Source organism: Coregonus lavaretus (genome assembly GCF_964263955.1).
Source record: "Coregonus lavaretus genome assembly, chromosome: 18".
NCBI classification, from domain to species: domain Eukaryota; kingdom Metazoa; phylum Chordata; class Actinopteri; order Salmoniformes; family Salmonidae; genus Coregonus; species Coregonus lavaretus.
The window spans coordinates 30,847,200-31,135,557 of NC_140005.1; the positions used below are offsets into that span (position 1 = coordinate 30,847,200).

General features: G+C 43.5%; 2 protein-coding genes and 1 long non-coding RNA gene across 3 annotated transcripts; 2 read left to right on the forward strand and 1 right to left on the reverse strand.

Moving 5' to 3' along the window:
- Positions 1-27,293: 27,293 nt before the first annotated feature.
- Positions 27,294-155,550, reverse strand: LOC311146126 (cysteine-rich motor neuron 1 protein). Its single transcript, XM_084182601.1, has 17 exons — positions 154,639-155,550; positions 138,496-138,669; positions 82,509-82,751; positions 80,268-80,388; positions 80,001-80,122; positions 62,155-62,337; positions 60,998-61,195; positions 53,790-53,918; positions 52,980-53,136; positions 46,396-46,517; positions 45,172-45,384; positions 44,557-44,772; positions 42,636-42,857; positions 41,970-42,158; positions 40,236-40,358; positions 34,035-34,225; positions 27,294-31,452 (listed from the first exon to the last, which is right to left on the reverse strand). The coding sequence occupies exons 1-17, from the start codon at positions 154,937-154,939 to the stop codon at positions 31,267-31,269; spliced, it is 3,090 nt and encodes a 1,029-aa protein (XP_084038727.1). The 5' UTR covers positions 154,940-155,550; the 3' UTR covers positions 27,294-31,266.
- On the forward strand, positions 74,474-76,301 carry LOC311145683. Its single transcript, XR_014614622.1, has 3 exons — positions 74,474-74,581; positions 75,356-75,681; positions 76,139-76,301. It is a non-coding gene; the product is annotated as an uncharacterized lncRNA (long non-coding RNA).
- A 55,312-nt stretch (positions 155,551-210,862) lies between the features above and the next one.
- Positions 210,863-260,456, forward strand: LOC311145539 (proton-coupled folate transporter). The gene is made up of 8 exons (XM_084181808.1): positions 210,863-210,930; positions 212,395-212,557; positions 213,748-214,516; positions 215,677-215,774; positions 217,922-218,060; positions 220,275-220,358; positions 223,111-223,267; positions 259,981-260,456. The coding sequence occupies exons 2-8, from the start codon at positions 212,441-212,443 to the stop codon at positions 260,030-260,032; spliced, it is 1,416 nt and encodes a 471-aa protein (XP_084037934.1). The 5' UTR covers positions 210,863-210,930; positions 212,395-212,440; the 3' UTR covers positions 260,033-260,456.
- The last annotated feature ends 27,902 nt before the right edge of the window (positions 260,457-288,358 follow it).

Below are 288,358 nucleotides of genomic sequence, written 5' to 3' on the forward strand. Positions count from 1 at the left end.
AGAGCTTTTACCACATTTTTTGCCTCATGGTTGAATTGGAAATATGTGCACCTGAGCATAATTCACAACAAGCAAGCAGGAGCTTTTGATAGAGGCTACTGAAAACATTGATGCAAGTTATTGGTAATAAGACATTTTTATAGACTTCCATATTCTGCCCTCTTGTATAGATTTGTGAAAATGAACAGTGATAGACATTTTGCTTGAAAACAGAATTTGAAAGTAATTTCTAGAAAAGGTAAACACAGCTATCTGTATGGCTTTGTAAAAATGAACAACCATATTCTGGCCAATTGTATAGATTTGTAAATATGAACAACCATATTCTGGCCAATTGTATAGATTTGTAAAAATGAACATGAACAGATATTTTTTTTTGTTTTACTTTTTTTTAAATGAAAAATAACTATTTTAAACAACATCAACTGTGAACTGATTTGGGCGTGTGTGTGTTAAAGAGACAGGGAGGGAGGGACAAAGAGAGAGAGAGGCTACATTACTTGTACTGAAACTGTTCTCTTCTCTGTTTCAATACAGCAAAGCGTTCAATGACTTTCTCATTGAAATCAGGCATGCTGAGGACTAGTTCCCTCTCCATGGAAAGCATGGCCAGTGCATGCAGACGTTCCTGGCCCATTGAATTTCGCAGGAATGTCTTAACTCGTGTCAAAGTTGAGAAACATCTCTCAGCTTCAGCTGTTGTCATGGGAGTAGTTATGAGGATGTTCAACAGAGTCACAGTCTCAGAGAACGTCTCCTGGAGGTTGTAGCTCATGAGAACCTGGTACAGTGCCAGTGCACCACAGCCTCCCTTGAATTCAGGATTCTCATAGATCAGAGATAGTTCTGTCTTGAGCTTTGCCTTGCTCAGCATGGGGTATGCATTCACAGTGGCATTCAGAGCCTCATCAGGAAATGAATGGCAGTACCTTTCAAACATGTCTGCTTGCAGTAAGGTAGCACTCACAAGGTGGCCAGAGAAAGAGAACCTTTCTTTGATGTGATCCAGGATGGTGTTGCAGACCTCTTCAGACAGCCTCTGCTTCTCCTCTTCTCTCAAAGCTGTTCTGGGTCTTTTGGCTCCTGTTGCTTCTTGCAGCTGCTGTTGAGAGGAGTCCCTGAAGGCAAACAGACCAATGTGTTTGTTGGCTTTGTACAGTATTGTTGTCTATGTGATGCACAGGTATATGCAATGTATCCATGATGTATAGTACAAATACTTCAGTTCCACTTAAAATGGGCAGGGATGCATAAAGTCTTTAGTGTTTAAGTTAGCCTTTGTGTCTCACATAGCCTGGATGTTCAGCACAGTATACAGTGGTGCTCATAAGCTTATGATCCCATGCTAAAGTTGACTAAAAAGAGGAATAAAAAAGAAAAGAAAATTGGTGTCCATAAAGGTTGGATTTTCCAACTTTTTTAATTAAGTCATTAAGATAAATTTCCAAAAGATTATTTTTTTATTTTTTTATTCCTCTTTTTAGTCAACTTTAGAATGTGTTCATACACTTATGAGCACCACTGCACAGTACACATAGTATATAAAATAAAATAGATTACACCACTGGCCATATATAATGAGAATAATGTAATTTCAAACACAAATGCAGTCTCCTTTCATGCATACATTTTCAAATAAAGCTCTGCTTTGAGAAAGATCGAATGATATTGTTTAATCTTACCTTATGGCCTGCACACTGCTTGTGAAGCTGTCGAGGGCACTTTTGATAAAGACAGCATCGATGTCCTTCTTCTGTAGCTTCTGGTACAGAATGTCGACGTGGGGCATGATTTTGTGAAAAAGCCGCAGGAAAAAAATAAAATCTTCATCATGCAGCATCCTCACGTAGCCAGATGCCTCTCTCACTGTGCCCTGGTCAAATGAACCCAATGAACCCGTCCGGATGGCTTCAAAACATTCTATTAGGTCGTCTCGATTCTCGTAGACAGTGTTCACGACTCTGCTGTTGAAGTTCCACCGTGTGGATGAAGGTCTGGGCAGTCTTCGTGCAACAGTCTGGTCAAGAATGCTGGTGCGTTTGGGTGACCGGGAAAAAAAAGTTGTAATCCCGCTCAGATCGGAAAAGAAAATGTTCACTTTTTTGATGCGAGAAGTAGCTTGCTGCATGATCAAATTCAGCTGATGCGCATAGCAATGCACGTAATGGGCATTCTTGAAATGCTCACGCACCTTTTTCTGCACACCAGCCTTCTCTCCCCTCATCACACTGGCTCCATCGTAAGCTTGCGCAATGAGTTTGACTTTCTCGTCATCGGCAAAAAGACCGTTCAGTCTCTCCAAAAGTACACTGGCGATTGAGACTGAGGTTGATTCCGAGATGGGAAGGAACTCAAAAAATCGCTCCTGCACTTTGTGCTTGCTATCTATGTACCTCAGCACAAGCACCAACTGTGTCTGTGTAGAAACGTCCGTGGTCTCGTCAGCTTGGATAGCTACGAAGTTCGCAGACTTCACCTCCTCCACAATATGTTCCCTCGTGACCGCTAGCATACACTCCAGTAGCTCGTTTTGAATGGTCTTTGATGTGCCCTTGAAAACTTTAGCATTTTTAAGATGGTCATCAAACACCTCATCTAATTGTGCCACAAAGTTGACAAGTCCAAGAAAAATACCAGGGTTGGTGGAGCCCTCAGTTTCATCTTTGCCTCGCAAAGCTAACTCAAACACGCCGCAAAACTTCACACACTGGATTAGCCGGCTGAGGATATGGCGGTTCTTGCTAACCTCATCGTTGTGGCGGCGGACAGCTAGCCTGTATCCCTCATCCAGTTGAGTGGCAATATTCACTCTCCCCAAAGCAGAAATTCTCAAACAGCTATCCATGTGGGTCTTTGACAGCTCATGTTTCTTAATCTTTTCTGAAAGATGGTGCATGTCGGTTACACCAGTCGCTGTCCAAGCGGTGCTGTCTGCCGTGCCGCCTTCAGGGTGAATGAGTAAGCAGGGGTAGCAGAAAACTGCATTAGCTACATCGCAGCCTGCTAGCCAGGTTTTTCGTTCATACCAATTTTTGGAAAATCCTCGGGTGTAGGACTTCCCCCCTTTAGTAGAAACCTGTTGAATTATTAAATTTGGTCTGGGAGGTCCTAATTGTTTCGTTGCCAATTTATCTTCATTTGTTCGCCGACAAAAAGGAAATTCTTTCAAAGACACAACCGAGTTGCACTGAAGCCTAGCCATGTTGATAGTAGTAGTGAATTGATTGACGCTGCTACCCTCTCTTTTCTTAGTTACGTTCATGTGACGAAAGCGCGTAAGTGCAAGCCCACAGACACCCATTGAGATTGTATTGAAGGCTCTGAAATTTGAAAAAAATAGATTTTACATGGGAGTCTATGACAGAAGTTCTGGGCGATTTTCAATCTGACTGAAATCGCCCCAAAAGGGGGTGGAGCCATTTGAAGCACGACTTTAGCCTGATTCGACATTTAGTGGCAGTGTGGCACTGTGGCAGATCAGACGTATAGATTACAACACTGATAACTACTGTTGCCGTGATATAATTGATTAGAAAAAAAATCCCTTCCTTTTCCCGTTTGGCAGTGCGTCGCCCATATCGCCCTATTGAACAGGCCGTCCCTGGTTACAGCCTTATTCTAAAATGGATAAAATAAAAATACATCTCTAGTCAATCTACACACAATACCCCATTATGACAAAGCGAAACAGGTTTTTATAAATTTTTGCAAATCTATAAAAAATAAAAAACTGAAATACCTTATATACATACAGGAGGGAAAAAGTATTTGATCCCCTGCTGATTTTGTACGTTTGCCCACTGACAAAGACATGATCAGTCTATAATTTTAATGGTAGGTTTATTTGAACAGTGAGAGACAGAATAACAACAAAGAAATCCAGAAAAACGCATGTCAAAAATGTTATAAATTGATTTGCATTTTAATGAGGGAAATAAGTATTTGACCCCCTCTCAATCAGAAAGATTTCTGGCTCCCAGGTGTCTTTTATACAGTTAACGAGCTGAGATTAGGAGCACACTCTTAAAGGGAGTGCTCCTAATCTCAGCTTGTTACCTGTATAAAAGACACCTGTCCACAGAAGCAATCAATCAATCAGATTCCAAACTCTCCACCATGGCCAAGACCAAAGAGCTCTCCAAGGATGTCAGGGACAAGATTGTAGACCTACACAAGGCTGGAATGGGCTACAAGACCATCGCCAAGCAGCTTGGTGAGAAGGTGACAACAGTTGGTGTGATTATTCGCCAATGGAAGAAACACAAAATAACTGTCAATCTCCCTCGGCCATGGGGCTCCATGCAAGATCTCACCACGTGGAGTTGCAATGATCACGAGAAAGGTGAGGAATCAGCCCAGAACTACACGGGAGGATCTTGTCAATGATCTCAAGGCAGGAGTGGCTTCGGGACAAGTCTCTGAACGTCCTTGAGTGGCCCATCCAGAGCCCGGACTTGAACCCGATCGAACATCTCTGGAGCATCATGCTGTGGGGATGTTTTTCAGTGGCATGGACTGGGAGACTAGTCAGGATCGAGGGAAAGATGAACGGAGCAAAGTACAGAGAGATCATTGATGAAAACCTGCTCCAGAGCGCTCAGGACCTCAGACTGGGGCGAAGGTTAACTTTCCAGCAGGACAACGACCCTAAGCACATAGCCAAGACAACGCAGGAGTGGCTTCTGGACAAGTCTCTGAATGTCCTTGAGTGGCTCAGCCAGAGCCCAGACTTGAACCCGATCGAACATCTCTGGAGAGATTTGAAAATAGCTGTGCAGCAACGCTACCCATCCAACCTGACAGAGCTTGAGAGGATCTGCAGAGAAGAATGGGAGAAACTCCCCAAATACAGGTGTACCAAGCTTGTAGTGTCATACCCAAGAAGTCTGAAATCTGTAATCGCTGCCAAAGGTGCTTCAACAGAGTACTGAGTAAAGGGTCTGAATATTTATGTAAATGTAATATTTCAGTTTTTAATTTTAATATATTAGCAAAACAATTCTAAAAACCTGTTTTTGCTTTATCATTATGAGGTATTGTGTGTCGATTGATGAGGGGGAAAAAACAATTTAATACATTTTAGAATAAGTCTGTAACGTAACAAAATGTGGAAAAAGTCAAGGGGTCTGAATACTTTCCGAATGCACTATATCTACTAGCCTACTCTATCCATCCATCCTACCTGGCGCGGAACATAATTGCAGAGAGACTCGTAAATTAGTAGGCCGACATGCAAATTAATACGCCGACATTCATTCATGTACAATGAATCACTTGTGTGTTTCCTAGTGTTACAGTGGGGGAAAAAAGTATTTAGTCAGCCACCAATTGTGCAAGTTCTCCCACTTAAAAAGATGAGAGAGGCCTGTAATTTTCATCATAGGTACACGTCAACTATGACAGACAAAATTAGATTTTTTTTCTCCAGAAAATCACATTGTAGGATTTTTAATGAATTTATTTGCAAATTATGGTGGAAAATAAGTATTTGGTCAATAACAAAAGTTTCTCAATACTTTGTTATATACCCTTTGTTGGCAATGACACAGGTCAAACGTTTTCTGTAAGTCTTCACAAGGTTTTCACACACTGTTGCTGGTATTTTGGCCCATTCCTCCATGCAGATCTCCTCTAGAGCAGTGATGTTTTGGGGCTGTCGCTGGGCAACACGGACTTTCAACTCCCTCCAAAGATTTTCTATGGGGTTGAGATCTGGAGACTGGCTAGGTCACTCCAGGACCTTGAAATGCTTCTTACGAAGCCACTCCTTCGTTGCCCGGGCGGTGTGTTTGGGATCATTGTCATGCTGAAAGACCCAGCCACATTTCATCTTCAATGCCCTTGCTGATGGAAGGAGGTTTTCACTCAAAATCTCACGATACATGGCCCCATTCATTCTTTCCTTTACACGGATCAGTCGTCCTGGTCCCTTTGCAGAAAAACAGCCCCAAAGCATGATGTTTCCACCCCCATGCTTCACAGTAGGTATGGTATTCTTTGGATGCAACTCAGCATTCTTTGTCCTCCAAACACGACGAGTTGAGTTTTTACCAAAAAGTTCTATTTTGGTTTCATCTGACCATATGACATTCTCCCAATCCTCTTCTGGATCATCCAAATGCACTCTAGCAAACTTCAGACGGGCCTGGACATGTACTGGCTTAAGCAGGGGGACACGTCTGGCACTGCAGGATTTGAGTCCCTGGCGGCGTAGTGTGTTACTGATGGTAGGCTTTGTTACTTTGGTCCCAGCTCTCTGCAGGTCATTCACTAGGTCCCCCCGTGTGGTTCTGGGATTTTTGCTCACCATTCTTGTGATCATTTTGACCCCACGGGGTGAGATCTTGCGTGGAGCCCCAGATCGAGGGAGATTATCAGTGGTATTGTATGTCTTTCATTTCCTAATAATTGCTCCCACAGTTGATTTCTTCAAAACAAGCTGCTTACCTATTGCAGATTCAGTCTTCCCAGCCTGGTGCAGGTCTACAATTTTGTTTCTGGTGTCCTTTGACAGCTCTTTGGTCTTGGCCATAGTGGAGTTTGGAGTGTGACTGTTTGAGGTTGTGGACAGGTGTCTTTTATACTGATAACAAGTTCAAACAGGTGCCATTAATACAGGTAATGAGTGGAGGACAGAGGAGCCTCTTAAAGAAGAAGTTACAGGTCTGTGAGAGACAGAAATCTTGCTTGTTTGTAGGTGACCAAATACTTATTTTCCACCATAATTTGCAAATAAATTCATTAACAATCCTACAATGTGATTTTCTGGATTTTTTTTTCTCAATTTGTCTGTCATAGATGACGTGTACCTATGATGAGAATTACAGGCCTCTCGCATCTTTTTAAGTGGGAGAACTTGCACAATTGGTGGCTGACTAAATACTTTTTTTCCCCACTGTATATCGTAATTCAGTCACATTATTATGGGCTATTGTAACATGGGTTAAGCAACTTTTTCCTTTTTTTGTTACAATTGCAAATATTTGATCAACATCATATGATTACAGAAATTATTTACACTTTACATTATTTGTGTTCCTCAGTAAAACTTTACAGTATCCTGTAACAAAATGTGTAAATCAATAACCATAGTTAGTCTGGACAGAAGAAACCCTAACAATGAGTACTAAATCAAATACTTGATACACTGTAGGCTACATAATAAAGACACTAACAGTAGGCTACACGATAATAACAAAACTCTGTTACTGTGGTCTAAATGTAATTATGGCGGCATTATCTCTTGCTTATCAAGAGTACTATCATCCCAAATGCCTTACCTAAATGCATCTCACCTACATCAAAGGTTAGCCTTGTTATAAAGATATTACAAAGAAATTTCAATTCTTTCAGGATATGTCTTAACTCCCCAAGCACCCCAGCAAGCATTCTACTATGCATCCTTTATAAGTAATTTATTCTCAGCAAGTGTTATTGTTGTAGGTCATGATTAAAGAGGCTTATTGTGTCTTCTATGTTCTGTGAAGGAGTGGGCTGCTAATGAGGCAAATTAGTGTTCTAAAACGGTAATATAGGCCAATATTACACTTAGCAGACACATAAAATACAGTGAGAAAATCATTTTAAGTATATGTAAGAGATCCCCATGGGACTTGAACCCACAACCTTGGCGTTACTATTATACCAACTGAGCCACATAGACTGGCGCAGTAGGGTGGGTGGGTTCTCCACTGCCAGCCAGTGTTGCTACTGCCAGACTATAGAAACACAAAGAAGTGTGTTTCTCTCTCTCTCGCTCTCTCTGAGAGGCACATGTGCGTACCGATAGGACTCATGGGGTGTGAGTAGATCTGTTTTGTACCGAAATAACTGTGGTTATATGTAGAAACAAGACAACAAAGTTGAAATCAAGCCACTAAATTTGATAAATCAACATAACCCCAAGCAACTGGGAGAGTGTGAGTGACACGATAGAGGCTATCGTGTCAGACAGGCACAAGCAAGACATGCGCATGAACGAACAAGACAACAAAATTGCAAACTTTAGAAGAGGAAATAGACCAGCAAGAAAACAGAATGAGACATAATAACATGAGAATATTGTCCTTACCAGAAGACGAGGAAAAAGAAGAACTTTCCAGATAGCGGTCAAACTGACATCAGAGGAACTTGACGTGGATTTATCACCAGAGGATCTGGAACAATGCCATTGGATCAGAGTGAAACAGAAGTTCGCTAAATCCCCACGCATAGTAATCTTCAAATTATAGAACTATTTGACCACAGTCAACATTCTGAAGGTACAAGGGGGAAAGGAGATCAAAATTCAAGGCCAGACCATTTGAATCATCCAGGACCTGCCTGCTAAACTGAGAAAGAAACATAAGGAATACTTGCCAATCAGACATTCACTGGAGGAAAATGGGATCAAATCTCAACTCCGCTTCCCGGCAGTGCTGTGGGTTTAGAAGGGAACGCAAAGGATGGAATTCACAACCGCCGATGAAGCCTTAATCAAGCTGCAAGAAACCTTTCCAGTAGGCTACATACAGTGATACCTTATCGTAAGTTGTGACAATATTATTTTCCCCTCCCCACAATACAATCTATATTCTACTTTCCCCAAGTAACTGTTCTTCTCTATGAAGTAACCATAGAAGTAGACAATGCCAACGGGCTACATGGACACTTATAAGACAATTCAAAGGGAGAAATATAGCATATGTCAATAACGATTCTATGGATGGGTATGTGTGTGAGAGTGTGTATGTGTGCCTGTGGGGGTGGGTGTGGGGGTGGGTGTGTGTGTATATGAATGGATGTGTGAGGGAGGGTAATAATGAATATGTGTAGGAGGGCGGGAGACAATGGGTGTGTGGATGCATAGGGTATTTGTTGCATGTGAATGAATGCGAATGGACGAGCAAGTCGATGTACTGTATGGATGGTGTAAATGAGTCTGAGAAGAGGGGAGTGTGGGAAAAGAGGGGAGGTTGGGACAAGCTGGGAGGGCATCAGACACTTCCCTGAAGTATGTGTGGTGCCTCCACTCATCTCACTTCGGTCTTTCGGTGGATCCACTCTCCCAAAGTAGAGCTCCACCAGCCACTACACTTTAATTTAATTCACAATGTATTACAAACTGACCACATAATTTAAATGGCAGTCTTTCTCAAATGTATTTACAATGACATAATCCACAGACTTTTGGTACATTAGGAGAGGAATTGGAGCTTAAAATAACTAAAAAGGCATAGCACCTCAAAGTACAAAGAAGTACTTGCATTATGTTGTTTGTGTGTTCTCTGTTAAATGTTTGCTCAGCCTACATGTTCACACGTTTTATATATGTAATGTATACAATAACTATGTTTTCATACTATGACTTCCATATCCATGGGATGTCCACCGCCCTATGACATGTCTGCTAAAATGTTTTATCTGGTTATTCAATGAAAGACGGAACAGACAAAGTTAACTTTGATTCTATGCAAGTAAAGGCTAACAAAATCCAATTTATTACATGGAATGTGCACAGGCTTCGTGATGGCAAAAAAAAGCATAAGGTTCTTGAACATTTAAAGAGATTGTCAGCAGATGTGGTTTTCCTGCAAGAGTTACATTTAAAAAAAGGAGAAACTGAATATTTAAAGAGGAGCTGGGTTGGAGAAGATTATGCTGCCACCTACTGTAGTAACAGCAGAGGTGTAGTCATCCTGATAAATGTCCTATATATCCAAGCACAAAGACCAAGAAGGAAGTTTTCAAATTTCAAATTGTACCTTACATGGTGAAACATTCACATTGCTTTCATTGTATATACCCCAGGGGCAAATCTGATGTTTTAGATATAATTCAAGCTATATTAGATCAAACACAGACAATAACTATTATTTTAGCAGTCGACCTAAATCACACATTCAGCAAGTTAGACAGACATAGCAATAAAAAAGGCAAATTCAAAGAGTTTCCAGAGAGGCTGAAAAATGTAATCTCTACAAATATTTTGCAGTGCACCTGGAGATTACTATTCCATGTACAAAATACTACTCCTTTTTCTCAAAGTAAGAAAAGCTATTCAAGAATTGACAACATTTTTATTTCCCAAAATGCACTCAACAATAGACTGGGTTCTAAAATCCATGATGTAGGAATTTCGGATCATTATTCCGTATCATGATTAATTACACCAACAGAAAATACACTTAGCGACAGAATATGGAGGATGAACAGAGCGAATCTTCAAGACCCAAAATGTATTAAATACGTAAACGAAAAAATAAATACTTTTACCATTACAAATGTAGACATAGAAGGACAGTGAAAAGCTGACCCCCGACATAATTTGGAATGCTTTTAAGGCGTACATTAGGGGAATTATAATCTCATACTCTGAGTTTAAATTAAATAAAAATAAATCATTATCTTAGAAAAAGGTAAAGAACAAAATATAATTTCTGAAATTAAGCAGGAATATGATCTTTTACTTTTGAAGAGAGCCAACATTTACAGGTTAAACTCAAATAAAGCATACTATTATTATCACAAAATGAATACACGTCAAACTAGTTATAATTATAAAAGATAAGGGTACAAATGCTTTAATTAGAAACAACATTTTTCAAGCAGACCACCATAGTCCCTGTGCCCAAGAATGTGAAGGTAACCTGCCTAAATGACTACCGCCTTGTAGCACTCACGTCGGTAGCCATGAAGTGCTTTGAAAGGCTGGTCATGGCTCACATCAACACCATCATCCCGGAAACCCTAGACCCACTCCAATTCGCATATCGCCCCAACAGATCCAGAGATGACGCAATCTCAATCGCACTCCAACCTGCCCTTTCCCACCTGGACAAAAGGAACACCGATGTGAGAATGCTGTTCATTGACTACAGCTCAGCGTTCAACCCCATAGTGCCCACAAAGCTCATCACTAAGCTAAGTACCCTGGGACTAAACACCTCCCTCTGCAACTGGATTCCTGACGGGCCGCCCGCAGGGGGTAAGGGTAGGCAACAACACATCTGTCACGCTGATCCTCAACACCGGGGCCCATCAGGGGTACGTGCTTAGTCCCCTCCTGTACTCCTTGTTCACCCACGACTGCGTGGCCAAGCACGACTCCAACACCATCATTAAGTACGCCGTGGCCCCCTCGATGTCCATAGGAGGCAGAGGGACCTCCCGCACCTCAGACTCCTGGAGAGACACATGAAACGAGGGGTTAATACGGTAATCATGGGGGAGCAATAACCTATAGGTAACCTCGTTGATTCTCCTCAGGACTTTGAACAGCCCCACAAATCGTGGGCTCAGCTTCTGGCAGGGCAGGCGGAGGGGCAGATTCCGGGTCGAGAGCCAGACCCGAATACCCGGTACGAAGACCGGGGCCTCACTGCTGTGGCGGTCAGTGTTGGCCTTCTGACAACGAACGGCGCGTTGGAGGTGGACATGGGCAGCGTCCCACGTCTCCTCCGCACACCGAAACCAGTCATCCACCGCAGGAGCCTCGGTCTGGCTCTGGTGCCATGGTGCCAGAACCGGTTGGTAACATAAAACACGTTGGAATGGCGTTAGGTTAGTGGAGGAGTGACGGAGAGAGTTCTGGGCATATTCGGCCCATGGCAAGAACACCGACCACTCCTGGCAGTAGGACCGCAGGAACCTACCCACATCCTGATTTACCCGTTCCACCTGCCCATTAGACTCGGGGTGGAAACCAGAGGTCAGGCTGACCGAGACCCCCAGACGTTCCATGAATGCCTTCCAGACCTTGGATGTGAACTGGGGACCCCGGTCAGACACTATATCCTCTGGTACCCCGTAGTGCCGGAAGACGTGTGTAAACAGGGCCTCCGCAGTTTGCAGGGCCATGGGGAGACCGGGCAGAGGAAGGAGGCGGCAGGCCTTGGAAAAGCGGTCCACAACGACCAGGATGGTGGTGTTACCTTGGGAGAGGGGAAGATCGGTAAGGAAATCAACACTCAGGTGAGACCGTGGTCATTGTGGAACTGGTAAAGGTTGTAATTTACCCGCTGGGAGGTGCCTAGGTGCCTTACTCTGGGCGCACACCGAGCAGGAGGAGACATACACCCTCACGTCCTTAGCCAAGGTAGGCCACCAGTACTTTCCGGTCAGGCAGCGCACTGTACGACCGATTCCTGGGTGACCTGAGGAGGGTGACGTGTGTGCCCAGTAGATCAGACGGTCACTGAAAAGGGCAGGCACGTACTGCAGCCCAGCTGGACACTGAGGTGGAGATGGCTCTGTGCGTAACGCCTGCTCTATATCTGCGTCCATCGCCCATACTACCGGCGCCACAATGTAGAAGGCCAGGAGTATGGGGGTGTTGTCTCTGGGCCTCTCCTCTGTGTCATACAGTCGTGACAATGCGTCTGCCTTCACGTTCTTCATACCCAGGATGTATGATAGTGTGAAATCAAACCGGGTGAAGAATAGGGCCCACCTGGCCTGGCGAGAATTCAGCCTCCTCGCTGCATGGATGTACTCCAGGTTATGGTGGTCCGTCCAGACGAGGAGAGGTGTTTCGCCCCTTCGAGCCAATGCCTCCACACGGTCAGGGCTCGGACAACAGCCAACAGCTCCCGATCACCAACGTCGTAGTTCTGCTCTGCCGGGCTGAGCTTCTTAGAGAAGAAGGCACAGGGGCGGCGCTTGGGTGATGTACCCGAGTGTTGAGATAGGACAGCGCCTATCACTACCTCGGAAACATCCACCTCCACTACGAACGGTAGTGATGGATCGGGGAAGGCCAGTACCGGGGCTGAGGTGAACAGACCCCTCAGTTTACTGAAGGCCCTGTCAGCCTCAGCAGACCAGCGGAGCCGGGACGGCCCACCCTTCAACAGAGATGTAATGGGAGCTGCGACCTTGCCAAAGCCCTGGATAAACCTCAGATAGTAGTTAGCGAAACCAATAAAGCGCTGCACCTCCTTAACCGTGGTTGGAGTTGGCCAATTACGCATGGCTGAAATGCGATCTCCCTCCATCTCCACACCTGAGGTGGTAATGCGGTATCCGAGGAAGGAGACGGACTGCTGGAAAAACATAAACTTTTCTGCCTTGGCATAAAGGTCATTTTCCAACAGTCGGGCCAGCACTTTGCGAACCAGGGACACATGCTCGGCGCGTATAGTGGAATACACCAGAATGTCATCGATGTAGACCATACACCGCGACCAAGCATGTCCGGAAACACCTCCTTCACAAAGGACTGGAAGACGGAAGGAGCATTCATCAAACCGTAGGGCATCACCAGGTATTCATAATGCCCCGTGGTTGTGCTGAATGCTGTCTTCCACTTATTCCCCTCTCGGACACGTACCAGGTTGTACGCCCCATGCATTGACTCGATCACTGAAGGAATGAGGGGGAGAGGATAACTAAATCGTATCGTCTCCTTGTTCAGTGATCGATAATCAATACAAGGGCGCAGACCGCCGTCTTTCTTCTTCACAAATAAGAAACTTGAGGAGGCGGGTGAAGTGGAGGGACGTATATACCCCTGGCACAGGGACTCAGTGACATATGTTTCCATAGCCTCCATTTCAGCCTGTGACAGGGGATACACATGACTCCTGGGAGGCACAGCGTCTACCCAGAGGTTTATCACGCAATTCCCCGCCCGATGAGGTGGTAACTTGGTCGTCTGCGTTTTGAAAAACGCGTTCGCCAAATCGAGGTATTCAGGGGGAATGCGCACGGTGGAGGTACTGTCTGGACATTCCACTGTGGTTGCACCAACGGGACACCTACCCTGACACTCTCGCGACCACCCGGTGAGAACCCTCTGCGGCCATGAGAATCTGGGGTTGTGGAGTGCTAACCAAGGGATACCTAGAACCACAGGGAAAGCAGGAGACTCAATAAAAAACGTGACTTGCTCGCAATGAGTCTTGTGGGTAACCATGGTGATTGGTGCTGTAACTTCCCTAACAAACCCGGACCCTAATGGTCGACTGTCAAGTGCTCTGATGGTGAGTGGAATGGATAGGGGAACCAATGAAATGCCTAGACTGTGTGAGAATGCCCTGTCCATAAAGTTCCCAGCTGCGCCTGAATCGACTAGCGCCTTACACTGGGGAACTACAATGTGATCAGGAAAGTGGATGGGTAGGGTACAGTGCGCAGCAGAGGGCTCTGAACAAGTGTGGGTGTTCGATACCTGGGGTGATGCGAGAGTGCCCTGCCTGCCGCCTCCAGACCCAAAAGAACGCTGACGACATCATGCGATGTAATGTCCCTTCGTGCCACCAGAGTGACACTGGCGCTGTCGTCCTCCACTCAGCTTGTGATCCGAGTCGGCCGGGGTTGGAACGGGCAGACCCCCTCCAGGACGTCCTCTGGCCGCCAGCAGGTTGTCCAAACGGATGGCCATGTCCACCAGTTGTGTGAAGGACAACAAGGTGTCCCAGCAGGCTAGCTCCCTTCGGACGTCCTCCCGCAGATGGCACCGGAAGTGGTCGATAAGGGCCCACTCGTTCCACCCGGACCCAGCTGCTAGAGTCCGAAAATCCAAGCGAAGTCCTGCGCAGTCCTCGTCTCCTGCCTCAGGTGGACCAGCCGCTCGCCCTCCTCTCAACCTTCGGGCAGGTGATCGAAGACAGCCCGAAAGAGGCGAGTGAACTCCCCGTAGTTGTCCAACGCGGCTCCTCCTTCGTTCCAGACCACGTTGGCCCACTCCAGGTCTTTCCCCGAGAGGCAGGAGACGAGGGCGGACACCTTCTCCCGCTCCGATGGGGCCTGGCTGATGCTGGAGAAGTAGAGCTTCAGTTGGAGGAGGAATCCCTGGCAGAGAGCAGCTGTCCCGTCAAACTCCCGTGGTCGGGATATATGGATCCCTCTGGGTGCTGGGGTGTGGGTGGCTTGATCCGGTTGCACAGCTGGACTCGACAGATCGGGTCTTCTCCTCTCCAGGCGTTGGACGACCTGGAGAACCCAATCCATCGCTTCTCCCAAGCTGGCTAGCGTTGTTGAATGCTCCTGGACCCGCGCCACGACTCCAGGCATGCGCTCCTCTCCTGCTGACTCCATAGCGGGTGGGTGATTCTGTGATGCGTGATTTTAAGTAAGGCGCAGGAGGGTAAATCACAGTATACAGAGTTTATTCCGTAATCCAGTGTAACCAGTACAGTGCGCAAAACAGGTGCACTGGAACAAACATGCACACGGGGAAAATACCCCGGAAATACAAAATACTGAGCTCAACCGAGCTACTAATCCTCACAATGAACAATCACCCACAAGGACAAGCGGGCAGAGGGAACACTTAAACACGTACTAATGAGGGGAATATGAACCAGGTGTGTGTAATTGACAAGAAAAGACAAATGGAATGATGAGATATGGAGCGGCAGTGGCTAGAAGGCCGGTGACGACGAACGCCGAAGCCTGCCCGAACAAGGAGGGGAGGCAGCTTCGGAGGAAGTTGTGACATTCACGGTAAGTGTCACGGATGCCGCCGAGGCTGCTCCTCCTCCTTGCTCGGGCAGGCTTCGGCGTTCGTCGTCCTCGGAGTACTAGCTACTGCCGCTCGATGTTTCGATGTTTGTCTTGTATTGTCTAGTTGGTACACCTGTTTCGTATTCTGTATTGATTATGTACCATATAAGTTCCCTTGTTTTATGTTTGCCTTTGTGTGTTATTGTCCGCATCTCTTGTATGTATGTTCGGCATTGACCATCTTGTTTATTACGCACTCCGCGTACATTTCTCCTCTTGTGTTTGGGAGGCTTTTGTTTTGTGCGTATTTTACTTTGGAAAGTAAAGTAGTCGTTACTGAGCCTCTGTGTCCTGCGCCTGACTTCACCGCCGCATACACCTCAGCATTGACAGTAAGGTCTACACCTGTTGTATTCGGCACATGTGACAAATAACATTTGATTTGATTTGAACAACGCTATTAATAACACTAAAAATAGAAATCACCCAAATCGCTTGGAGAAAAGTATGGATGGCTTTCCCATATAATTTTATTTGACATTCTTGGAGAAGGTAGCACCCCTATTTACTCAAATGACAACACACATGTCACTCAATTCAGTACTTCTGCGTTCCATGTATCAAACAGTTTTCAGTTATATTAAGTTTAATAAATTGCGACAATAAAATAATAACAAAACTTATAAGCAACAGAATGGCAAAAGTCTTACCAGACTTGATACATATTAATTAAAAATAGACACAAACAAATACAAGAACATGTTTCAGTATAATACAATATGCAAAAAAACTAGATGTAGATTTATCAATAATGGTTGTTGATGCTGAAAAGGCTTTCGACCGTCTTGAATGTCTTTTTCTATTCAAAACTTTGGAAGCCTTCAACTTTCCAGCTGAAATAATACATTTCATAAAAATATTATATAAATATCCTAAAGCAAAAATATACACAAATAATCTGATGAAATTGCTTTAGAAAGGTGCACGAGACAGGGATGTCCTCGCTCCCCCCTCCTATTTGTGCTGACAATTGAACAGCTCAAAGAAATCATTACACAGGACCCAAACATAACAGGTATCAATCAGTATGGGTAAACAAGAATATAAACTAGACTTATTTGCCGATGATCTCTTGATATAACTGACTAATATTGAAAACTCAATACCAAAGTCAACATTCTGAAGGTACAAGTTGGAAAGGATATCAAAATTATTAAGACAGTGGATTAATCAAATGCATTACTATCTAAATATTGAAAAAATGTGGTCTACTGAGCGAAACAAAATAGTACCATTTCAAGCCATATGGCATAAAGTATTTCAAGCACTGGAGACATCCAAAGGATGAGAAATGAGAGAACAATTTATTGTGAGACGTGCAGGATGGGTGTGGATACGGTGGGAACATGTGGGTCAGAGCAAGTGTATGTACAGTACCAGTCAAAAGTTTGGACACACCTACTCATTCAAGGGTTTTTCTTTATTTTTAAAATTTTTTACATTGTAGAATAATAGTGAAGACATCAAAACTACGAAATAACACATATGGAATCATGTAGTAACCAAAAAAGTGTTCAATAAATCAAAATATATTTTATATTTGAGATTGTTCAAATAGCCACACTTTACCTTTATGACAGCTTTGCACACTATTGGCATTCTCTCAACTAGCTTCACCTGGAATGCTTTTCCAACAGTTTTGAAGGAGTTCCCACATGTTGGCTGCTTTTCCTTCACTCCGCCGTCCGACTCATCCCAAACCATCTCAATTGGGTTAAGGTCGGGGGATTGTGGAGCTAGGGCTTTGTCTGGCCCATGCCTGATCTGGACTCGGATGACTGGTCTCCTGATTGTATTCACCACTGATTATTTCAACTGAATAAAATGCCACCACTGGCACTGTTATTATAAAACAGATAGAATCAGTCAGTGTGTTGTGTTAAATGTCTGCATAACCCTCCAAACCCTGTGGTTCATTCAGGTCCTCCTACCCCAGCAGAGTATCATTATTTGTAGGTTCTAAACTGGTTTACGGGTTGAGGAAACATCATATAAGCAGATAGATTACAACTAACTGGTCTCTGTAACTACCAGCCCATTAAAACTAGAGGGGCACAGGCCCCCTCCATTTACTTCATCTGTAGCTTACACTGAACATATAGAATGTAGCCCTTTCCTGCAGTTAAATGACCAAATCACCCTCTAGTGGCCTCATGGGTGGAATGTTATTCGTATTTTTCAGAACTTCATAATTAATAAATGTTATAAAATAAAATACAATCCGGTGTTTCTATGTCAAAAGGTTTTGTTACATTTCAGTCTTCTGTGATGTTTATAAAGTGTAATATTGGGATGCAAACTCAAAATGGAATACATTTCAACTCTATATCTGACATGGTACAAGTGTCTTCTTTTTTGTAAGCCCATAACCATGAGGTGTATACTTTTGTTTCAAAGTAGATTCCCTTGGTTTCGATTACGCTGTAGGGAGCAATGGAGTGGGAGCAAAAAATATAACCATCCACCTCTTTTGTCCTGTCCAGCTCATTTAGCTATCTGTGAGGCAAGGAGAATGTGTTTAATATATTCCTCTTATCTAAAGACAAGATGTCAAGAAGGATAAGAGTTAAGAAAAGGTCAGGATACATCCTTAGAAGGACATTGCCACAAGATAAGGAGAATGATATGATACAGTATTCTCTCTATCAAACACATTTACCACTGTTGGTTATCTGAAAGATTACATGATTAGCTACACACTGTACAAACAACCACAGTGAAATGGTTCGATTAGACTTCAGATTTGGTTTTGGTCCTTGGAGCTACATCTGACTGAACCTGCATTGTAGTATTTCAATCAAACATGATCATATATAAATGTTTTCCCATTGTCAAAAATAAATTACTGAATGGTTATTTCAGGTTCTGTAAAATAATCAGATTCATGCTACTCTTCTCAAGGTAGATGCTTTTAAAATAAGACATGGCACTACATAATCAGACATAGTAGTGGGCAGTTACTGTATAGTTGTGTAAAGAGAAACACTGCCTAAACATTTCTACGGCAGGTTAGGTTGAATCTGACCTTTTAGGCTTGATGTTGAAGAGTCTGACAGGCTTGACAGGCAGCCTGATCACACACCATACAGTGTACAATACTCTCTGTGTCACCTCCATGCCTAAGTGACCAATCGGTCAGACAGTCCAATGCTTTCCAGGGACCAGCATTAAAGGTGCGATCTGCAATATTTACTATGGTTCATTGGTCATTTCAATTAAAGCGATCATGTTGACCTCTCTGTCAGCCCCTGTAACCACAGTTCCATCTATGAATTTGAGAGTGAGTACATTTTCTCCAATCCCCGTCCCTACGCTTGATGTTTTTTTGCTGAAGAAAGATTCTACAAATGCAGGATTGTGGCTTTAAAGGGGACTTCAAACAACCGTTGGCTACGCTGCTGGTCACACTGCCATGCATGTAGAATGTGATGAGATGCATTTCTAATTAGGATTTGCCACCTCTGTATGGCTGCGGTCTAAAGGTAAGTAGGTTATCCTATGCCCTCCCTTGTCCCCTTCATCATGCCTAGTTATATGTGTCATACGATGTGTCAATGAACCAAAGTCAATGTCATATGGAGGGGACAGTCAGGGACACAACATGACATGACACCAAGCGGTAGAAGAGGAAGTCTCACAGACATCACATAGGTGTTAGCACATGGCACTGGCAGTTATATTGCACTATTGTTGGTCAAGAGTCAGAGATCAGAGAGTCATAGACTATGTCCCAAATGGCAGCCTATCCCCTACATGCACTACTTTTGACCAGGGCCCATAGGGTCCATTTAGGACGCAGCATGGAGACTTGGTGGTTGGAAGGGATTTATTATTCTTTAGACGGTAGCTAGCAGCACAGTGGCTGGTGGTTTTCAAGCTGACTGAGGGTGATTGGCAGATTGAATACCCTTGGGCACTGATTGACTCCCAACCTTAATTCCGCATCATCATCATCATATGTCACAGCCATGGTCACATGACAGGCTCATAAATTATTAGGGTTCAAATTTTATTATAAAGACAAGAAGGGACTAGCTACAAAACCCCTGTCAAAAATATCTGATGATGGCATTTAATGCAATTTTGAGATTCAATGCAAATTTCCATTCCTTGAAAAAAGTTGTACATTGTTAGCTATCTATAACATATTTATAAGCCTCTTATGAAGCAAAACAGTGGAAGCTAGGCAGGAGTGTTTTCCACCTTGCCCCAGTGGACCTTTGGAATGCCTTTCTTCCCTCACGTGGACCCAAGGCATGGCAGCAGCTCAGGATAAGACCTGCACAGTGTGGTCATGTGAATAGCTTCAGTTCTCCATGTGTGTGAGAGTGTATGAGAGTGGGCGAGGGGAGTGGGTAACTTCTGCGTGAGTAACAACGTGGTATGTCAGCTGACGAGGATTTGGGGGAAGGAGGCACCAGTCAGAGCTTTAGCTGAGGGCTTCACCAGAATCAACACTGTATGATGCTGTGGAGATTAATTAACATTTTGTGTGTGTGTATGTGTGTGTATATGTGTGTGTGTAAAGTGTGTATAGTATGTGTGTGGTGGTTTATAATTATGTCAGTTAGCACTTCCAGCTAATCCATGACTAGCACTGTAAAACTGCTTAACGTGATTTCAAAGAACCTTCTCTTGAACTCAATCCATTGACCGCTTGGACTGATCCTTGACCACAGTCACTGAAAATCACAAGATACGACTTCCAAGAATCTCTCTCCGCAAAGGTCAAAGAATCCTAGAAACGTTCATTTACAGATATTATCATCAGAAAGAAAGAACAACACTTGTTGAGTGCATACTGGAGGGAGAGCATTGCTGGCACACACACAGACACACACGCGCGCACGCACACACACACACACAATATTCACTGCCAGACTGAGCTGCTTGTTACATTAACATAGGGCAGGGTTCCCCAACTGGCGGCCCAATTTTGTGTAGAATTTTCGTTGGTAGACATAAAAGACTGTAAAAACACCAGCAAATCAGCTCCAAGTGATTTTTTATTTAAGAAATATTTTCCCAAGTATTCCCACACACAACAAAGAGACACGTGATCATATACAAATGTAGCAAGGTTTGAAATTATTATGTTTTAGTCAAACATTATATCTGTTTGGGCTTCTTGTGGTCAATTTGCGGTCTACAAATTATTTGTAATTATGTTCCGACCCCCGACCATCCGCTCAAGAAAAAATCAGCCCACGGCTGAATCTAGTTTATGATCCCTGACATAGGGATCTGTGACAGAGTCAGCAATAGGGACAAAGTAAGAGGATTAGTTGATGGACATTTCTGGCATGCCTGGTCAATTATGAAAATTGTAAAAAAGGTAGCACTGCCATGCTCTGTCACAGACACCCCGCCCCCTCCACTCTCTCCCTCTTTCTCCCTTACTCACACGTATGCAGACATATATATATATATATATATATATATACACACAGGCACACGCACAGATGTGCACACACAGTGAATATACACTGAAAATATTGGGCATTTTTGCAGAGAAGATTGTAGCTGTTTTTTGTAGTGGATTATCCAAACATTCAAATATAATAATAATAATAATAATATAATTATGCAACAACAAAAACTATTCTGTCATGACTGGCTGCTATACTCCACTTGGCAACACTTGATAATCTACTTATACAATATCATCATCACTGAATGGATGTGACTGAGGTCATGAATTAGTCTTACTATCAACAGCATAATCAGTCAAATATGGCATATGTGAACATGTATTTAGTAAACAGATCATGAATGATATAAGTCAAACTAATCCTACAGGGATAACTGCAGACATGTATTATGTGAATGTAGTGCAGAAGATGCAGGAACTGGAAAGGGGTTAACAGCATAATTTGACGTGCCATTGTGGTTTTCTAAAAGCTCTCTGTCTCCTCCCTGTGGCTTGTACTGGTAATTTGTGCATGTGCTGCAAAGTACCAGATAATGTGACAGTAATTGAACCCTGTTGTCCAGTCCCTATTCACCCACCACCAGACATACTGACATTGACTTTGGTCCATTACTGAGAAGTTACATCACCACTTACTGTAAAAAATGATTGATGGAATCTAATTTATTCACTCAGTGTTATTTTCAGTTGTAGCAGCTAAGAAACAATTCCTATGAAGAGGAAAGTCTGCATGCAGTAACAAGGTCATTATAGCTACCCAATTTACTTTTCTGCTTGTAAAGCGTCTTGAACTGCTGTATGAAAAGTACTTAATATATAAATAAAGGCTTATGTGTTGTACTTTGACCAGGCAGATCCATAAATTAAATTAACAGACAGAAGAGAGATGACACGTAATGGAGCCGGAGAAGATGGCTGCCGTTTTACAGCCCTCTAACCAATTGTACTATTATGTGTGTTTTTTCGCGTTATTTGTAATTTATTCTGTACATAATGTTTCTGCCACCGTCTCTTATGACCAAAAAGAGCTTCTGGATATCAGGACAGCGATTACTCACCTCGTATTGGACTAAGATTTTTTCTTCAACGAGTCGGACGCGAAGGATATCCTACAGACACCCGACAAGGCCCAAATCCCCGTCATTCGCATGAGAAAGAGACGGAGATATCGTGGATGAAGGTCGGGGTGCCTTGTAAGGATCTGACTCCAGCGAGTAAACTGCCTCTTCCATCAATCCTATTAGCCAATGTTCAATCACTTGAAAACAAATTGGACGACCTACGATTACGATTATCCTACCAACGGGACATTAAAAACTGTAATATCTTATGTTTCACCGAGTCGTGGCTGAACGACGACATGGACAACATACAGCTGACGGGATATACGCTACATCGGCAGGATAGAACGGCTGTTTCCGGTAAGACAAGGGGTGGCGGTCTGTGTATATTTGCAAACAACAGCTGGTGCACAAAATCCAATACTAAGGAAGTCTCTAGGTTTTGCTCGCCTGAGGTAGAGTATCTCATGATAAGCTGTAGACCACACTATTTACCAAGATACTTTTCATCTATATTTTTCGTAGCTGTCTATCTACCACCACAAACCGATGCTGGCATTAAGACTGCACTCAATGAGCTGTATAAGGCCATAAGTAAACAGGAAAACGCTCATCCAGATGCAGCGCTCCTAGTGGCCGGGACTTTAATGCAGGGAAACTTAAATCCGTTCTACCTCATTTCTACCAGCATGTTAAATGTGCAACCAGAGGAAAAAAAACTCTAGACCACCTTTACTCCACACACAGAGACGCATACAAAGCTCTCCCTCGCCCTCCATTTGGCAAATCTGACCATAACTCTATCCTCCTGATTCCTGCTTATAAGCAAAAACTAAAGCAGGAAGCACCAGTGACTCAGTTAATAAAAAAGTGGTCAGATGACTCAGATGCTAAGCTACAGGACTGTTTTGCTAGCACAGACCGGAACATGTTCTGGGATTCTTCAGATAGCATTGAGGAGTACACCACATCAGACACTGGCTTCATCAATAAGTGCATCGATGACATCGTCCCCACAGTGACCGTACGTACATACCCCAACCAGAAGCCATGGATTACTGGCAACATCCGCACTGAGCTAAAGGGTAGAGCTGCCGCTTTCAAGGAGCGGGACTCTAACCCAGACGCTTATAAGAATTCCCGCTATGCCCTCCGACGAACCATCAAACAGGCAAAGAGTCAATACCGGATTAAGATTGAATCATACTACACCGGCTCTGATGCTCGTCGGATGTGGCAGGGCTTGAAAACTATTACAGACTACAAAGGGAAGCACAGCCACGAGCTGCCCAGTGACACAAGCCTACCAGACGAGCTAAATCACTTCTATGCTCGCTTCGAGGCAAGCAACACTGAAGCATGCATGAGAGCACCAGCTGTTCCGGATGACTATGTGATCACGCTCTCCGTAGCCGATGTGAGTAAGACTTTTAAGCAGGTCAACATTCACAAGGCCGCAGGGCCAGACGGATTACCAGGACGTGTACTCCGAGCATGTGCTGACCAACTGGCAAGTGTCTTCACTGACATTTTCAACATGCCCCTGACTGAGTCTGTAATACCAACATGTTTCAAGCAGACCACCATAGTCCCTGTGCCCAAGGACACTAAGATAACCTGCCTAAATGACTACGGACCCGTAGCACTCATGTCTGTAGCCATGAAGTGCTTTGAAAGGCTGGTCATGGCTCACATCAACACCATTATCCCAGAAACCCTAGACCCACTCCAATTTGCATACCGCCCCAACAGATCCACAGATGATGCAATCTCTATTGCACTCCACACTGCCCTTTCCCACCTGGACAAGAGGAACACCTACGTGAGAATGCTATTCATTGACTACAGCTCAGCGTTCAACACCATAGTGCCCTCAAAGCTCAACAATAAGCTAAGGATCCTGGGACTAAACACCTCCCTCTGCAACTGGATTCTGGACTTCCTGACGGGCCGCCCCCAGGTGGTAAGGGTAGGTAACACATCTGCCACGCTGATCCTCAACACGGGGGCCCCTCAGGGGTGCGTGCTCAGTCCCCTCCTGTACTCCCTGTTCACCCATGACTGCATGGCCAGGCACGACTCCAACACCATCATTACGTTTGCTAACGACACAACAGTGGTAGGCCTGATCACCGACAACGGTGATCAGGCCTACCTATAGGGAGGAGGTCAGAGACCTGGCCGTGTGGTGCCAGGATAACAACCTCTCCCTCAACGTGATCAAGACAAAGGAGATGATTGTGGACTACAGGAAAAAAAAGAGGACTGAGCACGCCCCCATTCTCATCGACGGGGCTGTAGTGGAACATGTTGAGAGCGTCAAGTTCCTTGGTGTCCACATCACCAATGAACTATCATGGTCCAAACACACCAAGACAGTCGTGAAGAGGGCACGACAAAGCCTATTCCCCCTCAGGAGACTGAAAAGATTTGGCATGTTCTACAGCTGCACCATCGAGAACATCCTGACTGGTTGCATCACCGCCTGGTATGGCAACTGCTCGGCCTCCGACCGCAAGGCACTGCAGAGGGTATTGCGTATGGCCCAGTACATCACTGGGGCCAAGCTTCCTGCCATCCAGGACCTCTATACCAGGCGGTGTCAGAGGAAGGCCCTCAAAATTGTCAAAGACTCCAGCCACCCTAGTCATAGACTGTTCTCTCTGCTACCGCACGGCAAGCAGTACCAGAGTGCCAAGTCTACAGTGAGGGAAAAAAGTATTTGATCCCCTGCTGATTTTGTACGTTTGCCCACTGACAAAGACATGATCAGTCTATAATTTTAATGGTAGGTTTATTTGAACAGTGAGAGACAGAATAACAACAAAAAAAGCCTGAAAAACGCATGCCAAAAATGTTATAAATGTATTTGCATTTTAATAAGGGAAATAAGTATTTGACCCCTCTGCAAAACATGACTTAGTACTTGGTGGCAAAACCCTTGTTGGCAATCACAGAGGTCAGACGTTTCTTGTAGTTGGCCACCAGGTTTGCACACATCTCAGGAGGGATTTTGTCCCACTCCTCTTTGCAGATCTTCTCCAAGTCATTAAGGTTTCAAGCCTGACGTTTGGCAACTCGAAACTTCAGCTCCCTCCACAGATTTTCTATGGGATTAAGGTCTGGAGACTGGCTAGGCCACTCCAGGACCTTAATGTGCTTCTTCTTGAGCCACTCCTTTGTTGCCTTGGCCGTGTGTTTTGGGTCATTTACATGCTGGAATACCCATCCACGACCCATTTTCAATGCCCTGGCTGAGGGAAGGAGGTTCTCACCCTAGATTTGATGGTACATGGCCCCGTCCATCGTCCCTTTGATGCGGTGAAGTTGTCCTGTCCCCTTAGCAGAAAAACACCCCCAAAGCATAATGTTTCCACCTCCATGTTTGACGGTGGGGATGGTGTTCTTGGGGTCATAGGCAGCATTCCTCCTCCTCCAAACACGGCGAGTTGAGTTGATGCCAAAGAGCTTGATTTTGGTCTCATCTGACCACAACACTTTCACCCAGTTCTCCTCTGAATCATTCAGATGTTCATTGGCAAACTTCAGACGGGCCTGTATATGTGCTTTCTTGAGCAGGGGGACCTTGCGGGCGCTGCAGGATTTCAGTCCTTCACAGCGTAGTGTGTTACCAATTGTTTTCTTGGTGACTATGGTCCCAGCTGCCTTGAGATCATTGACAAGATCCTCCCGTGTAGTTCTGGGCTGATTCCTCACCGTTCTCATGATCATTGCAACTCCACGAGGTGAGATCTTGCATGGAGCCCCATGGCCGAGAGAGATTGACAGTTATTTTGTGTTTCTTCCATTTGCGAATAATCGCACCAACTGTTGTCACCTTCTCACCAAGCTGCTTGGCGATGGTCTTGTAGCCCATTCCAGCCTTGTGTAGGTCTATAATCTTGTCCCTGACATCCTTGGAGAGCTCTTTGGTCTTGGCCATGGTGGAGAGTTTGGAATCTGATTGATTGATTGCTTCTGTGGACAGGTGTCTTTTATACAGGTAACAAACTGAGATTAGGAGCACTCCCTTCAAGAGTGTGCTCCTAATCTCAGCTCGTTACCTGTATAAAAGACACATGGGAGCCAGAAATCTTTCTGATTGAGAGGGGGTCAAATACTTATTTCCCTCATTAAAATGCAAATCAATTTATAACATTTTTGACATGCGTTTTTCTGGATTTTGTTGTTGTTATTCTGTCTCTCACTGTTCAAATAAACCTAACATTAAAATTATAGACTGATCATTTCTTTGTCAGTGGGCAAACGTACAAAATCAGCAGGGGATCAAATACTTTTTTCCATCACTGTAGGTCCAAAAGGCTTCTCAACAGCTTCTACCCCCAAGCCATAAGACTCCCGAACAGCTAATCATGGCTACCTGGACTATTTGCATTGTCCACCCCACCCCCACCCTATCCCCCTCTTTTACGCTGCTGCTACTCTGTCTATTATTTATGCATAGTCACTTTAATAACTCTACCTACATCTACATATTACCTCAATTACCTCGACTAACTGGTGCCCCCGCACATTGACTCGGTACCGGTACCCCCTGTATATAGCCTCCCTACTGTTATTTTACTGCTGCTCGTTAGTTATTTGTTTTTATTCTTAAAAAATAAAAAATGCATTGTTGGTTAAGAGCTTGTAAGTAAGCATTTCACTGTAATGTCTACACCTGTTGTATTCGGCGCTTGTGGCAAATAAAATTTGATTTGATTTGACGTAGAAAAATTATATAAAAAATAAATGCCACTTAGCGGACACTTCTATCCAAAGTGACTTACAGAACAGTGAGTGCATACATTTGTAGTATGTGTATGTGATCCCTGCGGGAGTTGAACCCTCAACCTTGCGCTACTCTTACTTACTGAGCCATTCAGGGCCAGGTATCACTTAGCAGACAACTGGAAGTGGGTCACACATTATTTATCTGCCTTATGTGTCTGATAAAAGGTTTTGGTACTATAGCATTCAGCCCATTTACTGAGTCAGTGCTCGCTATATGGGTTGACCTATAGGTGTCTTTTCAAAGTGCTGTATTTGGAATCATGCTTTTGTACCTCTTGGAAACATTTATTTGATTGAATCTATCCTCTAGTCTTCATCTGAACACACAGTGATTTCTGCCTCAAGCAGAAAATAAGAGAAATGCGCAGCTTTTCGACATTTTCTGTTTGAGGCAGAAATCACTGTGGGTTCAGAGGAGATGGACAGGTTGGGGTCAAATTCCCAGAGAGGTAAGAATGACAACACCAGTACTATTAATACTAATAATGATTGTACTGAACAGCCACACGTCTGTTTTCAAATTATTTATTGTGCTGCAAAGAAACAAACAAAAACAATACAAGAACTTGCAAAATAATCTGCTGTGCTACGGGAAATTCAGAGTCAAATCTTCATCTATCCTCTTTATGAATCTTGTTTTTGCAATATCATCATTATCAATATCAACATATTTTTATTTTTACATAAGCATGAAACAACAGTAATATACAGCCTATAAAGGGGATTGGTAGTTGTGTCAATTAAAGGAGTAAAGGGAAAGAATGGGGACAAAGAGATATCACTCCCATCTCAAAGGCCTATCTTTATTGGAACAGAGGAACAGGCTCATCAGGTCGTCAGGCTTTTGTGCTTGGACAAGGCAGATCTAGCCTGATCCCAGATCTGTTCGTGTTGTTTAGCTAGCCAACTCCTATGGTCGTTGTCACACTGCGTGACAGTCAAAGTGCATGACAATGTCCAAAGGAGTTGGCAAGACAGCACAAACAGATCTGGGATCAGGCTAAGGCAGGTCCATATGTGACCAACAACCCTGATTAAAGATGGGGAAGCTTGTGATCCTCCAACTTCTCCACCTGCCTAAAGTACAACCTTATTTAAACGCTCTCTGAGACCAACACAACACCAAAACAGTTTCACAATTTCAGCTGCATTATCATTTAAGCTCATATTATGTTCATGTTCAATTACCTTGCTCATTAATAAATTATTTCGGTCATTTAACACAATAAATTAAATCATTTTTTTTCTCTTTCTTTCCAACCATGTTTTTTGTGTGTTTATTTTTGTTTTGGCAAGTGATACTCAAGTATTTACAACAATACTTGGAGGATGCACTGAAAAATACAAAGATTTCACCCTGTAAGACCCATTGTGAATAAGATGCATATTCTGTAGCAGCACTTTACTCAACCATAGGAGTTGTAGTGCCACATCCTGCAACCTACAGCCAAGTCATATAAGAACTCAGCCAGTCAATGTGATGCGAGTATAATAGAACTTATGGTCCTTAATCAAATCTATTATTCATCACTTCAACGATCTCAACTTATGTGGATTTAAGTCGGGTTTGAATAATGTGGTTTGTGTCCAGATGATAGACCTGCATATAATGGTCGGAGAATCAAACCAATCAACTGTTCTTTGAAACATACAGTACCTGTTGGTTATACAGTAGATTTGATGTTTTTCCTATGTTTGGAGAAAACATAGAACAAGAGCAAGCTTCAGCTGCAATTACTTTTTTGAAAGTTAAATATTTCTCCCTCTCGCTCTTGTCAGAAATCAGCGGCGCAACTTTAGTTTTAGAGGTGGGGGGGACATCTTTATTTAAAAAATAATAATAATTCAGTCGGATAAACACTCCAAACAGCCTAACCGACCGCTCGGAGGCGTCCGCATAGTCCTAAAGCACACTGTTGCCTTGTTTTGTATCACATTCCAATGATAAAACTTGGGGGGGACAAAAATGCGATCTCCCCAGTGAAAGTTGCACCCCTGTCAGAAATACTGACCTATAAACAGAAATGCAGTGCCTGTATACAGTAACTGTGATTTGGCTCTGTAGGATTATAACTAGTCTCTTGTTTTTACAGTTCTACATTAAACAACAAGTACGCAGCGTTTTAAGTTGTGGTTTTGTAGATCAAATATTCAGAAGCAATTGGAACCTAATCGTAACACTGGATCTCACAGGGCTCAGAAAAAAACTAAGGGCAACTCTTTCAATGAAAATAGGTTATTTTCTATATAAAAGTGCCCAGATGTATGATTCTACTTACATTTATGTCAGACAGATTAAGATACACCCAAGTCAAACTATCACAAGTCGACTACTACCCCTCCCTTCCTCCATCCTTCCATCCCACCCTCTCTCCCAGAGCTTATGTCCACACACTTTCCAGTAGTTCTGACATCCAAAGCGAATGAAAGAGAAGAATAAAAGATTGAGAGAGCCTGGTACTGCTCAGCCCAGAACTCACTTGTCATTATATGGTTGGCATTTTGGACATTGCTTCATTCAGGGAAGCAGATTGACACAAATAGATAGGGAACTCACAGACCAATCAAACAAAGCCCTCATGGACATACAATGGGTTTTTTGAAAAAGAAAATGAAACTGACATCAAATAAATGAGAAAAAAAAGATTGGTGTTCGCCTTTTTTCTGTCCTGTCTCTATCACTCCTCTTTCTGACCTTTTTCAAACAAGCAAGGCAAATGGAATGCTTGTTCTCATCATGTTTTCCATTATTAGATCACATCTCTTTTCTCAATCATAAATACATTCAATAGGAAATTAATGAAGAAATGTACATGTGAAGAAAACAAATATTGTATGTATGCATGTGTGTTAACACACGTACATACATGCATACACAACATACATACACACATACATATATAGTCACACAATATTTCATGTCTTTTTCAGTAATATGTACATAAGTGTTCCTATAATGTTTTAAACCAATTTATGCAAAGAATAAAAGAACACAAAGGTGCTTGGGTAATATTACGTGATGCAACAGCCTCCAGAAGAGGAGACTGTTAGTCTCACAGCCAGTAAAACAAAACAAAAGGAGGAGAAAAATATCAAAGAGCTACTTTACCGTAGCTCGTCATCAGAGACCCCAAGAGAAAATACATTTGAATATATTCTTTGATACTACATTTCCTTGTATTCTCAGTGTTTCCTAAAGGAGCTAAAGAGTATCTCTATGTATGTGTGACTCAGTGGAAAACGGGACTTACAGAAACAAAGTAGCACTTGTAAAGCATATGCTGAAGTCCTCAAGAAATACACTAGCTTAATTCTGCCTTTACCAACCTGAACCCCTTTATTCTTTATCCAAATAAAAGACACCATTGTTTGGAGTGTGTGAAAGTGAGAGTAAACCTCCCCTTTGATGTTAAATACATTTTGCCAAAAGATGATGGAGATTTGAAAGTGACAAGGAAAATAAGAAAATCTAACAAAAAGAAACATATTACAAATCCAATCGACAGACCAGGGAGAACAACAGCCTGGTGATGGAGTGAGTGACGCTTCTTCTTCTTTCTTTCCACTTCCTTTCCAACAGGTGACGTTCCACAGGAAAAGAAAAGACAACAAGGCAATTTTGATGTTTTCAAAGGAGGAATAGTCCAGCTTGAACAGACCTGAGAGAGGTGTTCAGTTGAGTTCTGTCTGTGACGGGGTCTACAGTATCTGACCTCTCTTTCTTTTTCTTGTTCTCTCTCTTTCGTCTGAGCGCCACATAAAGTCCGGCAGTCGTCAGTCCGTCCTGCCATGGTTTAGCTCAGCTCAGACAGGCCATAAAGTTCCTCTAGCCTCTCTCTCACAGGGTGTGTTTTTTATGTTACAGACAGTCAGAGGAGCTTTGGTTCTAAAAGTTCAGTGTTCAACAGAAAACACTAGCTTGGATTATTCGGTTTATCTCTTCAAAGGCCTTTTTCAAGGAAGCAGGAATGCAGGAAAAATACCATAGCTTGAAAAATACCCAGTTTGTCCTAATCCCAAAGATGTATATCTAACTTTACACACACACACACACACATGCGCATGCCTCCACCACACACACCAAACACACTTGTAACACTCACTCGCAGTATAATAATAATCTAGGGAAAGTCTAGATTCTGGTTCTCCCATTGTGTTAGCTATAGTTTCAAATCATCATAATCCTATTCTATTTTGTTTGGTTTGTTTTTCATCTTCAGGAGATTGTCAATTCTCTGTCTGTTCTTTTTTTGTTTGGAGTGATCTTTGCTAGTTTGATATGTCAGTTCTGTTTTTGTTTGGAGTGATCTTTGCTAGTTTGCTAGTTATTTTCTCATCTTATAGGTTTGGTGACATTTGTCTGTCCGTCTGTGGTAAGTCATAGTTGTTGTGACGGTACTGTAGGTAAGGTGCTCTCTCATTCTCTCTCTCTCTGGTTTTGGCTGCTTGCTGACTGCTGAGTACAGGACGCGAGGCGATGCCAGTCTCTCTGTCTCACTGAGTCTGGTAGAAGTTGTCGGCCTGCAGGTTGTTGAAGTTGTTTTGTTTCTGCATACTGTAGTAACCGCTGTACCTAGAGTCAGGGTCGGCGATCCGGAGCATGCGTTGAGAACTGTCCACCTGCACCTTGGTACCTTTCTGGCAGCCCACATACACCAGCTGGTTGTTGAGGCAGGTGGGCTATAGAGGACACACACACACACATTTAGTTACCTCCAGAGATCACAATCTAGTTAGGCTCAGAGCCTTAGATATGGATATTATTTGTATATTCATATTATATTATATTATGAGCAGCATCTCCTGCTCATCATTACTATATAGCTAGGCAATGTAATATTTCTATGTAATAGTAATATTTTTTGACATTCAATTAGTTCTATATTCAAAAGTATAGATATTGATCAAGTATGCTTCCCCATAAGCTGCTGATATGATATTCTCTGGCATTTTATACCGTCAACTATACTAGAACAACAGCACACAGCCTGCAGTAAAGTAGTACAGAAACCAACCAGGCATACAGTGCATTCGGAAAGTATTCAGACCCCTTCCCTTTTTCCACATTTTGTTACGTTACAGCCTTATTCTAAAATTGATTAAATAAAAACATGTCCTCATCAATCTGCACACAATACCCCATAATGACAAAGCGAAAACAGGTTTTTAGAATTGTTTGCAAATTTATAAAAAATTAAAAACAGAAATACCTTATTTACATAAGTATTCAGACCCTTTGCTATGAGACTCGAAATTGAGCTCAGGTGCATCCTGTTTACATTGATCATCTTTGAGCTGTTTCTACAACTTGATTGGAGTCCACCTGTGGTAAATTCAATTGATTGGACATGATTTGGAAAGGCACACACCTGTCTATATAAGGTCCCACAGTTGACAGTGCATGTCAGAGCAAAAACCAAGCCATGAGGTCGAAGGAATTGTCCATAGAGCTCTGAGACAGGATTGTGTTAAGGCACAGATCTGGGGAAGGGTACCAACATTTTTTACAGCATTGAAGGTCCCCAAGAACACAGTGGTCTCCATCATTGTTATATATTTTTTTTACCACCTGTATTCTCCCCAATTTCCTGATATCCAATTGCGATCCAATTATGATCTTGTCTCATCGCTGCAACTCCCCAATGGGCTCGGGAGAGGCGAGGGTCGAGTCATGCGCCCTCCGAAACATGACCCGCCAAACTGTGCTCCTTAACACCTGTCCGCTTAATCCGGAAGCCAGCTGCACCGTTCAACTGACGACCGAAGTCAGCCTACAGGCGCCCGGCCAGCCACAAGGAGTCGCTAGAGCGCGATGAGCCAAGTAAAGCCCCCCCGGCCAAACCCTCCCCTAACCCGGATGACGCTGGGCCAATTGTGTGCCGCCCTATTGGACTCCCGGTCACGGCCAGTTATGACACAGCCTGGGATCGAACCCGGGTCTGTAGTGATGCCTCAAGCACTGCGATGCACTGCCTTAGACCGCTGCGCCACTCGGGAGACCGGCCTCCAACATTCTTAAATGGAAGAAGTTTGGAACCACCAAGACTCTTCCTAGAGCTGGCCGCCTGGTTAAACTGAGCAATCGGGGGAGAATGGCCTTGGTCAGGGAGGTGACCAAGAACCCGATGGTCACTCTGACAGAGCTCCTGAGCTCCTCTGTGGAGATGGGAGAACCTTCCAGTAGGACAACCATCTCTGCAGCACTCCACCAATCAGGCTTTTATGGTAGAGCGGCCAGACGGAAGCCACTCCTCAGTAAAAGGCACATGACAGCCCGCTTGGAGTTTGCCAAAAGGCACCTAAAGGACTCTCAGACCATGAGAAACAAGATTATCTGGTCTGATGAAACCAAGATTGAAGTCTTTGGCCTGAATGCCAAGCCTCACGTCTGGAAGAAACCTGGCACCATCCCTACGGTGAAGCATGGTGGTGGCAGCATCATGCTGTGGGGATGGTTGTCAGCGGCAGGGGAGATTAGTCAGGATCGAGGAAAGATGAACGGAGCAAAGTACAGAGAGATCCTTGATGAAATACTGCTCTAGAGCGCTCAGGACCTCAGACTGGGGCGAAGGTTCACCTTCCAACAGGACAACGACCCGAAACACACAGCCAAGACAACGCAGGACTGCCTTCGGGACAAGTCTCTGAATGTCCTTGAGTGGCCCAGCCAGAACCCGGACTTGAACCCGATCGTTGTGCAGCGACGCAGCGACGCTCCCCATCCAACATGACAGAGCTTGAGAGGATCTGCAGAGAAGAATGGGAGAAACTCCCCAAATACAGGTGTGCCAAGCTTGTAGCGTCATACCCAAGAAGACTCGAGGCTGTAATCGCTGCCAAAGGTGCTTGAACAAAGTACTGAGTAAAGGGTCTGAATACTTATGTAAATGTGATATTACCATTTTGTATTTTTAATACATTTGCTAAAATTTCTAAAAACCTGTTTTTGCTTTGTCATTGTGAGGTATTTTGTGTAAATTGATGAGGGGAAAAAAACAATTTAATCCATTTTAGAATAAGGCTGTAACGTAACAAAATGTGGAAAAAGTCAAGGGGTCTGTCCCCCCTGTAGCTCAGTTGGTAGAGCATGGCGCTTGCAACGCCAGGGTTGTGGGTTCGTTTCCCACGGGGGGCCAGTATGAAAATGTATGCACTCACTAACTGTAAGTCGCTCTGGATAAGAGCGTCTGCTAAATGACTAAAATGTAAATGTCTGAATACTTTCCGAATGCACTGTAAATATGGGTAATGTCTCCCCCTACCTTAGTGGGGGTGCGATAGCAGAGCACAGGGATCCACTGCTTCTTCTGGTTGACGTAGAGCAGAGCTGTGATGGTGAACAGCATCATGACGATGGGCAGTGCCACCCATGCCACAGAGTGCAGTGTGGTGTCCTCACTGGGAACTGGGGTCTTCCCATCTAGATAGGGCATTTGGAGACTACCAAAGTCCCCTGTGACATAGGGAGCACACAAACATTATGAGACACAAAACCTGTCTGTATAATGGGATGTTGGGATGTTTATATATAATCCTCATACCATTGGTAGATGCCGTGTAGGATTTCAGAAAATACTTTTTTATGTCTTAAGAAACTGCTGTTGTAACCTTGAGGACGATACAGCAATCTCACATGGTATGTGTATCACTTCAAAACGTAAGTGTGCTAGAAACTGAACAATAATGTGGTATCCTAACCAGCAACACTCCAACAACACTAGACACGTCTTGGCATAGCAGAGTTATGGATAATTGAATCAGTCCCTAGATTGCAGTTAAAAGGAAACAGCAGACTCTGTTCCAGGATGAAGAGATACATATGGACGCCTGCAAAAACATTTAGCAGCTACAGCTGCACCATGGAGACAGACACTCTAGATTCCTCTCCACCACTGCACCTGCTAATGATGGTGATATGACAAGTATGTATTTGTATTTGTATTTTGTATTATAATAAACTCTTCCTGGGGTCCAGCAAAATTAAGGCAGTTATACATTTTAAAAACGTTACAATACATTCATAACAGATTTCACAACATATTAAGTGTGTGCCCTCAGGCCTCTACTCTACTACCACATATCTATAATACAAAATCCATGTGTACATATGTGTATAGTGCGTATGTTATCAAGTGTTTGTATGCATGTGTCTACAGTGAGGGAAAAAAGTATTTTATCCCCTGCTGATTTTGTATGTTTGCCCACTGACAAAGAAATGATCAGTCTATAATTTTAATGGTAGGTTTATTTGAACAGTGAGAGACAGAATAACAACAAAAAAATCCAGAAAAACGCATGTCAAAAATGTTATAAATTGATTTGCATTTTAATGAGGGAAATAAGTATTTGACCCCCTCTCAATCAGAAAGATTTCTGGCTCTTAAAGAGAGGAGTGCTTCTAATCTCAGCTTGTTACCTGTATAAAAGACACCTGTCCACAGAAGCAATCAATCAATCAGATTACAAACTCTCCACCATGGCCAAGACCAAAGAGCTCTCCAAGGATGTCAGGGACAAGATTATAGACCTACACAAGGCTGGAATGGGCTACAAGACCATCGCCAAGCAGCTTGGTGAGAAGGTGACAACATTTGGTTTGATTATTCGCAAATGGAAGAAACACAAAAGAACTGTCAATCTCCCTCGGCCTGGGGCTCCATGCAAGATCTCACCACGTGGAGTTGCAATGATCATGAGAACGTTGAGGAATCAGCCCAGAACTACACGGGAGGATCTTGTCAATGATCTCAAGGCAGCTGGGACCATAGTCACCAAGAAAACAATTGGTAACACACTACGCCGTGAAGGACTGAAATCTTGCAGCGCCCGCAAGGTCCCCCTGCTCAAGAAAGCACATATACATGCCCGTCTAAAGTTTGCCAATGAACATCTGAATGATTCAGAGGAGAACTGGGTGAAAGTGTTGTGATCAGATGAGACCAAAATCGAGCTCTTTGGCATCAACTCAACTCGCCGTGTTTGGAGGAGGAGGAATGCTGCCTATGACCCCAAGAACACCATCCCCACCGTCAAACATGGAGGTGGAAACATTATGCTTTGGGGGTGTTTTTCTGATAAGGGGACAGGACAACTTCACTGCATCAAAGGGACGATGGACGGGGCCATGTACCGTCAAATCTTGGGTGAGAACCTCCTTCCCTCAGCCAGGGCATTGAAAATGGGTCGTGGATGGGTATTCCAGCATGACAATGACCCAAAAACACACGGCCAAGGCAACAAAGGAGTGGCTCAAGAAGAAGCACATTAAAGTCCTGGAGTGGCCTAGCCAGTCTCCAGACCTTAATCCCATAGAAAATCTGTGGAGGGAGCTGAAGGTTCGAGTTGCCAAACGTTAGCCTCGAAACCTTAATGACTTGGAGAAGATCTGCAAAGAGGAGTGGAACAAAATCCCTCCTGAGATGTGTGCAAACCTGGTGGCCAACTACAAGAAACGTCTGACCTCTGTGATTGCCAACAAGGTTTTTGCCACCAAGTACCAAGTCATGTTTTGCAGAGGAGTCAAATACTTATTTCCCTCATTAAAATGCAAATCAATTCATAACATTTTTGACATGAGTTTTTCTGGATTTCTTTGTTGTTATTCTGTCTCTCACTGTTCAAATAAACCTACCATTAAAATTATAGACTGATCATGTCTTTGTCAGTGGGCAAACATACAAAATCAGCAGGGGATCAAATACCTTTTTCCCTCACTGTATGTTTGTGTTGCTTTACAGTCCCCTCTGTTCCATAAGGTGTATTTTTATCTGTTTTTTTAATCTAATTTTACTGCTGTCATGAGTTACTTGATATGAAATAGAGTTCCATGTAGTCATGGCTCTATGTAGTACTGTGCGCCTCCCATCGTCTGTTCTTGACTTGGAGACTGTGAAGAGACCTCTGGTGACATGTCTTGTCGGGTATGTATTGGTGTCTGAGCTGTGTGCCAGTAGTTCAAACAGACAGCTCGGTGCATTCAACATGTCAATACCTCTCACAAATACAAGTAGTGACGAAGTCAATCTCTCCTCCACTTTGAGCCAGGAGAGATTGACATGCATATTATTAATGTTAGCTCTCTGTGTACATCCGAGGGCCAGCCGTGCTGCCCTGTTCTGAGCCAATTGCAATTTTCCTAAGTCCGTCTTTGTGGCACCTGACCACACGACTGAACAGTAGTCCAGGTGTGACAAAACTAGGGCCTGTAGGACCTGCCTTGTTGATAGTGCTGTTAAGAATGCAGAGCAGCGCTTTATTATAGACAGACTTCTCCCCATCCTAGCTACTGTTGTATCAATATGTTTTGACCATGACAGTTTACAATCCAGGGTTACTCCAAGCAATTTAGTCTCCTCAACTTGCTCAATTTCCACATTATTCATTACAAGATTTAGTTGAGGTTTAGGGTTTGGTAAATTATTTGTCCCAAATACAATGCTTTTAGTTTTTGAAATATTTAGGACTAACTTATTCCTTGCCACCCATTCTGAAACTAATTGCAGCTCTTTGTTAAGTGTTGCTGTCATTTCAGTCGCTGTACATCCACATACATAGACACACTGGCTTTATTCAAAGCCAGTGGTATGTCGTTAGTAAAGATTGAAAAAAGTAAGGGGCCTAGACAGCTGCCCTGGGGAATTCCTGATTATGCCTGGATTTTGTTGGATAGGCTTCCATTAAAGAACACCCTCTGTGTTTTGTTAGACAGATAACTCTTTATCCACAACATAGCAGAGGGTGCAAAGCCATAACACATACGTTTTTCCAGCAACAGACTATGATGGATAATGTCAAAAGCCGCACTGAAGTCTAACAAAACAGCCCCCACAATCTTTTTATCATCAATTTCTCTCAGCCAATCATCAGTCATTTGTCAAACACAATTTCTTACAAAAGTTTACTAAGGGTTGATAACAGGCTGATTGGTCGGCTATTTGAGCCAGTTAAGGGGACTTTACTATTCTTAGGTAGGGGAATAACTTTTGCTTCCCTCCAGGCCTGAGGGCACATACTTTCTAGTATGCTCAAATTTCTAGTAGGCTTAAATACGCTATTATCCTCAGTAATTTTCCATCCAAGTTGTCAGACCCCGGTGGCTTGTCATTGTTGATCGACAATAATAATTTTTGCACCTCTACCACACTTACTTTACGGAATTTCATAATTTGGTCAGATATACTTGGATGTGTAGTGTCAGCGTTTGTTGCTGGCATGTCATGTTTGCTAATCTTGCCAATGAAAAAATAATTAAAGTAGTTGGCAATATCAGTGGGTTTTGTGATGAATGAGCCATCTGATTCAATGAATGATGGAGCGTAGTTTGCCTTTTTGCCCATTTCATTTAAGGTGCTCCAAAGCTTTTTACTATCATTCTGTCATTTATCATGTTTCATAGTGTAGTTTCTTCTTCTTTTTATTCAGTTTAGTCACATGATTTCTCAATTTACAGTACGTTTGCCAATCGGTTGTACATCCAGACATATTTGCCATCTCTTTTGCCTCATCCCTCTCAACCATATAATTTTTTAATTCCTCATCAATCCACAGGGATTTAACAGTTTTTACAGTCATTTTCTTAATGGGTGCATGCTTATTAGTAACTGGGATAAGCAATTTCATAAATGTGTCAAGTGCAGCGTCTGGTTGCTTGTCATTACACACCACAGACCAACAAATATTATTCACATCAACAACATAGGAATCACTACAAAACTTATTGTATGACCTCTTATACACAATATTAGGCCCAGCCTTTGGAACTTCGGTTTTCCTAGATATGGCTACTATACTGTGATCACTACATCCGATGGATTTGGATACTGCTTTCAAACAAATTTCTGCAGCATTAGTAAAGATATGATCAATACATGTTGATGATTTCATTCCTGTACTGTTTGTAACTACACTGGTAGGTTGATTGATAACCTGAACCAGGTTGCAGGCACTAGTTACATTTTGAAGCTTTCTCTTGAGTGGGCAGCCTGATGAAAGCCAGTCAATATTTAAATTACCCAGAAAGTATACCTCTCTATTGATATCACATATATTATCAAGCATTTCACACATGTTATCCAGATACTGACTGTTAGCACTTGGTGGTCTATCGCAGCTCCCTTCCAGAATGGGCTTTAGGTGAGGCAGGTGAACCTGTAGCCATATTACTTCAAGAGTATTTAACATGAGATCCTCTCTAAGCTTTACAGGAATGTTGTTCTGAATATAGACCGCAACACCGGCCCCGTTGGCATTTCTGTATTTTCTGTAAATGTTATAACCTTGTATTTCTACCACTGTATCATCAAAGGTATTATCTAAGTGAGTTTCAGAATATGAATGTCATCTGTTACTAGCAAATTATTGATTTAATGAACCTTGTTTCTTAAGCTACATATGTTAACATGGGCTATGTTTAACACTTTTCTGGGATGCTTGATTATTTTTCTTGCTTTACTGGGAAGCTTAGCAGAGGTAGACATACTCAGGTAATTTTTTATTAGTGCAGGGTGAGCTGCACACAGTGGACTTCCTACTAGGGCACACCACCTCAGTGCTAACAGTATTACTCTGGTTCATAGCCATATGATTACTGCATACAATAGCTGTAGGATCAGCAGAGGCATTCCGGGCAGTAAGAGGGACATAAATTAGGTTATTTACATTGTGTCTTCCAACGCCCCTATGATAATGTACATTTGCTGAATCATTATGACAACACAGCGACACAATGGTAGGGATTAAATGAGCTGGACTCATTGTCACAACGCAGCCTTATAATGCTGTGAAAGGATCCAGAAACCCAAATGATTTGGGTGGATCCCATCCTCCTTATATTACGAGCTTTGTTTCCAGAAGGTATCAAAAGTGTCAATAAATGTTACACCTACAGAGCTACAATAGTCTCGTAGCCAGTTATGGAGGGCTAAAAGTCTGCTGAACCATTCAATGCCACGATTTAGAGAGGGCAGAGGGCCAGATATTATGTGGCATTTGTTGGTGTCAAGTAGGAACCCAATCAGTTCTTTAAAATCCATCTTCAGCTGTTCTGAGCTGCCCTTCATAATGTCATTTGACCCCACAGGAACCATGACAGTATCTGTGTGTGTGTGTGTGTGTGTGTGTGTGTGTATGTGTGTGTGTTTGTTTCATTATCCTTGTGGGGACCAAAAATCCTCGTAAGGATAGTAAAACAAGGAAAATTCGGACAAGTGGGGACATTTTGCTGGTCCCCACAATGAAAGGGGCTATTTTAGGCTTAGGGGTTAAGTTTAGGGTTAGGGTTACAATTAGGGGTAGAATTAGGGTTAGGGGTTAGGTTTAGGGTTAGGCTTTAGGGCTACGGGTTAAGGTTAGGGAAAATAGCATTTTGAATGGGAATCAATTGTTTGGGGTGTGTGTGTGTTAGGGAGTAGGGGAGCTTTTTTAGCAGCATGACAGACCAGGAAGTGTTTGATTTTAAATCTGACCTCTGAACTGGGGCATGATGTCGTTCTCACTGCGTGTGGGCCAGACAGGCTGGTGCTGCTTCCTGTCTCCGTGCTGGTCTGTCTTCTCGATTGGCACGTTGGTGGGGGCTGGTGCGTACATCTCTATGAGGTAACATAATATGGAAACACGTGATTAGGAAAAGACGAGAGAGAGAGAGAGAGAGAGAGAGAGAGAGAGAGAGAGAGAGAGAGAGAGAGAGAGAGAGAGAGAGAGAGAGAGAGAGAGAGAGGAATACTAATAATAAGAGGTGTTGAAATAACAGTGAGTGGTGAGTGACCTTTGGCTTTTCATTAATTGAGCCTGACTTTGAGAAAAGAGGGGATGTTTTGCATTTCATTGCCACCCAATCACATCTAGGGATTAAATTACCCAGTCTCATCTTGTGGGCCCTCTTCTCCAACTGTTCAACCAGCTATTGTTAGGCTCCACAACCATGGCTGCCATTATGCGGGCAGTGCAGCAGACCTGGGTTTAATAGGGTTTGTTTTCTTTCAAATACTTTGTGCTTTACTCTAGTCTGCCTAGAGTGCCAGGTGGGTGGGTGGGATTTTCACTTTCGGCACTACTATTGGTTCCATTAAGTCAGCCAAGCTCAATCAAGTGTAGATAAAGTATTTTAAATGATTTCTAATAGTATTTGAACCCAGCTGGTGTGAATTACGGGCAGTGGAGTTCTCCACAGAGCTCTGCTCTGAGTTTTATAATTACACTACTGCTGCATCTCATCGATCCAGGGCTGAGCGGTGACATAGAGAACAGAGAGGGAGCTATGATCAATGCTATTATCTAGCCTTAGCAAAGCATGTTAATTCACCACACAGCCCAGTAAAACCCTAATCCCTCCATTAAATTATTAATATCAATGAAGGTGTGTTTGCTGTGGTTGTCCTCCTCAATTACAACTCATTACTTAACAGTCAACCAAATAAATATTTAAGGGACATGGTGTGAATACATAGCAACAATGGGAGGACATCTGCACTCTTTTATAGTCCTTTCAAAATAGTGAAGGGAATATGTTCGGGATAATCAACGAGGGGCTATTCCACAGAGTTGTATTATTTTCCAGAGAACACATAGAGCTCTGAGTTGATTATCCCTTTTATACCATGGCTATAATTTAACACATTTGCCGCTAGAAATGTGTTCATTTACCGCTAGAAATGTGTTCATTTACAGGTAGAAATGTATTCAACATCCACTGAAGTAGCTGGCAAGTTTATAGATAGCTCCAGTAGTTGCCTTGGTAACCAAACAAACAGACTTGTTAGTTTAGCTAACCAAATCTTCAGTCCTAGCTTGCTATTATTCAACAATGCTAATAATGTTTTCAATTCGACTTTTGCTTTCAAAAGCAGCTCAAACATAGAACATGTAAGAATGAAATATAGCCATTGAATTCTACCGTGCTGATATACCGTGTGCTATATGGAAATAATGCACGCTCTAGAATGCCTTTAAAGCCAATCAGAAATGAGTATTCAACAATGCTATGGTATAAATAGCAGTAATATTGATGACCAGACAATTCACATTTTGCAAGGGCGTGTGTGTGTGTGTGTGTGTGTGTGTGTGTGTGTGTGTGTGTGTGTGTGTGTGTGTGTGTGTAAGTGTGGAATTCATTAGAGGCAATTAGAGTGAACGGCAACAACACACACACACACACACACACACACACACACACACACACACACACACAAACATACACACACCTGCACACATGGGGCAGCAGCTGCCCTCCACTATGGTGGGTTGGTGGCATGGCAGGGCGGGGCAGCTGACAGTAGAGCAGAGGGTCTGTCCCTGAAGGCAGTAGCAGTGTGTACAGCTGTCTATGTCCCAGCGCTCCTCGTCCGCATACGTCTTCCCATTGAAGTGGCACACGGCTCGCGGTGTGGCATCTGTCAGGAGACACAGGAGAAGATCAAATAGGATCCTCTGAGACAGGTAAACATATGGAAGATACTCATTCAGTAAACACGCAAACACAGACACACACGCAGACACACATACACACACACACACAAACATGCATATGCACGCAAGCACACACGCACATGTTTGTTTTACTATCCTTGTGGGGACCAAACATTTTAGGGTTAGGTTTATTCCCTAACCCTTAACTTAATCCTAACCTTAACCCCTAACCCTAACTCCTAACCCTAATTGTAACCCTACCCCTAATTGTAACCCTAAACCTAACCACTAAGACTAGAATAGCCTTTTCCCTTGTGGGGACTGGCGAAATTCTGGTCCCCACAAGGATAGTAAAACCTGCTTACTCAGCTTATCTCCCCACATTGTCTATAGTACAGGTAGGTCCAATTATCTGTGTGTGTGTGTGTGTGTGTGGGTGTCCCTGCATGTGTTCAGCATACCGAGGCAATAGGGGCAGCACTGTCCTTTACGCAGCACGGGCCTGGCACAGCCAACGGGTGGGCAGGACTCTGAGAAGCAGCTGATCTGTCCATCCAGACACACACAGCTGGAGCAGGTGTTGGGCTTCCAGGACTCTGCTGCCAGGAAGATGTCCCCCTCCTCGTTCCTGCAGTAGCTGGGCATGCTGTCATTACTGGGAGACTGGGGAGTGATGGGCTCGTCTATAGAGGAGAGAGGAGACACACACACAGGCTGGCAGGGACGCACACACACACAGTCAGGATCAACTGACTGCACTGTATACACTGTAAATACTCAGTCAGGTATGCTTTTAAAGATGTGTTCTTTAAATGTGACTGTAGCTCTTGGAATCCAACAGAGCAGCGAAGAACGGGCTCATCTGACAAGAATACATGAGTTGGATTCCAGGGCTTAAAATATTGATGACATTCAAGTGGTAGAATGTTCATCTTCGCGTCTTTGGTTTATTCAGCTAAAACATCTCAAACAAACAGCTTAAAGTTGCAATATGTAACTTTTTGGGCAACCTGACCAAATTCACCTAGAAATGTAAGTTATAGATCTGTCATTCTCATTGAAAGCAAGTCTAAGAAGTGGTATATCTGTTCTATGTGTACTATTTCTATACATCCCATTCTTAAGTTTTGTTTTTACATCTTTTACTTTCGGTTTTGTACACCAGCTTCAAACAGCTGAAAATACAATATTTGTGGTTATGGAAAATATATTTCACAGTGGTTTAGATGGTACAATGATTCTCTACACTATCCTTGTTTTGTCAAATAAACTGAAATTAGGCAAACTATTAGAATTTTAGCAACCAAGAAATGCGGAGTGATTTCTGCATAGTGCATCTTTAAGAGATGGAAACAAACAAAAATATCCATGTGAAAGTTGAGTTGGTGGCCTTCCAGGCATCTCTGTGCTGTTACACTGTTTTACTGTGACAGAGGCCCAAAGCAACGCTGTCTGTTTCACGTTTGGTTTGGTTTGCTATGTCTCCATTTTCTCATGCACTATTCATGTCTAGAGTTCCATAACTTATGCATTATGCACATTCTTCTTGTTTTTCCTCGCTCTCTCTCTACAGAGTTTGATTCTGGGCTCCAATCTGTGTTTTTCTTTCAGCTGTTTACCGTCAGAAAAAAACTATTTGTGCTCTCTCTCTCTCTCTCTCTCTCTCTCTCTCTCTCTCTCTCTCTCTCTCTCTCTCTCTCTCTCTCTCTCTCTCTCTCTCTCTCTCTCATTCTCTCCCAGTCTCTCTCTCTCTCTCTCTCTCTCCCTCTCTCCCTCTCCCTCTCTCCCTCTCTCCCAGTGTCTCTCTCTCTCTCCCTCTCTCTCCCTCTCTCCCTCTCCCTCTCTCCCTCTCCCAGTGTCTCTCTCTCTCTCTCTCTCTCTCTCCCTCTCTCCCTCTCCCTCTCCCTCTCTCTCTCTCTCTCTCTCCCTCTCCCTCTCCCTCTCCCTCTCTCCCTCTCCCTCTCTCCCTCTCCCAGTGTCTCTCTCTCTCTCTCTCTGGCATAAACATCTGGCCATCCCTCTCTAGTTTGTTATGCCAGGCATACTATTGTTGTGCAGCCGTATTGTTGTATTGGAAATAGAGCCAAGGCAAATAGTAAACATTATTAATAGCATCTCTCCCAATGCCAGGTCTGTGCAGCTATAATTTACTTTAGGACCTCAGCTCAGTCAAGACAATCTTGAGACACTATCCCCCTTCACATTCATCACTACCTTTTATATACGGCTTAGGGCTTAGGCTGCGTTTAAGCATAATGATAAGGCTGCCGTTCTCTATTATAAAACCATACTATACTTGCCACACAGACTCTGTATATAGAGACTCAAAGACCCATAGTGTTTCAAAGCCAACTCGAGTAACAAATGGCTACTCAAACTCACCTGGGCAGTGGGGGCAGCAGGAGTCTTGCGTTCTGATTGGGCTCTGGCAGAGCAGGGGCGGGCACACCTCTGTCTCACACAGGACACGCCCACTGTGACAGGTGCACTGGGTGCAGGCGTCGATGTTCCACGTCTCCCCCTCCACAAAGTACTCTCCCCCCGGGGCCAGACACACTGACGAGTCTCCCAGGTCTGGCTTGTGGGAGCTAGGCTCCTCTGAGGGAGGAGAACGGAAGAGTGAGCACAGGGTCAAAGGTGAAACATATTGGAAACAGCTTTTTCATTAGTGTGTACTGTATTATGAACAGTATCTACTATGACACAATGAAGAGGATGGGAAAATGGGCAATATCTTTTTTTGAAGAATTTCAGCTTAGGTTGTTTACCCCCCCCCCTCCCCCACCCCCCCATAAAAAAAAATTAAGAAAAGTGGTTGTCCCACTGGCTATAAGTTGAATGCACCAATTTGTAAGTTGCTCTGGATAAGAGCGTCTGCTAAATTATGTAAATGTAAATGTAAATGATTTCAGGTATACACACCAACTAGCCTATCTAAGAATAGCCTACTACCAGTGCACAGTTTCTTCCTTATTTCATTAGGTTTAGGTTCCTTACCTGGGCAGGATGGGCAGCACTGTCCATCCCATATGGCAGGGCTGTCGCAGGCTGGTACGGGGCACGAGATGAGGGTACACATCTCCCTGCCACTGTGGCAATAACAGTCCCGGCAGCCATCATGCCAGTTCTCCCCGTTCTCGTGCTGTCTTCCATCCATGGACAGACATGAACCCATTTTCACTGAAGGGGCGACTGACGAGGAGCTCTGGTCTGGAAGACAAGTTTTAGAGATACAACTACCAGCATAACCCAAACCCTTACACTGTAAAGTACACTCTTAGAATAAAAGGTGCTATCTAGAACCTAAAAGGGTTATTTGACTGTCCCCATAGGAGAACCCTTTGAAGAACCATTTATGATTCCAGGTAGACAGCTGAAGAACCCCTTTGGAACCCTTTTTTCTAGTTGACAGGTGTACAGTTTTAGGCGGACCAATCACTGACTGGCTTACTGTAGCAGGGGCCAACCAATCACTGACTGGCTTACAGGATCTTGGGCCAACCAGGATCAGATCATTATCATGGAGAGAAAAAATCACCTTGATTAAAATCCTGTCTGAGATTCTGAGCCATATGGGGACAGATGCCCAATTTTACCAATTCAAAAGAGAATGTGTTTTGGACCCTCATTCATTAATATTTCACAGGGAGTTCATTATTTAGTGCAAATCATAGCAGAACACAAGAGGAGTATCAATAATACATCTGTGTGGAGGAGCTGACCCCGGCCTGCCATCTGGTTGCACCAACAGTTGGCCTTAAAAAAAGACCAAAAATGTAACAATATATCCCTAATGGTACCCTATTCCCTATATAGTATACTACTTTTGACCAGGGCCCATCAAAACTAGTACACTTTAAAGGGAATAGGGTGCCTTTCAGGACACATCCTTAGTCATATTCTATGCCCTCAACATCTATCAAAACAAAAGTCGACAAAAGTTTGGTTCTTTCTGATGGTGAAGGTAGCTGACTATGATGAGAACAAAAAGAATAACCAGATGGCCTGTCTGGCAGCACGAGACTACTCCAGACAACTCTCTATGGGTGTAATATGTGAAACAGGAAAACAGCAGAATAGTTAGAAAGTTTAGGTACTGGTAGTGGTTCTCCAAGTCTGACAGGGGAAAGAGAGGAGAGAGTTTGGAGAAAATAATCATTATTAGCAGCATCTAAATGATGAATGCATAAGTATCAAAGGTTCTCAATAGATGGCACTCACCTCTGCACTGGCACTTCAGACAGCCCAACTCGTCCTGCTGGAAGCCCATTGGACAGGCTTTGTCACAAGGTAACTCTGGACACTTCTTACAGCGGCAGATATCACAACCATGCTTGTTCTTTCTGATGGGGGTAGAGAGGAAGAGAGAGAGGAAGAGAGAGAGGGAGAGAGAGCGAAAGAGAGAGAGAGGTTAACATCACTTATTCATAAGGTTAGAAAATATAGGTCCAGTATATACAGTGGGGAAAAAAAGTATTTAGTCAGCCACCAATTGTGCAAGTTCTCCAACTTAAAAAGATGAGAGAGGCCTGTAATTTTCATCATAGGTACACGTCAACTATGACAGACAAAATGAGGGAAAAAAATCCAGAAAATCACATTGTAGGATTTTTTATGAATTTATTTGCAAATTATGGTGGAAAATAAGTATTTGGTCAATAACAAAAGTTTCTCAATACTTTGTTATATACCCTTTGTTGGCAATGACACAGGTCAAACGTTTTCTGTAAGTCTTCACAAGGTTTTCACACACTGTTGCTGGTATTTTGGCCCATTCCTCCATGCAGATCTCCTCTAGAGCAGTGATGTTTTGGGGCTGTCGCTGGGCAACACGGACTTTCAACTCCCTCCAAAGATTTTCTATGGAGACTGGCTAGGCCACTCCAGGACCTTGAAATGCTTCTTACGAAGCCACTCCTTCGTTGCCCGGGCGGTGTGTTTGGGATCATTGTCATGCTGAAAGACCCAGCCACGTTTCATCTTCAATGCCCTTGCTGATGGAAGGAGGTTTTCACTCAAAATCTCACGATACATGGCCCCATTCATTCTTTCCTTTACACGGATCAGTCGTCCTGGTCCCTTTGCAGAAAAACAGCCCCAAAGCATGATGTTTCCACCCCCATGCTTCACAGTAGGTATGGTGTTCTTTGGATGCAACTCAGCATTCTTTGTCCTCCAAACACGACGAGTTGAGTTTATACCAAAAAGTTATATTTTGGTTTCTTCTGACCATATGACATTCTCCCAATCCTCTTCTGGATCATCCAAATGCACTCTAGCAAACTTCAGACGGGCCTAGACATGTACTGGCTTAAGCAGGGGGACACGTCTGGCACTGCAGGATTTGAGTCCCTGGCGGCGTAGTGTGTTACTGATGGTAGGCTTTGTTACTTTGGTCCCAGCTCTCTGCAGGTCATTCACTAGGTCCCCCCATGTGGTTCTGGGATTTTTGCTCACCGTTCTTGTGATCATTTTGACCCCACGGGGTGAGATCTTGCGTGGAGCCCCAGATCGAGGGAGATTATCAGTGGTCTTGTATGTCTTCCATTTCCTAATAATTGCTCCCACAGTTGATTTCTTCAAACCAAGCTGCTTACCTATTGCAGATTCAGTCTTCCCAGCCTGGTGCAGGTCTACAATTTTGTTTCTGGTGTCCTTTGACAGCTCTTTGGTCTTGGCCATAGTGGAGTTTGGAGTGTGACTGTTTGAGGTTGTGGACAGGTGTCTTTTATACTGATAACAAGTTCAAACAGGTGCCATTAATACAGGTAACGAGTGGAGGACAGAGGAGCCTCTTAAAGAAGAAGTTACAGGTCTGTGAGAGCCAGAAATCTTGCTTGTTTGTAGGTGACCAAATACTTATTTTCCACCATAATTTGCAAATAAATTCATAAAACATCCTACAATGTGATTTTCTGGATTTTTTTTCCTCAATTTGTCTGTCATAGTTGACGTGTACCTATGATGAAAATTACAGGCCTCTCTCATCTTTTTAAGTGGGAGAATTGGTGGCTGACTAAATACTTTTTTCCCCACTGTATGCTACAGTATCTGAAATGGATAGCCTATAAAATCCACCTTTGCTGAGTGTGATGGCCCATGTCCACTAGGGATGATGTCAGGTGATAAAACAACAATGGCCATTCATTTTCAATGGAAGAAAAGCGATGAGAAGCGAAGTGACCGGGGGACCGTGGGGCGATGCGAACATATCGTGGGAGCGTGAACAGGGCGAAAAGCTGAAAGCTGAACTTTATACAAATACTCAGCAATATCGCGGCGCAATAGACCAATCGAAGCGCACTATAGCTTCCAGCCCCTACTGGATTGGCTGTTGATACCTATCACTACCTAGCATGCTGTTGGCTTGCTAGCAACCACATTACAAGCCACTCTGGACAAAGCTAGCATGGCTAGGCGAAGCATTGCTGGTTATAGATCACAGCCTTGAGGGTGGTCAAAATGGCCATCTCGGTGGGTGTTGCAGTGAGGATCCTGGACTTCCTGACGGGCCGCCCACAGGCGGTGAGGGTAGGCAAAAACACATTGTCATGCTAACCATCAACACGGGGGCCCCTCGGGTGTGTGCTTAGTCTCCTCCTGTACTCCCTGTTTACCCAGGACTGCATGGCCGCACACGACTCCAACACCATTATCAAATTTGCTGACGACACGACGGTGGTAGGACTGATCACCGATGACGATGAGACAGCCTACAGGGAGGAGGTCAGAGACCTGGCAGTGTGGTGCCAGGACCACAACCTCTCCCTCAATGTCAGTAAGACAAAGGAGCTGGTCGTGGACTACAGGAAACAGAGGGGCGAGCATGCCCCCATTCACATCGATGGGGCTGTAGTGGAGCGGGTCGAGAGCTTCAAGTTCCTCGGTGTCCACATCACTAAGGAATTAACATGGTCCACACACACACCCACACAGTTGGGAAGAGGGCACGTCAGCGCCTCTTCCCCCTCAGGAGGCTGACATTTTTTATACAGCTGCATCATTGAGAACATCTTGACTGGCTGCATCACCGCTTGGTGCGGCAACTGCAGGGCACCCGACCGCAAGGCGCTACAGAGGGTGGTGAGTATGGCCCAGTACATCACTGGGGCCGAACTCCCTGCCATCCAGGACCTCTACCCCAGGCAGTGTCAGAGGAAGGCCCAAAGAATTGGCAAAGACTCCAGCCACCCAAGCCATAGACTGTTCTCTCTGCTACCGCACGACAAGCGATACCAGTACACCAAGTCTGGAACCAACAGGACCTTGAACAGTTTCTACCCCCAAGCCATAATACTACTAAATAAGACTGGAAAATAGCTAATCAAATGGCTACCCGGACTACCTGCATTGACCCTACATACTTACACTGACATCCCAACATACACATACACACACACTACATACGCTCACACACACATAGCATGCGCACACATGCATACTGACGCCACACACACTCGTACCCCTGCACATGGACTCGGTACGGGTACTCCCTGTATATAGTCTTGTTACTTTTCCTTGTTATTGTTATTCACTGTGTCCCTGTTTCAATTTTTTATTACATTTGTTATCTATAGTGAAAGTGAGAATATTAGACTACGATGGTTTCATCTCTCACCTCAATAACTCAATAGCACTGATTACAGATGACGACACCCGTCAACTTTTAGTTTGCCATTGTGTTTGTTTGTGTGACATGCTTTAGTTTACAACAGCAAACGTTTGTTTGCCGTAGTATCTGTTTCATCAGTTAGATTTTTGTCATTGCATAGAGAGGTAAACACATAGCAAACAGCCACACAAACATTTGCATATCAGAGACAGGCAGTGTGTACGTTCCAGCAAGGTGCCAATGACAAGCATTACCAATGTCATCAGTTAAAACAAGGACAGCGATAAAGAGGGGTTGTGTGTGTGCACACTCGTGTCAACAGATGGCACATATGACTGACCATTGGGACGTATCAAACAAACGCTTCGCTCTGTGGCTCGCTGCTCTGACCAGACAGAGCAGGGCACCTTTCCTTTCCTAAATAAAAATTATCGTTCCAAATCCCCCCTATCCCATCCAGCTCCACCATCCTCCCCTCCTCTATCCCACCATCCTCCCCTCTTCATCCCTCCCTCTTCTCCTTCCATCCTCCTCCCGCTCCTCCCTCTCCTCCTTCCATCCTCCTCCCTCTCCTCCTTCCATCCTCCTCCCTCTCCTCCTTCCATCCTCCTCCCTCTCCTGCCCACTGTCATGAATAATAGGTGCGAGGAGGAACGGCCATGTACAATCCACATTTGGTTTGGTGATAAGGAGCTATCAAGGGCCATTTCAGTTGTGGGGAATATCAATAGAGTCTGTACGGAGAGGAGACGGCGGCCCGTTGAATTATTCAAACTAAACACTTTGCTGCTCGAACAGAGGGTGTAAGCTATAACTTTGACGGCGCATAAATAGATATCTAAAATTAGAATCTTAGATGCAAGCATTCACGCCGTGCACACTCATTCATGAGACAGAGAGAGAGAGAGAGAGAGAGAGAGAGAGAGAGAGAGAGAGAGAGAGAGAGAGAGAGAGAGAGAGAGAGAGAGAGAGAGAGATAGAGAGAGAGAGAGAGAGAGAGAGACCATTGGTTCAATGCAGGCACAGACCAGTCGAGTAACACCTTTACTGTATGACAGACCATTGTTGAGGGAGAGTTTAGTTTATGATAAGAAGGTAAATGTGTGGACAGGACACTGCCTGCCGCCTAAGCGTTTTACTCTCTGTCATATCCATAACTATTCTGTCATAATAATTCCTAGCAGGCCAGCTGGCTGGTTGGTCCACACCACAGTTAAGATACAGGGCAGATGGATTATAGTGCAGGTGGACCGGCCTCCCCGGGGCCTTATAGAAAAGCTGCTAGCTGCCCAATAGAAAAGCTGCTATGAAAGAGAAGGTCCACTACTATTACTACAAGGGACTGGGGGAAGCAGCCATTAAAGGGGCAGTTGAAACAAAGCGGTCATCCGGTCATCCAATTTACTTTGTTTTGAAACATTGGAGTAAAGCAATCTTATATTTTGGGTTTTGATGGTATACGACAGTTGAACAGTTGAACTAAGCTCATGAAGTTATATTCTTCAAGAATCAAAGGGTATATCTCATAATTTTTTGTCCAAAAATAGATGTAGTAACTGCAGATTTCCCCTTTAAAGCCACAAACTGTAATGAGTGTTTCAGCAAAACAGCAGCCCCGCTATAAATCTATGCCGTGAAACAACTTTATATTTTGGGTTATTATGGGGTAAAACAGTTGTACTATGAGCTCTTGAGGCATTTATAAGTTACATTCTTCAAGAGTAAATATATCATTAATTGAAATGACCATTTAACATCAGTAACTATTGCAGATTGTACCTTTTAACTTGGCCGGGAGTAAAGGAGCCTTAGGGGGCCGGTAGTGAGTTAGACACATCTCCTGAACCATTCTGAACCGCTGACACACATTATCTGCTTCTCCAACTATGGTAATGTTATAAATCAGTTGAGCTCATCAAATGGAGCCTGAGATTGAGTCACATTATAATATTTTCGTTATTGGTCATTTCAGACTAATCTAATCAGAACGTGGTATGGCTGTTGGGCATGTGCTGTAATTGTTCATGTGCTGTATATGAAAGCTTTTGTTTTATAACTCTACACATGAGTTTTAATGCACAGCAAGCGTAGGAGGTATGAGCATGTGTGTGTGTGCCAGGACTGTATGCATACCTTCTTAACCTGCAGACAAGATTCCCTAGTGAAAGCTGTAATAAATGACTTATTACTGATGTACCTCTGTGTGAATGGCAATCCATGTATTCGGGGAGGGGTGCGGTGTGGTGAGCCTACAAGCAGGGTACTAGTGGCCAGATGCATTTGGAGAAGCTAAAATAACATCCTGTTAGAAGATTAGCCCTTCAGTTTCACTATCAGAGGCCATCCTTTACCAAGCGCAACAGCAACACAGCAAACCCAATCAGTAACCTGGGTGAAGCTAATTCAAATGTCAACTCCACATGCAATGCCTGTTTAGCCAAAATGAGTTGTGGCGAAGGAAAAAGCTATAATTTTGTCAGTTTATGAGCAAAACTCACTTAAGCATAACAGGCAAAGCATGTAACCAGGGTAATTAATATAATAATTATATAATATGCCATTTAGCAGACGCTTTTATCCAAAGCGACTTACAGTCATGTGCGCATACATTTTTACGTATGGGTGGTCCCGGGGATCGAACCCACTACCCTGGCGTTACAAGCGCCATGCTCTACCAATTGAGCTACAGAGGACCACATATTTTGTGACATAAGTTTGAAGGAGCCGCTATTTCAATGAAAATTGACCATATGTCAGTCTGTCTGTCTCTGTGAAGTTCTACTGCTTTATAACAGCTGAAAGTGACTGGCAAAGTAGGCATAATTTATTCTGAAACTATGCAGATTTTAAATCGCTTCATATTTCAAAGCGTGGAGCGCTGGAGTGAAAACTATATGATAATTGTGTGAGAGCGGAGAATCATCATGTTTGTTATTAAGCGTGTCTGAGTGGGTAGACTGTCGGTAAAGACAGGGGGAGAGGAAGGGAGAGAAGGATGGAGGTAGAAGCATGGAGGGTGAGAGAGGGAGGGAGGGAAGGAGCAGGAAGAAGGGGTATATGGGGAGGTAGCGATGGACAGAGCAAGGGAGGGAGGGAGGGAGGGAGGGAGGGAGGGAGGGAGGGCGGGAGGGAGGGAGGGAGGGAGGGAGGGAGGGAGGGAGGGAGCGAGGAAGAGAGAGAAGTGCTTTCTCACATGAATCCGAAGGGGCAGGCCTTGTCACAAACAACATCCTTGCACTTCTTTGGCCTGGGGCGACACTGGCATACGTCACAGCCGTGGGCATCTGTCTGCAGGCCGAAGGGACACTTCAGGGTACAGTCAGAGATCAGGGCACTGCACAGCTCTTCTCCTGTAGGGAGGACACAGACAGAAACACATCAGACATCAGTTTATAGCCAAAACGTAACTGTAATTTAATAGTTTTAAAAGTCCACTTATTCTATTATGATCTGTGGCAATGACTTAGAGGTGCATTAAGCTAATTTATACATCAATATGTCTTCATTGAGAGATACTCAAAATGAGGAATTGTTTTTGAAACTCAGAAGTCATGACTTATGATAATGCTCTTTTCTGACAGGCATGGACATTAACATCTTTGTTTTTAAAAGCCCTTTCAAGATGTCTCAGTCTGCCGTCTGTGTTCCTTTAATCCATGTCTGATTACGTCCCAGACAGGTAAAGTCATATCAACAGTCAGACAGTCAGTAAGGAGAGAGAGAACACCAGAGAACAATGTCTCAATGTCATTGGCCCAGGGCGAGTTCTGTCCTCTGTATAAACCAATCCGGTCAGAGGAAATAATAGACATATTGCAAAACAGGCTTGACTGACCGAGACGTCAGACCAAACCACGGTCGTGAACCAAACGGAAGAAAATGGACTGAAACAAGGAGGTACCATCCTGGATTTGTCCAATAAGAAACGCACACTTTCGTTTTACATTGGAAGTTTTAAAACGTATTCCGCTGTGTGCACTAATGAATATGGCCCAGTACTCACGTGTCTTGCAGTGGCAGGTGCGACAGCTTTTCAGGTTCAGTCGGAAGCCGTATAAGCAGTCCTTCTCTGACAGGGAGCAGTTCTCTAATGACTGACAGGTAGGGGGCGCCATCGTGATGTAGGTGGGCTCTGTAGGAACCAAAAAAATCACACACAACATTTTGGACGGTAAGTCGACTGAGTAACGTCACTCAACACACAAATACGACGCACACGTGCGCGCGCACACACACACACACACACACACACACACACACAGCTTTGTTCTGGCATTATGACTAATAGGAGCCATCAGAGTCAAAAGCAATTTCTCCACAAACCCACACCTATCTTCCATTAATGTGGGTAAATATCACAGAACAATAGTTGAAAAAACCTGACAGCTACTATAATATCCTGTATAAAGGCACGACCAACTGACCTCTGTGACCTGACTCCTCCACTCCTCCATCTAATGTATATTACATTCGCATATCTCTTCACATTGAGGTGTCTGCATTTCAGTTCAGTTTGTTTGAATCCATTAAAAGATTATAGAGCACTTAATATCATATCGTAGGCCGTTAGCTGGCCATATTTCACAGTCATGGACACCAGCACACGGTTTAGTTAAGACAGCTTTGAAAAATTCCTCCCTGATGCTTGTCACCATGCCTGGCTGGCTGGCTGCTATCTGCTGCATGTGGCTCCTCTCTGCTGAGGAGGGAGCCAGGACCAGTGCTGTTCTGTGATGATAAATATGAGGAGGGTTGTACCAGGGTTGAAGAGGAGACCAGACCAGGAAGGGGAGGAAGAGGAGGAAGATAGGAGGAGGTGGGAAGTAGGACAGGAGAAGGAAGATGGGGAGTAGGATAAGAGAAGGAGGAAGGGAGGAGGAAGAGGAGGTGGAGAGGAGGAGGAGGTGGGAAGGATGATAGGTGGAGGTGGGGAGGAGGACAGGTGGAGGTGGCAAGGATAATAGGTGGAGGTGGGGAGGAGGACAGGTGGAGGTGGCCAGGAGGAGGTAGGGGGAGGACAGGACAGTCAAGGTCAGAGGAGACACCAGTGACTAACTGCAGCTTCTCTCTGAAGTAGGCTATCTTATCATGAATGCAAATCACGTGTACGCTGGCCAGTCTAGTCTGTCACAAGAGACTATGAATGTAATAATGCACAACATAAACATAGTAGTAGAAAGAAAACATAGTGACAATGCTAATAATGCATAGACAATGCTAAATCTATTGGAAACCATTTAAAACAAAATAAATAGAAGCCTATAAGGACATTTCATTAAACAAAGGCAAACAAATGTGTTGGGGTCACTTTGTGATGAATTAATTCCTGGTAAACACAAAATGGCCAGGTAGGGAAGGAGAGTAGGTCTGTCTGAAAACAGTGCAGTACCAATTATTCTGGAGGTGTGAATTTAATTAAGTCCCATCAGATAAAAGTAACAAAATGACACAATGTTCTTTTCCCATCTGCTTTCCCCTCAAGGTTATTTGTCTCTGTTGAACGCCTCCATGTCTTTATTTCAGGACTTATAGTTATTATGAATTAAGAATGAGCTCTCTCGCTCTGATTTCATTAACTTGCTACAACCTAGGGCTAAAACAAGGTATCCCTGTTAACAAACAACTGGTGGGCAGGCTCAAAACAGCCTGGTAGTTACAGTAGCCGGGACATGGCAATTCAAGGCAAAAAAACTAATGCATCGCCAAATAGACCATACACACAAACAGTAACAAAACACAAATGCACACAAAGCAACCCCCCCTCCCCCTCCCCCTTCCCCGCTCTGTATCCCAGGTGTAGGTGAGTTATGTAGCATTAAACATTAAGCATGGCAGAGGCCTCCAGAGGGCTTCATTCCAATGTGACAGCCTTGATTTGCTTAATTACACACAGTGTGTCTGGCACAATAACCACCCTGACAGAGAGGGGGTGTCACCTTGAGGAAACGAGCTCTCCTAACAAATAATAATTAGGAAATAAAAATGCATAAAGCGCTGGCCTGGCTGTGGGGGAGCTAAATTAAGCTGCCGGGAGCAGAGGGCCGTGTGCCCTGGGGCCGCTGGGACAAGGGCAGGGGTGTGTGTGTGAGTGTGTGTGTGTGTGTGTGTGTGTGTGTGTGTGTGTGTGTGTGAGCGTGTGTGTATGTGTGCGTGTGCGTTTGTGTGTGTACTGCCTGGGAGGGACAAGGGCAGGGGTGACAGTGGCAGGACCTGGCTTGTGTTTACCTGGTGTTCCCAGAGGCCCAGTACACACAGAGGACCAGACCCAGTACACACGCAATACATGGCAATGACAACACAGCTCACACTGACTGACCTCCCCTCAGGTTTAAAGTTGACGGGCTCTAACAGGCAACGTACTGTACTACTGCAACCTCCACACTGCAAGATGGTGACTATCTTGGTGTAAATCAATCAAAACAACCATTGTAATAGTGTTAGAGTAATATTTGATATGGCAAATAGATGAGACAATCCCATTGATTGTTTCTCAGAGGATTCTACATGCCAGGGAAATCTGGTTGAGGTCCTAACCAGTGAGCTGCGGGGGTTTTCTATAAAGGGTAGCTATCTACACATCACCAATGTCAGGAGTCTTTGTTAAGGAGGCAGAGCAAGGTCATTAGTGGGATAACGATGTCAGGGCATGCATTAAACTCTGCTGCTCACTGTCATATTGCTCTCAGAGTATCTATCTCATCCCCCACCAAGACACAATGGTCAATTTCTCCTATAGTGACGTGGTCAAACCCATCTTACAGTATCATACAAAAACTCATCCCATCCATGAATGGAATACAAATATGAATAGGTGTTTGGGAGAAATCACATGTTGCAATCTGTTCCAATCTGTTCCAGTCTCTCTCCAGCCACTGTTGAAATTGAAGTAAATCAAAGCCAAGCCTAGCCCAGTGAGTAAAAACATGATGCCCCATAGAGATTCAATTCCCCTATCAGTAAATGTAATGGCTGTAAAAGTGTGTGAGCACGAGCATATCAAAGAAGGGAATCATATCTATACCCATCTATCTCTGCTTTGATCTGAAAAACCCTGGAAACCCTGATGAGGAGGACAGAACACACACAAAATCACTATCAGCAACACAAATATCCTTCTGTGTAGAATAGCAGTGAGTGAACAATGTTGTGCTTATTGCACCTATTTTACATAATACAGATGCTCCAGTTATACGGTCTATAAAAACATAAATACACATAATCTGTTATTATTAATATTACCATTCAGGGTGCATGGCCAGGAGTGTGACGGTTGGGTTAGCGTGGGAGGACTGAGGGATGCATCCTACCTCCACACCCTACCTGCCTCTCTCTCCCTAGGTTTGAGGCTCGGTCACTCAAACACGCATAATTGCTTCAGAGTCGGACAGGCGCATAAAAGATGAATGGAAGGGGGTGGAGGTGGGGGTTGAGCGTGAGCGGCCAGGGTTCTGCCCACAATGGGGCAGAGGTAAAGAAGCCTGCAGGCATTGAGACATGGCATGGTCCACTGCCCTCTACTCTCCTCGTCCTTCCTGTGCTCAGTCAGGATGCATCCACCCTCTCTCCCTCACCCTCCATCAATCCATCCATCCATCCCTCTATCCATCCCTTTATTCATCTATCCATCTAAACTCCCTCTCTCTCTCTCTCTCTCTCTCTCTCTTCCTCCCTCTCTCTCTCCCTCCCTCCCTCCCTCCCTCCATCCCCCTTCCCTCCTTCCCAACCCAGGTCCACATTAGAGAATATTTACGGGTGGAAATGACCCCAGGCCAGTGGAACTAGCTACCTAATTGGAGATCTTTGCATCCTGATTAGAAAACAAAACTCACCACTAATTCCCTGGGTTGAGCTTGTAATGTATAATGTTGTTTCCAATTACTTGTTATTCATTGATTGTGTTTTAAAATGCTTTGATAGTCTGATAGTGTACTGTTTAATTGGAGGGAGAAGTGGAGTAAGAACCCATGAGGGGAAATATGAATCTGAGGTGATATGAGGTTAATTTACCAAGTCCCCTGGCTGTCCCTGTCAGATCATCCATCCACTTACTGACTGCATGATAGAGTCCAACTCCTTTAAATACAAATACTATTCATTACCCCAGATATAAAGCTGAAGTCGGTAGTTTACATACACCTTAGCCAGATACATTTAAACTCAGTTTTTCACAATTCCTGACATTTAATCCTAGTAAAAAATTCCCTGTCTTAGGTCAGTTAGGATCACCACTTTATTTTAAGAATGTGAAATGTCAGAATAATAGTAGAGAGAATGATTTATTTCAGCTTTTATTTCTTTCATCACATTCCCAGTGGGTCAGAAGTTTACATACACTCAATTAGTATTTGGTAGCATTCCATTTAAATTGTTTAACTTTGGTCAAACGTTTCGGGTAGCCTTCCACAAGCTTCCCACAATAAGTAGGGTGAATTTTGGCCCATTCCTCCTGACAGAGCTGGTGTAACTGAGTCAGGTTTGTAGGTCTCCTTGCTCGCACACGCTTTTTCAGTTCTGCCCACACATTTTCTATAGGATTGAGGTCAGGGATTTGTGATGGCCACTCCAATACCTTGACTTTGTTGTCCGTAAGCCATTTTGCCACAACTTTGGAAGTATGCTTGGGGTCATTGTCCATTTGGAAGACCCATTTGCGACCAAGCTTGAACTTCCTGACTGATGTCTTGAGATGTTGCTTCAATATATCTTACATAATTTTCCTTCCTCATGATGGCATCTATTTTGTGAAGTGCACCAGTCCCTCCTGCAGCAAAGCACCCCCACAGCATAATGTTGCCACCCCCGTGCTTCACGGTTGGGATGGTGTTCTTCGGCTTGCAAGCTGCCCCCTTTTTCCTCCAAACATAACGATGGTCATTATGGCCAAACAGTTTTTGTTTCAGGCTTTTTTATGGCGGTTTTGGAGCAGTGGCTTCTTCCTTGCTGAGCGGCCTTTCAGGTTATGTCGATATAGAACTTGTTTTACTGTGGATATAGATACTTTTGTACCTGTTTCCTCCAGCATCTTCACAAGGTCCTTTGCTGTTGTTCTGGGATTGATTTGCACTTTTCGCACCAAAGTACGTTCATCTCTAGGAGACAGAACACTTCTCCTTCCTAAGCGGTATGACGGCTGCGTGGTCCCATGGTGTTTATACTTGCATACTATTGTTTGTACAGATGAACGTGGTACCTTCAGGCGTTTGGATATTGCTCCCAAGGATGAACCAGACTTGTGGAGGTCTACCATTTTTTTTCTGAGGTCTTGGCTGATTTCTTTTGATTTTTCCACGATGTCAAGCAAAGAGGCACTGAGTTTGAAGGCAGGCCTTGAAATACATCCACAGGTACACCTCCAATTGACTCAAATGATGTCAATTAGCTTCTAACGAAGCTTCTAAAGCCATGACATAATTTTCTGGAATTTTCCAAGCTGTTTAAAGGCAAAGTCAACTTAGTGTATGTAAACTTCTGACCCACTGGAATTATGATACATTGAATTATAAGTGAAATAATCTGTCTGTAAACAATTTTTGGAATAATTACTTGTGTCACGCACAAAGTAGATGTCCTAACCGACTTGCCAAAACTATAGTTTGTTAACAAGACATTTGTGGAGTGGTTGAAAAACGAGTTTTAATGACTCCAACCTAAGTGTATGTAAACTTCCGACTTCAACTGTATCAATATCTTCTAGGTCAAGCATGCTAGGCTACAGTAGAGCGTGCTAACGCTAAAAGGGGTCTTACAACTCATTGTTTTGCAGCTAACAATGCTAAGCTGTAACTAAGTATCCATACAGTATCTTGCATCACTGATTTAGGCAATTACTCACTCTTGAAGCTTTGTTTCATCGTGACTTCCACCTACCAAGGTTTGACTGGTTATGATTAACTCCTATACACGTTTGGTAACAGGCCATTTGATGCGGTGCTAGGTCCATATATAGTGTTCCGGGTATTCATAAGATAAGGCAATATGCTGTACCAGAACCGTGGTACCTCGCTACCAAGGTAAAATAGATTATAATCAACCAAGATCATCACCTACAGTACCATCGATCCAATATCTGCTCTGTGTGTGTGTGTGTGTGTGTGTGTGTGTGTGTAATATAGAAACCGGCAGCATACTACACTGGACTAGTCCCTTGTACCCTAGATGTAATCTCATCAGTGATAGGAAGCCAGAGAGAGCCTCACATATACACACACAGAAACATCCCCAGATAGCTTTGCAAAAATCCATACTACAGACTTCCCTAATAAAAGATTATGATTCTGTAAGCCACTAAGCTCACTGCTTCCACTAACCAGACAAACGAGCAACAAGACGCAGCCCTAGTCCCCAGTGTAGACCGAGCTGGTCTTTCCAAACCAATTTGAAAAATACATGGGAGGATAGAGGAGACAGTAATGTGGTATTCTGAGCAGTGCATAATAAATAACTCAATAAAGCAGTGCATAATGTTAGGGAAAAAGAACACCAGGAAGGTTTGAGGATTGTGTATGTGTGTGTGTGTGCGTGCTTGTGCGTGTGTGTTGTCACTGTTTGTATGCAGATTGCTGCTGCGTGACACCAGCGGTAGTGAAGCCGAGCCACACACCTGCTAACTGAAAGGATGTGATTCTGCTCAGCCTCAGAGGCATATTTCCCTAGCCGGGCTGATTTGGAGCTGCTCATAGACTACTGTACTGTTCTACTGCTACTGTATGACTACTGACTCTGATGTTTGGGTTTTTACCAAGGACTAAACAAAGATGTTAACATTTGAATCGGCACAGACACTGACCCTGTCTGTCCACAGAGACACACACACAGACAAACAAATACACAGGTCCACAGATGGATACAAATAAACATAAAACAAAACAGTACACAATGGCAGAGAGAAAGAGGGGGGGGGTGAGGTGGAGGGAGAAAGAGAGAGATAGATAGAGAAGCAGACAAAGGGAGAGACTTTAGCTGAGAGAAAGAGGCAAGAAATAGAGACAGAGAGAAAGTAAGACAGAAAAAGAGATAGAAACAGACACAGCTAGCAAGAGAGATGTAAATAGACACCAACAGAGTAGAGAGCTGGAGATGCAGCCAGACAGTGGCAATGATACAGACACAAACAGAGACAGACAGGGTGAGGTGAGAGGGCACGTCGGGTGGAGGTGTGTGTTGCTCTCCTTATCCTCACACACACACACACACACACACATACACACTTACCCTCACACACTGGGCAGCACTCTCCTGGTACGGTCACAGGGTTGAGGCAGCTGTGCCCGCAGGCGGCGGCCACACACCGGGCGTCGCCGCTCACACACTGGCAGAACGTACAGTCGTCCTCACGCCAGTGGTCTCCGTGTGCTAGGATCTCCCCGTTCACGTAGCAACCAGCAAAGTTCAGCACTGGGTAGATGGGGTCTGGAAAAGAGATAGAGAACACATTGATAAAGATAAAAGACTAAAGAGGTTATAGTTTAAAGGTTGAGGTTGAGATGAAAGCCATGTGAACTTGAGAATGGCTTTTGAGAGCATTCACATCTTCTCTCACCAACCCTGAAAAAAGCAGCAATTTAAAATATTTTATGTGGTGCTCTGAAAATATACTTCATTGTCTGATGGATTCCAAGGTCACACTGTAATACATGTGATACCATCATGAATATAGTTGTATATTCATTCATGTATTCTTAAATACAGAGCTAACGCAAAATTATCTTCAGGTTGTGAAGGAGCTTTCTTACCCGTCTGTCAGTGTGTTTTTACAGCTGTGTGTGTGAGTGTGTGCATGTGCGCTCTGTTTGTGTGTGTCCCTGAACCAAAGACAGTCATTCAAAGAGAGGTTGAGTGATGAGCAGAAGGGGGGACGACTGACTGAGTGACTGTTTAAGCCCTCTCATCATTCAGCCTTTGATTGCGTGCAGCTGGATATTGCCATGGCGGTGTAGACGTTTGGCGTTCTCCTCAGTTCTTCTCTCTCCTGATGTTTATTGATGCTCTGCACTCGCCCTTTACCACAGGCACTAATTTGAGATGATATGAAATGCTTTGGTCTCAGCAGACTGTCATTTCTGTTGCCACGTCTCTGAATGTTAGAAACCAAGGTAACATTGGTCATAGGCTTGATCACGATCTGAATACATACAATAGTAAGGACGAGGTTTGGTTTGGTGATTCCCTTTAAAGGAATAGTTCAGGACACAGACTCCCTCTGTATTCACAAAGAGTTGTGTCAGAGTAGGAGTGCTGATAAAGGATCAGTTTTGCCTTTCAGATCATGATGAATAGGATTATATAGAAATCCCATAATAGTCACTGTTTAGGAACGGAATCAGGGAGGGATTAGTCAGGGGCGAAGTCATTTGGTGAGGAAGTCATACCTTCACAGACAGGACAGCACTCCCCCTCAGGGACGTAGTAGCGTTCACAGTGCAAGATGCCACACTGGGCGGTGAAGCACACCGACACCCCTCCCTGACATCGACAGAAGCGGCAGGCGTCCATTCGGAACATGTCTCCGTCATGGTACTCCGACCCGTTGAAGCTGCACGCCGGTTTGGTCTCTGGAGAGGAGATAGGATTTATGATGAGACAAATGAATCAATCAAATATGCTTTTTTATATCAGCAGTTGTCACTAAGTAGTTTTACAATAATCCGCCCTGACCTCAAAGAGCAAGCAGAAGCAGAGGCACATTGTCTAGGAAACACTCCCTTTCAGGATCATTTAGTACACCCACCCACCGAGCGACAGAACAAAACATTTTTAAAAGTAGGAACAAAAGAGGGAAACACTTTATAACGATGACAAAAGTGGTCCAAAACTCCCATCACACAGCTAGCGTGTATTTGTCTGAGAGAAAAGCTGTTGTAAAGATTCAGCAGAGTTTCAGACGGTCTCTCCGGGTCTCCATGGCAACACAAGGTGCATAATTCACCTTTTAGCCCGGTGCTTGATATAATGCCTACAGTGGAGAGAGTTTGTCAACGAGTGCAACTCAAAGAAATCCATGCATGAGAGACAGATCATTAACTATAGTCCCTTCAGATGTATGGAACTGTAGGTACACTGCAACACCATAGGAAGTCATTAGACACAAGACCGCAAGACACACACATGCACACACCAAACACAAAGTTCTTAACATTTCATAACTGTCAACTCATTTGATCGCTCTCCACATCTCCAACACAACACAACTCTCTTATCTCTAATCACTCTCAGGAGGAGTCTGTCCTCTCCATGAGCAACTGGTAATTTCCCCGTCCTCTTCAGCTATTAAAAGTCCAAGGCTTTGGACCATTTAACGTTTTTCTGGTCCAAAAATATTTAAAAACCCAGAAGCATTTAATCTAGTGCAGCTGTATCAGAGAACAGTAAATTCCCAGGAATCAATGGGACTGCAAAATTGGTTTCTACATGTTTACAATTACAGTGCCTGCCAATATGGCATGTGGGGTCTTTCATTTTCTGCTACTAATTTTGTAAATTAGTTGTGGTTCAATGAATAACAACGTGATGGGGTGATACTGCATGCATGGTTGTCACACCAGTGAGGGCTGTGAATTCACTCAACAATTTTCTAATCAGGCACACTTCTGTTCATATCTTCTCAGCTGCTGTTCCGTGTGTATGAGCGTACCTCCCTCCCTTGACTGCTATGGTGTGTATAAAGCACTGGGCGGTGTGTGTGTGTGTGTATCTGACGTCGAAATGAATAAATAGGAGGAGGATGTAACAGATATACATTCCTAATGGTTTCTTGTCTATTGTGATGGCATCAGTGTGTAGATGTCATGCAAGGACATCCCTGTACAATGCATAGCATTCATACAATGAATGTATTTCAGGAGCAGTGTTTCAAGGTTCTGTTTGTGATTCATACCTGTATTTGTAGTATTCGTGTTTTCTTTCAAATACATTGAGCATTTGATGAGCCTACCTGGAGTGCAGGTGATGGAGATGGGCGGGGTTTGCACTTTTGGGACAATTCCATTGCATCAGGTAAACTCAATCAAGAATAGGTCAAAGTACTTGGAAGAAAATAAATACTATCTGAACCCATAGTCTGTTCCATCCACGGTACAGTATGTGATCTGTGCTCTAGTTACAGTAGTGGGTTCTGTAAGACAGAGTAGGTGATGACTGTTATGTATCAGTGCTGGGGGCTGCAGGCTGCAGTGGAACAGAGCTGCCTGACTCTTGGGTATTATTACCTTTATAAATGAAACAGTTAACCGCTGGCACACGAATACCACAGGCCAGCAACACTATAGGCTAGTAGAGCAAAACACTGTACTGTGTTAGGTGGCTAGGTGGCACAAGGACACAGGGGATTCTAATGTTGTATCTGTTCTTGTTGGGGATTTTCTGCCGAATAGGAAACAACGCATCCATACTATAGGCGTGTGATTGGACAGGACAGAGCAGGTCCCCTAGGACTATTGTTTCTCAATATACATCTTGATTTAAAGCACTGTGGCCATCCTGTTCACAGCTGTGCTTCAGCATGTCAATGGTCCACTGCAGTAATGACTAAACCAATCAGAGGTTAGGGTAAGAGAGAGTTCCTTCCTGTTCACAGCTGTGCTTCACTGTGTCATTGGTCCGTTGCTGCAGTGATGATGCATTTGAAGCACATGATTATTCTCCACATGGTTATTTTAACCATGAGAATGAATTGGTCTTGGAGACTGACTGACTGTGTATGCAGTTTGATTGGGCAGAAACCAAGCTGAAGCCATAGTCTGATTCTCCATAGAGCTCATCTTCTTCTCTCCACACATAAGCAGGATCATGTTTGCAGACAAAGACAATCATTTTGCAAGCTGTGGATTTTGATTGTTGCCGAGTGTTTTGGGACCTTCCTCACTCAATAGACGTATCATTTGGCATTTGAACTGCATCCATGACTGGGATATTTGTAGTATTACATTGTTATTGATTACTGCATTGTTGGGTTTAGAGCTCGCAACAAAGGCATTGCACTATACTTGTGCATGTGACATTAAAACTTGAAATTTGATAATCATAATACCAGTATGTTCTGCATTGTTTGGTGGGAAAAGTTTTCCGAAATGGAATGAATGGGTTTCCAGATTTTGGAGTCATTTGGGCTTTTCGGTTTTTGGTTGAATGGAACGACCGTTTAGCTGCCAGACTGAAACAGTAAAACCTTATATTTCTGCCAATATCAATCCAAAAATGCCATCCAAGGTGTCTGTCTCGTGGTGATTTCATTTTTATGAGCCTTCACAGAAGGGAATTCTTAAGGGGCTAACTGCATCCAAAAGCATTTTCATATTTCATATTTCCATTTGGAACACATGTCAGGGTCGCCCGTCTGGCCTGACGAAAATGATGTAATCAGTTCTAGTGGCTCTAGTGGACGGGTGTGCAAGCGAGGAGGCGTGCGTGTGTCTGTCTAATGGATAGCTTCCTGCCTGGATATATGGTTGCTGCAAGGATAGAGAGCCCTGATGGTGAACGTTTTACAGAAATATGTTGGTTTTTAATCATAAAGAAATCCCTGTTATTGACTGCATTTTCACCCCCGAGATGTGGTTGAATATCTTAAGCATATAGCTAGATCCAGCAAGCTACAGCCATGTAAATATTCATTATCCCCATAGTATTGCTGCCATAGCTCTGTTGATCAACAATCCACCTCCATATAACCAAGCCAAACAACCTTTCAAACGGTAAACACGAAAGCAGGATCAGGCCTTTGAATCCTGGACCACTCAGATGGAACTTAACTTTATGTGACTGAAAAGTTAGAGTTTGGCAGGCAGCATATTACAGACAGCCAGGGCTATGAAACATCGATACTTTCTTCTATGGCCAAAGTGTTCATTCCCATTGGACATGCTCAAAAACACTCTTATTGCCAATGTGTTCCCCTTGGACATGCTCAAAGAAAGTCCTGCTCTCAGGTAGAGAAAAATATCCTCTTATTGGTCACTTTTAACAAGGCTTTATATCTCATTACCTGGAGGACGATTTCATTTTATCATGGTGATGGATGATGCTGAGTCCACTGTCTCTTAAGGGCTCAGGTAGAATTCTACAAAAAAGCCTATAAAGCAAAGGCAGGAAACCAACACTGTTTGGCAAAGTGTGGAAAAAGTGGTAAGCAAGTTAGCAACTGATTTTCAAAAAGTCAAATTATTTTATTGTGTTATACAGTTGAAGTAAAACTCGTTTTTCAACCACTCCACAAATGTCTTGTTAACAAACTATAGGTTTTGGCAAGTTGGTTAGGACATCTACTTCGTGCATGACACAAGTAATTTTTCCTACAATTGTTTACAGACAGATTATTTCACTCATAATTCACTGTATCACAATTCCAGTGGGTTAGAAGTTTACATACACTAAGTTGACTGTGCCTTTAAACAGCTTGGAAAATTCCAGAAAATGATGTCATGGCTTTAGAAGCTTCTGATAGGCTAATTGACATCATTTGAGTCAATTGGAGGTGTACCTGTGGATGTATTTCAAGGCCTGCCTTCAAACTCAGTGCCTTCAAACTCAGTGCCTCTTGGCTGATTTCAAAAGAAATCAGCCAAGACCTCAGAAAAAAAATGGTAGACCTCCACAAGTCTGGTTCATCCTTGGGAGCAATATCCAAACGCCTGAAGGTACCACGTTCATCTGTACAAACAATAGTATGCAAGTATAAACACCATGGGACCACGCAGCCGTCATACCGCTTAGGAAGGAGAAGTGTTCTGTCTCCTAGAGATGAACGTACTTTGGTGCGAAAAGTGCAAATCAATCCCAGAACAACAGCAAAGGACCTTGTGAAGATGCTGGAGGAAACAGGTACAAAAGTATCTATATCCACAGTAAAACGAGTCCTATATCGACATAACCTGAAAGGCCGCTCAGCAAGGAAGAAGCCACTGCTCCAAAACCGCCATAAAAAAGACAGACTACGGCTTGCAACTGCACATGGGGACAAAGATCTCACTTTTTGGAGAAATGTCCTCTGGTCTGATGAAACAAAAACTGTTTGGCCATAATGACCATCGTTATGTTTGGAGGAAAAAGGGGGTACCTTGCAAGCCGAAGAACACCATCGCAACCATGAAGCACGGGGGTGGCAGCATCATGCTGTGGGGGTGCTTTGCTGCAGGAGGGACTGGTGCACTTCACAAAATAGATGGCATCATGAGGAAGGAAAATTATGTGGATATATTGAAGCAACATCTCAAGACATCAGTCAGGAAGTTAAAGCTTGGTCGCAAATGGGTCTTCCAAATGGACAATGACCCCAAGCATACTTCCAAAGTTGTGGCAAAATGGCTTAAGGACAACAAAGTCAAGGTATTGGAGTGGCCACCACAAAGCCCTGACCTCAATCCTATAGAAAATGTGTGGGCACAACTGAAAAAGCATGTGCGAGCAAGGAGGCCTACAAACCTGACTCAGTTACACCAGCTCTGTCAGGAGGAATGGGCCAAAATTCACCAAACTTATTGTGGGAAGATTGTGGAAGGCTACCCGAAACATTTGATCCAAGTTAAACAATTTAAAGGCAATGCTACCAAATACTAATTGAGTGTATGTAAACTTCTGACCCACTGGGAATGTGATGAAATAATTAAATGCTGAAATAAATAATTCTCTCTACTATTATTCTGACATTTCACATTTTTAAAATAATGTGGTGATCCTAACTGACCTAGGACAGGGAATTTTTACTAGCATTAAATGTCAGGAAAACTGAGTTTAAATGTATTTGGCTAAGGTGTATGTAAACTTCCGACTTCAACTGTAGGTTTCATGTTGCTTGTATCTAAACCAAAGTAGATCGTTTTAAGATTGTTTTATACGTCAGTTGTGGTCTCTATAAGCTTCAATATGAGGTTCTAAACTTAGCATGAAAGTGCATATTTGTAGCTGTGTGGGCTAATATAGTCAAAATGTTTGCCTTGGGGTAAGTTAAGCCAATGGCCACCATACCCTATACAAATGATGATTACATTTTGTCCGTTTTATGCATAGTATTTTTGCAATGTGTCATGCATATGAACTCAAGATAGAGAGAGCAGCCAAGGAAGTGAGAGAAGGGAAAAAGTCAATTCGAGCAGCAGTTTGAAGCTGGTGTACAAAACAGAAAGTAAAAGAAGCAAAAAACGAAACAGAAGACCGGGAAGCATAGAAATAGTGCACATAGAACAGATCTACCACCTCTTAGACTTGCGTTCAATGAGAATGACAGATCTATAATGTGCATTTCTATGTGAATTTGGTCAGGTCACCCAAAAAGTTACATATTGCAGAGAGAGAGAGAGAGAAAGAGAGCGAGAGTGAGTGAGAGTGAGAGTGAGAGAGAGAGAGACACAGAGAGAGAGAGAGAGAGAGAGAGAGAGAGAGAGAGAGAGAGAGAGAGAGAGAGAGAGAGAGAGAGAGAGAGAGAGAGAGATGACCCAATGTAGGTTATGTTAAACTTGACAAAAAGAGGAATAAATAAATAAAACACCTCAGATTAGTTTGATGCATTTGATATTTAATACTCATGTTGTTTATGTTGCGTTTGAGTCTAATTGATGTCTTTCAGGCTGGTGTATTGGGGCGGCCTGTTCTGTCTGCATTTCAGACCAAAGCAAGACCATGTTTAAAGCTCACTATGGATCTACAAACAGGTTAGCCTCTATAAAGTCTTTGGATGTATTTGCAGTGTGAGTATAGCGTGTTCTGTGTTATTTCTTTGTATTTTCCATTACTAACTGAATGGTAAATGAATGTATTTACAGTGTGATTATTGTGTGTTCTGTTACTCCTGTCTCTGTCCTCCATACTCTCCCTCTCCATACTGTCTTGTCATCATCACAGCAGCTGATAGCAGAGCACATACTCAGAAATGTGTTCTTGGGGGGTAAATTACCAGCAAATGTTGAATGGCAAACCTTTTGCTGTAGAGAGGGATAGGGGAGACCAGAGCACAAAGTAACGCGAGGTCAGATGTAACAGCCAAAGTATTCAAATTAGAAACTACTTAGAAAGCAGTTATCCAATGTGCTAATGCTTTGTTAGTGTCTCTACATACCTATTTTTGATTATTGACCTGTGAAATATTCTCCATGTATCTAAATATATCATTTTTATCAGTAAGATGGGGTCTTTTGATTGGTATAGTTGATGACAATAATTATTATAGTATTTTTAGTATAGGTTCCTATCTTGTTGTCGATACACATCAAATATGAAGGTTCGTTAACGGTTGACTATTTATTGATTGCATATTTGGATTTCTGTGACTTTCAATGTCAATAAAATGAATTTGTGACTTTACAAGTTTGCCACTCAATATTATGTGTATTATTATTGTTAATAGTATATTGTTATTATTATTATTATTATTATTTGTAGTAGTATTAGTACAGTAGTAGTAGTAGTAGTAGTAGTAGTAGTAGTAGTAGCAGTATTGCTATTATTCATAATAGAATACATGGGACATAAAATGTTCCTACAGGAACCTTAAAACCCTAGAAGGTTCTTTGAGGAACCCTTTTAACCCATAAGAGTCTAAGCCCTGTCTAAGCCGGGGGAGGGAGGAGGGGGGGGGGGGGTTCTACTAAGCCATATGGATTTGTTTTAAGAAGGTCATACCAAGGATAATTTTGCTATTTGATTTTGAATTTGAAGACCCCTCCCAAAAAATGTTTTTAACATTATTTGATGACAAATTTGATTTGGCCTTACTGCTATTAGCCCCTACAGATTCACTACATAGAACAACAGATAGTCCCCAAAAAATTATCTAAAGGAAGTTTGTTCTGAAGTGTCTGTCCTATATCTTAGAGATACAGTTAAAGAAAGAACTGGAAACATTAGTTTATTATTATTTATTTTTTTACATGTATTTAACCCCTTATTTTTGGCAATAAACAGTATCCATACATACTTCCATTCATTTTTTCTACTGGTACCAAGGGACCTTCAGACGAGTCTTGTGAGGCCATATTAGTGTGTAACCCAAACTGTTCGGATGCTACAGACAGAAGTTGGCAGATCGGCTTTACTGACTTCAGATGAGTCCCAAGACGCTTGTGGGGGTCGTAGAGCACAACGGAGAACACCATCGTGTTCGTGAGTTTATAGGCTAAACTGTTTGAATGCTACAGACGATTTTGTGAGAAGACCGATTTTTGGGATGTCTCATGGTCTGGCAAACACCACTCTAGCTCTGTCACCTTTCACCGCAAAATCTCTAGCTTAAACTGACGGATTTCTATGGGGATTGTTGTATTATGCTAATTAGATTTCCACGGGGGCGCGGACATCGACCTTATGGGGTTAAAACGTTCGTCAGGGAAAAGGTTCCTGCAGGCACCTTTAGGGGTTCCGCCGGTGTTGCAATCTAAGGAACCTTTTCTTTTCAGACTGTAAGGCAAGAAACAGCGCATGCATTTTATATAACATTTATATAAAATATAAAATAATGCCACAGGAAATATAAGCTAATCTTATCTGCTAAATGAACTACTGTAGCCCACAGCCATATTGCATAACCAGATCAGGGCCTAACATAAGGATCACTCAGAATATGCTATTCTGTTCTTCTGAAATAGGCTACATTTTCTTCATATCATAATGTTTCTTTAGACCTGCCTAAAATAAATAATGGATTTATTGTGATGGTGTAGGCTATATTAAATTGATTTATTAGACTTTTTAAATGTAGATCTTCCAAAAGGTCCACATCAGTGGCTTGTAGGCTATGCGTGGAAACCGGAGATGCTAAACGTGTTTATGTTAATTACAGTCAATTACTGTGGGACCGGCAGTTGTTTGCAAGAAAGTTACCGGCTGACAAAGGATTTTTAAAAAAATACTAGGTGTTAGGCCACACATTTCCCCACGCTGTTAAGAGCAATGCTCGAACCACTTAGCTAACCAACTCTTACTTGTACACCGTGTGAGTGTCTTTGACTGCTAACAAAATTCACAATAAGCTTAGGCCTACAGTGCCATGCAACGGCAAGCATGGATGCATGAACAACTACAAACTTCACACCTATATAATTTAACCCCAAACTCCTAGCATACAGAAAGCCTGTATTCAGTGAACCAATTTTGGTTTTGACTGCAGTTCTTTGGAAGGAGAGCATTTGAGTGTGTGAGGAGAGAGAACAAGGAGGGCGCTAGTACTCCTGAGGCGCGCACACACACACACACACACACACACACACACACACACACAGATACTCTGTAGGAGCCTCCTAGCACATATAAGCTGTGAGCTCCTGGGGAGAAGAACGGCAGAAGCAAGAATAAGACACTCATAACCTGCTGGCATACGAGAGGAGTGTAGGATTGAAATAATATACTGTAGCATATAAACTGCTTCAATGGTATACTTCATCCCAGGACCACTGTGACTAGTATAGCTACATATTAGAACTGAAGAAATGATCTGCTATCCATAAAAATTACAAGCTGATTGAAGTGGTCTTTTAAGGTTAACATTAAAAGGTTTCGACCGCCAACGGCCTTCATTTGATAGCTATAAATGAAAATGGTATTAATAGCAGTCCAATCCTATGGTACCTGTGTTCATAGAAATATAATCTATTATAGATTATACTAGTCATTCCACTTCTATGTGTGTACTTTCCCATGGTAGAAAACAACAGCCAGTTACATTAACTGAGGTTTGATAAACACACAGTAGGTTGTTTGCAGCAGACAATGTTCTCCAGGGTTATTATCACCATCATATTTATAGAAAACAGAGAAGCAGAGGTCTCCGCCTGTTCCTCTGTACTAAACCTTCCATGTAATGTCCTATCTCTTAGTTATCAGGAACCAGTGAGAACCATGCTCTCCTGGTGCACTCCTGTCCAACCCTTCTACCTATCTGTCTGTCTGTCTATTATTCTCTGTTCGTGTACAGTTCTCTCCTCCTTTCCCCTCCCCTGCCATCCCCCTAACCACCCCCCTCTCTCCCCTATGTCTGGACCAGACCAATCACATCCCTTCCTCCCTCCCTCCCTCCGAGCCAGGCAGCCAGCTAGCCAGATTTCTTCATTCCCCCATGCTGCCGCACCCTCATGTTTTGGCTGTGCTGCTGAGACAGAGACTAAATAATGTGATAACATGCAGCACTCGACAGGTGTGCCTCCCCCTCTACCTCAGCAGACAGACAAGCCTCAGCTCTGTGGATGAACAGAATAACACACAAAGGCCCCACCAGACAGGCAGGCAACAACACTTACAAATCAAGGCTGCATCACACAAACAGCTTCAGAGTTCAGAATAATGTGAATTTATTGAGTGATAGTGCTTACTGCTTACAGCGATGCAATGAAACATAAACAACATCTGATCTCACAATGGCTGCCAGGCCCGATCAATTGTTGTTCTCCTCCAAATACTTTATAGGTTAAGTTGTTGCGCCTATTCAATCACTGTGTTCCAATGTATATACTAGCAGACTACACTGAACAAAAATATAAACGAAACATGCAACAATTTCAAAGATTCTACTGAGTTACAGTTCAAATAAGGAAAATCTGTCAATTGAAATAAATAAATTAGGCCCTAATCTATGGATTTCACTTGAATGGGAATACAGATATGTATCTGTTGGTCACAGATACCTTTAAAAAAAGGTAGGGGCGTGGATCAGAAAACCAGTCAGTATCTGGTGTGAACACCACTTCCCTCATGCAGCGCGACACGTCTCCTTCGCATAGAGTTGATCAGGCTGTTGATTGTGGCCTGTGGATTGTTGCCTCTTCAATGGCTGTGTGAAGTTGCTGGATATTGGCGGGAACTGGAACCCGCCGTCGATCCAGAGCATCCCAAACATGCTCAATGGGTGACATGTCTGGTGAGTATGCAGGCCATGGAGGAACTGGGACATTTTCAGCTTCCAGGAATTGTGTACAGATCCTTGCGACATGGGGCAGTGCATTATCATGCTGAAACATGAGGTGATGGCGGCAGATGAATGGCGCAACAATGGGCCTCAGGATCTCGTCACGGTATCTTTGTGCATTCAAATTGCCATCAATAAAATACAATTGTGTTCTTTGTCAGTAGCTTATGCCTGCCCATACCATGACCCCAACGCCACCATGGGGCACTCTGTTCACAACGTTGACATCAGCAAATCACTCGCCCACATGGCGGCATCTGCCCGGTACAGTTGAAACCGGGATTCATCCGTGAAGAGCACACTTATCCAGCGTGCTAGTGGCCATCGAAGGTGAGCATTTGCCACTGAAGTCGGTTACGACGCCAAACTGCAGTTAGGTCAAGACCCTGGTGAGGATGACAAGTATGCAGATGAGCTTCCCTGAGACGGTTTCTGACAGTTTGTGCAGAAATTCTTCGGTTGTGCAAACCTACAGTTTCATCAGCTGGGTGGCTGGTCTCAGATGATCCTGCAGGTGAAGAAGCAAGATGTGGAGGTTCTGGGCTGGTGTGGTTACACGTGGTCTGCGGTTGTGAGGCCGGTTGGACGTACTGCCAAATTCTCTAAAATGACGTTGGAGGAGGCTTATGGACATTCCTGCAGTCAGCATGCCAATTGCAAGCTCCCTCAAAACTTGAGACATATGTGGCATTGTGTTGTGAGAAAAATCTGCACATTATAGTGGCCTTTTATTGTCCCCAGCACAAGGTGCACCTGTGTAATGATAATGCTGTTTAATCAGTTCTTGATATGCCACACCTGTCAGGTGGATGGATTATCTTGGCAAAGGAGAAATGCTCACTAACAGGAATGTAAACAAATTTGTGCACAAAATTTGCCAGAAATAAGCTTTTTGTGGGTATGGAAAATTTCTGGGATGTTTTATTTCAGCTCATGAAACATGGGACCAACACTTTACATGTTGCGCATATATTTTTGCTTCACTCAAAGTGGTATGCTAGCCTAGACTTGTCAGACCTGGGTTCAAATACATGTGTATTTGAGTATTTGTTATTTAAAGATGCACTATGCAGAGATCGCTCCACCATTCCCTGGTTGCTAAAATTCTAATAGTTCACCTAATTTCAGTTTGTGACAAAACAAGCAAGTATAGTGTAGAGAATCATTGTACCATGTAAACTGCTGTGAAATATATTTATCCTAACCAAAAATATTGTATATTGTACAAAAACGAAAGTAAAATACGCAAAAACAAAACTTAAGAATGGGAAGCATAGAAATAGAGCACATAGAACAGATCTATCGCTTCCTAGTCTTGCTTTCAACGAGAATGACAGATCTATAAAACACATTTTTATGTAAATTTGGTCGGGTCGCCCAAAAAGTTACATATTGCAGCTTTAAATACTTATTTTCTGTGCATTTAAGTACTTTCAAATAATGTGGACAGAATCAACTACTTCTATTGGAATTATTTGAAAGTACTGTATTTTCAAATAATTTCCTATTGCCTACTATTTTAAAGTATTTTCAAATACTTATTTCAAATACTATTTTCAAATACCTGGGTTAAATGCATTGGAGTGTATTTGAGTCAGTGTATATGAGTATTTTCAAATAGTTTCCAAGTGTATTTCCAAATACATTCCAATATTCAATGTCTTTGAAAGTAATTGAAATACACTAAATAGTATTTGAACCCAGGTCTGAGACTAGAAAGGATATTGAAACAGAGTCAGTGTTTCTGAGTGGAGCGGATGACCTTTAGTCAACTTCCTGTTTCTAAAGCCAATAACAGCACCAGGTTCTCTTCTGACTGAGCGGTCCAGGAATGTGTTGTTTACTCTAACCGCCGTCTGTGAACTGACATAACATTAGTCGCTGATCAAGCCAGAGTGGGGTTTAAGGTACCGGTAAGTAGTAATCTCTCAAAATAGCAGACTGCTGTCTGCCTCTGTTGAACATTCCGAGGCTGCTTCATAACTTGATGTGTGTTAATCTGGCTGTAGCTGTAAGATAGAGCACATTGTTCTGTCTGGCTTTCTCCACGTCATCCCAGAGCAGGCAGAACGACCCGGCCCTATAGACAGCTAGGGATTATCCCTGGGCTAATTTCTTAAAGTCGGGTACACACACTGCTTTTGGAAGGCTGAGGCCAGGGCTGACATAGCAAAGTTAATACTCAAAAAGGGAAAAGGAGCCTATGAAAAACCGACAACGTGAGATCAAGACGTTTAAGGTGGTTTCCCGACTCACTCTCAGACCATGTGTTGAGCGGATTACATAAACTGTCAATCACCTGCCTCACTATGGCAACCACTAGTCCTGTTTCAACCACCAGCCTGCCCTTTTCTGTTCTCTCTCAGCCCTCAAATGGGCAGTCTGAATAAACCTGAATCGGCCTAAGCATGAATGATCTGAGTCAATAGGGTGTGTTCTGCTTTCATCAGAGAGAATCATGTCTGATTCATAGAGATGGATAAATAAGTAATCATATAGTCTGTCAGTCAGTGTGCATGCTTTACACATATTATATATGTTTATGCAAAGTCTGATGGGAAAATTGAACGATGTCAATGTAGTCGGATCAGTCTGCAGAAGTAGAAGTAATGGCTGTCTAGATGCTGTTAGATAGCAACAGCTTGCCTGAAATAACACCAGCCTGCTTCTGTCTCTATTCGTTGCAGGGCATGAATAGGCACATATAGTATGTCATCTCTGAGGACGGGCCGACCCCAGGTTGTGAGGGTAGGCAACATCACCTCTGCCACGCTGACCCTCAACACGGGGGCCCAACAGTTACACACTCAATCCAAATGCCACACGCATTCAATAGAAATGTCTTCGTTAAGTGTATCTACCCTAATTGCCAGAAGAGATTGCCAGCTTTTCCAGCTCCTTTGTCACCAACAAGACAAAAGGCTTCACTTTCCATTTCCTCTGAGCATCTCCAGCACGGACAACATCACACAGTATCAAAGGGCTGACTCATTGACTAGAAAGCAGATTAATTGTGAGTGTGTGTGTATATGTGTGTGTGTGTGTGTAAGGGCTATCCACATCTCTAAGTTACCTCCCTGGCAGGAGCAGAGACTGAGGCCACAAACTTGACAAAAACCTATGAAGGTTCAATCAGTAAGGCAGGGCTGAATGGCTAGCTTACTTTAACTTCATTCAGTAAGCACAATATAATTCACATTGCTTCCTTTTCTATGGGCATAGTTGGAATGTATCATATTATGTTAGTGTTTACAAACGTTATCATTATCAGCATAGTGTCATGTCTCTCCTCTCTCCTCCTCTTTTAACATTAGGCACATGCAGAATGCCATTCACCTTATAGCCTATGAGCACGACACAATAATGCAGCTTCACCACATCCGTGCAATAATCACCTTTCTCTTCACCAATGAGCATAAATCTTGGGACGTATTTATTTGTCAACTTACCCCTTGTTCTCTCACTTGCAGTTGGAACTTCACCATGTGGGGGAGGGGGGCAGGTTTGAGGGGGTATTCTATTGATGCCAGCTGCCCCGCATAGCTACCTGCCATCACAGCATCTGGCGCCGAGGATAATTCCTCAGAGACGAGGCCATCCCCCAAACTATTTTAATAAATGTTCATATTTGCATTTTGTCTCCATTGTTCATTCAGTTAAGACTGTCCTCGATTTAACTATTGACAGGAACCTCAATTATTTGTCTAGAGGAGAGATCCCGGTCACACACACATAGAACACACGCACACTTGTACACACACGTGTACATACACACACACACACACACACATACACACACAGCCTGATGAAACGCTTATCTCCAAGCAGGAGGGTGAGATCACAGTCTGAGGAGGAAGCTACCTGGTACCTAACTGTGTGTGTGTGTGTGTGTGTGTGTGTGTGTGTGTGTGTGTGTGTGTGTGTGTGAGCAGCAGGCTCCAAGGCCATTCCAAACATGCTCTGTAGAGTACCTCAGCTGTCTCATGTCTCGTCTGCTGCTGCTAACATTTACTATCAGAGTGGGACAACAGAAGCCTGCAGACACCACTGTTTGCAGATGGCTTCCACAGTTCATCCAGTCAAACCTTCCTCCTTATGTCCTGGCCCCATGTTCTATTTGTGTTCCCTGAATAGGGTTTCCAACACAGATGGTTGTGAGGAGGTAGTGTTAGAAGACAGACATGACATCCTTTAGTCCTTTGATAGTTCTGCTTGCTGACTTCAGAAATCTTTTATGTCCATTCAACTGCCTTTCATTGAACGAATGGGCACACATCGGAGAGAAAAGCAATGGTGAAATCTGGTTTAACAACTAAATCAAGGAGTCTGGGTCAATATTTGTCTGCAAAGTCTAGATTGTCCAATGAACACCATAACACAGCTGTTGAGCGTTTCAGTTCCCCTGTAGCGAAACACACTGAAAAACTCTGTCAGTAGTCATTGATTGAGAACAGTATGTTCCAAACACACACACACAACACACACACACACACATTCAAAAATGCTGTATGTGTCAGCAATATTGAGCAGCCAGCCGCGATTGCTTATCAAAGATTACATCTATGTAAGTAGAATTATCACAATCAATAACAGTGTAGAAATACCTCTGTATCTGTAGCCCTCCTACTAAGCAGTGGTTGTGTATCTCTTAAGCATCACCCTCAGGGTTTATCATGTTGTCTTTGTGTGTTTGCCGTTTGCCGTTAATTCGCTGTATGTGAATTACTGGGAGTCACGGCAAGCCCTGAAGGGGTCAGGTAGGATTACAGCAGAGATGCAGTGTTGCAGTGTGTGTGTGTTTATGTGTGGGTGTGTGTGTGTGTTGCAGGGGTGACGTGTGCTCAACAGCTGTTGATCTATTGATCCCCAGATCAGTTCCCACCCTTTAGGGATGAGTTCATCTTCACTCCCCATTTCCTTTCCACCCCCTTCAGCCACAGAATATTAAATAATCTCCCCCCTCCCTCATTCCCTGCTTCCCTCTCTCCCTCCCTACTATTCCCTCTATCCAGGCAGATAAAGCCACCATAGAACCAGATGTTCAATCAGGTTATATTTCTGTTCAGTGTTTTGCTGTTCCCAGGGCAGATCTCTGAACCCATTGCTCCTGGCTGCACATCGCCAACAGATGCTTGTTCTAGCTAGTAGGGCTAAGAGGGGAAGTTCAGTGCTGCCTGTCACACCCTCTCCCCTGTCGCCCCAACGTCAACCAACGGAAAAAATCTCCTCCTCGCTACAGTAGATTAGCTTTTCGCACGTAATTTGCAACATATGTCACGGCTCTTAGACCTCCTCTCAGAGCCAAGGAACAATCTTTCAAATGTATTCGTTTTTTTAAGATACTAGAGATTTCCCTTTTAAAAAAGCAAGGTCTTTAAATTATTATTTTAAGGCTGGCTCACCCTTTAAAGTTCTCCGCCGCTCCATAAATAATTCATAATTTGCTTTAATTTGAAAAGTATCCTCTGCCCATTCAACCACCTCTCTCTTACTCCTCACTAATTTGCACTCTTCTTCAACCTGCAGAATCTAAGGCAAAAAAGCTGCTGGGTTGATGAAACAGAGCACATTGAGGGTGGGGTAATTGTCTTCTTCTGCTTACAATCCCACATGAAAAAACACTACAATGTACTATAGAATACTACAGTACTTACTATAGAATTCTGTAGTAAACTGTAGTATACTTTAGAATACTATACTACAGTGTACACAAATCAATATTGCAAACCTTTTACAGTTCTTTCATCGAGAGCGTTCTGTGTTTCTCCTTCGTATGCTGGTTCACATCCCTTTCTGTCAAGAACCGCCTCAAAGCCATTGCTCTAAGATCACCGGGGTGCCTCTCAGAAGACTGGCTTCATTCTCTGAGCAGCAGGTCAGGAGGAAGGCCTATAACAACCTGGGGGACAGCACCCATGTCCTCAACCCGCAGTTCCAACTCCTCCCCCTTGGACGTCACCTGCGCTGACTCAAGTGCCCCACCAATAGGCGCAGGGCCTTGTTTTTGCCAGGGGCCATTCACCTGATTAACAGGACCATTAAGGAAGACCTAGGGACTATTCTAGAGATAGTTTAGCCCTGCAATTAATTAAGAATTGTGGCTACCATGGACTTTTAGTTTCTTAAAATGCACCATGCACTTTTAACTGAATCATTAATAAGTGCACAAATATCATACTCCCAAGACATGCTAACCTCTCACCATTACAATAACAGGGGAGGTTCTGTGGCGCAGTGGTCTAAGGCACTGCATCGCAGTGCTAGCTGTGCCACTAGAGATCCTGGTTAGAATCCAGGCTCTGTCGTAGCCGGCCACGACCGGGAGACCCATGGGGCGGCGCACAATTGGCCCAGCGTCGTCCAGGGTAGGGGAGGGAATGGCCGGAGGGAATGGCCGGCAGGGATGTAGCTCAGTTGGTAGAGCATGGCGTTTGCAACGCCAGGGTTGTGGGTTCGTTTCCCATGGGGGGCCAGTATGAAAAAAATTAAAATAAAATAATGTATGCACTCACTAACTGTAAGTCGCTCTGGATAAGAGCGTCTGCTAAATGACTAAAATGTAATGTAAAATGAGGTTAGCATTTTTTGTTGGGAGGGGGGGGGGTGATATTTGTGCATCTGTAACTTTCTCACTCATCATTATTCACGATTCATTCAGGATTATCCGTAATAATGGTAGCATCCACATTAATCTAGAAGAATATTCTATTCTTATTTACAATAAAAGTGACTCCAAAATGACACAATACATTATTTACCATTCATTTCTATTGGGCACAAAATAATCTGAAACACAACCAAAACAAACAGCAAATGCATCTAACCAATTTGTAGAGTCACACGCTTGCATGCTATGAATATGGGACCAAACACTTTTTACTACTTTATTTGAATATGTCCCAATACTTTTGGTCCCGTAAAATGGGGGGACTATGTCCAAAAAGTGCTGTAATTTCTAAGCGGTTCACACGATATGGATGAAAATACCCTCAAATTAAAGCTGACAATCTGCACTTTAACCTCATAATCATTGTATAAATGTGCTGGAGTACAGAGCCAAAACAACTAAAAATGTGTTACTGTCCCAATACTTTTGGAGCTCACTGTAAATATTTTCATGTCATCTTAGTGATATCTCCTAACCTCCCCCGTCAGCTGGCCTGGCACGGTACAATATTATTTTAAAATTAACCGGAGCAGAAAGCAGGAAAACAAGGCTTTGCCATCCATCCTGTATCACTCATTCCTTAATAACAGCTCAGGAACAGTGAGATGGGAGCTGTGTGGTTCAGGCCAGAGCCAAGCAGAGTTCGCGAGAAGGGCCAAACTCACCGTTGATGCATTCGTACACATCACAGCATCGCCCGGGGGTACCGTCGCCGTTGAAGACCACCTCGGGGGAGCTCCCGGCGGTGCATTGTGGGAAACTACACAGGCCAGGCAAACACTCACACCTAGAGATGGGATGGAGAGAGGGGGAGTCATAGAGTTAGTACACATCAGATGGACCACCCTCACACCTGACTTACCCTGACTACTTTTTAGGACTGCCAAAGAGAGTGTGATGATTGTTGCATTCAGAGGGAGGTCGAGGCTCACCTGGTGGGAAGGGTACAGCAGCCGTCTGCGGTGAGACGAACCTGGGTCTCATAGCTGTCAGGTGGACACTGAACCTGCTGGACAGGAGGACACTCCACTGTGCTGCAGTCCACACTAAACACTAGGTAGGGTATAACACAAAGACAATCATCATAGAGGTAGCAGTGGGCTCAAATTCGATTGAGAGCAAATCAATAAAGAAAAGAACTGTAAACTATAAAGTATGTGGTTTTATATAAATAATATTCCTCCTTCTATGTTTGCTATGAAGCTACAGTGGGGAAAAAAAGTATTTAGTCAGCCACCAATTGTGCAAGTTCTCCCACTTAAAAAGATGAGAGAGGCCTGTAATTTTCATCATAGGTACACGTCAACTATGACAGACAAAATGAGAAAAAAAATCCAGAAAATCACATTGTAGGATTTTTTATGAATTTATTTGCAAATTATGGTGGAAAATAAGTATTTGGTCAATAACAAAAGTTTCTCAATACTTTGTTATATACCCTTTGTTGGCAATGACACAGGTCAAACGTTTTCTGTAAGTCTTCACAAGGTTTTCACACACTGTTGCTGGTATTTTGGCCCATTCCTCCATGCAGATCTCCTCTAGAGCAGTGATGTTTTGGGGCTGTCGCTGGGCAACACAGACTTTCAACTCCCTCCAAAGATTTTCTATGGAGACTGGCTAGGCCACTCCAGGACCTTGAAATGCTTCTTACGAAGCCACTCCTTCGTTGCCCGGGCGGTGTGTTTGGGATCATCGTCATGCTGAAAGACCCAGCCACGTTTCATCTTCAATGCCCTTGCTGATGGAAGGAGGTTTTCACTCAAAATCTCACGATACATGGCCCCATTCATCCTTTCCTTTACACAGATCAGTCGTCCTGGTCCCTTTGCAGAAAAACAGCCCCAAAGCATGATGTTTCCACCCCCATGCTTCACAGTAGGTATGGTGTTCTTTGGATGCAACTCAGCATTCTTTGTCCTCCAAACACGACGAGTTGAGTTTTTACCTAAAAGTTCTATTTTGGTTTCATCTGACCATATGACATTCTCCCAATCCTCTTCTGGATCATCCAAATGCACTCTAGCAAACTTCAGACGGGCCTGGACATGTACTGGCTTAAGCAGGGGGACACGTCTGGCATTTGAGTCCCTGGCGGCGTAGTGTGTTACTGATGGTAGGCTTTGTTGCTTTGGTCCCAGCTCTCTGCAGGTCATTCACTAGGTCCCCCCGTGTGGTTCTGGGATTTTTGCTCACCGTTCTTGTGATCATTTTGACCCCACGGGGTGAGATCTTGCGTGGAGCCCCAGATCGAGGGAGATTATCAGTGGTCTTGTATGTCTTCCATTTCCTAATAATTGCTCCCACAGTTGATTCCTTCAAACCAAGCTGCTTACCTATTGCAGATTCAGTCTTCCCAGCCTGGTGCAGGTCTACAATTTTGTTTCTGGTGTCCTTTGACAGCTCTTTGGTCTTGGCCATAGTGGAGTTTGGAGTGTGACTGTTTGAGGTTGTGGACAGGTGTCTTTTATACTGATAACAAGTTCAAACAGGTGCCATTAATACAGGTAACGAGTGGAGGACAGAGGAGCCTCTTAAAGAAGAAGTTACAGGTCTGTGAGAGCCAGAAATCTTGCTTGTTTGTAGGTGACCAAATACTTATTTTCCACCATAATTTGAAAATAAATTCATTAAAAATCCTACAATGTGATTTTCTGGAGAAAAAAATTCTCAATTTGTCTGTCATAGTTGACGTGTACCTATGATGAAAATTACAGGCCTCTCTCATCTTTTTAAGTGGGAGAACTTGCACAATTGGTGGCTGACTAAATACTTTTTTTCTCCACTGTATGTTCCTCCTTGTAAGTGTTTGTGGCAATTACCCTGATTGTAAAAACCCTTGTAGAGGAGCACATTGGGAGTAGTGTGTGTTAAGAAAACCGACCTGAACAGGGAGGTCACGGCACCGGCACATTCCTATCCTAGCAACCATTGCTTCTGTTGGCTATGGCCTACATTACGCCACACCACAGCTCAGAGGTGATAAACCACTGGCAGATACAGCTGCCATTCATGAGTGTAAACACATTCATATGTAGCCTACAATTTGGGCATTGAGTTTGGGAAATTCTACAAATTAAATATTATTATTACTACAGTGAGCTAAGTATCAGAATCGGAAAACATTGTTGCCATGTCACAAATAGTTGCGATGAATTGTTATTTGTAGCTACCTGGCTTGCACTCATATAGATCACAGCATTCTCCAGGCTTCCCAGTGCCCTTGGACACCAGGATGTTGAGATATCCAGGCTGGCACACCTTCCTCAGGCAACCTGCAGGGCTACAGACACAGCGGCTGGGCAGGGGACAGCACTCTCCAGGGGGTGCGTAGCCTTCGATTAGCACCGAGTCCTCAGGGCAGCGGGGTGAGAACTGCACCTCACACCGCGCCTTGGAACAGTCAGGCCGCTCCTCTGCAAAAGAGGAGATCAGATTGTTGACTGTAGCTTTAAACCAATATTTATACAGTTATAGATTAAATAATCTGCCCTGGCTGTTATTTTCAGTGTAATGGGTTAAAAACATTTAAAGGAATTTCAAATGGAAACTTTAAAACTTGACTGTTTTTCTCAGCGAATGTTTCTCAAAGGATCACACTTGCGACACCCTAACCTAACATAGCAGGCATAAAAGAAAAGCCTGAGCGGGATTTCTTTGTTTCTGGTGCTTATGAGAAAAATAAATGTTGGGGGAGGTTCTCTTCTGCACTGTTCAACCAATCCAGTAAATATGGAGGAGGAGTTAAGATGGAGTTTCACCTTGTTAACGTCCAAAAGCGGAAGTCGTGTAACAGGTTCTCTTTCCATTTCCCCTGAAAACCGGATGCATCCGGTTATTACCGACCACGCAGAGGGTGAGGACACCAAGAAAACTGGGCAAGTCATTAGAGGAATCAGGAATGTTATTGCTAACCTTTAAGAATAAATGTTCAAGGAACTAAAAGGTGTCAACTGGGCAGTCAATCAAATTGACTACTGACCATGCAGGTCAAAGTCCAAGATTTTATACACATATTCAGTACGAATCTGACCTTTATAGAAACAGAGAGCGAGATTAAGGAAGTATAAAGTGCACCAGAGGGGCAGGTAAAACAAGCATTGAACATTTATGTGAATGTGAATGAAGTGTAAATGTCAACTGGTGGAATGATGAGTAGAGCACACAAACAGGAACTGAGAGAAGTGTGGAGTGCTAACCGCCTCTCTTTCAGGATAACACACAGACGCAGGAGGCTAACTGGCCGAAAGTTAAACATGCACGCACACACACATACACATGCACACAAACACGCACACGTCAAACACTGCAAAATTAAAAGGTAATCCACTCTGCTTTATAACGGCCTCCAAGTCTTACTTCCTGAAGCTCTAGAGGTAACTCTAGAAGGTTTGATCTTTCTGAGTGAAGCCGGCCTATTTGCCGCTGGGGTATGACTGGCTTTTAAGTGTTGTTCTTGTTGTTTTTGTTGGGCTTGACGAAGAAAGAAGAAGAAAGAGTTTCACCATAGGGTTGGACAAAAGCTTCTGTAGTATAATGATTTTCTGTGACGGGTCAAGTTTAACTAACACAGAATAGAGCTTCGCTGTGAAGTTAGGCTCCAGCTACCTCAGCAAAGGGCCTGTCTGGTAAAGCCAATCTAGAATTCTATAATGACTGCAGATTAGCAAAAACACTACTGAAGACAAGTTAGACAACAGTGTTGGGGAAGCTACTCTGAAAATATAGTTTACCAAGCTACCAATTACTTCACACTGGAAGAAGTTAAGCTACATTAAAGCTACCCTATATATATTTTACTTCAATAAAATTACTTTGAAAAAGTAGTTCACTACATCTAAACTAGTTCATGAAAAATTATCATATGTAAATCTGAAATATCATAGACTACAAATTGGGCCATATGTTAATAGAATGTGTAATTTAGCCTATTAAACACAAAAACAATGTTTCAAGTGAGAATTAGGCAGGTCTGATTCCGAAAAAGAAAGGAAATTATTGCCTAATTTACACATATTTTATTAATTTTTTTCAAAAAGAGTAGTGTGTAGTTCCAGTAGTTAGCTACACCGCTACATGTCAAAAAAGTAATTAACTACTGAAAACACTACCTAGATTTCAATTTAGTTCAACGACCATTAAGCTACTGCAAAATGTAGTTACATTACTAGTTGAACTACATGTAGTTCACTACTCCCCAACACTGAAAGACAAGGATAGCTTTCTGTTTTTTGTATCTCTTTTTCAAATCATATCAGGATCTTGTGCAAAGCAACAAAGAAGGAAAAAGCAGAAAGAGAAAATTGTTTAATCTAACAAGATAATGATTCTGGTCTCTTTAATTAAATGTTTTAGCCGAGCTCAGAGCTGTATAGAGAATAGTGGAAAAATTACTATAGAATCCGCCTTTGTACTAACTTACTTGTTTGACATTGGCTCTTAAAAAACACATCCACTGTATTAAATACATCTATTCTGTCTTTCTACTGGAAGTTACTGATTCTGTGTGATGTCGGACAGAGAAAGAGAGAAAAAATGAGAAAGAGGACCCTAAAAGAGAGCAGTGATACTCTGAGAGGAGGATAATTAGGCTATATTAGATGGAGGAGAGTGTTTGGGAACACAATGAAAGGAACTACAAAAGAGGAGCTGCGGATGACATAAGAATATGACACCTTTCTGTCTATTAGAAAGCTGTTCATATTTAACAACTGTGTTGGTGTGATTATACAGCCGTATTTCACATCTCAGAGTTCACAATGGGCCGCTCACTAAAAGGACTGTGGAAACATATTTCTGCTGAATGTAAAAAGGTAAGCGCAAAATGGATACCAAATGGCATGGTTTACCCATGGAAATTATGGAAAGTAAACAACACCTTTGAAAGTAAACAACATCTTTCGAAGAAATGGACCAATTGATGTTGGTACGGTAACAACATCCTCCTACTCCTTCACTCTGACCCTATGAAACTTTTAGGTCTGTTAGACGCTATGGTTAAGAGCATCTGTGAATGTCAGAGGATGGTAAATTGAACTCTTCTGAACACAGCAACAATCCAGCGGACAAAAGTGTAATGTTGTAATGACGTTATTTCAACCAGTTTTGCCTGCTAGCTGGGAAAGATCCAACATAATGGTGCTTGGCAAGGAAATAGATGGTAACAATTGACTTACAGTTGATTCTGGTACCTCATCTTAGTCATTGACTCCATATGAGTATGTCTACATGAAAATATATAATTGTTTATGTAAATGACAACAGGTATCGAGCTTTAGTAGGACACAGTGGATGTGTGTAATGTAATAGGCTGTCAGCAGTGTGTGTGTTGTAGAGACTTACTCAACATGTTAACATATGTAGCTAGCAAATTGCAAATTAAATGTTGCCAATTTACCAACCAATTCCTCCCCTTTCTATGTTCAGTGTAGCAGTGCAAGTCAACGTCAGAGTGTATGCTTTTCAGCTGCAAAAAGCAGATAATATTTTGTAGCTACGTTCTCTCCTTTATGGATGTGGTAAGCTCTGAAAATGCATTTCCTGACCCAAATGTGGATTTCTATTTCAATGGGATGAATATTTCCTTAAAATCAAAGGCGTGACTCGAACCGTCTCTCACTACCGCTGGCCAATCAGATAGCTCAGATCACCGTGTCTGCACAGTTTCCTCAAGCCATCGACAGTAAAAAGAAACCTGGAACATACATCAAAGTTGATACTGTGAGAATTCAAATTTTTTTAAGCCATTACTAGAGAGAGACTCAACAAATACAGCAAAGAGCTGCCGATTTCATGAGTAAGTTAATGTTTAAGTTATTGAGCACTGTCAACACTTTTATAAGCCATAAAATGTGCATGCTCACGCTACAACCAGCACCGCAGCTGCAATGAATGAGAATATGAAAGTGTTCTGATAAACGTGCGTTGTTATTATTAGCGGCTTGTCTTTTTTAATATCAAGAAATATTTCACTTTCTCTGGTCATAGGAGTACCAACATGAATTGGTGCAAGAGGCAGAAATAATGCAGTGCGACATGAGATTCGCCATCAGCTGGACTGTGTCCTCTTTTCTCAGCGGAGGGAGGGAGAGCGGAGGGACGGTGAGTCAGGTGAGAGGCAGCCTCACCGCTGATCTCTCCCTCCCTCAGACTGACCATCAGATGCACGCCATCAGTCCTGTAAAAAAAATATATACAGTGGGGAAAAAAAGTATTTAGTCAGCCCCCAATTGTGCAAGTTCTCCCACTTAAAAAGATGAGAGAGGTCTGTAATTTTCATCATAGGTACACGTCAACTATGACAGACAAAATGAGGAAAAAAAATCCAGAAAATCACATTGTAGGATTTTTAATGAATTGATTTGCAAATTATGGTGGAAAATAAGTATTTGGTCAATAACAAAAGTTTCTCAATACTTTGTTATATACCCTTTGTTGGCAATGACACAGGTCAAACGTTTTCTGTAAGTCTTCACAAGGTTTTCACACACTGTTGCTGGTATTTTGGCCCATTCCTCCATGCAGATCTCCTCTAGAGCAGTAATGTTTTGGGGCTGTCGCTGGGCAACACGGACTTTCAACTCCCTCCAAAGATTTTCTATGGGGTTGAGATCTGGAGACTGGCTAGGCCACTCCAGGACCTTGAAATGCTTCTTACGAAGCCACTCCTTCGTTGCCCGGGCGGTGTGTTTGGGATCATTGTCATGCTGAAAGACCCAGCCACGTTTCATCTTCAATGCCCTTGCTGATGGAAGGAGGTTTTCACTCAAAATCTCACGATACATGGCCCCATTCATCCTTTCCTTTACACAGATCAGTCGTCCTGGTCCCTTTGCAGAAAAACAGCCCCAAAGCATGATGTTTCCACCACCATGCTTCACAGTAGGTATGGTGTTCTTTGGATGCAACTCAGCATTCTTTGTCCTCCAAACACGACGAGTTGAGTTTTTACCAAAAAGTTCTATTTTGGTTTCATCTGACCATATGACATTCTCCCAATCCTCTTCTGGATCATCCAAATGCACTCTAGCAAACTTCAGACGGGCCTGGACATGTACTGGCTTAAGCAGGGGGACACGTCTGGCATTTGAGTCCCTGGCGGCGTAGTGTGTTACTGATGGTAGGCTTTGTTGCTTTGGTCCCAGCTCTCTGCAGGTCATTCACTAGGTCCCCCCGTGTGGTTCTGGGATTTTTGCTCACCGTTCTTGTGATCATTTTGACCCCACGGGGTGAGATCTTGCGTGGAGCCCCAGATCGAGGGAGATTATCAGTGGTCTTGTATGTCTTCCATTTCCTAATAATTGCTCCCACAGTTGATTTCTTCAAACCAAGCTGCTTACCTATTGCAGATTCAGTCTTCCCAGCCTGGTGCAGGTCTACAATTTTGTTTCTGGTGTCCATTGACAGCTCTTTGGTCTTGGCCATAGTGGAGTTTGGAGTGTGACTGTTTGAGGTTGTGGACAGGTGTCTTTTATACTGATAACAAGTTCAAACAGGTGCCATTAATACAGGTAACGAGTGGAGGACAGAGGAGCCTCTTAAAGAAGAAGTTACAGGTCTGTGAGAGCCAGAAATCTTGCTTGTTTGTAGGTGACCAAATACTTATTTTCCACCATAATTTGAAAATAAATTCATTAAAAATCCTACAATGTGATTTTCTGGAGAAAAAAATTCTCAATTTGTCTGTCATAGTTGACGTGTACCTATGATGAAAATTACAGGCCTCTCTCATCTTTTTAAGTGGGAGAACTTGCACAATTGGTGGCTGACTAAATACTTTTTTCCCCACTGTATATATTATGCTCACTCAGCTTGGCCTCACAAGTAATCCAACAAATTAGCTATTTCCAGTGTGATCATATACCAATTTGTTTTAAATATAATTTCTAAATGGTCTGAGTAGAACAACATTGGCAGGGCAATTCAAGCATAGCCAATATACAGTGATAATGTATTGGGCCTATAGCCTACTGCACAAACCACATTGCTACAGAACTGTTTTTAATTGCTTAATGTTGCAAAGGCTTAAGTTTTTAAGTCTTTTTTTTTTTTTTTTTTTTTTACATCTGAGTGGTAGATCTCAGCTTGCATTTTGACTCTGAAAGTGATCTTGACTCAGAAAAGGTTGGTGACCATTTGTCACGACTTCCTCCGAAGCTGCATCCCCTCCTTGTTCGGGCAGGCTTCGGTGTTCGTCGTCGTCACCGGCCTTCGGTGTTCGTCGTCACCGCTCCATATATCATCATTCCATTTGTCTTGTCAATTACACACACCTGGTTCATATTCCCCTCATTAGTACATGTATAAGTGTTCCCTCTGCCCCCTTGTTCTTGTGGGTGATTGTTTCATGTTAGATGACTGTAGCTCGGTGGAGCTACCTGTACTTTGTATTGTCGGGGTATATTTTCCCTGTGTGCCTGTATTTGTTCCAGTGCGCCTGTTTTGCGCACAGGACTGTTAACGCTACCCAGCGTAACTGTGTACTACGGAATAAACTCTGTATTCTGTGATTTACCCTCCTGCGCCTAACTCCTTCAAATCACACTGTCACAGAATCCCCCACCAGCTATGGAGTCAGTGGGAGAGGAGCGAATGCCTGAAGTCGTGGCACGGGTCCAGGAGCGTTTAACGATGCTAGCCAGCTTGGGAAAAGCGATGGATCGGGTTCTTCAGGTCGTCCAACGCCTGGAGAAGAGAGGACCCAATCTGTCGAGACCAGCTGGCCAATCAGATCCAGCCACCCACACCCCAGCACCCAGAGTGATCCATATATCCCGACAACGGGAGTTCGACGGGACAGCTGCTCTCTGCCAAGGATTCCTCCTCCAACTGGAGCTCTACTTCTCCAGCATCAGGCCAGCCCCATCGGAGCGGGAGAAGGTGTCCGCCCTCGTCTCCTGCCTCTCGGGGAAAGCCCTGGAGTGGGCCAACGCGGTCTGGAATGAAGGAGGAGCCGCGTTGGACAACTACGGGGAGTTCGCTCGCCTCTTTAAGGCTGTCTTCGATCACCCGCCCGAAGGACGAGAGGCGGGTGAGTGCAGGACTTCGCCTAGGAGTTTCGGACTCTAGCAGCTGGGTCCGGGTGGAACGAGCAGGCCCTTATCGGCCACTTCTGGTGCCATCTGCGGGAGGACGTCCGAAGGGAGCTAGCCTGCCGGGACACCATGTTGTCCTTCACGCAACTGGTGGACATGGCCATCTGTTTGGACAACCTGCTGGCAGACAGAGGACGTCCTGGAGGGGGTCTGCCCGTTCCCACCCTGGCCGACTCGGATCCCGAGCTGATGGAGCTAGGTGGAACCGAGCGGAGGACGACAGCGCCAGTGTCACTTTGGTGGCCCAAAGCGTTCTTTTGGGTCTGGAGCTGGCAGGCAGGGCACTCTCGCATCACCCCAGGTATCGAACACCCACACTCATTCAGAGCCCTCTGCTGCGCACTGTACCCTACCCATCTACTTTCCTGATCACATGGTAGTTCCCCAGTGTAAGGCGCTAGTCAATTCAGGCGCAGCTGGGAACTTTATGGACAGGGCATTCTCACACAGTCTAGACATTTAATTGGTTCCCCTATCCATTCCACTCCCCATCAGAGCACTTGATAGTCGACCATTAGGGTCTGGGTTTCTTTTTTACAGCACCAGTCACCATGATTACCCACGAGACTCATTGCGAGCAAGTCACTTTTTTTATTATTGAGTCTCCTGCTTTCCCTGTGGTATTAGGTATCCCTTGGTTAGCACTCCACAACCCCACCTTCTCATGGCTGCAGAGGTTTCTCACGGGGTGGTCGCGAGAGTGTCAGGTTAGGTGTCTAGGTGTTTCCGTTGGTGCAACCACGTTGGAAAGTCCAGACAGTACCTCCACCGTGCGCAATCCCCCCGAATACCTCGAATTTGGCGCACACGTTATCTAAAACACAGGCTACCAAGTTACCACCTCATCGGGCGGGGGATTGCGCGATAAACCTCCGGGTAGATGCTGTGCCTCCCAGGAGTCATGTGTATCCCCTGTCACAGGCTGAAATGGAGGCTATGGAAACATACGTCACCGAGTCCCTTCGCCAGGGGTATATACGTCGCTCCACTTCACCCGCCTCCTCAAGTTTCTTTTTTGTGAAGAAGAAAGACGGAGGTCTGCGCCCTTGCATTGATTATCGACCACAGAACAAGGCGACGATAAGATTTAGTTATCCTCTCCCCCTCATTCCTTCAGTGATCGTGTCAATGCATGGGGCGCGCTTCTTCACCAAATTAGATCTCCGGAGTGCATACAACCTGGTGCGTGTCCGAGAGGGGGATGAGTGGAAGACAACATTCAGCACAACCACGGGGCATTATGAAAACCTGGTGATTCCCTACGGTTTGATGAATGCTCCATCCGTCTTCCAGTCCTTTGTGAACGAGGTGTTTTGGGACATGCTTGGTCGCGGTGTAGTGGTCTACATCAATGACATTCTGGTGTATTCCGCTACGCGCGCCGAGCATGTGTCCCTGGTACGCAAAGTGCTGGCCCGACTGTTGGAAAATGACCATTATGGGAAGGCAGAGAAGTGTATGTTTTTCCAGCAGTCCGTCTCCTTCCTCGGATACCGCATTACCACCTCAGGTGTGGAGATGGAGTGAGATCGCATTTCAGCCGTGCGTAATTGGCCGACTCCCACCACGGTCAAGGAGGTGCAGCGCTTTCTTGGCTTCGCCAACTACTATCGGAGGTTTATCCCGGGGCTTTGGCAAAGTCGCAGCTCCCATTACAACTCTGTTGAAGGGTGGGCCGTCCCGGCTCCGCTGATCTGCTGAGGCTGACAGGGCCTTTAGTAAACTGAGGGGTCTGTTCACCTCAGCCCCGGTACTGGCCCACCCCGATCCATCACTACCATTCGTAGCGGAGGTGGATGCGTCCGAGGTAGGGATAGGCGCAGTCCTATCTCAACGCTCGGGTACGCCACCCAAGCTCCGCCCCTGTGCCTTCTTCTCTAAGAAGCTCAGCCCGGCGGAGCAGAACTACGACGTTGGTGATCGGGAGCTGTTGGCCGTTGTCCGAGCCCTGACCATGTGGAGGCATTGGCTCGAGGGGTCGAAACACCCTTTCCTCATCTGGACGGACCACCGTAACCTGGAGTACATCAGGGCAGCGAGGAGGCTGAATCCTCGCCAGGCCAGGTGGGCCCTATTCTTCACCTGGTTTGATTTCACACTATCATACATCCCGGGTACGAAGAACGTGAAGGCAGACGCATTGTCACGGCTGTATGACACAGAGGAGAGGCCCAGAGACAACACCCCCATACTCCCGTCCTCCTGCATTGTGGTGCCGGTAGTATGGGTGATGGACGCGGATATAGAGCAGGTGTTACGCACAGAGCCATCTCCACCTAAGCACCTCCCAGCGGGTAAGTTACAGCCTTTACCAGTTCCACAACGGCCATGGTCTCACCTAAGTATTGATTTCCTGACTGATCTGTCCCTCTTTCAAGGTAACACCACCATCCTGGTCGTTGTGGACCGCTTTTCCAAGGCCTGCCGCCTCCTTCCTCTGCCCAGTCTCCCCATGGCCCTGCAGACTGCGGAGGCCCTGTTTACACACGTCTTCTGGCACTACGAGGTACCAGAGGATATAGTGTCTGACCGAGGTTCCCAGTTCACATCCAAGGTCTGGAAGGCGTTCATGGAACGTCTGGGGGTCTCGGTCAGCCTGACCTCTGGTTTCCACTCCGAGTCTAATGGGCAGGTGGAACGGGTAAATCAGGATGTGGGTAGGTTCCTGCGGTCCTACAACTAGGACCGGCCGGGGGAGTGATCAGTGTTCTTGCCATGGGCCGAATACAGTGGGGGAAAAAAGTATTTAGTCAGCCACCAATTGTGCAAGTTCTCCCACTTAAAAAGATGAGAGAGGTCTGTAATTTTCATCATAGGTACAGGTCAACTATGACAGACAAATTGAGAATTTTTTTTCCAAAAAATCACATTGTAGGATTTTTTATGAATTTATTTGCAAATTATGGTGGAAGATAAGTATTTGGTCACCTACAAACAAGCAAGATTTCTGGCTCTCACAGACCTGTAACTTCTTTTTTAAGAGGCTCCTCTGTCCTCCACTCGTTACCTGTATTAATGGCACCTGTTTGAACTTGTTATCAGTATAAAAGACACCTGTCCACAACCTCAAACAGTCACACTCCAAACTCCACTATGGCCAAGACCAAAGAGCTGTCAAAGGACACCAGAAACAAAATTGTAGACCTGCACCAGGCTGGGAAGACTGAATCTGCAATAGGTAAGCAGCTTGGTTTGAAGGAATCAACTGTGGGAGCAATTATTAGGAAATGGAAGACATACAAGACCACTGATAATCTCCCTCGATCTGGGGCTCCACGCAAGATCTCACCCCGTGGGGTCAAAATGATCACAAGAACGGTGAGCAAAAATCCCAGAACCACACGGGGGGACCTAGTGAATGACCTGCAGAGAGCTGGGACCAAAGTAACAAAGCCTACCATCAGTAACACACTACGCCGCCAGGGACTCAAATCCTGCAGTGCCAGACGTGTCCCCCTGCTTAAGCCAGTACATGTCCAGGCCCGTCTGAAGTTTGCTAGAATGCATTTGGATGATCCAGAAGAGGATTGGGAGAATGTCATATGGTCAGATGAAACCAAAATAGAACTTTTTGGTAAACACTCAACTCGTCGTGTTTGGAGGACAAAGAATGCTGAGTTGCATCCAAAGAACACCATACCTACTGTGAAGCATGGGGGTGGAAACATCATGCTTTGGGGCTGTTTTTCTGCAAAGGGACCAGGACGACTGATCTGTGTAAAGGAAAGAATGAATGGGGCCATGTATCGTGAGATTTTGAGTGAAAACCTCCTTCCATCAGCAAGGGCATTGAAGATGAAACGTGGCTGGGTCTTTCAGCATGACAATGATCCCAAACACACCGCCCGGGCAACGAAGGAGTGTGTCACGACCGTCTACTAAGTGAGTGGACCAAGGCGCAGCGTGCGATACGAACATGACTTTATTAAATTAAAGTACTCAATACAAAACAACAAACAATGACGAATCGTGAAGTCCTCAGTTACAATGACTGATACGGAACAAAAACCCACAACACTAAGGTGAACACTGACAGTTTAAATATGGCTCCCAATCAGAGATAACGAGCCGACAGCTGACACTCGTTACCACTGATTGGGAGTCACACGACCAAACAAGGAAACACAACCAAATACAACACAACCAATACCAAACACAACCAAATGAACACACCCTGGCTCAAAATACACAGTCCCGGAGCCAGAGCGTGACAGTACCCCCCCCTAAAGGCGCGGACTCCGACCGCGCCTACACCCCAAATAGGGGAGGGCTGGGTGGGTGTTGCTCCTCGGAGGCGGCTCCGGGCTTGACCACCACCCTTCTTCAATCCCCCCGTAGCGCCCCCGGTCCGATCTGACCCAGCTGGTAGGATCTGGACTGACGACGCGCACCCCTGGCTTGGTGCGTGGAGCAGGAACAGGCCGGGTCGGGCTGGCGACGCACACCGTAGGCTTTGTGCGTGGAGCAGGGACAGGCCGGGCTGGGCTGGCGACGCACACCGTAGGCTTTGTGCGTGGAGCAGGAACAGGCCGGGCTGGGCTGGCGACGCACACCGTAGGCTTTGTGCGTGGAGCAGGAACAGGCCGGGCTGGGCTGGCGACGCACACCGTAGGCTTTGTGCGTGGAGCAGGAACAGGCCGGGCTGGGCTGGCGACGCACACCGTAGGCTTTGTGCGTGGAGCAGGGACATGCCGGGCTGGGCTGGCGACGCACACCGTAGGCTTTGTGCGTGGAGCAGGAACAGGCCGGGCTGGGCTGGCGACGCACACCGTAGGCTTTGTGCGTGGAGCAGGAACAGGCCGGGCTGGGCTGGCGACGCACACCGTAGGCTTTGTGCGTGGAGCAGGAACAGGCCGGGCTGGGCTGGCGACGCACACCGTAGGCTTTGTGCGTGGAGCAGGGACAGGCCGGGCTGGGCTGGCGACGCACACCGTAGGCTTTGTGCGTGGAGCAGGAACAGGCCGGGCTGGGCTGGCGACGCACACCGTAGGCTTTGTGCGTGGAGCAGGGACAGGCCGGGCTGGGCTGGCGACGCACACCGCAGGCTTAGTGCGTGGAACAGGAACCGGCCGGGCTGGACTGGCGACGCACACCGTGGGTTTGGTGCGTCGAGTAGGAACAGGCCGGTCCGTACTGGGAACACACACCACTGGCCTTAACCGGGGATCAGGAACGGGCCGGACCGGACTGGTAACACACCTCAGTCTCTCACGCCGTGCCTCAACTACTTCCCTCCCTCTACTCACCAATGGCTCCCGTAATCCGGTAGCCTTCTCTCCACGTCTCCCTGTGGCAGCCTCCTGCTGCCCAGCCGCCCAAGCCATGTGCCCCCCCCAAAAAAACTTTTTGGGGTTGCCTCTCGTCCTTCCGACGATGGCCCTGCTGACGCCGTTGCTCCTCTCTCAGTCGCCTCTCCACTGTTTTACTCCATGGCCGGCGATCCATCCCATCCAGGATTTCCTCCCAAGTCCAAGACCCTTTACCATCCAAAATCTCCTCCCATGTCCAGACCCTTGGCTCCTGGACACGCTGCTTGGTCCTGGTACGGTGGGTTTTTCTGTCACGACCGTCTACTAAGTGAGTGGACCAAGGCGCAGCGTGCGATACGAACATGACTTTATTAAATTAAAGTACTCAATACAAAACAACAAACAATGACGAATCGTGAAGTCCTCAGTTACAATGACTGATACGGAACAAAAACCCACAACACTAAGGTGAACACTGACAGTTTAAATATGGCTCCCAATCAGAGATAACGAGCCGACAGCTGACACTCGTTACCACTGATTGGGAGTCACACGACCAAACAAGGAAACACAACCAAATACAACACAACCAATACCAAACACAACCAAATGAACACACCCTGGCTCAAAATACACAGTCCCGGAGCCAGAGCGTGACAGAGTGGCTTCGTAAGAAGCATTTCAAGGTCCTGGAGTGGCCTAGCCAGTCTCCAGATCTCAACCCCATAGAAAATCTTTGGAGGGAGTTGAAAGTCCGTGTTGCCCAGCGACAGCCCCAAAACATCACTGCTCTAGAGGAGATCTGCATGGAGGAATGGGCCAAAATACCAGCAACAGTGTGTGAAAACCTTGTGAAGACTTACAGAAAACGTTTGACCTGTGTCATTGCCAACAAAGGGTATATAACAAAGTATTGAGAAACTTTTGTTATTGGCCAAATACTTATTTTCCACCATAATTTGCAAATCAATTCATTAAAAATCCTACAATGTGATTTTTTTCCCTCATTTTGTCTGTCATAGTTGATGTGTACCTATGATGAAAATTACAGGCCTCTCCCATCTTTTTAAGTGGGAGGACTTGCACAATTGGTGGCTGACTAAATACTTATTTTCCCCACTGTATGCCCAGAACTCTCTCCGTCACTCCTCCACTAATCTAACGCCATTCCAATGTGTTTTAGGTTACCAACCGGTTCTGGCACCGTGGCACTAGATCCAGACCGAGGCTCCTGCGGTGGTTGACTGGTTTCGGCGTGCGGAGGAGCCTTGGGACGCTGCCCACGTCCACCTCCAACGCGCTGCGCATCGTCAGAAGGCCAACGCTGACCGCTCCTCCGAAGCTGCCTTCCCCTCCTTGTTTGGGCAGGCTTCGGCGTTCGTCGTCACCGGCCTTCTAGCCACTGCCGCTCCATATATCATCATTCCATTTGTCTTGTCTTGTCAATTACATACACCTGGCTCATATTCCCCTCATTAGTACATGTATAAATGTTCCCTCTGCCCCCTTGTCCTTGTGGGTGATTATTTCATGTGAGATGAGTGTAGCTCGGTGGAGCTACCTGTACATTGTATTGCCGGGGTATATTTTCCCAGTGTGCCTGTATTTGTTCCAGTGCGCCTGTTTTGCGCCTGACTCCTTCAAATCACACTCTCACACTACTGTTCTGATTCATAGCTCCATTACTCCTTTGACATTATGTTCCTGTTTCTTCCTCAGTGTATTTTCATATTACTCCCTTCAAGGATGTAGCTACCCGTGTATGACGCATTGGATTTACTTCACAATAAATAGTTTTTAGTTCCAAATAGACCCGAACATTAAGCAATAATTATAGTTTTCAGCAATGGTCCGCAATCTTACATCTAGTGTAATGTCATCACAGGAGGTTGGTGGCACCTTAATTGGGGAGGACGGGCTCGTGGTAATGGCTGGAGCAGAATAAATGGAATGGTATCAAATACATCAAACACATGGTTTCCATGTGTTTGATGCCATTCCATTAACTCCGTACCAGTCATTATTATGAGCCGTTCTCCCCTCAGCAGTCTCCACTGAATGCCATGGATGGAGCTGGGGTAATGTGCAGAGAGATTTTTCATTGATCTGCTTGGTGTACAGAAGACATGTTCACTCAAGAAAAAAAGAAACCTGTACACCACACACTTTCCCATAAATCACGAGCCGGAGGAACCTTGGTTTCTGACATTTGTTTGAATGAGAGGCTTGATAGTTCATAGTGGTATCCTTGAAACAAGAAGGAAGGGAGCACCTCCAAATCAAACCTCTGTCGTCTCTTGCCTAGCGAGTGAAACAGTGTCTGTCTGTAATGCAGTCGTGATTTAAATCCCTTCCTTCTCCTCCTCCCTCTGATTTGTGTTTTGACAATGGCATCTGGTGGGGTTTGATCACATCGGAGTGGTGTGTGTGTTTGTGTTTGATTGAATGTGTGTGTGTGTTGCCAAGCATCTGGAGAGGCACATGAAACCCATTGTTAAGTGCGTACAATCAAACTGATTGGCCACACCATGCTTTCTTTTAGATCTTGATGACAAATACATCTGCCTATTAGAAGAAAGAAATACAGTGCTGCCACTACATCTAGTATACAGTATAATAAAACTGATACAATCAAACTGATTGGGCCACTATTGATGACACACACGCACACATTACACTGTATAATGAACACCAGGTAAAGCAAATTCAAGTACGTTTATTTTGAATATACAACCCACGAATTACATCAAAGCCTGACTGAGCGGATAATTGTCCAATCTATAAGTCAAAACTGTATACAAGGCTCTGCTCTGCAAAGAGAGACTCCAGTGCAATGCTTCAAGTTTATAAATTGAAGCATTTGATATTCCACAAAGAGCTAGTTAGAAAGGGTGAGAAATCATCATACCTTATCGAGTCAAAGAAAAAAGCCCCACAGCTTCAATACAAACAAATGTCTAAAATACAGAATGCAAAGTATGTGACACCACAAACTCCATAAAGCTTTTTGCAGGAGAAAATAAGAGGACATAAAAACAAGCCGTTGGGTTCTGTGTTCAGTTGAAGCTAGCATTTTAACTGTCAAATTAGTCAGCTGGTCGAACCCCTTAATGGTGAACGAACCAAATTGTTTATTAATATTTTCTGTCCAAGTAGGTATCTTGTTCATTTCTCACAGGAAGTCTTATAGTTTCTGTCATTCTGTAGGCGTCCCAAATATCTAGCCAGGTCCCATATCTGTTTGTGCTGTATATTGGCTGTTATGCGACTATAGGAGTTGACTATACAGCACACACAGATCTTGTAGCAAGCTACCAAATATCCATACATACACATTACATTTACACCAAGAGAAAGAGATGGGGTCCAGTAGACTAAATATTACAGAGCAAAGAGTAAGGATTGTAAAATCCCCAAAATTATGCAATGGTCTTGTGTTAGAAGAAAATCTATGCTGTAATATTTGCTCTACTGTACACGTCCCTTTTCATTTGGTTTTTCATCCATCTATGGAGCTGTGGTGTGGATGGCTGCTGGATGGTTTGGCTGCTGGAAGCGGGGGCAGCGAAGGGTATCCATGGAAAGGAATGAGATGAATATGAGATGCCTTTCCATCCACTCATTAATGACTCTCCTTAATCTAGTCAGTCACACACAACACCGCACAAAAACACACTCTCTTTCTCTCGTTCTACCTATCTCTTGATCTACCCCTCGCTCTACCTCTTTCTTTATCTCTACCTCTTTTTACCTCTCTTTACCTCTCTTTCTACCTCTTCTCTCTCTTTCCTTTCTTTTTCCTCCCTCTACCTCTCTCCACCCCTGTCTCTTTTCCCTCGCGCTACGTTCCACAATCATCATCCCCACACTCTCTTTTGTTTCAGATAACGTATGACGAACAGCTGGCACATGTCATTCTACGGGAATCAACATCTGCTGTGACATTAAAATACAGTACGTCTCACAAGAGGCATGACGCAAGTGCATGCGCGCACACACACGTACACTGCTGTGCTGCTATTCACACGCCCCACTCCGCAACATTGTGTGTGTGTCGTGTCCTCTAAGGTAACATCAGCAACCTGATGGGTGTGGTTGTTACCTTATCACTAAGGCAACCAGTTTTATCCCCCTCTATTGTTTCTCTATCAACCAATTTTACTACATTGTGTCACACTTTCTCTCTGGAGTACAAAACATCTGTGTCTTTCTCAACCAGGTTCAACTGGAGGAACACTGTCATAATCCTCCAAGTGAGACACACAAATCCATGCTTCATTAAATACAATCTACTTCAGAAATTATTAAATATGTTTGTGAGTGGGGTTGGTAGCAAATTCCCAGTAGTAAAGCAATTTGTGCTCCTTGATATCCTCATTTGCATAGCCATATTAAAAACCTGAAGAAAATGATTATGCTGGATGTTGTAAGCCTCTAACCTGCTAACCCAGTAGACATCCACATGTATTTTAACGGATACTGTTACTCACATGGAGGTATACTATACCGCTGAAAGTTTATTGAACGATACCCTATGCTATAAACACTGAAAAAAATGATTAGTGGCTTCACATCCAGTTGTGGAATATATACCAAAAGGCTTGAAGGACTACAATGAATCATTATCATCATTAGACTGATGATGTTTCTTCACTCACATCATCATTATTATAATCATGATCATCAACATGAATGGTTCTGAGCAACAGTTAGTTGCCAGTCAGTCAATCAGTCAGTCATCATATCTCTCACAGCACAAGCTCCCTGATGCATGAGAGAGAGAGAGAGAGAGAGAGAGAGAGAGAGAGAGAGAGAGAGAGAGAGAGAGAGAGAGAGAGAGAGAGAGAGAGAAACAAACAGCTTCAATGGGAGAAAGAGAGATCACCGCAATGCACCTCAGCCTGGCTGATCTCACACCTGTTCCTGACCTCACATTCTTTCATATTGTTTTTGTCCCTTTGAAATAACTTTTACAGGCTATGGAGTTTAATTACGAAGACGTCTTGAAAAAGGATGAACCAAATCAAATCAAATCAAAATGTATTTGTCACATGCGCCGAATACAACAGGTGTAGACCTTACAGTGAAATGCTTAACCAACAATGCAGTTTTAAGAAAGAATACCCCCAAAAAACCACACAAAAACATACAATATAAAATAATACGAAATAAAAGTAACAAATAATTAAAGAGCAGCAGTAAAGTAACAGTAGCGAGGCTATATACAGGGGGTACCGGAACCGAGTCAATGTGCGGGGGCACAGGTTAGTCAAGGTAATTTAGGTCATATGTACATGTAGGTAGAGTTATTAAAGTGACTATGCATAGATAATAAACAGAGAGTAGCAACAGCGTAAAAGAGGGGGCAATGCAAATAGTTTGGGTAGCCATTTGATTAGATGTTCAGGAGTTTTATGGCTTGGGGGTAGAAGCTGTTTAGAAGCCTCTTGGACCTAGACTTGGCGCTCCGGTACCGCTTGCCGTACGGTAGCAGATAGAACAGTCTTGACCAGGAGCCTAAGCAGAGATCCCGAGTCCCAATTCCATTCCAGTTCTGACCTTGCATTCAATTTGAGTTCAACTCCGAATCGTGATCTCAATGATCATCCAGATTCAACCCCACAAACCATCGCTGTAATTGGTGCTGCATTTCATCTGACTCCAACCAGAGGCAAACACAGTCTGATGCACTGTCAACATGACTCATACACATAGAGAAAACTCTTCGGTCCCTCAGCATGGTGCCTGCATCAAAGTGTTAGTTGCTTTGCTCATTGTATATATCTTAGGAGTATCATGGGGATAGATAGTCCAGCTAACATATTACTTGGGAACCCAGAAAACACCATGCGTCACCATGCATCATTCTGCCTAACTGTTTCAGATTTATGCTGGTAGGCATAGCCCAATGGTCAATGCTAGTTGTAATGACGTCCTTTCATCCAGCTTTGCCTGCTGGGAAGGCTTTGCAGGGAATATTTCTACATTTACAGAGCATTTTGTTGGTGACTTTGTGGGTCTCTCAAACTGGTCACCATATTCATCAACCAATCTGAAATAATTTATAGTCTGAACAGGGTTTTCTTTAGTCCGGTAATAGCCGGCTTTTGGCCTATAAAAAATTAGAAAAGCCGGTAAATAGAATTGCCCCCAGCCAGTTGTCCAGGAGAAGAAGAAAAAATCCCATTGCGAAATAATGCTTTTTAGCCTATTAATTGATGGAAATACGAGTCGATGGAAATACATTTGACTGGTCATGCTTATCGGTCTATAGATTAATTTGCATAATTTAGTGGAATTAAATTGGCGTGTGTGTAGGCTACAGTATATTCATTATATATCTTATCACACTCGTAAAGCATACAGATACAGAGCCTTTGAGCGGAAAATCTGTCAAGACAGCACAAGAGCTGCTGCTACACACATCTCAAACAGCAACCGAAGGCAGGCTTCATCAGTGCGTCACACACCACTTTGCAAGCTGGAGGCAGTAGGCTATACATTTTGAAAAAATATACTTAATTGTTTGAAAACTGAACGTTTTAATACATATTATGAGGCATGTCTTACCTTGCTTCAAAGTAAGCCTATTAGATCTCCTCTCTTTCTAAATTTCCAACAGATATTTTCATCTCTGTCACATGAAACCGTGGTGCCCTTTTGACAATGGTGTTTTCCAGTTAATTGCATTATGGAATGAACATTTGTGCGTAGCCTACTGCTTGCACACATTACTGCGCTTATAATGTCAAGAAATAATAGTTTATCAACATTTTAAGCTAAACGTTCTGATCTGTTGCACCAGACTCATTGCTTTTTAAAGTTTCTTTTTGTAGCCTAGGCCTACTGGTTGTATGAATTTGTCACGCCCTGGCTCTGGGGACTATGTTATGTTGAGCCAGGGTGTGTAATTCTATGTTTGATTTTCTATGTTGGGCTGAGTGACTCCCAATCAGAGGCAACGAGTGTCAGCTGGTTGTCTCTGATTGGGAGCCATATTTAACTATCGGTCTTTTCACTTTGTGTTGTGGTTTCTTGTTCCGTGTTGGTTTGTTTTTGTAACCAAGGACGTCACGTTTCGTTGTTTTGATCTTGATAAAATAAATATGTTTGCTTTCAACGCTGCGCCTTGGTCCTCTCCCTCCTTAGACGATCGTGACAGAAGAAACCACCATAACAGGACCAAGCAGCATGAAGAAGAGAGAGGAAGGACTTGGGAGCAGTTGAGTAGGAGTCTCGACTGGGCCAAGCCAAGAGAAGAGGAGAGAGGTTGGAGTTTGGAGCAGTGGGGTGAGAGTCTGGCGAGAATGATGGAGGCCTGGCCCACGGGGAGGAGAGACCCCCAGAAAATTTTTAGGGGGGGGCTCACGACGTCGGGGCAGCAGGAGGCCGCTATGGAGCGGTCCAGCGGGGTTGCAGAGGAGGCCGCCAGGTTACGGGGGCCACTGGTAGAAGAGGGGATGGAGGGTGTAGAGGCACGGCGAGAGGTACTGGCGTGTGTTGCCAGTCCGGTCCGGCCCGTCCCAGATCCCGGTGTAGAGCCAGTGGTGTGTGTCCCCAGTACGGTCCGGTCTATTCCTGCTCCCCGCACCAAACCTACGGTGTGCGTCGACAGCCCAGCCCGGCCCGTTCCTGCGCTCCGCACCAAGTCTGTGGTGCGCGTCGCCAGCCCAGTCCGGCCCATCCAAGCTTCCCGCACCAAGCCAGTGGTGTGCGTCGTCAGTCCGGCACGGCCCGTGCCTGCTCTCCGCACCAAGTCTATGGTGCGTTTCGTCAGCCCTGTCCGGCCCGTTCCTGCTCTCCGCACCAAGTCTGTGGTGCGCGTCGCCAGCCCAGTCCGGCCCATCCAAGCTCCCCGCACCAAGCCAGTGGTGTGCGTCGTCAGTCCGGCACGGCCCGTGCCTGCTCTCCGCACCAAGTCTATGGTGCGTTTCGTCAACCCTGTCCGGCCCGTTCCTGCTCTCCGCACCAAGTCTGTGGTGCGCGTCGCCAGCCCGGTCCGGCCCGTCCAAGCTCCCCGCACCGGGTCAGTGGTGCGCGTCGTCAGCCCGGTCCGGCTCATTCCTGCTCCCCGCACCAAGTCAGGGGTGCGCTTCGTCAGCCCGGTCCGGCCCGTTCCTCCTCCACGCATCAAGCCAGGGGTGTGCGTCGTCAGTCCAGCACAACCCGTGCCTGGGTCATGTCCGGAGCCGGATCCGCCGCCGAGGCGGAGTGCCCACCCGGTCCCTCCCCTGTTGTGGTTGTTTGGCGCGGCCGGAGTCCGCGCCTTTGGGGGGGGGGTACTGTCACGCCCTGGCTCTGGGGACTATGTTATGTTGAGCCAGGGTGTGTAATTCTATGTTTGATTTTCTATGTTGGGCTGAGTGACTCCCAATCAGAGGCAACGAGTGTCAGCTGGTTGTCTCTGATTGGGAGCCATATTTAACTATCGGTCTTTTCACTTTGTGTTGTGGTTTCTTGTTCCGTGTTGGTTTGTTTTTGTAACCAAGGACGTCACGTTTCGTTGTTTTGATCTTGATAAAATAAATATGTTTGCTTTCAACGCTGCGCCTTGGTCCTCTCCCTCCTTAGACGATCGTGACAGAATTTGGGATCTATCGTCCCATAACTGTCCCAGAGTCTGTTTGGAATAGGCCATTTCTTTCTCGGCAAGCTGACCAATAGAATAGGTAAACTTGATCTACTATGGGGGATAGTAGATTGACATAGGCTAGCGATTTTGCTGTTCGTTACTTTGCTGTTCGTTGCTGTTCGTTACTTACTTGGCTGGGGAAAAGTACATGTGGACAGTTATTCTAACATCTTCAAAGTGCACATCAGAATTCGGTAAGAAGGACACGCGGTTGCATCCTCGATTTGCATGTTCTGTTCATATAATTACCATAATCTAAATGTGATTTCTGTAATTATCAGCACCGTGGGTGGAAGCCCTAATCAGGTTACGCACCCAATGCATAGGCCTATGGGTCCGGCAGATTTCTCAAACGTCCGGTAAATTAAAATGCTGCCGGTCAAATGTCAGGCGCCACGGAAACCCTGACTCTGAAATAGGAAAGTTGAGCTAATGTAATGCACTGAACTGGAATTAACAAAGTGAACTTGAGGCACTTTAAAAAAGGCTTATGTCTTGGTATTAGTATACAGGGTGGCTTTCCCTCGCTCTCTCTTTCTTCACACTAGCCGACCAAACTCAACACCTCGATTTACGATGGAGTTGAGTGGCGACTAGTGTGGGCGGACTGGAGCTCCAAAATCTTCACACTAGGCAACTAGCGTGGGCAGACTGGAGCTTATATTAAAAATAAATAGCACGCAATTACACAGGACACGTGCTATTCTTTGGGTGCTGAAATACGTAGTTTTTTATAAAAACATTATTTTATGTGACGTCGAAACTACAGTCCGCCCACACTAGTCGCAGCTCAACTCCGTGGTCAATCGTGGAGTTGAGTTTAGCTAGCTTCACACTTGCTTTCTGACACATTCACACCTGGATGAGTATTTAAAGTGTGTTTGGCCTCCAGGTCTATGTCATGCCTCTGCTTCTCTGTTAACCTCAGGTGGTGTGTGTGTGTGTGTGTGTGTGTGTGTGTGTGTGTGTGTCAGGTGAGGGCCTGGCTCTGCTCTCCTCCTTCTCAAGATAACTGACACCCTAGTGACAGCTGGGCTGCTGTCAGCTTGGCACGCCAAAGAGCGAGAGGGATGGAGGGAGGGATGGACAGAGTGAAAGAGGGTGAGAGAGAGGGGGATAAGGACGGAGGAAAAAGAAAGAGTGTGATCCGCAGCTTCCTGGCCCGTAGCCAGGAAAGGCAGAGGATCAATCTGTCCCTCGCTCCACCAGAGTCACACAAGTTTGCATGAATAATGTAATGTAGCCTCATCCCCTCCATCCCCTCCATCCTCTCATCCCCTCCATCCTCTCATCCCCTCCATCCCCTCATCCCCTCCATCCCCTCCATCCTCTCATCCCCTCCATCCCCTCCATCCTCTCATCCCCTCCATCCTCTCATCCACTCCATCCCCTCCATCCTCTCATCCCCTCCATCCCCTCATCCCCTCCATCCTCTTATCCCCTCCATCCTCTCACCCTCTCATCCCCTCCATCCTCTCATGCCCTCCATCCTCTCACCCTCTCATCCCCTCCATCCTCTCCATCCTCTCATCCCCTCCATCCTCTCATCCCCTCCATCCTCTCACCCTCTCATCCCCTTCATCCTCTCATCCTCTCATGCCCTCCATCCACTCCAACCCCTCATCCCCTCCATCCTCTCATCCCCTCCATCCTCTCACCCTCTCATCCCCTTCATCCTCTCATCCTCTCATGCCCTCCATCCACTCCAACCCCTCATCCCCTCCATCCTCTCCACCCCCTCCATCCTCTCCATCCTCTCATCCCCTCCATCCTCTCATCCCCTCCATCCACTCCAACCCCTCCATCCTCTCCATCCTCTCATCCCCTCCATCCTCTCATCCCCTCCATCCCCTCCATCCACTCCAACCCCTCATCCCCTCCATCCTCTCCATCCTCTCATCCCCTCCATCCTCTTATCCCCTCCATCCTCTCACCCTCTCATCCCCTCCATCCTCTCATGCCCTCCATCCTCTCACCCTCTCATCCCCTCCATCCTCTCCATCCTCTCATCCCCTCCATCCTCTCATCCCCTCCATCCTCTCACCCTCTCATCCCCTTCATCCTCTCATCCTCTCATGCCCTCCATCCACTCCAACCCCTCATCCCCTCCATCCTCTCCACCCCCTCCATCCTCTCCATCCTCTCATCCCCTCCATCCTCTCATCCCCTCCATCCACTCCAACCCCTCCATCCTCTCCATCCTCTCATCCCCTCCATCCTCTCATCCCCTCCATCCCCTCCATCCACTCCAACCCCTCATCCCCTCCATCCTCTCATCCTCTCCATCCTCTCATCCCCTCCATCCCCCCCCTCCATCCACTCCAACCCCTCATCCCCTCCATCCCCTCAATCCTCTCATCCACTCCAACCCCTCATCCCCTCATCCCCACTCTTAGCTCTGCCTTGAATCTGCATACAAAAACCAGACCGTTCACATCCCATCCCCTGGGTTGCACCAACACAAACATACTTATCTTTAGTTGTGGAGTTGAACAGCTGAATCTGAAGCTACAAATCCTTACTTCCTTTACATTCTGCACAGTGCACATTCTCTTTTTCTCTCATATAACAATGTGTGCTAATGAATCAAAGGACTGTGGAAGTGAGAGCAGAGGGATGTTCCACACGGCTGAGGAAGAAAGAAAGATCCATAAGGCATTGCAATATGTTCCCTGCTCTCTCTCTCTCTCTCTCTCTCTCTCTCTCTCTCTCTCTCTCTCTCTCTCTCTCTTCTCTCTCTCTCTCTCGTTCTCTCTCGCACTCACTCTCTCACTCACTCTCTCACTCTCACTCTTTCCCCACTGAATCACACTCAGTGATTCATGAACAGCTACCACAGCAATATAACCTTTGAATATAACCATTCAATCATTACACAGGCTAATAGAATCACTTCTAACATGGCTAATGTGGTGGATTGGTTGTTACCACTCTACCCTTGGTTTTAATTAAGAATAGGACTACTCACTCACTTACTTATCCTCTTCGTGCCTAATGGGGCATATGGCAGAGACAAGAAGACTACCTTGTTTTTGACTATATATTGTAATCTCCAAAAGTTTCACTGATCCAAGAGGGCTACACATGGCGAGGCATTGAGATGACAATGTCTGATCTATCTTCAGGCTGATCAATAGTCAGATGTGTCTTTGATGTACCAAAACAAACACTGAAGCAGGAACAGAGTAGTTGTCTGTTAATACCAGACATCAGCTCTCTCCGTACTAAAGCCATGTTAGAAGGAGACAGTGTAACACCTCGGAACGCAGTCCTGTCATTCCCATAAACCATACTCATTTTAAATGGGTTTCAAGAGGTGTGTGTGTGTAAAAGAAAGGGGGATACCTAGTCAGTTGTACAACTGAATGCATTCAACTGAAATGTGTCTTCCGCATTTAACCCAACCCCTCTGAATCAGAGAGGTGCGGGGGGGGGGCTGCCTTAATTGACATCCACGTCATCGGCGCCCGGGGAAGAGTGGTTAACTGCCTTGCTCAGGGGCAGAACAACAGATTTTTACCTTGTCAGCTAGGGTGTTCTATCCAGCAACCTTTCGGTTACTTGCCCAACGCTCCTACCTGCCAGGCTACCTGCCGCGCGTGTGTGTGTGTGGGTGTGTGTGTGTGTGTGTGTGTGTGTGTGTGTGTGTGTGTGTGTGTGTGGGTACGTGTGTGTGTGCGCACGTGTGTACACCCATCAGGAGCCAAACAGATTAGAGTGTTTTGGTCTTGTATGAAGTCAGCTTTCTGAGAGAGAAACCATTTCTATTGAAATGCATATAATGTGTCTGCATTAAACTGAGGACCAAAAGTAGCAATTTCACCATTTGCCAAAAAAAAACACCTTAAGGAGTAATAGTTAAAAAATGACACAGTGGCAGCAACACAAAACCAGGCATGATATATATGGACTATATATACACTGTATATGGTACACAACAGTTCACACAAAAAGCCCATTTATTCCTCAAAGCTAAACCTGCACAATGACAATAATGGTTACCTGCTATTCAAATTAAATTAAATAACAATTGACCATTTTATTTCATTGGCTAGCTCCTTGGCAGCTTTAGCTCTCACAGCCCCTGCATGCCTCAATCTTTGTTATTTCCTCAAAATGTGAAATAAGATTAACAAAACTAAATTCCATGGGGGCTTAGCTGTCCCAGAGAAAGTAGGAAGGAAAGCTGGACTTCATGCAATAAAACACCACAGCAGCAGCCATTTTAAGTCAGTTTGTAAAGTCTACTGCGCTGACTTCCAAATCCTATACATGACCAATACAATTACACAACGTTTCACAATGCAAACTCTTTTTAAAGGTACATGACTGTGCACTAACCAGGCACAACAACACTTGCATTACTATGCTATTTCATGAAAGCTTAGCACCTTCAAACTAACTTAAACCAGTTACTTCCAACAATATCATTTTTATTGTATTATTACAGATGATTGGACATGATTGTGATTGCTCAGCATGGTTTAAACAGTAAAGAACTAACATACAATACTGTACTGTTCTGTACAATTATTTTTCAATCTTTCTCATATGTGATTTTCTCATAAACGTGGAATCTTGTAATCCTGAGGTAAAGTATACCCCTTCGGTTGGGCAGTGTTCTTTTCAACCATTGCTCAGGACAGAGGCCAGAGAAAGCCAGAGGCCCCAGGGGTCATTAGCTGGATTAGGATTAAGATGCTCACAGCGAAAGGACATTAATTGGGGGCCTGTTTGGGCGGTGCTCTCCATGGGGATGAAGCATGGGAAACTCTGGCCTCTCTCCTCTCTCTCTCGCTCTCTCTCTTTCTCTCTCCCTCTCTCATTCTCTCACTCTTTCACACACACTCTGTGTAAAGGACGTAGGTCTATACCACAAATAGTTTCAGAGTGACGCCTGTGAGTAAAATGGTACTCTCCCCAGGAAGTAGGGGATTAAGGAACCCCACTAGACCAATCATGTTGAGCCATTAACCAGTATCCCTAGGCCTTGACCAATCACACGGAGCCCTAGCCTATCCCGTCTTCTTTCTGTCAGTTAGCAGTGTTTAGGGTCTTACTGTAACCTGGCTGAATCATGGGTTACATAACAACATAGATTTCCTTTGAATTGTGGCTGTTAATGTGAAGTGAGTGGTTAACAGTGAGGGAAAAAAGTATTTGATCCCCTGCTGATTTTGTACGTTTGCCCAATGACAAAGACATGATCAGTCTATAATTTTAATGGTAGGTTAATTTGAACAGTGAGTGACAGAATAATCCAGAAAAACGCATGTCAAAAATGTTATAAATTGATTTGCATTTTAATGAGTGAAATAAGTATTTGACCCCTCTGCAAAACATGACTTAGTACTTGGTGGCAAAACCCTTGTTGGCAATCACAGAGGTCAGACGTTTCTTGTAGTTGGCCACCAGGTTTGCACACATCTCAGGAGGGATTTTGTTCCACTCCTCTTTGCAGATCTTCTCCAAGTCATTAAGGATTCGAGCCTGACGTTTGGCAACTCGAACCTTCAGCTCCCTCCACAGATTTTCTATGGGATTAAGGTCTGGAGACTGGCTAGGCCACTCCAGGACCTTAATGTGCTTCTTCTTGAGCCACTCCTTTGTTGCCTTGGCCGTGTGTTTTGGGTCATTGTCATGCTGGAATACCCATCCACAACCCATTTTCAATGCCCTGGCTGAGGGAAGGAGGTTCTCACCCAAGATTTGACGGTACATGAACCCGTCCATCGTCCCTTTGATGCAGTGAAGTTGTCCTGTCCCCTTAGCAGAAATCCCCCCCCCAAAGCATAATGTTTCCACCTCCATGTTTGACGGTGGGGATGGTGTTCTTGGGGTCATAGGCAGCATTCCTCCACCTCCAAACATGGTGTGTTGAGTTGATGCCAAAGAGCTCGATTTTGGTCTCATCTGACCACAACACTTTCATCCAGTTCTCCTCTGAATCATTCAGATGTTCATTGGCATACTTCAGACGGGCCTGTATATGTGCTTTCTTGAGCAGGGGGACCTTGCAGGCGCTGCAGGATTTCAGTCCATCATGGCGAAGTGTGTTACCAATTGTTTTCTTGGTGACTATGGTCCCAGCTGCCTTGAGATCATTGACAAGATCCTCCTGTGTAGTTCTGGGCTGATTCCTCCCCGTTCTCATAATCATTGCAACTCCACGAGGTGAAATCTTGCATGGAGCCCCAGGCCGAGGGAGATTGACAGTTATTTTGTGTTTCTTCCATTTGCGAATAATCGCACCAACTGTTGTCACCTTCTCACCAAGCTGCTTGGCGATGGTCTTGTAGCCCATTCCAGCCTTGTGTAGGTCTACAATCTTATCCCTGACATCCTTGGAGAGCTCTTTGGTCTTGGCCATGGTGGAGAGTTTGGATCCTGATTGATTGATTGCTTCTGTGGACAGGTGTCTTTTATACAGGTAACAAACTGAGATTAGGAGCACTACCTTTAAGAGTGTGCTCCTAATCTCAGCTCGTTACCTGTATAAAAGACACCTGGGAGCCAGAAATCTTTCTGATTGAGAGGGGGTCAAATACTTATTTCCCTCATTAAAATGCAAATCAATTTATAACATTTTTGACATGCATTTTTGTTGTTATTCTGTCTCTCACTGTTCAAATAAACCTACCATTAAAATTATAGACTGATCATTTCTTTGTCAGTGGGCAAACGTACAAAATCATCAGGGGATCAAATACTTTTTTCCCTCACTATATAAGAACAGGGGGTGGGTGACAGGAGAGAGGAGACGCCAGACTAGAACCAACTAAGAAAATGGGAAAATAAAATTACATTATATGGGGAAATGACTTGATATGGGCAAATTACATTATCCAGCTCTTCTTCTTAATGAGTCTTCAATGTTGCTTTGCTGGGACTGGGAGAAGTTGTAGAAGTCTCAATAATAAGAACCTAATCTCCAAGCACACGTTGCGTATTGCTGCAATCCTACTAGAATAGCTGAGATATGAATATAACATATAAATCCTGAAAATCACATCAATTGGCTGTGTAGTGAAACTAGCTTTCTTCAAATTGCCACGAAGCAATCTCCTCTGATGTTTTCATAAAGACGAGTCCAGGACATCAGTCTAGTGGGAGATTTCTGCGACGGATTTTGATTGCATTACAAGACAGCCACCACCACAGAGGAATAGGAGAAACATTAAAACAAAGCCCTCCCAATGCTGCCATACCAGGGACACATCTGACACGTGCATCATTGTAACTAATTATCTTGTCTTCAGATCATTAAAAGCTGATAAGAAAGGGTTTTATTATGCCAACTTTAGTGGCAGTGCAATTATGAGGAGCATCCAGACAGATTAGGTTGGCAGGCTGTGACTGCAGTACATACAGGTGGGCACGCTGACAGCACGCTGACAGTCACATGACATGTAGCATCGAGACTACTATCGCCCTCTCGCTTTCTCCATCTGAATGCCAGCTCAATTCCCCCCCCTTCCCTTCTTCTCTGTAATACCCTTGGCTTTAACACATTAAAAGAATGTCACCGCAACCGACATCATAATGTAAAAACGCACATAATAATATAACTTTCTGACTGTCATCACATCTGTCCTTGATCTCTCTCTCTTCCTTCTCCGCTCTCTTTCTCTCTCTCTCTCCCTTTCTTTCTCTGACTCACTCACCTCAGTTCCTAGCTCGTCCTTGTCGCCCTCGACATCCTTCCTACTACCTGGTGCCATGCCAAACTTCCTGCATTCCTCCCGTTGCGCCGGACCGGTCATGCAGAACGCCTCCCAGCCGGGGCCCACAAATGATTTCTCAACATGTGTTCAGAAGAGTTATTAATAAACGACATGGCACAAACTGCAGGCCGCTGCTTTTCAGGGGGAAGAGGTCGTAAAAGGGTTCACAAAGTAAAGAAATGTACAGGAAACAGATTAGAGTGGATCTGTGTTGTGTGTGTGTGCCTGCTTATGTTAGCCCTGCTGTGCTTCATTGGCTTGACGTGTGTACTGTAAGCATGGGCTCTCATAATAACTGTGTGTTCCAGAGCTTTGGTTATCGTAAAGAAAATGTCTGACAGCTGAGACAGAAGCTGAGACAGATGCAGGGTGGCAGGTCATCAGGTATGTGTGTGTGTGTTCGCGTGCACGTGTTTGTGTGTGTGTTCGCGCGCATGTGTGTGTGTGTGTGTGACAGACTCAGGGTAGCAGGCAGGTCATTAGGTAATGATGCTGGGCTGTGATGGCTGTCTCTTCTGTCAACAGCTTCAACATGCAGGGCTATGACCTTTAGAAATATTTCATCTGCTTACAAGAACATCCACAATACACTGATCCAATTACACCATTAAATGCATTTACATGTTCTTGTACTGTAGACTTGGATAACTGTTTGATGCATGGACAGTCGTTGAATCTGAATCAACGTCTGGCTCCATTTAGGTTATGATCTGTGCTGCTGTGTATTTAAAATGTATTATTCTATTGAAATGCTGAAAGAAGGTTCCTTCTATGGTTTTTACTAGGAAATGTGCTCAATGTTCACAGAGACCTCTTTGTCTTGTCATAGCATGGTAAGAAATGTAATTGCCTTTCCTCTTCTACTGATATTAAATCAGCAAAAAGGAGAAGAGAGAAGAGGAGTGTAGAATAAACGGTGTCTGCTTTCAAAGCACACTTAAACATTCCTCACTGTGTTCATTCACATGCCAGCAAATTCCCATCTTCAGAAGAGCAACCTGAACATTCATCACTCACGATGTTGAAATATATCTATTGCTATAAAGTCCATTTACAGCAGAACAAACCCAAACTTTAAGTGCCGGCTTTACACAAATTTTGATCTATGTAAAGCTGGAATGGCTGCCAGGTTCATCCATTTATCAATCCCTTTTCATTGGGGCTTGTCAGCCAGGAGTGAGACTCAGCACGCAGAGCAGCATGGAAACAAATCCCCTTCAGAACCATTTCTCAACATAACTGCTCTGGTTTCTCACTGCTCTCCCAGGGAAGCTTGTCTGAACGCCTGTCTGGCTGTGAACGCTCACTGGATGCCATAAAAAAATATATAATAAATAAATAAAAACATCCTACCTTGTGAATTAATCATATCAATAAAACCCAGCAGAGATAGATCAGCTGCCGGCTTACAAGCTCTACAATTTGTTGCTTTCCTGGTTCTCTCTCTCTCCCTCCATTCCATCTCCCTCCTTCTCTATCACTCCTTATCTCTCCCCCCTCTCTCTACTTCTCCCTTTTTGTGTTTTTACGATTCTTTCTGTCATGTTTAAGGCTTGTCTAAGTTCCTAAATCACATTTACAGTGGAGCTATCGACAGAGAGGTGGACTTTTAGACGTATCTCTTTGACCTGTGCCTGCCAGCCGCAGTGCCAGAGCAGAGCTAGAGCAAGGAGATCTGTACTCTAGAAGTACTATTATTGTTAACTGGGCTTTTTTTCTCTGTACATTTCTATCTACAGTGTTAAAGGTGCTACTGCAAGTTAGTGTTGCCATGATACACAATCATGAGACTCACAATGCTGAGAGATTAAATTAGTATATCCACTTTATGTAGCCCCGCCCACTTGACCAGAGCTATTTCAAACGCATTTGTCTTTCACCTTCCTTAACATTGACACAAGCAAACCCAGGAAAGAGATGTCGTTAAATATGAATTACAATTCTCTGTTGAGGAAGATTCCGACGCTGACTTAAGTACTGTTAGCATTCCCATAGACTTAACATGGATAGTTAGCTAGCTGGCGTAGTTAGACTGCATCTAATGGTCGCTATCCACACAGGCTATTTCCCTTTTCAATCAAAGAGCAATACTTGAAAGGACAATGTTGTTAGACACAGAATACCATTGACAAAGGACAGAAACAAAGATGTTTTTATGTAGATAACATTTGGATACTTGCAATCTGTTGTGCCACATAGTTAAATAGCTAACCGGCCATGTTAAGTCTATGGAAATGCTAACTAACGTTAAACTTCGGCGTTATACTACGTGAAAACAAAGTTTAAATGTGTTCAATAATTTTCCTCACCAGAGAATAACCATAACTTTAAAATTCTGTGCATGTTAATTAATAGTTTTGACAAATGTAATTTAGATTTAACGACATCAAACATCTGTGTGTCAATGTGCCGGATGTTGAAAGACAACCTCAACAAATTGGCTGTGCACTTGTTGCCGGGATAGATAAGGTTACTGTTATTAACTGGAATTCTCTTTTCTCTTTATATTTCTATCTACCGAATGAAAGGTCCTACTGTGTAGTAAGTATTTCAATAGATGTCTCTGTGTTACAGGAATGTCAGGCCAACACCCAATTTGAGCTGGGAGAGATCACTCATCTGCGGGCTTGGGGTTACACCTACTGCACTGTACTGTACTTTGAATATAAACACCAAACTGTCTGTTTTAATCCTTTAAATGACTGGTGAACATAAACCTCACCTGTCATGAATAAAACAACAAATAAAATAAAATCCAAACAACTGCAACTCTCTCTCTCTCACTCACACACACACACTGGAAAGTGTTCTGTTCTACTCTGTAATGTTGACCACTGTAATGGTGGCCATTAAAACTGGCCACAGCTTTCAGCTCTCTCGTGTCACAAACTCCTTGTCGTCAAGTGCAAATTGGTCACACATGACGACAGAGCCTTCCACCATGGGAATTCTGTCAGCCTGCCCCTGGCCATGGTCACACTCCACCTTTATGTCTTTGAATACAGCGTTGCCTTACTGGTACAAAATATGGTTTAGAAAGGAAGAACAATGTGTACGCTTTGCTGGTTCAAAACACAGTTTAAAAATGGATTTTCTTGTGTCAAAATGGAGAGATGATAATGTTATTTTTATATGATAGGCAAGCCTACAAATAGTCCCCTAGTGGAATTTATATTTCATATTTACATTTAGCATTTTGTATCATGGTTATGCTAATGTCCCAGTCCCAGTGTCCCATGGCTCTGATGCTGCTGAGGTAATGGGGGGTTTGGTTGATGCCAGGGGCTGTACATCAAAACCCTATGCCGTGTGATGATGGCTCGGAATACAGGGACAGAAATGGAAACCCTCCCAATGACCTCGTCCCATGGGGCTGAGGTACCTAACCACCCACCCAACTTGGGGGAAACACTGAGGGATCTAACAGTTACTATAAACCTGGTGGTAAGAGCCCTGAATACTGATTGGCTGACAGCCGTGGTATAGCAAATAAAATAAAATAAAATATGATTTGCCACATGCGCCGAATACAACAGGTGTAGACCTGACAGTGAAATGCTTACTTACAAGCCCTTAACCAACAATGCAGTTTTAAGAAAATAAAGTGTTAAGTAAAAAATAGAGAAGTAAAAAATTAAAATAAAACATATTTAAACAGCAGCAGTAAAATTAAATAACAGTAGGGAGGCTATATACAGGGGGTACCAGTACAGAGTCAATGTGCGGGGGCACCGGTTAGTCGAGGTAATTGAGATAATATGTACATGTGGGTAGAGTTATGCATAGATAATAAACAGAGTAGCAGCAGCGTAAAAGAGGGGGTGGGGTGGGGTGGGGTGGGGGGGACAATGCAAATAGTCCAGGTAGTCATGATTAGCTGTTCAGTAGTCTTATGGCTTGGGGGTAGAAGCTGTTAAGAAGCCTTTTGGACTTTGACTTGGCGCTCCGGTACCGCTTGCCGTGCAGTAGCAGAGAGAACGGTCTATGACTAGGGTGGCTGGAGTCTTTGACAATTTTTAGGGCCTTCCTCTGACACCGCCGATGACACAACAGTGGTAGGCCTGATCACCGACAACGACGAGACAGCCTATAGGGAGGAGGTCAGAGACCTGGCCGTGTGGTGCCAGTACAACAACCTCTCCCTCAATGTGATCAAGACAAAGGAGGTGATTGTGGACTACAGGAAAAATAAGCTGACCGAGCACGCCCCCATTCTCATCGACGGGGCTGTAGTGGAGCAGGTTGAGAGCTTCAAGTTCCTTGGTGTACACATCACAAACAAACTAACATGGTCCAAGCACACCAAGACAGTCGTGAAGAGGGCACGACAAAGCCTATTCCCCCTCAGGAGACTGAAAAGATTTGGCATGGGCCCTCAGATCCTCAAAAGGTTCTACAGCTGCACTATCGAGAGCATCCTGACTGGTTGCATCACTGCCTGGTATGGCAACTGCTCGGCCTCCGACCGCAAGGCACTACAGAGGGTAGTGCGTACGGCCCAGTACATCACTGGGGCCAAGCTTCCTGCCATCCAGGACCTCTATACCAGGCGGTGTCAGAGGAAGGCCCTAAAAATTGTCAAAGACTCCAGCCACCCTAGTCATAGACTGTTCTCTCTGCTAACGCACGGCAACGGAGCGCCAAGTCAAGGTCCAAGAGGCTTCTAAACAGCTTCTACCCCCAAGCCGTAAGACTCCTGAACATCTAATGAAATGGCTACCCCCCCCCCCCCTCCCTCTTTTACGCTGCTGCTACTCTGTTTATTATCTATGCATAGTCACTTTAACTCTACCTGCATGTACATATGACCTAAATTACCTTGACTAACCGGTGCCCCCGCACATTGACTCGGTACCGGTACCCCCGTATATAGCCTCGCTATTATTTGTTACTTTTAATTCGTATTATTTTATATTGTATTTTTTTGTGGGGATTTTTTGTATTCTTTCTTAAAACTGCATTGTTGGTTAAGGGCTTGTAAGTAAGCATTTCACTGTAATACCTGTTGTATTCGGTGCATGTGACAAATACAATTTCATTTCATTTGATGACATCTCTCACTCCTTGGTATGACTGTAAATGTTATATCTACCCAGCCTGGGCTTGCACATCTCTCACTCCTTGGTGTGAATGTAGGTGTAATCGGACACTACAGTCTCCTAGCCTAATTCAAGCCTTTAAACCTGTGGTCTGTGCCCCACTATCGTACAGCCTCAGCCTGACATGCTGCATTAATCCAAGCTGCTGCACCCACCCAAGTCAGTTTATACAAATGAAGGACAACCGGCCAAGAGTGGAGACTGGGAATGTTTCTCTTTTTCTCTCTATCCTTTTTTTTTTTTGCATTGAGAGCAAAATCCTGAGCCTGATCTGTGTGAAGCGTGGGCTGGTGGGAGACGATTGGAGACGCGACAGAGGGAGGGAAGGAGGTTAGGGAGGGAGAAATGGAGGGAGCTAGGTAGCTAGCTAGCACCACGCAGCGTCCCACCGCCTCTTTGCCGCTCTGCTCTGCCACATCAAACCAGTGGCTTTCGACACACATAGATCAATGAGGGCTGCCATGGCAGGGAGAGAGAGCTGACAAGAAGATAAGCACAGCTCAGACAGGTTCATCTATCTCATGTCTTTATCCCTGACGTTAAGGCTTTTTTTAAGGAGGCCTGGTAACCTATTACCCTTGTAGCCTAGGTTATTAAAAAAACTAAAAAATACTCTTATCACAAGTCATGGGTATGCACTAACTTTACATACTGTGACAACAATATGTTTGTTGCAACTTCTTGGAACTGCAGTGGTGACAATGTCCAGCCTTGTTGAGTTTAAACTGTAGAAAGTATTTGTAGAGAAATGTAATCTCACTGGCCATCTAACAACTGGAGTACAAGGCCCTGTCTGGCATGTTGCTAGTCCGGACTGTTCTTTTCAGGAGACGTAGCATGTACATTGTCTAACAACGACTGGGGGTGATGGTGATGAGATATCAAGACAAGAACGCTCAAATTAAATTAAAGGAATGGGAAAAAATAAAATAAAAAATAGCCTACTGATCTAATCTCCAGAGCTTGAATTCATCTTAATAAAAAACAAAAAAACAAAAGAGCTGCATTGAGACTCTTGAGTAATTACTAAGTACATTATTTATTATTGTGTCTTATCTCAGTATATGTGGCAGTTATTTTCTATACCCTCTGGAGACCAATGGAAGACGAAGTCAAGCTGAAGTCCATTTGATCTTGTCAATTTTTCATAGCTGTGTTAAAGTTGTAAAGCAGCACGTCCAGTAGAGTTCAGCAACCCCCTTGGCTTTCAAATGGAACATAGATGTTCAATTAACCACAAGTGCTTTTACTTCATTTGACACAGGTTGACACAGGTTTTAATTTTTTTTTTTTTTTTTTACAATATAAAACATAAACATACAATAGTTTTGAGTTCATTAGTTTACGTGTTTTATGCCTTGTATGACCTGTATGTCTTCGTACGTTTGTCGTTAGTAGTGTTATGATGTCCTTTGGTGCATTAGTATCTGTCTGTCAATGTTGAAGAATCAATACTGTCGACCTCTGCTGATAACAGCCACAGCTGGCTCTGCTTGAAAACATCACAACTCCTGACACTGATGTATCAGAGCCGCCCAGCCCATGGACTGGTGTTGTCCCCTCTAGGCATGAAGGGTTGCAGAAAGCCAAGCTGAGCATCATCACAGGGACTTTGGGAGGGGAAACAAACAATGGCTTATTTCCCTCAAGTCAGGAAGGGGATCTGGAATTCAATACTCCAGTCAATGACACCCCTGCACAATTCTATAGGCTATATAATTAATTGAGCGAACAGCCTTGTGGTGATAATGGAACGGGATGGGATAGACTTCTGGTACCAGTCAGTACCAACCCCTATAAGCAGCGCTTTATCACACTGAGGCACACCATCACACCCCCATACTGAGATCAGCTATTTCCAGCAGGAGAAATCATCCCTCTGTGAGAGTTCTCCCTAAAAAGGCATAATGTGTGTGTGTTTATATGTGTGTGTGTGTGTGTGTGTGTGTGTGTGTGTGTGTGTGTGTGTGTGTGTGTGTGTGTGTGTGTGTGTGTGTGTGTGTGTGTGTGTGTGTGTGTGTGTGTGTGTGTGTGTGTGTGCGTGTTGGGATAAATGAACGCATATTTCTAACAAAGAGAGAAAAGGGTCGATAAGAGAAGCTGTCTGCCTTATACATTCCAGGCAAAGTCTAAACATGTCCTGAAATCCAAAGCAATCCTTGACTTGAGAAACTCTGTTACATAGCACATGGAACCATTAGGCCTGTAGATGCTAATAATATGTTATGGGAAATTCATGAACAAAGACTTTGATGGCTTTTTTGAGGAATTATTAACATACATTTTTTTTGTATATAAGGGGTATTCTACTAGCTTGTCACAAGGACAGGCTGTGCAAATCCAGTGGGACAGAGATAAAGAGAAAAAGAGACAGAGAGAGAAAGAGAGCGAAATAGAGTGAGAGAGGGAGGGAAAGAGCAAGAGAGAGAGAGAGAGAGAGAGAGAGAGAATGACAGAGGGAGGCACAGGCAGACAGAGCAGGAGGTATATTGAAACTTTGCTTAAATCTTTATGGACCTTTGATTTGTTAGAAAAATTGATTTCCCTTTGATTTTGTGTAGCTCACATCTATTGTGGAAAAACTTTATCAATAATTGAATACCCTACTGTACCTGTCAGGTTTATGACCAGCAATATTACGTTTATCAGAGTTGAGAGCTTGAGGAAAAAAAGGTGCTTGGGATTCTTTTTTATTTGTATTTTTATCATCTCAAACTATATTGCATAAAAGTACCTTAATAGGACCTAAAGTACCTTAACAGATAGGCTTACATTTCTCACATTTCCAAATTGAGAGTTTAAGTTATTTTCCAATAGATTTTCCTTATCCTAGACGCTCATACATAGCCATAGTAAACTGTCTGGTGGAATACTATGCTGTTTAAAAAGCACTGTCGACTCAACTTGAAACACGTTCCCCTTTCTGTGCCTCCATCAGAGGCCTAGTGTTCCTCTGAAAATGTCTTCCTTCCTGATTTCTAGAATGAGCACATTCAGAAATAGACAGACACAATCTTTTTTTCCCCTCGCAATAACATTTGGTTACAAAGAAAGAAACAAGCGTCTTGCTTTTCTGCTGCATTTGCCAGTCAAAACAGCACATGACCCTTCTGAGGCTGTAGGCAGCCTGAAAACAATACGCTCTTGTTGAGCTTGTTTCCCATTCTGTCCAACCGTTGTTCAACGCTTTCAGTTAAGGTTCAAATGAAGGCCCCCATCAACTTAAATTGTCTCTCTAACAAAAATGTTGTATCTCAAACATGCATACCAGTTCCTCTTTTATCACGCATTCATAAAGAGAGGGGAACCAGTGATTCGGCTAATAAAAAAGTGGTCAGATGACGCAGATGCTAAGCTACAGGACTGTTTTGCTAGCACAGACTGGAACATGTTCCGGGATTCTTCAGACAGCATTGAGGAGTACACCACATCAGTCACTGGCTTCATCAATAAGTGCATCGATGATGTCGTCCCCACAGTGACCGTACGTACATACCCCAACCAGAAGCCATGGATTACAGGAAACATCCGCACTGAGCTAAAGGGTAGAGCTGCCGCTTTCAAGGAACGGGACTCTAACCCGGACACTTATAAGAAATCCCGCTATGACCTCCGACGAACCATCAAACAGGCAAAGAGTCAATACAGGTCTAAGATTGAATCATACTACACTGGCTCTGACGCTCGTCGGATGTGGCAGGGCTTGAAAACTATTACAGACTACAAAGGGAAGCACAGCCGCGAGCTGCCCAGTGACACAAGCCTACCAGACGAGCTAAACCACTTCTATGCTCGCTTCGAGGCAAGCAACACTGAAGCATGCATGAGAGCACCAGCTGTTCCGGACGACTATGTGATCACGCTCTCCGTAGCCGATGTGACTAAGACTTTTAAGCAGGTCAACATTCACAAGGCTGCAGGGCCAGACGGATTACCAGGACGTGTACTCCGAGCATGTGCTGACCAACTGGCAAGTGTCTTCACTGACATTTTCAACATGTCCCTGACTGAGTCTGTAATACCAACATGTTTCAAGCAGACCACCATAGTCCCCGTGCCCAAGAACTCTAAGATAACCTGCCTAAATGACTACCGACCCGTAGCACTGACGTCTGTAGCCATGAAGTGCTTTGAAAGACTGGTCATGGCTCACATCAACAGCATAATCCCAGAAACCCTAGACCCACTCCAATTTGCATACCGCCCCAACAGATCCACAGATGATGCAATCTCTATCGCACTCCACACTGCCCTTTCCCACCTGGACAAGAGGAACACCTACGTGAGAATGCTATTCATTGACTACAGCTCAGCATTCAACACCATAGTGCCCTCTAAGCTCATCACTAAGCTAAGGATCCTGGGACTAAACACCTCCCTCTGCAACTGGATCCTGGACTTCCTGACGGGCCGCCCCCAGGTGGTAAGGGTAGGTAACAACACATCTGCCACACTGATCCTCAACACGGGGGCCCCTCAGGGGTGCGTGCTCAGTCCCCTCCTGTACTCTCTGTTCACCCATGACTGCATGGCTAGGCACGACTCCAACACCATCATTAAGTTTGCCGACGACACAACAGTGGTAGGCCTGATCACCGACAACGATGAGACAGCCTATAGGGAGGAGGTCAGAGATCTGGCCGTGTGGTGCCAGGACAACAACCTCTCCCTCAACGTGACCAAGACAAAGGAGATGATTGTGGACTACAGGAAAAAAAAGAGGACTGAGCACGCCCCCATTCTCATCGACGGGGCTGTAGTGGAACAGGTTGAGAGCTTCAAGTTCCTTGGTGTCCACATCACCAACGAACTATCATGGTCCAAACACACCAAGACAGTCGTGAAGAGGGCACGACAAAGCCTATTCCCCCTCAGGAGACTAAAAAGATTTGGCATGGGTCCTCAGATCCTCAAAAAATTCTACAGCTGCACCATCGAGAGCATCCTGACTGGTTGCATCACCGCCTGGTATGGCAACTGCTTGGCCTCTGACCGCAAGGCACTACAGAGGGTAGTGCGTACGGCCCAGTACATCACTGGGGCAAAGCTCCCTGCCATCCAGGACCTCTATACCAGGCGGTGTCAGAGGAAGGCCCTCAAAATTGTCAAAGACTCCAGCCACCCTAGTCATAGACTGTTCTCTCTGCTACCGCACGGCAAGCGGTACCGGAGTGCCAAGTCTAGGTCCAAAAGACTTCTCAACAGCTTCTACCCCCAAGCCATAAGACTCCTGAACAGCTAATCATGGCTACCCGGACTATTTGCACTGCCCCCCCACCCCATCCTTTTTACGCTGCTGCTACTCTGTTAAGTATTTATGCATAGTCACTTTAACTCTACCCACATGTACATATTACCTCAACTACCTCAACTAGCCGGTGCCCCCGCACATTGACAATGCAACGGTACCCCCCTGTATATATAGCCTCCCTACTGTCACTTTATTTTACTGTATATATAGCCTCCCTACTGTCACTTTATTTTACTTCTGCTCTTTTTCTCTCAACACTTTTTTGTTGTTGTTTTATTCTTACTTTTTTTGTTTAAAATAAATGCACTGTTGGTTAAGGGCTGTAAGTAAGCATTTCACTGTAATGTCTGCACCTGTTGTATTCGGCGCATGTGACCAATAAAATTTGATTTGATTTGATTTGATTTGATTTGAAATCACAGATGTTACACACAGGGCCTCACAGCACACACTTACAAACAGAAACAGACATATACACGGGGATCACAGGAGGTTGGTGGCAACTTAATTGGGTAGAACGGGCTCGTAGTATTGACTGGAGCAGAATTGGTGGAATGGTATCCAATACATCAAACACATGGTTTCCAGGTGTTTGATGCCATTCAACTTTCTCCGTTCCGGACATTATTATGAGCCGTTCTCCCCTCAGCGTCCTCCTGTGACAGGGATACTAGCATATCACACTCTTACAAATATACACTGAGTGTACAAAACATTAGGAACACCTGCTCTTTCCATGACATAGGCTGACCAGGTAAATCCAGGTGAAAGCTATGATCCCTTATTGATGTCACTTGTTAAATCCACTTCAATCAGTGTAGATCATGGGGAGGAGACATGTTAAAGAAGGAATTTTAAGCATTGAAACATTTGAGACATGGATTATGTATGTTCGCCATTCAGAGGGTGAATGGGCAAGACAAAATATTTAAGTGCCTTTGAACTAGGTATGGTAGTAGGTGCCAGGCGCACCGGTTTGTGTGTGTCAAGAACTGCAACGCTGCTGGGTTTTTAAATCTCAACAGTTTCCCGTGTGTATCAAGAATGGTCCACCACCCAAAGGACATCCAGCCAACGTGACACAACTGTGGGAAGCATTGGAGTCAACATGGGCCAGCATCCCTGTTGAATGCTTTCAACACCTTGTAGAATCCACGCCCCAACAAATTGAGGCTGTTCAGAGGGCAAAAGGGGGTGCAACTCAATATTATGAAGGTGTTCCTAATGTTTTGTACACTCAGTGTACACATGGCTAGCATAGCAGCACACACTCAAACATACACACACAGCGGTATTTACTCAGTAAACAAGGACAAGTGACCTCTCCAGACCTGTTGTGAGTTGACAGAGATCACATATTACGAGCACTTCACAGTTATTTTATAGTCCAGCTGTCACACCATTGCCTTTGAGGGGGTCGTTTAAAATAGAGAAACACTCAATAGTTTTGGACATGACTGGTAAACAAGGAATCTAGCTGCTAACATTCACTTGAAAAATAACTGACTCTGGCAACACTAAATGGGATAAGCACAGCCATTCAGATGAATGCCAGGGACCTCAGTCTGGAAATAGAACTAATAATACCTCCTGCTGTAAAATGAAGTGTCTCCTCTGGCTTGACGTTCCAGGGCTGTATGTGACTGTACTTGGCAGATGCTGATGGCCTAGTCCACTCTGATACCGCCATAACACAGTCACCCACATGTATTTCACCTCAGTAATTTCCTGTGTCTGTCGAGTGTGCGCTCATGCATATGGTACCTGATGAATGGGGTGACAAATGGTGACTATTTGCAATGCCCTTTCCCTTCTATGGTTGTATTTGCACTCAACCGTAGGTCACTGTGAATTTGATGGACCAAGCCATTTCTGACCCGGGGAAAGTACATATTTGCATACAAAGAGTTTTGTTGGAACAACTGAACGGAGCGTAATTCAACTGCAAAGCCAGAGCAGCAAAAAACTCTGTTGACAGCCCATGCTGTCATCATCAGGGACAAGTTAATAAACTAGAGCGGTTTCTCCAGATTGCAACACCACTGACGCTTTTATCAACAAATAAATAAACAAACACGATAATCATGAGACGGTAGCGAGCCAGCAAACTATTTACAAAAAACTAAACACAAGATCAGACTATGCACGGCCCCTCACATTAGAGAGAAAGGAACGACAACACATTTTTCTGTGAAAGGGTTTTTGTTATCGTTAGGACTGGCGGGACAAATGAGAGGGACGCATGAAAGAAGCTCTGTCTGATGCATCTTTATCAGCCCTGGCTGGCTGGCTGCACAACACACACACACACGGCTCCACCATGCACCAGCACCACCACACCCCATATAATCAGTAGCCTTCGCTCTGCTGGAATCCAATGCAGCACAAAGAGAACATAATGTCATACCTCAGGTGACCAAACAAACATACCCAGGGAATTCAATAAGAAAACATCTCACGGTCTGTTAGTCTGTTCAAGTCTGCCACCGCCACTGTAGCTATCTTATATGACCAGAACAGAACTACAGGTGAGGTGGAAGACAAGCTTATCACAAACAGCCCAGTGATGTTGGTTTAACGACAGGAGACGATGAACTGTTATCTATGGCAGAGGGCAATCAACCGCCTAAATGTCAACCTTTTAAAATCCAATTGAAGGTGAAGGGGAAAAAATACTTTATTGTTTTGCCAGAATAAACATGTTTCTTAGAATATTTTTAGAGGTTTGATCTTTTATTCATTTTCATTTATTTATCCAGGATAGTTCAATCAGAGCAAGTGCCACTGTTTACATGGAGTCCCGGGAGCCATATTATTATTTCTACAGTACTGCCTGTTCCACTGGAGTGGTTAGATGTAGACTATAGTCTGATGACAATGTCTCATTAGTGTATAAGACAGGACACAGCTCATTGGCTCATTGGTCTGTGTCTCAGGCAGTTCAAAGAGGACAGGCACTGGGCCGTCATTATCCCCAAACACCTCTGATAGAATGGAGGAAAATGTCAGGGAACATTCTTCATAATGTTAAGCCACACTTACGGTCACCACCCAATCACCCTGCATTTGTCCAGCAGGAGCCGTTTGCTCTAAAGAGAGTAGTGTTTGGGGACTTTGAATGGGGAAACACACACACATACACACACACAATACTGTTTGTGGGACTTTGAATGGGGAAAAAGGTTAGAGCCCCATGCTCCCTTAGCTCTGCTAATCTGATGGTTCCTGCATGTGCCTGCTGCTGCGGCCTCAAAACTTCCACCGGAGAGGACCTGCCAATACCATGAGGCCTGCCTGCAGTGATGACCCATGGTGTGTGTGTAGGGCTGCTAATTATCGAACAGAGGCCCCACCACCACCACTACTAAAACCGTTATTGGCGACTTTTAGCTAGCTTGTTGCTACCTGGATAGCTACTAGTAAACAATAGCTGGAACAACCTAGCGAACAGACGCGAACTGGCTGAGTCAATTCAGTGGCTAGCTTTGCACTTGGCTAGCTAACAGTAGCTGCTAGGGGTAAGTTATAACCTACATTTGTGTTTTGTTTTTACATACTGGTAGCCAGAGTCGTTCAAGGGAATTCGGGACATGGGTGACTAGTTAACGTTAGCTTGGCTCTCTCTGTGTGTTCGTGCCGTGGGAGGACGGGTTTCTTCTTTGTCTGAAAGCAATGGCTAGCTAGTATGCTAACTATTCTAGCTAACTAACTGGGTGAATAAGTTGACGACAGACTCACTCAAGCTGTCGGGACTAACCCACAACGTTAGACACGGACACGAATGATCTGCTTGGCGTGTTGACACTGGTGGTATGTTGTGGCCGAGTATTGGAGCTAAACCGTGTTGTTGGAGTCAGGCATGCTAGTTGGCTGTGGCGTCATATGACTAGGTGCCCTGGACGATTTTCACGGAAGAATACTGTACCAAGTTAGCTAGCTGAATAAACTAAGTTAGTCTATTCCTAGAAAACATTGAACAGCTGTAGTTTACAACAATTATAGTTTCTGAGGTGGAAGTTGGGAGAGTTATATTTGGGTGTTTCAGTGAAACGTAAGTGAGGGAGGCCCCGCTCTCTCCTTTCCCAAATGTTTAGTTAATTTCATTCCGATCTCCTTTGCATTATTGTAGCCATTTTCTGTAGACTGTCAACTATGCCTCTGTCTATCCCTGTTCTCTCCTCTCCGCACAGGCTATACAAACGACTCACACCGCGTGGCTGCTGCCTCTCTAACCTGGTGGTCCCTGCACGCATGACCCACATGGAGTTCCAGGTCTCAGGCAGCCTCTGGAACTGCCGTTCTGCTGCCAACAAGGCAGAGTTCATCTCAGCCTATGCTACCCTCCAGTCCCTCGACTTCTTGGCGCTGACGGAAACATGGATTACCACTGAAAACACTGCTACTCCTACTGCTCTCTCCTCGTCTGACCATGTGTTCTCGCATACCCCGAGAGCATCTGGTCAGCGGGGTGGTGGCACAGGAATCCTCATCTCTCCCAAGTGGACATTCTCTCTTTTTCCCCTGACTCATCTGTCTATCTCCTCATTTGAATTCCATGCTGTCACAGTCACTAGCCCATTCAAGCTTAACATCCTTGTCATTTATCGCCCTCCAGGTTCCCTTGGAGAGTTCATCAATGAGCTTGACGCCTTGATAAGTTCCTTTCCTGAGGATGGCTCACCCCTCACAGTTCTGGGTGACATCAACCTCCCTACGTCTACCTTTGACAAATTTCTCTCTGCCTCCTTCTTTCCACTCCTCTCCTCTTTTGACCTCACCCTCTCACCGTCCCCCCCTACTCACAAGGCAGGCAATACGCTTGACCTCATCTTTACTAGATGCTGTTCTTCTACTAATCTCACTGCAACTCCCCTCCATGTCTCCGACCACTACTTTGTATCCTTTTCTCTCTCGCTCTCCTCCAACACTACTCACTCTGCCCCTACTCAGATGGTAATGCGCCGTCGCAACCTTCGCTCTCTCTCTCCCGCTACTCTCTCCTCTTCCATCCTATCATCGCTTCCCTCTGCTCAATCCTCCTGCCTCCAATCTCCTGATTCTGCCTCCTCAACCCTCCTCTCCTCCCTTTCTGCATCCTTTGACTCTCTATGTCCCCTATCCTCCCGGCCGGCTCGGTCCTCCCCTCCTGCTCCGTGGCTTGATGACTCATTGCGAGCTCACAGCACAGGGCTCCGGGCAGCCGAGCGGAAATGGAGGAAAACTAGACTCCCTGCGGACCTGGCATATTTTCACTCCCTCCTCTCTACATTTTCTTCATCTGTTTCTGCTGCTAAAGCCACATTTTACCACTCTAAATTCCAAGCATCTGCCTCTAACCCTAGGAAGCTCTTTGCCACCTTCTCCTCCCTGCTGAATCCTCCTCGCCCCCCACTGCCCTACCCTATGCTTTGACTTCTTTCTCCCCTCTCTCTCCAGATAAAATCTTGCGACTTGTGACGGCCGGCTGCCCAACAACCTGCCCGCTTGACCCTATCCCCTCCTCTCTTCTCCAGACCATCTCCGGTGACCTTCTCCCTTACCTCACCTCGCTCAGCAACTCATCCTTGACCGCTGGCTATGTTCCTTCCGCCTTCAAGAGAGCGAGAGTTGCACCCCTTCTCAAAAAACCAACACTCTATCCCTCTGATGTCAACAACTACAGACCAGTATCCCTTCTTTCTTTTCTCTCCAAAACTCTTGAGCGTGCCGTCTTTAGCCAACTCTCTTGTTATCTCTCTCAGAATGACCTTCTTGATCCAAACCAGTCAGGTTTCAAGACTGGTCATTCAACTGAGACTGCTCTTCTCTGTGTCACGGAGGCTCTCCGCACTGTTAAAGCTAACTCTCTCTCCTCTGCTCTTGTCCTTCTAGACCTGTCTGCTGCCTTTGATACTGTGAACCATCAGATCCTCCTCTCCACCCTCTCCGAGCTGGGCATCTCCGGCGCGGCTCACTCTTGGATTGCGTCCTACCTGACCGGTCGCTCCTACCAAGTGGCGTAGCGAGAATCTGTCTCCGCACCACGTGCTCTCACCACTGGTGTCCCCCAGGGCTCAGTTCTAGGCCCTCTCCTATTCTCGCTATACACCAAGTCACTTGGCTCTGTCATATCCTCACATGGCCTCTCCTATCATTGCTACGCAGACGACACACAACTAATCTTCTCCTTTCCCCCTTCTGATAACCAGGTGGCGAATCGCATCTCTGCATGTCTGGCAGACATATCAGTGTGGATGACGGATCACCACCTCAAGCTGAACCTCGGCAAGACGGAGCTGCTCTTCCTCCCAGGGAAGGACTGCCCGTTCCATGATCTCGCCATCACGGTTGACAACTCCGTTGTGTCCTCCTCCCAGAGTGTGAAGAGCCTTGGCGTGACCCTGGACAACACCCTGTCGTTCACCGCTAACATCAAGGCGGTGACCCGATCCTGTAGGTTCATGCTCTACAACATTCGGAGAGTACAACCCTGCCTTACACAGGAAGCGGCACAGGTCCTAATCCAGGCACTTGTCATCTCCCGTCTGGATTACTGCAACTCGCTGTTGGCTGGGCTCCCTGCCTGTGCCATTAAACCCCTACAACTCATCCAGAATGCTGCAGCCCGTCTGGTGTTCAACCTTCCCAAGTTCTCTCACGTCACCCCGCTCCTCCGCACACTCCACTGGCTTCCAGTTGAAGCTCGCATCTGCTACAAGACCATGGTGCTTGCCTATGGAGCTGTGAGGGGAACGACACCTCCGTACCTTCAGGCTCTGATCAGTCCCTACACCCAAACGAGGGCATTGCGTTCATCCACCTCTGGCCTGCTGGCCCCCCTACCTCTGCGGAAGCACAGTTCCCGCTCAGCCCAGTCAAAACTGTTCGCTGCTCTGGCACCCCAATGGTGGAACAAGCTCGACGCCAGGACAGCGGAGTCACTCACCACCTTCCGGAGACACTTGAAACCCCACCTCTTTAAGGAATACCTGGGATAGGATAAAGTAATCCTTCTACCCCCCCTTACCCCACCCCCCAAAAAAATAAAAATAATAATACATATTGTAAAGTGGTTAGTCCACTGGCTATAAGGTGAATGCACCAATTTGTAAGTCGCTCTGGATAAGAGCGTCTGCTAAATGACGTAAATGTAAATGGTGAGCGGTATCTATTATAGGATACCATTAATGCTGCAATATTAAACTTTTTGGGTGACTTGACCAAATTTGCATAGAAATGTGAGTTATAGGTCTGTCATTCTCATTCAAAGTAAGTCTAAGAAGTGGTAGATCTGTTCTCTGTGCACTATTTCTATGCTTCCCGTTCTTAAGTTTAGTTTTTGCGTCATTTACTTTCGGTTTTGTACACCAGCTTCAAACAGCTACAAATATAATATTAAACTATTACAATTTTTGCAACCAGGAAATGGCAGAGCGATTTCTGCATATTGCACCTTTAAGGAAAATGCATGCTTGGATATAGAGTTAGCAAACTGTCCTGAATATTCTCTGAAATTTATATCAGCCATGACTAATCCGGGGGAAAAATAAGTGAAAAACATCAAACTTGATTCTTCGACCATTCAGAACAACTGTTCTTCTATTTCTGATTTCAACAACATGAAAACCAACCAAACATTCAAAGGAGAGTCTTGACAGAGAAGGTGACAGAGGGTGTCTCTCCTTCTGTCTAGTGCTCACAGTATCCGGTGGCCATATTAGCCTCGTTGCCCTATAAATGTGACACAGCCACAGCCTATTAACACACGTCTCTGTGGCTATAGCGTTACAGCCCTGGCCAGACTTAGTGTCCCATTGGCCCGACAGATTGATGTGAATCAGTTTAGGAAGCCCCAGACGCAGTGGCTCTAAATCTTGGCTGAGGTCAGGTGGTGGAATAGAACACGTCGTAGTCTGCGCTGAATAGAGGCAGCGCTGGATAGATAGACAGATGTCCCGTCGGTGAAAACTCACTGCAGGGAGGAATGCATGCCATGGATCTGTTTACAGACCTCTAAAACACCCCCCACCCCGCGCTCACAGAAATGAATTACTCTCCCTGTGTCCTTCCACATAATCAGTTAATGTGCACACACACAAACACACACACTGAGAAATAAGGCATGCAAAATAATTAAGATGTTTAGATAACATAGCATAACCTTCCCCTTGCCTGGTATTTAGTATGCACATTCTTTGACTGCTCCCTCTGAATCAGAGTTTCATATTCTGTTCTGAAAGAAAAGCCCCTTCCCATGGTGGGCTCCATGAAAACAGCACCATGTTAAATAGAGGAGTCACATAGAATCAGGAAGCTCTGCCTGCCTGTACAGAAACATGTTGCATTTGGCATGAGTCAGCCCCCCCCTTCTCTCTTTCTCTCACCCCTTTTTCTCCCTCTGTCTCTCCTTCTCCCTCTCTCTCTCTCTCTCTCTCTCTCTGTACACAACAAGGTCTGCTGCAATTAGCATGGCCGTCTCCCCAGTCTAAATATCCAAGCAGCAGTACTGTAACCCTGCCAGAGCAGAGCAACAGAGAGAGACAGAGAGAGAGAGACAGAGAGAGAGAGAGAGAGAGAGAGAGAGAGAGAGAGAGAGAGAGAGAGAGAGAGAGAGAGAGAGAGAGAGAAAAGAGACACACAGAACTCCTCTGCAGGCTCAAGGAATGTGAGGCATTTCCTTTAATGTGCTTTGGCCTTGCTGGGTCAGAGGAACTAACCAAAGCTCCCCTTGCCTCGCCTCGCCTGCCTTGCACGAGCAGAGCAGACTGCTTGAGAACAAAACTTCCTGTTTAACAGTCCCCGAAATAAAAATGGCTTAACTGAAATCCCAATTTTTCCTTCTTTCTCTCTCTCTTTCTCTCTCTTTCTCCCTCTTTCTCTTCTTTATCTCTCTGTCTCTCTTTCTCCCATTTGTAAGTTCAAATACACATTTTTCTTACTGTACCTCTCTAGTGCTGGTTTCTGAAATAACACAACCATAGGGGTTGGCAAGACAGCACAAACAGATGTGGTACCAGTCTACCCATTTAGCTGCTCCCTGCCTACCTGGCTGCCTGGCTGCAGGTTTGGTTCACACAGCTCTGCTCACTCCTCACCAGAACGTTCCAGCAGAGGGTTCCTGCTGAGAGCTGAGAGTCTGTAACAATAGTCCTGTCATCAGATCCTCAGGAGAGTACATAATTCAACTTTATCAGGACACAGCCACATAACAGCCACCTTCAGAGTCCAGAGATCACTAATGCTGGTCAAAGACATACTGTAGAATAGACACGCTGAACGTTCATTCGTGAGAAATGTTCTCCTCTTGACTGTCCCCTTTTTCACATTCCCTAACTAAGTCTAACGGTTATATGATATGTTCTATGTTCTGTAAGCAGTCTTCAATATGCAAAACTACTGTGGTCTCTTTACGCAAATACCTGTGACAAAGAATGTGACAGCTATCAGTTAGTTCTGTTGCTACATTAATTTTCGTCAGATATTTGTACAGCAATAAACCCACACAGGTCTTTATAGATCAGTTAAACGTTAACTTGTCAAGCAACTGGTGCCTGGCTTTGAGCAACTCCAACTTAGGACCTTGATCGGTGTGTCTCAACACAACAGCCACTTGCGACTAAAGAATTTCCTTCAACACTGAGTGAGCAAAGTGACCTCAAGCCAGCACCACCAATGTGTCGAAGGAAACACTGTTCAACTGACGACTAGTCAGCTTGCAGGTGCCCGGCCCACCACAAGGAGTCGCAAGAGCGCGATGAGCCAAGGAAAGCCCCCCGGCCAAACGGCGCTGGGCCAATTGTGGGATCGAACCCCAGGCTGTAGTGGCGCCTCAGCACTGTGATGCAATGCCTTAGACCACTGCGACACTCGGGAGGTTACCTCAAGCATGCAACCAAGAAATACAGTTTTCTAAGCAAAAAATATCTCTAAAGGCTTGAAAGGTCAACATGCCTTTCCACTTTTATTGAAGATTGATTTTCTGTAGTAGGAGTAGGTGTGGAGAAGACAGAGCGAGAGCATAATCAATCTCCTGTTGACCTCTCAGGAGACCTTTGTCTCTGTGTTAGAGAGTTATTAAAGGCTGTTAGGGCCGAATGCACTATCAGGGGTAATTCAGCCTATCAGAACACACCATCAGGGCTCATTCAACCTATTAGAACACACCGGCTGTACAGATCAACCTATCAGAAAACACCGGCCGCACAGGTTCAACCTATCAGAGCACACCGACCGGGCATGCAGATCCAATTTATCACAACACACCTTCAGAGGTCATTAGACCTATCACAACCCACCGTCGAGGTCACCAGACCTATCACAACCCACCGTCGAGGTCACCAGACCTATCACAACACACCTTCAGAGGTCATTAGACCTATCACAACCCACCGTCGAGGTCACCAGACCTATCACAACCCACCGTCGAGGTCACCAGACCTATCACAACCTACCTTCAGAGGTCATCAGACCTATCACAAGCCACCTTCAGAGGTCATCAGACCTATCACAACCCACCTTCAGAGGACATCAGACCTATCACAACCAACCTTCAGAGGACATCAGACCTATCACAACCCACCGGGCGTGGAGATATAGTGGCTTGCGAAAGTATTCACCCCCAAGGCATTTATCCTATTTTGTTGCCTTACAACCTGGAATTAAAATGGATTTTTGGGGGGGTTTGTATCGTTTAATTTACACAACATGCCTACCACTTTGAAGATGCAAAGTATTTTTTTTTGTGAAACAAACAAGAAATAAGACAAAAAACAGAACTTGAGCATGCTGAACTATTCACCCCCCAAAGTCAAGACATTGTAGAGCCAACTTTTACAGCAATTACAGCTGCAAGTCTCTTGGGGTATGTCTCTATAAGCTTGGCACATCTAGCCACTGGGACTTTTGCCCTGGGCTTTGACTAGGCCATTCCAAGACATTTAAATGTTTCCCCTTAAACCACTCAAGTGTTGCTTTAGCAGTATGCTTAGGGTCATTGTCCTGCTGGAAGGTGAACCTCCGTCCCAATCTCAAATCTCTGGAAGACTGAAACAGGTTTCCCCTCAAGAATTTCCCTATATTTAGCGCCATCCATCATTCCTTCAATTATGACCAGTTTCCCAGTCCCTGCTGATGAAAAACATCCTCACAGCATGATGCTGCCACCACCATGCTTCACTGTGGGGATGGTGTTCTCGGGGTGATGAGAGGTGTTGGGTTTGCACCAGACATAGCCTTTTCCTTGATGGCCAAAAAGCTCAATTTTAGTCTCATCTGACCAGAGCACCTTCTTCCATATGTTTGGCGAGTCTCCCACATGCCTTTTGGCGAACACCAAATGTGTTTGCTTATTTTTTTCTTCAAGCAATGGCTTTCTTCTGGCCACTCTTCCGTAAAGCCCAGCTCTGTGGAGTGTACAGCTTAAAGTGGTCCTATGGACAGATACTACAATCTCCGCTGTGGAGCTTTGCAGCTCCTTCAGGGTTATCTTTGGTCTCTATGTTGCCTCTCTGATTAATGCCCTCCTTGCCTGGTCCGTGAGTTTTGGTGGGTGGCCCTCTCTTGGCAGGTTTGTTGTGGTGCCATATTCTTTCAATTTTTTTATAATGGATTTAATGGTGCTCCGTGGGATGTTCAAAGTTTCAGATATTTTTATATAACCCAACCCTGATCTGTACTTCTCCACAACTTTGTCCCTGACCTGTTTGGAGAGCTCCTTAGTCTTCATGGTTCCGCTTGCTTGGTGGTGCCCCTTGCTTAGTGGTGTTGCAGACTCTGGGGCCTTTCAAAACAGGTGTATATATACTCAGATCATGTGACAGATCATGTGACACTTAGATTGCACACAGGTGGACATTATTTAACTAATTATGTGACTTCTGAAGGTAATTGGTTGCACTAGATCTTATTTAGGGGCTACATAGCAAAGGGTTGAATACATGCACGCACCACTTTTCCGTTATTTATTATTTTGAATTTTCTGAAACAAGTTATTTTTTTCATTTCACTTCACCAATTTGGACTATTTTGTGTATGTCCATTACATGAAATCCAAAAAAAAATCCATTTAAATTAGTGGAAGTGAAATAATAGGACGCAACAAAATAGGAAAAACGGCAAGGGGGATAAATACTTTTGCAAGACACTGTATACCGCACAGATTATTTTTGATTTATCTGTTCAATGAACTCAGGACAGCTCGCATACTTTACATTCCTGCCATACTATACATTTGTCCAGAGATACTTTTTTTTTACATCAGTCAGATTGGTTATCTTTTACAAAGACGTGGCTGCTATTGTGTGCACCTGGAAGGCTTTGGTCGTGTTCAAGGCTGACTACATTGCATCGGATTGCTATATCATAGGGTTAGCTGATTTGTTAAACACCTAACTAGGACTTGTGAGATCAGGCAGGTAACTGTAATGTAGTCAGCCTGGAACGCAGCCATTGTATAATCAAGCATCATGGTAATAGTACACTAATAGTGCATTCGAAAAGTATTCAGACCCCTCCCATTTTTCCAACTTTTGTTAAATTATAGCCTTACCCTAAAATTGATTAAATAATTTTTTCTCCTCATCAATCTACACACAATACCCCAAAATGACAAAGCGAAAAAAGGTTATTAGAAATTTTTGCAAATGTATTACAAATACAAAACAGAAATACCTTATTTACATAAGTATTCAGACCCTTTGCTATGAGACTCGAAATTGAGCTCAGGTGCATCCTGTTTCCATTGATCATCCTTGAGATGTTTCTACAACTTGATTGGAGTCCACATGTGGTAAATTCAATTGATTGGACATGGAAAGGCACACACCGGTCTTTATAAGTTCCCACAGTTGACAGTGCATGTCAGAGCAAAAACCAAGCCATGAGGTCAAAGGAATTGTCCGTAGAGCTTTGAGACAGGATTGTGTCGAGGCACATTTCTGCAGCATTGAAGGTTCCCAAGAACAAAGTGGCCTCAATCATTCTTAAATGTAAGAAGTTTGGAACCACCAAAACTCTTCTTAGAGCTGACCGCCCGGCCAAACTGAGCAATCTGGGGAGAAGGGCCTTGGTCAGGGAGGTGACCAAGAACCCGATGGTCACTCTGACAGAGCTCCAGAGTTCCTCTGTGGAGATGGGAGAACCTTCCAGAAGGACAACCATCTCTGCAACAAGATTATCTGGTCTGATGAAACCAAGATTGAACTCTTTGGCCTGAATGCCATGTGTCACGTCTGGAGGAAACCTGGCACCATCCCTACAGTGAAGCATGGTGGTGGCAGCATCATGGTGTGGGGATGTTTTCAGCGGCAGGGATGGGGAGACTAATCAGGATCGATGGAAAGATGAACGGAGCAAAGTACAGAGAGATCCTTGATGAAAACCTGCTCCAGAGCGCTCAGGACCTCAGACTGGGGCGAAGGTTCACCTTCCAACAGGACAACAAACCTAAGCACACAGCCAAGACAATGCAGGAGTGGCTTCGGGACAAGTCTCAGAATGTCCAAGAAGAGCCAAGGCTGTAATCGCTGCCAAAGGTGCTTCAACAAAGTACTGAGTAAAGGGTTAGAATACTTATGTAAATGTGATATTTCCGTATTGCAAAAATTTCTAAAAACCTGTTTTTGCTTTCTCATTATGGGGTATTGTGTGTAGATTGATGAGGGGGAAAAAACGATTTAATCCATTTTAGAATAAGGCTGTAACGATTTTTTTTTGGAAAAAGTAAAGGGGTCTGAATACTTTCTGAATGCACTGTATATACAAAAGTATGTGGATTCGGCTATTTCAGCCACACTTGGTTGCTGACAGGTGTATAAAATGTAGCACACAGCCATGCAATCTCCATAGACAAACATTGGTAGTAGACTGGCCTTACTGAAGAGCTCAGTGACCTTCAACGTGGCACCGTCATAGGATGCCACATTTCCAACAAGTCAGTTCGTCAAATTTCTGCCCTGCTGGAGCTGCCCCGGTCAACTGTAAGTGCTGTGGAAATTGGTGGAAACGTCTAACAGCAACAATGGCTCAGCCGCGAAATGGTAGGCCACACAACCTCACAGAACGGGACCGCCGAGTGATGAAGCACGTAGCGAGTAAAAATCGTCTGTCTTCGGTTGCAACACTCACTACCGAGTTCCAAACTGCTTCTGAAAGCAACGTCAGCACAAGAACGGTTCGTCAGGAGCTTCATGAAATGGGTTTCCATGGCCGAGCAGCTGCACACAAACCTAAGATAACCATGTGCAATGCCAAGCATCGGCCTGAGTGGTGTAAAACATATTCTCTGGAGTGATGAGTCACGCTTTCCAATATGTCAGTCCGACTAATCTGAGTTTTGCGGATGCCAGGAGAACGCTACCTGCCCCAATGCATAGTGCCAACTGTAAAGTTTGGTGGAGGATAAATAATGGTTTCGGGCTGTTTTTCATGGTTCGGGCTAGGCCCCTTAGTTCCAGTGAAGGGAAATCTTAACGCTATAGCATACAATGACATTCTAGATGATTCTGTGCTTAAAACTTTGTGGCAACAGTTTGGGGAAAGCCCTTTCCTTTTTTAGCATGACAATGCCCCCGTGCACAAAGCGAAGTCCATACAGAAATGGTTTGTCGAGATCTGTGTGAAAGAACTTGACTAGCCTGCGCAGAGCCCTGACCTCAACCCCATCGAACACCTTTGGGATGAATTGGAATGCCGACTGCGAGCCAGGCATAATCGCCCAACATCAGTGCCCGACCTCTCTAATGCTCTTATGGCTGAACGGAAGCAAGTCCCCGCAGCAATGTTCCAACATCTAGTGGAAAGCCTTCCCAGAAGAGTGGAGGCTGTTATAGCAGCAAAGGGGGGGACCAACTCCATATTAATGACCATTATTTAGAGATGTTCGATGAGCAGCTGTCCACATACTTTTGGTAATGTAGTGTATGATTCTCAGAAAAATTGGAAATGGCCCATTTTTATGAGACTGTTTCCTGATGACATAGGAGCCTCATCTTTCTCACCCTTGTATTTGTCAGGGAGGCAAGGTCTGGTGTGTGTGTAGACTGGTTGTGCAATGAAGGCAGACATCTTGGGTGCGTCCCAAATGACACTGCATTCCCTATATAGTACACTACTTTTTTTTACCAGAGCCCAATTGGCCCTGGTCAAAAGTAGTGCACTACACAGGGAATAGGGTGCCATTTGGGACGCACACAAGATGTCTGCCTTCATTCCACAACAACCAAAACCAGGCTCATTGGTATGCCGAGAAATATCAGTAATACCTGTGATGTTGTTGAGTATGATAATCCCTGTCTGTACTCAGTGTAATCTCTCAGTCTGAGCCCAGTCTACACACACACCAAGGAACTCCTGGGCCAAGACAGAGAGCAGACACACACATAGACAGGACCCAGACCACCAACGTTAAAGACACCATCCACCAGCCATAACAAATAACTGAACCAGCCAAACAGGACACAACAACTACACAAAGCCACAGTTGGTTACACAGTAAAGTCAGTCACAATGACAGAAAACACCACAGCTAAACAGTGACAGACTATATGACAGGCAGGCCTTAAAACAGAATACAACACAACAACAGCTCCTCCATGTACAAAAGTTATACTCTATAGATCTTCACTGTGGAGAGGGAACCTGTGCTTTTCAAAAGGAGAACCACCACAACACAGCAGCCATAGACTGAAGGTACACCTGCCACAACAAAACAACAAGGGCCATCATCCCCGTTGCTAGGACGGTTGGTTGCCATAACAAGCCTATATTTTGGTGCTTTAATTGGCAGTCTGCTGCCAGAGAACTGTAAACACACCGGCAGACACAGAGATACAGCCTGGGTATACATGGGGGACTGCAGTCCTAGTTCCGCTACATTTGCATTCTGATAGGCCTATTTAGTTGTGTTTATTTGTTTGTTTTTTTGAATATCACAGATGCACTGAAGAGAACCTGTCACAGAAACACATCTGACTAAACAAACAGGACCCCTCACTCAAAAAAGAAAAGGATGGAAAAAAGAGGCAGCAAAAGAGCAGATAAATATATGACAAAATCATGTTGTTATTCAAAGTGCAGTACACTGTCAAATCATTTTAAATGTGCTGGAGGAACAACAGAAAAGGATGAATCTGAAAACAAAGCATGGGAACATTACAAAGAAAGAGTGGCATTTGCTCACTGCATAATGACTCAGTGACAGCAATTCAATCAGTTTGGAGGCTGCTTACCACCCCCAAATGAAGCTGGGAATTGATCATTTAGTTTGATTTATGTCTGAGTATTTATGAATAATAACAAAGCACACAACAATTAGCTGAGTTAATTTCTGCTAATAATACATCCTATAAGCCTGGCAGAGACATATGGGGTCTCTACATAATATCCAGAAATCACTACAAATAAGGTGCTAAAAGGGTTCTTCAGCTGTCCCCATAGGAGAACCATTTGAAGAAGGGTGCTACCTGGAACCAAAAAGGGTTCTACCTGGAAACAAAAAGGGTTGTCCTATGGGGATAGCCGAAGAACCCTTTTGGAACCCTTTTTTCATAGAGTGTATGAAAACTGTACAGTACAAGTCCGATCAGAATTCTAAGTACCCATTCACTTGGATCTATTCAAAGTCATAGCATCTAACAAAGTGTCCATCCAGATGGTAGACAACAGTAGACGACATGCATAAATAAGACCGCATGAAAAACACCTTGTGTGCGTGTGGCTTGATACCTGAAACATGACCATGCATGCACTACTCTCCCCAGTCTTTGGAACAGCGTCATGCAAGCGAGAGAGAGTGAGGTGTTGTGTCGAGATGTGTTCCCCTCTGGGAATAATGTTCCACCTTCTAAATGATCATTTGAAGAGGTATCATCAGCAAAATATCATTGATGATGTCTCACTGACACGTCACCTTGGCATACCAAGGGTTTTAATTTCTAGGCATATTTTAACATAGCATATAGGCCATTTAGCGATTTACAATAGTGATCGCATACATTTCCACATGGGTGGCCCCAGCGAGAATCAAATCCATGACTCTGGCGTTGCCAGCACCATGCTCTACCAACTGGGCCATACAGGACCAAGAGGACCAACATTAATATTTCATTGTAAACATTCATTGATATGCATCATACCTTCAATCTTCCTCAGAGCGGTCTGGCATGCGTCCTGGCTGGGGAACTCAAAGGGGTTGTTGCAGGTCCGTATGCCGTCACACTCACACTTCCCATCGATGATGTTGCAGCCCGTGATCAGGTTCTCGTTACACGGCTCAAATCCCAACAACTGGTCGTCGTCCCAGTTTTCGTCTGATCAGAAAGAAAGGTACAGTGAGGGCAATGTCAATGTAAGATTACATCAAATCAAGGACATCAACATTTTTGTTTTATTATCTATGTTTGCCAGCATACCTCATGATCAAGTAAACAATATAACATTTCATAAATGTTTCAATTGAAGATTTGTTTTCATAATGCATCAGGAACTGAACATTGTTACTGGTACTCACACTATCCCCCAAGAATGTATTGCAAATAAGAAACTATAAAGGTCAGTTACTGTATTTTGTCAACTCCTCAGCTGAAATATTAATCATTATGGTGTATGACAGGTAGCTTAGTGGTTAAGAGCGTTGTGCCAGTAACCGAAAGGTCGCTGCTTCTAATCCCCGAGCCGACAAGGTGAAAAATCTGTTGATGTGCCCTTGAGCAAGGCACTTAACCCTAATTGCTCCTGTAAGTCGCTCTGGATAAGAGCGTCTGCTAAATGACAAAAAAAATAAAATAAAAACATCGCAAATGGCACCTTATCCCTACAGATGTAGGATCTTAATTTGATCACCCTGTTGCAGGATAACTTTTCTGCAATCAAGAAATGTAAAACTTGTAGTGTATTTGAGGTTTAAAAAGGCTTCTGAAGTTTGCAATTTCCACTTTGAAATGTCAGACTTGACTTACCCTTACGAACAATGTATCAACCCCTACAAAAAATGTCCATTAATTATAATCCACATCATTTTCCGTCATTAACAAACTGGCTCAAATTACGATCCTACATCTGTATATAGTGCACTACCTTTGACCAGAGCCATAAGAGCCCTGGTCAAAGGTAGTGAACTATATAGGTACTAGGGTGCCATTTGGGACGCATCCAGGTATACTGTATGAAGCTAGCTAGCTCACCACATTATCTGAGTCAGGCTCAAGCGCTTGACCCCAACACACTGCTATCTCACAGCAACATTATTAAGTTATATTTGCAGTGCAAACGTACAGTACATTTGAGATAGGACATAGCTTTTTCTCCAGCTCCTTTCTTATTAGTGTGTGCGTGTGTGTGTGCTCGCACGCTCGAGCGTGTGTTGGCAAACAGTATTTTTTGCACTTCTATCTTTGGGCATAAAAGTGACATTGAGAGATAGTGTGTGGGGAAATGTTTGAGTGTATAGACAGACAGATACAGTAAAGTATGTGTATATTATTGTCAATAACTATGTGTCGGCTTGGCTGTGCCTTGCTTGACACTGTACAGCATGAGAACTTCAAGGTCACTGAAAGTGAAAAGAGCCGTGTGTTGTCTATGAAATGCATATGGTTCAAGTTCTGAGAACAATGTACATGTGACTCATCACTATCTAAACATCTAGCACTAACAATACAGCAGGAAATACATTCATTCATCACAACACTGCACGTGTACATAAGAGATTTGGCCATGAATGCACAGGCGAGAATCATATAAATGGTTTGGTGCTTTTGCCATACGTCTGTTATCATGATATACACTACTGTATTCTTTTTTAAATCGAAGATGTAGAATCAAAACTTCTCTTCCAAAATTCTGTAATAATTCATAAGGGCATTGGCTAACTCAAACGTTATTGGAAACCCATTGACATCAATGCATGATTTATGTGGAATTTTGAGTTATGCAGCGTTGCAGACATTCTGTATCTCAAATTAGAATTTGGCCTCATGAGAGTTGTAAAAGTTGGCTGAAATCCTTATTGAAACACCAAACACATCACCAAAGCAATGCTAAAAGAAAAACTGTTGAAGTTGCGGCCCCATAGCATCTGAAGTCCCTGTGATTTTGTATGAGGATAGCTCTGGTTCTCTGCGGTGGCACCTGATAGTTATCTTAGCAGGGGGCCCTACCTGCATGGAGGAGGAGGCAGCATTAGCATTAGCTGGTACTGAAGGTACCTACACTGAACAAAAATATAAACGCAACATGCAACAATTTCAAAGATTGTACTGAGTTACAGTTCATATAAGGAAATCAGTCAATTGAAATACATTCATTAGGCCCTAATCTATGGATTTCACATGACTGGGTATACAGATATGCATCTGTTGGTCACGGATACCTTAAAAAAAAAAGAATCTGAAAACCAGTCAGTATCTGGTGTGACCACCATTTGCCTCATGCAGCGCGACACATTTCCTTCGCATAGAGTTGATTGTGGCCTGTGTAATGTTGTCCCACTCCTCTTCAATGGCTGTGCGATGTTGCTGGATATTGGCGGGAACTGGAACACGCTGTCGTACACGTCGATCCAGAGCATCCCAAACATGCTCAATGGATGACATGTCTGGTAAGTATACAGGCCATGGAAGAACTGGGACATTTTCAGCTTCCAGGAATTGTGTATAGATCCTTGCGACGTGGGGCCGTGCATTATCATGTTGAAACATGAGGTGATGACGGAGGATGAATAGCACGACAATGGGCCTCAGGATGTTGTCAAAGTATCTCTGTGCATTCAAATTGCCATCGATAAAATGCAATTGTGTTCGTTGTCCATAGCTTATGCCTGCCCATACCATAATCCCACCGCCACCATGGGGCACTCTGTTCACAATGTTGACATCAGCAAACCGCTCGCCCACACGACACCATGTCAAAACCCTGGTGAGGACGACAAACACACAGATGAGCTTCCCTGAGATGGTTTCTTTTGTTGTGCAAACCCACAGTTTCATCAGCTGTCCGGGTGGCTGGTCTCAGACGATCCGCAGGTGAAGAAGCCGGATGTGGAGGTGGCTTATGGTAGAGAGGCGGCTTATGGCGTGTTATGGTAGAGAAATTAACATTACATTCTCTGGCAACAGCTCTGGTGGACATTCTTGCAGTCAACATGCCAATTCCATGCTCCTTCAAAACTGTGGCACTGTGTTGTGTGACAAAACTGCACATTTTAGAGTGGCCTTTTATTGTCCCCAGCACAAGGTGCACCTGTGTAATGACCATGCTGTTTAAAGATGCACTATGCAGAAATAGCTCCGCCATTTCCTGGTTGCTAAAACTCTAATAGTTTGCCTAATTTCAGTTTATGTGACAAAATAAGCTAGTATAGTGTAGAGAATCATTGTACCATCTAAACCGCTGTGAAATATATTTTCCATAATCAAAAATATTGTTGTTTCGGCTGTTTGAAAGTAAAAGACGCAAAAACAAAACTGAAGAACGGAAAGCACAGACATAGCGCACATAGAGAATGATAGATCTATAACTCGCATTTCTATGTGAATTTGGTCAGGTCGCCCCAAAAAAGTTACATATTGCCACATTAATCAGCTTCTTGATATGACACACCTGTCTGGTGGATAGATTATTTTGGCAATGGAGAAATGCTCACTAACACGATGTAAACAAATTTGTGCAAAACATTTTAGAGAAATAAGCTTTTCGTGCATATGGAACATTTCTGGGATCTTTTATTTCAGCTCATGAAACATGGGATCAACACTACATGTTGCATTTATATTTTTGTTCAGTGTATTAATTACTCAAGAGAGACATTTCAAACGCTTAAAGGCCAAATGCAACCATTTTTATCTCAATATCAAATAATTTAATAATTAAGTACCTTACTGTAATTGCTTTCAATTAAAATGGTCAAAAAGAAACAAAAATAGCTTCTTAGCAAAGACCACTTTCTCAAGCAAGAATTTTGTTAGGACTGTCAGAGTGGTCTGAGTGGGGAGGGGAAAACTGACAAAGAGGTTTGGAACTCTCTTTCTTATTTGTCTATCAACTAATTTACCGCCTGGTGATGTCACCAGGTAGGCCAAAACTCCATCCCACCTTAACAGGCTACAATTTCAGGCGGTCTTTTCAAACAGCTCTTACACTAAAAGGGCATTATCATAATTTTCCACTATTTCACAGTATTATTCCAACCTCATTGTGAGGAAATATATATAAAACACAGGAAAATCACATTTTTGACTGCCCTGGGCCTTTAAGCTTTTAAATGTACAGTAATGTCGAGTAGGAGAAGGGAATTAAAGAACTGTCTTTGTGAGACAAAATGATGCAACATTAAGGCAAAAATAAAAATGTATTTTTGCCTTTAGGAAAATAATATGTTATTTTCATGGATTTAGCTACAGAAGCTGCTGTGCTCTTCTGTTCTGAGGCTTTGTGTGTGATTCGCTCGCTTAGGTTTCTAACCTAACTTTTATATCTTCTTTAGTCCTGCCAGACAACCCTAACCCTTTCATCTCTACTTCTGGCCCTAAATGATATCCACTATCCAGCCCTGGAAGTTATATCACTTATCCCAGGCCCACGGTTCTCTTGAGGACAGACTGCCAGTTGATGGCAGACCTGGGTTCAAATACTATTTTAAATTGTTCCAATACTTTTAGCATTTGCTCTAGTCTGCCTGGAGTGCCAGGTAGTTGCCATTTTGTGACTATTCTATTGGTTCCATTTATTCCAGGCAAGCTCAATAAAGCCCAGATAAAGTATTTGAAATTATTTTAAATAGTATTTGAAGCCAGGTCTGTTCGAGAGACTTCAAGGACAAAGAGGAGGAGCGTGACAAGGTGGAGGCAGTGGAGGAAAAGGTAAAAAGTTAAACTTGTCTTCTCTCAATACAGACGACAACCTGTGTTCTTAACTAATTTAATCCATCTATTTGTTAGAGCATCAGAAAGACACTGGGGCACAAAATCACCCTTGGCGGCAGTCACAGCAGTCACATCCATCTTTGGGCAAAGGTTTTAAATGGTTGTCTCAACATCAAGTGTCGGGATCTTATTTGAGCCGGTGAGCCTGTCATGGCCTCTGGCGTCACTCAATTAAATGTGTCTTCATTTCTCTCTAAGTGTTTTCGCACAGTGTTATTCCCAATATTTTATTGCATTGAATTCTACTCATAAATCAATCAAGCGAATGACTGGAGGGTGTAAGAGAAAAGGAGACATCTGGGATTGGTTTAGGTTGGGTGGTTCACAACCCATCTGCGCCTACAGATGTAGGATCTTAATTTGATCACCCTGTTGCAGGAGAACTTTCCTGCAATGAAGGAAATTAATAACGTGTAGTCTATTTGAGGTTTAAAAAGGCTTCTGAAGTTTGTCATTTCCACTTTGAAATGTCAGACTTAATTTTCCCTTACAAAAATGTCCATTAATTATAATCCACATAATAATTCACATTTCCTGTTGCGGCAGAATTATACATCTGATTTTGAGAGTGGTATTATTTCCACAGCCCCATCCCTCATCTTACCAAACAAAGTGGCTGGGTCAGGCTGTTAAAATTACAGATTGTGTATTTGAGTTTTAGATGGATTTTTAGATGGATGGATGTCATTGCCAGTGGTTGAAAGAGAGAATATTTGAGACATACAGAACAGAGAAAAACAGTTTAGTTCTACTCTCAGTAGATGCCTGCAAACGAGAAGTGACAGCTACAGTGGCTTGCGAAAGTATTCACCCCCCTTGGCATTTTTCCTATGTTGTTGCCTTACAACCTGGAATTAAAATAGATTTTTTGGGGGTTTGTATCATTTGATTTACACAACATGCCTGCCATTTTGAAGATGCAAAATACTTTTTTTTGTGAAACATACAAGAAATAAAACAAAAAAACAGAAAACTTGAGTGTGCAGCCATCCATCATTCCTTCAATTCTGACCAGTTTCCCAGTCCCTGCCAATGAAAACCATCCCCATAGCATGATGCTGCCACCACCATCTTTCACTGTGGGGATGGTGTTCTCGGGGTGATGAAAGGTGTTGGGTTTGCACCAGACATAGCCTTTTCCTTGATGGCCAAAAAGCTCAATTTTAGTCTCATCTGACCAGAGCACCTTCTTCCATATGTTTGGGGAGTCTCCCACATGCCTTTTGCCAAACACCAAACGTGTTTGCTTATTTCTTTCTTTAAGCAATGACTTTTTTCTGGCCACTCTTCCGTAAAGCCCAGCTCTGTGGAGTGTACGGCTTAAAGTGGTCCTATGGACAGATACTCCAATCTCCGCTGTGGAGCTTTGCAGCTCCTTCAGGGTTATCTTTGGTCTCTCTGTTGCCTCTCTGATACATGCCCTCCTTGCCTGGTCCGTGAGTTTTGGTGGGCGGCCCTCTCTTGGCAGGTTTGTTGTGGTGCCATATTCTTTCAATTGTTTAATAATGGATTTAAATGGTGCTCCGTGGGATGTTCAAAGTTTCTGATATTTTTTTATAACCCAACCCTGATCTGTACTTCTCCACAACTTTGTCCCTGACCTGTTTGGAGAGCTCCTTGGTCTTCATAATGCCGCTTGCTTGGTGGTGCCCCTTTCTTAGTGGTGTTGCAGACTCTGGGGACTTTCAGAACAGGTGTATATACAGTGGGGGAAAAAAGTATTTAGTCAGCCACCAATTGTGCAAGTTCTCCCACTTAAAAAGATGAAAGAGGCCTGTAATTTTCATCATAGGTACACGTCAACTATGACAGACAAAATTAGAAAAAAAATCCAGAAAATCACATTGTAGGATTTTTTATGAATTTATTTGCAAATTATGGTGGAAAATAAGTATTTGGTCAATAACAAAAGTTTCTCAATACTTTGTCATATACCCTTTGTTGGCAATGACACAGGTCAAACGTTTTCTGTAAGTCTTCACAAGGTTTTCACACACTGTTGCTCGTATTTTGGCCCATTCCTCTATGCAGATCTCCTCTAGAGCAGTGATGTTTTGGGGCTGTCGCTGGGCAACACAGACTTTCAACTCCCTCCAAATATTTTCTATGGGGTTGAGATCTGGAGACTGGCTAGGCCATTCCAGGACCTTGAAATGCTTCTTACGAAGCCACTCCTTCGTTGCCCGGGCGGTGTGTTTGGGATCATTGCCATGCTGAAAGACCCAGCCATGTTTCATCTTCAATGCCCTTGCTGATGGAAGGAGGTTTTCACTCAAAATCTCACGATACATGGCCCCATTCATTCTTTCCTTTACACGGATCAGTCGTCCTGGTCCCTTTGCAGAAAAACAGCCCCAAAGCATGATGTTTCCACCCCCATGCTTCACAGTAGGTATGGTGTTCTTTGGATGCAACTCAGCATTCTTTGTCCTCCAAACACGACTAGTTGAGTTTTTACCAAAAAGTTCTATTTTGGTTTCATCTGACCATATGACATTCTCCCAATCCTCTTCTGGATCACCCAAATGCACTCTAGCAAACTTCAGACGGGCCTGGACATGTACTGGCTTAAGCAGGGGGACACGTCTGGCACTGCAGGATTTGAGTCCCTGGCGGCGTAGTGTGTTACTGATGGTAGGCTTTGTTACTTTGGTCCCAGCTCTCTGCAGGTCATTCACTAGGTCCCCCCGTGTGGTTCTGGGATTTTTGCTCACCGTTCTTGTGATCATTTTGACCCCACGGGGTGAGATCTTGCGTGGAGCCCCAGATCGAGGGAGATTATCAGTGGTCTTGTATGTCTTCCATTTCCTAATAATTGCTCCCACAGTTGATTTCTTAAAACCAAGCTGCTTACCTATTGCAGATTCAGTCTTCCCAGCCTGGTGCAGGTCTAAAATTTTGTTTCTGGTGTCCTTTGACAGCTCTTTGGTCTTGGCCATAGTGGAGTTTGGATTGTGACTGTTTGAGGTTGTGGACAGGTGTCTTTTATACTGATAACAAGTTCGAACAGGTGCCATTAATACAGGTAACGAGTGGAGGACAGAGGAGCCTCTTAAAGAAGAAGTTACAGGTCTGTGAGAGCCAGAAATCTTGCTTGTTTGTAGGTGACCAAATACTTATTTTCCACCATAATTTGCAAATAAATTCATTAAAAATCCTACAATGTGATTTTCTGGAAAAAAAAATCTCAATTTGTCTGTCATAGTTGACGTGTAACTATGATGAAAATTACAGGCCTCTCATCTTTTTAAGTGGGAGAACTTGCACAATTGGTGGCTGACTAAATACTTTTTTTCCCCACTGTATACTGAGATCACGTGACAGATTATGTGACACTTAGATTGCACACAGGTGGACTTTATTTAACTAATTATGTGACTTCTGAAGGTAATTGGTTATTTTTAGTTATTTTTTTCATTTCACTTCACCAATTGGGACTATTTTTTTGTATGTCCATTACATGAAATCCAAATAAAAATCAATTTAAATTACAGTTTGTAATGCAACAAAATAGGAAAAACATAAAGGGGGTTGAATACTTTTGCAAGGCACTGTATGTTCTGAGCACAACACTAATGAGGAGAGTCATTGTTATAGTACATGCTCCAGGTGCACTCTGGGTACGGTAGTGTTTATCATGTGCTAATGATGTTTGACAATTAACCCTGATGGAAATCTTTATCAGTGAAAATACTGAAATGTCTGTTTCAGTAATAGTGGTTATTATGTTCCCTTTTTTAATAGGCATTGGTAGCACTATGGTGTACCATTTGGGTGAACTACACCTTTAAAGCCCGCTTAGAGAACTGCACCCAGATGGCCGCCTGTCTAACAGGAAGCCCTTGAGAATGGACCTCCGTGGAACTGCAGCTCATCTAATTCTGTAAATATCTAACTGCAGAAATGGCTAACATCACCAAGTAAAAATGTAAACTATGCATGTCGCCTTAGACGAGGGTGTGAGCTAAGCAAATATATTATTATTATTATTCCTCCCCAACAGAACACACAAAAAACATAAAACATTCTATCCTCTTATTAGAATCTCTGTTGTATGGGCTTCCTGTTTTTATTTGTCACTCAGAAATATGTAATGTTGTTTTTAACGCACTCAATCATTTGGCATAAGTCTGACAAGCAGGCAGCTTCGCTAATGTTCAGATCTGTTTCTGCGAGCCAAGCAAAAGCATTCCATGAGTAAACTGTAAAAACAAGAGAAAGAGGATATGTCCTAGTTCCTCTCAAGTTTTTTACCTTCTTCTTGACAGAAGACAGAAGGCATTTCTATGTAGAAAGAAACCAATTTCATTTGGCCACATTACCATTTGAAAAACAAGGGAGCCAGCCAGAGCCAGCCATAGTGCACGGCACACATTGAGTATTTGTTTTTCTAGCATTGTGACACGGCTCTGGTCTTATCTCAGTGACATTTAATTTCACATCAACATTTGATCAACACAGCTGTTGGGCCTCAATGGAGGGACTTTAATTTAGATTTGAAAAGCACTGATGCAATGACTCTTGTATTGACCGCAGTCCAATGTTTGATTAATAATCTTTAGATGAGTTCATAACCAAAATGAACTAGTACTTTTCTCATACAGCCTCATTCGGTTATGATCAACCATTCCTGTAATTGTACTCATTGTCATCTGGTTAATTTAGCCTATTACTCCTTGAGAGCATGAACATTAATAAGACGACCATCAAGAGCCACTCAAACAATGTGACAACGGTGTACTGTGACACCATGGTGTGCGAGGAACTCCATGCTTGGGATTCATGGCGTACCTTTTTAGAACAGTGTCACTTCAAAGTCATTCACAGCTATAGCTTTGCCATTTGGGGTCACATGATGGCTTCGTGTTGACACCTCAAGAAGACCCTATTGTGTAAGCCCACTGAGGGCAGGGGGAGGTGGTGCTAGCAACGCCAGGGTCGTGGGTTTGATTCCCACTGGGGCCACATACACTAAAATGTTATGCACTCATTATATTTCTTTGTATAAAAGTGTTTTCTAGATAGTATATTATGTTAGTATTACATGATTTCTAGCCTTTTATTTGTATAATGCCTCCTGGTAGACCTGGGAGCTATTCCTATGAGACAGACCATTCAGACACTAAACAACTAGTGCACGTAATCAATGACTTCCAATATGGTTAACATCAAGGATGGGGTAGAACCTATTGTTTACCCCAATTTCCTCTTTAATAGGCCCACGTGAATAGGAAGCTCTCCTTCCTTCCTCCTCTTGTTCCTCTAAACATTCTGTGAATGATGTATACAGTCATTAATTGAGACATACATACATATGCATGAGCGATTATTATTACATCTACATACTTCAAAAACCTCATCAATGACTGACTACAAACACTTGTGTCTGGTAGTGTGCTACTGTTCAGAATCTGATAATAATTATCACCGCAGTTGTTTATCTCTCAAATGACTATATGACAGCAAAATTATGTAGAAATAGAAATGACAGATTGGATGTCAGACAGTCAGTGTGTTGTAAAGGACGCTGCAGTGCTGAGAGCCTTGAGGCAGTATATGGCCTGAAACTTGGAGCTGCCTGGGCGTTAATGTAACTTCTGTGTCAGAGAGCTCCTGAGTGCAGCTAATGTCCCCTGAAACCCAGACCATCCGACAGCACTAACTGGGGAACTTGAACAAAATACATAGCATCCACAGCAGGGCCATCATCCCCACTGGGACGACCCTGAAGCCCCAGAGCCTTCAGTCTCCTGGTGCTCTTTGTTCCACGTTATCCCGTTAGCCAGGCACCGTTCTAGAGATCTGTCGGAGGTGAGCTCGGGGTAAGCCACTTATACCCAGTGTGATTGTCCGAAGTGAGAGTGATCAGTGAGAATCCCTGGCTCTGGCTGATATAATCTGTTGGTTTTTAAATGTGATCGGATTCGTTTGAACACCGGCCCGGGACTGCATGGATATAAGTTTAGGGGCTAAAAGGCATTCATTTCATCTGACCCTTTGTGTAAAGGGAGAAGCTCTCCGACTGTAACAGTATCTGACTGAGGTGCCTCGAAGGTATGGCGGAGCAGAGCCCCTTTTGCTACACCAACAAAGGCCCGCACTCTGCCTGCTTCGTTGTGACACTCATCATCCTTCATCATGAGTCATTACAGTCGACATTAGCTGTCATGAGGCGTGACACGTGTGCTCTGCCTCTGTGAGACTATGAACAGCAGCAGGCATGTCAGCGGTGGTGACTACTAGGGCTCTGATGAGCTAGGTGAATATAGGGTCTCTGGGGGACAGCTAAGGGAACATTAGTGGTTGGAGGTGGGGGCGACTATAGCTCTAATATGTTGGGGAAAGGCCCTGTGGGGAACGGGGAACATCTAAGGTTGGAAGTGGGGAGTGTGGGGGTAGGCTATGGGGCGAAGGTCATGCTCTGTACTTCGATGGTCTTTAGTGGCGTAACTGGCGTTCCATGCTTTGATCTGGTTCAACCCTCCAGGAGACCGTTGCTGCTGTTTTCTCCACAGGCCTTACCTTATAGCGTACCAGCCTGAGAGACTACTTAGACTACTTACTGGCCAAACATTTGAGACTCTCATCAACATGTTCTCATTTATGGCCACCCTTGTTGAAACCCGACTCCATGTGTCTCTCTCTGTGGCGTCCTCTAAGGCGCTGTCTGTGTCTACAGTAAGGCTGCATATGGGGCTAAATAATGTCAGGGGTTGTCTCTCTCCACACAGATATTGTCATATATAGGAAAAGCTTTCATATCTTTGAGCAGTAGGCTATGAATCTCATTTGATTACTTTGGTTAAATTCAGTCTGCATAGCCCTTTACATGAACAACCTGTACATGGGTTGAAAATGGCAGATTTGGTCACTGATAAGCGCCTAAATTGGAATGTAGTGACTGTACAGTTACATGCTATACTTGACGTTAGACCTCATGGTCTCCGCTTTACAGCGCTGTATGGGATTCAACTGACAGACGCTCTAAGCGTGAGCACCAAGCGCAACAACAAGATGCCCACATCCCTCCTGCTAACTGGGCTATTTTTGCCAATGCTTTGTTGTCTGAGAGAGGGGAATGCTATAAATCAAAAGGACTCGATGTGTTCTGAAAGATGAGACGCTGATGTTACACACCTGGTCCAAATGTGCACTTCACATTTCCATATTATAAAACTAATGTAATTTACAGTGTCAACGTTTATGATCACTATGTTTGATGTACAGTTACAAGAATGACATAACTTCATACCCTGGGATGTTCTGAACAAAATAAGCCTGTTTGTCGTATTGTGAAGAAAATTTGCAGCGGAACACACACCTGAATGCCCTCATGAATCCATTCTATGCTTACCAAAATTACTATCTGTTTCTCTGAAGTGACTTACTGTAAGATCATATTTTATAACTTAGCTAGTCATGTTGGCAATAAAAGCTTAAAAATTATACCCACCTGACCCAGATTGCGATTAAAGAGGATTCTCCGGTACTATTGCATACTTTTTAGCCAGTAGTTCTGAAAGTAGTGCTCACGAGCCAAAAGTGGTCCCTGAAAATTGCTTACTATGTCACATATGTTCAGATTTTTGCACAACGTCATTGCTCTCTCTCGCTCTGCTGTGTGTGCATCTTGCTAGCTGTCACTCAAATGGCCAGGGGCTGAAACTCTCATTGCTAGGGGGCTGGCCCACATGGGGGAAATGTAGGGGAAAATGGCGCCGCACAGCTTCCAGAAAACAGTCGCTTTCAAAATAGGGATTTCATGGCTAGTTGAGGTAAGACAGTAATTCAGCCTAAAGATTATGCATGTATGAACTACACACATCCAGCCCAAAGCGGGAGGTTTAGAAAATACTTAGTAGTCGCCAAAGTTCCGGAGCACGTCTTTAATAATGGACAGTTTTTGGATTGTGTAAACAAAAACAGTAATTGTGTGATTGTGGGGATATAGGGCTGTGTTCCAAACGAACAAATACAAGTGTGCTTGCTTCACTTCCTTAACGGCACAGCTAGGAGACCTTTAAAAAGTACCTAATAGTTGAAGGCTCTTTCCTTGAGTCAAAAAAGTGCATTGAAATGATTTACTAACTGTGAACACTTTGGAGAGGTGTGGCCACTTGGAGACTCCAGTTAGACCTCTTACTCAAACCCTTGTCATTTGTTTGTCTTATGTTGCACCTACCACACATTTCCCATGAATATTATTATTATATTACTGAATGTATCCAGATTATTTTCAGATTTCGTTATCGACAAATGCTGCCAAAAGTACAGTAAATGTAAAATGCACATAAAATCCACAGTGTAATGTTTGGATTCAGTCTTGTGTCAGGTGAACTGCTGTGTCCTCGGTTTTGGTCAGATAATTTCCCCATAATCTCCAAAGTGTTCCCTTTCAATTATGCATATGCTTCTCATATTCCTTCTGTTTGAAACATTTAATTTTGGCCCTATCCATATAGGCCACTTCCCACAAGTGTAAAGGGTTAATTACATTTAAGTATTTACGCGCTTTTCAGACAGCCAGCAGAATATCGCAGAGTACCCCGCCAAGTACATGACTTGTCCCTCTAGTCAAAGCGGCTAGTGCCTTCACACACGAGGGCGACAGCCCACAGTCTATGCGACAGCCGGCGGTGAACATAGCAACTAAATAAACAAACATTATCGACGTGCGAAATAAGAAACGCTATAAAACATATTTAAGCATGCATAAAAACATATTTACATGCGACTGAAATTATTAATCCAAAAATGGGTTAGAAAACTATTATTTTTATTGTTAAACATGACTAGTGTTAGCCAGCTAGCAAGAGTGGACAAGTTAGCTGGTCCTGCTGTCGGGCGTACATGCTGACGTATCACCACACAGGCTCCGTTTTTTTTTTACTGTGATTGGTCAACAACAAAAAATAGAGCAGAACCACAGATTATCCGTTATATTGACCAGATACTCTAGTGACAGCTCTAACAATGAAAATAAATGTCTTCAAAAATAGATCAGGTGGGACCATTCTAGCCAATGATAGGGCAGATACGCGTGTGAACCACAGCCACAAAGTCAAAATTTGCTGTATTGTAATAATACATTTAAAATTAGAAATTAGCTTTTTAGTCTTCATTTAAGGTTTGGCATAATGTTAGCAGTGTGGTTAAGGTTAGTAGGTTTAAAATCATATTTTAAGAAGAGAAATTGTAGAAATAGGCGAGGTTTACGACTTTGTGGCTGTGGTAACTAGTGACTACCAGGTAAAACTCCGACATAGTGTTTTTTTCTCAAAGTTGTCGGGATTTCCCGTGTCCTACTTATATCAGTACACTCATAACAACCTAATCATTACGAAACTTCTATTCAATCAAACACACATAGCAAATAAGCCATTCAATTAGTTTTTTTTTACCAAATTCGACACTCTCTCATTGACCTCCATACACAACCTCCTCGCTTGGTGTGCCAAAAAAAAAAGCCACCTGCTGGAGAAGAGAGATTTTGGGCCCAGTTATCCCTCTCGCTTTGCAGAATCCTATTTTCTCCGCCTCAGTTGAGTGGCTTCCACAGGCACGAGCACCACTGACCGCTCCGCCTGGATAGAATTTCGCCCCCCCGCCTAGGTTTCATTGAAAATGAATGGGCCACCACGTCCGCCACGCAGTCTGTCAGCGCCTTTAGACTGAGACATACTGTAACAGATATCACATGGACTTTAAAAGCATTCATTATATTAATCCATTTTCCTCTCCACTTGGATTCTATCAGTGGAGGCTGCTGAGGTGAGGACGGCTCATAATAATGGCTGGAATGGAACCAATGGAATGGTATTAAACACATGTAAACCACGTCTTTGATGTGGTTGATACCACTCCATTGACTCCATTCCAGACATTATTATGAGCCGTCCACCCCTAGGCAGCCTCCACTGGATTCTGTAAAGGTGGAAGGGACTGGGGATTGAAGCTTGAAGAAAATACAAAAAAGTATTGATCTATTCTCCCATGTTAAAGGAATTAAATATCAAATCAAAAGCTGTCAGATTATTTATTTCTTCAATGTTCAAGGACTCCAGCCCCTTCATCAACATTCCACTAGAGCAATTACTAGAAGGTAAATGTAGGCCTTCTAGAGAGGCAGAGGCAGAGGCAGCTGCATCCCTACTCACCGCGAATTCCGACATGGCCACAAAGGATAATAGCACAGAGTTTCTAAACCGAGGCGCAACATCGCGAGACTTCCGGGAACGCTTGTGAAACAGACCAAACAGACCAGACCGGGGATTGGGGTTTGAGATGTCAATGAGAGAAGTGAAAAATGATTCCTTAGTTGTACATTTACGCGAAATCTAAAGGCACAGCCTAGATTCGAGTCATTGTCTTAAGTAGGTGAATATGTTATTACTACTTACTAAAAGGGACAAACTGTTAGGTTTTCATTTTCGTCAAAAACAACTTTATATCGAAGGAGTGTCTTTGATTTGACAGCCTGCACATGCGGAGTTAGGCACGAGACAACCATTATAAGCGATGACGTATTTCTGCGCATGGGCTTAGCTAGCCAACGTCGCCATCACATCGCCTACAAGTGTGATCGGGGATTTCTATTGGATAAGCAGTTTCTTCCTATCTTCATACTGTACTGTCTTTGATAATAGGCTACACCTGTGATTCCAGGTATTGGCAGACAGTGCATGTCCTATACGGTGCTGACGCGTAAATTGAGTTGCATAGCAGACATTCCATTGAAAAACCAACAAGCCTCAGCGGAAAGAGAGGGGTTGGCACCGCGTCCAAAAACAGCACGAAACCCGTTAGCAACACCCTAAAGAAATGGAAAACCGACATCCTGCAAACACATTAACCAGCTCGCTTGCTCAATCTCGCTCTTATTCCAGACCCCCACCACACCGCCAGATCAGAAGCATGGACAGACATGTTTATGCAGCTACAAGTTATGTAGCTCTACTTTGACTATAGAAACGGCGTGAAAAGCCACAGCATTCACTTTTGAAAATAGGAATAACTTCCTAGTATGTAGGCTACAGCTACACAATAATAATCTATTTATCATTATTATTAGCCAGTCTAACATTATTAGGCCTATTGTGTAATAGGCAAACTAGCAGCCTATTAGAGCAAACATTGCTCATTGCTATTATTTTGAACTCATTTTAATGCCTTCTATATGATGCATTGTAGACTAGCCTATACATGTGATTTTGATATGATAGCCTACAATAAATAGGCTGCCATGCGTAGCCAAAGTGGAACCTTATCTTTGTACAACGGACATGTGTTTTGTTTTAACTTTTATGCAGAGCATAAGCCCTATTCATCATGGTGAAACAGTGTAAATAGTTAACAAACCTTCACAGACTCCGACCTCATACTGCGTGATGGATCCACCGTTCAGCGGCGGTCTGATCACGCACCGGAGCCCCCGGTCGCAAGTCCCGTACAGACCGTAGACACCACCGCAGCTCTCGTTTTTCTGTTTGGCGCAGACGGAGCAGCAGCCGCAGATACCGAGCACCACCGAGCCGGAGCAATGCTTTGCCTCCTCGCATTTAGATTCATCACACGGCAGACATAAAAGAGCCCGGTTGCTCTTCCAAATCAGGGAGATTAAAATGCATCTCGTTATAAAGTACATCCTGGCAGTAGCCATGGGAGAAAAAATTTAAATATATATCCACAAACCGCCCCGCGGACCCCCAATCACCAGTCCAGCGAGGTAGAAAAGCCCAGCTAAGCTATGCAACGCGAAGAACACCACGCAGTTCTTCTAAAAAGGCTCAAAGTTCCGGTAAACCGTCTAGATTTGTGCTGTATGTTGTTATACGTTCCGTTAGAAACTTTTGTCCTGGTTCTTGTAAACCAGGAAAGAAAAAGATCCGTTAAAATGCGCATGAAACGGCAACTACCCCACACTGTAGATAGAGTGCATGGTTTCTGTGTTCCGCGCTGTAGTCGTGAGTTTCAGTTTGTCTTAGAAATTGAAACTTTCTTCACAGTACTCATGTCTCATTACCTCAGATTCACTCCGTCTCGCTCTCAGAAAGCAAGGGAATTTTTCCTGTTCAGCTCATCTGTAACTGCAACACAACGGCTCTATAATATATTTCCCTCTCGTAGAAGCACAATCATCTAGTCGCCTTGCTATCCGAGATTCGCCTTACTAGCCTAATTGAAATAAACTGTTTCTTGCTATCGCACATTCAGTGTGTGTCTCTCTCTCATGTTTATCATCCTCCAGTGCAGCTTTCCGCCTGCTACTGCGCCCCCTGTTCAATCAGACCCTCACCGTGACCTCATAACCGAACCACTCCCATCGTCCATTACTTTGCTCCATTGGATCGTTCATTCCAGATATGGAACACACAGGAAATGTTGGCACACAAAGCGCGCAGAGGGTCGTCACTAGTTACCACAGCCACAAACCCCGCCCATTTTTACAATTTATCTTCTTAAAATCTGACTTTAAACCTAACCCTAACCGTATACCCTAATCTAAACCACACTGCTAACTGTATGCCTAACCCTAACCATAAATGAATACCAAAACGCACATTTTTGTTTTCACGAATTAGTGCGATATATTCTAGTCGATCTTGACTTTGTGGCTGTGGTAACTAGTGACAACCCGCGCAGAGAGAGTCAGTGATAGCGGGCTGGGAATGTAGTTTAGACGCTGGGCAGGTGTAAAATGTAGTCCCCGCATGGCCTCTGAAACACTGCAGTTTACACTGTAAATCAGTCTTGCTTCGCATGGGAAGAGAAGATGTTGGACCAGGAGAGACTAGATGGTGAATATCTATCTGCGTATTAGGGCACTGTAACAATACACAACAAGTCGGCACTGACCTCTAGTCTAAATAGTGGATTAGCCTATCAACTATAGTCAGTTGCAACTATGTAATTATAGCTGTACCTATTCATTTCATATGTAGGCTCTATTCATAATATAAGCTATTCATAATAACTAAATATGTAACTTAACTAGGTTATAAGAGGTTATAAAAGGTTAGTAATACGTTTATAACACAATATTAATGATAACTGATATGCCCAAACCCAAATATTAATCTTGTAACACAGAACCAAATCTTGCTTGCACAGGGCAAATTATCCAAATCTAGGCTATGTATTCTCAACATCAATCAAGGAAAAGGCAAAGGTGTGTTTGATTCTATTATATATGCCTTTTGAGATAAATTGATAGGGTAATTGTAATAGACTTTAGGGGATGTGGGAAATTAAAAAGTAAAGACTAATTAGATATGGAGCCAGATCGGTGTATAGCAAAGTAATTTTCATTAATTACATGGTTGATAGGCACAGTTCACATTATAAAGGCTCAAAGTGTTTATTGATCTAAGTGTTAAGGTCTATGGATGGGTTGGGTGATTCCCCACACTTTAAGTTGACATGGCAAGGTACGTGTATGTGGTCGTTTATTGGTTAACCATTAGGCTTGGGATTCCTTCCCTTATATGAGAATGATAGAATTATGAATGTCTTCTCTAATTATCATTATATAAAACATTATAAGTAATTAAAACATGATTTGTTGGAAGACAAAATCATCAGATTCACCTTGGTCATTGTGTGCTAGAGAAGAAAGCGTTTTGTGTTAGCCCACCACTGCGCAGGTTGACGTTTATTGGTATGAATCTTGTCCTGGAGGCAGCACTGAGTGATTTCCACTTTTTGGGCCAGCTGCAAAGTAAAAATTAGCTATGCATCGTAAAAAGTCATGAAAACAAAAGCGAGCTTTTTGGTCAAAATTTCAGATTAGGGTTAGACATAAGGTTAGCGTTGTGGTTAAGGTTAGGTTTAAAATACGATTTTGTGACAGCTAGTGACTTTCCCTGCAGAGATGCCTCCAGTACACGAGTCATCCCAATAAATGCCAACCTCCTACCACTGACTGCATCGTCGGTTGAGCTGAAATCTATCTGCATTGTGTGGTATAGGATCCAAATTGTGTTGTGCATGGAGTCAATACTAGGCCCCCAAACCTCTTTTGTCAGCATTATTGTTCTTTAGTTGCTTTGTCTAACTCTGTGATTTAGTGTGCAGCCAAGCTGAGGTGTTTTTAGCAGAACTATCCCACTGGGCACAGACGTCAATTCAACATCTATTCCATGTTGGTTCAACGTAATTTTTTTGGGATTGCTTTTGTTAAAAAAGCATATTTGAATTCACAACCAACAAAGCCAGAAGAACCCAACTTTTAAAGCCTGCACCACCAATGTTTTCAGTTTAAAAAACGTTTATCCCAGCCCCAAGGCCTTTTGAGGTCATACATTCCCAGACTACTTATCTACTGATCTTGTCTTGATCTTTTACCTGTGACTTGAGGGAAGATGTGGTAAAATGGAGTCGTTATGGAGCCTTGGGGATTCAATTGTATGTGACCATGTATGAACTGGACATCTATATCCCTGGAGGCCAGTCAGAGTGGACCTCAGCGTTGATGGAGTGAAGGACCTTTTCTTATGGATCAATAAACCACAATCTTTTTTGCTCATTTTCAATCCTATTTCTTTCTTTCCTACCCTCCAAGAACTCTCAGATTTCCGTGGTTCTGTGGATGGTTGGGCTTGAAACCAAATCAAGAGATGACAGGCTATCATTTCAGGAGACATTTCTAAGACCAATGTCCTCCAGCTTTATACGCTCTCCTTCCTTTTACTGGTCTACATATCGCTCTCAGGGATTCGGATTAAATGTTTTTTTATGATGCGGATCAGGAGGACTGTCCGTGTCTGAGTCTCTTACTATAGTTTGAAGAGATGTTGTATTTCATTCCTAGCTAGCTGCTACTTGCTCTTACCCGGTCGGCAGCGGAGCTGCATTTTTGGAAAGACAGAGGACACCTGACATTTAAGTCTGCCAACGAGGATCAGTCTACCCTGCTTTGGGACTGCACAAAATCCTGCTCTGTAGAAAAGAGACAAAAGAACTGTTGAGCCTGGCTGCGAGCAGAGCCGGCCAATGATAGCCTAGCAATTATTGTGGACCAATAATAGCAGGGTCATCAATCGCCACTCAGCTGAGGGCAAGGTATTTGGGGTAATTTGTTTGATGAAAGTATTGTTCTGTATTGGTTAGAATAACAGAACAAAAACCAAAGACCATGTAACAGAAACTCAACACATTCAACAGTCTGCTCATCTCTAATATAGAGAAGATGTGAAATGTAAGCCCAATTGTTGAAGGGATTGTGTATAATTGGGAGAAGAGGCGTACAAAAGGCTGTGGAGAAAGAAGATTCGTATTTAGTTGATTTGGTGCTGAAACCTGGGAGCGAACTCATCTTTAAACCACATATGAAATGACAGTTCACTTACCTCTCCTCAACAAAAGGGGTGTTGTAATGTTTTCGTGTTCTTTTGTAATCAGGTTATGTATTGTTAATAATGGAATCCACAGTAGGGGGAAATAGCGCCACTGGCCGCCCCACCACCGCTGTTATTGTTTTTGTTGCCAAGCTGAGGAGCATTGCGCAGCATGGTAAAAGAAATTGCAGTATATATTGTGCTCTTCTATTGCGAGTTCAATTATGTCCAATGGGGAAAACAGTGTTTGTTGTTTGCAGTAACTTCTTTGTTGTTGTAATATCTCAAATAGATGTGGCTGTTTCACCATTAAGGCTTCCAGCTTTAAGTTGAGAACAAAGAGTTATGACTGTATTGTTTGTTGTGGTTGTAACCAGGGAGAGTAGGCCTACCACAGGTGCCAATGCACCAGTCCCTATTGAATTACCTTCAGGCAGTGCTCTGTCATTTATAATTTATAATACTATAAAGGAAGTGTTCTCAGAATCAAGGATGGTCTGTCATTTAAAAGTAACATTTCTTACACTTACACACTCGTTGGATGTGGCAGGGCTTGCAAACTATTACGGACTACAAAGGGGAGCACAGCCGCGAGCTGCCCAGTGACACAAGCCTACCAGATGAGCTAAATTACTTCTATGCTCGCTTCGAGGCAAGCAACACTGAAGCATGCATGAGAGCATAAGCTGTTCCGGACGAATGCGTGATCACGCTCCCCGTAGCCGATGTGAGTAAGACCTTTAAAGAGGTCAACATTCACAAGGCCGCAGGGCCAGACGGATTACCAGGATGTGTACTCCGAGCATGCGCTGACCAACTGGCAAGTGTCTTCACTGACATTTTCAACCTGTCCCTGACTGAGTCTGTAATACCAACATGTTTCAAGCAGACCACCATAGTCCCTGTGCCCAAGAACACTAAGGTAACCTGCCTAAATGACTACCGACCCGTAGCACTCACATCTGTAGCCATGAAGTGCTTTGAAAGGCTGGTCATGGCTCACATCAACACCATTATCCCAGAAACCCTAGACCCACTCCAATTTGCATACCGCCCCAACAGATCTACAGATGATGCAATCTCTATTGCACTCCACACTGCCCTTTCCCACCTGGACAAGAGGAACACCTATGTGAGAATGATATTCATTGACTACAGCTCAGCATTCAACACCATAGTGCCCTCAAAGCTCATCACTAAGCTAAGGATCCTGTGACTAAACACCTCCTTCTGCAACTGGATCCTGGACTTCCTGACGGGCCGCCCCCAGGTGGTAAGGGTAGGTAACAACACATCTGCCACACTGATCCTCAACATGGGGGCCCCTCAGGCCTCCTGTACTCCCTGTTCACCCATGACTGCATGGCCAGGCACGACTCCAACACCATCATTAAGTTTTCCGACGACACAACAGTGGTAGGCCTGATCACCGACAACGATGAGGCAGCCTATAGGGAGGAGGTCAGAGACCTGGCCGTGTGGTGCCAGGATAACAACCTCTCCCTCAACGTGACCAAGACAAAGGAGATGATTGTGGACTACAGGAAAAAAAAGAGGACTGAGCATGCCCCCATTCTCATTGACGGGGCTGTAGTGGAACAGGTTGAGAGCTTCAAGTTCCTTGGTGTCCACATCACCAACAAACTATCATGGTCCAAACACACCAAGACAGTCGTGAAGAGGGCACGACAAAGCCTATTCCCCCTCAGGAGACTGAAAAGATTTGGCATGGGTCCTCAGATCCTCAAAAAATTCTACAGCTGCACCATCGAGAGCATCCTGACTGGTTGCATCACCGCCTGGTATTGCAACTGCTCGGCATCCGACCGCAAGGCACTACAGAGGGTAGTGCGTACGGCCCAGTACATCACTGGGGCCAAGCTTCCTGCCATCCAGGACCTCTATACCAGGCGGTGTCAGAGGAAGGCCCTCAAAATTGTCAAAGAGTCCAGCCACCCTAGTCATAGACTGTTCTCTCTGCTACCGCACAGCAAGCGGTACCGGAGTGCCAAGTCTAGGTCCAAAATACTTCTCAACAGCTTCTACCCCCAAGCCATAAGACTCCTGAACAGCTAATCATGGCTACCTGGACTATTTGCACGCTGTTGCTACTCTGTTAATTATTTATGCATAGTCACTTTAACTCTACCCACATGTACATATTACTTCAACTACATGAACTAGCCGGTGCCCCCGCACATTGACTCTGCACCGGTACCCCCCTGTATATATATAGCCTCCCTATGTTATTTTATTTTACTTCTGCTCTTTTTTTCTCAACACTTTTTTCTATTTTACTTTTTTATTAAAAAATAAATGCACTGTTGGTTAAGGGCTGTAAGTAAGCATTTCACTGTAATGTCTGCACCTGTTGTATTCGGCGCATGTGGCCAATACAATTTGATTTGATTTGATTTGATGGAAATATAAAATATACGTCTTTGGAAGCAGATAGCTTATTTGACTCTATACGTACCGCTTTCTCAACTGTAGAGAAAGGTTGCTATCCATTCAAGTTCATGGCAATATGTGCAAAGGGTTAGGTTCAATGAAATTACAACTGCAGTCTATTTAGTAAAATACATGTAACATCAATTTATTAATTGAAAATGATTTACTTGGATGCTTGTTGTGTTCCTTTCTATTTCAATGACTTTAAGACATGTACTGTATACAGCAATTTCAGAAACTTAATAGGACTCCAATATTGTATGGCTCATCTCAGAGGCGTTAATATGGGTGGTCCTCTGTAGCTCAATTGGTAGAGCATGGCGCTTGTAACGCCAGGGTAGTGGGTTCGATCCCCAGGACCACCCATACGTAAAAATGTATGCACACATGACTGTAAGTCGCTTTGGATAAAAGCGTCTGCTAAATGGCATATTTTTATTATTATTATTATTTTGTTTTGTAATAATACTATCACTTAGCAATTTTATGAAGTTGGCTTTAGCTAGCCCAGGTAGGTTCCCAATCTCCCAACCTCATACAATGCCTTCAGAAAGTATTCACACCACTTGACTTTTTCCACATTTTGTTGTGTTACAGCCTGAATTTAAAATGGATTAAATTGAGATGTTTTTGTCACTGGCCTACCTACACACAATACCCCATAATGTCAAAGTGGAATTATGTTTTTCGAAATGTTTACAAATTAATAAAAAAAGAAAAGCTGAAATGTCTTGAGTCAATAAGTATTCAACCCCTTTGTTATGTAGGAGTAAAAATGTGCTTAACAAGTCACATAATAAGTTGCATGGACTCCCTCTGTGTGCAATAAAACTGTTTAACATGATTTTTTTCTATGACTACCTCATCTCTGTACCCCACACATACAATTATCTGTAAGATCCTTCAGTCGAGCAGTGAATTTGAAACAGATTCAACCACAAAGACCAGGAAGGTTTTCCAATGCACCTACTGATAGATGGGTAAAAAAAAATGCAGACATTGAATTTCCCTTCGAGCATGGTGTAGATATTAATTACACTTTGGTTGGTGTATCAAAACACCCAGCCACTACAAAGATACAGGCGTCCTTCCTAACTCAGTTGCCCGAGAGGAAGGAAACCGCTCAGGGATTTCACCATAAGCCCAATAGAGAGAAATAGTAATGCCGTCTTTTTGTAGGCACTAACTCCGCCATGGTTCATTGGACAAAGCCTATGGGGAAATGAATAGCGTTTCTGTAGGGATTTTGGATAAACGCCGAAAATAAAGTCTGTGGTAAACACAGGCTTAGTAGATCTTATACGTTTTGTTCTATGACATCATTTTCATCAGCTAATGTCACTTTTCTTTCATTTTCAAGCAGATATGTATTTTTTAAAAGCACATAAAGGCTTCATAATTCATAAAGGTCATGTTAACTGATTGATATTATCTCATAGAACTAAATGTATAAGATCTCCTAAGCCTGTGTTAACCTCAGACCTTATTTTCTGCGTTTATCCCAAAACCCTATTCTTTCCCTATTAATTTTCCACATAGGGATGGCTGAACGAACCAGAGGTAACTAACTTCCGGGTTTTAGGACTAAAAGATGGCGAGCTCTATGTCTGTGATAGGAGAAAACTGAGGATGGATCAACAACATTGTAGTTACTCCAAAATACTAACCTAATTGACAGAGTGAAAAGAACAAAGCCTGTACAGAATAAAAATATTCCAATACATGCATCCTGTTTGAAATAAGGCACTGAAGTAAAACTGCTAAACATGTGGCAAATAAATTAACTTCATGTCCTGAATACAAAGAGTTATGTTTGGGGCTAATCCAACACAACACATCACTGAGTACCAATCTTCATATTTTCAAGCACGGTGGTGGCTGCATCATGTTATGGGTATGCTTGTCATCGGCAAGGACTAGGGAGTTTTTTTAATGATAAAAATAAATGGAATAGAGCTAAGCACAGGCCAAATCCTAGAGGAAACCCTGGTTCAGTCTGCTTTTCAACAGACACTGGGAGACAAATTCATCTTTCAGCAGGACAATAACCTAAAACAAAAGGCCAAATCTACACTGGAGTTGCTTACCAAGATGACATTGGATGACCCTGAGTGGCCTAGTTACAGTTTTGACTTAAATCAGCTTGAAAATCTATGGCAAGACTTTAAAATTGCTGAAAAGCAATGATCAACAACCAACTTGACAGAGCTTGAAGAATTAAAAAAATAATAATGTGAAAATATTGTACAATCTAAGTGTGCAAAGCTTACCTGAAAAAACTCACAGCTGCAATAGCTGTCAAAGGCGATTCTAACGTATTGAATCAGCGGGTTGAAAACGTATCAAGATACAGTGCATTCGGAAAGTATTCAGACCCCTTCCCTTTTTCAACATTTTGTTACGTTACAGCGTTACTCTAAAATGGAATAAATTCAGTTTTTTCCACATCAATCTACACACAATACGCCATTATGTAAAGGGAAATCAGGTTTTTAGAATATTTTGTAAATATTGTAAAAAACAGAAATATTACATTTACACAGTATTCAGACCCTTTGCTATGAGACTCGAAATTGAGCTCAGGTGCATCCTGTTTCATTTGATAATCCTTGAGATGTTTCTACAACTTGATTTGAGTCCACCTGTGGTAAATTCAATTGATTGGACATGATTTGGAAAGGCACACACCTGTCTATATAAGGTCCCACTGTTGACTGTGCATGTCAGAGCAAAAACTAAGCCATGCGGTCGAAGGAATTGTCCGTAGAGCTCCAAGACAGGATTATGTCGAGGCACAGATCTGGGGAAGGGTAGCAAAACATTTCTGCAGCATTGAAGGTCCCCAAGAACACAATGGCCTCCATCATTCCTAAATGGAAGAAGTTTGGAACCACCAAGACTCGCAATCGGGTGAGAAGGGATTCGGTCAGGAAGGTGACCAAGAACCCAATGGTCACTCTGACAGAGCTCCAGAGTTCCTCTGTGGCGATGGTAGAACCTTCCAGAAGGACTACCAATCAGGCCTTTACGGTAGAGTGGCCAGACGGAAGCCACTCCTCAGTAAAAGGCACATGACAGCCCACTTGGAGTTTGCCAAAAGGCACCTAAAGGACTCTCAGACCATGAGAAACAAGATTCTCTTGTCTGATGAAACCAAGATTTAACTCTTTGGCCTGAATGCCAAGCATCACGTCTGGAGGAAACCTGGCACCATCCCTACTGTGAAGCATGGTGGTGGCAGCATCATGCTGTGGGTATGTTTTTCAGCGGCAGGGACTGGGAGACTAGTCAGGATCGAGGGAAAGATGAACAGAGAAAAGTACAGAGAGATCCTTGATGAAAATCTGCTCAAGATCACTCAGGACCTCAGACTGGGGCAAAGGTTCACCTTCCAACAGGACAACAACCCTAAGCACACAGCCACGACAACAGTATCTACCAAGAGAGTTTTCATCTATATTTTTCGGAGCCGTCTATTTTCCACCACAAACCGATGCTGGCACTAAGACCGCTCTCAACGAGCTGTTTAAGGCCATAATCAAACAGGAAAATGCTCATCCAGAAGCTGCGCTCCTAGTGGCCGGGGACTTTAATGCAAGCAAACTTTAATACGTTTTACCTAATTTCTACCAGCATGTCACATGTGCAACCAGAGGGAAAACACTCTTTACTCCACACACGGAGACGCATACAAAGCTCACCCTCGCCCTCCATTGTGCCCACAAATCTGACCATAATTATATCCTCCTGATTCATGCTTACAAGCAAAAACTAAAGCAGAAAGTACCAGTGACTCGCTCATTACGGAAGTGGTCAGATGACGTGGATGCTACGCTACAGGACTGTTTTGCTAGCACAGACTGGAATATGTTCTGGGATTCATCCAATGGCATTGAGGAGTATACCACCTCAGTCACCGGCGTCATCAATAAGTGCATCGTCGACGTCGTCCCCACAGTGACCCTGTGTGCATATCCCAACCAGAAGCATTGGACTACAGGCAACATCCGCACTGAGCTAAAGGATAGAGCTTCCGCTTTCAAGGAACGGGACACTAATCTGGACGTTTATAAGAAATCCTGCTATGCCCTCAGATGAACCATCAAACAGGCAAAGCGTCAATACAGGACTAAGACTGAATCCTACTACACCGACTGATGCTCGTCGGATGTGGCAGGGCTTGCAAACTATTACTGACTACAAAGGGAAACCCAGCCGCGAGCTGCCTAGTGACGCGAGCCTACCAGACGAGCTAAATGCCTTTTATTCTCGCTTCGAGGCAAGCAACACTGAAGCATGCATGAGAGCACCAGCTGTTCCGGATGACTGTGTGATCATGCTCTCCGTAGCCGATGTGAGCAAGACCTTTAAACAGGTCAACATTCACCTCTGACCGGCAGAGGGTAGTGCGTACGGCCCAGTACATCACATCAAGCTTCCTGCCATCCAGGACCTATTTACTAGGCGGTATCAGAAGAAGGCCCAAAAAATTGTCAAATACTCCAGTCACTCAAGTCTCTCTGCCACCGCACGGCAAGCGGTACCGGAGCACCAAGTCTAGGTCCAAAAGTCTCCTTAACAGCTTCTACCCCAAGCCATAAGACTGCTGAACAATTAATCAAATGGCCACCCGGATTATTTACATTGACACCCCCCGCCCCTTTGTTTTTACACTGCTGCTACTCGCTGTTTATTATCTATGCATATTCACTTTACCCCTACCTACATTTACATTTACATTTACATCATTTAGCAGACGCTTGTATCCAGAGCGACTTACAAATTGGTGCATTCAACTTATGATAGCCAGTGTGACAACCACGATTTTTTATTTTTTATATATTGGGGGGTGGGGGGGTAGAAGGATTACTTTATACTATTCCAGGTATTCCTTAAAGAGGTAGGGTTTCAAGTGTCTCCAGAAGGTGGTCAGTGACTCCGCTGTCCTGGCGTCATGGAGGAGCTTGTTCCACCATTGGGGTGCCAGAGCAGCAAATAGCTTTGACTGGGGTGAGCGGGAACTGTGCTTCCGTAGAGGTAGGGGAGCTAGCAGGCCAGAGGTGGATGAACGTAGTTTGGGTGTAGGATCAGAGCCTGAAGGTAAGGAGGTGCCGTTCCCCTCACAGCTCCGTAGGCAAGCACCATGGTCTTGTAGTAGATGCGAGCCTCAACTGGAAGCCAGTGGAGTGTGCGGAGGAGCAGGGTGACATGAGAGAACTTGTGAAGGTCGATGTGAACATATGACAGAGCCAAGTGACTTGGTGTATAGAGAGAATAGGAGAGGGCCTAGAACTGAGCCCTGGGGGACACCAGTGGTGAGAGCACGTGGTGCGGAGACAGATTCTCACCACGCCACCTGGTAGGAGCGACCTGTCAGGTAGGATGCAATCCAAGAGTGAGCAGCGCCGGAGATGCCCAACTCGGAGAGGGTGGAGAGGAGGATCTGATGGTTCACAGTATCAAAGGCAGCGGTCTAGAAGGATAAGAGCAGAGGAGAGAGAGTTAGCTTTCGCAGTGCGGAGAGCCTCCGTGACACAGAGAAGAGCAGTCTCAGTTGAATGACCAGTCTTGAAACCTGACTGGTTTGGATCAAGAAGGTCATTCTGAGAGAGATAGCAGGAGAGTTGGCTAGAGACGGCACCCTCAAGAGTTTTGGAGAGAAAAGAAAGAAGGGATACTGGTCTGTAGTTGTTGACATCGGAGGGATCGAGTGTAGGTTTTTTGAGAAGGGGTGCAACTCTCGCTCTCTTGAAGACGGAAGGGACATGGCCAGCGGTCAAGGATGAGTTGATGAGCGAGGTGAGGTAAGGGAGAAGGTCTCCGGAAATGGTCTGGAGAAGAGAGGAGGGGATAGGGTCAAGCGGACAGGTTGTTGGGCGGCCGGTCGTCACAAGTCACAAGATTTCATCTGGAGAGAGAGAGGGGAGAAAGAAGTCAAAGCATAGGGTAGGGTAGTGTGAGCAGGACCAGCGGTGTCATTTGACTTAATAAATGAGGATCGGATATCATCAACCTTCTTTTCAAAATGGTTGACGAAGTCATCCACAGAGAGCGAGGAGGGAGGGGGAGGAGGAGGAGGATTCAGCAGGGAGGAGAAGGTGGCAAAGAGCTTCCTAGGGTTAGAGGCAGAGGCTTGAAATCTAGAGTGGTAGAAAGTGGCTTTAGCAGCGGAAACAGAGGAAGAGAATGTAGAGAGGAGGGAGTGAAAAGATGACAGGTCCGCAGGGAGTCTAGTTTTCCTCCATTTCCGCTCGCCTGCCCGGAGCCCTCTTCTGTGAGCTCGCAATGAGTCGTCAAGCCACGGAGCAGGAGTGTAGGACCGAGCCGGCTGGGAGGATAGGGGACATGCAGAAAGGGAGGAGAGGAGGGTTGAGGAGGCAGAATCGGGAGATCGGAGGGAGAAGGATTTACCAGAGGGAAGAGATGATAGGATGGAAGAGGAGAGAGTAGCGAGAGAGAGCGAAGGTTGCGATGGCACATCGGAGTAGGGTTAGAGTGAGTAGTGTTGGAGGAGAGCGAGAGAGAAAAGGATACAAAGTAGTGGTCGGAGACTTGGAGGAGAGTTGCAGTGAGATTAGTAGAAGAACAGCATCTAGTAAAGATGAGGTCAAGCGTATTGCCTACCTTGTGAGTAGGGGGGGATGGTGAGAGGGTGAGGTCAAAAGAGGAAATGAGTGGAAAGAAGGAGGCAGAGAGAAATGAGTCAAAGTCAGACGTAGGGAGGTTAAAGTCACCCAGAACTGTGAGGGGTGAGCCATTCTCAGGAAAGGAACTTATCAAGGCGTCAAGCTCATTGATGAACTCTCCAAGGTAACCTGGAGGGCGATAAATGACAAGGATGTTAAGCTTGAATGGGCTAGTGACTGTGACAGCATGGAATTCAAATGAGGAGATAGACAGATGGGTCAGGGGAAAAAGAGAGAATGTCCACTTGGGAGAGATGAGGATTCCTGTGCCACCGCCGCGCTGACCAGATGCCCTCGGGGTATACGAGAACACATGGTCAGACGAGGAAAGAGCAGTAGGAGTAGCAGTGTTTGCAGTAGGAGTAGCAGTGTTTTCTGTGGTAATCCATGTTTCCGTCAGCGCCAAGAAGTCGAGGGACTGTAGGGTAGCATAGGTTGAGATGAACTCTGCCTTGTTGGCCGCAGAACGGCAGTTCCAGAGGCTGCCAGAGACCTGGAACTCCACGTGGGTCGTGTGCGCAGGGACCACCAGATTAGAGTGGCAACAGCCACGTGGTGTGAAGCGTTTGTATGGCCTGTGCAGAGAGGAGAGAACAGCGATAGACAGACACATAGTTGACAGGCTAAACATCTGGGAAAGCGAGAGAGCGGGGCCTCCCTCACTTACGTTTCACTGAAACACTCAAATATAACTCTCCCAACTTCCACTTTAGAAATTATAATTGTTGTAAACTACAGCGGTTCAATGTTTTTTAGGAGGTACAAATTACCTCGACTAAACTGTACCCCTGCACATTGACTCGGTACCGGTACCCACTGTATATATCATCATTATTGTTATTTTATTGTGTTACTTTGTATTTTATTTTTTACTTTAGTTAATTTAGTAAATGCATTGTTGTTAAGTGCTTGTAAGTAAGCATTTCACGGTAAGGTCTACACCTGTTGTATTCGGCGCATGTGACAAATAACATTTGATTTGAGACAACGAATGAGTGGCTTTGGGACAAGTCTCTGAATGTCCTTGAGTGGTCCAGCCAGAGCCCGGATTTGAACCCGATCTAATATCTCTGGAGAGACCTGAAAATAGCTGTGCAGCGACGCTCCCCATCCAACCTGACAGAGCTTGAGAGGATCTGCAGAGAAAAATGGGAGAAACTCCCCAAATACAGGTGTGCCAAGCTTGTAGTGTCATACCCAAGAAGACTCGAGGCTGTAATCGCTGCCAAAGGTGCTTCAACAAAGCACTGAGTAAAGGGTCTGAATACTTATGTAAATATGATATTTACATTTTTAATTTTTTATAAATTAGCAAAAATGTCTAAAAACCTGTTTTTGCTTTGTCATTATGGGGTATTATGTGTAGATTGATGAGGGGAAAAACAATTTCATCCATTTTTAAATAAGGCTGTAATGTAACAAAAGTCAAGGGGTCTGAATACTTTGAATGTTTTATTTTTCATAAACGTTTTACAAATGTTAGAATTGTTCTTCGATTTTGACATTAGAGTATTTTTTGTAGATCGTTGACACAAAAATTACAATTAAATCAATTTTAATCCCACTTTGTAACAACAAAATGTGGAAAATGTCAAGGGGTGTGAATACCTTTTGAAGGCACTGTAACTAGCTACCAAGAAGCCATTTCAGGCTTCAATCAAGTTTGTCTAACTATTTTATCTGGTGTACCTGCTGGCAAGGTTGGTAGAAAAGCAAGCAATAACTAAATGTACTGAATAAAACTCACATTGCTTTCAATCTTTTTACCAGATTATAGCAGAGATGCATAGAAGCATATTTAGTTTCTTTAAAAAAAAGAACCATCAGTCAGGAGGATACAGACGGCTCAAGAGGTATTAGATATGCAGAAAATCAAGCATAATGATTATGGCTCTAGATTGCAGGAAAATGCTGTTTCAAGTGTTAAAAAAATGCTACATTCTCAAACTTACGGACAGCGGCCTAGCCCCCCTCCAGACTACCCCCCAGCCATCCTCACATACTTTGTGCCCCCCCCCCCATGGATCCTCTAATAGTTTGGTCCACTCAAGGCTTTCATAGTGCCCTGTGTCATTGTTACTGTAATGGGGTTATTTTATTACATAAGTAGAATATTATGTTGTTTTCTTCCCAGCACCGTCACTTACCTGATATATCAATAATGTCATTGAGAGTAGAACAGTAGGTTTATCTGTTGCAATTTAGTCTTACAATGACCTGTAAAATCAGTAATATTTTCATAGGAAAAAAGTAATAAAACATTTACTTTTCTATGTAACATAATATTCAGAGAAAATCATCAAAATATGAGGAGAGAATTTAGAAATGTCACTGGGTGCACTTGCACACCAAATAATTTTAGCATATCCAAAACAGAAAAAATATATACACTACCGGTCAAAAGTTTTAGAACACCTGCTCGTTCAAGGGTTTTTCTTTATTTTTACTATTTTCTACATTGTAAAATAATAGTGAAGACATCAAAACTATGAAATAACACATATGGAATCATGTAGTAACCAAAAAAGTGTTAAACAAATCAAAATATATTTTATATTTGAGATTCTTCAAATAGCCACTCTTTGCCTTGATGACAGCTTTGCACACTCTTGGCATTCTCTCAACCAGCTTCATGAGGTAGTCACCTGGAATGCATTTCAATTAACAGGTGTGCCTTCTTAAAAGTTAATTTGTGGAATTTCTTTCCTTCTTAATGTGTTTGAGACAATCAGTTGTGTTGTGACAAGGTAGGGGGGGTATACAGAAGATAGCCATATTTGGTAAAAGCCCAAGTCCATATTATGGCAAGAACAGCTCAAATAAGCAAAGAGAAACGACAGTCCATCATTACTTTAAGACATGAAGGTCAGTCAAATACGAAACATTTCAGGAACTTTGAACGTTTCTTGAAGTGCAGTCGCAAAAACCATCTAGCGCTATGATGAAACTGGCTCTCATGAGGACCGCCACAGGAATGGAAGACCCAGAGTTACCTCTGCTGCAGAGGATACGTTCATTAGAGTTACCAGCCTCAGAAATTGCAGCCCAAATAAATGTTTCACAGAGTAACAGACACATCTCAACATCAACTGTTCAGAGGAGGCCTTCATGGTCGAATTGCTGCAAAGAAACCACTACTAAAGGACACCAATAAGAATTAAAGACTTGCTTGGTCCAAGAAACACGAGCAACGGACATTAGACCGGTGGAAATTTGTCCTTTGGTCTGGAGTCCAAATTGGAGATTTTTGGTTCCAACCACCATGTCTTTGTGAGACGCGGTGTCGGTGAACGGATGATCTCTGCATGTGTATTTCCCACCTTAAAGCATGGAGGAGGTGTTATGGTGTGGGGGTGCTTTGCTGGTGACACTGTCTGTGATTTACTTAGAATTCAAGGCACACTTAACCAGCACGGCTACCACAGCATTCTGCAGCGATACAACATCCCATCTGGTTTGGGCTTAGTGGGACTGTCATTTGTTTTTCAACAGGACAATGACCCAACACACCTCCAGGCTGTGTAAGGGCTATTTTACCAAGAAGGAGAGTGATGGAGTGCTGCATCAGATGACCTGGCCTCCACAATCCGCCGACCTCAACCAAATTGAGATGGTTTGGGATGAGTCGGACCTCAGAGTGAAGGAAAAGCAGCCAACAAGTGCTCAGCATATGTGGGAACTCCTTCAACACTGTTGGAAAAGCATTCCAGGTGAAGCTGGTTGAGAGAATGCCAAGAGTGTGCAAAGCTGTCATCAAGGCAAAGGGTGGCTATTTGAAGAATCTCAAATATAAAATATATGATTCCATATGTGGTATTTCATAGTTTTGATGTCTTCACTATTATTCTACATTGTAGAAAATAGTAAAGAATTAAGAAAAACCCTTGAATGAGTGTTCTAAAACTTTGGACCGGTAGTGTATATACAGTAAATATATTTATACAGTATATTTTATTGGATTATGAGGTCATGTTATTATGTGACAGCAAAAGTAATCAGATTAAATCATTTTAAATGGTGGAAAAAGCTGTTTTCCACTGTGTCATTTGTACATGACGGCTTACCATAGAGAGGGTAGAGATAATATCATGGGGATACAGCTGTGATACAGAATATATTATGGGAGGGTGTAGTAGAGACATTGTATGTTGACTATTGTCCAACATAAAATGTATACTGTGGGGACTGAGCCAGGAACTGTTTTCTCAGTTAGCACTCCAATCCCAGCTCTGATAAGACATACAGTACATGTGTATAATACATTATTTACCACCTACTGCTGTTTACCTTGGCACTCGCTGCACTATTCGCCTGTTGTCTCGCTCTCCAGTTACACCCAAAACAATAATCTCTAGATTAATGGTGCATCTTAAATTAAATAACAATATGCCTAAGAATATACGTTTTATTTCCATCAAAGGGGGGTAGGTGAAGAAGAAACCCCCCCGACAACAACAACAAATGAATAATTAATGTTCTCACAATAAGAAGTGGCGGGTTAAGATTCATGAGGCAATTTGATTCCTGAGCCTCTCAAATACACATCAGCTGTAAAATGTCAGCTTGGCGTTGGCTGGTGTTGGACACGCTAGAGCTGTGATGACGGGGGCCATAGAGTCATGGGGAGTGGAGCACCTCTGCAGCCACTGACCGGGCTAGCTGCCCCATTAATCATCCACAGAGAGAGAGAGGGATGGAGAGAGAGAGAGGGGTAGAGAGAGAGGGGGAGAAAGGAGGGAGAGAGGGGTGGAGACGAGAAAGGGAAGGACAGGGGAAGAGAGAGGGAGAGATGGGGGAGAGGCAGCGAGATGGAAACAGAGGGAGAGAGAGGGGGGAGAGAGAGGAAGGGGGAGAGAGGGCTGGAGAGGATAGAGAGAGAGGGAGAGGAGAGAGAGAGGGGAAGAGTGAGAGGGGGAAAGAGAGAAAGAGAGAGATGCAGGGAGAGAGAGAGAGAACACACACCACTGAGCACACCACCACCACCACTATAGCACCATGTATTTATCTGAGAGCTCTAGCTACTGAAGGGGCCACATTCAAACATGTCACAACGGGATGCTTGAACACTTTGTGTGACTAATTCTATTAAAATCGCTATTTTTTGTTTGTTTGTGGAAATTCAAACACCATCCTTGGTGGCACATTGTTATTCTTGTAATGTGTTTTACAAAAGGAACACTCATAAATAAAACATTGAAACATTAACATTAAAACAACAGATAGACTTGTCAGAATCATTAGCATTTTCACATTAAATGCAACGTCAAACCCCTTTCACTAGCGGCCTAATCCTGTGGTATTACATCATATTATTCCGACTTTAAGAAAGGCAGCCATTATCATAAATTATGTTTTTTGTCACTTCATATCCATCATGTTTTATTCATCCTTGTCTGCCTATGAATTGGCACTCTATCCCCTATAGTGGTCAAAAGTAGTGCACTAAAGGTAATAGGGTGCCATTTGGGACACACCTCTTGCCATAGACAGACAAGGGTTAACGGTTATGAACGCCACCCTGTGGCTGATGCAGAGATGCCTGACTGACGTCATAACGTCCATTCCTGAGGTTTCGCCTTTGCAAGGGTGAAGAACAAGCACATGGATCATGAGGCAAAGCCACAAGGAGTCAGGGCATGAAGTTACCCAAACTGAGTTGGAAATAATTCCTCCATTAAACCTCAGCTAGTTGAAAGAGCAGAGGGAGAACTAGAGTTTGATAAGCATTGTCCGACCATGAAGAATGCATAGTAACATACTGTTTTATTTACCGGACATTCCAAGTGATAATCCGAACATTCCAAATATGACAAATATCTTCATTGTATGGGCTTTAATTGGGCTGTTAGAATGTTCACAAAAAGAGTTTAATAATTGGTATTGATTGATGAAATAACTGAAGGATAACTGTGTCTGATGATGTGCACAAACACAAAGCATATTTGCAGGCAGTGGAGCCCTCTATCGCTCTCTGTCTCGTTCCCTCTATCCCCCCATCGCTCTCTCCCTCTCCGTCTCTTTCTCGCTGTCTCGTTCCCTCTGTCCCCCCTCTCTCCCGAACACTAATTTATTACCATGAACTGTAGTTTCTATTCTTTCAAGCAGATCACTCATTCCACATGGTCACCTGGTTACATCACAGTCTCACAGACAGATACTGTACACTAAACATTAACCAAATACTCTATCCACTATTCACTAAGCACTGTAAGTATGCAAGGGTTAACTCATTGCAATTTTTCTCTGTCTATTCCCTGTCTCCCCTTTTCTCTCTTTTTCATGAGCACATGACAAAAGAATGCTGGGAATGCCAGTGAGCACGGCGCCAGAAGCCTTTGCAGTAGCACCCGCCTGTGAGAACTGAGAGGCAGGAGGGGAGGCAGGGGAGGGGAGAGTCCTGGAAGTCTGGGCTCTTTACTGTGTTTAGGGAAATTATTGCTTTTTTCCATATAAAGAAGTGCCCATACCACAGCCCCAGCCAGTAGACTAATCCCACTACTCGCAGCAGTAAGAGAGAGAGAGAGAGAAATTTGCCACAACCCGTTGTGCACTGTAGGAGGGTGTTTCAGTGTCTCTTTCAGCTCCCCTGCTCAGTGTGACAGCCTGAATGTGAGGTGTTGTCTGGGGCCCTCGTACAGTTCCATCCAGGGAAGAAAACCTCTGGGACACAACTTTCGAACACTATGAACAAGAACCGTACAGTTGGTCCAATGCCATTATCTGAAGTTTTGAAAAGTTGATATGTTCTACTAATGGACTTCCTTGAGGTTTTTTTCTCCAAATGCCAGCTTATTCATCATGCACAGAACACTATGCGGTAATTTATACAGCTATTCATACCTTGATTGTAAGTATGGATAGTTATGAATGAACCATATAATTAGTATCAGTTATGCACACCCCTGGTTTGAGACAGGTCTGGCACAAAAACACATGTACACACTCCAGCACACACTCCTGCACACACTCCAGCACACACACACACACACACAAACCCAGCCAAAGTCATTTGTTTAAATATATGGTAATAGCTGGTATCTGAGCAGGTTGCAGCACAGTTTGTGATGAACCTGACACAGAATGGAAGGACACACACAAAAGAGACCATTTCATAAAAGCTTGTGCAAAGGCAGTCATTATGTAGGAAGATAATTCACTTAGGATATATACCCCAATGAAACCTCTGGTACAATCTGCTGCTCTATCATAGACACAGATATTGGCTTCTTTAAAAACTCAATTCAAGCCTTCTCCCTATAAAACTACGATTCAAATCACAATTTCACTTCATTATCCCAGCTTTTTGAACATACTGTGTTGGAAATGTGTTTCCTTTAATGGGGGTAATTTGCTACCGTCGCCTGGGCGATCGCCGTGTCTAGCCTTTAAAGCACAAATGTTTTACATCAATCTCTACCTGCTTCAGCTCTGAAGAATGTAAAGGGTAAGATATAGCTAATTAGATGACCTGGTATGGCCTTATATAGGAACTTATCACAGCTTTCGCAAACTACAGTTCTGTAGGGCGACCTACATGTACAGTACTTTGAGCTGCGTTTGTGTGTACATGCATATGGTGTGTGTGTATGTGTCTGTGTGTGTGTGTGTGTGTGTGTGTGTGTGTGTGTGTGTGTGCATGTGAACCAGCAAGAGAGAAAGAGTTACTGTACTGTTTGTTTCCTGTCACTTTGATGTAAATATGCTTTTATTTAGCTCAATGACTGTGAGTCTGCTGATGTAACAAAAGAGTATGAGAAGATGCCTGAAATATCCGCCTCTACGTTTTTCCTTATTTGGAGATTAGCCAATGACAGTTTGTTGTGGTATTTAATGTCTTTTGAATGGAGTTTGTATTCCGCAACATTTTATACGTTTAATTTCTTTACAATTTACGCTGAACCCTGCTGAGTTGCGGTATAAAATAAAATCAGCATCAGCTCCACAAAGTGAGCCTTTTAGATTGCAGAAGCTTTTAACACTTTTATTGCTACCATTAGAAAGCTAGCTCTCGTAAAATTATTGTCCTCACATATCAATTAGCCAGCTACAAGTTGAGCCCACTGCAGTCATTGTATTTCTCAGACCTTAATGCCCACTCATAGTATTATATTGGTCTTGGCTCACCAGGCGAGCAGCCACAGAGACTTCATTACTTCATTACCATGGTGTCCATTAATTATGAACCTCAGAGATGGAGACATCACTGGCCTGGCTGGAAGCACAATGTGATGAAGGGATTGACAAAGAAACACCGGGGGAGAGATTTTTTATTTGGACTGCGTACCATGTGGCACCCTATTCCCTATTTAGTAAACTACTTTTGGCCAGGGTCCATAGGGCTCTGGTCAAAGGTAATGCACTATATAGGGAATAGGGTGCCATTTGGGATCCACCCTTAGTTGAGCATTTTGTGGAGGAGGTCAAGAAACATAGGGGCTAACAAAGAGTCTCTGTCGTGTCGTGGAGTGGGAGGTACAGTGAGGGAAAGAAGTATTTGATCCCCTGCTGATTTTGTACGTTTGCCCACTGACAAAGAAATGATCAGTCTATAATTTTAATGTTAGGTTTATTTGAACAGTGAGAGACAGAATAACAACAAAAAAATCCAGAAAAACGCATGTCAAAAATGTTATAAATTGATTTGCATTTTAATGAGGGAAATAAGTATTTGACCCCTCTGCAAAACATGACTTAGTACTTGGTGGCAAAACCCTTGTTGGCAATCACAGAGGTCAGACGTTTCTTGTAGTTGGCCACCAGGTTTGCACACATCTCAGAAGGGATTTTGTCCCACTCCTCTTTGCTGATCTTCTCCAAGTCATTAAGTTTTCGAGGCTGACGTTTGGCAACTCGAACCTTCAGCTCCCTCCACATATTTTCTATGGGATTAAGGTCTGGAGACTGGCTAGGCCACTCCAGGACCTTAATGTGCTTCTTCTTGAGCCACTCCTTTGTTGCCTTGGCCGTGTGTTTTGGGTCATTGTCATGCTGGAATACCCATCCACGACCCATTTTCAATGCCCTGGCTGAGGGAAGGAGGTTCTCACCCAAGATTTGACGGTACATAGCCCTGTCCATCGTCCCTTTGATGCGGTGAAGTTGTCCTGTCCCCTTAGCAGAAAAACACCCCCAAAGCATAATGTTTCCACCTCCATGTTTGACGGTGGGGATGGTGTTCTTTGGGTCATAGGAAGCATTCCTCCTCCTTCAAACACGGCGAGTTGAGTTGATGCCAAAGAGCTCGATTTTGGTCTCATCTGATCACAGCACTTCACCCAGTTCTCCTCTGAATCATTCAGATGATCATTGGCAAACTTCAGACGGGCCTGTATATGTGCTTTCTTGAGCAGGGGGACCTTGCGGGCGCTGCAGGATTTCAGTCCTTCACGGCGTAGTGTGTTACCAATTGTTTTCTTGGTGACTATGGTCCAAGCTGCCTTGAGATCATTGACAAGATCCTCCCGTGTAGTTCTGGGCTGATTCCTCACTGTTCTCATGATCATTGCAACTCCACGAGGTGAGATCTTGCATGGAGCCCCAGGCAGAGGGAGATTGACAGTTCTTTTGTGTTTCTTCCATTTGTGAATAATCGCACCAACTGTTGTCACCTTCTCACCAAGCTGCTTGGCAATGGTCTTGTAGCCCATTCCAGCCTTGTGTATAATCTTGTCCCTGACATCCTTGGAGAGCTCTTTGGTCTTGGCCATGGTGGAGTGTTTGGAATCTGATTGATTGATTGCTTCTGTGGACAGGTGTCTTTTATACAGGTAACAAACTGAGATTAGGAGCACTCCCTTTAAGATTGTGCTCCTAATCTCAGCTCGTTACCTGTATAAAAGACACGTGGGAGCCAGAAATCTTTCTGATTGAGAGGGGGTCAAATACTTATTTCCCGCATTAAAATGCAAATCAATTTATAACATTTTTGACATGCGTTTTTCTGGATTTTTTTGTTTGTTATTCTGTCTCTCACTGTTCAAATAAACCTACCATTAAAATTATAGACTGATCATTTCTTTGTCAGTGAGCAAACGTACAAAATCAACAGGGGATCAAATACTTTTTCCCCTCACTGTATACAGTGGCCCCTAGGCTCAAGGGGCCCCAATGGATGTTTTATCAAGATTAACTTAATAACAATGGAGTTTGATAATGATTATCAATGGCTATGTTATGACAGGACCTTGGAGTTCAGTGTGGAGCATCCATCCTTTAGAGCTACATTATATTAGCCTTTGCTAAGTGAATAAGACGTATTATTATACTTATTTATCATGCAGAGGTGAAATCCATCTTAATATGCCCACTTGCAGTCCAGCATAGCACAGCCATAGCATAGCCATAGCATTAGCCAGGATTCATTACACTGGTACACTGCATGCTAGAGCTGGGCGATATGGACATAAATCCATAATGCGATAAATTGCCTGAATTGATTTGTTAACAATAAATAGAACAATAGGTTTATAACATTAATGTGCACCACATTTTTTTTTATTATCCTTTAAACTACTACTACTAGTTTGATGGTTGTAGCCATCAATAGTCCCATTAACAATCACCCACATTAGGAAACTTATTTCATTTCAAACTTCACATTTCTATAGTAGGGGCGATCGGGGCTGGTTGTCGCACTCAACTGTACTGTACTATAATGTACTGTACTCTACTCTACTGATTTAAACTCAACTGTACTGTACTCTGCTGAATTAAACTCTACTGGATTGTATTGTGCTGTGCTGTATTGTGTTGTCCAAACTTGTGAAACATACCCAGGAAAATAAGTATTCTAGGTGTCTTTTCAACGTCATTTAGCTTACTGGGGACATTGTTACAATGGGGATGGTTGTCAGATTGTGACAAGCAACTCCAACATCAATGTGACAACCATTCCCAACCACCCCCCAATGCTAATAAAGATGCTAGTAGTTACCACATGGCTTGACCTTGGAACTCACAAATAGGCTTGAAATAAAGCTCTCTTTCCTCTTTTCAATAAAAGTAATTGTGTATCGATACTCCAATCATATAACTATTTATTAAATAAATAACAAGCATATGAATATTCACTTTCACCCATGAAAAAATCTAATATTCCTCTCACCTCCATGTTCTGTGATCCTGGCCTGAATTGGCCACATGGATGACCTCTCCTATAGAGGACACACATTTTTATCTTGAAATTATTACACAACCCCCCCTTGGATTTTGAGTAATAAACACTATGACAACCAACCTGTGAGACAACCAACCCCGGTCTCCCCTATAAGCTACTTATCTAATGAATGATATCAGTAAAATGCCTGCGATAAGTGATCGGCATGGTCGGTGACGATAATTTTCGGTTTATCATCCCAGCTCTACTGCATACTGTCAAGGTTCGGAGACCCAGTGGCGCATCCCAGATTCTCATTACTTAAAATCTAGTTTATCACCAAAAACTAATTATCCATCCAACAACCCCGCTCATCACCCACCTCAAGTGTGTGATTGACAAGTACCCCTTTGAGACTAGGAAAAAATAAAAACCTCATAACAGTAATACCTGCATTATTACACTAAGCATTTGGGACCAAATGTATGATATCGTTTCAGCACCTCAGGGGAGTCGATATATCAGTCTTGCTCAAGGGCGTTCCTTAATAATAATACAGCAATAGCAAATGTGTGAATTATTATGTGGGTTATAATTAATGGACATTTTTACAGGGGTTGGGAAAATCAAGCCTAAAATTTCAAAGTGCAGAAGCCTTTTTAAACCTCAAATACACTACAAGATAAAAAAAAGTCCTGCATTGCAGGAAGGTACTCCTGCAACCTGGATGATCAAATTAAGATCCTATATCTGTACCTGGGCTCCTTGTTTCCTGGTCTGTGCGGGTGCCTGCGTGTACCTGCAAGAGAAAGAAGAGGATAGAGACTTTAATTTCACTAGGTATTTTTTCTAGCAAAATATAGTTTTCATTTTCTTCTTTCTATCATGCAGACCAAACAATACTGTGTTATTATTGTGCCTTTGATGTCAAAATGTGTGCGTGACAGTGGCCATGACCAAGGGAAAAGGCTGTAGCACAATCCAACCTGGGGTAGACGTAACATAGTAAATGAAAATCTAGGACGCTTAAATTTAGTATGATATGTTACGTTTGGTATGGTATGTATACATTTGTGGATGTCCCTCATCCATTTCGTATGATATGTTACGAATTACAATTTGTACAATATGTTACGAATTTGCAATATGTATGATATGTTACGAATTCCAATTAGTTGTGGCTAACGTTAGCTATGTGGCTAGGTGGCTAACGCTAACCTTAGCTAGGTGGCTGATGTTAGTTAGGTGGCTGATGTTAGTTAGGCAAGGGGTTAGGGTTAGGGGTTAATGTTAGGATTAAGGTTAAGTTTAAGGTTAGGAGTTAGGTTAAAGGGTTAATGTTATGGTTAGGGGAAGGGTTAGCTAGCATGCTAAGTAGTGCAAAGTAGCAAAAAAGTAGTAAGTAGTTGCAAAGTTGCTAATTTTCTAAAATGCTAAAGTTGTCCATGATGAACTTCAAACACGCAACCTTTGGGTTGCTAGACGTTCGCGTTATACGCCTACCCATCCACCCTGACCAATCACCCTTCTTTAATTTTGCCTGTTTTATGTAACCATAATAAACGTAAGATATCATACTAGTGCTTGCATGTCAATGGAAACATTTTATTAAGTATATCCCTAGCCCTCACGTGAAGTTACAATAAATCTTCATACCGTGTCACGCTCTGACCTTGAGAGCCCTGTTTTTCTCTAGTTGGTTTGGTCAGGGTGTGTATTCTAGATGTTTTATTTCTATGTTGGCCGGGTGTGGTTCCAAATCAGAGGCAGCTGTCTATCGTTGTCTCTGATTGGGGATCATACTTAGGCAGCCATTTTACCTACCTTAGTTGTGGGATCTTGTTTCTGGCTTGTGGTTGTGTAGCCTGTTGAACTTCACGTTCGTTTGTATTTTGTTGTGTTGATTCTGTATTCAGTTAATAAAGTAAAATGTTCGCATACCACGCTGCACCTTGGTCCAATCCATCTATCAACGAGCGTGACATACCGAGGCACATCATCAAACAAATTGAACAGATTGCAAGACACAATTGCAAAAGTACACTTAAAGATGCACTCTCAAACTTTTGGATAATTTCAGCCAGTAGTTTTGAAAGTGGTGATCACGAGCCGAAGTGGTCACAGTTTTTTGTGTACTTCGTCATCCATTTTGTCTGATATGTTACAAATGTTGCAATTTGTATGATATCATACAAAATTTGAAATTCTTGTGATATGTTATGAATCCAATTATTGCTATATGTCTTATATTTGTTTTGCTTAAGATCCCGGAGTGCATCTTTAAAGGAGTGCAAAATAATAACCCAAAAAATTATAATCTAGCGTAATATTATTACCATTGAAACAAAAATAGTATCCTGCTTAGCTTCTTCCTTTCATGTCATGGTGGCTCTGTCAAAGAGGATGTTATCCAGACCATGGACTGTGTCCCGCATGGCACCCTATTCCCTTCATAGTGCATTACCTTTGACCAGGGCTCCATAGTGCTTTGGTCAAAAGTAATGGACTATATAGGGAATAGGATGTCATTTGGGACACAGACATGGATTCACACAGCCTGATGGAGCCCTCCATATTCATGGGGTGAAACCTCTTATGGCCAAAACCCTGTTTACCAACAAATACAATCTGTCTGGTTCCTATACGTTTTCTTGTGCCCAATTCAATAAGTGAGGTGGCATTTGTAATACGTATCCCTCCCTGTTACACATACTGTATGTGTTTAATTGTCTGAAAGTACACGAGAAGAAGAATGGAACAGGGAAATTTGTTGAAAGGGCCTGGAGAATAGGGTAAGTACAACCTAGTGAATGAATTATTGAAAAGAACAGATGTGTTTAATTTGCTTTCTCCCTAACGATTATTTGCCAAACTGATGTTCAAAACGATTCCCTCTCTTCTGCTATCACCAGGGAAACTGAAATCACAGCTAGATGTTTTTGTAGAGAACAAACAATGAACAAATTATAGGCTATAATCTGGAAGAAACAAAGTGGGTGCCAGAGCAACCATAATGATAGATTACCTGTCACAGTTATGGGATGTTGAAATTAGATTGAACATATTACAACAATAAATTATGTTGGCCATTAACACAATAGCATGATATTGTTCAGTGCACTACTTTATGGTTCCATTTCAGACTGTCCATTGTATGGCTCCTGGATAACGTTATACATAATTGACCATGATATTAATCCTATTGAAACATCAAACAGCAAAACAGTATATGTGCACTGCCACTATACAGCCTTTCTGATATCCCTTATAACTTTTTGTTTTACTTTGTTCTACCACTTAAAGGGGCAATCAGCAGTTTCGGTAAAAGGCTGAGGGATCTGGCTGGAGAAATGTAACCACTCTCAAATTCACAAAGGTATTGATGCAAGGATGACTGATATCATCCATGATATCAAAATTATAGTTTTAACCATGTTTTGAGGCTATATAGTGTTTATTTACATTTACTTTGTTTACAAACATTGGAGTAAGACAAGCTTATATTTTGGGATCTGATGGTTTATGACAGTTGAACTAAGTTCATGAGGCATTTATAAGTTATATTCTTCAAGTATCAATGGGTACATCATTAATTTATAAATCCAAAAATGGATGTAGCAACTGCAGATTGCCCCTTTAAGCCAACAAACACTATTGTTCTTCTCTTTTCTTGCCCTTATAGCCAGGCTTCATGGGACTTTGAACATAGAAAAAAAAAATGTATTGAGATAACAAAGCCTGCCTACTGGAGCTTGGTATGAGAAACCAAACACATTACCAGATTATGGCTTTGTACTTTGGTGCCATTGTTCATTAAGTGTCAGAAAAAGGATAAGCCTGTGTGAGTTTTCTAATGGGATCTCGATCTCTCTCTTGTAGCCTGTAGCCTGTAGCCTGTAGCCTACTGCTCCTTCTGCAGGTTAGGGCACTTTAGCAGAGACAGAGCTATTGCATTTTGTTTAGTCTCTCCTTCTACTCAATTGTCTCAAGGCTTAAAAATCCTTCTTTACCCTGTCTCCTCCCTTCATCTACACTGATTGAAGTGGATTTTACAAGTGACATCAATAAGGGATCATAGCTTTCACCGGGATTCCCCTGGCCAGTCTATATCATGGAAAGAGCAGGTGTTCTTAATGTTTTGTACACTCAGTGTACACACCCACCAACACATGTGCACCCACGCACGCACACACACACGGACACACGCATGGACACACACACAGCCCCCAAATCTCCATATGAGACAGCTGAGTGAAGACTCTATTGAGAGGAATTTATGCAGACGGGATTAACTCTGATCCCCTGGGAAAGATCACAGGGAATTGTGATAAGATAAAGAAAAAAGAAGGGGTACACTAGACACACACACACACACACACCAGGTAATCACTTTCCAGAGACATCAATATACATCTCTCTCTTTTCTTCTCCATCTCTTCATCCATCCATGATGGAAAGGGAGAAAAAAATTGTTTTTAACCATACAAAGATCAATTCTTGGAAATGCAGAAGACTGAGCATGCTTACAGTACAGCCTATAGGCCTTGATACTGTTATCTGATTCACAGAATACAATTCCCCCAAGGTAATAGCTGTTTTGGGTTTGCTCTTGAGTTGCTCCACTTCCTTTATTTATTCAACATCAGACATTACCAGGGTTAATAAGAGCCTTGTCTAATGAAAATCTAGTTTCCTCAAATGACACACAGACACAACTAAGAGCCTCCTTCCTACTCCTTTCTTATTATTGTATCTTGTTGTTTACCTCAAGCCACTTGAAGGCTGAAGAGATGTATGAGTCACTACCACGAAGAAAAGGAGCAGTAGACTAATAATAGTGGCTGGCCCACTGGTCACATTCTCATTATAAGATCTGTAGATCTGTACCACCATCAACCCCCATAAAAATCACTAAATACAAACAGCATTTCACTGAAGGTCAGGTTCATTAGTTAGACTCTCATCCCTAAGCTATAGTAGTTCCTTTTTGTCCCCATGCACTACACTCTGCATAGAGTCGTCTGATGTGTAGGCTTTCTATCAGGAACAGTCTAGACAAACGTTTGCTGATGCCAAGTCAGATAGTATGCCCCGTGTGATGCATGCCAGTGTGGGGGCTAAGAACCCTGTTGTGTCTGATAAATTCATAATTCTCTGTTTTATGAATTGACAGACCCCAGTCAAAAATATGTTCTTCACAATCTCAAAATGATGTTGTCAAATCAGACCAAACTCATTGTGGACCCTATCCACATCCAAGAACAAGCAAGCTACTATTCCCCCATGCTACTTCCAGTGGAACTGACTGCACCTGTAGTGATAGCATTTCCAGGTAACATTTACAAGTTGCTATGATCCCTAAAAGTGCTGTCAATTCACTATTAATATGAAAAGGCAGTCCAATGCAATAAATGCAGACACACTCCTGATTCTCAGCTTGAAGCCCTGCTGTGTAAATATTTAAAAAAACAAACAGCAGGTAAGGCCCCCATGGGAACCTCTTGATATAGCCTGTCAGTGAGGTGAACGTATTCATCCACCCCCCGCTCTGCTCCCTTGTCTTTTCTCTGGCAGCATCAAAAGTTAAGGTGCTGCATACTATTCTACCAAAGTGCTGAAACCTGAGAGACGATTAAATTAATTTGAGAAGGGCTCATCGTCAGTAATGTTAAAGGAAATTATTGAAGTTGCTGAAGAGGGAAAACTTTCCAGTCATGGTGGATGTGTTACACTGTATTCTGGTTGGGAATGATACTCTCTGGTGTGTTATTAACAAATACCCAAATACAAGTCTTTCTCCCTAAAGTTTAAACTAAATCACATTACCCTGTTATTTTGAATCTCAGACTCTCGTGATGTTTTAGCGGATTTCCAATAACCCTTTATGCTGTTATGCTGAACAATTCCATTAAATGATGTCTCCCATCAGAACATGCCTCCCCTAGATTGGCACCTGCGCTGAGCAGATGTCATTTCCAGCACAAGACCATTATAGCCTGTGAAAATAAGACCCTCTCTAACAACATTCCCTAAAAAAATACACTCAAGCATTTAGAGTAGGCCTATATCCTGCACTGTTCTGAAATAGCTTTATATAAAGTGTATGAATAGCTGTCCTCTCTTCCAGCACCAGAACCAGCACCAAATGTAGCTGACAATGAGTGGCCATTTGACACTAAAACACTCACCCCACATTAGCTAGTGCAGTGAGGAGATTGCTGTGTTGTATGGGGATTTGGCCCTATCATATCAGGTTAATCCCTTACCCTCCTGTGTGTTACTGAGTAGTCCTTAGGATAACAGGGAGTCAGGGCCTTTGTTTATCATCTCATATATTGAAATATACTATAACAAGGTAGCAACTTACAGGAGCATTTAGGGTTAAGTGCCTTGCTCAAGGGCACATTGCCAGATCTTTCACCTAGTTGGCTCAGGGATTCGAACCAGTGACCTTTTTGTTCCTGGCCCAACACTCTTAACCGTTAGGCTACTCTGCTATCTTTTCCCCATAGGAGCACTTTATTTGAAGGGCATCTAGGCCAATATAAGGACTTAATATTCATAAGCCATACATAACACATTACCACCAACTGTATAAGCACACATCTAGGCTTACCACATTTGTACCATAGGGAGGAGGCAGGTCCCCTGCCACTAGATCATCAACACCATCTAAAGAAGCCCTGCCAATAGTTCATCAACACCATCTAAAGACGCCCTGCCACTAGTTCATCAACACCATCTAAAGAAGCCACTTGGACTTGGAAACTAATGCCACTATACAATCTACCACACCAGAGGGAGGACGGTCATCAACACAAAACTATCACCCCCAAGCATCCACCTCGCATGCAGTCTGCTTTCTCTGATCTCTTCTCTGATCTTGTATATTTCACAAATGACTGTCTGCAAGAGACCAGCAGGACGGGCATCTACAGATGTAGGATCTTAATTTGATCACCCTGTTGCAGGAGAACATTCCTGCAGTGCAGCACATTTTTTTTACTTTTAGTGTATTTGAGGTTTAAAACCCTGTCAGTCCTGAGACCCCAGCAAAAAATTAGCTAAAATGCAACTCGAACTCGCAACCTTTGAAATGCTAGACTGTCGTGGATTACGCCCACCCATCCGTGAAGCATTTATTCTCTGCCACCTTATTATGGCCATTTAGAGCTATTTAAATGAAACATTCTTACATATTGTACCTTTAATAATGACTTTAAATCATTTTTACCATTAGGATAACATTGTGGTAACACCAAGGAGAAATCTTAGGTTATTGAGGATGTTTTTAAATGGTGGCCACAGATGCTCAAATCTAAGGTAATTGACCCTTTAAAAATATTTTACAAAAGTGATATGATTAATAATTTTGCGTAATGTGATTTCCCTTCATTTAAATTGAGTAACACCAAGTGAAACTTTGGATTTAGACACACCGGTAACAGTTTATTTTAAGGGTCCATATAAACCATTTATAAGGCATTTATAAATTGTGTGTTCACCATTTATTAATCATTACTCCCACATTAAAAAACCATTTACTAATCATTAGTAAAGTATTTTTGCAGTCGCTAATCTAGAGTGAGTGCTATTTATACTTTATAAATACTTCATACATCAAATCAAATTGTATTTGTCACATGCGCTGAATACAACAGGTGTAGACCTTACTGTGAAATGCTTACTTACAAGCCCTTAACCAACAATTCAGTTTTAAGAAAGAATACCTAAAAAAAAAAAATGAAGAAAGTAACAAATAATTAAAGAGCAGCAGTAAAATAACAATAGCGAGGCTATATACAGGGGTACTGGTACCGAGTCAATGTGCAGGGGCACCGGTTAGTCGAGGTAATTGAGGTAATATGTACATAGGTAGAGTTATTAAAGTGACTATTCATAGATAATACACAGAGAGTAGCAGCAGCGTAAAATAAGGGGGGGGGGGGGGGGGGGGGGGGGGGCGGCAATGCAAATAGTCTGTGTAGCCATTTGATTAGATGTTCAGGAGTCTTATGGCTTGGGGGTAGAAGCTGTTTAGAAGCCTCTTGGAGCTTGACTTGGCGCTCCGGTACCGCTTGCCGTGCGGTAGCAGAGAGAGCAGTCTATGACTAAGGTGGCTGGAGTCCTTGACAATTTTTAGGGCCTTCCTCTGACACCACCTGGTATAGAGGTCCTGTATGGCAGGAAGCTTGGCCCCAGTGATGTACTGGGCCGTACGCACTACCCTCTGTAGTGCCTTGCGGTCGGAGGCCGAGCAGTTGCCATACCAGGCAGTGATGCAACCAGTCAGGATGCTCTCGATGGTGCAGCTGTAGAACCTTTTGAGGATCTGAGGACCCATGCCAAATCTTTTCAGTCTCCTTAGGGGGAATAGGTTTTGTCTTGCCCTCTTCATGACTGTCTTGGTGTGCTTGGACCATGTTAGTTTGTTGGTGATGTGGACACCAAGGAACTTGAAGCTCTCAACCTGCTCCACTACAGCCCCGTCGATGAGAATGGGGGCGTGCTTGGTCCTCTTCTTTTTCCTGCAGTCCACAATCATCTCCTTTGTCTTGATCACGTTAAGGGAGAGGTTGTTGTCCTGGCACCACACGGCCAGGTCTCTGACCTCCTCCCTATAGGCTGTCTCGTCGTTGATCAGGCCTACCGCTGTTGTGTCATCGGCAAACTTTATGATGGTGTTGGAGTCGTGCCTGGCCATGCAGTCATGAGTGAACAGGGAGTACAGGAGGGGACTGAGCACGCACCCCTGAGGGGCCCCTGTGTTGAGGACAGCGTGGCGGATGTGTTGTTACCTACCCTTACCACCTGGGGGCGGCCCGTCAGGAAGTCCAGGATCCAGTTGCAGAGGGAGGTGTTTAGTCCCAGGGTCCTTAGCTTAGTAATGAGCTTTGAGGGCACTATTTACATTACATTTACGTCATTTAGCAGACGCTATGGTGTTGAACGCTGAGCTGTAGTCAATGAATAGCATTTTCACATAGGTGTTCATTTTTGTCCAGGTGTGAAAGGGCAGTGTGGAGTGCAATAGAGATTGCATCATCTGTGCATCTGTTGGGGCGGTATGCAAATTGGAGTGGGTCTAGGTTTTCTGGGATAATGGTGTTGATGTGAGCCCTTTCAAAGCACTTCATGGCTACAGACGTGAGTGCTACGGTCGGTAGTCATTTAGGCAGGTTACCTTAGTGTTCTTGGGCACAGGGACTATGGTGGGCTGCTTGAAACATGTTGGTATTACAGACTCACAGGGAAAGGTTGAAAATGTCAGTGAAGACACTTGCCAGTTGATCAGCGCATGCTCGGAGTACACGTCCTGGTAATCCGTCTGGCCCTGCGGCCTTGTGAATGTTGACCTGTTTAAGGTCTTACTCACATCGGCTACGGGGAACGTGATCACACAGTCGTCCGGAACAGCTGATGCTCTCATGCATGTTTCAGTGTTACTTGCCTCGAAGCCAGCATAGAAGTAATTTAGCTCGTCTGGTAGGCTCGTGTCACTGGGCAGCTCGCGGCTGTGCTTCCCTTTGTAGTCTGTAATAGTTTGCAAGCCCTGCCACATCTGACGAGCGTCGGAGCCGGTGTAGTACGATTCGATCTTAGTCTTGTATTGATGCTTTGCCTGTTTGATGGTTCGTCGGAGGGCATAGCGGGATTTCTTATAAGCTTCCGGGTTAGAGTCCCGTTCCTTGAAAGCGGCAGCTCTACCCTTTAGCTTAGTGCGGAAGTTGCCTGTAATCCATGGCTTCTGGTTGAGGTATGTAAGTACAGTCACTGTGGGGACGATGTCATCAATGCACTTATTGATGAAGCCAGTGACTGATGTGGTGTACTCCTCAATGCCATCGGAAGAATCCCGGAACATATTCCAGTCTGTGCTAGCAAAACAGTCCTGTAGCTTAGCATCTGCTTCATCTGACCACTTTTATATTGACCGAGTCACTGGTGCTTCCTGCTTTAGTTTTTGCTTGTAAGCAGGAATCAGGAGGATAGATTTATGGTCAGTTTGCCAAATGGAAGGCGAGGGAGAGCTTTGTACGCGTCTCTGTGTGTGGAGTAAAGGTGGTCTTGAGTTTTTTTCCCTCTGGTTGCACATTTAACATGCTGGTAGAAATGAGGTAGAACGGATTTAAGTTTCCCTGCATTAAAGTCCCCGGCCACTAGGAGTGCCGCCTCTGGATGAGCATTTTCCTGTTTCCTTATGGCTGTACACAGTTAATTGAGTGCAGTCTTAGTGACAGCATCGGTTTGTGGTGGTAAATAGACAGCTACAAAGAATATAGATGAAAACTATCTTGGTAGATAGTGTGGTCTACAGCTTATCATGAGATACTCTACCTCAGGCGAGCAAAACCTTGAGACTTCCTTAGATATCGTGCACCAGCTGTTGTTTACAAATATACACAGACCGCCACCCCTGGTCTTACCAGAGGCTGCTGTTCTATCCTGCCGATACAGTGTATAACCCGCCAGCTGTATGTTATTCATGTCTTCGTTCAGCCACTACTCAGTGAAACATAAGATATTACAGTTTTTAATGTCCCGTTGGTAGGATATTCGTGCCTGTAGGTCGTCCACTTTATTATCAAGCGATTGTAAATTGGCCAATAGCGTCGATGGCAAAGGCAGATTAGCCACTCGTCACCGGCTCCTTACCAAGCACCCCAATCTCCTTCTGCGATTTCTCCTTTTCTTTCTACTGCGAATGACGGGGATGAGGGCCCTGTCGTGTGTCTGGAGCAAATCGCTCTCATCCGACTCATTAAAGAAAAATGATTTGTTTAGTTCAAGGTGCGTAATCGCTGTTCTGATGTCCAGAAGCTCTTTTCGGTCATAAGAGACGGTAGCATTAACATTATGTACAAAATAAGTTACAAACAATGCGAAAAAACACACAAAATAGCACGGTTGGTTAAGAGTCCATAAAACGGCAGCTTTCCTCTCCGGCGCCATCTTCACATATCTATTGACTTCAGCTTACAAAGATTCATATTCAAACCATTCAAATGCAGTTCCCCATTTCAGACTAATAGCAATAACTATTTTAGTGAGTAAAACGTACTAACACAGGGTGGTAAAGCTAGATAGCATTCTCCCATTATTGACTCGTGTATTTAGCTGGCTAGCTAGCTGTTAGCTAAGCCCCTGGCACAATGTCAACACGCTTTACCAACTTGGTAAAATAAACTTAGAACATCGTCATAAAACGAATTAAACATTTACTTAACAATGCTAGTTCATTACACTTTTGCATATTACAAACCTTATAAAAACAGGACAGAAACATCATGTTGATTCCATTTTGGCTGCGCAGGAGAGTGTGAGTAAGAGGTCAGTGAAATGTCACTTCCCGTTGACATCTTGCATCTACAGAATTGTCACACAAAAAAAACAACTAATGAAATATTTAGCTAGTTCATATTTTTGTTCACCATTTAATAAAAAATCCTGGGCTGTCACCACTAGGAAGTGATGTCACACTGACCTCTTTCCCTGTCTGCAGCCAAAACAAAAAACCACACGAAATACAAAAGCAACCTTTTGTCCTGTTTTAAAAGGTTTGTAATGTGCATAAGTACAATGTAAGACTTAGAATAATAAAATAACATTGTTAACCAATTGTTTGAGTTTTATTACCGAGTGTTCATATTTCCTTAAACATCCTGTGCGGTGTCTGTATTATTTTACTTTTAAGTGAAGAATGTTTATAAATGCTTTATAAAATGGGAAAATAGAAATGACAGTCATTTGACTGCATAGAATTCATACATAGACCCTTCATACAGCGCATTCGGAAAGAATTCAGACCCCTTGACTTTTTCCACATTTTGTTACGTTACAGCCTTATTCTAAAATTGATTAAATTATTGTTTTCCTTCATCAATCTACACACAATACCCCATAATAACTAATTGAAAACAGGTTTTTAGATATTTTTGCAAATGTATTACAATTTTTTTATTTTAAATACCTTATTTACATAAGTATTCAGACCCTTTGCTATGAGACTCAAAATTGAGTTCAGGTGCATCCTGTTTCCATTGATCATCCTTGAGATGTTTCTACAACTTCATTGGAGTCCACCTGTGGTAAATTCAATTGATTGGACATGATTTGGAAAGGCACACACACCTGTCTATATAAGGTCCCACAGTTGACAGTGCATGTCAGAGCAAAAACCAAGCCATGAGGTCGAAGGAAGGGTACCAAAACATTTCTGCAGCATCGAAGGTCCCCAAGAACACAGTGGCCTCCATCATTCTTAAATTGAAGAAGCTTGGAACCACCAAGACTCTTCCTAGAGCTGGCCGTCCGGCCAAACGGAGCAATCCGATGGTCACTCTGACAGGGCTTCAGAGTTCCTCTGTGGAGATGGGAGAACCTTCCAGAAGGACAACCATCTCTGCAGCACTCCACCAATCAGGCCTTTATGGTAGAGTGGTCAGACGGAAGCAACTCTTCAGTAAAGGGCACATGACATCCCGCTTGGAGTTTGCCAAAAGGCATGTAAAGGACTCTAACCATGAGAAATAACATTCTCTGGTCTGATGAAACCAAGATTGAACTCTTTGGCCTGAAAGCCAAGAGTCACGTCTGGAGGAAACCTGGCACCATCCCTACGGTGAAGCATGGTGGTGGCATCATCATGTGTGGGGATGGTTTTCAGCGGCAGGGACTGGGAGACTAGTCAGGATCGAGGGAAAAATTAACGGAGCAAAGTGCAGAGAGATCCTTGATCAAAACCTGCTCCGGAGCGCTCAGGACCTCTGACTGGAGCGAAAGTTCACCTTCCAACAGGACAACGACCCTAAGCACACAGCCAAGACAACGCAGGAGTGGCTTCGGGACAAGTCTCTGAATGTCCTTGAGTGGCCCAGCCAGAGCCCGGACTTGAGCCCGATCGAACATCTCTGGAGAGAACTGAAAATAGCTGTGCAGCGATGCTCCCCATCCAACTTGACAGAGTTTGAGAGGATGTGCAGAGAAGAATGGGAGAAACTCCCCAAATACAGGTGTGCCAATCTTGTAGCGTCATACACAAGAAGACTCGATGCTGTAATTGCTGCCAAAGGTGTGTCAACAAAGTACTGAGTAAAGGGTCTGAATACTTATGTAAATGTGATATTTCCAGGGGGGTTTTGAAATATAAATTTGAAAAAATTCTAAAAACCTGTTTTTGCTTTGTCATTATGGGGTATTGTGTGTAGATTGATGAGGGATTACATTTTTTAAATCAATTTTAGAATAAGGCTGTAAAGTAACAACATGTTGAAAAAATCAAGGGGTCTGAATTCTTTCCGAATGCACTGTATGTGTGTTATAGACCAGTATGACCAATTTTATTGTGATGTGGAGGAGGGCTGTTAATGAGTTATAGAATTTGATCCTTAAACTTTACCCTGAGGATTCAAACCTGTGGGGATCTTGACAGTTGATAAAGTCTGCAGTGCATTTCAGGTACAGGCTATATATCAGTATAATTTTCAAAATGTGGTTTGGCCTATTGGCATATTCACTAACACTAGTATGGCAGAAGCACACTTTTGAGAACAATCATAATGATGACACTACGCTGTATTGTTAATGATATGGAGTGGCCATTCTTATTAATGATACATCTATTAAGATATATGAGCTCTTGCATAGCATGTCATGAATGCACTACAGATATGCTATGGATATATTTAATAAACCTTTAATAATGCAGTTGAACCTGTTATAACATGTTCATGAAATGCTTATAAATGTGTAATGAATGAGATGTAGTCAAAGTATATCTTTAACAAACAGGGTAGTTACCGACACACCAAATTATCAATGTAATTCTGAAATTGATGACGTACTGAAAGGGTGTGATTGGCTCATATAGACCCCTCCCCCGATAACAGTTTGCCACTGGAGGGAATGCTCAAGGTTCTTTTATATCTTTGTAATGAGTGATTTTTAAGGCGGTAACACCGATGACATAAAACTGAGGGACAGACATTATACTAGTAAAGAAAACAGGTATTTGAATAGCCTTCTTTGCTTTTATTGATCTATACAACTGATTAAATACTTGTGTTCACTTTCTAGCATTCAAAATAATAGATAGATATCTCTAAATCCCCAAAACATGTCACTACAACTCTACATATCACTATTGGGACAAGCCAATTTGCTTATCCTAAGTAGTTTAAACAATGCATAAACCACTGGAGGCTGGTGACTTGAACATTTTGGGAGGATGGGAGATCCACGGTATGGGCGCGGACCACATGGAGACAACAAAGCGTGTTTCAAAAATAGTCAAAGACAAATTATTTTAACCTAAAACATTTAATTAAGACATTTACATTAAAATATTATGGGGAATGGGAATGAGAGGGCTACTTACACAGTGTTGGGAAGGGATCGCAACAGCGATTAAATGAGGGTATGAGGCATGAGTTGAGGTGCTCATCGTGGATGGATGGTGTTGGAGAAGAGCTCAACTCTTCCACTGAGGGCAAGACAGCATTTAAATGGGAAGACAAAAAAGCTATAACACAACACAATAAGACAAAAGAGCTAAGAATGAGTTAGTACAAGCATGGATTAAAATCACATTGATGTGTAATATTGTGATTGTGTAGGCTCTGTGATTGACTCTACAGTCGTGGTCAAAAGTTGAGAGTGACACAAGTATTGGTCTCCACAAAGTTTGCTGCTTCAGTGCTTTTAGATATTGTTGTCAGATGTTACTATGGTATACTGAAGTATAATTACAAGCATTCCATAAGTGTCAAAGGCTTTTATTGACAATTACATTAGGTTTATGCAAAGAGTCAATATTTGCAGTGTTGACCCTTCTTTTTCAAGACCTCTGCAATCCGCCCTGGCATGCTGTCAATTAACTTCTGGGCCATATCCTGACTGATGGCAGCCCATTCTTGCATAATCAATGCTTGGAGTTTGTCAGAATTTGTGGGTTTTTGTTTGTCCACCCGCCTTTTGAGGATTGACCACAAGTTCTCAATGGGATTAAGGTCTGGGGAGTTTCCTGGCCATGTTTTGTTCCCCGAGCCACTTAGTTATCACTTTTGCCTTATGGCAAGGTGCTCCATAATGCTGGAAAAGGCATTGTTCGTCACCAAACTGTTCTTGGATGGTTGGGAGAAGTTGCTCTCGGAGGATGTGTTGGTAACATTCTTTATTCATGGCTGTGTTCTTAGGCAAAATTGTGAGTGAGTCCACTCCCTTGGCTGAGAAGCAACCCCACACATGATGCTTTACTGTTGGCATGACACAGGACAGATGGCAGCACTCACCTCGTCTTCTCCGGACAAGCTTTTTCCGCATGCCCCAAACAATCGGAAAGGGGATTCATCAGAGAAAATGACTTTACCCCAGTCCTCAGCAGTCCAATCCCTGTACCTTTTGCAGAATATCAGTCTGTCCCTGATGTTTTTCCTGGAGAGAAGTGGCTTCCTCGCTGCCCTTCTTGACACCAGGCCATCCTCCAAAAGTCTTCGCCTCACTGTGTGTGCAGATGCACTCACACCTGCCTGCTGCCATTCCTGAGCAAGCTCTGCACTGGTGGTGCCCCTATCCCGCAGCTGAATCAACTTTAGGAGACGGTCCTGGCGCTTGCTGGACTTTCTTGGGCGCCCTGAAGCCTTTGTCGTATCGGGTGAATGGTGGCAATTATTGCTGATGAACAAAGGAGTCCGCTCATACTGAACTTGGATCATAAGGTTTATTCATATCACAAGCTTCAGCATAAGTGACAGATGTCATGACATCCGGAGAACGGCGTCCCAGATTGCAATGGCCGTTCTGCCCTTTCTTTGTCTAGCCCCTATTTATAAACAATGCAAAAAGATGGGTGGCTCCCTCTTCTGGCCAATCACCAGTCTCCCCTGGGGCGTCACCCTCCAAACGGCTACATCTGACCTAACATAAACAACATTCCATTTCTTCAAGAAAAACATTTAACAAAGGCATAATCCCAATACACGACATTTCCCCCCTTCGAGACTAAACAGTCTCGAAAACAAACAGAATAGGATTATGACAAGTGACAATTTATCTTATTGAGTATCTTTAACATTAAACCAAAAACATTCTTCTCTAGAGTGTAAATACCTTTCTATGAAATATGAATAACTGTTTATGAAGTGTGAATACATTACTATGAAATATGAACAAATCTTTATGGAGTGTAAGAGCGAAAAACTATCCGGCAACCTTCGTTATCCATCCATCCATCAATCAAGACAGTAAAATTCTCTCACGGTCCCTCTGCCCCAGGCAACCACCTCGGTACTCCAGATAAACTCATAAACAATGTAAATGCATTTGAAACTATGATGCAATTAAATACACATGTAAGCCCCTGCAAACAAAATCCTATCCAAAAAATATCCACTCTAAGGCTGGTCAACCCATTGGACCCTACAGTGGACCTCTCCCTGCCTAGACTCCCTGTCCCTAAGCATTCACGAAATAAACAAAAACATCTAAGTTCCCCACATGTATTCAATAACATCAAATATCCTTCTACAAAAATTAATCCCTAAGGCTATGACACAAATTATGTATTACACATGCAAATATGTCTATATTTCATTGCAGACACTGGAATGTAGTCCACTACACTTCATCTCCTCCGTAGTCTCGACTTCCAATGGATTGTTGATGATGGAATCGGAATCTCTCCACACCTTTCTTGTTTCATCTCCTCCAGTCATTGTCCTTTCATATTGTCCCTTCATATTGTCCTTGTTTGAGTATTTCAATCTCCACATGTTCCCCCAAATGCTTCTGAAAGAAAAGAAAAGACCAAACAGTATCTTTTGCAAAACAACACTTTCAAATTGAACATCAATATCAACTAAGAATATAAAAATGATATATAAATGATGTATGAATCACATTAACCATTTCCCCCCTTTGATTCATAAAATCATACTAAAATCACCCTAATATTGAAAATTTTTTTTGAAAAATGATCAAATTATCAAAAATGATATTTATCCATTCAGTTCCACTTGTCCATCTTCATCCAGATCAGGAACAGTCAACACCGGCATCTGAGTGTTGTCTCCAGGCATCACTCTCCAACCTATCTCAATATCATAGCTTTCTCAAAGGTCAGTAACAAATTACAAACCTCACACACAGTGCTATCAAAGCTGCAACTAAAATCTGAACCATCACTGCCCCTACTGGGCCAACCTGATCTTGCAACCAAGTCTTCGCTGACTTCCGCTCCTTCAGATCTACCAAATGCATCCCTTATATTCTTCAATGCATATATAACCCTAGTGATAATATCTGAACTATCTGGACTCAAAGTATAACTAACATTATCAATATGATCTTCCCAAATGTTACACCCTACCATGGAAAAGTCCCCCCTTCTCCCTTAGATTCATCCTTCAATGATAGACTTGAAGACTATAACATGTCTCCATGTCTCTTTTCATCCAATTTCAAACCTAGCTTCAGATTTATCTGTGTCCGGTGCTACCCCTCTTATAATGGTAAAACCTCATATGGAAGCTTAAACGTTGACATGTAACAACATCCTGTCCATCAATAGGGTAAGAATATATACGCTTTATCACCACAAACCCTCCAAATATCTCTAAAATTCCCAATAGTCACATTGTCAGGCAAAAGCTAATCTTTTAACCATCAAAGTCCTGCTCTTCTTACTAACTGGTACATAAAAAGTTACATTATATTTGTCATCTCTAACCTTATGTTCATGCTTATCCAAAGTCATCATATAATCATCACAATCTGATATTCCCATGAACATACCCTTTACATCATATGTTTTATTAGAACAAAAACAATTTTTAGCCCTCACTGCTTTCACCTCCAATGCTCCAGGGTTCGCTGTTACCTGATTTTACTTCCCATCTAACAAATGCACACAAGTTAATTCACTTAACCCAATAACACCTAAACCTAGGCTTAAACAAATGTTTTGACAACTTACATTATTTTATCTGTTACTGACTGTTGCTGATACCACAGTCATGACAAAGCATAAGATTGACACATACTTGATAGAGGTCGAGCGACCGTCTCTAAAATGTTTGACTGGAATTCTCAACAGACATGGACCCTCAAGATCCCTCACTGATCTTACAGAATGAGCTGCTGGAACCTGCCCATCTATCTCTAATTTTCACAACAGAAGAATCAAACCACTCCATTTAGTTTCTCTCTTCCCTAACGAGCGGTACTGATCAGATACCTCTCCTTGTCTGTCATTAAAATCAAAGACCTCATCCTGTACCTCCATGATTAATCTATATTCTCTCTACTACTATCTGTTCTCCTATTTTAACCCTATTCGTACTATCATTGACAGCACTCTCCATCCGTAACATAAACCCCTGAGTCCTTCTTGCTACCCCCTTTAATTTCAGAAAAGTTGTTGTCGGTGTCATACTTCCTACATTTGCTATTGCCATCGTATCATTAATCCCTTCCAAAGTTACCATTAAAGTAGTTGATCTAGTTGATGTATCAACCTTAATTATTTCTAGTAGGAAAGCTACCGATATCCTATGTGCATTATTTACTGTTGGAGTGACTACTGTAATCTACTTCTCCTGAACTCCCTCGGTGACTGTGGAAACTTCAACAGACTTCAAATCTTCCATCATAAGCGTTACTTTATGAATTACATAGTCTTTTAACCAATAATTCTTAACCGGAACAAATGTTACTGCTTGCACTAGATAAGTACACATATTCTCCCTGATCTTTCTCTGTATCATTACGCCAAATAAGTGAACAGTCACTCATAACCCTCTTCCACTTCATATTGTTGTACAAACTATATCTCCTTTGATTAGGTGCAACAGCTTGCTTCTACTTCTGGTCCTGATAACAATACTTCTTCTCCATAATTATCTCTCCATGTGGGAGGAACGTCCCCATCCTAACCCTAATAAGTATTTTTCCCCCTAAAATTGGTGCTGGAGCTATTGGTTCCCTTATAATCAAATGCAATATATTTATGGCTTTAATAACTATCCATGTTGAAAGAGTTAAATTGCTTCTCACTGTTGTTATAATAGACTGAAGTGTTAATGTCCTTAGTTACTTCATCTAGTTTCCCCAAAGCTTTGAACTCTTTGCTTGTACTTCCATCTATCACCACTAGTGTCACTTTTTCCCAACTCTCAGTCCTACCTCTCAAACTTTTGATTATAAAAATACACCTATAATTACCTTGATCTCCCTACTCTAAAGTGTCCTTCACCACTGTTCTCTCTCTCTTACTACTAACTTTGAAACTTAGCTTACTGTCTTAGAGTTCCTTCAACCTAGTTCTCCTAACTTTTTGATCTAATCTTTTCTCCTAACCTTTAAAAACCTTTTCCACTGATTTATTCACCAAATCCCTTTACCACCAAATTTTTAGGATATGTGATTGGGAAGTCCCCACCTGCTTCTGACTTCTTTACACACAGACTTGGCAAACGACTAAACACCTTTTAGCCTAGCCTGAAATCTCTTGGTGTAAGAATGTAACCCAGAATAACAGTCACCCCTTTTAACTTTATTTTCCAGACAGATTGTCTAATAGGCAGTCTAATAGATTATCATCCTTCCTATGATATTACCTTTTTAAGCAAATATGATTCCCAAAAACCCTACTTTTTAAAATCTTCTACCAGACAGCCATTTAGTGTACATCTTATTGTACAATTCAATTTAAACAATGCATCTCTTCCCAACAATGCAATAGGTATATTTTTTAATATTAGTATGTCTATTTTAATTTCTCTTTGAGTTCTTATAGCATAGCTCAATTGGTTCCCTAAGAGTAATTAACTGTTTTACTACCTCAAATCCCTATCCTAATTAATTAATTTTACATAGTGAGATGTTTAACCTCTTTAGGCTCAACACAGATAAGTTTTTCCCCTATTCACCTCTCATAGTCCTCTGTTTTTACTTCAATTGTTAGATATTTTCTCTTCTACTCTAAACGGTGCTATCAGCTGACACCCCCCTTCGTATCTTCTAGACACCTCTAGAATCCTTAGGGTTCACCTGGAGAACGGGTGATCTTGACTGGCCCCTGTATCTTCCTTAAAAATGTTCTCTGTTGTTTCCTCCTGACTTGTTGCACTCACAGGTAAAGTGACCAACCTGTCCATAATTATAACAGTCTTCTGAAAGTTGCTGGAAGTGTAGCTGAAATCTTCCTCCTCCTTCTAAGCCTTCTCGTCCTCTTCCTCTCCAATTCTGTGTCTGTCCAGAAACTGGCTGTGGATATGGAACACCTGGTACCCCCCTTGGTGACTGGTACAATTGCATTTGATCTTGTTCAGTTGAAGCTGTAACAGTGATTGTTGATTTGGTTCACTCTGATTCTTCATAACCAAAGCTTCTCTTCTCCACCAGTTGTATGATTGAGTTTGAGAGTTTCTTCGTCCTGTTCTTTGTTGTTGACATATCAGTATTCTTCAAAAGCTTATATTCTAAGTTCTGTCCTCGAAATATCATCATCTTCCATCATCTTCTTACTATTCTTCTGTGCCAGTCCTTGTAGGATAAACTCCTTTTGAATACACAGCACCTTTATTCTCCTCTTTATCGCTGTCTTCATCTGAACTCGAATCTCTTGTATCCTTCTTCCTTCAACTTCCATCAGAGATCAAATCTCTAGTATCCTTCTTTCCTCTCTTGCCAACTTCCTTCTGATCACAGAGTCATATCCACCCATGATCTCTTCTCAATCACTCTGATCTTCATCTTCATCATCTTCTTCCTTAACCTCACTCTTCTCTTCCAGACATCTCATTTTCTTCCTTCTGGAGTTTTGGATTCATCTTTCTGGTCGTTTCTGCTTGTCCTCTATCTATTATTCGTTCATCTTCCTCTCCGATGCAACAATCACCCTGCTGGATGATCACTGGAAGCTGAGGATAAACATCCCTAAGCTCTACTTCCTTCTCGTAAGGTGGGTGTCTTTTTGCTGAATCCGTATGTGAGAAAGGTGTACTAACTTCTGCCATTAGTTTTCCTGTCACCTTCTCTATACCGTTGTTTATCTTATCGCTGGAATCTTTTATCAGTTTGTGTTTGAGAATGAAGGGCACCTTTTGTTTCATTTGCCGGATAACCTAGCACTACTTTAGTTAAAGGATTACTATTTTTTCCATATCAACCGGTGTAATCCCCTTCATAGCCTTGCTGTCCTTTCTCCCCATTGTAACAACCCTTTTATATTCCTTTATCGTGAATTATTTTATTTTAGACTATATAGCCTATGGCTTCCCCCCTTTAATTATTAATATAACCTAACAACCCCAAAAAAAAAAAAAAAAAAAATCAATAAAAATATGAATATGAAAAAATTCAATTAAATTCTTTATCAAAAACCATTTCCAATTAAAATAAAAAATCACTTAAAAAATCAATTAAAAAGTATGAATAATTAAAACCAATTTTTTATTTCTACATAATTTATCAATTAGTGGTGGCTATCTTACCACAACCCATCAAATGCAAGTAGTCAACTTCAGACCACAATACCCATAAACAAAGCCTGTAACCCTACCATTACTCCAATTCCCATAAACCCCTTGCTCTATAAGCACCTAATTATCTTAAATTTACAGAATAATGTCAGTCCTTGATTCCCAACACACCTCCAATCAACCCCAGTGATGCACATAGCCTCCAAAATGCAATTTTTAATGAAATAGTATTTGCCAAGCCTATGTGAAATTGTCATAACATCAAATATCCTGTAGGGGATGATTTTGTAACACCAAAACCTTTTTGACTTGATCCTGTCGCGTCACGTGACGCTACGTCAGCACCCCCTCTCTTTCTCTCTCCATTGCTCCTCTCATATGACAAAAGAACAGAGACACAAAAATATTTTAGTAGTTACTGCAATCACTGAGTTATCTCAACCATATTCAACATTCCTTCGTTCACATTCGCTCTAAGAATCAACTCAGGACTAAATAGATCGCTCAAAAACATTTTTATTTTATTTTAATCCGTCATTTAATTTAATTCATTATACTCCGTCAACATATATTTAATTTATAAATTCAATAGGTCACAAAACAAGTTTCATCTTTAACCATCAGCCGCTTTAAAACGATAAGGTTTGTGTTAAAATCTCTCCTCTTTGTTCCCTCGTCTGTGTCTCTCTGTCTCTTCCTGAGCACGCAACCCCACAGAAATATGACACGTTACCCACAATCCCGTGTTGTAGTTTTACTAAACAACGTTTTGTAGTTTTAGTACCGGAACCCAACGTCTCATAACCTCGTGCCATAAACTACAACTCCCACGTTTTGTAGTGTAGTGTCATAAAATTAAACGCATGCGCAAATGCATTCAATGATACGATTCCCAGACAATAGAACGATAGCATTACGCTACAGCTTCACTATTTTATACCTTATACTCACACAATTACACATAACAGAGCTCACATTTGCGTAGAACTCTGAATTCTACACACACATACATATTTTAAGAGGCTTAGTCCATCGCAATGGCCCTCTAAGGACACCCGTTAGCATGTAGCACGCAACACAATTAGCATTTAGCATTAGCCGCTATGTACCATGTAGCATGAACCACACTCCCATTTAGCATTAACATTAGCCTTAGCCTTTAGCTAACTGTGGCCTACCACGCCCTAAGTAACCTGCATTGTGCCTAAATCATTGTCCATTTATCCCCTGCTAACTTTATGCTGCCGTGAGTTCTGGATAATTATATGAGCGGTTACCCCAAACGAATAACCCGTCGACTATAAGATGAGCATAACATACAATATAACCCGTCCACCTCATGGTTCCTAGAACCAACCTGACCACACCTAGCGCGTTGCCCGGATTTATGGCCCACTCCTAAGGAGTCGCCTCGTTTCGAGGTCTTTAACAGATTCACAATGCTCTAATTGCATACGTATTCCTGACTTTATTCTGCCAATATCTGCCTTAATCTCTACCATCGATTGCTCTAAAATTCCAAGCCTACTCTCCCCCCTTTTGCCCTGTCTACCAGTGCAACAATTGATAATGATTAGCCAGACCCCCAGTTATCAGCAATAACGCCACACGAGGCACGGTCGTAATGGTACATCTCTCCAGTGTACAATCACATAGCATCCAAACTAACAATCTGTGAGGAAAACTCACCCTTTTCTGACACTTCAGACCGAGTTAGCTTGGCGGCTACGCATGAAGCAAAGGAGATTTGCAGACCAGCCCCACGTTGGGCGCCATTTGTCGTATCGGGTGAATGGTGGCAATTATTGCTGATGAACAAAGGAGTCCGCTCATACTGAACTTGGATCATAAGGTTTATTCATATCACAAGCTTCAGCATAAGTGACAGATGTCATGACATCCGGAGAACGGCGTCCCAGATTGCAATGGCCGTTCTGCCCTTTCTTTGTCTAGCCCCTATTTATAAACAATGCAAAAAGATGGGTGGCTCCCTCTTCTGGCCAATCACCAGTCTCCCCTGGGGTGTCACCCTCCAAACGGGCTACATCTGACCTAACATAAACAACATTCCATTTCTTCAAGAAAAACATTTAACAAAGGCATAATCCCAATACACGACACCTTCTTCACAACAATTGAACCTCTCTTCTTGAAGTTTTTGATGATCCGATAAATGGTTGATTTAGGTGCAATCTTACTAGCAGCAATATCCTTGCCTGTGAAGCCCTTTTTGTGCAAAGCAATGATGGCGGCACGTGTTTCCTTGCAGGTAACCATGATTAACGGAGGAAGAACAATGATTTCAAGCACCACTCTCCTTAAAAAGCTTCTAGTCTGTTATTCTAACTCAATCAGCATGACAGAGTGATCTCCAGCCTTGTCCTCGTCAACACTCTCACCTGTGTTAACGAGAGAATCACTGACATGATGTCAGCTGGTCCTTTTGTGGCAGGGCTGAAATGCAGTGGAAATGTTTTTTGGGGATTAAGTTCATTTTCATGGCAAAGAGGAACTTTGCAATTAATTGCAATTCATCTGATCACTCTTCATAACATTCTGGAGTATATGCAAATTGCCATGATAAAAACTGAGGCAGCAGACTTTGTGAAAATTTATATTTGTGTCATTCTCAAAACTTTTGACCACGACTGTACATACAGAAATGAGAGAAAATGGACAGGGCTACTCACAGTGCTAGGAGATAGAAACATGAACTGCACCAGTGGATGAGAGGGCACATGAGACACGGCTTAAGTTCATATCAGGAGAGAGTTGACACTGGTAGTGGAGTGGAGTAGTCATCCCCTCTTAATCAGGGAACAGGCGTGGATTTAGCTGTAAATACAAATAGCAGATATATTCCATTACAGCAGCGCCATCATAAGTGTGGGCAACAAGTTAAACTCTGACATCTAAGAAATCAGAAAGTCAAATTCAAGACTGCGCATCTCGCCCACTTGACACACCCACTCGCCCACTCGCCCAAGAAACGTTCCAAAATAAATCCTGATCATCCACATCCCTGAGGATAACTAACAACTGCGAGCCATGTCTGTGGTTTCATTCATTTGCCATGTGAAAAATTGCTCTGCATCAACCTTTCTTTTAATCTCACTTTTAATGGATGTTGCGATGGAAGCTATCAATTTTGATTTCAACATCCCAGAGAAGACAGCAGAAACGTCTATATGCTCACCAAGTAAAGCATCGTAACATGCAATTACCTCTGTAAGCTCCTTGTAATTGCCCTTGTTAGCGGGACGTTCCCTCTCATCGTGCCCCGTAAAAGCCGACTGTTAACATGGCCAAAAATTCAATTTCTGTTTCTTCTTACCTTCTCGTTGTGTTGCGTAGTTTCAATATGCAGACCTTCATCCATTACATGATCGATGCAGCTTTTTTCCAGAAGCTTTTTTTAAATTTATTTTTATTTTATTTCACCTTTATTTAACCAGGTAAGCCAGTTGAGAACAAGTTCTCATTTACAACTGCGACCTGGCCAAGATAAAGCAAAGCAGTGCGATAAAAACAACAACACAGAGTTACATATGGGGTAAAACAAAACAAAGTCAAAAATACAACAGAAATAAATATATATACAGTGTGTGCAATGTAGCAAGTTATGGAGGTAAGGCAATAAATAGGCTATAGTGCAAAATAATTACAATTAGTATTAACACTGGAATGACAGATGTGCAAGAGATTATGTGCAAATAGAGATACTGGGGTACAAATGAGCAAAATAAATAACAATATAGGGATGAGGTAGTTGGGCGGGCTAATTTCAGATGGGCTGTGTACAGGTGCAGTGATCGGTAAGGTGCTCTGACAACTGATGCTTAAAGTTAGTGAGGGAGATAAGTGTCTCCAGCTTCAGAGATGTTTGCAATTTGTTCCAGTCATTGGCAGCAGAGAACTGGAAGGAATGGCGGCCAAAGGAGGTGTTGGCTTTGGGGATGACCAGTGAGATATACCTGCTGGAGCGCAGACTACGGGTGGGTGTTGCTATGGTGACCAATGAGCTAAGATAAGGCGGGGATTTGCCTAGCAGTGATTTATAGATGGCCTGGAGCCAGTGGGTTTGGCGACGAATATGTAGTGAGGACCAGCCAACAAGAGCGTACAGGTCAGTGGTGGGTAGTATATGGGGCTTTGGAGACAAAACGGATGGCACTGTGATAGACTACATCCAATTTGCTGAGTAGAGTGTTGGAGGCTATTTTGTAAATTACATCGCCGAAGTCAAGGATCGGTAGGATAGTCAGTTTTACGAGGGCATGTTTGGCAGCATGAGTGAAGGAGGCTTTGTTGCGAAATAGGAAACCGATTCTAGATTTAACTTTGGATTGGAGATTCTTAATGTGAGTCTGGAAGGAGAGTTTACAGTCTAACCAGACACCTAGGTATTTGTAGTTGTCCACATACTCTAGGTCAGACCCGTCGAGAGTAGTGATTCTAGTCGGGTGGGCGGGTGCAAGCAGCGTTCGGTTGAAGAGCATGCATTTAGTTTTACTAGTGTTTAAGAGCAGTTGGAGGCTACTGAAGGAGTGTTGTATGGCATTGAAGCTCATTTGGAGGTTTGTTAACACAGTGTCCAATGAAGGGCCAGATGTATACAAAATGGTGTCGTCTGCGTAGAGGTGGATCTGAGAGTCACCAGCAGCAAGAGCGACGTCATTGATATACACAGAGAAAAGAGTCGGCCCAAGAATTGAACCCTTGTGGCACCCCCATAGAGACTGCCATAGGTCCAGACAACAGGCCCTCCGATTTGACACATTGAACTCTATCAGAGAAGTAGTTGGTGAACCAGGCGAGGCAGTCATTTGAGAAACCAAGGCTATTTAGTCTGCCAATAAGAATGCGGTGGTTGACAGAGTCGAAAGCCTTGGCCAGGTCAATGAAAACGGCTGCACAGTACTGTCTATTATCGATCGCGGTTATAATATCGTTTAGGACCTTGAGCGTGGCTGAAGTGCACCCATGACCAGCTCGGAAACCGGATTGCATAGCGGAGAAGGTACGGTGGGATTCGAAATGGTCGGTGATCTGTTTGTTGACTTGGCTTTCAAAAACTTTTGAAAGGCAGGGCAGGATGGATATGGGTCTGTAACAGTTTGGATCTAGAGTGTCACCCCCTTTGAATCTGGGGGGCAGTGAAAGGGGTTCTTCAGCAAAAAATACACTACATTGTCGTTAGCGTTAGCTAGCCATTCTGGCAGAGAATCCTGCACTCTAGCTACAGTGCCTTCAGAAAGTATTCATACCCCTTGACTTTTTCCACATTTTGTTTTACGTTACAGCCTTATTCTAAAATTGATTAAATTGTTTTTTCCCCCTCATCAATCTACACACAATACCCCATAATGGGAAGCAAAAACAGGTTTTTAGACATTTTTGCTAATTTATATAAGATAAATCTGAAATATCACATTTACATACATATTCTGCTGAAAAACATCCCCACAGCATGATTCTGCCACCACCATGCTTCACCGTAGGGATGGTGCCAGGTTTCCTCCAGACGCTTGGCATTCAGGCTAAAGAGTTCAATCTTGGTTTCATCAGACCAGAGAATCTTGTTTCTCATGGTCTGAGAGTCTTTAGCTGCCTTTTGGCAAACTCCAAGTTGGCGTTCATGTGCCTTTTACTGAGGAGTGGCTTCTGTCTGGCCGCTCTACCATAAAGGCCTGATTGGTGGAGTGCTGCAGAGATGGTTGTCCTTCTGGAAGGTTCTCCCATCTCCACAGAGGAACTCTGGAGCTCTGTTAGAGTGACCATCGGGTTCTTGGTCACCTCCCTGACCAAGGTCCTTCTTCACCGATTGCTCAGTTTGGCTGGGCAGCCAGTTCTAGGAAGTCTTGGTGGTTCCAAACTAATTCAATTTAAGAATGATGGAGGCCACTGTGTTCTTGTGGACCTTCAATGCTGCAGAAATGTTTTGGTACCCTTCCCCAGATCTGTGCCGCAACACAATCCTGTCTCGGAGCTCCTGTCCTTCGACCTCATGGCTTGGTTTTTGCTCTGACATGCACTGTCAACTGTGGGACCTTATATAGACAGGTGTGTGCCTTTCCAAATCATGTCCAATCAATTGAATTTACCACAGGTCGATTCCAATGAAGTTGTATAAACATCTCAAGGATGATGAATGGAAACAGGATGCACCTGAGCTCAATTTGGAGTCTCACAGCAAAGGGTCTGAATACTTATGTAAATAAGGTATTTCTGTTTTTTATTTCTAAAAACCTGTTTTTGCTTTGTCATTATGGGGTATTGTGTGTAGAAAAATGTTTTATTTAATCCATTTTGCTATTAAAGTTAACAGGGCAAGTTTAAATAACTGGCATTAACTTGACAGAAAAATAAAGTTCTAAAAGCAAGTAAACAATATGTAATCTACCTTCTCTATCTCCTGTAGTTTGAAGAAACTCATTTAATTAAATAATATCCCAAAAATGCTAAACTATAGTAGTATCACTATTCACTATCTCAGTCTCAATCTATCCAACGTCACCAACTCACGAAGCTTCTAAATCACACATGCTACTACACTCTTAGAAAAAAAGGTGCTATCTAGAACCTGAAAGTGTTATTCGGCTGTCCACATAGGAGAACCCTTTGAAGAACCCTTGTTGGTTCCAGGTAGAACCATTTTGGTTAAACAGACACTTTTCTGCCTTGGCATTAAGGTCATTCTCCAACAGTCGGGCCAGCACTTTGCGAACCACGGACACATGCTCGGCGCGTTTAGTGGAATACACCAGAATGTAATCGATGTAGACCACTACACCGCGACCAAGCATGTCCCGAAACACCTCATTCACAAAGGACTGGAAGACGGATGGAGCATTCATCAAACCGTAGGGCATCACCAGGTATTCATAATGCCCCGTGGTTGTGCTGAATGCTGCCTTCCACTCATCCCCCTCTCGGACACGCACCAGGTTGTACGCACTCCGGAGATCTAATTTGGTGAAGAAGCGCGCCGCATGCATTGACTCGATCACTGAAGGAATGAGGGCGAGAGGATAACTAAATCGTATCGTCTCCTTGTTCAGTGATTGATAGTCAATGCAAGGGCGCAGACCGCCGTCTTTCTTCTTCACAAAAAAGAAACTAGAGGAAGCGGGTGAAGTGGAGGGACGTATAATCCCCTGGCACAGGGACTCGGTGACGTATGTTTCCATAGCCTCCGTTTCAGCCTGTGACAGGGGATACACATGACTCCTGGGAGGCACAGCGTCTACCCGGAGGTTTATCGTGCAATCCCCCGCCCGATGAGGTGGTAACTTGGTCGCCTTCGTTTTGGAAAATGTGTGCGCCAAATCGAGGTAGTCGGGGGGTATGCGCACGGTGGAGGTACTGTCTGGACTTTCCACCGTGGTTGCACCAATGGAAACACCTACCCTACCCTGACACTCTCGCGACCACCCCATGAGAACCCTCTGTGCCATGAGAATGTGAGGTTGTGGAGTGCTAACCATGGGAAGACCTAACACAACAGGGAAATCAGGAGACTCAATAATAAATTTAAAAAACGTGACTCTCGATGAGTCTCGTGCGTAACCAAAGTGACTGCTGCTGTAACTTCCCTAACGAACCCGGACCCTAATGGTCGACTGTCAAGTGCTCTAATGGGGAGTGGAATGGATAGGGGAACCAATGTAATGCCTAGATTATGTGAAAATGACCTGTCCATAAAGTTCCACCTGCGCCTGAAACGACCAGCGACTTACACTGGGGAACTACAATGTAATCAGGAAAGTAGTTGGGTAGGTTACAGTGCGCAGCAGAGGGCTCTGAACGAGTGTGTGTGTGTTCGATACCTGGGGTGATGCGTGAGTGCCCTGCCTGCCGCCTCCAGACCCAAAAGAACACTGAAGACATTGTGAAGGAGAATGTCCTCTCGCGCCACCAGAGTGACACTGGAGCTGTCGTCCTCTGCTCTCCCGGATCGCCGCTCCACCCAGCTCCATCATCTTGTGATCCGGGTTGGGGGGGGGGGGGGGTGGAACGGGCAGGCCCCTTCCAGGACGTCCTCTAGCAGCCAGCAGGTTGTCCAACCAGATGGCCATGTCCACCAGTTGGTTGAAGGACAACATGGTGTCCCGGCAGGCTAGCTCCCTTCGGACGTCCTCTCGCAGATGGCACCGGAAGTGGTCAATGAGGGCCCGCTCGTTCCACCCGGACCCAGCCGCTAGAGTCTGAAACTCCAGGGCGAAGTCCTTCACGGTCCTCGTCCCCTGTCTCAGGTGGACCATTCGCTCGCCCGCCTCTCTACCCTCGGATGGGTGGTCGAAGACTGCCCAGAAGAGGCGAGCGAACTCCCCGTAGTTGTCCAACGCGGCTCCTCCTTCACTCCAAACCGCGTTGGCCCACTCCAGGGCTTTCCCCGAGAGACAGGAGACGAGGGTGGGCACCTTCTTCTGCTCCGATGGAGCCGAGCTGATGTTTGAATAATATAGCTCCAGTTGTAGGAGGAATCCCTGGCAGAGAGCAGCTGCCCCGTCGAAATCCCGTGTTCGGGAGATATGGATCCCTCTGGGTTCTGGGGAGTGGGTGGCTGGATCCGGTCGCCCAGCTGGTCCTGACAGATCGGGTCCTCTCCTCTCCAGGCTTTGGACGACCTGGAGAACCCGATCCATTGCTTCTCCAAAGCTGGCTAGCATCATCGAATGCTCCCGGACCAGTGCCACGGCTCCAGGCATGTGCTCCTCTTCTGCTGACTCCATGGCGGGTGTGTGATTCTGTGATGTGGTGATTTGAAGAAGACAGGCGCAGGAGGGTAAATCACAGAATAACAGGATTTATTCTGGAATACAGAGTTATGCAATAAAGCATCAAAACAATCCAGTGCGCAAAACAGGTGCACTGAAACCAAGAAGGCACATAGGGAAAATAACCCGGTGATACAAAATACAAGGAGCTCCACCGAGCTTCACTAATCTCACAATATACAATCACACACAACGACAAGGGGGCAGAGGGAATACTTATACAGGTACCGATGACGGGATATGAACCAGGTGTGTGTAATAAACAAGAGAAAACAAATGGAATGACGAGATGAGGAGCGGCAGTGGCCGGTGACGACGAACGCTGAAGCCTGCCCGAACAAGGAGAGGAGGCAGCCTCGGAGGAAATCGTGACAGAGTGTTTGGTGCATGCAGGGAATTGTATGAGCAAGTGCGAGTGTTGTCTGGAGTTAAATCGCCTGTGTTTTCTTTCTTGTTTCCTTTTCTTGGTGGTTTTCCTTTTTCAATTCATTATTTTTTTTTTGTGGTAAAATTAGGTATATTGTATTTCTTGTTGGAATTACCCTGGTTTTGGTGGGGATAGCGACCCACATGGGGACGCCGTCCCTGTCACTTCGGCATGGCTTCAGGTGTGTTACTGAAGCAACTGTCACTGTGGAAGAGTTTCTGGTCGCCGTTGGAGAGAAGGTAGGCTATGAAAATGTTGCTTATGCGTCGCGGATGAATAAAGCGGTGGTGGTTTTTCTTAAAGAAGAGCGTCTTGTCGATCGGATGGTTGCGCATGGCGTACTTCTTAAAGGTATGTTTATTCAAGTTACGCCGCTTTTTCTCCGTCAACAAGGGTAAAGATTTTAAATGTACCGCTGTTTTATTCCCAATGAGCTATTGGAGCGCGAGGTATTGCGGTTTGGGAAGTTTTCAAGTTCAATTAAAGATTGTCCCGTTGGGTTTCAAACACCCGGCTCTGAAACAGGTTTCGGCGACAGGTGTTTGTGTTTTTGGACTCACCGGAGCAGACTTTGGCGTTATCGTTTAAAGTCAAGTATGACAACAGACTGTATATGGCGTATGCTAGTACGGGTAGTCAACAGTGTTTTGAGTGTGGGGATGTTGGCCATAAGTGACATGCTTGCCCGAAAAGGGAGAAGGCGGAATTCAATTCAATTTCAATTTAAGGGCTTTATTGGCATGGGAAACGTATGTTAACATTGTCAAAGCAAGTGAAGTAGATAGTAAACAAAAGTGAAATAAACAGTAAACATTACACTCAGAAGTTTCAAAAGAATAAAGACATTTCAAATGTCATGTGTGTGTGTATATATATATACACAGTGTTGTAACAATGTGCAAATAGGAAACAAGTACAAATGGGAAAATAAATGAACATAAATATGGGTTGTATTTACAATGGTGTTTGTTCTTCACTGGTTGCCCTTTTCTTGTGGCAACAGGTCACAAATCTTGCAGCCGTGATGGCACACTGTGGTTTTTCACCCAGTAGATAAGGGAGTTTATCAAAATTGGGTTTGTTTTCGAATTCTTTGTGGATCGCTGTAATCTGAGGGAAATATGTGTCTCTAATATGGTCATACATTTGGCATTTGTCTCTGTCTCTCTCTCTCTCTGCTGTGTCCACTGAGCCGTTGGGCCCGCCCTACAACCTCATTGGATAACGCTGGGCTGTCCTCTTGCTAGCTGTCACTCAACTGCGAGGGGCTGAAGCTCATTGGCTAGAACTCGAATTGCTAGGGGGCTATCCCATGTGGGGAGAAATGTACGAAAAATGGCGTGGCGCAGCTTCAAGAAAACAGTCGCTTTCAAACTAGGGATTTGTGGCTAATTGAGGTAAAACAGTAATTCTGCTTATAGATTATGCATGTATGAACTACACATTGACACCTCTAGCTCAAAGCAGGAGATTTAAAAAATACTTTCTTAGTCGCCAATGTACCCAGTGGTAGAAAAAGGTCATACTTGAGTAAAAGTAATACCTTAATAGAACATGTGAAAGTCACCCAGTAAAATACGACTTGACTAAAAGTCTGAAAGTATTTGGCTTTAAATATACTTAAGTATCAAAAGTAAAAGTATAAATCATTTCAAATTCCTTATAATATATTAAGCAAACCAGACAGCACCATTTTCTTGTTTTGTTTTTTATTTACAGAAAGAAAATAAGTACTGAAGTAGTAATTTAAAGTATTTTTACACCACTGAAAGTACCAGAGTATGTCTTTAATGTTTTGTTATTTTCTTTTAAATTCATTGAGTAGGATGGTCCTCCCCTTCGTCCAATGTTGTTTCCGTCTTTGGGGTAACCAGGGACCCTATGCACACATCGACAACAGTCAACCTCGAAGCATCGTTACCTATTGCGCCACAGAGCGAGTGTAAGGGAAATAACTACTTCAAGGTCTCATAGGAGTGACGTCACCGATTGAATCGCCACTAGCGCCCTCCGTTAACTAGCTAGCTATTTCACACCGGTTACATAGGCAACATTTTTTTATGTCAGATGGGCCCTGTCACTTGCCTCCCGAGTGGCGCAGTGGTCTAAGGCTCTGCATCGCAGTGCTAGCTGTGCCACTAGAGATCCTGGTTCGAATCCAGGCTCTGTCGTAGCCGGCCGCGACCGGGAGACCCACGGGACGGCGCACAATTGGCCCAGCGTCGTCCAGGGTAGGGGAGGGAATGGCCGGCAGGGATGTAGCTCAGATGGTAGAGCATGGCGTTTGCAACGCCAGGGTTGCGGGTTCGATTCCCACGGGGGGCCAGTATGAAAAATAAAAAAAATAATGTATGCACTCACTAACTGTAAGTCGCTCTGGATAAGAGCGTCTGCTAAATGACTTAAATGTAAATGTAAATCTCTCTGTAGTGTTCTTTCCAACTCCACTGAAGGAAAATAGGAAGCTGTATCATGGTCTTATTGTTTAGCCTAGTCTGCAAAACCATGGTGGCCAAGGTTTGACCTTTTGCACAAAAATACGTCCCAAATGTCAACCCATAGGCTAGTCCCTACATAGTGCACTACTTTGACCAGAGCCCTACCATGGACAAAAGTAGCTAGTGCATACTGGGAATAGTGTCATTTGGGAGTGCACCTTTTTACTTTACTACGGAACGAGGTTCTGCTGTGACTCATTTTTATAACATGGAACTGAAGTCCATTTTTACTGTAGGGACGAGGTAATGATGCGTTATACGGACAAACATGTGACTCCTCTGTATGACTTCTCTAACTTTTATACCTCCTATAGGCTAATTGTAGCAAGAGTTATCTTGTCTTTTGTATTTCTGTTACACCAGTCGTGTTTGCACTTGTCTGCTGTCGCAAAAGCGACTCAACAACGATATGTCAACATGGGGACAACGGATCCGAACATTCGTTACCGTGGAGCCGGTAATCTTTTTCTACATGACCAGCACGTTTATCGTGACACCCGCTTATCAACAGCTGGTCATCGCAAAGGTACAGTGGGCCAACGATCCGCTTGCGGCATTATCAAACACACCTGTTTACTTACACATGTTTGCTTATTAGGCTATTCATTAAACTATCAGAACTACGGTTGCTATTTTCAGTAGCATAGGCTATACTGTATTTTTGTTGCTTATACATGTTCAATTAGACCAACCTTTCGACCAATATTAAGTGAAACAGTCCTGTCCTTTCCAGTGACATATGAAAAGTAAAACTCTAAATCAATCAACCTGACATTCGATATGATATACCTAAATTCAGAGTAGAGTGTATACAATTTGGGCACAGTTGTTTTTTATTTTTATTTTCTCAATGGAGCTCAAAGCAAATGTAAAGCTCAGACATAGGACCGATATAGGCTACTGTATGCTTGTGGAATACATAGTGCATACAGATGTAAATATCTGATTCTCACAGCTCCCTGCCTTTTTATTAATATACAGTCTATACCCCCTCCTCTCTCTCCTACCTCTGCCGAACTCAATTCAATATCCATGTAAGGTGAGGCAGCATATGCACATAAAAATAGAATACAATACAGAGTTCAACATTCGAAAAACATCTATGTACATAAAACTCAGTAGGCAACGTGTCTCTTGCAGCGAGGGCCAACATTTCTCTGTGTCATTTTGCTCTGTTTTTATGGTTGATATTGTCCAGATGTATTTAATTATTTCATAGGGTCAGACTGACATCTCATCTGTCTGTTTGGGCTCATTAATGCTGCAGCACTTTCCATGTTGCAGTAGCATGCAAAGCAGATTTAAATGGTTCCCCAAGAGTAGGTTCAGCTCTGTGGGTTCGATTTTATCCACGAAATTGATGTAGACAGGGAAGCAGAAGTATGGTTTGCATTAAACGTGTTCTTGAGTCTGTGCAATGGGAACTGTGGGATCGACTAAGGCCATTTTACATGCCTCAAGACTGTGTAAGTCTTTTGAGCTTAAGCCTAGTCATTAGCTCTGGGAGTCATTATGAAATGACATTATGAAAATATTTTATTATATCAATAGTCCCTAACATGAGTACCTAATAAATTAGGGAACAATTTCTGTATCCAGATTAAGGCTATTCCTGGACAAAAAAAATTATTCTCTATTGTGCACGCTTTCTATTCCAGGACTAGGCTTCATCTTGGTCTGGAACCAGACCCTTAAAGTCTCTGTTCCTCTGTCAAGGTGTGCTATGAGCTGTTTCAAGACTCTTACATCTGCAGCAGCCCAGCGCACCACAAGGATGAGGAGGAGCTGATCGAGGGTCGTTCCTCCTACATCCTCCTGCTCTACACATGTGTGACCAGCCTACTGTCCATCCCTACAGCCATGCTGCTAGGCTCCTGGTCCGACCGCTCCAGCCGCAAGGCCGTCATGCTGCTGCCTTGCCTTATGTCTCTGGTCAGTGGTGGTGTGTTCATAGCCATGTCTCTGCTGGAGGACATGAGTGTGTACTGGTCGCTAGCTTCCGCAGGGGTAACGGGCCTCTCTGGAGGATACGTCTCAGTGTTCCTTAGCTCGTTTAGTTACTTAGCAGATGTCACAGCCGGGTTGGGGAGTAACCGTACTCTGCGTATGGCGGCGGCAGAGTCGATGATCTTCGTAGGAGGGACGGTGGGGTTCTTGTTAGTGGGTTTCTTGATACAGGAGTTTGGGCTGACCTCTGCATTTGTGGCATACTGCTCCTGCCATGTTCTCTCAGTGTTCTATATTCTGCTTTGGTTACGGGATCCTGAACGCTCAGTCCCACCTCCACCCTCAGGGGAAGATGGAGATGGAGACGGACTGCCATGTGAAGCTGGTGATACTGACACTGAACCATCATCCAACCTGTTGTGCCTGTCTGATGTCAAGAGGTCCTTCAGAGCCATGTTCAGGAGGAGGCCAGGACAGCAGAGGCAGAAACTCCACCTCCTTATAGTCTGCACATTCATCAACAACCTGGTAGCTGTAGGTGAGTAAACTCCATCTGTTGTTTGATCGTTATTGTCTCATCACAGCTGTTCAACTGAGAGTTTTCAAATGAGCTGTTAATGCCATTGTTTTCCTATTTGAAACATACAGTATGATAGGCCTTCACAGTATAAGCAATACAGCATCTGTGCACTCAACAATGTTGAATGTGGTTAAAGAGCTCAGAATCCAGATCTGAGAGGTGATGCTTTCCCATTTAGTCTGTGTCGGCTCGGCTGCTCCGCACGGTGCCACAGGGGCTCTCAGAATGCACTGCTGTCTTTTGTTGGGCTGACTCTGAGGCAGGCAGCCCCATCGATTCGAAGGAGGAGATGTATTATGTGCGTAGTCTATGGGGGATGTCTGAGTGTTGCTTATTGCCCTGAGAGATTTCAATGGAGCTGTCACATTGCTTTCTTATTTCAAACCTACAGTATGGTAGGCCTTTACAGTATAAGCAATACAGCATCTGTGCACTCACTGTCACCAAGATACAATGTTGAATGTGGTTCAGTGTTTACATTCCCTGTCTCATGTCATGTAATATCTTCCGTTGAATACTGGAATATGTAAGCCTACTTCCTGCATGTTGGATAATGTTTCTTAAACACAATTGAGCACCTCAATGTAACTGTATAGTTTGTCATCCATACATGAACACATGTTTATTAAATTAATGTACAGTTATGGTACACTACATAATAAACCCAATACATTTTTTAAATGCCCAAGGCTGTCAGTTATATAGTTACCATTATAGTAATTCATACTTGGTTATGAATACATTACGAATGTACTTCAGAACGCATGTCCATACATTCAAGAGGCCATGTGGTCAAGCAAGGTCATATGCGATAGAACCCTAAACAGTGAATAAAATTGTCAGTATCTCAAATGTCTTATAGAATCATTCCTAGCAATTACTTTATGAAATGGAAAATGAGATCTACCATTTCAGTGACAGTCTGTATTTACAGAAGTATGTGATTGCCCTGTACACCTACTCATAAAAATATCCAGTGAAAGACAGTCATGAAAATCTATGGTTCATGTAAACTGCATTACAACTCTATATGAACCTTTGCTCTATATCCTAAACTCGCTCTAAACACTAATTACCTTGGCAATCATTCATTGTGTGTGTGTGTTTCCTCCCTCCAGGAGAGCAGGCTATCTCCTTGCTCTATTTGATGTACGAGCCCAGGGAGTTCACAACTGAACTGTATGGCGTGTTCAAATCTGCCCAGATGCTGCTGTTGGTAAGTGGCTCTACTTCATCAGAAAGGTCATGATTGTGATTTAGATGCTCCAAAATGCAAACATCAATAGATTTTCCGAGCAACTAAAGACTCAAATCACTGAGAAATGCATTGATAATTCTACTGTAATAAGACAATAATATGTAAAGATTTGGCTGATATGGTGCAAAAAGTATTTAAGTCTGATCTACATAACTAGAGGTCCAGCTCTGTACTATACATTTCAAGTGGAAGCTACATTTGTTTGCCTTACCACTTGCAGCTATGGGTTTATTTGTTCAGCTGATGCACTCATAAAACTACATCTAACTGAAAAAATGATGATCCCATGGCCTTTGGCTTTATATGGTCCTAGAGTACTGCCTCTGGTCATTGCATAATGTTGTCAAAACATTTGGACGACTCAGATCACATAATTACTGTTCCAGTCCCCACACATTTACAATGACACATTATTCTTACCATTCACCTTGGTTTAGAAATCCAAAATCAACACATAACAGCAAAATAGAAACAAAAATAGTTTAAATATAACAAATGCATTGCATCGCTGAAACCACACAAAAAACAATGTACTTACACTTTACAAGACCTTTACCCATCTGAACCCATAGCAACCATAGTTTTAATATGTTCACAGCAGTTACAACTGAGATGCTGTATGTATGTATTTTCTCCATCTGTCAAGGGACCCTTTGGGTGTGTGTGTGTGGGGGGGCACGCACATGAGTGTGTCTCTTCGTCCTTCGTGATCTCATGAATGAGTCTGGGTCGATGTCTTGTCTTGGTGTGACACTTAAACAAAGACTGCTTGTTAAAGAGCTCAGAATCCAGATCGGAGAGGTGATGCTTTCCCATTTAGTCTGTGTCGGCTCGGCTGCTCCGCACGGTGCCACAGGGGCTCTCAGAATGCTCTGCTGCCTTTTGTTGGGCTGACTCTGAGGCAGGCAGCCCAATCGATTCGGAGGAGGAGATGTATTATGTGCGTAGTCTATGGGGGATGTCTGAGTGTTGCTTATTGCCTTCTGCTACAAACACACAACACTTTAATTACCAACTGATGAAAGACTTCAGAAGGGGGAAAAAACTACAGGTTTTTTTTTTAGCTCTCAGGATTCAAACAGTGAAAGGTGAAAAAAGAGGGCGAGCTAGGGCAGAGGAGAGAATGAGCAACTTGTAGCCTAAGCCTTGGCTATACTAACAAAGGTAATCCATCCCCAATATTCATGTTAGTTATTAACATAATAGAATATCAAAAGGTTATGCAATGGCATTTAAAAAAAGTATTACTCCTCAGTAGAAACAACCTTAGCAGGTCTGGGAGGGCAGCAGGGGTGAGTTCACCGCTCCTCTCCTTGAGGTAGCTTTTAATAATTGGTTCAAAGGTTGAGAATGAGATTAACTTTTAATTAGGGCAGAGCAGAGTTCCCTAAGAATGATTAAACACCACAAACACCACAAGCTCTAATGAGTTGATTAAAGTAAAAACATAGATAGCTGACCTTCTCAGGGAAATGTTTATGCATTCCTGTTATGTTTCCTAGTGCAGATTTGAGACGGCTGATGAGGGAAGGGGGCGGAGGGGGGATGAGGACACTGGCAACTTGTCACCCTGAGCTGGACGGGATAATTAAATCAAATCTGTCAGCTTTTAGACAAAGGGGGCAAATGAGTCACATTACACACAGGCACACTGACAGGCATAAACAGACACACACACTCAGGCGTGAAGTGTATGCACGCACATATATAGCCTGCACACACAGGCGTGTACACACACACATGCATACATAAATAATCCATGTTTCTTGTTTTGACACCATCTCATCATGCACAATCTCTAAAGGTTAATTGATGCAGTGTTTTGGCTAACTAAGGAATCTGAGGTTCAAATATATAATGACTCGTTGTAGGAAAAAAAGCCAAACGGCAGACTTTCCCACTACCCCAAATTGTATTTTTTAGGAGCTGCCAGTAAATTGATTGCCAAACTGTAATTGCAGATTGTTAATTATTAGGAATTATATACTCTGTATTATCAATTTGCTCAAGAATGTATCCAATTCATTCAACTTCCAATCAAGCATCAAACATAATTTGCAATAAAAAGTAAAGAATGTCTAAAGGTATGTGATGTTTTGTCCTAGGGGTTTACCCTGCTGGGGATCTTCCCGCTGCTTATGAGAGTGGTAGGAGAGATAACTCTGGCCAAAGTGAGTGTGCTCTTCAGGACAGCAGGCTTAGTTCTAATGGCCTTCTCCACTAACACATGGATGGTGTTTCTAGGTGAGGGAACCTATGTATGGATTGATGATGTACTGAACTAATATGAAATTCTGGGCCGATTATTCACAAAGTTTCTAAGAATACGGATAGATCTGCACTCCTACTCTGAGACACTATGAATAAAAGCCCTGATGTTTTCTCAAATAGAAAAGTTGTGGTGCCCTACCCTCTTCCTGTAGAGTTACCGTCCTGTAGGCTTTTGCTCCAACCCTTATCTAACACACCTGATTCTAGGAATCGGCTACTCACCAGGACCCTGATTGGCTGTATCAGGTGTGTTCTGGGAGGAGGGTGGCCACCCCTGGTTTCACAATATGCAGAGACCTTCGTAACTGATGAAGTTAAGACTGCAAAATTAAGAGTACAGGCTGGATTGGATTTTAGCCAGGAGTTGTGGTGATGTTGACACTGCTGTGCTTTAATTAAAAATAGACAAATCCTTTTGTCCTGGAGTATGTAAAGTTGTTATTAAAACACAGACACCTTTAAGATAACAGTGCATTGTGCTGGCCTAGTGGTCAGACAGGCTTTTGAGACCGAGGGAGATGGACAGGATGGGTATTGATATCCTTAATTAAATAAATTGTTGTGGAAATTGTTATTGTAATCGACGTGGAGGTGGACTAAAGCATTTTAGAGGGGAGATGAGTGGCGTGACCACACACACATTTTTAAGCATTGTGTGAATAATCAGCTGCAACCTCACCAGATATCTGCATTCTGCTCTCTTCCTCTGCCTGGGATAATGAGGGTTAGCACACTGGTACATCTTTAGAGTCATCACCTCCCTTCCCATAGCCAGGCAGGAGTTGGTTGGTCTGACTGCATGTTTAAAGCTGCAATAGGTCAAAGCAATTCTAAGAAGCGTTAGATCTGTTCTATGTGCACTATTTCTATGCTTCCCGTTCTTACGTTTCGTTTTTGCGTCTTTTACTTTCGGTTTGTACACCAGCTTCAAACAGCTGAAAATACAATATTTTTGGTTATGGAAAATATATTTCACAGTGGTTTAGATGGTACAATGATTCTCTACTCTATACTTGCTTGTTTTGTCACAAACTGAAATTAGGCAAACTATTTGAATTTTAGCAACCAGGAAATGACGGCGCGATTTCTGCATAGTGCAACTTCAAGTAATACACATAAGTACACAAACAGCACACTTACACACAACATACACTCACACACACGGTGCAAACGAACACACACACCCACACACCCACACACATCCTCATTTGTGATGAGTAGGCTTTAAACTGTATGTTCTAATAAAGGAGAATGCAATGCCTTACCCTCACTTCCCCTTTAATGTGACTGAGCTTAACAACAAATCAACCTGTCACGAGTGTCAGTGTAATGCGGTGGGTCGAAGTCAGGACTCGAAGAAACTTACTTTACTGAGAAATTAGTAAAGAATACAATACAGAAATCTCTCCACACAGGGAGGAACTAACCCGCTCACAAACGACACACGAAACGAAAACAACCACGCACAAAACACATTGGGAGCCACTGGGTTAAATAGGGAAGGCGTGATTACAATAATGGGCAACAGGTGTGTGACAATAGACAACAGGTGCAACATAGAAACATAGAACATAGATCGGCAGCAGCTAGTATTCTGGTGATGACGAACGCAGAAGCCTGCCCGAGCAAGGAGGAGGGGCAGCCTCGGCAGAATCCGTGACACAACCTGAGATTATATCTCCCATTAGTTTTTACAGTCATTAGGAGTAAGGTGGAATAATTGCACATTGCTGTGATGATAATGATGATTTGTTACTTTAGGTGTAAGAATAGTTTTTAATCAAACTACCATAATTTAAGCTGCCATTTATTAATCTACCACACAGCATCGCCTACTGCTGACAGTATTCTCATAGATAAAGCAGTTTATTGGCTTATATTATGTCTTATAGATAGAAGCTTCTAGAATAACTAGTTTTTTAATGTAACTTTGTCTTGTTCTGCTCTATCCTGTCTGTCCACTTCTGGGATGTATGTCCTCCTTTCCTGTCTGCCCTCTTGTCCTGTCTGTCCTGTCGGCCTGTCTTGTCTGCCCTGTCCTCCTGTCCCGTCTGTCCTCTTCTGTTCTCCTGTCCTGTTTGTCTGCCCGTTTGTCCTGTCCTCTATGTCCCCCTGTTCTGTCCTATCTGTCCTCATTTTGTTCTGTCTGACCTCCTCTGCCTTGTTCTGTCTGTCCCTTTCCCCCAGTGGCTGTGGTGTCTGCCCCTGCTGGCATCACTCAGGCTGTCATACGCTCTCTGTCCTCCGCCATCGTAGAGCCAGACGAACAAGGTGGGTCCTGAGATCCACCACATTTTCTCCATCACATTTGACTTATAAAGCCCTTTTTACATCAAGTGTTCACAAAGTGCCTCACAGTAACTTAACCTAGACCCCAAAAAACAAGCGGAATCACAGTGGCAAGGAAAACCTCCATAGAAAGAAAGAAACCTGAAGAGGAAGCACCCTCACACCTTACATTACACTTCAACAATACTGAAATGAAAAGAGACAGTTTAACACTCAACCCTTGACCTGGAATGTTCCCTGTTCCTCAAGTCAAACTCCTGAGAGAAAGATGCATGTTATTATATTTTGATGAACCTTGACATCCTCAGCATGGAGAACAAGGCCAGCAGCCTTGTGGATGTTCTGTGTTCTCTCTAAGTCCATCATGGCCACATCAGAGAATGGTTGGATGAACAAATGATGCACAGTGACATTTTGTTGTTCCTTTCTCTTATTCAGTCCCTTTATTGAAACAAAATGCTATGTAGAATGTATACCTGCATTGAAAGATTGGTAACCTTGATTATTTCTCAAATCATTGCACCACAAATAATGATTCTGTTCTTGCAGGCAAAAGAACATTGGATAGCAATCAAGGTTTTTAAGAGCTAAATAGCTACTTTGTCTAGATACTTAGCTACTGTAATGCCCCTGTATAATTATGTGAAACGCAAAGCCTGCTGTTGCATTTATGTACAGCCTGTACAGTATGTTCATGTAAGAAACAACAGGTTTTGTTTTCCCATTGTTTTTATTCTGAAGGCATGTTGCACTGCCACTTATACAGTGGGGGAAAAAAGTATATAGTCAGCCACCAATTGTGCAAGTTCTCCCACTTAAAAAGATGAGAGAGGCCTGTAATTTTCGTCATAGGTACACGTCAACTATGACAGACAAAATGAGAAAAAAAAATCCAGAAAATCACATTGTAAGATTTTTAATGAATTTATTTGCAAATTATGGTGGAAAATAAGTATTTGGTCAATAACAAAAGTTTCTCAATACTTTGTTATATACCCTTTGTTGGCAATGACACAGGTCAAATGTTTTCTGTAAGTCTTCACAAGGTTTTCACACACTGTTGCTGGTATTTTGGCCCATTCCTCTATGCAGATCTCCTCTAGAGCAGTGATGTTTTGGGGCTGTCGCTGGGCAACACGGACTTTCAACTCCCTCCAAAGATTTTCTATGGGGTTGAGATCTGGAGACTGGCTAGGCCACTCCAGGACCTTGAAATGCTTCTTACGAAGCCACTCCTTCGTTGCCCGGGCGGTGTGTTTGGGATCATTGTCATGCTGAAAGACCCAGCCACGTTTCATCTTCAATGCCCTTGCTGATGGAAGGAGGTTTTCACTCAAAATCTCACGATACATGGCCCCATTCATTCTTTCCTTTACACGGATCAGTCGTCCTGGTCCCTTTGCAGAAAAACAGCCCCAAAGCATGATGTTTCCACCCCCATGCTTCACAGTAGGTATGGTGTTCTTTGGATGCAACTCAGCATTCTTTGTCCTCCAAACACGACGAGTTGAGTTTTTACCAAAAAGTTCTATTTTGGTTTCATCTGACCATATGACATTCTCCCAATCCTCTTTTGGATCATCCAAATGCACTCTAGCAAACTTCAGACGGGCCTGGACATGTACTGGCTTAGGCAGGGGGACATGTCTGGCACTGCAGGATTTGAGTCCCTGGCGGCGTAGTGTGTTACTGATGGTAGGCTTTGTTACTTTTGTCCCAGCTCTCTGCAGGTCATTCACTAGGTACCCCCGTGTGGTTCTGGGATTTTTGCTCACTGGTCTTGTGATCATTTTGACCCCACGGGGTGAGATCTTGCGTGGAGCCCCAGATCGAGGGAGATTATCAGTGGTCTTGTATGTCTTCCATTTCCTAATAATTGCACCCACAGTTGATTTCTTCAAACCAAGCTGCTTACCTATTGCAGATTGTCTTCCCAGCCTGGTGCAGGTCTACAATTCTGTTTCTGGTGTCCTTTGACAGCTCTTTGGTCTTGGCCATAGTGGAGTTTGGAGTGTGACTGTTTGAGGTTGTGGACAGGTGTCTTTTATACTGATAACAAGTTCAAACAGGTGCCATTAATACAGGTAACGAGTGGAGGACAGAGGAGCCTCTTAAAGAAGAAGTTACAGGTCTGTGAGAGCCAGAAATCTTGCTTGTTTGTAGGTGACCAAATACTTATTTTCCACCATAATTTGAAAATAAATTCATAAAAAATCCTACAATGTGATTTTCTGGAGAAAAAAAATCTCAATTTGTCTGTCATAGCTGACGTGTACCTATGATGAAAATTACAGGCCTCTCTCATCTTTTTAAGTGGGAGAACTTGCACAATTGGTGGCTGACTAAATACTTTTTTTTCCCCACTGTAAGTTGACATTCAAAAGTACTTAGCTAGCAGCCAGTCTCTCCTACTCAGATCAATAAGTATTCCATGTTGGAACCACTTAAGATTGCCCTCCTTCTGCTCCATATTCATCTTATGTATCTCTAGTTGGTACTGTAAGCACAGTCACAACATCACAGAGAGATAATATATCACACCAAAAAAAGTGCATTTGTAACACAGAAATCAATGCTCAGAATAATTTGTGTCGTCAAGCTTAGAACAACTGAAAACCCAGAGCCTTATATTTGGAGAGTTGCAACAACTATTTGAACCTTCATGAATTCAGTTGATGGAACTCTGTCAACATAAAGCTCTGTGTAAACCTGTGTTTCTTTTGTGACCCTGCAGGTGCGATGTTCTCCTTCTCTGCGTCTGTGGAGACCACATGTATTATGTTTGCAGCGGTGATGTTTAATGGCCTGTACCCTCTGACCCTGCCCACCATCCCTGGCATGCCCTTCATCGTCATGGCAGGCTTCACACTCATCGTCTTCATCTTAATGCAGTAAGTCACCTGCCTGTTGTCTTTATATACAGTGCCTTGCAAAAGTATTAATCCCCCTTGGTGTTTTTCCTATTTTGTTGCATTACAACCTGTAATTTAAATTGATTTTTATTTGGATTTCATGTCATGGACATACACAAAATAGTCCAAATTGGTGAAGTGAAATGAAAAAACAAACTTGTTTCAAAAAATTCAAAAAAATAACGGAAAAGTGGTGCGTGCATATGTATTCACCCCCTTTGCTATGAAGCCCCTAAATAAGATCTGGTGAAACCAATTACCTCCACTGTATTCAGAAGTTACATAATTAGTTAAATAGAGTCCACCTGTGTGCAATCTAAGTGTCACATGATCTCAGTATATATACAACTGTTCTGAAAGGCCCCATAGTCTGCAACACCACTAAGCAAGGGGCACCATGAAGACCAAGGAGCTCTCCAAAAAGGTCATGGACAAAGTTGTGGAGAAGTACAGATCAGGGTTGGGTTATAAAAAATATCAGAAACTTTGAACATCCCACGGAGCACCATTAAATCCATTATAAAAAAATTGAAAGAATATGGCACCACAACAAACCTGCCAAGAGAGGGCCGCCCACCAAAACTCACGGACCAGGCAATGAGGGCATTAAGCAGAGAGGCAACAAAGAGACCAAAGATAACCCTGAAGGAGCTGCAAAGCTCCACAGCGGAGATTGGAGTATCTGTCCATAGGACCACTTTAAGCCATACACTCCACAGAGCTGGGCTTTACGGAAGAGTGGCCAGAAAAAGCCATTGCTTAATGAAAAAAATAAGCAAACACGTTTGGTGTTCGCCAAAAGGCATGTGGGAGACTCCCCAAACATATGGAAGAAGGTACTCTGGTCAGATTAGACTAAAATTGAGCTTTTTGGCCATCAAGGAAAATGCTATGTCTGGCGCAAACCCAACGCCTCTCATCACCCCGAGAACACCATCCCCACAGTGAAGCATGGTGGTGGCAGCATCACGACTGGTCTAACGACGAAATCGTTTGATGTGATTACAACAGGTTTCCCGTTACGACGTCGACCACGAAGATCCATCTGCTAGCCCCGGCCGGCAAGCACACGCTAGCCGTGGCCTCTTGCTCGCCAGTGCTATAGAAGCCCCCGAACTACCTCCGAACTCTCCTATTGCTGTTCACCGGACCTTATGATAACTCAGCTATACAGCTGATGCCTGCTGGACTGTTCCTTTATACGGTACCGCATCCTGTTTATGTTTAGCCTCAGCCCAAACTTTGTCGCCATTACCAGCTGTTGTCTTAGCTCTCTCAAATAACACCTGTGATTGCTTTATGCCTCTCTCCCATTTCAGTATGCCCTGCTTATTTGGTTATTTCTTATTGTACTATTTCACTGTAGCTCCCCCAGCCCAGCTCAACCTGCCATAGATAGCTCCTTTGTTCCACCCCCCATACACGCGGAGACCGACTCAATCGGTGCCTCCAGTGATGCTATCTCTTTCATCGTTACCCAACGCTTAGGTTTAGCTCCAATGTACTCATATCCTTCCATATCCTTTTCTGTACATAATGCCCTGAATCTATTCTACTACGCCCGGAAACCTGCCCCTTTTTTTCTCTGTACCCAACGCACTAGAAGACCAGTACTTAAAGCCTTTAGCCGTATCCATATTCTACTCCTCTTCTGTTCCTCTGGTGATGTAGAGGTTAACCCAGGCCCTGTAGCCCCCAGTATCACTCCTACTCCCCAGGCATTATCATTTGTTGACTTCTGTAACCGTAAAAGCATTGGTTTCTTGCACGTTAACATCCGAAGCCTCCTCCCTAAATTTGAGTTATTCACTGCGTTAGCACACTCCGCCAACCCTGATGTTCCAGCAGTGTCTGAATCCTGGCTTAGGAAGGCCACCAAAAATTCAGAAATGTCCATCCCGAACTACAACATTCTCCGTCTCGATAGAACTGTCAAAGGGGGTGGGATTGCAATCTACTGTAGAGATAGCCTGCAGAGCTCTATCGTACTATCCAGGTCTGTGCCCAAATAGTTTGAGCTTCTACTTCTAAAAACTTGCTACAGACCCATCTCAGCCCCGAGCTGTGCCCTGGACACCATATGTGAACTGATTGCCCCCCATCTATCCTCAGAGTTCGTACTTCTTGGTGACCTAAACTGGGATATGCTTAACACCCCGGGCAACCTACAATCTAAACTAGATGCCCTCAATCTCACACAAATGATCAACGAACCTACCAGGTACAACCCTAAATCTGTAAACATGGGCACCCTCATAGATATCATCCTGACAAATTTACCCTCTAAATACACCTCCGCTGTCTTCAACCAGGATCTCAGCGATCAGTGCCTCATTGCCTGCGTCCGTAATGGGTCCGCGGTCAAACGACCACCTCTCATCACTGTCAAACACTCCCTAAAACACTTTAGCGAGCAGGCCTTTCTAATTGACCTGGCCCGGGTATCCTGGATGATATTGACCTCATTCCGTCAGTAGAGGATGCCTGGTTGTTCTTTAAAAGTGCTTTCCTCTCAATCTTAAATAAGCATGCCCCATTCAAAAAATTCAGAACTAAGAACAGATATAGCCCCTGGTTCTCCTCAGACTTGACTGCCCTTGACCAGCACAAAAACATCCTGTGGCGTACTGCATTAGCATCGAACAGCCCCCGCGATATGCAACTTTTCAGGGAAGTCAGGAACCAATATACACAATCAGTTAGGAAAGCAAAGGCTAGCTTTTTCAAACAGAAATGTGCATCCTGTAGCACTAACTCCAAAAAGTTTTGGGACACTGTAAAGTCCATGGAAAATAAGAGCACCTCCTCCCAACTGCCCACTGCACTGAGGCTAGAAAAAACACTCTCACCACCGATAAATCTACAATAATCGAGAATTTCAACAAGCATTTTGCTACGGCTGGCCATGCTTTTCACCTGGCTACCACTACCCCGGCCACCAGCTCTGCACCCTCCGCTGCAACTTGCAGAGTTGAAAAATCTGGACACCTACAAATCAGCTGGGCTAGACAATCTGGACCCTTTCTTTCTAAAATTAGCCGCCGAAATTGTCACAACCCCTATTTCTAGCCTGTTCAACCTCTCTTTCGTAACGTCTGAGATCCCCAGAGATTGGAAAGCTGCCGCGGTCATCCCCCTCTTCAAAGGGGGTGACACTCTAGATCCAAACTGTTACAGACCTATATCCATCCTGCCCTGCCTTTCGAAAGTATTTGAAAGCCAACTTAACAAACAGATCACCGACCATTTCGAATCCCACTGTACCTTCTCCGCTATGCAATCCGGTTTCCGAGCTGGTCATGGGTGCACGTCAGCCACGCTCAAGGTCCTAAACGATATTATAACCGCGATCGATAAAAGACAGTACTGCGCAGCCGTCTTCATCGACCTGGCCAAGCCTTTCGATTCTGTCAACCACCGCATTCTTATTGGCAGACTAAATAGCCTTGGTTTCTCTAATGACTGCCTCGCCTGGTTCACCAACTACTTCTCAGATAGAGTTCAATCAAATCGGAGGGCCTGTTGTCTGGACCTCTGGCCGTCTCTATGGGGGTGCCACAGGGTTCAATTCTCGGGCCGACTCTATTCTCAGTGTATATCAATGATGTTGCTCTTGCTGCTGGTGACGCTCAGATCCACCTCTATGCGGACGACACCATTTTGTATACATCTGGCCCTTCATTAGACACTGTGTTAACAAACCTCCAAACGAGCTTCAACGCCATACAACACTCCTTCCGTAGCCTCCAACTGCTCTTAAACACTAGTAAAACTAAATGCATGCTCTTCAACCGAACGCTGCTTGCACCCGCCCACTCGACTAGAATCACTACTCTCGGCGGGTCTGACCTAGAGTATGTGGACAACTACAAATACCTAGGTGTCTGTTAGACTGTAAACTCTCCTTCCAGACTCACATTAAGCATCTCCAGTCAAAAGTTAGATCTAGAATCGGCTTCCTATTTCGCAACAAAGCCTCCTTCACTCATGCTGCCAAACATGCCCTCGTAAAACTGACTATCATACCGATCCTTGACTTCGGCGATTGTCATTTACAAAATAGCCTCCAACACTCTACTCAGCAAATTGGATGTAGTCTATCACAGTGCCATCCATTTTGTCACCAAAGCCCCATATACTACCCACCATTGTGACCTGTACGCTCTTGTTGGCTGGCCCTCACTACATATTTGTCGCCAAACCCACTGGCTCCAGGTCATCTATAAATCACTGCTAGGCAAATCCCCATCTTACCTTAGCTGACTGGTCACCATAGCAACACCCACCCGTAGTCTGTGCTCCAGCAGGTATATCTCACTGGTCATCCCCAAAGCCAACACCTCCTTTGGCCGCCATTCCTTCCAGTTCTCTGCTGCCAATGACTGGAACGAACTGCAAAAATCTCTGAAGCTGGAGACTCTTATCTCCCTCACTAACTTTAAGCGTCAGTTGTCAGAGCAGCTTACCGATCACTGCACCTGTACACAGCCATTCTGAAATTAGCCCACCCAACTACCTCATCCCCATATTGTTATTTATTTTGCTAATTTGCACCACAGTATCTCTATTTGCACATCATCTTTTGCACATCTATCATTCCAGAGTTAATACGAAATTGTAACTATTTTGCACTATGGCCTATTTATTGCCTTACCTCCATAACTTACTACATTCGCACACACTGTATATATATTTTCTCTTTGTATTTTTGACTTTGTTTTGTTTACCCCATATCTAACTCTGTGTTGTTTTTATCGCACTGCTTTGCTTTATCTTGGCCAGGTCGCAGTTATAATTGAGAACTTGTTCTCAACTGGCTTACCTGGTTAAATAAAGGTGAAATAAAATAAATACATTAAAAATAAAAATGCTGTGGGGATGTTTTTCATCGGCAGGGACTGGGAAACTGGTCAGAATTGAAGGAATGATGGATGGCACTAAATACAGGGAAATTCTTGAGGGAAACCTGTTTCAGTCTTCCAGAGATTTGAGACTGGGACAGAGGTTCACCTTCCAGCAGGACAATGACCCTAAGCATACTGCTAAAGCAACACTCGAGTGGTTTAAGGGGAAACATTTAAATGTCTTGGAATGGCCTAGTCAAAGCCCAGACCTCAATCCAATTGAGAATCTGTGGTATGACTTAAAGATTGCTGTACACCATTGGAACCCATCCAACTTGAAGGAGCTGGAGCAGTTTTGCCTTGAAGAATGGGCAATAATCCCAGTGGCTAGATGTGCCAAGCTTATAGAGACAAACCCCAGACTTGCAGCTGTAATTGCTGCAAAAGGTGGCTCTACAAAGTATTGACTTTGGGGTGGTGAATAGTTATGCACGCTCAAGTTTTCTGTTTTTATTATTTCTTGTTTTTTTCAAGAATAGCTGAGTTTTCAAAAAATCTTCAAAGTGGTAGGCGTGTTGTGTAAATCAAATGATACAAACCCCCAAAAAATCCATTTTAATTCCAGGTTGTAAGGCAACAAAATAGGAAAAATGCCAACGGGGGTGAATACTTTCGCAAGCCACTGTAACTTATTGATAGCCATTTAACAAAAAAATATTACAATAAATCCTGGACTTCCTGACGGGCTGCCCCCAGGTGGTAAGGGTAGGTAACAACACATCTGCCACACTGATCCTCAACACGGGGGGCCCTCAGGGGTGCGTGCTCAGTCCCCTCCTGTACTCCCTGTTCACCCATGACTGCATGGCCAGGCACGACTCCAACACCATCATTAAGTTTGCCGATGACACAACAGTGGTAGGCCTGATCACCGACAACTATGAGACAGCCTATAGGGAGGAGGTCAGAGACCTGGCCGTGTGACTACAGGGAAAAAAAGAGGACTGAGCACACCCCTATTCTCATTGACGGGGCTGTAGTGGAACAGGTTGAGAGCTTCAAGTTCCTTGGTGTCCACATCACCAACGAACTATCATGGCCCAAACACACCAAGACAGTCGTGAAGAGGGCACGACAAAGCCTATTCCCCCTCAGGAGACAAGATTTGGCATGGGTCCTCAGATCCTCAAAAAATTATACAGCTGCACCATCTAGAGTATCCTGACTGGTTGCATCACTGCCTGGTATGGCAACTGCTCGGCCTCTGACCGCAAGGCACTACAGAGGGTAGTGCGTACGGCCCAGTACATCACTGAGGCCAAGCTTCCTGCCATCCAGGACCTCTATACCAGGCGGTGTCAGAGGAATGCCCTCAAAATTGTCAGACTCCAGCCACCCTAGTCATAGACTGTTCTCTCTGCTACCACACGGCAAGCGGTCCAAAATACTTCTCAACAGCTTCTACCCCCAAGCCATAAGACTCCTGAACAGCTAATCATGGCTACCCAGACTATTTGCACTGCCCCCCCACCTCCACCCCATATTTTTACGCTGCTGCTACTCTGTTAATTATTTATGCATAGTCACTTTAACTCTACCCACATGTACATATTACCTCAACTAGCCGGTGCCCCTGCACATTGACTCTGCACCGGTAACCCCCTGTATATATATAGCCTCCCTACTGTTATTTTATTTTACTTCTGCTCTTTTTTTCTCAACACTTTTTTGTTGTTGTTTTTATTTTACTTTTTTATAAAAAAATAAATGCATTGTTGGTTAAGGGCTGTAAGTAAGCATTTCACTGTAATGTCTACACCTATTGTATTCGGCGCATGTGGTCAATACAATTTGATTTGATTTGAAATACCATGGTTTAACAATAAGAATTATTCTGACACACACAGCAAACTTCTTTAGTCATCAGAAAGTGTCAGTCTTTGACACGTGATGATTCAAAAGTCTTGACATGGACATGCAGTATATGAGAAGAATAAAGATCGATAAGGAGTCATATGTACAGATGTAATATCTTAATTTATTCACCCTGCTGCAGGAAATGTAAAACTTGTAGTGTATTTGAGGTTTAAAAAGGCTTTAGAAGTTTGTAATTTCCACTTAGACATTTCAGACTTGATTTTCCCTCACGAAAAAATGTATCAAACCCTAAACAAATGCCCATGAATTATAATGCACATAATAATCCACATTTCCCGTTGCTGCAGGATTATTTTCCTGCTGTAGCAAATTGGCTCAAATTAAGATCCTACATCTGTATGTACGAAGTGAAAAATGCAGGTTTAGCTGCAGTCACTTTGGTTGAATGGGACATAAAGGCAATTAACATTTCAAAATGTTTCTCAAAATTGTATTATTATTCCAAATGAAAGTATTTTCAAAAGGGCAATAAGGAATTAAGGTTACATTTACTAACATAACATTTTGAAGTTTTATTGTCAATTTGGTCTTTTAACTTTTTTTCAGACACGTAAGTAATCTTCACTTGAATAGACTTTGATTACTTCAGTAATTCATTTCCTAGAATTTGTGTGCGATTTGCATATACAATGGGAAAGTAATCATAGTACCATAAGGTATAATTGTAGTGAGGAGGAATCATCACTACTGTATGAATTTAATTTAATTTCCGGGGTGTGTGTGGGTTGCTTGCTGATAGTTATCAGGTTCCTATTCATGGGGAGTGAACCGTTTAGTCTGAAGCTGAGATGGGTATCAACTTTGAAGTAGATTTGTATAGATTTTGTAATGTAATTTATTAATTCTATTCACTTACTTTTGAGCTGTCGCTTGAATGTTGAAAACAGTACAGGACCTTCGGTCTTCATGCCTGTACCTTTCCTTTCTATTCATGGACATAAAATAAATGGCTATGAATGAAAGCCTGTAGAAACAGCTAAACAGACTGTATCTGCCACAATACCAGGGATCAGGATTGTCCAACATATATCACTAATTTCTGCCCTACCATGTTGTTCAACAACAGCAATAGGTTTTGCTTTAGTGGAGTCATTTAGCAGACGCTCTTATCCAGAGCGACTTATGGGAGCAATTGTTTTGCTCAAGGGCACATTGACAGATGTTTCACCTAGTCGTCTCTGGGATTCGAACCAGCTGTACCTCAACACATACTATAGGCTACAATAAGTGAATTCCAACAGTGACGCACAGGGCTACCATTAAACACTAACCTGTTTAGCTCTGGTGAAACGTTGTGCACTATAGGGTACAATTTGGGACGCGTCCTATGACTGACTGGCTGGAGCCCTAAACGCCGCCCTTGTCAGGTCTGACAATAAACAGACACTACCAACTCCATTACCAACCATTGATTGTGACGTTCCCCATTTGATGTTCTAGCCACTCTATAATTAAGCCATTGTCTTTGGTAATGAAGGTATTAAGTAATGTAGGGGTCCCTGTAATAAAATCACCATGTTCTGGTGGTTAGTGATAATTTGGTGGGTGCTTATATTTGTCCTATTTCACACATATAAAAGTGTGTATTAATATGCATGTGTGATTTGGAAATGCGTTTTTGCATATCCCAACTCTCCCTGAGACACCCTTGGAGAGTGGGGTCATGGCCAAGGTCAGCCATTATCCACGCCAACCCTGGAGCAATTAGGGTTAAGTGCCTTGCTCAAGGGATTCGACCTAGTGTGTGTGTATGTGTGTGTGCGTGCGTGCGGACGGACGGAGCGGTTATGCTATCGTGTCGAGGTTGTAATTACAATTCTAATGGGATGTTACTCCCTGAGTCTTCATGGGGCTGGGGCTGCTGCCTGGGGGCCATGGTGGCCATCCCCTCCCAGCCATGCCGCTGCTACTAACACACACACACATGCACACACAGTCTTGTACAGCTAACCTTGTGGGGACACACAATTCAGACCTATTCAAAATCATATTTTCCCTAACCCTAAACCTAACCCTAACACTTACCTTAACCTTAACCCAAAATCAGAGGCCACCAAAATAGAGCTGTATACTGTGTGCGCTTGTGTGTGTGTAGTGTGCATGTGCGTGCGTGGGTGGGTGGGTGACTAGTTGGAGACCACATTTTGAGAGATGTGCTGACAAAAGCAGGTTGTAATTTGCTATGGATTTGCAAATCAAATACAAAAATGTTATTTGTTGAAATCAACGTTTTTCCATAATCAAAATATTGAATCCCATGGAGAGAGGTTAACTTCTAACACAAGACACAATACACCTTTATAGACAATGCATACACTGAAGCAGCTTGTGCTGTAGTATTCTTCCAAGGTTTTGTGTTAATGTGTTAGAGTGAGAGAGAGAGAGAAACGATGAGCGAGGGAGGGAGCAAAAGAGAGAGTGCACTGGTCTTCCTAGTTTTGACCCCTTGGAATACTGATGAGAAAGAGGGGGACGATGAAAGGGAATCAGTGCAGAAATGATGACAAAGTCAGTGGAGAAGAATGAGAGACCATACAGTCTGTCTGGTATTGGGAGCACGTATCAGCATACACTGATATGAGAGCGAGAGAGAGAGAGAGAGAGAGGGAGAGAGAGAGAGACAGAGACAGAGAGAGAGGGAGGCCAGAGCTGATTTAATCCAACCATCAAAGACTACTGTCTTCTATTGACCCTGTGAATGTCTTTTGGCACCAAATTAGGTATTGTAATTCTGAACCAGCTTTTTGAGACCTGTTTTTGTGTCTACTGTGATCAGAATAGGTTGGTATTGTTGGGAAAGTAAAAGGGAGTGATGGAGATGGTATGAAATGTGGATTTTTACCACTCAGAAAAAAGACTGAACCAACCCACAGTATACATATCCCACATTTCCCCACAAGAAATGGAAATGGATGAGGTTAAGACAGCCTCCCATGTTGTATTATTGTTTTTAGCCTGGAAATCAAACTCTGTTTATTGGTTGAGCAGGTCGGAAAATTGAATGCAAATGTGGTATATTCCATCGAGATGTACATTTATCATAACAAAGTAGTGAGTTTAGATTAGAATGAATGACTGTGGCAATGGTACAGAATGCCATACAAAACATTAAAACATATTATTATATTCCAATGCTATTTTTCACACTCAATTAAAGCAAAGTCGCAGAAAATAGAACTAAGATGATTACAGACAGAAGTCCAAATGTGTCCAAATTGATGAAAAACATTTGCTAGAGACTGTGATAAAATTGGAGGGATTTTTCAACATCTGTTAGGATGGTCGTAGGAGCAGAATACCGTCTGGTGAAGGCAGATATGAAACAGATGAGTGTCTGTTTGTGGTGTCTGTCTGTTGATGATTTGTAAAAAGTGCGTGGGAACAGTCTGTTACTCACGCTGCTGCTGAATGGAGATTTGTTGAAGTGATTGCATTGATTACGACGCTGGGTTGATCCAGTTTGTTAAAGACACAGACACACAAACCTCCAGCTTGCCAGAAAGATGCTGCTACTGCTCAGCGTCAAGGCAAAATAAGCATGGCTGTTGGTTCATTACTTTAACACTTGTTGTTTTTATTCTTTATTTCTTTATTTAGGTGTAGAGTAATTGCCTTCTTCTTCATCTTCTTCTTGTTTTCCACTCAATGGCCAAACTGTCTGACTGGTACAATGGTAATACGAGGTGACTGTAAGAACAGGATTGTTTCCATAGCTACAGTGAGGGAAAAAAGTATTTGATCCCCTGCTGATTTTGTACGTTTGCCCACTGACAAAGAAATGATCAGTCTATAATTTTAATGGTAGGTTTATTTGAACAGTGAGAGACAGAATAACAACAAAAAAATCCAGAAAAACGAATGTCAAAAATGTTATGAATTGATTTGCATTTTAATGAGGGAAATAAGTATTTGACCCCTCTGCAAAACATGACTTACTACATGGTGGCAAAACCCTTGTTGGCAATCACAGAGGTCAGACGTTTCTTGTAGTTGGCCACCAGGTTTGCACACATCTCAGAAGGGATTTTGTCCCACTCCTCTTTGCAGATCTTCTCCAAGTCATTAAGGTTACGAGCCTGACGTTTGGCAACTCGAACCTTCAGCTCCCTCCACAGATTTTCTATGGGATTAAGGTCTGGAGACTGGCTAGGCCACTCCAGGACCTTAATGTGCTACTTCTTGAGCCACACCTTTGTTGCCTTGGCCGTGTGTTTTGGGTCATTGTCATGCTGGAATACCCATCCACGACCCATTTTCAATGCCCTGGCTGAGGGAAGGAGGTTCTCACCCAAGATTTGACGGTACATGGCCCCGTCCATCGTCCCTTTGATGCGGTGAAGTTGTCATGTCCCCTTAGCAGAAAAACACCCCCATAGCATAATGTTTGACGGTGGGGATGGTGTTCTTGGGGTCATAGGCAGCATTCCTCCTCCTCCAAACACGGCGAGTTGAGTTGATGCCAAAGAGCTCCATTTTGGTCTCATCTGACAACAACACTTTCACCCAGTTCTCCTCTGAATCATTCAGATGTTCATTGGCAAATTTCAGACGGGCCTGTATATGTGCTTTCTTGAGCAGGGGGACCTTGCGGGCGCTGCAGGATTTCAGTCCTTCACAGCGTAGTGTGTTACCAATTGTTTTCATGGTGACTATGGTCCCAGCTGCCTTGAGATCATTGACAAGATCCTCCCGTGTAGTTCTGGGCTTATTCCTCACCGTTCTCATGATCATTGCAACTCCACGAGGTGAGATCTTGCATGGAGCCCCAGGCCGAGGGAGATTGACAGTTCTTTTGTGTTTCTTCCATTTGCGAATAATCGCACCAACTGTTGTCACCTTCTCACCAAGCTGCTTGGCGATGGTCTTGTAGCCCATTCCAGCCTTGTGTAGGTCTACAATCTTGTCCCTGACATCCTTGGAGAGCTCTTTGGTCTTGGCCATGGTGGAGAGTTTGGAATCTGATTGATTGATTGCTTCTGTGGACAGGTGTCTTTTATATAGGTAACAAGCTGAGATTAGGAGCACTCCCTTTAAGAGTGTGCTCCTAATCTCAGCTCGTTACCTGTATAAAAGACAGCTGGGAGCCAGAAATCTTTCTGATTGAGAGGGGGCTCAAATACTTATTTCCCTCATTAAAATGCAAATCAATTCATACATTTTTGTACATGCGTTTTTCTGGATTTTTTTGTTGTTATTCTGTCTCTCACTGTTCAAATAAATCTACCATTAAAATTATAGACTGATCATTTCTTTGTCAGTGGGCAAATGTACAAAATCAGCATCCCTCACTGTATGTCTCTCTTTCTCCCTCTCGCTTTCTTTCTCTCTTTCTATATTGATTGATTCCCTGGATTTTTCTGTGCTAGACATGGACAAAGCAGAGCCAGACTGGCACCCTACTGTAGGTAGATGAGTGACAGTCCACTCTGAATGGGCAAATTGGCCAGTAGCTGAAGATAGCTACTGCCAGTAGCTGTCGGTAAAATGAATTATGCGAGAAATGGCGGTGGAAACGCCTTTATGTGTATTGATATAATAACCATCATATTGAAGTAAACTTGGAGTCATGCGATTATATGGTTTGTGGTCCTCCCACTATGACTTGGAAACCATGCAGTTTATTAGGCTACAGATTAAATAAGTTATGATGATCTTCACAGGGTAGTGAAAGTGCACGGTGATCTTGATGCTCCTTTCCAATAAATATGGAGGGTCTTATTCTAGTGACATAATGATCGATGCTTGGCTGCCGTTTGACAAATACAATTATTCTCGCTCTTATCCATAATAATATCAGCATGTAGACCATTGCTTGACTTGGGCAGGAGCTCACTGGAGCTTGAGTACCGGCACCTCAAATCTTCTACTGCTTCCACATCTGCATTGCTTGCTGTTTGGGGTTTTAGGATGGGTCTCTGTATAGCACTTTGTGACATCTGCTGATGTAAAAAGGGCTTTATAAATACATTTGATTGCTTGAGCTCCTGTTTCTCATATAGAATATTAGCTCAAAAGTATTGTGGAGCTCCTGCACCTAAATATAAACAGTACCGGCACCCAAAATGAGTACCATAACCTATTTCAGTCCAGGTCAAGCACTGACATAGAATAGTGAAAATTCACTTCGTCTGAGGATGACAGAGAATTTGTGTAGGGGTCTATGACCCTACTATGATATACAGTGCATTCGGAAAGTATTCAGACCCCTTGACTTTTTCCACATTTTGTTACGTTAGTCTTATTCTAAAATTGATATTTTTTTATCCTCATCGATCTACACACAATACTCCATAATGACAAAGCGAAAACAGGTTTATAGAAATGTTAGCAAATGTATTAAAAATAAAATACAGAAATACCTTATTTACATAAGTATTCAGACCCTTTGCTATGAGAATTTAAATTGAGCTCAGGTGCATCCTGTTTCCATTGATCATCCTTGATGTTTCTGTGTTTGAGTCCACCTGTGGTAAATTCAATTGATTGGACATGATTTGGAAAGGCACACACTTGTCTATATAAGGTCCCACAGTTGACAGTGAATGTCAGAGCAAAAATCAAGCCATGAGGACGAAGGAATTGTCCGTATCGCTCCGAGACAGGATTGTGTCGAGGCACAGATCTGGGGAAGGGTACCAAAAAATGTCTGCAGCATTGAAGGTCCCCAAGAACACAGTGGCCTCGTCATTCTTAAATGGAAGAAGTTTGGAACCACCAAGACTCTTCCTAGAGCTGGCCACCCGGCTAAATTGAGCAATCGGGAGAGAAGGGCCTTGGTCAGGGAGGTGACCAAGAACCCGATAGTCACTCTGACAGAGCAATCAGGCTGACAATCAGGCCTTTATGGTAGAGTGGCCAGACGGAAGCCACTCCTCAGTTAAAGGCACATGACAGCCCGCTTGGAGTTTGCCAAAAGGCACCTAAAGGACTCTCAGACCATGAGAAACAAGATTCTCTGGTCTGATGAAACCAAGATTGAACTCTTTGGCCTGAATGCCAAGCGTCACGTCTGGAGGAAACCTGGCACCATCCATACGGTGAAGCATGGTGGTGGCAGCATCATACTGTGGGACTGGGAGACTAGTCAGGATCGAGGGAAAGATTAACAGAGCAAAGTACAGAGAGATCCTTGATGAAAATCTGCTCCAGAGCGCTCAGGACTTCAGAATGGGGCGAAGGTTCACCTTCCAACAGGACAACGACCCTAAGCATACAGCCAAGACAACGCAGGAGTGGATTCGGGACAAGTCTCTGAATGTCCTTGAGTGTCCAGAGCCCGGACTTGAACCCGATCGAACATCTCTGGAGAGACCTGAAAATAGCTGTGCAGCAATGCTCCCCATCCAACCTGACAGAGCTTGAGAGGATCTGCAGAGAAGAATGGGAGAAACTCTCCAAATACAGGTGTTCCAAGCTTGTAGCGTCAAACCCAAGAAGACTCAAGGGTGTAATCGCTGCCAAAGGTGCTTCAACAAAGTACTGAGTAAAGGGTCTGAATACTTATGTAAATGTCAAACATTTATAAAAACCTGTTTTTGCTTTGTCATTATATGGGGGAAAAACTATTTAATCTATTTTAGAATAAGGCTGTAACTTAACAAAATGTGGAAAAAGTCAAGGGGTCTGAATACTTTCCGAATGCACTGTACCATCTGTATCCATTCTCATGTGAATGCTATAGGCCCATAGTCGTATCCAGTGGATATAGCCAAGGTTGTGAGCCTTGCGTCACCACTCGGAATACTATCAGATGCACTTGTCTAGGTTTACAATGCAATTATTAAGAGGCTAAGGAACAAGGAGTTAATATCTTGCAATCAATGTACTAGCATTAAATTATTGTGTTAATCTTGGCTCAGAGATGCACAGTTCGAGACCGACCGCCTTGATTCTGTCTTATGAAGCAAAATTTGAAATTATGTTTTTTACATTGGATAAAAGTAGAGACTCAGAGCTAGAAAATTGTATATCATACACTGCAGTTGAGGAACAATGGGAAAGTAATTCTGAAAGTTAATAAACTTGTAACCCCACTTTTGAGAAAATCCGCCTTGAATGTTTTGGTACACCTACTGGAGAGCTCTTCTTTGTCTACACCCATTCAGCATCGTTCACACCCTCTTAAGCCTTAGCCTCATCCATCTCTTTAAGGATTCACATGTGAGGCCATGTGGTAAACACACGCTATATCAAATAAAATCTAAAAGTTGATTTGTCACATGCACAGGATACAGAAGGTGTAAACGGTACAGTGAAGTGGTTACTTGCATAGAACTCTGCACCCTCTGCTGCAACTTGCCCATGCCCCCCCCGCTTCTCCTTCACACAAATTCAGACAGCTGATGTTTTGAAAGCGCTGCAAAATCTGGACCCCTACAAATCAGCTGGGCTAGACAATCTGGACCCTTTCTTTCTAAAACTAGCCGCCGAAATTGTCGCAACCCCTATTACTAGTCTGTTCAACCTCTCTTTCATAACGTCTGAGATCCCCAGAGATTGGAAAGCTGCCGCGGTCATCCCCCTCTTCAAAGGGGGTGACACTCTAGATCCAAACTGCTACAGACCTATATCCATCCTGCCCTGCCTTTCGAAAGTATTCGAAAGCCAAGTTAACAAACAGATCACCGACCATTTCGAATACCACCGTACCTTCTCCGCTATGCAATCCGGTTTCCGAGCTGGTCACGGGTGCACTTCAGCCACGCTCAAGGTCCTAAACGATATTATAACCGCGATTGATAATAGACAGTACTGTGCAGCCGTCTTCATCGACCTGGCCAAGGCTTTCGACTCTGTCAACCACCGCATTCTTATTGGCAGACTAAATAGCCTTGGTTTCTCAAATGATTGCCTCGCCTGGTTCACCAACTACTTCTCAGATAGAGTTCAGTGTGTCAAATCGGAGGGCCTGTTGTCTGGACCTATGGCAGTCTCTATGGGGGTGCCACAGGGTTCAATTCTTGGGCCGACACTTTTCTCCGTGTATATCAATGATGTCGCTCTTGCTGCTGGTGACTCTCAGATCCACCTCTACGCAGACGACACCATTTTGTATACATCTGGCCCTTCATTGGACACTGTGTTAACAAACCTCCAAACGAGCTTCAATGCCATACAACAATCCTTCAGTAGCCTCCAACTGCTCTTAAACATTAGTAAAACTAAATGCATGCTTTTCAATCGAACGCTGCTGGCACCCGCCCACCCGACTAGAATCACCACTCTCGACGGGTCTGACCTAGAGTATGTGGACAACTACAAATACCTAGGTGTCTGGTTAGACTGTAAACTCAACTTCCAGACTCACATAAAGAATCTCCAATCCAAAGTTAAATCTAGAATCGGCTTCCTATTTCGCAACAAAGCCTCCTTCACTCATGCTGCCAAACATGCCCTCGTAAAACTGACTATCCTACCGATCCTTGACTTCGGCGATGTCATTTACAAAATAGCCTCCAACACTCTACTCAGCAAATTGGATGTAGTCTATCACAGTGCCATCCGTTTTGTCTCCAAAGCCCCATACACTACCCACCACTGTGACCTGTACGCTCTTGTTGGCTGGTCCTCACTACATGTTCGTCGTCAAACCCACTGGCTCCAGGCCATCTATAAATCACTGCTAGGCAAATCCCCGCCTTATCTTAGCTCATTGGTCACCATAGCAGCACCCACCCGTAGTCTGCGCTCCAGCAGGTATATCTCACTGGTCATTCCCAAAGCCAACACCTCCTTTGGCCGCCATTCCTTCCAGTTCTCTGCTGCCAATGACTGGAACGAATTGCAAAAATCTCTGAAGCTGGAGACTCTTATCTCCCTCAATAACTTTAAGCATCAGTTGTCAGAGCACCTTACCGATCACTGCACCTGTACACAGCCCATCTGAAATTAGCCCACCCAACTACCTCATCCCTATATTGTTATTTATTTTGCTCTTTTGCACCCCAGTATCTCTATTTGCACATAATCTCTTGCACATCTAGCATTCCAGTGTTAATACTATTGTAATTATTCTGCACTATAGCCTATTTATTGCCTTACCTCCATAACTTGCTACATTTGCACACACTGTATATATATTTTCTGTTGTATTTTTGACTATGTTTTTTACCCCATATGTAACTCTGTGTTGTTTTTATTGCACTGCTTTGCTTTATCTTGGCCAGGTCGCAGTTGTAAATGAGAACCTGTTCTCAACTGGCTTACCTGGTTAAATAAAGGTGAAAAAAAAAAAATGAAGAAAAAAAAGAAGCAATATCAAAAACAGAGTGTCCAGATACAAATATTTTATCAATATTTTATCATTATTAGATAACGCTTACCCGACACACTAAATTGATGGGTCATGTGAAGGAAATGCTATAACCACCCCCCAGCCACATCTAGCAAAGTGGATAGGTCACTATTGTCTAGACATGTACACATGTTCATGAAATAAAATAGATGGCCGTAATCACCCCCAGACACACCTGGCTAATTTGATGGGTCATGTAATAATCCGGCCGAAGGGAGTCTTTTGTTTAGACATGTAGCTAGCTAGGTAGCTGTGATGAACCGGCATAATCCCAACTCGTACTACTACCAATACAAACATTGTCATAGCTGTAGTATGAATCTGCAGGTAGCTAAAGCTAACAAACTAGGTTCAATGTTAGCTAGAAAAAAGTATTTGATCCCCTGCTGATTTTGTACATTTGCCCACTGACAAAGAAATGATCAGTCTATAATTTAGTAGGTTTATTTGAACAGTGAGAGACAGAATAACAACAGGTGTCTTTTATACAGGTAACGAGCTGAGATTAGGAGCACACTCTTAAAGGGAGTGCTCCTAATCTCAGCTTGTTACCTGTATAAAAGACACCTGTCCACAGAAGCGATCAATCAATCAGATTCCAAACTCTCCACCATGGCCAAGACCAAAGAGCTCTCCTAGGATGTCAGGGACAAGATTGTAGACCTACACAAGGCTGGAATAGCCTACAAGACCATCGCCAAGCAACTTGGTGAGAAGGTGACAACAGTTGGTGCGATTATTCGCAAATGGAAGAAACACACAAGAACTGTCAATCTCCCTCGGCCTGGGGCTCCATGCAAGATCTCACCACGTGGAGTTGCAATGATCATGAGAACGGTGAGGAATCAGCCCAGAACTACACGGGAGGATCTTGTCAATGATCTCAAGGCAGCTGGGACCATAGTCACCAAGAAAACAATTGGTAACACACTACGCCGGGAAGGACTGAAATCCTGCAGCGCCCGCAAGGTCCCCCTGCTCAAGAAAGCACATATATAGGCCCGTCTGAAGTTTGCCAATGAACATCTGAATGATTCAGAGGAGAACTGGGTGAAAGTGTTGTGGTCAGATGAGACCAAAATGGAGCTCTTTGGCATCAACTCAACTCGCCGTGTTTGGAGGAGGAGGAATGCTGCCTATGACCCCAAGAACACCATCCCCACTGTCAAACATGGAGGTGGAAACATTATGCTTTGGGGGTGTTTTTCTGCAAGGGGACATGACAACTTCACCGCATCAAAGGGACGATGGACGGGGCCATGTACCGTCAAATCTTGGGTGAGAACCTCCTTCCCTCAGCCAGGGCAAAAATGGGTCGTGGATGGGTATTCCAGCATGACAATGACCCAAAGCACACGGCCAAGGCAACACAGGAGTGGCTCAAGAAGAAGCACATTAAGGTCCTGGAGTGGCCTAGCCAGTCTCCAGACCTTAATCCCATAGAAAATCTGTGGAGGAAGCTGAAGGTTTGAGTTGCCAAACGTCAGCCTCGAAACCTTAATGACTTGGAGAAGATCTGCAAAGAGGAGTGGGACAAAATCCCTCCTGAGATGTGTGCAAACCTGGTGGCCAACTACAAGAAACGTCTGACCTCTGTGATTGCCAACAAGGGTTTTGCCACCATGTAGTAAGTCATGTTTTGCAGAGGGGTCAAATACTTATTTCCCTCATTAAAATGCAAATCAATTTATAATATTTTTGACATTTTGTTGTTATTCTATCTCTCACTATTCAAATAAACCTACCCTTAAAATTATAGACTGATCCTTTCTTTGTCAGTGGGCAAACGTAGAAAATCAGCAGGGGACCAAATACTTTTTTCTCTCACTGTATAAATAGCAATGCAAATATTTTTTTTTGTGAATAATATTACTACACAGATCATACACGTAACGTTCCTAGCGAGCCAGGAAGCTAACGTTTGCTAGCTAACTAACAGTATGCTTTAACTTGCAAAAAAAATTACTTTCTGACAAAATTAGAAACGTATATCTGAAAATGTAGCTAGACTCTTACCCGTTTACATGGATGAACGCGTCACGGCAGACTGGAACCATTGAACTCCGTTTTGTTTGTAGCTACAGTTGAAGTCGGAAGTTTACATACACTTAGGTTGGAGTCATTAACTCGTTTTTCAAATACTCCACAAATTTCTTGTTAACAAACTATAGTTTTGGCAAGTCGGTTAGGACATCTACTTTGTGCATGACACAAGTAATGTTTCCAACAATTGTTTACAGACAGATTATTTCACTTATAATTCACTGTATCACAATTCCAGTGGGTCAGAGGTTTACATTCACTAAGTTGACTGTGCCTTTAAACAGCTTGGAAAAGTCCATAAAATGATGTCATGGCTTTAGAAGCTTCTGATAGGCTAATTGACATCATTTGAGTCAATTGGAGGTGTACCTGTGGATGTATTTCAAGGCCTACCTTCAAACTCAGTGCCTCTTCGCTTGACATCATGGGAAAATCAAAAGAAATCAGCCAAGACCTCAGAAAAAAAACTGTAGACCTCCACAAGTTGTGGTTCATCCTTGGGAGCAATTTCCAAATGGCTGAAGGTACCACGTTCATCTGTACAAACAATAGTATGATAGTATAAACACCATGGGACCACGCAGCCGTCATACCGCTCAGGAAGGAGACGCGTTCTGTCCCCTAGAGATGAACGTACTTTGCTGCGAAAAGTGTCTGAAAGGCTGCTCAGCAAGGAAGAAGCCACTGCTCCAAAACTGCCATAGAAAAGCCAGACTACGGTTTGCAACTGCACATGGGGACAAAGATCGTGCTTTTTGGAGAAATGTCCTCTGATCTAATGAAACAAAAATATAACTGTTTGGCCATAATGAGCATCGTTATGTTTGGAGGAAAAAGGGGGCTGCTTGCAAGCCGAAGAACACCATCCCAACTGTGAAGCATGGGGGTGGAACCATCATGCTGTGGGGGTGCTTTGCTGCAGGAAGGACTGGTGCACTTCACAAAATAGATGGCATCATGAGGAAGGAAAATTATGTGGATATATTGAAGCAACATCTCAAGACATCAGTCAGGAAGTTAAAGCTTGGTCGCAAATGGGTCTACCAAATCAACAATGACCCCAAGCATGCTTCCAAAGTTGTGGCAAAATGGCTTAAGGACAACAAAGTCAAGGTATTGGAGTGGCCATCACAAATCCCTGACCTCAATCCTATAGAAAAGTTGTGGGCAGAACTGAAAAAGCGTGTGCGAGCAAGGAGGCCTACACACCTCAGTCAGTTACACCAGCTCTGTCAGAAGGAATGGGCCAAAATTCACCCAACTTATTGTGGAAGGCTACCCGAAACATTTGACCCAAGTTAAACAATTTAATGGCAATGCTACCAAATACTAATTGAGTGTATGTAAACTTCTGACCCACTGGGAATGTGATTAAATAAATCAAATCTGAAATAAATCATTCTCTCTACTATTATTCTGACATTTCACATTCTTAAAATAAAGTGGTGATCCTAACTGACCTAAGACAGGGAATTTTTACTAGGAATAAAAAACGGAGTTTAAATGTATTTGGCTAAGGTGTATGTAAACTTCAGACTTCAAATGTACATCTTGTTTGGCCAGCGTTGTGTCAAGTCACTCCGGTTCACACTCACCGTGGCATGTGCAGAAAGTAGCCAATCACTTTTTCCAACTGATCTGTCGATAGCGCCTGATAAATTCAGGGCATCAATGTTGTTGAGAAAAGTAGCAAAACTTTTGTAGTTCTCGATGGCTAACGTTATATCTTTCAAAAACGGCGTGGTAGAAAGGACTGTCAACACATACTGAACAGCTCACGTTATAGACAGAAGCATGCCACATGGCAGACCAATCCAAACTCATCTCCCGGCATGTCCAGCCTATCTATTATCTCAGCCAATCATGGCTAGCGGGAAAGTTCCTATCTTTTTCCTTGGCTAAACCAACTAGGCTCTTAATTTTTATTTATATATATATAATAATAATAATAATAATATATTTTTATTCACAATGAATGAAAGAAAACATTTCCCCTTTTTGTCCCCCTTCGACCTCCCTCCTCTCATCCCCCCCCACCCCCCAAAATGGCTCCAAACACATTTAAAAAGAAAGGGAAAGTCATTGAGTTACAAACAAAAGTATACAACAATGTTACTTCAATACAAGTAAAAATGTAATAGCCTAACAATTTCAGGTGATTAGGTGATTTTATAGACCTATATAGCAGTAATCTCAATGGGTGGGGGTGGGGCCAAGAGTACTAATCTGGAGGAAGTGTTTGGAGCTGTTCAAAATAGGATATCAGCAGGTCCCAGGTGGAATAAAATGAGTTGGTTGACCCTGGAGTGGTATATATTTTATTCTTCTAATTTTAGGAACAGCATCAGATCTTTGAGCCAAAGAGAGGCTAAGGGAAGATTGCTAGATTTCTAATCCAATAAAATCCTTCTGCGGGCTAACAGGGAGGCAAAGGCAATGGCATCCAGCTGTCTATTGGTCAGAGAAGGATTGTTGTTTGGTAGTCCAAAAATAGCAATTTCTGCACTAATCTGCAACTTTATATCAAATGCTTCTGAAAGGGTTTTAAATATAGTGGACCAATAATCTGCCAGACGGGGACCAGAACATGTGGGTCAAGTCCACCAAGGAGCTTTTACACCTGTCACATCAATATTTGGGTAGAATTTGGACAATCGGTGAAGTACCTTAAACTGTATAAGGCACAAGAGGAGTTTCCTCAGTAAGGCACTATTCCAGACTTCATCAGAGATCTCTCCACCAAGTTCCTTTTCCCACTCAGATCTGATTTTATTGAGTGACGGGTTATCAAGGGTCTCAAAGATACGGGATATGAGTCCCTTTAGTTGAAAAGGTGTTTTCAAAAGGGCATCCAGACCCAATCCGGGTGATAGAATTGGAAAGGTTGGGCTTTGAGTGCGAATAAACTGGTGGATTTGGAAATGGCTAAATAAACTTGAATGGGGTAGATTAAATTTGATAGCGAGGTCTTCGAAATTGGCAAAGGTGCCATCAATATAAAGGTCATTAAACTTAGTAAGGCCATTCCTCTGCCACAGCCTGAAAGCTGAATCCAGTTTGCCTGGAAGGAAGAGGTGATTATTACACATAGGACCTTGAATAGACAAATCCCAGAATTAAAATGTTGACGGAAATAAATCCAAATTTTAAGAGTATTGACAACAATTTGATTGGATGTGTAGTGCAAAGCTGAAAGAGGGAGATTGGAGGTGACTAAAGCTGACAAAGAGGAAGAGAAACAGGAGTTGGCTTCTGATTGACACCAGTCAGTTTCTGGGGTGCGAAGCCAGTAAACAATCTTTTGTATATTCGCTGCCATGTAATAATACATAAAGTTAGGAAGGGCTAGTCCTCTGGAGGAATGCTTTACGTAATCTTGGATTCCCACCGCCCCATAAAAAAAAAGATATTATCTTATCCACTAAAGTGAAAAAATGATTTGGTAAAAAAAGAGAGACATTGGAACAAATACAGAAATCTGGGCAATACATTCATCTTGATACAATTCACTTTACTAGTTAAAGTAAAATGGAAAATACTCCATCTCTGAAAGTCCAGTTTAAGTTTGCTCAGGGGAATAAAGTTCTCATCATGGAGGGAAGACAATGTACGGGTGATATTGATCCCTAAATATTTAAAGCCAGACTTGAACGTACGAAATGGAATAGTATCCCATGGAATTTGTAATGCTAATTAATTAATAGGAAAACATTCACTTATTGAGAAATTCAATTTATAACCCGAAAACACACCAAACCTACGCAGTAGGTCCACTACCTCAGGGATACACGCTTCAGGGTCTGAGATAGATAAAAGCAAGTAATCTGCATACAAGGAAACTTTGTTTTCCAGTCCCCATCTGTAGATACCATGTATTGAGGGTGTTGTCTTTAGCATAATAGATAGGGGTTCTATAGCCAGGGCAAATAACAGAGGGCGTGTGGCCCTTGATAATGGGAAATACTGTGAACGAAGTTTGTATGTAAGTACTGATGCCTTGGGTGATGAGTACAACAGTCGGACCCAGGAAATGAAGTTTGCACCAAAGCCACATTTTCCAAGTACAGAGAATAAATATTCCCATTCTACCCTGTGAAATGCCTTCTCCGCATCTAAAGAGATAATTACTTCAGGAACGTCCGAAGATGCAGGAGAGTGTATGACATTAAGCAGATTTTGAAAGTTCGAAAAGGATTGGCGACCCTTAATAACTCTGTCTGATCCGTTGATATGATGTCTGCCATAGTGGATTCTATTCAAGAGGCAAGCAATTTCGCTAATATTTTTACATCTGCATTTAAAAGTGAGATCGGTCTATATGAGCCTCACTCAGGTGCATCTTTGCCGGGTTTTCACAAAAGTGTGATCGACGCCTCTGTCAGGGTTTGGGGTAAAACACCCTGGTACAGGGCGTTTTCAAACATTTCAAGCAGGAGGGGGGCCAGTTTGGCAGAAAACTTATTGTAGAATTCGATTCGATTTCCCACTTTGCATTGCTGTAATTGAATTAATAATCTCCTCTAACTGCAAAGGTTGATCAATTTCCTCACTCTTCTCTGTACTAATGGTATGAGTTTCCAAATTGTCAAGAAAATCATTCATAATTGAATTGTCTTCAGGTGATTCTGATGTGTAAAGATCTGAATAAAACAATTTTAAAAAAGAAGTATTGATTTCAGTGGGACTAACTGTTAAGACACCCGAGGTGTTGTGAATTTAATGTATCAGCTGTGAGGCAGATTTGCACTTGAGTTGATGAGCTAGAAGTCGACCAGCCTTTTCTCCATGTTCGTAAACAAAACCGCATGCTTCTGCTCAGCCTTATCTGTGGATAGTAAAGTGTACTAAGTTTGAAGACTCAGCCTTTCTTTGTAAAGTTCTGGTGATGGAGAGGCGGAGTATTGTTGGTCTAATTCCAGAATTGCGTCGATCAGCTGTTGTTTAAATGTCCGTTGTTTATTGAGAAGAGAGGAATAGGAAATTATTTAGCCTCTAAGAACAACTTTTAAGTGTTTCCCAAAGTGTAGATGGAGAGATCGAATCTGTTTTATTTGTCTCAATAAAGACATACATTCTATTCGATAGAATGGTGCAGAATGAATTGTTTGAAAGTAAAGATGAGTTAAGTCTCCATGGAGGGTGATCTGTATAGTTCAATTAAAATGAGAGGTTGAGCGACAGAGGAGCATGGTCACCAATAACAATGGCAGAGAATTCTACTTTCTTAACAGAGGAGAAAAGGGCTTTATCTACGAAAAAGTAGTCTATTCTAGAATAGGAATTGTGCACATGTGAAAAAGAAAATTCTTTGTTACTGGGAAAAAGGAATCTCCATGGATCTACACATCCTGCCTGGCTCATAAATGCAGACAAAGCACTGGACATTTTTTAGGGAGATAATGATCTAGGGTTTGAACGGTCCTAGAATGGGTGGATCACACAATTCAAGTCGCCTCCAAAAATTAAATGGTGTGAGTTGAGATTGGGCAGCAAATAAATACGTTTGTTAATTAAATCAACATCATCCCAATTGGGAGCATAAACATTTACAGTTGAAGTCGGAAGTTTACATACACCTTAGCCAAATGACATCCTAGTAAGAATTCCCTTTCTTAGGTCAGTTAGGATCACCACTTTATTTTAAGAATGTGAAATGTCAGAATAATACTAGAGAGAATGATTTATTTCAGCTTTTATTTCTTTCATCACATTCCCAGTGGGTCAGAAGTTTACATACACTCAATTAGTATTTGGTAGCATTGCCTTTTAAATTGTTTAACTTGGGTCAAACGTTTCGGGTAGCCTTCCACAAGCTTCCCACACTAAGTTGGGTGAATTTTGGCCCATTCCTCCTGACAGAGCTGGTGTAACTGAGTCAGGTTTGTAGGCCTCCTTGCTCGCACACGCCTTTTCAGTTCTGCCCACACATTTTCTATAGGATTGAGGTCAGGGATTTGTGATGGCCACTCCAATACCTTGACTTTGTTGTCCTTAAGCCATTTTTCCACAACTATGGAAGTATGCTTGGGGTCATTGTCCATTTGGAAGACCCATTTGCGACCAAGCTTTAACTTCCTGACTGATGTCTTGAGATGTTGCTTCAATATATCCACATAATTTTCCTTCCTCATGATGCCATCTATTTTGTGAAGTGCACCAGTCCCTCCTGCAGCAAAGCACCCCCACAGCATGATGCTGCCACCCCCGTGCTTCACGGTTGGGATGGTGTTCTTCGGCTTGCAAGCAACCCCCTTTTTCATCCAAACATAACGATGGTCATTATGGCCAAACAGTTCTATTTTTGTTTCATCAGACCAGAGGACATTTGTCCAAAAAGTACGATCTTTGTCCCCATGTGCAGTTGCAAACCGTGGTCTGGCTTTTTTATGGCTGTTTTGGAGCAGTGGCTTCTTCCTTGCTTGATTAGAGGTAATATGTTTCCTGTAGGTCTTGACCAGGTTTGCACACACTGCAGCACAGATTTTGGCCCACTCCTCCATACAGACCTTCTCCAGATCCTTCAGGTTTCGGGGCTGTCGCTGGGCAATACGGACTTTCAGCTCCCTCCAAAGATTTTCTATTGGGTTCAGGTCTGGAGACTGGCTAGGCCACTCCAGGACCTTGAGATGCTTCTTACGGAGCCACTCCTTAGTTGCCCTGGCTGTGTGTTTCGGGTCATTTTCATGCTGGAAAACCCAGCCACGACCCATCTTCAATGCTCTTACTGACGGAAGGAGGTTGTTGGCCAAGATCTCGCGATACATGGCCCCATCCATCCTCCCCTCAATACGGTGCAGTCGTCCTGTCCCCTTTGCAGAAAAGCATCCCCAAAGAATGATGTTTCCACCTCCATGCTTCACGGTTGGGATGGTGTTATTGGGGTTGTACTCATCCTTCTTCTTCCTCCAAACACGGCGAGTGGAGTTTAGACCAAAAAGCTCTATTTTTGTCTCATCAGACCACATGACCTTCTCCCATTCCTCCTCTGGATCATCCAGATGGTCATTGGCAAACTTCAGACAGGCCTGGACATGCGCTGGCTTGAGCAGGGGGACCTTGCGTGCGCTGCAGGATTTTAATCCATGACGGCGTAGTGTGTTACTAATGGTTTTCTTTGATACTGTGGTCCCAGCTCTCTTCAGGTCATTGACCAGGTCCTGCCGTGTAGTTCTGGGCTGATCCCTCACCTTCCTCATGATCTTGCATGGAGCCCCAGACTGAGGGTGATTGACCGTCATCTTGAACTTCTTCCATTTTCTAATAATTGCGCCAACAGTTGTTGCCTTCTCACCAAGCTGCTTGCCTATTGTCCTGTAGCCCATCCCAGCCTTGTGCAGGTCTACAATTTTATCCCTGATGTCCTTACACAGCTCTCTGGTCTTGGCCATTATGGAGAGGTTGGAGTCTGTTTGATTGAGTGTGTGGACAGATGTCTTTTATACAGGTAACGAGTTCAACAGGTGCAGTTAATACAGGTAATGAGTGGAGAACAGGAGGGCTTCTTAAAGAAAAACTAACAGGTCTGTGAGAGCCGGAATTCTTACTGGTTGGTAGGTGATCAAATACTTATGTCATGCAATAAAATGCAAATTAATTATTTAAAAATCATACAATGTGATTTTCTGGATTTTTGTTTTAGATTCCGTCACTCACAGTTGAAGTGTACCTATGATAAAAATGACAGACCTCTACATGCTTTGTAAGTAGGAAAACCTGCAAAATCGGCAGTGTATCAAATACTTGTTCTCCCCACTGTAGATACTTTTGTACCTGTTTCCTCCACAATCTTCACAAGGTCCTTTGCTGTTGTTCTGGGATTGATTTGCACTTTTCGCAGCAAAGTACGTTCATCACTAGGAGACAGAATGCGTCTCCTACCTGAGCGGTATGACGGCTGTGTGGTCCCATGGTGTTTATACTTGCGTACTATTGTTTGTACAGATGAACGTGGTACCTTTAGGCATTTGGAAATTGCTCCGAAGGATGAACCAGACTTGTGGAGGTCTACAATTTTTTTTCTGAGGTCTTGGCTGATTTCTTTTGATTTTCCCATGATGTCAAGCGAAGAGGCACTGAGTTTGAAGGTAGGCCTTGAAATACATCCAAAGGTACACCACCAATTGACTCAAATGATGTCAATTAGCCTATCAGAAGCTCCTAAAGCCATGACATCATTTTCTGGACCTTTCCAAGCTGCTTAAAGGCACCGTCAACTTAGTGTATGTAAACTTCTGACCCACAATTGTGATACAGTGAATTATAAGTGAAATAATCTGTCTGTAAACAATTGTTGGAAAAATTACTTGTGTCATGCACAAAATAACCGATTTGACAAAACCATAGTTTGTTAACAAGAAATTTGTGCAGTGTTTGAAAAACGAGTTTTAATGACTCCAATCTAAGTGTATGTAACCATCCGACTTCAACTGTACAAGCAAACAGAGGTGTGAAAGAGCGAACCAGATACCATAACAAAACGCCCCTGTGGATCCGAGATTCTGTCAGCAGCCGTAAATTGTACTTTCTTATGAATGTATTCTGTTCCCCTTGCCGTAGCATTGAATTTTGAATGGAATATTTGTCCTACCCAAGCTTTACAGAGTCTACCATGATCTGCTGTACACAGATGTGTTTCTTGTAAGAATGCTATATCGTTTTTTTAATTCTTAAGATTAGCAAAAACTCTAGCCCGTTTAACCAGGCCATTCATTACCTTGACGTTCCAGCTTGTAAACCTAATAGCTGACCCCCGAACTCCCACCCCAATATCTGAATTGTCAGTCATTAAAAGTTGAGATTACTAAATTAAGACTGGAATAGAGATGAAAAGCCTGTATAAGACCACCAATCATATCTTGTGACAAAAGAAAAAGCATGTACCAAATAGTTAGGCAAAATACTGTTGAAGTTGAATGTGAGGGCTCCCAATTATTAACATAATTATTTAGTTTAAACTCAAATATTAACAGTGTCACTCAATAGTTGATCAGTTACATCCTCCATTGGCTTTAACAACCGCAAATAGCCAAATAAAATGCTTCTGTTGGTCAAGACTTTGGCCCATGGGTTGTGTTAGGGGCGCACTTCACGCCACGCTTCCGCAGCCGCACCGCGCAATTGTGTCCACAACCACAGGGAGTAAAATATGATACTCATGCGCAGCGCAACCACAAAGACTACAGCAGGGAACGCAACCCACAAACACGAAGGCCAAAATATTCCAACGTCAGTGAATCTCGGTAGAGGCGAAAGCTAAATATATCCAAACACCCACTCAATCAGACAAAGGCATTACAGTCACATGAAAGCAAATGCAAACAAGAAATTAACCAGAGTCAAACCCTGAGATTGTAGCATTAGTAAATAGTCTTTAGAGAGGTAACGTTAAATGACTAGCTAATGCCTACTTAGTTCAAACAAAAACATAACAAACCCATGTTGGATATTTAACGTGTTACTAGTGCCAGCTAAGCTAGTCAGCCAGCCAATGTTACTTACATGGATACAGGTCTTCGTTCAGTCGATTCTAGATGTAGCTAGCTAGGTAGTTGTCCATATGTCAAGCTATATCTCAGCTACCTAGCTGCTAGAAATGGTGGGGAAGTGCTTAGCTAAATTCACATATTCCTCCTGCCATGGCTAGCCAGCCAGGCCGCTTCCTCTATCAACTTTACTCTATGCACCGGACATAGAATGCTTTAGCCTCTGCCAGTTTGTCAAAAATGTGTGTCTCTCCCTCGTAAAAGACACGAAGACTGGCAGGGTGTACGAGCTGAAACGTTATCCCCTTCTTGTAGAGACAGGTTTTGATGTCCTTGAATTCAGCTCTTTTATTCACGAGATTGGCTCTCAGGTCCAGGTAGAATCGTATATCTTGGCCACGGAATTTTGGTAGATGCTCCCTCGTCCAGTGAATTGCACGTTCCTTGTCTTGGTAATGATGAAAGCGGGCTATGATTGCCCTAGGCCACTCCCTTCAGTTGGGTTTGGGGTCGAGGGATCTGTGCGCTCGGTCGCATTCCGGCTTGTCAAAGACACCGTTACCCATCACTTCCACCAGCATGTCGGAGACAAATTTCACAGGGTTGACTCCAGTCTCAATTCCCTCCATGACGCCAATGATCCGGATGTTTTCCCTTCTGGTATAATTCTCCAACTAATCTACCTTGGAAAGTAGAGCTGTGTTGGCCGTTTTCATATGAGAGACAGCTGCCTCTAGCTCGGCAATCCGCTCGGTGTTGTCAGTGGAGAAACCTTCTAGTGTAGTAAGGCTTCGCCCAAACGTGTTGACTGTTTCTCAAAAGGCATCAATGGAAGTTTGGAGAGGTGACAGTGAAGTGCTGATGAGAGAAGCCATATCCTCTTTTAGGCTACTTCTTTGTTTAGCTAGCTCAGCTACAAGCGTGGTCATAGACAAGGCCTCCGACTCTGCAGCAGGGCTGGCCACGGCAGACATTTTCGGTGTTTGAGTAATTGGTTCGCCCTTCGACGATGTGTTAGTCGTAGCAATTCTCTTCGGGTTGGTTTTGCTCATGGTACCATGAAAAGTGATTAAAAGAATATGACCAACTGATACATCCACATAAAAACGAATAGTGGCGTGTAAAAAACGTTAAAATTAAAGTTTAATTGGGGACCTCTCTCAAACACGTCTTCTTACATCGCCCGACCGGAAGTCTCTCCGGCTCGTAATTTAACAATTGTATTTCTATTTATGGATGGAATACAAGTTTGTTATTAAGGCAGATGAAAGTTCACATGTTCCAGAAGGCATTTCTGCCAAAAAACGCATTTTGATAGAAAATAAATGTTTGTTCAAATGTCTCTCCTGTGAGGTAGTGACATGCGACATACGCCTAGTTTCCTGAAAGAGTCACATATGCTATGTGTATTGTGAATAACATTTACCATTAGACATTTCACCAATTAATAATTCAAGGAATATTACTCAGAAATGTGAGGACTACTGTATCCATTTAAAAGTAATCCGATTTATTACAGTTACGCAATAAGAATGCAATTAGGAAATGGTACATACTAGAAATGTTCACGATATAAAGAATACAAAATATCCTAAGTCTTAACAGCATAGAAACTCACCACTATGACTTACAAATGTACATCAGGAGATCGGTTTACCAATGAAATTTAAGCCCAGCTTTTATTCTTCCAAGAGCGCCAACTCCCAGTATCTCCTATCGTCTAATTAACATCACTTTGCATGGCCCAAAAAGTTAAAACAAAGGCATGAAAACAACACACAAATACTTGGATCTAATCATCACAACTCTTATCTAAATTATACGGGCACACCCCTGTGTCGCTCCTCTTTGAACTATCCGCCGTCCGACGAACAGAATAACACAGTTTCTCTGTAACAATAAATCCATACCACTTACAGTACAATGAAACATATAAAAATGCATAGCTCTTTATGAACTCTTGAAACAATCCAAACATGACAATTTAATTCACCAAGTAACATTCATTTAGTCGATTCAAGTTTCATCAGTCTTCACACCTCTCCTGGCTTCAGTGACCCTAGGACTTCTGTGGGAATGTCTCCTCCTTGAGATTACCACAGATAAGGTGTTTGACCTCTGTGATAGCCCACAGATGGTAGGCCATCCAAACAATGCCATAAATCGTGATTGTGTCATCACGCTGGCCCCTGGCGCCAGCAAGGCGCTAGACGCGTCTTCATCACTGGCCTTCATCATCGTTCACATTTATTCACTCTCTCTATTTTCAACTACACTAGCCTACCCGCACAGCCTATCCGGACTGTATCTGCGAGCCGATGACAAGAGCATACGTGCCAAGACCAGAGTAGGCACACTTGCTATTTAACGCAACAGTTTTTGTGACAAAACGGTAGAGTTGAAAATGCGATGGAAACACATTGAACTTTATATTTTATTCGGTACATGAAAATTTAAGCGAAAAATTACATTTTTATGTCATCACGCACTGATTTCTATCTGCAACAAGTCTGTTTGGTGGAATCACACCACTGGTGGGAGAATTCACATATTTTGAATATACACATGAAAACCTGTCGCCAATTGGATGGAAACCTAGCTACATTCTCATAATATTGTGTTCTGTTCAATGACATGTTTAATAGTGTGTTGATAATTCCTGGAGTTTCCGCTGTGTGTGACAATTGAAAGGAAATCACTTTAACTGTATATACACTGAGTGTACAAAACATTAACATGAACACCTGCTCTTTCCATGACATAGATTGACCAGGTGAATCAAGGTGAAAGCTATGATCCCTTATTGATTTTACTTGTTAAATCCACTTCAAATCAGTGTAGATGAAGGGGAGAAGACAGGTTAAAGAAGGATTTTAAAGCCTTGAGACAATTGAGACATGGATTGTGTATTGGTGCCATTCAGAGGGTGAGTGGGCAAGACAAAATATTTAAGTGCCTTTGATTGGTGTGTGGTAGTAGGTGCCAGGTGCACTGGTTTGAGTGTGTCAAGAACTGCAACGCTGCTGGGTTTTTCACGCTCAACAGTTTGCCGTGTATATCAAGGATGGTCCACTGCCCAAAGGACATCCAGCCAACTTAACACAACTGTGGGAAGCATTGAACACCAGCATCCCTGTGGAATGCTTTCGACTCCTTGTAGAGTCTATGCCCCGATGAATTGAGGCTGTTCTGAGGGCAAAAGGGGCAACTCAATATTAGGAAGGTGTTCCTGTTTTGTATACTCAAAGTTGCCCATCCCTGGTCTAGAGGGTGTATTGAATGTGTTAACTTCATGCAGGAGAGAGGCAGCCATGACGATACCCATGGACAGACGGACAGGCAGAGAGGGAGAAAGGCCACGAACAAGTAAGATAGTGAGAAGTGCCTCTCCAAGTTCATAGAGTTCACAGACTAATGATCTGTCATAGTGTGAATCATTCTGAATTATCATACTGTATATGATCTCTGATTAAATGATAGCAGCTTAAGTCTAGAGGGTGTATTGCATGTGTTAATTTCATGCAGGAGAGAGGCAGCCATTATATTTTATTTTTGATAATTTTGTATTATACTTTGAAAATATTCCATTAAGTTTCAAACCATACAGTATGTAGAGCAGCAGTAGTAACAACCTGACATAGGGGAAGTGAGAAAAATACTAGGAAATGAATCATACAACATCAGAGAAAGAGTACAAAGTGATTGTTCAATTGAATATATCCACATTAACAGTCACACTGGTATTCAGTACGGTATTAATGGCCATGGCCCTAAGACAGATTGGACTGTACCAGAGTAAGTGCCCCTCTGCAAGGCCCCCCTTAGACATGTACATTTGCCCATTTGCAAGTTAATATTTGTCTGTATCCTATTCTAAAAAGTCACTTGAAATGTTTTTCAAAATATACTTTTATTTTTGTTCACAAGAACTTTGTTCATACCCCTTGACTTACTCCACATTTTGTTGTGTTACAGCCTGAATTCAAAATGGTTGAAAAATGTTGTCTCAACCGTCTACACACAATAACCCATAATGACATAGTGAAAACATGTTTTTCAGAAATTCTTGCTAATTTATTGAAAATGAAATTTACATAAGTATTTACAACCCTGAGTTAATACATGTTAGAATCACCTTTGGCAGCGATTACAGCTGTGAGTCTTTCTGGGTAAGTCTCTAAGAGCTTTGCACACCTGGATTGTACAATATCTTTTTATTTTTTATTTAAGCTCTGTTAAGTTGGTTGTTGATCATTGCTGGACAGCCATTTTTAAGTCTTGCCATAGATCTTTAAGCCGATTTAAGTCAAAACTGTAACTAGGCCACTCAGGAACATTCAATGTCGTTTTGGTAAGCAACTCCAGTGTATTTTTGGCCTTGTGTTTTAGGTTATTGTCCTGCTGAAAGGTGAATTTGTCTCCCAGTGTCTGTTGAAAAGCAGACCGAACCAGGTTTTGCTCTAGGATTTTGCCTGTGCTTAGCTCTATTCCGTTTCTTTTTATCCTAAAAACTCCCTAGTCCTTCCCGATGACAAGCATATCCAAAACATGATGTAGCCACCACCATGCTTGGAAATATGAAGAGTGGTACTCAGTGATGTGTTGTGTTGGATTTGCCCCAAACATAACGCTTTGTATTCAGGACATAAAGTTAATTTCTTTGCCACATTTTTCGCAATATTACTATAGTGCCTTATTGCAAACAGGGCACTATAGTTTTTACACTGCTGCTACTCGCTGTTTATTATCTATGCATAGTCACTTTACCCCTACCTACATGTACAAATGACCTCGACTAACCTGTACCCCACACATTGACTCGGTACCGGTACTCCCTGTATATAGCCTCATTGTTATTTTATTGTGTTACTTTGTTATTTTTTTACTTTAGTTTATTTAGTAAATATTTTCTTAACTCTATTTTCTTAAAACTGCATTGTTGGTTAAGGGCGTGTAAGTAAGCATTTCACTGTAAGGTCTACACCTGTTGTATTAAGCGCATGTGATTTGATTTGAAAATCCCTGAGCGGTTTCCTTCCACTCCGGCAACTAAGGAAGGGTGTCTGTATCTTTGTAGTGACTGGGTGTATCAATATCAAGTGCAATTAATAACTTCACCATACTCAAAGGGATATTCAATGTTTGCTTTTTTTAGTTTTTACCAATCTACCAATAGGTGCCACTCCCTGGTCTTTGTGGTTAAATCTGTGTTTGAAATTCACTGCTCGACTGAGGGACCTTACAGATAATTGTATGTGTGAGGTACAGATATGAGGTAGTCATTCAAAAATCATGTTAAACACTATTATTGCACACAGAGTGATTCCAAGCAACTTATTTTGTGACTTATTAAGCACATTTTTACTCTTGAACTTATTTTGGGCTTGCCATAACAAAGGAGTTGAATACTTTCGAGACATTTCAGATTTCCATTTTTAATAAAACATTAAAATGTTCTAAAAACATAATTCCGCTTTGACATTATGGGGTATTGTGTGTAGGCCAGATACAGTATATTGTAAAGACGACAGTGTTGTAATGCACCTGCAAAAAAAGTCCAGGATATTGCAAAGTCAAAGTCAAAAGTACAACCAAGAACTCCAAGCCAAACCGGTAATTCGACTGGTGATGATAAACATGACACTTCCAATTGTCTCACTGTCAATGACAAGGATGGGTATATTGCATAATCTCACTGGACATTCCTTCATCAGCACCAACTAGACTGTCTGCAGGGCTCAGACTCAGAGAGCATTGTAGCGTGCCGACACATCCGCCACAATTATAATTTTTTTATTTCCCAAAATTACAGGTTTAATTTGGCCTCAGCTGCGCTCATGTTATTACAGTGAAGGAACGACAACAGAGAGAAGGCTGTTTGGATTAGTTGTGGCTGCGGCACCCTAATGCTTTCCTGTTCCGCATGTACACTCTCTCATTAAGACTGAAATGAAGGCACATCGTTGGGGCCTGTCACAAAGAAATGAGCCCGCAAGCAAACAATAAACGCAAGCAGTCACTGGCGTATACACATCTGACAGCAGCAAGTAGTTATCAATTCAGTCACCCGCGCCAACCTTGGCTCCGACAACAAGCAAATAGTTTATTTGGCCGACACTTTTCTAAATTTGATTTCATCCAGGTGATGCTCTTTGCATGAGTAGGTGTGTAATGGTCAAGTGTCATACACACTGTGATATCAACTAGTCTAGTAGTTTTACTACACTCATTGTTTGCTAAAATATACATGCTTAGAATGAGAATATGGCTGTTACATTTAATCTTATACAATATGAAGCATTTCAAGGTCCTGGAGTGGCCTAGCCAGTCTCCAGATCTCAACCCCATAGAAAATCTTTGGAGGGAGTTGAAAGTCCGTGTTGCCCAGCGACAGCCCCAAAACATCACTGCTCTAGAGGAGATCTGCATGGAGGAATGGGCCAAAATACCAGCAACAGTGTGTGAAAACCTTGTGAAGACTTACAGAAAACGTTTGACCTGTGTCATTGCCAACAAAGGGTATATAACAAAGTATTGAGAAACTTTTGTTATTGACCAAATACTTATTTTCCACCATAATTTGCAAATAAATTCATAAAAAATCCTACAATGTGATTTTCTGGAATTTATTTCCTCAATTTGTCTGTCATAGTTGACGTGTACCTATGATGAAAATTACAGGCCTCTCTCATCTTTTTAAGTGGGAGAACTTGCACAATTGGTGGCTGACTAAATACTTTTTTTCCCCACTGTGTGTGTGTATATATATATATATATATATATATATATATATATAGTAATATGAGAGCTGTGTGTAAAACATTTACATTTGCATTTTAGTCATTTAGCAGATGCTCTTATCCAGAGCGGCTTACAGTTAGTGCATTCATCTTAAGATAGCTCGGTGAGACAACCACATATCAGAGCCAAATATACAGGATACGAACGTTCCATTCCAGCTAAAAAATGGATATATAGTTCATAGATTTTAAATTCACATCTAAAATCTATGAATTAAATATTTGAGAACAGTCATATTTTACACACAAATTTAGGTACCCATAAGTAATATTTTCTGATGAAAACACACAAATGTGAAACAGTTTAAACTCATCAAATGTAGCCTACTAGCTACAGTGTTATAATATTCTGTTTATGGTAGACATCATACATAACATAATGCTGATATGATATTCCGGGAACTTTCAATAAATTCCATGGTTTTCCCAAAATCCCAGTTGGAGGATTCCTGGAATAGGGAGGGAATAAGCAGGAAATCCGGAATCCTCCAACCAGGATTTCTGGAAAACCAGGGAATTTATTGAATGTTCCCGGAATTTTGCAACCCTATCCCTGACTCTATCTCAAACCCACTTGGAAGACCAAACGTTGATGTAATGTTTCCAGTAGGATAGTGTAATGATGGCTTGGAACAACTCTAGCAATGCATTATGGTCGATACAACACTGGGTCCCACCTGATGACAGTAGTCTTTAGATGACTTTATCTATAATAGATTACAGTATTAGAAAGTGTTTATCTATGGACAGCTCCCTATTGATATATCCTTTAATCATTCATATACAGTAACCTTATGTCCCACATTTATATCCATAAAACCCCCATTTGATGAAATTCTGTATGGGATATGACATTCAGAGGGCTAGGTTGGGAGAATAGGGAGATCCCTCAGGAGAAATTAAAACTGAAGTGTTTCATTGGTGGATAATTTGATGTGACGAATAGGAGGTCAGTTTCTCCAGTAAACAATCTTCTCTCTCTCTCTCTCTCTCTCTCTCTCTCTCTCTCTCTCTCTCTCTCTCTCTCTCTCTCTCTCTCTCTCTCTCTCTCTCTCTCTCTCTCTCTCTCTCTCTCTCTCTCTCTCTCTCTCTCTCTCTCTCTCTCTCTCTCTCTCTCTCTCTCTCTCTCTCTCTCTCTCTCTCTCTCTCTCTCTCTCTCTCTCTCTCTCTCTCTCTCTCTCTCTCTCTCTCTCTCTCTCTCTCTCTCTCTCTCTCTCTCTCTCTCTCTCTCTCTCTCTCTCTCTCTCTCTCTCTCTCTCTCTCTCTCTCTCTCACCTCTCTCTCCAAACAGGTGGATCAGTGAGATGCCAGCCACACAACCTCACCTGGTCATACAGGACTAAATCCAGTCCTGTAGTACACCTAGGATATGTCTCAAATGGCACCCTATTCCCTATATAGTGCACAATATACAGTAGATCAGGGCTATTCAACTCTTACCCTACGAGGTCTGGAGTTTTCTGTTCTACCTGATCATTAATTGCACCCACCTGATGTCCGAGGTCTAAATCAGTCCCTGATCAGAGGGGAACAACGACAATATGCAGTGGAATTGGCTTCGAGGTCCAGAGTTGAGTTTGAGGACAGTAGATCGTACATTATATAGGATATATATATATATTTTAAAATATATTTATTTCCAATAAATGAACTGTGAAAATGGGACAACCCCGCTGCGTTTGAGTAACCAATAATGCCATTTCCTGCTAGGCATGTTTTTAAGTTATTCTTATCACAGAGAATAACTTGCTTTTATAAATAAAATAGCATTATCATAATAAAACATATGCCGCTTGAGAGAAAGACAAACACCTTAGATCTCCTTTGTATCACTATGCATTCCATTATCATTTTAATTTGTCCACTATATAGGAGACATGGGAAAGGGAAAATATGGAGAGAGAAATTCAAAGACAGAGAGGGGGAGAGGGAAAGAGGGAAATGAGAGGAGAGAGAGACAAAGAAAGACAGAGTGGGGAGATGAGAGATTATTGAAGTTGTTTTACAGAATGGAGAGTTGTGATTGAGCTGATAAAGGAAGTAATAATAACCGTTAATAAAATTAGAATAGTAAAAGGTCAGACTCCTTATCTGGAGAAGGTCATTGAGAAAAGCTGTATTAAACCTCTAGTCTCACTGATGAGCCTCTATTGACACACACACACACACACACACACAGGCTCTCATACTGATGCACCACAATTAGAGCTGAGAGCAAGCATTCTGCAGCTTTTTTCCCTTTTACAGAGACAAATATCATCCTCCAATTAAGGAGATCTATTTTAAAAACAGCATTCCTCCTATCCAACTGACTTCTGTAACATAGCTCCAGTACACCCTTTACCTTAGATGGTCTACAGTACCGAGCAGAGTGCTTTTTGTTTGTCTGATGTTGTTGTTTCAAGTTTTATTGTCCAGTACACAGCTACAGTGAAATGTCTTTCTTGCAAGCTATTTCCCAACAATGCAGTAATCAATATCAGTAGTAAAAATATTATACTTAAGGGGGTGTGGTATATGGCCAATATACCACGGCTAAAGGCTGTTTTTAAGCACGAGGTAACATGCAGTGCCCGGATACAGCCATTGGCTGTGGTATATTGGCCATATACCACAAACCCCCGCGGTGCCTAATTGCTATTATAAACTGGTTACCAACGTAATGAAAACAGTAAAAAAATATAAATAATGTCATACCCCCAGCCAATCAGCATTCAGGACTCAAACCACCCAGTTTATAATATAAATAAGTAAAGTAGAACAAAAACACACTGTGTTGGAGTGTCAGTTTAAGTGTGTATGAGTGAGTGTGTATAATCCTGTGAGTGTGCATAGAGTCAGTGCAAAAATCAAAATTACATAAAAGGGTCAATGCAGATAGTCCGTGTAGCCATTTTGTTAGCTATTTAGCAATCTTATGGCTTGGGGATAGAAGCTGTTCAGGAGCCTGTTGGTGTCAGACTTGGTGCTCCGGTACCGCCCACCATGCGGAAGCAGAGAGAACAGTCTATGGCTTGTGTGGCTGGAGTCTTTAACAATATTCTGGGCCTTCCTTTCACACTGCCTGATACAGAGGTCCTCGATGGCAGGGAGCTTGGCCCCAGTGAAGTACTGAACTGACCGCACCACCCTTTGTTGCTCCATGCAATCAAGGACGGTGCAGTTGCCATACCAAGCACTGATGCAGCCAGTCAAAATGTTCTCAATGGTGCAGCTGTAGAACGTTTTGATGATTTGAGGGCCCATGCCAAATCTTTTCAACCTCCTGAGGGGGTCCCAACTGTATGAGTGTGTGTGGACCATTTTAAGTCCTTACCCATTGGGCACACATTGGTTGAATCAATGTTGTTTCCATGTCCTTTCATTGAAATTACGTTGAACCAACGTGGAATAGACGTTGAATTGACGTCTGTGCCCAGTGGGTAGTGATTTGGACACCGAGGAACTTGAAGCTCTCGACCTGCTCCACTTCGGCCCCGTCGATGTGTTGTCTCTTTATAGCTGTGGTATGACAATGTTTTCATTTCCTGTCACATGCCTTCTAGAACAGGGAGCCCTTTCCTTTCATCTCTTGAGAAACTATTTCAAAATCAACTGCAGTATCATGTACATATTGAATTACTAAAGGGATTTTGTTGCTAATGCTACAGATGAACTATGCATTTTAACGTCATTTTGCAGCTGTATCCCTGCACTTGTTTTATTGACAATATAAGTAGATAAATAGCATATTGTGCAGTTTGTCAGTACATCAGCAGGCCCATTACTCAGTCCATTTAATTGTCATTCATTGTGTTCTTGGTCTAACCAGACCTTATCACTGAGGCAGTTATGACGACAAAATACGGTACCAGAAAACAATGAAAACAATTCAAGGATGTATTTTGAGGACAGCGGCTGTACATTTAGTTGCTAAGCTCTTAATCCTTTCTTAGTGATGTTCTTTTCTAAAATTGAGTTTGACAGCAGTTGACAAGGGCATTACTGCTTCCTAAGATGCTTTTTTTCCCATCACTTACCTGAACACAAAATATATTCAGCTAGCCCTGTAAAAGCAATGGCCCATGATATCTGGAAACCGAACAACCCCAAGGTTTTTATTTGAACTTCATATTCTTTTTGTTGGAAGCACTTCTGTTGGAAGCACACTTCTGTTGAATACGTGTCATAATTGACATCTCCTGCTGCAACGCCAGCCAGTCAACATTACTGTGCTTGATGCAGTAAAAAGCTAGCCTAGGGGCACTTGATATTGTCCAATCCTTGCTGAGCCAGTGAGGGGTCTTGTTTGGTATGTGCCCGCAGTTTTCTCCCTCTCACTCTGTAATTGTAACCGGTGTGAAATGGCTAGCTAGTTAGCGGTGCGCACTAGTAGCGTTTCAATCGGTGACGTCACTCGCTCTGAGACCTTGAAGTAGTTGTTTCCCTTGCTCTGCAAGGGCCACGGCTTTTGTGGAGCGACGGGTAACGGTGCTTCGAGGGTGACTGTTGTCGATGTGTGCAGAGGGTCCCTGGTTCAAGCCCAGGTAGGGGCGAGGAGAGGGACGGAAGCAACACTGTTACATAATGGTCCACACTCTCAGACACACACACACCACACACAGGGAGCTGTGGCCTTGCCAAATCTGCACCACTTGGTAGAAGCAGTGTGAATACAGAACAGTGAGACTTCTGCATACAGACACCACGTACAGTACACACACACACCAGCCAGGTCGCTCAAGATCCACTGCGAAATTCGATGTCCGTCCAGGTAAGCAGGACATCGGAAGATTACTTCAAAACCGGCCACTACGGGCAATGGTGAGCACTATTACCATCAAGTCACGAGCTCCGGCGCCGAGGTTTGTATGTTTAATCCTAGTGCTAGAATTAATGCCTAAACTTAACAGTGCAGTTGCTTTGTTTTAACCCTAACCCAAACCATAACCCCCTAGAGTCGATTGACACACCAGTGCGTTAATCTAAGTAACATAATAAAGCAATTCCAATCAAAATCCTTCAGTTTAAGCTATCTTTGTTTTTGCATTGGATGTGTCTCAATCCACCGCATCCGCCATTATCGCACTTCCACACCTGCGGAGAAAGGTGGCAGAGCTTGAGTGATGCCTGACAGACATGTCAGATTCTTCAGTGAGACTGTGAGAACTTGTTGCACACACAGATATGTGTATGCTCAAATATGTTAAGAGATGACCTTACACTACAGCAACAATCATGTGTTAAGAAATATGTTAAGAGATGACCTTACACTACAGCAACAATCATGTGTTAAGAAATATGTTAAGAGATGACCTTACACTACAGCAACAATCATGTGTTAAGAAATATGTTAAGAGATGACCTTACACTACAGCAACAATCATGTGTTAAGAAATATGTTAAGATATTACCTTACACTACAGCAACAGTCATGTGGAAGCTTGAAGTCAATGAATGACAGGGATGTTTACTAAGGTGATTTTTTTTGTTCATCTCAGCTCTCATGTAGCCTTGTTATGAGTGATGCTCATAACAAGGCTACGGTGTGTGTGTGTGTGCGTGTGTGGAGACCTCATAACACCACGGCAGACTAGAAGACTGACTGCAGAGTGTTTTCATGCCCTTGAGCCCCGAGGGACAGATAAACATGATAGTCCAAGATAATGAGAAATAGAAGATGTCACTAATAGCCCTATCGTTATAGATCCTCCAGTCTGTGTTTACAAAAATAATCCAATCTCACAGATTATTTCTCCCAGCAATATCTGCTGATCTGTACAGAAGGAATCGTTATTTCCAATTGGCTCTTCTTATTACCTGCTGAGATTAATACATACCAGTCCAGTAGCATGGTCGAATGGTCAGTGAGTTTCCCTCCACCAGTTACTGCCTGACTCAATGGTGCCGTCCTTAAGGGCACCCTATTCCGTACAGTGACCACAGGGCTCTGGTCAAAAGTAGTACACTATTTTGTATTTTGTATTTTTTTATTTCACCTTTATTTAACCAGGTAAGCCAGTTGAGAACAAGTTCTCATTTACAACTGCGACCTGGCCAAGATAAAGCAAAGCAGTGCGATAAAAACAACAACACAGAGTTACATATGGGGTAAACAAAACATAAAGTAAAAAATACAACAGAAAATATATATACAGTGTGTATGAATGTAGTAAGTTATGGAGTTAAGGAAATAAATAAATAGGCCATAGTGCAAAAATAGTTACAATTTTGTAATTAAAACTGGAATGATAGCTGTGCAAAAGATGATGTGCAAATAGAGATACTGGGGTGCAAATTAGCAAAATAAATATCAATATGGGGATGAGGTAGTTGGGTGGGCTAATTTCAGAATGGCTGTGTACAGGTGCAGTGATCGGTAAGCTGCTCTGACAACTGACGGGAGATAAGAGTCTCCAGCTTCAGAGACTTTTGCAGTTCGTTCCAGTCATTGGCAGCAGACAACTGGAAGGAATGGCGGCCAAAGGAGGTGTTGGCTTTGGGGATGACCAATGAGATATACCTGCTGGAACGCATACTACGGGTGGGTGTTGCTATGGTGACCAATGATCTAAGATAAGGCGGGGATTTGCCTAGAAGTGATTTATAGATTACCTGGAGCCAGTGGGTTTGGCGACGAATATGTAGTGAGGGCCAGCAAACAAGAGCGTACAGGTCACAATGGTGGGTAGTATATGGGGCTTTGGTGACAAAACGGATGGCACTGTGATAGACTACATCCAATTTGCTGAGTAGAGTGTTGGAGGCTATTTTGTAAACGACATCGCTGAAGTCAAGGATCGGTAGGATAGTCAGTTTTACGAGGGCATGTTTGGCAGCATGAGTGAAGGAGGCTTTGTTGCGAAATAGGAAGCCGATTCTAGATCTAACTTTTGATTGGAGATGCTTAATGTGAGTCTGGAAGGAGATTTACAGTCTAACCAGACACCTAGGTATTTGTAGTTGTCCACATACTCTAGGTCAGACCCGCCGAGAGTAGTGATTCTAGTCGGGTGGGCGGGTGCAAGCAGCGTTCGGTTGAAGAGCATGCATTTAGTTTTACTAGTGTTTAAGAGCAGTTGGAGGCTACGGAAGGAGTGTTGTATAGCGTTGGAGCTCGTTTGGAGGTTTGTTAACACAGTGTCCAATGAAGGGCCAGATGTATACAAAATGGTGTCGTCCGCATAGAGGTGGATCTGAGCGTCACCAGCATCAAGAGCGACATCTTTGATATACACAGAGAATAGAGTTGACCCGAGAATTGAACCCTGTGGCACCCCCATAGAGACAGCCAGAGGTCCAGACAACAGGCCCTCCGATTTGACACATTGAACTCTATCTGAGAAGTAGTTGGTGAACCAAGCAAGGCAGTCATTAGAGAAACCAAGGCTATTTAGTCTGCCAATAAGAATGCGGTGGTTGACAGAGTCGAAAGCCTTGGCCAGGTCGATGAAGATGGCTGCGCAGTACTGTCTTTTATCGATCGCGGTTATAATATCGTTTAGGACCTTGAGCGTGGCTGAGGTGCACCCATGACCAGCTCGGAAACCGGATTGCATAGCGGAGAAGGTACGGTGGGATTCGAAATGGTCGGTGATCTGTTTTGTTAACTTGGCTTTCAAATACTTTCGAAAGGCAAGGCAGGATGGATATAGGTCTGTAACAGTTTGGATTTAGAGTGTCACCCCCTTTGACGAGGGGGATGACCGCGGCAGCTTTCCAATCTCTGGGGATCTCAGACGTTACGAAAGAGAGGTTGAACAGTCTAGTAATAGGGGTTGTGACAATTCCGGTGGCAAATTTTAGAAAGAAAGGGTCCAGATTGTCTAGCCCAGCTGATTTGTAGGGGTCCAGAATTTTCAGCTCTTTCAGAACATCAGCTGTCTGAATTTGTGTGAAGGAGAAGCGGGGGGGGGGGGGGGGGCATGGGCAAGTTGCAGCGGAGGGTTCAGAGCTGGTGGCCGGAGTAGTGGTAGCCAGGTGGAAAGCATGGCCAGCCGTAGCAAAATGGTTGTTGAAATTCTTGATTATTGTAGATTTATCGGTGGTGACAGTGTTTCCTAGCCTCAGTGCAGTTGGCAGTTGGGAGGAGGTGCTCTTATTTTCCATGGACTTTACAGTGTCCCAAAACTTTTTGGAGTTAGTGCTACAGGATGCACATTTCTGTTTGAAAAAGCTAGCCTTTGCTTTCCTAACTGATTGTGTATATTGGTTCCTGACTTCCCTGAAAAGTTGTATATCGCGGGAGCTGTTCAATGCTAATGCAGTACGCCATAGGATGTTTTTGTGCTGGTTAAGGGCAGTGATGTCTGAGGAGAACCAGGGGCTATATCTGTTCTTAGTTCTGAATTTTTTGAATGGGGCATGCTTATTTAAGATTGAGAGGAAAGCACTTTTAAAGAACAACCAGGCATCCTCTACTGACGGAATGAGGTCAATATCCATCCAGGATACCTGGGCCAGGTCAATTAGAAAAGCCTGCTCGCTAAAGTGTTTTAGGGAGCGTTTGACAGTGATGAGGGGTGGTCGTTTGACCGCGGACCCATTACGGACACAGGCAATAAGGCAGTGATCGCTGAGATCCTGGTTGAAGACAGCGGAGGTGTATTTAGAGGGTAAATTTGTCTGGATGATATCTATGAGGGTGCCCATGTTTACAGATTTAGCGTTGTACCTGGTAGGTTCGTTGATAATTTGTGTGAGATTGAGGGCATCTAGTTTAGATTGTAGGTTGGCCGGGGTGTTAAGCATATCCCAGTTTAGTTCACCAAGCAGTACGAACTCTGAGGATAGATGGGTGGCAATCAGTTCACATATGGTGTTCAGGGCACAGCTCGGGCTGAGGGGGGGCTGTAGCAAGCGGCAACAGCGAGAGACTTATTTCTGGAAAGGTGGATTTTTAGAAGTAGAAGCTCAAACTGTTTGGGCACAGACCTGGATAGTACGATAGAGCTCTGCAGGCTATCTCTATTTAGGGAATAGGGTGCCATTTGTGACACAACCAATGTCTTAATTAATGACTCTGATGCAGCAGCTGACCAATGCAGTTGGAAAGAGTCTTGAGGAAAATGAAAATCACTTACTCTGTGCTTGGCTAAAAACGTGTGTTGTATTGCAGGTTAAGTGTGTGTATAGTGATCATAAAGCACAGGTTTGTCTGAGTAACTGCACCGTCACTCATCTCTATGTCATTCTTACACTCCAGTGCTAAAGCTATAATGTGTGGTCCATGAACGGTACTATTTCACCCAGATATAATCAGATGATATTTAGTTGATATTTTTCAGTGTACTGTAACACGTTAATTAAGTTTGTGTGTGTGTATGTGTGTGTGTGTATGTGCATGTGTGAGAAAGGGAGAGTGAGAGAGAAAGAGATGGACAGATTCCCTCAACATCAACCATCCCATGTGACATGCGATCATGTTTGGCATGATGTTCCTCAGCCGTCTGTCAGGAAGAGCCTAAATGAGAGTAGACATGCCTGTGGAACTCTTACTGACGTGTAGTCTGACATGTATTCTCAAGCAGACTGGGGCCCAAAGGCTGCTCTCTACTTTCAAAACCCTAGTCTGATGCCTCCCTCCTCACAGAAGCCAAGTTTATACCTGGGGCTAACATAAGTCCTTTGTCCTGATCTTATCCATATTGTGATTGTGCCCACATTGTAGCCGTTGTATCTACACGTGGTAGTAAAATGTGTCTCTTATCTGTCCACTGTGTCTGCATTGTGGCCAGATATCCTAGTCCGTCTCTGTATGCAAATTATTTGACAGATTATTAAAAAATATATTCATTTATTTTAAGACACATATTGATGACATACGTCAATGGTGTCACCTCTCACTGTCCAGATCCGTCTACACAAGCGTGTCTGACTACCTCCATAGGTGGTCAGGAAGATCTGATTACAATCAGATCACAATGCGTCTTTTAATCGTCTACATCTGTATAAAAATGTGGGCACAATCAGAATGTGGACAAGATCAGGATGAAGGATTCATGTTAGAACCAAGTATACACAGAACTAGACACAGCAACTCCTGCTATAGCCAGACAGTTAAGACAGCTTGTCTGCTTTTCCTGTCGAAGAAGAATCTTTAGAAGAATATAAGAAGTGATTTGCCATTTAGACAGCCAGTCCTTCCCTGCCCTACCTAACAATAAAACATTACTTTTTTAAATCAAACATCTCTTGACCTAACAAGAGCTGCTGAATACAGTGGGGGAAAAAAGTATTTAGTCAGCCACCAATTGTGCAAGTTCTCCCGCTTAAAAAGATGAGAGAGGCCTGTAATTTTCATCATAGGTACACGTCAACTATGACAGACAAATTGAGAAAAATCCAGAAAATCACATTGTAGGATTTTTAATGAATTTATTTGCAAATTATGGTGGAAAATAAGTATTTGGTCACCTACAAACAAGCAAGATTTCTGGCTCTCACAGACCTGTAACTTCTTCTTTAAGAGGCTCCTCTGTCCTCCACTCGTTACCTGTATTAATGGCACCTGTTTGAACTTGTTATCAGTATAAAAGTCACCTGTCAACCTCAAACAGTCACACTCCAAACTCCACTATGGCCAAGAACAAAGAGCTGTCAAAGGACACCAGAAACAAAATTGTAGACCTGCACCAGGCTGGGAAGACTGAATCTGCAATAGGTAAGCAGCTTGGTTTGAAGAAATAAACTGTGGGAGCAATTATTAGGAAATGGAAGACATACAAGACCACTGATAATCTCCCTCGATCTGGGGCTCCACGCAAGATCTCACCCCGTGGGGTCAAAATGATCACAAGAACGGTGAGCAAAAATCCCAGAACCACACGGAGGGACCTAGTGAATGACCTGCAGAGAGCTGGGACCAAAGTAACAAAGCCTACCATCAGTAACACACTACGCCGCCAGGGACTCAAATCCTGCAGTGCCAGACGTGTCCCCCTGCTTAAGCCAGTATATGTCCCGTCTGAAGTTTGCTAGAGTGCATTTGGAAGATTCTCCCATCCAGAAGAGGATTGGGAGAATGTCATATGGTCAGATGAAACCAAAATATAACTTTTTGGTAAAACCTCAACTCGTCGTGTTTGGAGGACAAAGAATGCTGAGTTGCATCCAAAGAACACCATACCTACTGTGAAGCATGGGGGTGGAAACATCATGCTTTGGGGCTGTTTTTCTGCAAAGGGACCAGGACGACTGATCCGTGTAAAGGAAAGAATGAATGGGGCCATGTATCGTGAGATTTTGAGCGAAAACCTCCTTCCATCAGCAAGGGCATTGAAGATGAAACGTGGCTGGGTCTTTCAGCATGACAATGATCCCAAACACACCGCCCGGCCAACGAAGGAGTGGCTTCGTAAGAAGCATTTCAAGGTCCTGGAGTGGCCTAGCCAGTCTCCAGATCTCAACCCCATAGAAAATCTTTGGAGGGAGTTGAAAGTCCGTGTTGCCTAGCGACAGCCCCAAAACATCACTGCTCTAGAGGAGATCTGCATGGAGGAATGGGCCAAAATACCAGCAACAGTGTGTGAAAACCTTGTGAAGACTTACAGAAAACGTTTGACCTGTGTCATTGCCAACAAAGGGTATATAACAAAGTATTGAGAAACTTTTCTTATTGACCAAATACTTATTTTCCACCATAATTTGCAAATAAATTCATAAAACATCCTACAATGTGATTTTCTGGATTTTTTTTCCTCATTTTGTCTGTCATAGTTGATGTGTACCTATGATGAAAATTACAGGCCTCTCTCATCTTTTTAAGTGGGAGAACTTGCACAATTGGTGGACTGAGCACGCCCCCATTCTCATCGACGGGGGCTGTAGTGGAACAGGTTGAGAGCTTCATGTTCCTTGGTGTCCACATCACCAACGAACTATCATGGTCCAAACACACCAAGACAGTCGTGAAGAGGGCACGACAAAGCCTATTCCCCCTCAGGAGACTGAAAAGATTTGGCATGGGTCCTCAGATCCTCAAAAAATTCTACAGCTGCACCATCGAGAGCATCCTGACTGGTTGCATCACCGCCTGGTATGGCAACTGCTTGGCCTCCGACCGCAAGGCACTACAGAGGGTAGTGCGTACGGCCCAGTACATCACTGGGGCCAAGCTTCCTGCCATCCAGGACCTCTATACCAGGCGGTGTCAGAGGAAGGCCCTCAAAATTGTCAAAGACTCCAGCCACCCTAGTCATAGACTGTTCTCTCTGCTACCGCACGGCAAGCGGTACCGGAGTGCCAAGTCTAGGTCCAAAAGACTTCTCAACAGCTTCTACCCCCAAGCCATAAGACTCCTGAACAGCTAATCATGGCTACCCAGACTATTTGCACTGCCCCCCCCCCCCACCCCATCCTTTTTACGCTGCTGCTACTCTGTTAATTATTTATGCATAGTCACTTTAACTCTACCCACATGTACATATTACTTCAACTACCTCAACTAGCCGGTGCCCCCGCACATTGACTCTGCACCGGTACCCCCCTGTATATATAGCCTCTCTACTGTTATTTTATTTTACTTCTGCTCTTTTTTTCTCAACACTTTTTTTGTTGTTGTTTTATTTTTAAATGCACTGTTGGTTAAGGGCTGTAAGTAAGCATTTCACTGTAATGTCTGCACCTGTTGTATTCGGCGCATGTGACCAATAAAATTTGATTTGATTTGATTTGACTAAATACTTTTTTCCCCCACTGTATATGGACAAGCAATGACAGAGCGGCATGGACTAAGATACAGTAGAATATTATAGAATACAGTATATACATATGAGATGAGTAGTGCAAGATATGTAAACATTACTAAAGTGACTAGTGTTCCATTTCTTAAAGTGGCCAGTGATTTCAATAGGGAGCAGCAGCCTCTAATGTGCTAGTGATGGCTATTATGGCAAGAACAGCTCAAATAAGCAAAGAGAAACGACAGTCCATCATTACTTTAAGACATGAAGGTCAGTCAATACAGAACATTTCAAGAACTTTGAGCGTGTATTCAAGTGCAGTTGCAAAAACCATCAAGCGCTATGATGAAACTGGCTCTCATGAGGACCACCACAGGAATGGAAGACCCAGAGTTACCTCTGCTGCAGAGGATAAGTTCATTAGAGTTACCAGCCTCAGAAATTGCAGCCCAAATAAATGCTTCACAGAGTTCAAGTCACATACACATCTCAACATCAACTGTTCAGAGGGGACTGTGTGAATCAGGCCTTCATGGTCGAATTGCTGCAAAGAAACCACTACTAAAGGACACCACTAAGAAGAAGAGACCTGCTTGGTCCAAGAAACACAATCAATGGACATTAGACCGGTGGAAATTTGTCCTTTGGTCTGGAGTCCAAATTGGAGATTTCTGGTTCCTACCGCTGTGTCTTTGTGAGACGCGGTGTGGGTGAATGGATGATCTCCGCATGTGTATTTCCCACCGTAATGCATGGAGGAGGAGGTGTTATGGTGTGGGGGTGCTTTGCTGGTGACACTGTCTGTGATTTATTTAGAATTCAAGGCACACTTAACCAGCATGGCTACCACAGCATTCTACAGTGATACGCCATCCCATCTGGTTTGGACTTAGTGGGACTATCATTTGTTTTTCAACAGGACAATGACCCAACACACCTCCAGGCTGTGTAAGGACAATTTTACCAAGAAGGAGATTGATGGAGTGCTGCATCAGATGACCTGGCCTCCACAATCCCCTGACCTCAACCCAATTGAGATGGTTTGGGATGAGTTGGACAGCAGAGTGAAGGAAAAGTAGCCAACAAGTGCTAAGCATATGTGGGAACTCCTTCAAGACTGTTGGAAAAGCATTGCAGGTGAAGCTGGTTAAGATTATTATTTTTATTTTTTTATTTCACCTTTATTTAACCAGGTAAGTCAGTTGAGAACAAGTTCTCATTTACAACTGCGACCTGGCCAAGATAAAGCAAAGCAGTGCGATAAAAACAACATCACAGAGTTACATATGGGGTAAACAAAACATAAAGTAAAAATACAAACAGAAAATATATATACAGTGTGTGCGAATGTAGTAAGTTATGGAGGTAAGGCAATAAATAGGCCATAGTGCATAATAGTTACAATTTCGTATTAACACTTGAATGATAGATGTGCAAAAGATGATGTGCAAATAGAGATACTGGGGTGCAAATTAGCAAAATAAATAACAATATGGGGATGAGGTAGTTGGGTGGGCTAATTTCAGAATGGCTGTGTACAGGTGCAGTGATCGGTAAGCTGCTCTGACAACTGACGCTTAAAGTTAGTGAGGGAGATAAGAGTCTCCAGCTTCAGAGATTTTTGCAGTTCGTTCCAGTCATTGGCAGCAGAGAACTGAAAGGAATGGCGGCCAAAGGAGGTGTTGGCTTTGGGGATGACCAGTGAGATATACCTGCTGGAGCACAGACTACGGGTGGGTGTTGCTATTGTGACCAGTGAGTTAAGGTAAGACGGGGATTTGCCTAGCAGTGATTTATAGATGACCTGGAGCCAGTGGGTTTGGCGACGAATATGTAGTGAGGGCCAGCCAACAAGAGCGTACAGGTCACAATGGTGGGTAGTATATGGGGCTTTGGTGACAAAACGGATGGCACTGTGATAGACTACATCCAATTTGCTGAGTAGAGTGTTGGAGGCTATTTTGTAAATGACATCGCCGAAGTCAAGGATCGGTAGGATAGTCAGTTTTACGAGGGCATGTTTGGCAGCATGAGCATGAGAATGCCAAGAGTGTGCAAAGCTGTCGTCAAGGCAAAGGGTGGCTATTTGAAGAATATAAAATATAAAAATATATTTTGATTTGTTTAACACTTTTTTGGTTACTACAAGGTTACATATGTGTTATTTCATAGTTTTTATGTCTTCACTATTATTCTACAATGTAGAAAATAGTAAAAATAAAGAAAAACCCTTGAATGAGTAGGTGTCCAAACTTTTGACTGGTACTGTAGATTTGGAGTTCTCGATAATGTAGGCCTAGTAGTCTGATCTGTCAACGCTGCTGCAGTTGACACATGTCGAACCACATGGGGCTGATTTAAACTGAAGGGGATGTTAGACTGTGCTGCTAGGCATGAATCATATACAAGTAGCTCATACACCACAGCTCCACAACCCCTTGACAATGCATGTGTGTTGCATATACAGCATATAGTATATCACATTGACTAGTTATATTTACAGCTACTGCACTATGTTACCATCGATATGTACATTTCTTGGGCCCTGTTTTCATGGTCTTCTGTTCATCAAATGGAAAATGCAAAATAGTTGCATATAAGTAATGGGCCAGAACAGCATTAAAATAGAGATTTGTCCTCCACAGAAAATGTACTGCACATACTTAGCAAAATATATCCAAAAAATTGGTAATAATGAATTTGGTACATCGTTTCAGTCGATTATTTACCAAAAAGAGAAGGTTATGATGGCAGGCGCAAATGAGGCACGGACTTTAATTCCCCAGGGTAGTGTATGTAATATCAATGAAACTTATCAAGGCTCACACAAGGTGATGACATTTGCAATATGATACGAGAGCACTTTTTGTGTGACTTGCCATTTGAAAGTTGTTTTTTCCCATTAATGTTTTGAAAGTGCTGGCTTTCAGAATCACTGCATTTAACAAAGGCCAGCGCTCCATAGCCATCTATACATTTCCTATATATTGCCCCTGAAGAATTAAGTTGAGTAGAGCATCTTATGGAGGCTTTATGACTTTCATGAGGATATTGTGATCCATTTTGTTTATACATCAAATCTTCTGGTGCATGAAATTGCTTTTTTCCTTGTGTTTACTTTAACAATAAAACATAATCGCACCATGGCCGTACAGTCTGTGAAAATATTGGTCAGGGTGACGAGCAAACGTTAGACGAGACCATTAAAGATACGTCAGTGGCACAGAGGGAAATAATAGGAGTGACAAGGACATTACTTCAGGCCCAGTGGCATCAAGCATCAAGTGTATGCTGCATTAACTGTAAAGCGGACCTTTCCATGTTGGTCATCAGTGAACACATCCAAGACATCACGGCTAATCCATTACGTTTATACTTCTACACTCCTCTTCTATTCTCCTCTCCTCTTCCACTCTACTTTTTATTTATGCTGCATGCACTTGTTTTCCACAGTCAAGTATTGTGAGTGTTTTTAATATAAAATGCTCAATAAGACATGCTCTCTTACTAACCTCGTAAGTTATATAAATTAGTTTGGGTAAATGTGGGTGCAGTAGCCAAGAATATGTTTTTCATACATACAGAGAAAACACAGAGTAAGTGTTTTCAATAAGCCTAAGGTGTGTTTATCTCAAAGTAAACACTTGAAAGTAATTTAGATTCTTTACTTACATACAGGTGAGACCAATCTGCGTAAAGAAAGAGGTTGAATAATGAGAAGGGTGCTTCAGGGTCATTATATAATGTAACTAACTACACCATCTGCATCTCCTTGGTTTTCTCACAAAAACAATACGTCTGGCTGACCAAGGAGAGATGCAGAATCTCCAAAGAAATTATATGATCATTTCACATCCACAGAGAGTTAAGATTTTTATAAGTAGGCCTACATCTTATGAATGAGTTGGTAATACTCTACCATCATTTAGCTTTGTTGATAGTCATTTTACTAATTATTTATTTCAATACCCAGGTGGTTTAATTTTTGGATGATCCACCAAATGAGTTACTTTTCGATAATGATTTTCAACAGCAATCTTTCTCCCATAACCCAGTGGGGAAAGTTGATTAAAATCACATCATTACAACCATATTATAACCAGGTTGTAATGACATAATTTCAACCAGTTTGGCCTGCTGGGAAATAGCTTGTAGAACTCTATGTCATTCGGCTCCCTCCCAGTTCCATCTGCGGATATACCGACCTACATGACTAATACCACATCCTTCCTCTCACAAGCAGAGAATGAGATATAATATTCATAGTTTTCTCTTCATCTTTGTCCCAGTTTTTGACAGGAGGGCAGGGTTTCAGAGAACATGTGTGAGTCAGTGAGCAAACTCTATTCATTGCACCCACATCATCTTTTGTAAAACCATGATGAGCTCATGACTAAATAATTTAACTGTTATCTCTGCAAACTGGAGAACCAATGTTCACCACCAAGCAGTTAGTGGGTACTGGAACACTTTTGGAGACTCATCCTTTAGACCAAACAGCTGGGCTATAGACTGGCATTTTAATTTATCTTGGCTTTCATTTAGAACACACACACTGACTTGAACACTCACCTGGCCTACTCTCTTGTACCTGTTTGTGATCATGTCTAATGTCTCCCACAAGCTCTGTCTGAAAAACTAATGATTACTGGTTATATATTTTACTTTGAAGTCTCATAGTGGCTTTATGTCCTTCAATTATTTTAACTCTAATTTGTTCCTGCATGACTGTTTCCATGGCTCCTCAAAGAGATCACCTCTCGAGATTAATTTCTGCTTTGAAGTTTTGATGTTGAAGAGTATTTGCTCTTGACTTGATGATTAACTACATGAAAGCTGATAACGCATTGGATCAACATTTTAAAAGTTCACGTTATTTATTTAACAGGTATACCATAGGTATTTACTTCACACACCAACTGAGAGTAACGTTAGTATTAATAAACTAAAGCGATTCTGATGAAAGATGTTAGATAGCATGATTTGTACCAATTTTCAGGGGAGTGGTCAGGTTAGTGCAAGACCTTAGTACATGAGATGAGCGGTATCTTCAGATGAGCGAAGTATTAAAGTGATGTAGATTAACATCAAAAGGTGCTGGGGGACTTGTGCTTTGTGAAGGAACATGAAACAGAACTTCCTGCTAGCAAGGCTGCTCAGCCCATTATGTCTTTCTCGCATAGAATTTTAACGAGCTCTGCTCTGCTCTCCTCTCCTCCGTCTCTCCTTTCCTTCCATCAGCCCAGGGAGTGGAGGCTGAGCAGTTTACTGTCTACAACCCTCAGCCTGACTTTAATCTGCTCTGAACAGTGCACTGCACCAAAGGAGAGACAAAAGCCTATATATACCACCACACTTGAGTTTTACTAACTCAGCTGCTTTAACTGAGTCCCCCACATTTTTGCTGGGTAACCGTTCTTCTAAAATAAGTGTTTATATCTATAAATAACATTTTGATAGATGCATGTATTTCTGACCCAATGTAGTAAAAAAAATTGATAAAGGAAAGTTATAGCCCCTGCTGTTTTGGGAGTTGGAGGAGGGGAGGAGGATCCTTGGTAATGTAGACGTGAACATGCCCAGGGGGCTTGCTTGCTCCCTCCCTCCCTCCCTCCCTCCTTCCATCACCGACGCGGTATCATGGAATCAGTCAAACAGGATCAAGGCTGCTTCTGAGGGTGTAAAGTGACAGAGTTATGCTGATGTCACTGTTATGATGATGTCACTGAGTAATCCCCCTGCTGCTGCTCTGGCTGTTAAAGTCTGTTCCAGTTTAGACAGATGATGATGAAGTTAAGTGTGAGTCTACAGAGTTGGATCATGGTTCCTAAATTACTTAGGATTGTGTAGCATCCCCACAACTAGCCCCATTTGACAAGTTTTGAGTTGAGCCACTACGTTAGCTACTTTCTTATCCCCTAGGCCTACTGTGTAAAGTAATGGGGTGAACTTAGGTTGATATGACTTTTTTCCCCCTTCAAATTTCATAGAGAGATTATATAAGACTAGATAGATTGACAGAGTAAGTATTAAGATAATGTAACTGAACTAAATGACTATCGCCCCGTAGCACTCACCTCTGTCATCATGAAGTGCTTTGAGAGACTAGTCAAGGATCATATCACCTCTACTTTACCTGTCACCCTAGACCCACTTCAATTTGCTTACCGCCCCAATAGATCCACAGACGATGCAATCGCCATCACACTGCACACTGCCCTATCCCATCTGGACAAGTGGAATACCTATGTAAGAATGCTGTTCATTGACTATAACTCAGCATTCAACACCATAGTACCCTCCAAGCTCATCATTAAGCTCGAGGCCCTAGGCCTGAACCCCGCCCTGCGCAACTGGGTCCTGGACTTCCTGACTGGCCGCCCCCAGGTGGTGAAGGTAGGAAACAATATCTCCACTTCACTGATCCTCAACACTGGGGCCCCACAAGGGTGCATGCTCAGCCCCCTCCTGTACTCCATGTTCCCATGACTGCTTGGCCAAGCACGCCTCCAACTCAATCATCCTCTTAGCTCAATTGGTAGAGCATGGCGCTTGTAAAGCCAGGGTAGTGGGTTCGATCCCCGGGACCACCCATACGTAAAAATGTATGCACACATGACTGTAAGTCGCTTTGGATAAAAGCGTCTGCTAAATGGCATATTATATTATATTATATCAAGTTTGCAGATGACACAACAGTAGTAGGCTTGATTACCAACAATGACGAGACAGCCTACAGGGAGGAGGTGAGGGCTCTGGGAGTGTGGTGCCAGGAAAATAACCTCTCACTCAACGTCAACAAAACAAAGGAGATGATTGTGGACTTCAGGAAACACCCCCCTATCCACATCAACGCACCGCAGTGGAGAAGGTGGAAAGCTTCAAGTTCCTTGGTGTACACATCACTGACAAACTGAAATGGTCCACCCACGCAGACAGTGTGGTGAAGAAGGCCCAACAGAGCCTCTCCAAACTTAGGAGGCTGAAGAAATCTGGCTTGGCACCTAAAACCCTCACAAACTTTTACAGATGCACAATATATCAGCCAAAAAAAATGGTAGACCTCCACAAGTCTGGTTCATCCTTGGGAGCAATTTCCAAATGCCTGAAGGTACCACGTTCATCTGTACAAACAATAGTACGCAAGTATAAACACCATGGGACCACGCAGCCGTCATACCGCTCAGGAAGGAAACGCGTTCTGTCTCCTAGAGATGAACGTACTTTGGTGCAAAAAGTGCAAATCAATCCCAGAAGAACAGCAAAGGACCTTGTGAATATACTGGAGGACACAGGTACAAAAGTATCTATATCCACAGTAAAATGAGTCCTATATCAACATAACCTAAAAGGCCGCTCAGCAAGGAAGAAGCCACTGCTCCAAAACCGCCATAAAAAAGCCAGACTACGGTTTGCAACTGCACATGGGGACAAAGATCGTGCTTTTTGGTGAAATGTCCTCTGGTCTGTTGAAACAAGATAGAACTGTTTGGCCATAATGACCATAGTTATGTTTGGAGGAAAAAGGGGGTGCTTGCAAGCCGAAGAACACCATCCCAACTGTGAAACACGGGGGTGGCAGCATCATATATAATATAATAATATGCCATTTAGCAGACGCTTTTATCCTCATGCTGTGGGGGTGCTTTGCTTCAGGAGGGACTGGTGCACTTCACAAAATAGATGGCATCATGAGGATGTCAGGGGTGCTGAAGGTGGGTGTGGTGCAGGAATCAAGCGCAGGACACAGAAGCTAAGTCCAAAAGACTTTAGTGAGTTATTCACGTAGTACACGAGAACAATAAGCCCGGAGGCGAAATAAAGGCGCACACAGGCGTCAAACAAAAGGCGCACTAACATGTGCGAAAACCTCTCCAAACAACGGAGGGAGGAATATGTAGCCCAGAACACCAAGATGGACCGAACGGTGTACGCCGGAGCCCCCTCGATGTCCAGTGGGGGCGGAGGAGTCTCTCCTATCTCACCTTCCTGGAGTGGACCAGCTACCACCGGCCTGAGAAGAGACACATGGAATGAGGGGTTAATATTCTTATATTCCACAGGCAGATGTAACCTATAACACACCTCGTTCAATCTTCTCAGGACTTTGAAAGGCCCCACAAACCGCCGACCCAGCTTCCGGCAGGGCAGGCGGAGGGGTAGGTTTCTGGTAGAGAGCCAGACTCGATCTCCGGGGGCGTACACCGGCCCCTCACTGCGGTGGAGATCGGCGCTCGCCTTGTGACGACGGATGGCCCGCTGCAGGTGGACGTGTGCAGCGTTCCACGTCTCCTCCGAGCGCCTCATCCAATCATCCACCGCAGGGGCCTCGATCTGGCTCTGCTGCCAAGGTGCCAGAACCGGCTGGTAACCTAACACACATTGGAAGGGGGTTAGATTAGTAGAGGAGTGGCGGAGAGAGTTCTGGGCCATCTCGGCCCAGGGAATGTACCGAGCCCACTCCTCAGGCCTGCCCTGGCAATACGACCTCAGAAACCTACCCACATCCTGGTTGACTCGTTCTACCTGCCCGTTACTCTCCGGGTGGTACCCCGAGGTAAGGCTCACCGAGACCCCCAAACGCTCCATGAACGCTCTCAATACTCGGGAGGTAAACTGGGGGCCTCGATCAGACACTATATCCTCGGGTACCCCGTAATGCCGGAAGACGTGGGTAAATAGTGCCTCTGCGGTTTGTAGGGCAGTAGGAAGACCCGACATAGGGAGAAGACGACAGGCCTTAGAGAACCGGTCCACAACGACCAGGATGGTGGTATTCCCCTGAGAGAGGGGAAGGTCTGTCACAAAATCCACCGAGAGGTGGGACCATGGTCGTTGTGGAACGGGCAGGGGTTGTAACTTACCCCTGGGCAGGTGTCTGGGCCCCTTACACTGGGCGCACACCGAGCAGGAGGAGACATAAACCCTCACATCCCTGGCTAACGTGGGCCACCAGTATTTAGTGCTAAGACAATGCACTGTCCGGCCAATACCCGGATGTCCAGAGGAGGGTGACGTGTAAGCCCAGTAAATGAGTCGATCCCGAATCTCGAGCGGAACGTACTTCCGACCCTCAGGACACTGTGGAGGGCTGGGGTCGGTACGCAACGCTCGCTCGATTTCAGCATCGACCTCCCACACCACCGGTGCCACAAGACAAGACTCAACGGACCTCTCCTCCGTGTCATACCGCCGGGACAGCGCATCTGCCTTACCATTCTGGGACCCAGGGATGTACGTGATTTTAAATATGAACCTGGTGAGAAACATACTCCATCGAGCCTGGCGAGGGTTCAGTCTCCTCGCTGCCCGGATGTACTCCAGGTTCCGATGGTCAGTCAAAATGAGGAAAGGGTGTTGAGCCCCCTCAAGCCAATGCCTCCACACCTTAAGGGCCTGAACTACAGCTAACAGCTCCCTGTCCCCGACGTCATAATTTCGCTCCGCCGGGCTGAGCTTTTTAGAGTAAAAAGCACAGGGGCGGAGTTTAGGTGACGTGCCGGACCGTTGAGAGAGTACGGCCCCTATACCGGCCTCAGACGCGTCCACCTCGACCTGAAAGGGTAATGCGGGATCCGGATGCGCCAGCACCGGAGCCGACGTAAACAGGTCCTTCAGTCTCCTAAAGGCCCTGTCCGCATCAGCTGACCACTGCAGGCGCACCGGACCCCCTTTCAGAAGGGACGTGATGGGAGCTGCCACCTTTCCAAAACCCCGGATAAACCTCCGGTAGTAATTCGCAAAGCCCAAGAACTGCTGCACCTCTTTGACAGTGGTTGGGGTTTGCCAATTACGCACAGCTGACACACGATCCACCTCCATTCTCACCCCTGACGCGGACAACCGATAACCCAAAAAGGAGACCGACTCCTGGAAAAACAGACATTTCTCTGCCTTGACATATAGGTCGTGCTCCAACAGCCTCCTCAATACACGATGCACCAGGGCTATATGCTCGGCTCGGGTAGACGAGTACACTAGAATGTCATCAATGTACACGACCACCCCTTGCCCCTGCATATCCCGGAAAATGTCATCTACGAAGGATTGGAAGACTGATGGAGCATTCATCAACCCATATGGCATGACGAGATACTCGAAATGACCTGACGTGGTACTAAACGCTGTTTTCCATTCGTCGCCCTCCCTAATGCGCACCAAGTTATACGCGCTCCTGAGATCCAGTTTTGTGAAAAACCGCGCTCCATGCAATGACTCCATCATGGTCGCAATCAGTGGGAGTGGATGACTGTATTTCACAGTAATCTGATTGAGACCACGGTAATCGATGCACGGGCGCAACCCTTCATCTTTTTTCTTCACAAAAAAGAAGCTTGAGGAGGCGGGAGAAGTGGAGGGCCGTATGTATCCCTGTCTCAAAGATTCGGCTATGTAAGTTTCCATAGCTTTTCTCTCCTCTTGAGACAAAGGATACACGTGGCTCCGTGGGAGCGCTGCTCCTGCCTGGAGATCAATCGCACAATCCCCCTGTCTATGAGGAGGCAACTGCGTCGCCCTAGCTTTACTAAACACGAGAGCTAAATCCCCATATTCAGACGGAATGTGCAGTGCGGGCACTTGGTTTGGACTTTCCACCGAAGTTGCCCCTACGGAAACACCCAGACATCGCCCCTCGCACTGAGCAGACCACCCATTGAGAGCCCTCTGTTGCCACGAAATAGCAGGGTTATGGGTGCTTAACCAGGGAATTCCCAGCACCACCGGGTACGCAGGAGAGTCGATCAGATACAACTGTATAGTCTCTTCATGACCCCCCTGCGCACACATCCTAAGTGGCGCTGTGACTTCCCTAATCAACCCCGACCCCAACGGGCGGCTATCTAAAGCATGAACGGGAAAAGGCTTGTCAACAGGTAGGAGAGGGATCCCTAAATCTAAACAAAACTTCCGATCAACAAAATTCCCAGCTGCGCCTGAATCTACTAGCGCCTTATGCTGGGAATGAGGTGCAACCTGTGGAAAACAAACAGGTATACAAAAGTGCGCAACAGAGAGCTCTGGGTAAGTGGGGCGTCTACTCACCTGGGAGGGCTCCCCAGTGCGTGGCCTGTTGTCTCCTCCCTCGGGGAACCCTCCCCAGCACCTGGCCGCAGTATGCCCTCCACGACCGCACTTGGTGCAGGGGACAGGCCCCCTCGGGCTCCTCCTCCTCCTTTCTCTAGCGCCAGCACCCCCGAGCTCCATAGGGCTCGGCTCGGAGGTGCCGGAGGGTGGAATGGACGGACCCCACTCGGGACGTCCACGGGTGGCCAGCAGGGTGTCCAGACGGATGGACATATCGACCAACTGGTCGAAGGTGAAATTGGTGTCCCTGCAGGCCAACTCACGTTGAACGTCCTCTCGTAGGCTACATCGAAAATGGTCGATGAGGGCCCGTTCATTCCACCCTGCGTCTGCCGCTAGAGTCCGGAACTCCAGCGCGAATGCCTGTGCGCTCCCCCTCCCCTGTCTCAGGTGGAATAGACGCTCCCCCGCCGCTTTGCCCTCAGGTGGATGGTCGAACACGGCCTTGAAGCGACGGGAGAACTCGGCGTAGGAGATGGTGGTGGCGTCCATCCTCCTCCACTCGGCGTTGGCCCATTCCAACGCCTTGCCCGTGAGACAGGAGATGAGGGTGGAAACGCTCTCGTGTCCCGAGGGCACCGGGTGTACAGTGGCCAGGTAGAGCTCCACCTGCAGGAGGAACCCCTGACACCCGGCAGCTGTTCCGTCATACGCCCTCGGGAGCGCGAGCCGAATCCCACTGGGTTCCGGGCCTGGGACTGGTGGACCGGCCGATGGGGGTGGCAGGGTAGGTGGAGGTGTGGGTACCCCTCTGGACTCCCATCGGTGCAGGGTGTTGATGACGTCCTGTAGAGCGGTCCCCAGTTGTCGGATCTGGTCATCCTGGCCGCGGACATGCTCCTCCAGCGACTCAGGCGTGACTGTTGCTCCTGCTGATTCCATTCATTAAGGTGTGTGATTCTGTCAGGGGTGCTGAAGGTGGGTGTGGTGCAGGAATCAAGCGCAGGATGCAGAAGCTAAGTCCAAAAGACTTTAGTGAGTTATTCACGTAGTACACGAGAACAATAAGCCCGGAGGCGAAATAAAGGCGCACACAGGCGTCAAACAAAAGGCGCACTAACATGTGCGAAAACCTCTCCAAACAACGGCGGGAGGAATACGTAGCCCAGAACACCAAACAGAGGAGCAATCACACACAACACCAAACAGACACAACGAGAACTAAATAGGACACTAATGAGGACTAACTAGACACAGGTGTACAACATCAAGACAAAACCAAACGAACATGAAACATAGATCGGTGGCAGCTAGTACTCCGGGGACGACGACCGCCGAAAACTGCCCGAACAAGGAGGAGGATGAGCCTCGGCCGAAACCGTGACAGAGGAAGAAAAATGATGTGGATATATTGAAGCAACATCTCAAGACATCAGTCAGGAAGTTAAAGCTTGGTCGCAAATGGGTCTTCCAAATGGACAATGACCCCAAGCATACTTCCAAAGTTGTAGCAAAATGGCTTAAGGACAACAAAGTCAAGGTATTGGAGTGGCCATCACAAAGCCCTGACCTCAATCCTATAGAAAATGTGTGGGCAGAACTGAAAAAGCGTGTGCGAGCAAGGAGGCCTACAAACCTCACTCAGTTACACCAGCTCTGTCAGGAGGAATGGGCCAAAATTCACCCAATTTATTGTGGGAAGCTTGTGGAAGGCTAACCGAAACGTTTGACCCAAGTTAAACAATTTGAAGGCAATGCTACCAAATACTAATTGAGTGTATGTAAACTTCTGACCCACTGGGAATGTGATGAAAGAAATAAAAGCTGAAATAAATCATTCTCTCTACTATTATTCTGACATTTCACATTCTTAAAATAAAGTGGTGATCCTAACTGACCTAAGACAGCGAATTTTTACTAGGATTAAATGTCAGGAATTGTGAAAAACTGAGTTTAAATATATTTGGCTAAGGTGCATGTAAACTTCCGACTTCAACTGTATATACTGTATTCTATAATCTTCTACTGTATCTTAGGCCATGCCGCTCTGTCATTGCTTGTCCATATATGTATATATTCTTAAATATATTCCATTCCTTACTTAGATGTGTATGTATTGGGTATATGTTGTGAAATTGTTAGATATTACTGCACTGTCGGAGCTAGAAGCACAAGCATTTCGCTACACCCGCAATAACATCTGCTAAACACGTGTATGTGACAAATAAAATGTGATTTGATTCCCTAAATATACTCCAAATATATTGTGGAATGAAGCAGCCGTTGCTAAATGCCTAATACTATGCATTATCAACAATAGAAACATGGAAAGCTTTGGTTGTGTACTCAGACATTAAAAGTGTAAAATCAAGTGATTAACATCACAAGCACGTACACATACACACACACACACACACACACACACACACAAAGAGAGTGAGTTCAGAGAGCAGTGGCGGCTGGTGAAAAATATTCTCGGTGGGGCTGTGCCATACTTTTTTTTTCCTGTAACCATCGCGATATATTTTAACACAAACTGCAGGACAGCAGTGCTCAGTGAAACATTCAGTAATTATTTAATGCCAATATTAAAAAGTTGAGGCATTCTTACACAAAAACATATTACACAAACCCAAGCCTTTCATTTGCATTTAAAGTGAACTTTTCACCATTGGTAGTAAACAGGCAACGCAACAGGCATGCTGTCAGAACAGAGTGGAAAGTGGACAATAACATGAAATTATTATAAAGTTTATAGGAAATCTTACACTGTATAAAAGGATGTATAATATAGAAATGGATATCAAGTGGATGAACTCAAACCTTTGACTGGAAGAATAGCATACAGTATTTTATGATCATACTAAATGTGACTAATTGTTAATGTGCTCCAGAACTGCAACAATTAATTGATACAAAACAACATATATACAGTAATATTAGCAAAGACACTATTAAGACTTTCTAGAGTACCATATATAACTGGATTTTTTATGCTAAGGTCAACTATATACAAAGAAACATGCGGCCAGAGCTGCTCTGTGTGTGTGTGTCTGTCATCTTATTTGTACAGGAATTTTGCCCGTCTGTCCTTCTGAGTGGCAAACCTCTCAATGACCCTTTGATTAAAGTCAGGAATGTCCCTGACAAGTTTCTTCTCCATGGAGAGCATGGCCAGAGCGTTCAGGCGATCCTGTGTCATGCTGTTTCTCAGGAAGGTCTTGATCCTTTTCAGTGTAGAGAAGCACCTTTCTGACTCAGCAGTTGTCATGGGTGTGGTGATGAGGATCTTGAGGAGGCTGTCAGTCTCTGTGAAAGTGCTCTGAAGGTTGTTCTCCATGAAGAACTGGTACAGGGGCACTGCACCACTACAAGCCTTGAACTCACTGTTCTCATAGATGAGGGACAGTTCGGTTTTGAGCTTGGCCTTGTTCAACATGGGGTACGCCTCCACGGTTGTTTCAAGCGCTGTATCGGGGAACTTCACACTGTGTTGTGGGAACAACTCTCCGTGCAATAGTGTTGCGCTGATGAGGTGCTGGGTGAAGGAGAACCTCTCTTTGGCATGACTCAGGATGGTATCACATACCTGTAAAAGATACATCATCAGCTTTAATTTGCAATTAAGCTATTTTGATGCAAGTGATCCTGACTGACACATGCCTATGTCCAACTCAAGTATATGATTACCAAGGTGCTGATTGTTCAGGGTTTTGGCTACATACTACCAGGCCTGAAAAAAGTTCTAGGGGGAAACACTGACAATTACATCACAACTTACCTCTATAGCCAACCTCTGTTGTTCTCCTGGTCCCAGCATCCTCCGTCGCTTGATGGGCTGTTGCTGCTCGTCAGATGCGCTGTCCCCACACAAAGAGGGAATTGAGGCCCTGGGTCCAAAAAATAAAGTTTAATTTGATAACTTGCAATCAGACTTCTTAACTCACTGTAATTCCCCCTCAACACACAACCAGTGACTTTTATGTATATATATATATATATATATATGACAGACAGACAGACAGACAGACAGACAGACAGACAGACAGACAGACAGACAGACAGACAGACAGACAGATAGTGTGTATATACACACAAACTATGTCTAGTAACTGCTTTTAACCTGTGATGTACATAATTAACTGATGTTATTACGTTTTAAAGCCTTTTTCTATTACATTTGTGAGAGGGATGCAACATCATTTTGTTCTGCTGTGCACTTAGCAATAAAGTTAATCTTCAATAACAACTAGGCCTCTTCTAGAAATTGACCTGGTGGACACCTGAATAATTATTACAAACTGTGTAGTACTTTCCTGCATTATTATCAACGTCTGATTGTGTCTTCTCTTTCCTTTTAAAATACTAAAACAAATATAATTGTGACGGCTCTATGATAATCACTCACTTTGATGACCAGACACATTTAGGCTTTTAAACTGTTGTAAGTGAACTATTCATCTTTCTAACAACATCTTTATCAGCCAATAGTAAATATAGTTATTTACCTGATTGTTAGCATGCTGTCTGTGAACCTCTGGACAAGTGCTTTAATGAAGACAGGGTCGATGTTCCTCTTCTGCAGCTGGCTGAAAAGCATGTCCACATTTGGCATGATCTTGTGGAACAGTGCCAGGAAAAAACAGAAAGCCTCGTCTTCGAGCATCCTCACAAAGCCCCCCGCCTCTCTGACAGTCGGGGCATCAAAGTTCCCAGAGTCTCTGATGGTCTGGAAACACGTTAGGAGGTCATCCCTGTACTCGTACACAGTGTTTACAGCGCGACTGTGGAAGTTCCACCGTGTTGTAGAGGCTCTGGGGAGTCTATGCGCAACCACTTCGTCAAGCACGGTGGTTCGCTTGGGAGACCTGGAGAAGAAAGCAGAAAATCCTGCAAGGTCGGAAAAGAAAGTGCCGATCCTGGGGATGCGTGAAGTAGCCTGCTGCATGATGAGGTTCAGCTGATGTGCATAGCAGTGGACGTAGTGCGCATTTTCGTACACATCCACTATTTTACGCTGCACTCCGCCGGTGGCTCCCCTCATCACACTTGCTCCGTCGTAAGCCTGGGCAATAAGTTTGGCCTTTTGTCCATGTGAGAGTATGGTGCTGAGCCTCTCCAGCAGCGCTGTAGCGATGGATGGTGTCGGCGGTTGCGTTCTCGATCAAAATGAACTCGAAAAAACGCTCTTGGACGTTACTTTTAGCATCGATGTAGCGTATCACAAGCACCAACTGGCAGTGGGTGGAAACGTCAGTCGTCTCGTCAGCTTGAATGGCGATAAAATCAGCACTCTTTACTTCCTCCAGGATGTAATCCTTAAGCACTGACAGCATACAGTCCAACAGCTCGTTCTGTATCGTCTTTGACGTGCCCTTAAAAATGGTAGCTGTCTTCAGGTGCTCCTCCAGCACACTGTCGAGGGAGGCAACAAAATCCACTAAGCCCCGGAAAATGCCGGGGTTGTCCGAGGAGTCAGTCTCCTCGTGCCCACGCAAGGCCAACTCAAAAGCCCCACAGAACTTCACACAATCGATAATTTTGGATAGAATGTGCCTGTTTTTATCCACCTCCTCATTGTGTTTCCTCACCGCAATCCTGTGGCCGTCATCCAGCTGCGTAGCAATGTTCACCCTTCCTAATACAGCTAGCTTTACAGAGTTGTCCATGTGTGCCCTGGTGTTCTCATGTTTCTTTACCTTCTCTGACAGGTGCTTCATATCCCTCACTCCGGTACCTGTCCATGCTGAATCTGACCCCGTCGTTTTAAAAAGCAAGCACGGAAAGCAAAATAAAGCATTAGCATCAGTGCACCCAGCTAGCCAAGCCTTCCTGGTGTACCAGCTACGGGAGAAGCCGCGCATATACTGCTTCCCTTTCTCGCTAGCCTGCTGTCTGATTGAGAGGTCAGGTTGATCTGGGCCCAGCTCTTTCACCCGAACTTTCTCTGACAAAGTTCTCCTCTCAAACGGATCTTGGAGG

Coding starts and splice junctions, on each gene's coding strand:
- LOC311146126 (XM_084182601.1), bottom strand. CDS start 154,939: ATGGCTACTGCCAGGATGTACTTTATAACGAGATGCATTTTAATCTCC. Junction 53,137..53,789: donor CACCTGCCACTGCAAGACAC/GTGAGTACTGGG, acceptor TCCTCCCTACAG/GAGAAGAGCTGTGCAGTGCC. Junction 40,359..41,969: donor CTGCTGCCCCATGTGTGCAG/GTGTGTGTATGT, acceptor GTTACCTCATAG/AGATGTACGCACCAGCCCCC.
- LOC311145539 (XM_084181808.1), top strand. CDS start 212,441: ATGTCAACATGGGGACAACGGATCCGAACATTCGTTACCGTGGAGCCG. Junction 214,517..215,676: donor CAACAACCTGGTAGCTGTAG/GTGAGTAAACTC, acceptor TCCTCCCTCCAG/GAGAGCAGGCTATCTCCTTG. Junction 215,775..217,921: donor CTGCCCAGATGCTGCTGTTG/GTAAGTGGCTCT, acceptor GTTTTGTCCTAG/GGGTTTACCCTGCTGGGGAT.